Source organism: Pseudophryne corroboree, chromosome 10, assembly GCF_028390025.1.
Source record: "Pseudophryne corroboree isolate aPseCor3 chromosome 10, aPseCor3.hap2, whole genome shotgun sequence".
Classification (NCBI taxonomy): domain Eukaryota; kingdom Metazoa; phylum Chordata; class Amphibia; order Anura; family Myobatrachidae; genus Pseudophryne; species Pseudophryne corroboree.
The window spans coordinates 351,343,316-351,631,673 of NC_086453.1; the positions used below are offsets into that span (position 1 = coordinate 351,343,316).

General features: G+C 44.7%; 1 protein-coding gene, 1 long non-coding RNA gene and 2 pseudogenes across 2 annotated transcripts; 2 read left to right on the forward strand and 2 right to left on the reverse strand.

The window, feature by feature from the left end:
- Positions 1 to 37,793: 37,793 nt before the first annotated feature.
- LOC134966728 (nicotinamide N-methyltransferase-like) lies at positions 37,794 to 188,738 on the reverse strand. The gene is made up of 3 exons (XM_063943713.1): positions 188,588 to 188,738; positions 145,080 to 145,287; positions 37,794 to 38,361 (listed from the first exon to the last, which is right to left on the reverse strand). Exons 1-3 carry the CDS (start codon positions 188,736 to 188,738, stop codon positions 37,938 to 37,940), a joined length of 783 nt encoding a protein of 260 aa, XP_063799783.1. The 3' UTR covers positions 37,794 to 37,937.
- On the reverse strand, positions 141,469 to 141,586 carry LOC134967068 (5S ribosomal RNA; annotated as a pseudogene).
- LOC134968284 (5S ribosomal RNA) lies at positions 174,134 to 174,252 on the forward strand (annotated as a pseudogene).
- A 74,015-nt stretch (positions 188,739 to 262,753) lies between the features above and the next one.
- Positions 262,754 to 264,480, forward strand: LOC134965624 (uncharacterized). Its single transcript, XR_010188470.1, has 3 exons — positions 262,754 to 262,848; positions 263,040 to 263,234; positions 263,339 to 264,480. It is a non-coding gene; the product is annotated as an uncharacterized LOC134965624 (long non-coding RNA).
- The last annotated feature ends 23,878 nt before the right edge of the window (positions 264,481 to 288,358 follow it).

The window sequence follows — 288,358 nt, forward strand, 5'->3', positions numbered from 1 at the left end:
ATGTAAAACTAGCGGACAACAGTTCGAACTGGATCTCACATTGGTTCAGAAATCCTCTGCAAAGCTTTGGGGTCACGTCAAACTTACTTGGAGAGGGTAACTGCAAACGGGACATAGGCAACATCACTGGAGAAACCGTTGTGGTAGCCGAAACCACCGAAGCTGGAACTTGGACTTGAGGTGTCTTTATAGCCGTATGAAGAACCTCCAAACGATCTGCCATAGTTTGCATAAACTGAACTATTTGTGTCTGTATAGACTCCTGATTCTCCAGACGGGAAAGGATGTTTGTCGTAGCACCGCCTCCTGCGAATTGGTCACCTGACGGATCCATGTGGCCAGTGCTTACAGTCAAGGCCGAGTGTTTTTGTGAATCCGTTAACCCTGGACCAACCAAAGGTGAAGGTGCTGGGGTATGAGAAAAGCAGGGAGGACGAAGAAAGTTCCGTTTCATATATTTATTAAAGGCAACAATTCCAGTAAGGAGTTAAATGACAAGTTATTAATCACCATATATATATACTGACGTATTGCATAGAGTGGTAGAATGATAAGCAGGAACAGTCTTAAAGATACATTGAGGAAATGTTCATAAAACTGAGTTTTTAAACAGGCTTGTGAATGAATGATGAATTGTCCAAAAGAAACAATGATTGGTGCCAAACTGTAAGGACTGTTAACGGGATATTGCAGACATAATTGAGTAACTGTAGAGACTTGTACTGAAGCTTAAAGATTAAACTGAAAGGCTGTGAAGAATTGTCCTTGATTGCAGAAACAATGAAAATACAATACTGAATGGGTTACTTGCGAGTTCTGAAGATATCACAGCACTGTGAAACTGCAGCAGACGACAATGGTGATGAATGGGTTAAGTTTAGAGCTGAACAAACGAGCACCTGAATTTAGTAGAATCCTCCAAAGGCTGTGTGATTGAAGCAGGTAGACAGGGTAACCTCTCACAAGACTCTGGAAATCCACTTGTTTGCCACTGGGAGAGCGATTGACTGACAGCACAGCAGGGAGCTGGTGGATCTTTAGCAGTGAAGGCTGCAGGCAGACCTCTGGGAGCGGAGGCGATATCTGGACCATGGGAATCACACGGGAATGCACAGAGAGAGCACAGAGCTAGGGCATAGAGTAGATACAACAAAGCACTGGCTCAGAGTAACATAATCCCAGCCTACTTAAAGGCAGCACAAGCACAGGATTGGCTAACACTTACCCACAGGTGTTTCACAAGTGCTCTCTGGTGCTCATTTGGTCTCCAACATGGCCACCTCCTATACTGCAGGCACACAGCGGTGCCTTTGGCCATTTGGTCCCCGCACTCCCAGCTCCCAGAACCTGCATCACCTGTGCCACTGACCACGCTGCGTCCCCACACGGCCGCACAGCACCGCGAGCAACTGCACCGGCAATGGATGGACTCCAGAACCCGCAGAGGTGAGAGATCGGTTCGTGACAGTACCCCCCCCCTTTAAGGGTGGACTCCGGAAACCTTTGAGCTTTGTCAGGATTCTTGGAATAGAATTTCTGTACCAGTCTTGGAGCATGAACATCTTCGGCAAAAACCCAGGACCTCTCCTCCGGACCATAACCCTTCCAATCGACCAAAAACTGCAGACGTCCATATCGGCGATGTGAGTCCACAATCTCCTTAACCTCAAATTCCTCATCCTGCAAAGAGTGAACTTTAGGAGGTTTGGACAGGGTAGTACGAAACTTATTGAGAATCAAAGGTTTTAACAACGATGTATGAAAGGCGTTAGGAATTTTCAAAGACGGTGGCAACTTGACTTTGTATGACACAGGATTGAGTACCTTTACAATGGGAAATGCACCAATAAACTTGGGAGCAAACTTCTTAGAAGGAATTTTGAACTTAAGATTGCGAGTAGAAATCCAAACTTTGTCTCCTACCTTGTAGTTTGGTACAGCCTTACGTTTTCTATCTGCGAAAGATTTATAACGAGCAGAAGATTAAATCAACGACTTGCGCACACAACTTCAGATTTTAGACAAACGTTGAAGCTCTTGATCTGCTGCTGGAACCTCTAAAGCTGGCAACGGATGGAACTCTGACAGACGAGGATGAAAACCAAAGTTAGTATAAAACGGCGTAGATTCTGAAGACGAATGAAAGAGATTATTATGAGCGAATTCTGCCAATGGAAGGTAGTCAACCCAATCATCCTGTGAGGAAGATATGTATAACCGGAGAAAGGTTTCAAGATCTTGATTTACTCTCTCAGTTTGTCCATCTGTCTGGGGATGATATGCCGAAGAAAAATTCAACTTAATGTTTAAAGATGAACAAAGCGACCTCCAAAACTTGGCTACAAACTGTGTTCCCCGATCAGAGATGATCTCTCGAGGAAGGCCATGCAACTTGAAGATCTCAGAAATGAACAATCTGGCTAGTGAAGGGGCTGAAGGTAATCCAATTAATGGAATGAAATGCGCCATTTTCGAAAATCGATCCACTATCACCCAAATGGTATTCCGCCCTTTTGATGGAGGTAAATCGGTCACGAAGTCCATTGAGATATGAGTCCACAGTTGTTTGGGTATAGATAATGGATGTACCAAACCTGGCGGAGAACCCCTTGGACTCTTATGTTGGGCACATTTAGGACATGCTGCTATAAACTCTTGAACATCGGCTTTAAGACGTGGCCACCAGTAAGACTGTTGAATAAATTTGAGAGTCTTTAGTACCCCAGGATGACCCATGAAGAATGAAGAGTGAGCCCAAGTAAGCAGTCATTTTCGAAGATTTGTGGTGACAAAGGTTTTGCCAGGCGGAGGAACCGGGACCGGAGAAGTTTGAGTCATTAAAAAGGACGTAGGACTCACAATGGCTTGATTCGTGGTAGCATCATTTAAATCAGAAGAATTGAAGGACCGAGAAAGGGCATCTGCTTTTTTGTTCTGAGACCCTGGACGATAGGTGAGCTTAAAATTAAATCGGGTGAAGAAAAGAGCCCATCGAGCTTGTCGTGGATTCAAACACTGAGCCGACTGCAGATATAGAAGATTCTTATAATCAGTATATACTGTAATGGGGTGTTGTGCTCCCTCTAGAAGGTATCTCCACTCCTCAAATGCCAATTTGATGGCAAGTAATTCCTGCTCCCCAATTGCATAATTACGTTCGGCCGGTAGGAACTTACAGGAGAAAGATCCGCAGCACTGGCTCAGAGTAACATAATCCCAGCCTACTTAAAGGCAGCACAAGCACGGGATTGGCTAACACTTACCCACAGGTGTTTCACAAGTGCTCTCTGGTGCTCATTTGGTCTCCAACATGGCCGCCTCCTATACTGCAGACACACAGTGGTGCCTTTGGCCATTTGGTCCCCGCACTCCCAGCTCCCAGAACCTGCATCACCTGTGCCACTGACCACGCCGCGTCCCCACACGGATGCACAGCACCGTGAGCAACTGCACCGGCAACGGATGGACTCCAGAACCCGCAGAGGTGAGAGATCGGTTCGTGACACTCTATAGGGGTGCTTCTGCAGTCACTGTGGTGTACCTGTGCTGTGTTAGGGGTGCTATCCTGCATGTCACTGGTGTTACTGCTGGGTGCTGCAGCTGTACATGTGTGTTGCTGTCCTGGCTGTCACTGTGTTGTACAGGGGGCAGGAGCACTGCAAAATATAGGGGTGCTGATGTCTTAATAACATTACACTGGCCTTGTCTGCTATAAAAATTCAGGGGTGCAGTTCTTACAAATTAAAAGCACACTGTTCCTGTATGCTGTAAGAATACAGGGGTGCTTTGAAAATAAAGGGGCACTGTTCTGTGTGCTGTAATAATAAAGGGGTACTGTCCTGTGAAATGTACAACAACAATTTGGAGGAAACAATAGTGGAAGATCAGGATCCACTTCCAGTTCCTAGTACTAGTGCTGAAGCTGCTGCTGCCACCAGTCATGACATTAACGATGCAATTCCATCAACGTCGTCTGCTAAGGCCGATGCCCAATGTCATAGTGGACGTATAAAATCCAAGAAGCAAAAATTATTAATCAGAAAAAAAAGAAATTATCTAGTGAGAAATGTAAAGTTGGCAATATGACATTCACGACACGTAGTGGCAAGGAAAGACTAAGGCCTTGGCCTATGTTCATGACTGGTGGCTCAGCTTCTCATGAGGATGGAAGCCCTCCTCCCTCTCAAAAAAAACCCAATTAAGCTTGTTAAGGCACAGGAAAAAACAACTGTGCGTTCAGAGATATCACAAATCCCAAAGGAGAGTCCAAGTGTGTCCGCGGTTGCGATATCCTGGCCTGACCTTCCCCAGACTGTATGGAAAGAGGAGTCTCCTACCACCATTTGTATGCCCCCTACATGTGCTGGGAAGAGTACCGCCAGTCCAGTTGCTGATATTGAGATTGAGGATGTCACTGTAGAAGTACACCAGGATGAGGAGGATATTGGTGTAGCTGGCGCTGAGGAGGAAGTTGGCGAGGAGGATTCTGATGGTGATGTGGTTTGTTTGAATAAGGCACCAGTGGAGACAGTTGTTGTCCATGGGATGAGAAAGCCCATTGTCATGCCTGGGCAAAATACTAAAAAAGCCACCTCTTCGGTGTGGAATTATTTCTCCATAAATCTGGACAACAGGTGTCAAGCCGTGTGTTGCCTTTGTCAATACGTAATAAGTAGGGGTAGGGATGTTAACCACCTAGGAACATCCTCCCTTATACATCACCTGCAGCGCATTCATCAGAAGTCATTGTCAAGTACAGAAACTTTGGGTAAAAGCATAAGCAGTCCACTGACACCTTAATTCCTTCATCCTGTTTTACCCAAACTCCTGCAAGCCACACCACCAACTCCCTCAACGTCAATTTCCTCCTCAGTCAGGAACGTAAGTAGTCCTGCAGGCCATGTCACTTGCATGACTGACGAGTCCTCTTCTAACTGGGTTTCTTCCGGAGGATCCTTGGGTGGTATGCCTACTGCTGCCGCTGCTGTTGTTGCTGCTGGGAGTCGATCGTCATCCCAGAGGGGAAGTCGGAAGACCATTTGTACTACTTCAACTAAGCAATTGACTGTCCAACAGTCCTCTGCGAGGAAGATGAAATATGACAACAGTCACCCTGTTGCAAAGCGGATTACTGAGGCCATAACAATTATGCTGGTGTTAGACGTGCGTCCGGTATCCGCCATTAGTGCAGTGGAATTTAGACAGTTGATGGACGTACTGTGTCCCCGGTACCAAATCCCATCTACAGTAGATTCCACTTTACTAGGAAAGCTATTCCCGGACTGTACAGGACATTAAGGAAAGTGTCCTCAGTGTCCTGAAAAATGCAGTTGTACCCACTGTCCACTTAACCACGGACATGTGGACAAATGGAGCAGGGCAAACTAAGGACTACATGACTGTGACAGCCCACTGGGTAGATGTATTGCCTCCCGCAGCAACAACAGCAGCAGCGGCACCAGTAGCAGCATCTCACAAACGCCAACTCGTTACTAGGCAGACTACGCTGTGTATTACTGGTTTCCGTAAGAGGCACACCGCTGACAACCTCTTACGAAAACTGAGGGACATCATTGCACAATGGCTTACCCCACTTAGACTGTCCTGGGAATTTGTGATATCGGACAACGCCACCAATATTGTGCGTGCATTACATGTGGGCAAATTCCAGCATGTTCCATGTTTTGCACATACATTGAATTTGGTGGTGCAGAATTTTTTTTTAAATTACAGGGGCGTGCAGGAGATGCTGTCGGTTGCCCAAAAAATTGCGGGACACTTTCGACATTCAACCACTGCGTGCTGAAGACTGGAGCGCCAGCAAACACTCCTGAACCTGCCCTGCCATCACCTGAAGCAAGAGGTGGTAACGAGGTGGAATTCAACACTCTATATGCTTCAGAGGATGGAGGAGCAGCAAAAGGCCATTCAAGCCTATACATAACTATTTATTTAGCACCCCCTTTAACCCTTTTATTAATCCTTCTAGGTCTTTTAATTACACCGTCACTAGTGTATCACTATTTGTATATAGATTTTGCTTTCCCTTTAATTAGCACATACTAATACTTTACCCTCTCACATGTGTGCTGCCCTGGGGTGGCTGTCCTGTGCCAGTTTGTGGGGTTCTGCACCCCAGACCCAGATATAGTATTAGGAGTAGGACCACCAGCATCAGAGGAGCCTTGTCGAGGCCTGGTGGCTTTGCCATATTTCTGCAGATATATGTAACTAAGGGGGTAATTCGGACCTGATCGTAGCAGCAAATTTGTTAGCAGTTGGGCAAAACCATGTGCACTGCAGGGGGGGAGGGGGGGCAGATATAACATGTGCAGAGGGAGTTAGATTTGGGTGGGGTGTGTTCAAACTGAAATCTAAATTGCAGTGTAGAAATAAAGCAGGCAGTATTTACTCTGCACAGAAACAAAATAACCCACCCAAATCTAACTCTCTCTGCAAATGTTATATCTGCCCCCCCTCCCCCCCTGCAGTGCACATGGTTTTGCCCAACTGCTAACAAATTTGCTGCTACGATCAGGTCTGAATTACCCCCTAAGACCTCTGGATTTCTATTACAGGTTGAGTATCCCTTATCCAAAATGCTTGGGACCAGAAGTATTTTGGATATCGGATATTTCCGTATTTTGGAATAATTGCATACCATAGTTAATGAGATATCATGGTAATGGGACCTAAATCTAAGCACAGAATGCATTTATGTTTCATATACACCTTATACACATGGACTGAAGGTAATTTTAGCCAATATTTTTTATTACTTTGTGTATTAAACAAAGTATGTGTACATTCACACAATTCCCTTATGTTTCATATACACCTTATACACACAGCCTGAAGGTCATTTAATACATTATTTTTAATACCTTTGTGTATTAAACAAAGTTTGTCAACATTGAGCCATCAAAAAACAAAGGTTTCACTATCTCACTCTCACTCAAAAAAGTCTGTATTTCGGAATATTACGTATTTCGGAAAATTTGAATATGGGAAACTCAACCTGTATATATAGGTTTTCAAGTCATGTTACCAGTATAGTTTGATGTGCTCGGGGGCACCAGGGGTTAATCCCCATCCTGTCTCTTGCTTAGAAATACCCCTCCATTTCAAGCACCTGAAGTATATTGTCAAATAGATATGTGCAGCGTGCATTCTGTTAAGCCTATACATCCACTTACGATATAGGTAAAGGAGGGGGAATGCACCTGACTCAAGCACAGTGGAGAATGATTTCCGTGTTGTGCAAGGTTCTCCAACCCTTCAAACTTACCACACGTAATGTCAGTTCAGACACTGTCAGCTTGAGTCAGGTCATTCCCCTCATCAGGCTTTTGCAGAAGCAACTGGAGAAATTGAAGGAAGAGCTAAGGCGATTCCGCTAAGTATTACTGACATGTCTACTGTCACTGCATATGATGCTGTCACCGTTGAAAGAATGGTGGAGGTTTATATCAGTGACAGCATCACTGTAGGCATGTCAGACAGTCCGTATGTATACTGGCAGGAAAAAGATGCAATTTGGAGGCCCTTGCACAAACTGGCTTTATTTTACCTAAGTTGCCCTCCCTCCAGGGTGTACTCCGAAAGAGTGTTTAGTGCAGCCGGTAACCTTGTCAGCGATCCGCGTAGGAGGTTACTTCCACAAAATGTGGAGAAGATGATGTTCATCAAAATTAATTATAAATTCCTCCAGGAAGACCTTTACCAGCAATTGCCTCCAGACAGTACACAGGGACCTGTGATGATGTATTCCAGTGGGGACGAATTAATACTCTGTGAGGATGAGGATGTAAACACTGAAAGGGGTGAGGATTCGGAGGATGAGGACGACATCTTGCCTCTGTAGAGCCAGTTTGCGCAAGGAGAGATTAATTGCTTCTTTTTTGGTGGGGGCCCAAACAAACCAATCATTACAGCCACAGTCATGTGGCAGACCCTGTCGCTGAAATGATTGGTTTGTTAAAGTGTGCATGTCCTGTTTATACAACATAAGGGTGGGTGGGAGGGCTCAAGGACAATTCCATCTTGCACCTCTTTTTTTCTTTGCATTATGTGCTCTTTGGGGCCTAGTTTTTAAAACTGCCACCCTGTCTGCCACTGCAGTGCCACTCCTGGATGGGCCAGGTGTTTGTGCCTAACACTTGTGTCACTTAGCTTAGTCACTCAGCGACCCCGATGCACCTCTTTTTTTTTCTTTGCATTATGTGATCTTTGGGGCCTAGTTTTTAAAACTGCCATCCTGTCTGCCACTGAAATGAAATGAATGTTATTGAGGGAATAATACCATAGGATCAAAATTACCCCCAATTCTGTGATTTTAGCTGTTTTTATTTTTTTATTTTTAAATCATCCAGATCCAAAACCAAAACCAAACCCGGAAAGGGTGGTTTTGGCAAAACCAATCCAGATCTAAAACATGAGCGGGAATCCAGAACCAAAACCAAAACACACAAAAAAAAGTGCCCGCCGCACATCTCTACTATAAAGGCAAGCGTTTAATCTATAACAACCATGCTACTGATAAGGAAACAAGGTACACAGTATACGGGATGCGGTTATGTCTCCCAACCACCGGTCACCCGAACCCAACCCCAGACTACACCCCTTTTGTGCTGTGCAGCTTCTCCATGATGAACACCACTGTCTCATCTCTGAAGACACTTTCTGCCTCTAAATAAGAGTTAAGGAAGTCTCTGGAATCCATCCCATGCACATGATAAAGCTTAATCTCGGGCCTGGCGTCCATCCTCTGGTCTTCTGTCACACAGCGCAGGACGTGTCTCTGATCTGTAGCCTTATAGTCACATGTATGGTTCTTCTCTCTATATGTAGTATATGTGTTGTTTGCTCTCATTACAATGGGGGTGATTCAGACCTGATCGTTGCTATGCGTTTTCACACAACGGGCGATCAGCAATAAACTGCGCATGCATATGCACCACAATGCGCACGCGCGTCGGACAACAACGGGCATTGCCAGTAAGTGACAGGATGGTGCGAAAATTTCATTCGCACGGGCGTTCGCAAGCTGATTGACAGGAAGAGGCCGTATGTGGGTGGTAACTGACCTTTTACTGAGAGTGTCTGGAAAAACACAGGCGTGCCCAAGCGTTTTCAGGGAGGGTGTGTGACGTCAGCTCCGGCCCCGATCAGCCTGTTCTCATTGCACTGTAGGAGTAAGTCCTGGGCTGCACACACACTGCACACACTCAATTTTTGCAGCTTGGCGTACACATGCGATTGCACACTTGCACGGCGAATTTACACTCCCCCTTGGAAGGCGACTATCTGAATGTAGGACAGCAAAGTTAGCAGCCCAGTGATCAGGTCTGAATCACCCCCTATGTTATTTGTACAAAGGGTGGGGTGTTGTCTGCACAGACCTAGGGTGTACCCTAAATGTAATAACTTGAATTATGAAAATGATTATTGTACTTTTAACACGTATTCCCCGTTCTCTCTGCAGTATATATAGCTATGCTAATTAATATGTTAGAGGCATGGGGGGTGCTCCCTGAGAGTTAGGTTAAACTGTTGCAAAAAGAATCCCAAAGAAAGGTAAACAAGAACTCTCCTATAGTGGGGCACTCAAAGAGTGTTATATAGAGTGTGCAATACAAGGATCAGAAAGAAAAAGAAAATAAAACTTAACTTTTAATAAGAACCAAACTTTTAAAAATTGCATGGAGAGTATCCTCTCTCAATCTAAAAAGGCGAAATATAGACACAATACATACACTACAACACTTAGCAAGTAAAAGGTACAGGTGGTCTATAATCTCCAACAGGCATTAGCCCTTTCAGTGGAGAAAAAATCAATATAGAAGTAGGACTCAAAAGAACAGAAAATCAAGAACTTAGGGCGTGTTTCATGGTTCTGCTGCCTCGTATGTGCTACAGCATTATATAACAGGTGAGAGACCCTTACTTGTGCCAGTCTCTAGAGTCACAGACAGTGCCACGGCATCCGTATATAGTGTCTGCTTCACTTCTGCTTTTGGTTGATGAGAATGTAGTCAGCGCAGCCAATGAGAGAGTTACTAACACTCTATATGCTCTGGTGTAGAAATATATAGATAGATAGTAGATGAGAATATACCTATGCTGTGACTGAATGTTTTAAACTTTCAAACAGTTGTGGATAGAAAAAGATGATAACTCTGTTCACCTAATTTATCCTATATTGTGATGCAGGGCCGGTTCTTGCCCTTGTGGCGCCCCGGGCATAGTATAGGGGCGTGGCTTCAAATGGGGGCGTGGCCAGTTTCACCCCCATTTGTGCCCCCTGTAGCGCCGCTGAAAAAAAAAAAGTATACTTACTATCCCCGCTCCTGATTCCAGACCTCTTCCGCCGGCGCCGCTCTTCTCCTCTCCTCTCCTCGATCTATGGGAGAGACGTTATGACGTCTCTCCCATAGAACAGCATAGACACTAGAGGTCAATTATGACCCCTAGTGTCTGTGCCACTATGCTGTGCGGTGCGCGATGACGTCATCGCGCACTGCACAGCAAAGGTCCTCTCCATGAAGGGAAACTAGACGCGTAGCGTCTAGTTTCCCTTCATGGAGAGGACCTTTGCTGTGCGGTGCACTATGACGTCATCGCGCACCGCACAACAAAGGTCCTCTCCATGAAGGGAAACTAGACGCGTAGCGTCTGGTTCCCTTCAAAGCGGGGGGCACTGCGGGGGGCACAGCGGGGCACTGCGGGGGGCACAGTGGCGGATCTTGCCATGGTGCGGCGCCCTCCAGATGGCGCCGGTGCCCTCCAGAAGGCGGCTCCCTGGGCAAAAGTCCTGCTTGCCCGTGGCAAGATCCGCTACTGTTGTGATGTACCCTAAGAACATTCACTTAAGATACATCAGGGCTTTTATATTTCAACTGTCATAGTTGGCCGTAATTAGCTCATAAGTTTAGTGAACTAGAGAGAGGTAGAGGATTGAAGACTGTGCAGCAACTTTCGTAGTTCTGCTGCCACACATGCGCTATTGCATTATATGCGTGGTGAGAGACCCTTACTTTGCTAGTCTCTAGAGATATAGACAGTGCCAGAGCAATATGCAATGTGTCTTATTCGCCTCCAATATGGGCTGATGATACTACGATCAGTGCAGCCAATTTGAGGGTTACTGACACTATGCTGTCCTGGTGTTGAGGGAGAGTTGGAGGCTTTGTAAATATTTGCAATCATATGTGAAAAAGAGTGACATCAATACAATCAGTAGCCAAATGTATATTGCAGAATCTACAATGAACTCCATATAATCGTTTGATGTCAAGCATGAAAAAGAACATCTTTTTAATTTATATCACCAAAAAAACCCCTTTTTTTCTATATGGTTGATAATAGACGGTTCCTAATATGTGCTGCTGAAATTCATATTGCTTGCCTCCAATCTAAGTTGCCATAGACAACACACCTCTTAGAGTCAAATAACAGCATCTAGTATATAGCATAGAAATCCATCCCAGTGAGCATACTGTCAATTATAGACCGCAACTTTGTTGCTGCATAACTATCTGCTGCATATTGTCAATCATAACTATTTGACCCTTTCTTGTGCATAATCGGAATAATAGGCGTTTTGTAGAGTATGCTGCCTGTTTGGTCTCTCTTATCCCCTATCCTATATTCTAAGTTCTCACAACTGTGTTAATAAATGGAGTCATACACAAAGGACATAGAGGAATTATGCATATCCTGACTGTGAAATACAATAAGCATGTGTGCAGCACCGAACGGCCTGACGCCTCTGGCAGCAAATTTCCCAGTGACCTGTATTCGTTATATCATATACCTGGACACAAAAGGAAAATGCATAATAGGACGGTGAAGCATGTCAATACACAAATTTGAGCGCCGGGCAGCCTAAAGCCTCGGACTCGGAACTTTACAGTCAATACTGTTTTCTATGTCATACGACCTGTACCGGGGGCAGCCCGCTGTGCGCAGTCAGCGGGGCGCCCACAAGCTCCTTCCTTTAACGTACGTTTCGCCTGTGGTTTGTTCACAAAGGGGAGAACAGCTATGTTCCCATACTCAGCTGACTATATATCACTTTTGGCAGAAAGATTATTAGTGATGATGAAATATTTAATCTAACCATGTGATAATGTTACCTAACAATGTGCTTTGAATCAACAGCATTTTTCTTGTAAAGATGTTTTAGATATTTGTCTTTACGTTAAACTAAATAGAAAATGGTTGGTTACTATGGGTTACTGCACCTTTATTTTTACTATTATTATTTTTAATATTATTTCTCTTTATCTTGGAATCTGAGCAGCTCCAAATGGTATCCGGGCTCTAGGTTGACCATGAAAAGGTTGACAGTCATTAGGTAGACCACTAATGGGTGACATGGATTAGGTTGACATAGACAAAAGGTCAACATGGTTAATAGGTCGACATGTAAAAGGTCGAAAGTTCTTATGGTCGGCAGGCACAAAAGGTTGACAGGTTTAAATGGTCGAGACACATATGGTCTACACAGCTTTTTTATTGTTTTTAGCATTATAATCAACTTTTTTATATTTTACCATCCACGTTCATAGGCAAATGCAAGGGGGGTTTCCGGTTGCCTGGAAACCCCCCTCCTCTTGGGAAATGACTCAAATTAGGACAATAATAGCAATGGTATATAATATGATTACTAGAGCTGCTGCCACATCATGCAATGTAAGGGACAGAGCAGAGCTGCTGCATATGCCCAGTGGTAGCAGCTTCTTCTACCAAGTTTGTTGTGTGTGTGTGTCGATCTGAGCCCTCAATCAGTGTGCTGGACCAGAAAGTGGCTACTAGGAAGATGAGATAGGAGCCTTACCATGAGGTGGGAGAACGTGTTCTTAGAAAGTGCAGTTCTTTCTCCTACTGGTTCAGTTACGTTTGTATATTTATTTATTTATTTATTTATTTATATATTATGATATGTTTAACCTTTTCCTGACCACTTATTTGTATTATTTCAATCGGTTTGATACAGCCTGCCCTATACTAGAGACCATCTATAGAGTTAAATATTAATACTGTATTCCATACAGTATCCAGTGTATAAATAGATCAATGTTTACATTAATGTCGGTACCAGGTTCTAGGTTCTTCTACCACTCCCCCAGACTCCTGCAATTGCTCCAATGTTCCGTAGAGTGGGAGAATTTGTACTTCATATGGAAACCCCCCTCTAGAAATCCTGCGTTTGCCACTGACGTGGACTATGATTAGGAATAGTAACCTGTGCCAAGTGGCGCAGTAGTGGAGTGAGGCACCTTGCCCAAACCATGGTGAGCGAAGCAGTACACTAATTGGTGTTCCACGCGCTTTGATGGCAAAAACAACACAAAAAAATAAAATGTTTCGACCTTTTTGTGTCGACCTTTTTTCATTTTGACCTTTTCGTGTGTCTGCATTTTGACCCTGTTGACCTGATGCATGTTGACCAACAGTGGTCAACCTAATGCCTGTATGTCACTGCCCTGGGGAGAGTGGTACAGGTTAGGTCCCATTACTTACCCGTCCGGCATGTTCGGTGGCATGCTGCCTGCACTTCCACGCTGATCTCCTCTGATATGGTCAGGACTGCGGGGCGTGAAGCCGGGGACTGCAGTGTGGTGGAAGCAGGGCGCTGTGGCAGCATTCCTCATAGTGTTGTCTCCATTGGTCTGGCAGCATCTTGCTCCATGTCAGTTAAATGGACTTTGACCAATCCTGCACAGTCTCTGCACCAGCTGACGCTCCCAGGCAATCCTGTGTCACCAAGGGGTTTAAAGTAGAGATGTACGGCTGGCACTTTTCATGTTTTGTGTTTTGGTTTTGGTTCTAATTCTATTTTCGTGTTTTGGTTTTGGTTTTGGATCTGGATGATTTTTGAAAAAAAAACATAAAATCAGCTAAAATCACAGAATTTGGGGGTAATTTTGATCCTACGGTATTATTAACCTCAATAACAATCATTTCCACTCATTTCCAGTCTATTCTGAACACCTCACAATATTGTTTTTAGGCCTAAAAGTTGCACCGAGGTGGCTGTATGACTAAGCTAAGTGACACAAGTGTGCGGCACAAACACCTGGCCCATCTAGGAGTGGCACTGCAGTGGCAGACAGGATGGCAGATTTAAAAAATAGGCCCCAAACAGCACATTATGCAAAAAAGAAAAAGAATTGCAATGAGGTAGTTGTATGACTAAGCCAAGTGACACAAACAATTGGCCCATCTAGGCGTGGCACTGCAGTGGCAGAGAGGAGGGCAGATATTAAAAATAGGCCCCAACAGCACATCATGCAAAGAAGAAAAAGAATTGCAATGAGGTAGTTGTATGAATAAGTCAATTGACACAAACAATTGGCACATCTAGGCGTGGCACTGCAGTGGCAGAGAGGAGGGCAGATATAAAAAAAAGGCCCCTAACAGCACATGATGCAAAGAAGAAAAAAAGGTGCACCGAGGTTGCTGTAGGCCTAAGCTAAGCGACACAACCACCTGGCCCATCTAGTAGTGTCACGCAGTGGCTGAATGTCAAGAGTGGGCCGCAATTGTTCGGTCCACTGACAGCATCTCCAGCACGCTCCAGTCACTTTAAAAAATATCTGCAATTGGTGGACTTATACGGCAGTACCCCAGGACTAATACAGCAGTACCCCTGGACTCATACGGCAGTGTCACACAGATTGGCACTTTTCTAAAACTAGGCCCCAAACAGCACCTCATGCAAAGATGTCGAAGAGGTGCAATGAGGTAGCTGTATGACTAAGCCAAGCGACACAAACAATTCCAACTGGAATTATTTTGTCCAAATCACTGGAATTAATTGGCAAGATCACTGTAATTAATAATTATAAATCACTGAAATGAATTGGCAAAATCACTGTAATTATACGTCCAAATCACTGGAATTAAATGGCAAGATCACTGTAAATAATAATTATAAATCACTGGAATTAATTGGCAAGATCACTGTAATTAATAATTATAAATCACTGAAATTAATTGTCAAAATCACTGTAATTATACGTCCAAATCACTGGAATTAAATGGCAAGATCACTGTAAATAATAATTATAAATCACTGGAATTAATTGGCAAGATCACTGTAATTAATAATTATAAATCACTGAAATTAATTGTCAAAATCACTGTAATTATACGTCCAAATCACTTGAATTAAATGGCAAAATCTCGCTATCGCCTGCCTAGGGAAGTGGAATCTAGATGGGATTTGTTACCAGGGACACAATACCTCCATCAATTGTCTAAATCCCACTGCACTAATGGCGGATACCGGATGCACGTCTAACACAATCATAAGTGTCAAGGCCTCAGTTATGAGGGCTTCCATTGTAATGTGAAGCTGAACCACTAGTCATGAACATAGGCCAGGGCCTCAGCCATTCCTTGCCACTCCGTGTCGTAAATGGCATATTGGCAAGTTTACGTTTCTCCTCAGACCATTTCAATTTCTTTTTTGGGGTCTTTTTACTGAACTTTGGCTTTTTGGATTTTACATGCCCTTTACTATCACATTGGGCATCGGCCTTGGCAAACGACGTTGATGGCATTTCATCATCTATGTCATGGCTAGTGGCAGCAGCTTCAGCACTAGGAGGAAGTGGTTCTTGATCTTTCCCTATTAACTCCTCCAAATGTTTGTTCTCCATTATTTTTCTGGAGTTATATAACACAATATGCGGCACAAGAGAGCGTACCCCTACACCTCACAGGGCAAACCCTGTAAAAATTATTTGGGTTAAATATTAATAACCCCTTTATTTGGAGTAAATAATATACAGCACAGGACAGCACCACTGAATTTATATGGCAGCACCACTGGACTGGATTTATACGGAATTATATGGATTTATATGGATTTAAATGGCAGGATAACTGGAATTATACGCCAGTATCACGGGAATTATATAGCAGTATCACAGGAATTATACGCCAGTATTCTGAGAATTATACGGCAATATCACAGGAATTATACGCCAATATCACAGGAATTATACGCCAGCATTCCGAGAATTATACGGCAATATCACAAGAATTATACAGCAATATCACAGGAATTATACGCCAGTATTCCGAGAATTATACGGCAATATCACAGGAATTATACGGCAATATCATAGGAATTATACGCCAGTATTCCGAGAATTATACGGCAATATCACAGGAATTATACGGCAATATCATAGGAATTATATGCCAGTATTCCGAGAATTATACGGCAATATTACAGGAATTATACGGCAATATCATAAGAATTATACGCCAGTATTCCGAGAATTATACAGCAATGTCACAGGAGTTATACGCCAGTATTCCGAGAATTATACTGCAATATCACAGGAATTATACAGCAATATCATAGGAATTATACGCCAATATTCCGAGAATTATACGGCAATATCTCAGGAATTATACGCCAGTATTCCGAGAATTATACGGCAATGTCACAGGAATTATACGCCAGTATTCAGAGTATTATACGGCAATATCACAGGAATTATACGGCAATATCATAGGAATTATACGCCAGTATTCCGAGAATTATACGGCAATGTCACAGGAATTATACGCCAGTATTCCGAGAATTATACAGCAATGTCACAGGAATTATACGCCAGTATTCCGAGAATTATACGGCAATATCACAGGAATTATACGGCAATATCATAGGAATTATACGCCAGTATTCCGAGAATTATACGACAATGTCACAGGAATTATACGCCAGTATTCCAAGAATTATACAGTAATGTCACAGGAGTTATACGCCAGTATTCCGAGAATTATACTGCAATATCACAGGAATTATACGGCAATATCATAGGAATTATACGCCAGTATTCCGAGAATTATACGGCAATATCTCAGGAATTAGACGCCAGTATTCCGAGAATTATACGGCAATGTCACAGGAATTATACGCCAGTATTCAGAGTATTATACGGCAATATCACAGGAATTATACGGCAATACCATAGGAATTATACGCCAGTATTCCGAGAATTATACGGCAATGTCACAGGAATTATACGCCAGTATTCCGAGAATTATACAGCAATGTCACAGGAATTATACGCCAGTATTCCGAGAATTATACGGCAATATCACAGGAATTATACGGCAATATCATAGGAATTATATGACAGTATTCCGAGAATTATACGGCAATATCACAGGAATTATATGGCAATAACATAGGAATTTTACGCCAGTATTCCGAGAATTATACGGCAATGTCACAGGAATTATACGCCAGTATTCAGAGAATTATACAGCAATGTCACAGGAATTATACGCCAGTATTCCGAGAATTATACGGCAATATCACAGGAATTATACGGCAATATCATAGGAATTATATGCCAGTATTCCGAGAATTATACGGCAATGTCACAGGAATTATACGCCAGTATTCAGAGAATTATACGGCAATGTCACAGGAATTATACGCCAGTATCACGAGAATTATACGGCAGTAACACTGGATATATGGCAGCAGAGGACACCACCACTGTGACTGGTCACTGGACTGATGCTGCACAAGACACTACCCCTGGCCTGATTCAAGACAACACAGCAAAAATGCAAGGGACTTATACAGCAGGCAGCAGCACTGGGGACATATAGCAGCAGAGAACACCAACACTGTGACTGGCTGGACTGATGCAGCATAATACACTGACTACACAGGACTGAGCAGCACAACACAGCACAAGACTCGCCACCCCACTTTACCGCCCCCACACAGACACTGAGGACGGAGACACGTCCTTTCACTACACTCTCCGAGACTGGAGTGAACATAAGGAGCCGCGAGGTGCGGCTCCTTATATGGAATCCAAATCCCGCGAGAATCTGACAGCGGGATGATGACGTTTTGCCGCATTCGGGTTTCCGAGTCAAGATGGAAAATCCGAGCCTGGCTCGGATCCGGACTCGGACGGCAAAGTTTGGGGGGGTTCGGTTCTCTGAGAACCGAACCCACTCATCTCTAGTTTAAAGCTTCCTGCTTCTCAGTGTTCAGGTTGCCAGTGCCACAAGTCACACAGCTCTGTGTGTGAGCTTTGTAGCTGCGCTCCTCAGTGTCCACAGTTGCTATCTTAGAACCTGCATTGCTCTGAGTTCTTATCACAGTTACCATCAGTGCAAGTCCGATATACTCTTTGAGCATTGATGCAAGACAGATATTCCTTGACCATCAGTGCAAGTCCAATCTTCCTCAACTATCGATGCAAGCCCGATACTCCTTGACCATTTGTGCAAGTCCAATATATCTTCAAGCATCAGTACAAGCTCTCTAACCTACTGCCTGCAACTGTATTTAGCAGTCCTCTACCAGATCTCTCAGATCCATTCCCTTCTAATGCTAGCCCAGGTAACCCATCAGGAACCCCAAATCCCCTTGTTTCCTGAAGAAGACCACTGATAGGGTAAGACTCTGCGCCCCTGATCTTGGTCTAGTCAACTACCTGGGGCTAGTTTTCGTAACCCTTAGTCCCTCCTGGGGGACATCTCTGTGAGAAGGAACCACCCAGTTTCTAGAGCAACACTTCTCCAGCTGCTACCAACTATGACACTGCTCCGGAGACAGCCACACACCAAATCCAGACACTGTACACTATTTCAATGTAGATCTGCTGATCCATTCCCGCTCCTAACACTGGGGATCTGAGTATTCCCGAGCTCGGGTGTTCCTGCCAGACTCGGATCCCACATCAAGGTTGAACGTTTGTCGGCATCAGATTCTCATAGTACTTGGATTACATTTAAGATGTTGCGGCCAGCACTCGGTGCAATTTTACTCACTGCATGCTGCAGTTTGCTGTGCTATTCTCTGCTGTTTTGTCTGTGCTGTGTCCAGAGCTGGCCCTAACCAATATTTTGCTCTAGACAAGATATTGACTGGTGCCCCCTAGCACCGCCACTAGTTCCGCCTCCGACTCTGCTCCCCTTTTCCAGCACATCACTCCTTACCCATAGCAGTCCTCATTTTGGTGCTTCCACCCGCTATATTTTAAATAGAAACAGTGTTCACTTTCGGCGTGCATGCCAAAAATGGGCATGTTCTTGCTGGGAAGGGGCATGGCCACATAACTGTACCCCCAATTCAAAGTACGCCGCACTGTATTGCAACTATATTTACATTATATCATGCAATAGTTACATCACACAGTAGTACCACATTACCTTATATACTTTACTCCTCACAGTAGTGCCCCTTATTCACATTACATCACACTGATTTGTTCCTTATTCGTATTACACCCACACCATATTGCTCTTTATTCCCAATAGACCACACAGCAGTGCCCCTTCTATACGTTCTGCCACACAGCAGAGCACCTTATACACATAATGCCACACATCAGTAATGCCTTTATACACCTAATACCGCACAGTAATGCCCCTTACACATATGACACACATTTTGAATGTTCTTATAAACATAATGCGCCTTACACATTATACCAGATTTTTGCAGATTTTTCAATTATTGGTTTCACTTGTAATAGTCTTCTACTTAAGTCCAATGGTGTAGGCTGTGCATTTAAAATCGAAGCGTGCATTTTATCAAAGCGTGATAAATTTGACAAATAACAGCAGCGTTCAATCAGCGTTCAATCGAAGTGAAAAAGAAGGAAAACGGAAGCACATCAATCAAACAAAACAAACAAAAAAACTGAAGAACTAAAAACAAATGTGAGTCACTTACTCCTCAGATCACTCACCTCCTGATTGTTGCATCTGAATAAATAGTACGGAACAACCTTACTTGGACAATTCAAAAACCATCCATTTCACCTACAAATGCTTGTATCTGTATTATTGTAATTTTGTTTTTTTATGCACAGCTGCACCAATGCAATTTTACCTGCAAACACTTAAAACATCTAACATAAGTACCATTGCTTCTTAAACCTCTCACAATCCTTTCATTTCTTACACTCCAAATACATTTCTGCACCCACTTTATCTACACTTTTGACTCATTTCATACTAAATCTACACCCCTTGAGCCTACACTGCTTTTCTCACCTGCATTTCTGCAATTCTTCTGCTTGGATTCCCTTACAGTCTCCTCTCCTACTTCCACTTTCCCTCAACCTATTTACCTACTTAACACTATGTCAAGGCTTTCCTATACCCCCCACATCACTCAGTGTCTACCCAATAATGTATCTTTATCCTTACCCCCTAGTCTCCTACACATCCTCCTCTCTCCCCTCCTCTGTCTCCCCTCCTTCCCTCTGTTTCCTTCCCCCACCTTTCCTGTTACCCCACTTTCATTCACCTCTGCCCCATGGTCCTGCTACCCCACAACTCAGCCCTGCTCCCTCTCTCCCTTCCCTGTCACCTCCCCACACCCCCATCCACATCACACTGACCTCCCTCCCTGCCCACCTCCTGCAGTTTCCCCTCCTAGCTCAGGCACCCGTACCATCACTACTCTCTCATCATCCCTGCCCTCAATGTTAATCCCACCTCATCGCTACAGCAACCCTGATAATCTCATTCACATCTCTCCCACAGACTTATACCCCCTATCCTGTGCACTCTGGAATGCCAGATCTGTTTGTAACAAACTGGTCCCCACTCATGACCTTTTCATTTCCAAATTCCTACACCTACTAGCCATTACTGAAACTTGGATTACGCCCTCTGACACTACTTCTGCTGCTGCTCTCTCTGCTGGGGGCCTCACATTCACACACACACCCCGACCTGGGGGTCGCCATGGGGGTGGTGTTGGGGTCCTTTTACCTTCTAGTTACTCCTACCAACTCATACCACCAGAACCATCCCTTATATTCTCTACATTTGAGGTCCACGCCATACGCCTCTTCCAACCAGTCCATCTTAGAGTAGCTGTCATTTACCGCCCCCTCTGGCACTGCTTCCAAATTCATCGACAACTTTGCTTCTTGGCTTCCTCACTTCCTCTCTTCTGACATTCCCACCTTTATCCTAGGCGATTTCAACATCCCTATTGACATCCCCACACAATCCCCTGCCTCTAAACTCCTTAACCTCACCTCCTCACTTGGTCTCTCCCAGTGGACCTCCTCACCCTCCCATGTGAATGGGAGCTCACTGGATCTGGTCTTCACTCACCGCTGTGATATCTATGATTTTTCCAACTCCCCATTTCCCCTCTCTGACCACCACCTGCTCTCCTTTAACCTATCTCTCTCAACTTCCCCATCTCAACCTCCTAAGGCTACCATCACTAAGCGTAACATTGAAGCTATTGACACCACATTCCTTTCCTCCCTGTTTGACTCACTTCTCTCTCCTATTCTCTCTCTCTCATGCCCTGAACAAGCCACTTCCACGTACAATGCTTCCCTTACTTCTGCTCTTGACTCTGTTGCTCCACCAACCACTATTCACCCTCGCAAATTAACACCTCAACCCTGGCACACCAAATGCACCAGATATCTGCAAAAATGCTCACGTACTGCTGAGCGACACTGGAGGAAATCACGCTCTAAGGCAGATTTCCTCCATTTCAAACTTATGCTCTCATCCTTCAGTGCTGCCCTTTCTCTTGCTAAACAGTCATACTTCAAGAACCTCATCTCCTCCCAGTCTTCCAACCCCCGGCGCCTCTATGCCACTCTCAATTCACTCCTCTGCCCACCTCCACCTCGTCTCCCTTCCTCACTCTCTGCTCTTGACTTTGCCACTTACTTCACATCCAAAATTGACTCCATACATCAAGACATCACATCACACCAGACCATCAGTAACCAGCCTTCTCCCATCCCTTACCAACCCTCCCCATCCCTCGCACCAACTCTGTCATCTTTCTCCCATGCATCTGGAGAGGAAGTCATGGCCCTCATTCGTTCCTGTCCCCTCACCACCTCCCCACTTGACCCTATCCCCTCCCGCCTCCTCCGCTACCTCTCTTCTTCTGCTTGTTCCCATCTTTCCCACCTTCTCAATCTCTCCCTCTCGTCAGGCACTGTCCCCTCTGCCTTCAAGCACGCACTCATCTCTCCTATTCTTAAAAAACCTACCCTTGATCCAAACACTCTCTCCAACTACCGACCCATGTCTCTCCTCCCTTTTGCCTCCAAACTCCTTGAGCGTATTGTCTACAACCGCCTTACTTCCTTTCTTTCCTCACACTCACTGCTTGACCCATTCCAATCTGGCTTCCGTCCTCTCCACTCCACTGAAACTGCCCTTACAAAAGTATGCAATGACCTCCATGCTGCTAAATCTAAGGGACACTACTCTCTACTTATTCTACTTGATCTCTCTGCTGCTTTTGACACTGTGGACCATCCTCTTCTACTGCAAATCCTTCACTCCATTGGTCTGCGTGACACTGCCCTCTCTTGGTTGTCGTCCTACCTTTCTGACCGTTCATTCTCTGTCTCCTCTCATGACTCCACCTCCCCCTCACTTCCACTAACTGTAGGGGTACCCCAAGGTTCTGTCCTTGGTCCTCTTCTCTTCTCTCTCTATACGTCCTCACTAGGTAAGCTCATTAGTTCTTTTGGTTTCCAATATCATCTCTATGCTGATGACACTCAAATCTATCTTTCCTCTCCAGACCTCTCCCCTACTCTCCTCACTCGTATCTCCAACTGTCTCTCTGCTATCTCTTCCTGGATGTCCCAGCGCTTTCTTAAACTTAACATGTCTAAGACCGAGCTGATCATCTTCCCTCCCTCCCGCATAACCTCACCTCCTACAATCTCATTATCTATTGATGGCACTACTATCTCCTCTACCCCCCAAGTGCGCTGTCTTGGAGTAATCCTTGACTCCTCCCTCTCCTTCAAACCACACATTCAGCACCTCTCACAAACCTGCCGTTTTCATCTAAAAAATATTTCCAGGATCAGACCCTTTCTGACCCAGGATGCTACTAAGACTCTTATCCACTCACTGGTCATCTCCAGACTGGACTACTGTAATCTCCTCCTGACTGGAATTCCTGACAAATACCTCTCTCCACTCCAATCTATCCTCAATGCTGCTGCCCGGCTCATTTTCCTCACCAAACGCACTACGTCCACCTCTCCTCTCTTACTAAACCTTCACTGGCTCCCCTTCCCTTTCAGAATCCATTTCAAGCTTCTCACACTTGCTTACACAGCCCTCACCCACTCGCTTTACACTCCCACCCGTCCTCTTCGCTCTGCTAATGCTCTCCGACTCTCCTGCCTACGGATTACTTCCTCCCACTCCTACCTCCAAGATTTTTCACGTGCTGCACCACTTCTATGGAATTCCCTACCTCTCCCCCTCAGACTCTCCACCTCTCTACAAAACTTCAAACGGGCTCTCAAGACCCACTTCTTCACCAAACCCAGCCAAATCTCATCCTAAACCTCTGTTCCACGCTCTCTATGTACCCCATCTGTCTCACCCCTGTCTGTCTACCCCTCCCCTTCAGAATGTAAGCTCTCACGAGCAGGGCCCTCTTCCCTCATGTGCTTACCCTTTTCTTACTTTAATAATCTTCAGCTGCACCAAATCCAGCAGTCTTCTGCCACCTGATACTTATTCCAGTGTCATCTGCATATGTAGCTATGTTTATTTACCCTGTACTTGTCCTATATTGTAGTCAACTGTAAGTTGCTGTTTTCCTGGTTGATTATTTGTTTATGTACTCTGTAATTGGGCGCTGCGGAACCCTTGTGGCGCCATATAAATAAAGGATAATAATAATAATACCAATCTTTATTAATGACCTTATACACATAATGCCCCTTACACATATGCCGCATATTATTAATGCCCTTATACACATATGCCGCACATTATTAATGCAATTATACACATAATGACACAGATAATGCCCTTACACATAATGACACACATAATTTCCCCTACACATATGCTGAACGCTATTGCACAACCAACCCAACCTCACACAGTACTCACACAGCCGCTAACACTGTGACCTCTGCCTCTGCTTAGATACAGATGTGTCCTCATACATCTTGCCTTAATACGCCATGCAGCAGGAGATAGAAACATAGAATTTGACGGCAGATAAGAACCACTTGGCCCATCTAGTCTGCCCCTTTTTTATACTTCAGGTAATCTCAACCCTTTTTGAACCTTAATTCTTTGTAAGGATATTCAAATGCCTATCCCAAGCATGTTTAAATTGCTCTACAGTCTTAGCCTCTTCCACCTCTGATGGGAGGCTATTCCAGTTATCCACTACCCTTTCTGTGAAGTAATTTTTCCTTAAATTTCCCCTAAACCTGCCTCCCTCCAGTTTCAGAGTATGTCCTTGAGTTCTAATACTTCTCTTCCTTTGAAGAATGTTTCCCTCCTGTACCTTGTTAAAACCCTTGGTATATTTGAAAGTTTCTATCATATCCCCCCTTTCCCTTCTCTCCTCCAAACTATACATGTTAAGATCTTTTAGCCTTTCCGGGTAAGTTTTGTGATGTAGGCCATGCACCAGTTTAGTTGCCCTTCTTTGTACAGTCTCTAATGTATTTATATCCTTCTGGAGATATGGTCTCCAGAACTGGACACAGTATTCCAGATGAGGCCGCACCAATGACCTATACAGTGGCATTATTACTTCTTTTTTCCTGCTACTGATTCCTCTCCCTATGCAACCAAGCATCTGACTTGCCTTTCTCATTGTTTTGTTGCATTGCTTTCCTGCCTTTAAGTCACATGAAATAGTGACTCCTAAATCCCTTTCCTCTTCAGTAGTTTCCATTTTAGTATCCTTGATACTATATTTAGCCTTTCGGTTTTTGAGACCCAAGTACATGATTTTGCATTTTTTAGCATTAAACTGCAGTTGCCATGTTCTCGACCATTTCTCAAGCCTAGCTAGGTCATCAATCATTTGTTTTACCTCTCCCAGTGTGTCTACCCTGTTGCATATCTTTGTATCATCTGCAAAAAGGCATACTTTCCCATATATATATATATATATATAAATTCCTGTGCACATACTCTGAGCAACATTATATTATGCCCCACAATATAATGCCCCTTGCACCATAATAAACCCCAACAGTAATTACCCTGACACCATATTAAGTTCCATAGTAATGCCCCTGACACCATATTACGCTCCAACAGTTATGCCCCTGTCACCCATATTATGCCCCCACAGTAATGCCCCTGTCACCATACTATGCTTTACAGTTATGCACGTGACACCATATTATGCCCACATATTAAAAATGCCCTATGCCACATGCTCTCAGGGATTCTGCCACACCTGGAAAAAAAAGGCCTTCCCAAAATGGCCACTGCTTCATCTAGCATTTAAAATAACTGTCTCCTCTGTGGTGATGGCCATTTCGGGAGGGTCATTTTCAATGCTTCGACGGGGGCCCTCTCTGTACCAGGCAGTGGCGGGTGGTGGCACTGGCGTTTCTATAATGGGTACAGTGTGTGCGGTGCACACAGGCCCCTGAGTCCAGAGGGGGCCCCCACTGCACACACTGCACCCATTTTTAAAATACTCACCCCTCCAAAGTCCAGCGCCGGCATCCGCAGCGCCGTTAGAACACAGTGAAAATGGCCCAGCGGCCATTTTCACGGAGTTCTGCGCGTGTGAAGTAGAGAAATCTCAGGGAAAATGGCCGCCGTGCCATTTTCCCGGAGATCTGCGCATGCGCAGTAGAGTCTGAGCCCTCTAATGCTCAGACTCTACAGCGCTCCGGGCAGAGAGGAGGGGGCCCGACGGAGGAGGCTGAACATGGGCCTCCTCCTCTCTTAAAACGCCCCTGGGTGGCGGCATGCGGCCCGGTGCCCTCCACTCTCTGCCAGACCAGCCGGGCCCAGGACAGTTGTGCCCCAAGCACCCCCCAGATGGCGGCCCTGCTTCCAGTTACACTTCACTGATTATCAGACTCTCCAGCATTCTTAAGTTCTCAGCCTTGCTGGAATCTGTTGCTGAATTCTACAGCCTTGTATATGAATCTGCATCCTAGTGCTGCTGCAACCTCCCTCCTGATTGTGCCTGTGGAGCCTCAGCTAATCTGTCACCGGTGTGCTGTTACCTTTGATATTCCTTCAAGCAAGTTATTCATCTGCTACGTGTGCATGTTCCAGCTCAGGGGTGTCAAACTCGCAGGCCATGGGCTGCATGCGGCCCCTACTACATCCTTTCTCTGACGTCCTAGTGGATGCTGGGGACTCCGTAAGGACCATGGGGAATAGCGGCTCCGCAGGAGACTGGGCACAAAAGTAAAGCTTTAGGACTACCTGGTGTGCACTGGCTCCTCCCCCTATGACCCTCCTCCAAGCCTCAGTTAGATTTTTGTGCCCGAACGAGAAGGGTGCACACTAGGTGGCTCTCCTGAGCTGCTTAGTGAAAAGTTTAGTTTTAGGTTTTTTATTTTCAGTGAGACCTGCTGGCAACAGGCTCACTGCATCGAGGGACTAAGGGGAAAAGAAGCGAACTCACCTGCGTGCAGAGTGGATTGGGCTTCTTAGGCTACTGGACACCATTAGCTCCAGAGGGATCGAACACAGGCCCAGCCATGGAGTCCGGTCCCAGAGCCGCGCCGCCGGCCCCCTTACAGAGCCAGAAGCAAGAAGAGGTCCGGAAAATCGGCGGCAGAAGACATCCTGTCTTCACCAAGGTAGCGCACAGCACTGCAGCTGTGCGCCATTGCTCCTCAGCACACTTCACACTTCGGTCACTGAGGGTGCAGGGCACTAGGGGGGGGGGCGCCCTGAGCAGCAATAAAAACACCTTGGCTGGCGAAAATACATCACATATAGCCCCCAGGGCTATATGGATGAATTTTAACCCCTGCCAGAATCCATAAAAAAGCAGGAGAAAAGTCCGCGAAAAAGGGGCGGAGCCTATCTCCTCAGCACACTGGCGCCATTTTCCCTCACAGCTCCGTTGGAGGGAAGCTCCCCTGGCTCTCCCCTGCAGTCACTACACTACAGAAAGGGTTAAAAAAGAGAGGGGGGCACTAATTAGGCGCAGTATTAACAATACAGCAGCTATAAGGGGAAAAACACTTATATAAGGTTATCCCTGTATATATATAGCGCTCTGGTGTGTGCTGGCAAACTCTCCCTCTGTCTCCCCAAAGGGCTAGTGGGGTCCTGTCCTCTATCAGAGCATTCCCTGTGTGTGTGCTGTGTGTCGGTACGCTTGTGTCGACATGTATGAGGAGGAAAATGATGTGGAGGCGGAGCAAATTGCCTGTAATAGGGATGTCACCCCCTAGGGGTCGACACCTGAGTGGGTGAACTGTTGGAAGGAATTAACAGTGTCAGCTCTTTACAAAAGACAGTGGTTGACATGAGACAGCCGGCTACTCAGCTTGTGCCTGTCCAGACGTCTCATAGGCCGTCAGGGGCTCTAAAGCGCCCGTTACCTCAGATGGCAGATACAGACGCCGACACGGATACTGACTCCAGTGTCGACGGTGAAGAGACAAATGTGACTTCTGTAGGGCCACACGTTACATGATTGAGGCAATGAAAAATGTTTTACACATTTCTGATAATACGAGTACCACCAAAAGGGGTATTATGTTCGGTGAGGAAAAACTACCTGTAGTTTTCCTGAATCTGAGAAATTAAATGAGGTGTGTGATGAAGCGTGGGTTTCCCCCGATAAAAAAGTTATTGGCATTATATCCTTCCCCGCCAGAGGTTAGGGTGCGTTGGGAAACACCCCCTAGGGTGGATAAAGCGCTCACACGCTTGTCAAAACAAGGGCTCTACCCTCTCCTGAGATGGCCGCCCTTAAGGATCCTGCTGATAGAAAGCAGGAGGGTATCCTAAAATGTATTTACACACATACTGGTGTTATACTGCGACCAGCAATCGCCTCAGCCTGGATGTGCAGTGCTGGGTTGGCGTGGTCGGATTCCCTGACTGAAAATATTGATACCCTAGATAGGGACAGTATATTATTGCCTATAGAGCATTTAAAAGATGCATTTCTATATATGCGTGATGCACAGCGGAATATTTGCCGACTGGCATCAAGAGTAAGTGTGTTGTCCATTTCTGCCAGAAGAGGGTTATGGACACGACAGTGGTCAGGTGATGCGGATTCCAAACGGCATATGGAAGTATTGCCTTATAAAGGGGAGGAGTTATTTGGGGTCGGTCTTTCAGACCTGGTGGCCACTGCAACAGCTGGGAAATCCACGTTTTTACCCCAGGTCGCCTCTCAACATAAGAAGACGCCGTATTATCAGGCGCAGTCCTTTCATTCCCATAAGGACAAGCGGGCAAAAGGTTCCTCATTTCTGCCCCGTGACAGAGGGAGAGGAAAAAGGCTGCAGAAATCAGCCAGTTCCCAGGAACAGAAGCCCTCTACCGCCTCGCATGACGCTGGGGCTTTACAAGCGGACTCAGGCACGGTGGGGGCCCGTCTCAAGAATTTCAGCGCGCAGTGGGCTCACTCGCAAGTAGACCCCTGGATCCTTCAGGTGGTATCTCAGGGGTACAAATTGGAATTCGAGAAGTCTCCCCCTCGCCGTTTCCTAAAGTCGGCTTTACCGATGTCTCCCTCCGACAGGGAGGCAGTTTTGGAAGCCATTCACAAGCTGTATTCCCAGCAGGTGATAATCAAGGTACCCCGCCTGCAACAGGGAAAGGGGTATTATTCCACACTGTTGTGGTACCGAAGCCGGACGGCTCGGTGAGACCGATTTTAAATCTAAAATCTTTGAACACTTACATACAGAAGTTCAAATTCAAGATAGAGTCACTCAGAGCAGTGATTGCGAACCTGGAAGAAGGGGACTACATGGTGTCTCGGGACATCAAGGATGCTTACCTTCATGTCCCAATTTACCCTTCTCCCCAAGGGTACCTCAGGTTTGTGGTACAGAACTGTCACTATCAGTTTCAGACGCTGCCGTTTGGATGGTCCACGGCACCCCGGGTCTTTACCAAGGTAATGGCCGAAATGATGATACTCCTTCGAAGGAAGGGAGTTTTAGTTATCCCTTACTTGGACGATCTCCTGATAAGGGTAAGATCCAGAGAACAGTTGGAGGTCGGTGTAGCACTATCTCAGGTAGTGTTGCGGCAGCACGGTTGGATTCTCAATATTCCAAAATCGCAGCTGGTTCCGACGACTCGTCTTCTGTTCCTAGGGATGATCCTGGACACAGTCCAGAAAAAGGTGTTTCTCCCGGAGGAGAAAGCCAGGGAGTTATCCGAGCTAGTCAGGAACCTCCTAAAACCGAGCCAAGTCTCAGTGCATCAATGCACAAGGGTTCTGGGAAAAATGGTGGCTTCCTACGAAGCAATCCCATTCGGCAGATTCCACGCAAGAATTTTCCAGTGGGACCTGCTGGACAAATGGTCCGGGTCGCATCTTCAGATGCATCAGCGGATAACCCTGTCACCAAGGACAAGGGTGTCCCTTCTGTGGTGGTTGCAGAGTGCTCATCTTCTAGAGGGCCGCAGATTCGGCATTCAGGACTGGGTCCTGGTGACCACGGATGCCAGCCTGCGAGGCTGGGGAGCAGTCACACAGGGAAGGAATTTCCAGGGCTTATGGTCAAGCCTGGAGACATCACTTCACATAAATATCCTGAAGCTAAGGGCCATTTACAATGCTCTAAGCTTAGCAAGACCTCTGCTTCAAGGTCAGCCGGTGTTGATCCAGTCGGACAACATCACGGCAGTCACCCACGTAAACAGACAGGGTGGCACAAGAAGCAGGAGGGCAATGGCAGAAGCTGCAAGGATTCTTCGCTGGGCGGAAAATCATGTGATAGCACTGTCAGCAGTATTCATTCCGGGAGTGGACAACTGGGAAGCAGACTTCCTCAGCAGACACGACCTCCACCCGGGAGAGTGGGGACTTCACCCAGAAGTCTTCCACATGATTATAAACCGTTGGGAAAAACTCGACAGGTATTGCGCCAGGTCAAGGGACCCTCAGGCAATAGCTGTAGACGCTCTGGTAACACCGTGGGTGTACCAGTCAGTGTATGTGTTCCCTCCTCTGCCTCTCATACCCAAGGTACTGAGAATTATAAGATGGAGAGGAGTAAGCACTATATTCGTGGCTCCGGATTGGCCAAGAAGGACTTGGTAACCGGAACTTCAAGAGATGCTCACGGAGGATCCGTGGCCTCTACCTCTAAGAAGGGACCTGCTCCAGCAAGGACCCTGTCTGTTCCAAGACTTACCGTGGCTGCGTTTGACGGCATGGCGGTTGAACGCCGGATCCTGAAGGAAAAAGGCATTCCGGATGAAGTCATCCCTATCCTGATCAAAGCCAGGAAGGATGTAACCGCAAAACATTATCACCGCATTTGGCGAAAATATGTTGCGTGGTGCGAGGCCAGTAAGGCCCGACGGAGGAAATTCAACTGGGTCGATTCCTACATTTCCTGCAAACAGGAGTGTCTATGGGCCTGATATTGGGGTCCATTAAGGTTCAAATTTTGGCCCTGTCAATTTTCTTCCAAAAAGAACTAGCTTCAGTCCCTGAAGTTCAGACGTTTGTAAAAGGGGTACTGCATATACAGCCTCCTTTTGTGCCTCCAGTGGCACCTTGGGATCTCAATGTAGTTTTTGGGTTCCAAAAGTCACATTGGTTTGAACCACTTAAATCTGTGGAGTTAAAATATCTCACATGGGAAGTGGTCATGCTGTTGGCCCTGGTGCGTGTCAGAATTGGTGGCTTTATCCTGTAAAAGCCCTTATCTGATTTTCCATTCGGACAGGGCGGAATTGAGGACTCGTCCTCAGTTTCTCCCTAAGGTGGTTTCAGCGTTTCACCTGAACCAACCTATTGTGGTGCCTGCGGCTACTAGGGACTTGGAGGACTCCAAGTTGCTAGACGTTGTCAGGGCCCTGAAAATATATGTTTCCAGGACGGCTGGAGTCAGAAAATCTGACTCGCTGTTTATCCTGTATGCACCCAACAAGCTGGGTGCTCCTGCTTCTAAGCAGACTATTGCTCGTTGGATTTGTAGTACAATTCAGCTTGCACATTCTGTGACAGGCCTGCCACAGCCAAAAATCTGTAAATGCCCACTCCACAAGGAAGGTGGGCTCATCTTGGGCGGCTGCCCGAGGGGTCTCGGCTTTACAACTTTGCCGAGCAGCTACTTGGTCAGGAGCAAATACGTTTGTAAAATTCTACAAATTTGATACCCTGGCTGAGGAGGACCTGGAGTTCTCTCATTTGGTGCTGCAGAGTCATCCGCACTCTCCCGCCCATTTGGGAGCTTTGGTATAATCCCCATGGTCCTTACGGAGTCCCCACTAGGACGTCAGAGAAAATAAGAATTTACTTACCGATAATTCTATTTCTCGTAGTCCGTAGTGGATGCTGGGCGCCCATCCCAAGTGCGGATTGTCTGCAATACTTGTACATAGTTATTGTTACCAAAAATCGTGTTATTGCTGTAGTGAGCCATCTTTTCTAGAGGCTCCTCTGTTATCATGCTGTTAACTGGGTTTAGATCACAGGTTGTACGGTGTGATTGGTGTGGCTGGTATGAGTCTTACCCGGGATTCAAAATCCTTCCTTATTGTGTACGCTCGTCCGGGCACAGTATCCTAACTGAGGCTTGGAGGAGGGTCATAGGGGGAGGAGCCTGTGCACACCAGGTAGTCCTAAAGCTTTACTTTTGTGCCCAGTCTCCTGCGGAGCCGCTATTCCCCATGGTCCTTACGGAGTCCCCAGCATCCACTACGGACTACGAGAAATAGAATTATCGGTAAGTAAATTCTTATTTTTGTAGCCTGTGGGAAAGGGTCCATTTGTGGCCCATTGGCAGGGCCATCATTTACATGGCATAATCAACTTGGTTTTGCCATGTAAATTATTGCCACTTTGAAAAAACAGGAGAACTCTCAAAAAATCTCTCACTTTCTGATTCTCACACCCAATTACACCCATAATCTCTATGCTGATGATACTGAAATCTACCTTTCCTCTCTGGACATTTCCCCTTTCTTTCCTCACTCGTATCTCCAACTGTCTCTCTGCTAATTCTTCCTGGATGTCCCAGCGCTTTCTTAAACTTAACATGTCTAAGACTGCGTTGATCATCTTCCCACCCTCCCGTATAATCTCACCTACCACAATCTCACTATCTATAGATGGCACCACTATCTCCTCTTGCCCCCTAGTATGCTATCTTGGAGTAATCTTTGACTCCTTCCTCACCTTCAAATCATATATTCAGTACCTCTCGCAGTCCTGCTGTTTCCATCTCAAAAATATTTCTTACATCAGACCCTTTCTCACCCTTGATGATACTAAGACCATCATCCTCTCAATGGTCATCTCCAGATTGGACTACTGTAATCTCCTCCTATCTGGCCTCCTTGACTACTGCCTATGTCCACTCCAATCTAACCTCAATGCTGCAACCTGGCTCATCTTCCTTTCCAAACGTGCTATAGTAAGTCTGCCTCACCTCTCTTACAAGCCCTACACTGCCTACTCTTTTCCTACAGAATCCAAATCAAGCTTCTCACACTCACTTACAAAGCCTTCACCCATTCCTCTCCCATTTACATCGCTGACCTTATCTCCCTCCTCCCTGACCACCTCTCATCTATTGATTACTTCCAATCTCACCTCCAAGATTTTGCACACGCTGCTCCCTATCTCTGGAATTCTCTACCTCTCTCCATCAGATTCTCCACAAGACTTCAAACAGTCTCTCATGATCCACTTCTTCATCAAACTAAGCCATCTCTTATCCTAACACTCTGCTCCATGCTCACTGTCTACCCCATCTGGGTCACCCCTGTCTGTCTGCCATATCCCTTTAGAATGTAAGCTTACAAGAGCAGGGCCCTCTTCCCTCATGTGCTTTCCCAGACTATCTTCTACTCCATACTCCCTACAACGTCACCTAACCTGCTAACCTTAGCCTTATTTCTGTGTCATATGCACTGATGTAGCAATGTTTATATACCACGTATTTGTCTTGCATTGTCTTGTACTGTAAGTCGCTGTTTTATTGTTTTGCTCATGTGATGCTCATAATGGAGCTTCACTCTGAACTTGCAAAACCGCTATTTTTGATCTTTAAGGATTCAGTAATATCAGGTTCCCAAAGACTGGCGTATAGCGGAAGTAGTGCCTATATTCAAAAAGGGAAGTAAAGCTGAACCAGGTAATTATAGACCAGTTAGTCTTACATCTATAGTGGGGAAAGTATTGGAAGGTATTCTAAGAGATAGTATTCAGAAGTTCCTTGAAGTCAATAAGGTCATTAAAAGGAATCAACATGGGTTTATGAAGGACAGATCCTGTCAAACCAATTTACTTGGCTTTTATGAAACAGTAAGCGCAAACCTAGATCAGGGTAAAGAGGTGGATGTAATCTTTTTAGATTTTGCCAAAGCATTCGACACTGTACCACACATGAGACTTATCTACAAGCTACAAGAATCAGGGCTAGGAAGAACAATATGCACTTTGGTCAAAAACTGGTTAGATAATAGGGAGCAGCGCGTTGTGGTTAATGGATCTTTTTCAACTTGGACTGAAGTGCTAAGTGGTGTGCCGCAAGGCTCAGTATTAGGACCGCTATTGTTCAATATTTTCATTAACGACCTAACAGAAGTCTAGAAAGCATGGTGTCAATTTTAGCAGATGATACCAAATTGTGTAAAGTTATAAATGCGGAGGGGGATGCTGAGTCGCTTCAGAACGACTTAGTTAAATAAGAAGCTTGGGCAGCGAAATGAAGAATGCGCTTCAATACAGACAAGTGTAAGGTAATGCACTGTGGTAACAAGAACAAAAATAACACCTACCTACTAAATGGGGTAAAATTAGGGGATTCTGTACTGGAAAAGGACTTAGGTGTCCTCATAGATAGCAAACTAAGCAGTAGTACCCAAAGTAGGACTGCAGCAAAGAAGGCTAATAAGATATTAGCATGCATAAAACGGGGAATTGATGCTAGGGACGAGAGTATTATACTCCCGTTATATAAATCACTTGTGAGGCCACACCTTGAATACTGTGTACAATTCTGGGCACCTTACTACAAAAAGGATATCCTGGAGCTAGAAAAGGTTCAAAGGCGGGCGACCAAACTAATTAAGGGTATGGAGACGCTGGAATACGAGGAAAGGCTTGCAAGGCTAGGCATGTTTACACTGGAAAAGAGGAGATTAAGCGGGGACATGATCAACATTTACAAATATATAAGGGGACATTATACAGATCTTGCGCAGGACCTGTTTTTGGTTAGATCAACACAGAGAACTCGTGGACACTCGCTCAAGTTAGAGGAGAGGAGATTCCGCACAATACGGCGTAAAGGCTTTTTTACGGTAAGGACGATACGTGTTTGGAATTCCCTGCCTGAGGGAGTTGTAATGGCAGACTCAGTCAACACCTTTAAGAATGGGTTAGATAAATTCCTAATGGATAAGGATATCCAGGGTTACGGGGCATAGTCACGCACTATGGTTATTATAAAAAAGAGGGGTAAAACGTAACGGCACTCATCAACTTCAGTCAAAATTTTCTACAAAATAATCGTGCATAGGAGACCACAAATAGGTTGAACTCGATGGACAATTGTCTTTTTTCAACCTTAGATACTATGTTACTATGTTTATGTACTTTGTTAAGCTCTGTGGTGCCCTATAAATAAAGGATAATAATTATATAGGTATCTACATACTTCGTTGAACCTGCCAACTTATGACATCATCATCATCATCATCATCATCATTTTGAGACCCATTATCAACGACACAGTCAAACATGTCTACTAGCAGTGTGCAATTGATTACAATGTATCCAATGGGGAATAATAGGTAGCAGCACACCGTCAATGTATATCAGTTCGATGGATCTGGGGGTCACTTATAAAGATCAAATTTCTAATTTGACCCAAATTTTTCTGCTGGAAATTGTTTTACTATAAGGAATCTATAGTAAACCACACAGAAGTTTCCTCATAACCTTCATAATTTTTCATTAAAAAAAATCAGGTAATAGAAATTATATATGGATTATAGTAGCCATAAATTTGCTGAGCAAATTACAGTACATCAGTGATATTTGGCGGGCTGAAAGGGTTTGGGTACAAAATGTCTACAGTTATAATTAACATTTTATCCTGGTGGCCCAGCAGTGACTCGTCTTCTGGTGGCTGCAGCGGGTCCCGTGGTTCCATAGGTGTCTTCAAGGTCTCGTTTTTCATGTGACCACTACTTTCAGGTCAGACCTAAGTATTTGTACCCTACCCTTAACCTTAATCCTACCCCTAATCCTCCATCTAGTGCCTAACTTAGGTCTCTGCCCATCTCCTCTGACTAACCTTAACCCCCCCTCCCTCGCAGCATAACCCTAACCCTTCCACCCACAGCCTAACCCTAATGCAGACATTGTGAGAGTGTCAACATTTCACCTGTTGAGATTCTGATCATGTCAAAATGTTGCCTGTCTGCACAATTACTGTCAACATTGTGGTTTTGACATTTTGACTGTCGTCATTAAAAGTGTTGTTATTTTGACTACATCCCGGTAAAGAATTACTCAGACATCATAAAGACATCTGAGACTCTTTAACCACATACTGTAACTACTGTAGGGATATCTGCAGACCCCATATTTTGGTTTTGGTTCTAATTCATCGATATTCAATATGTTTTGGTTTTGGCAAAACCAACCGGAAGTGTTTTTGTTTGGTTAAAAATCAATTTAAAAAAACAATATTCATAGATAATAATTGATAAAATCAGCTAAAATCATGTAATTGTAATCTAAAACCTGAATTTCTAACCACAGCAAGATCCAAAGCGGGTTTAGGCCCTCATTCCGAGTTGTTCGCTCGTTATTTTTCTTCGCTTCGTAGCGATTTGTCGCAAACTGCGCATGCGCAATGTTCGCAGTGCGGCTGCGCCAAGTAAATTTGCTCAAAAGTTTGGTATTTTACTCACGCGTTACAAGGTTTTTTCATCGTTCTGCTGATCGTAGTGTGATTGACAGGAAGTGGGTGTTTCTGGGCGGAAACAGGACGTTTTATGGGAGTGTGTGAAAAAACGCTACCGTTTCTGGGAAAAACGCGGGAGTGGCTGGAGAAACGGGGGAGTGTCTGGGCGAACGCTGGGTGTGTTTGTGACGTCAAACCAGGAACGAAAAGGACTGAACTGATCGCACTGGAGGAGTCTCGAGCTACTCAGATACTGCTAAGAATTTTCTATTCGCTATTTTGCGAATCTTTCGTTCGCTATTCTGCTAAGCTAAGATTCACTCCCAGAGGGCGGCGGCTTAGCGTGTGCAATGCTGCTAAAAGCAGCTAACGAGCAAACAACTCGGAATGAGGGCCTTAGTTTGGTTCGGATCCACAAAATTCGTTTGGAGTTAGCTTTTTGGGATATTTTTATCCAAATACCATATGTCCCCAAAAGCATTAATTTTATAAATGATCAAATGACGTAAATAGCCATTTATTTCCGATACTGTATCATATTTTTTTTACAAATATAGTTAATTTAAAATAATCAACAATTTTCGTGATATAGTTATATAAAATATTTTAAATAGTTAACAAAACTTTATTGTGTTATACTGCACTATTGGGGTTATTCAGAGTTGTTAACAAACCAAAAAAGTTAGCAACTGGGCAAAACCATGCTGCATGTGCAGAGAGAGATAGATTTGGGTGGGGTGTGTTCAAACTAAAATCTAAGTTGCAGTGTAAAAATAAAGCAGCCAGTATTTACCCTGCACAGAAACAATATAACCCACCCAAATCTAACTCTCTCTGCACATGTTACATCTGCCCCACCTGCAGTGCAACATGGTTTTGCCCAATTGCTACAGCAAGTTATTTGGTTTGTTAACAACTCTGAATAATCCCCTGTATGTAGAGTTAACAAAGCTATGATGTTTTTTGTTAATTGTATTAATTGTATGAAACTACTTCTTGCAGGACTTCATAGTCTTGCAAGAAGAGAGGCCCCAGAAGCAGGGCCTGGACATAACTGAAGCAGGGAGCTCAGGTTGTGGGCAGTCATGTTAGGATCACAATCAGTCTGCTTGGTCATGGAGTGTGGCTCGCAACTGCCCTGAGACCTGTGAGGTCCGGCTGCAGGAAGATTGTCTTCCTGCAGTTACAAATGTATATTCCTGTTAGGATAGCACTTCTTCGTGGATGAGATGGAATAAGGGGACCTGTGGGATCTGATGGTGGGAAAGGTTCAGCACTGACACCTGAGCCCAGTTACTGCTTGAAGGTTACCTACCAGTAGCCGCCAATGGGCATTTCTGACATGGTTACAACAAGTGCGATCGTGTCTTGAAAAGATCTGCTCGGCATGGTCACATCTTATACAATGACACCAGGCAAAGGGTTAATCAACTAAAGTCCAATAAACTGCAAAACTTCAGTTATACATTTGAATCATTTTTATTAAGGTTTAGCATTTGGAATTTGATAGGAAGAATTGTTACATTTATGTTGCATAGAAACATACAGATAAGAATCACTTGGCTCATCTAGTCTGATCATGTACACACACACTTACACACTAGGGTTATTTTTTGTAGGTAGACAATTAACGTAACAGTATATTTTTGGAGTGTGGGAGGAAACCGGAGTACCCGGAGGAAACCCACGTAAGTACGGGGAGAATATACAAACTCCACACAGTTAGGGCCATGGTGGGAATGGAACCCATGACCTCAATGCTGTGAGGCAGTAACCCTAACCATTACACGTTCTTTACTGCCACCCATAGGCGTGTGCAGGAAGTGACATAGGGGTGCTGCTATGGGACTTCCCCCTGAGCTGCCTTCCCTCCCCTCTCCAGGACATAGACTGCTTTCCTGGGTGGCTCCGGTGAGCAGTCTTTGTCCTAGAGCAGGGGGTAAAGGAGGTGGTCTGTGACCCATCAGAGTGGGGAAGTCCCATAGCGGTACACCTGTGTCAGATCCTGCAAACGCCTACGCTGCCCTCTATTTGCTTCCCAGCTTAATTCTTTCTGTGAGCCACGATAACAACAAGTGCACTATAGTCAATAGCATCACTCACTGCTGTTCTATTTTGGACTGCACAGTGGTCAATAATGAACCCTTCATCAGCGAGAACTTGTCTTACAAAGTTCTCATCATATTTAAATACATGTATCTTGTCCTGGCCAATTTTAATATAAGTATTATTGAGAGACCCCACCAATATCAGGGTTCCATCAGGTTTTAGCAGCTTGATAAATTTCCTGATATTCCTTATATAATCATCTTTGTCTTTGTTGATGAGGTCTAGCAGCCATGCACTGATGACACAGTCTGCTGGTGGGAGCACCTCTGGGTCTGTGATATTCTCTTTGTTGAAGTCACATTTTATGATCTTTGTTATTGCCGTCTTCAATGTTACGTCTTCGCCCTGACACTGGTCACTGTAATATACAAACACAATAAGGTTCCTTTTGGATCTAGAACTAGCCAATCACACACGTGGATCAGATACAGGCCGGGATGTAATGAAGTCTGACTTCTGTGGCTATGCGGGATGCCGGTTAAACTCAGATGTTTTTTTTTTAAAAGGTCAATCATGTACGAGGCTAAACCATGTCTTGTACATTATTTCTCCTTTAAAAAAGAAAGGTCAGAGTTTGGCCGGCATCCCACATAGCCACCGAAGTCGGACATCATTACATCCGGCCCATAACCTATATTATGGGCTGCAACATTTAAAGTAACAGGAGATTCATGTAATCTGTTAACTTCAAACTACAGATCTACTCAGCTGAGCATACAGCTGTAACCACCTTTCATCAGTGGAAAACTTTATCCAGGGCAAAATAAGGGATTATAGAGCATGAAAAAAACAAACCCATATTATATATATATATATATATATATATATATAGAGAGAGAGAGAGAGAGAGAGAGAGAGAGAGATTCCAGGTACTAGGCGGCACTCGGAGACTTCTTAGGCAATCAGTAAATGTGCATAAGAGCCCCGTGTGGCGTGGTTTATTCATAACGTTTCGGGGATAGTTTCCCCTTCTTCAGACAAAGCTTACAGTGACAAACAGTGCATTTATATACATAACGGACTTACCCCCTCCCCGTCTGCTCCAGTGGGCTCCCTGGAGCAGACGGGGAGGGGGTAGCGGGCACTTCCGGACGCGGCTGGACCCGTCGCGCCGGAAGTGACATCCCCCGTCCGGCGTCTGAGGCCATGGCAACCCGCTGTAAACAAACAGGGAGCAGTGTAAAGAACGTCCTCAGTGTGCATGAAACATATGAGCAGGGTCAATCCCCCCGCATACAGTGAATAAACAATCTTTAAAACGGTAGTGGCAGAATTGAACTGTAGGCAAGCGTGGCATACCGGACCCATACTGTCCAGCATGACACGCTCCCACATATCAACAGTAAAACAGCTCTAAACGTATTAGCACTGTTTAAATAGTGAATGATGTCTCAAAGGACATGTGATGTGTAGACATAATCTACATACGTAAATATAGACAATAGTGGGTCCTAGTGTGCGCAGATGTTGGCAGCCCACTGAGACAATGTACGAAGAGGCTATCCCCACAGCCCCCAATGTGACAATCTATGGGAAAAAAAGGAGTACAAAGCTTTGTAGGCGCTAACAAATATAATAACAAAAGGATTGTATACGTTCCTTTAAGAGAACTTGTGCCAAGACAAAACCAGGGTGTGTGGCCTTCCTTCTTCCTCTTAACGGCACTTCCTATGTTTTTTTTCATCAGTCGAACCTCTTCCATATATGTCGCATGTTAAAGGGACAGAGAGAGTCGCATAGTGTGATACAGTAAATTTAATGAACACTCTTTATATAAAACACATGCGATCCCCCTTCAGAAATCCTGAATGGTGAATCCAAAACAATTACCAGCTAAAAGACATAAATGCACTAAAAGAATCTTAAAATCCAAAACGTCCTCCTCCCACAGATAACACTCAGAATTTTGGGAACAGCTTAGGTGATGATAGGATTTGCTTAATTACCAGAGATCCCTGGAAATCAGACAGAAGATGAAATTACAGTTGGCGACCCGGAACCGCTCACTGGACCTCTGATTTCTCCTGGCAAGAAGCAGACCCTCTGTCACCGTTGTTGTGCCCCACCAACGCGTTTCAACCCTTCACGTGGGTCTTTTTCAAGGTGCTGAGTGTATTGTTCCCTGTGGAACTGATATTTAAACCCCATGTGTCCAATCAGATCCCAACCGGGTAATGTGGTCATTACACACAGCTGTGTGTATCATTGCTCCAATCCACACGGTTCTAGACGATCATGTGATCTAACTCCGACTCCCTGTAGTCATGGAAACCGCCTAACACCAGACCCGCGATGATGACGTCAGCGCTAACCGCCGCGTCTCCATGGTAACCCTCCTCACGGGAACCTGTGTCTCTCTCTTGCGGAAGTCTGTTGTTTGCGGCGCGTCACTTCCTCCTGTGTCCGGTTGCCATGGTGCCCGTAAACGGATGTCACAGAATCTCCCCGCAAGGCTATTCTTCAATTCAGTAGCTGTAGTCCGTTACGTCACTTCCTCCTTCGTATTGTTGCCATGGTATCTATACAACAGAAGTTCTCCCCGTATAGCTTGGTTATAGGACAGTTGTCATGGTGATAATCCGCAGTCATAGACGTTCTTTTCCAAATGCTATTATTGCAAATGGTTTTAGTGGATGCTGCTCCTCCATATTTACATAAACTCCATATCTTGATAAAACCACTCCTTCTACTTAGTCTCATATTCTGCAATATGGGTTTATGTAGTGTTTTTTCCCCCCTTGAATATAAAAGGAAAAGAAAGAAACAGAGGTATGTATCTTGGAAGGGAGAATGGGATATATCACTGCATATAACATTTCCCAACAAAAGGCATGCTTATCCCATTTTTCTACAGTTTCTATATGTGATATTGAACCGATGTAATATAATTATTTTAACCAATTATCAGTCATCATAAAAACCATTTTAGCTCAAAATCAGAATTGAGTCCATTTGGTTTCAAAGTATTGAGTTCATATATGGTCTGCATCTCCACTTTTGCCAGCTGTGTCCCTGTATCTCTTTGGCGACAGTGCCCCTCAACTAATTTGATCCCTGCGAACCTTCTAATGTGTTCAGTTGAGCAGTTGTGTTTGCTCTTGAAGTGGCTGGATAATGAATGTGTATCGAGACCTTTTCTTATGTTTCGAAGATGTTCTCCCAAGCGGGTTTTTAATGGTCTGGACGTTCTACCCACATAGACCAGCTTGCAGGAGCATTCTATTATGTAAATAACGTTTCTGCTGTTACATGTCATGAATTTCTCTATTTTGATTTTGACCCCATTCAATTCTATTATCTCAAATTTCCTCTGTTCGCTTTTTATATTTCTGCATCCCAGACAACTTCCGCATCGATGGAATCCTTTTGTCCGGATGCTATTCTACACGTGTAGATGGGCAGGACAAATTTCAATGGGCTTTCATTACAGGTTACAATTCACAGCATAAGGCAGTAGAAAAATCATTTCATAAACATTGGAAAATTCTCAAAAAGGATCCGATTTTAGGTAAAACTATACCAGAGAAACCGGTCTTTATCTACAAGAAAGCAGCAAATATAGGGAATAAAGTAGTGAGAAGCATGCATCCTGGGGCACCAGTAAGGAATAGCATCCGGACAAAAGGATTCCATCGATGCGGAAGTTGTCTGGGATGCAGAAATATAAAAAGCGAACAGAGGAAATTTGAGATAATAGAATTGAATGGGGTCAAAATCAAAATAGAGAAATTCATGACATGTAACAGCAGAAACGTTATTTACATAATAGAATGCTCCTGCAAGCTGGTCTATGTGGGTAGAACGTCCAGACCATTAAAAACCCGCTTGGGAGAACATCTTCGAAACATAAGAAAAGGTCTCGATACACATTCATTATCCAGCCACTTCAAGAGCAAACACAACTGCTCAACTGAACACATTAGAAGGTTCGCAGGGATCAAATTAGTTGAGGGGCACTGTCGCCAAAGAGATACAGGGACACAGCTGGCAAAAGTGGAGATGCAGACCATATATGAACTCAATACTTTGAAACCAAATGGACTCAATTCTGATTTTGAGCTAAAATGGTTTTTATGATGACTGATAATTGGTTAAAATAATTATATTACATCGGTTCAATATCACATATAGAAACTGTAGAAAAATGGGATAAGCATGCCTTTTGTTGGGAAATGTTATATGCATTGATATATCCCATTCTCCCTTCCAAGATACATACCTCTGTTTCTTTCTTTTCCTTTTATATTCAAGGGGGAAAAAAACACTACATAAACCCATATTGCAGAATATGAGACTAAGTAGAAGGAGTGGTTTTATAAAGATATGGAGTTTATGTAAATATGGAGGAGCAGCATCCACTAAAACCATTTGCAATAATAGCATTTGGAAAAGAACGTCTATGACTGCGGATTATCACCATGACAACTGTCCTATAACCAAGCTATACGGGGAGAACTTCTGTTGTATAGATACCATGGCAACAATACGAAGGAGGAAGTGACGTAACGGACTACAGCTACTGAATTGAAGAATAGCCTTGCGGGGAGATTCTGTGACATCCGTTTACGGGCACCATGGCAACCGAACACAGGAGGAAGTGACGCGCCGCAAACAACAGACTTCCGCAAGAGAGAGACACAGGTTCCCGTGAGGAGGGTTACCATGGAGACGCGGCGGTTAGCGCTGACGTCATCATCGCGGGTCTGGTGTTAGGCGGTTTCCATGACTACAGGGAGCCGGAGTTAGATCACATGATCGTCTAGAACCGTGTGGATTGGAGCAATGATACAAACAGCTGTGTGTAATGACCACATTACCCGGTTGGGATCTGATTGGACACATGGGGTTTAAATATCAGTTCCACAGGGAACAATACACTCAGCACCTTGAAAAAGACCCACGTGAAGGGTTGAAACGCGTTGGTGGGGCACAACAACGGTGACAGAGGGTCTGCTTCTTGCCAGGAGAAATCAGAGGTCCAGTGAGCGGTTCCGGGTCGCCAACTGTAATTTCATCTTCTGTCTGATTTCCAGGGATCTCTGGTAATTAAGCAAATCCTATCATCACCTAAGCTGTTCCCAAAATTCTGAGTGTTATCTGTGGGAGGAGGACGTTTTGGATTTTAAGATTCTTTTAGTGCATTTATGTCTTTTAGCTGGTAATTGTTTTGGATTCACCATTCAGGATTTCTGAAGGGGGATCGCATGTGTTTTATATAAAGAGTGTTCATTAAATTTACTGTATCACACTATGCGACTCTCTCTGTCCCTTTAACATGCGACATATATGGAAGAGGTTCGACTGATGAAAAAAAACATAGGAAGTGCCGTTAAGAGGAAGAAGGAAGGCCACACACCCTGGTTTTGTCTTGGCACAAGTTCTCTTAAAGGAACGTATACAATCCTTTTGTTATTATATTTGTTAGCGCCTACAAAGCTTTGTACTCCTTTTTTTCCCATAATCTACATACGTGACATTGCACAATACCACATATTACAATTAAACATTCAACATACGTGTGGATACAAATTATCTATTATCTCCTAATTCCCCACAGGGATGTTTTGGCACCCCAAAAGAACCCTATGGTGCCCACTTACTCTACCTTTCTGTTTCAGAACAAAATTATTCTTAAATGTGGTGAATTCATTCTACGCTGATGTACCGCTGCCATCTAGTGGCCAATATGATAAAATACCTACCAATATCTATAAAATACCAAAATCTATAGAAAAATATACATGACTGTATTGCAAAACCTCTAGCCACCCAACATCCGACACCTGTGGTTAGATGAGCAGGTCCACATGTCAAGCCTAGCTCGTCCGGGGTACCTGATTCTCATTGGCCCTATACTAGGACAGCAGCTTTATAAAAAGTGACTTAGATTTAATGATTCATTTAAACCTCTGGGGGCCACACAATCGCGACGGAAAATCCATCTGGATTCTAGCTGTAAGAGTAATTTCCCCCTGTCCCCTCCACTGCAAGGTGCTGGAACATGGTCGATCGCTTTATATTTTAGACTGGCAAGATTGTGTTTGTGTGTTAAATAGTGGCGAGCGACCGGTTGGTCGCTATCGCCCGTGGCTAGGGCTGCTCGGATGGCTGACCTATGTTGGGTGAGACTTACCTTGAGTTGGCACTCCGTCTTCCCAACATAGTATAGCCCGCACGGGCAAATTATGACATATATTACGTATTTGCTTTTACACGTCAATGGCCACTTAATGCTGAATCTCTTCCCAGTGTGGAGGTGAGGAATAGAATCTCCAACTTCTAAGTATGAACAAGTTATACACCCTAAGCAGCGTAAACAGCCATTTTTCCGGCTGAGAAAATGTCTGGGAATCTGGCTGTCAAGAAAGCCGGTGACATCTGTTTTAACCTATAGATCTTTTATATTTTTTCCACGTGCATAACTTGTCCTAAGTCTACTTTTGTGAAAGCAACCTAAATCTGGATCTGTGAACACAATTTGCCAAAGCTCTTTCGCCTTTTTCAAAGTGCGGGGGCTTTGCGTGTTATATTCATTCACCCAGGTCACCGTATTGCCTTTACTGGGGGTCTGTGAGCGGGCCTTACTCTGAAAGTTAGCTAACGCTTTTTTGCGTGCCTTCAAAAGTTCCCCCATACAGTACCCCCTTTCCGAAATTTGTTTTGTCATGATATCCAATTGCTTATCGCTTATAATGGGGTTGCTATTATTCCTGCATACCCTTAAGAGTTGTGAATAGGGTAGGCCACAAATAGTAGCTTTCGGATGAAAACTATCTGCATGTAATACTGTGTTGCGGTCTGTGGGCTTGGTATATAAGGACGTGTGGATCTGACTCTCACTGAGTTCTATCTGGATGTCCAAAAAGTAGATTTTATGCTTATCTTTAGTGATGGTGAACTTTATGGGACTATCCGACTTATTCTGTTTGTCAATAATGTCTTCCAACTTGTCTTCCATCTTGTTGCCAAAATATCAGCAAGTCGTCTATATACCTCTAATATAGGCACAGTGAGTTGGAAATAGACAAATCCTCAAAAAAGAGCCCTTTCTTGACCTCCCATATAAAGCAATTGGCGAACGAGGGTGCGACGGAAGAACCCATCACACACCCCATTAGCTGTTGGCAATAACTACCATTAAACATAAAACAATTGTGTTCTAATGTAAAAGCTAGCAGTATCCGGAAAAGATCAATGTCTGGGCCCTGGTATGAACAATTACCTGTAATTAACTGTCTTACCGCTTCCAATCCTGCTCTGTGTGGTATAGACGTACACAAACTAGGTACATCCAATGTAACTAGTGTGGTGTCCTCGGGGACTACCTGCATGAGCCTTAGTTTCTCTAACAAGGTGCCTGTATCTTCAAAATGTGTAAACGTGTTTTGAATGCAGGTTTGCAAAAATGTATCAAGATACACCGCTACCGGCTCGCACAGAGACCCCCGAACCGAGACGATAGGTCTACCCGGGGGGCTCTGGCAGGGCCGAAACTAGGATTTTTGTCACCCGGGGCAAGGTAGTCATTTGACACCCCCCCCCCCCAAAAAAAAAAAAAAAATATATATATTTTTTTTTACAATAAATAAATAAAAAAAATAAAAAAAATAAACATTTTAAAATAAATAAATAAATGAATAAAAATATTATATATATATATATCTCTCTTTCAGAACTTTTTTACCTGAAAAATTGCCTTTTCTAACATAAATTTCATATCCAGGAAAAAGTGTCCCCATTTTACACAGTACGACAGGCAAGTGTCCCCATTTTACACATTGCGGCAGACAGGTGACCCCATTTTACACATTGCGGCAGACAGGTGTCCCCATTTTACACATTGCGGCAGGAAAAAGTGTCCCCATTTTACACATTGCGGCAGGAAAGTGTCCCCATTTTACACAGTACGGCAGGCAAGTGTCCCCATTTTACACATTGCGGCAGACAGGTGACCCCATTTTACACATTGCGGCAGACAGGTGTCCCCATTTTACACATTGCGGCAGGAAAAAGTGTCCCCATGTTACACATTGCGGCAGGCACGTGTCCCCATTTTACACAGTACGACAGGCAAGTGTCCCCATTTTACACATTGCGGCAGGAAAAAGTGTCCCCATTTTACACATTGCGGCAGGAAAAAGTGTCCCCATTTTACACATTGCGGCAGGAAAAAGTGTCCCCATTTTACACATTGCGGCAGGAAAAAGTGTCCCCATCTTACACATTGCGGCAGACAGGTCCCCATTTTACACATTCCGGCAGGTGGTGGGGAGAGGGAGGGAGAGAGAGAGAGAGAGAGGGAGGGAGAGGGGCTGACTTACATTTGAAGCGGTTCTCGCCGCTCTTCAGCCGCCTCTCCCTCCTCGTCTGCGCGGCTCCCCCTTCTCCCTCCTCCCGAGTGCCCAGCTCGGGGGGGGGGGCGGGGTTTCGTGGAATGACGCGTTTGCGTCGTGACGTCACGACGCAATCGCGTCATTCCGCGAAACCCCCCCCCCGAGCTGGGCACTCGGGAGGAGGGAGAAGGGGGTTTCAAAGTACAAAGAAGTGCCGCGCCGGGCGCCCCGTGCGGTTGCACGGCTCGCCCGCCGCAAGAAACGGCACTGGCGCATAGGGAGAGGGTGCTAGGGGGTCTCGGCGCCCCCTCCAATCCGGCGCCCAGGTCGCCTGCCCCCCTAGCCCCCCCCTAGTTTTGGCCCTGGGCTCTACACGTTCTTGTGTATCTTGGGTAGCGTGTAAAAAATCTGTAAAATGGGATAAGCAGTAGACAACTTTTCACAAATAACCTGGGACAGTAAGCCATCATCTTTTGCTTGTTTTAAGATGGCGTCTAATTTGTGTTTGTAAGCCTGTGTGGGATCATGATCGAGCCTGCAATATGTTGCAGAATCACTCAGTAACCAAGTGCACTCTGCAACATATGCTGCCGTGTCCTGTATTACAATCGAGCCCCCCTTATCAGCTGATCTCACAATAATGTCTTTTCGACTTTGTAGCTGAGTGAGGGCTCCTCGCTAATCCCAGGACAGGCTGTGTCTAATAGGCACTTCATCCATGTCCATGCTGTTCTCCATCAGCCTATGAAATGTTTTTAACGAGGCGTTGGATGACTGGGGTTCAAACTTTGATCTTTGGCCCAACCTTTGAATTCTAGTGGGCAAAATTTCCATTGTGCCTGCAGGATGTTTGAAGAAATGTTCTTTCAACATGAGGGATCTGTGTAACTTAGATGTGTCGGCTTTCCATTTAAAACGGTCTGGTCTGCCCGAGTGCTTACCCCCAAAGGGGTCATCGTGGCTGTCAGGTTGGCTGGGTTATGGCTCTGATCTTCTGATTTACTGGCCCGAGGAAGAGGCCCATGCGCAGGGGGGGCCAGTCGCGGAGGAAGGCAGGGAAGAAAGACGGGGAGAAACAAGTAAATGCCATTTTCAACTTGTCCTCACATGTCCTTACTGCTCAAGAACAGCAGTTATTGAGTAAAGGACTGTCATTCATTCCTACGAACAGACCAGACCGTTTTAAATGGAAAGTCGACACGTATAAGTTACACAGATCCCTCAAGTTGAAAGAACATTTCTTCAAACATCCTGCAGGCACAATGTAAAATTTGCCCACTAGGATTCAAAGGTTGGGCCAAAGCTTAAAGTTTGAACCCCAGTCATCCAACGCCTCGTTAAAAACATTTCATAGGCTGATGGAGAACAGCATGGACATGGATGAAGGGCCTATTAGACACAACCTGTCCTGGGAGGAGCGAGGAGCCCTCACTCAGCTACAAAGTCGGAAAGACATTATTGTGAGATCAGCTGATAAGGGGGGCTCAATTGTGATACAGGACACGGCAGCAGAGCCGGCCATAGGCATAGGCAAACTAGGCAATTGCCTAGGGCATTTGATATGCCTAGGGGCATCAGCAGCTTCTGCTGATTAAAATGATATGCAGCATGCCTATATTCTGTGTGTAGCATTTCATATGCAGATACAGCCACAGTCTCACACAGTATATAGGCATGCTGCGTATCATTTTAATCAGCAGAAGCTGCTTTTGCATCCTAGCCACATAGCAATGCAAATAAGATGCATTTTCATTAAAAAAAAATGTGCCTGACGCTAGCATTGAGGCAAGATTTATGAGGACACATCTGTATCCAAGCAGAGGCAGAGGTCACAGTGTTAGTGGCAGTGTGAGTGCTGTGTGCATGTGAGTGGGTTGGTTGTGCAGTAGTGTTCGGAATATGTGTAAGGAGCATTATGTGTGTCATGTAAAAATGCATTAATAATGTGCAACATATGTGTAAGGGGCACTATGTGTGTCATTATGTGTATAAGGGCATTAATAATGTGCGGCATATGTGTAACAGGGTACTGCTGTATGTGTGTCATTATGTGTATAGAGGCACTAATAATGTGCAGCAAATGTGTAGGGGGCACTATGTGTGTCGTTATGTGTATAAGGGCATTAATAATGTGTGGCATATGTGTAAGGGACATTATGTGTAAAGAGGCATTAATAAAGGTTGTCATAATGTGTAAGACGCATTATGTTTATAAGGACATTAATGATGTGTCTCATGATGTGTAAAGGGGCATTACTGTGTGGAATTATGTGTATAAATGCATTACTAATGTGTGGCATTATGTGTTTAAGGTGCTCTACTATGTGGCGTTGCGTATAGAAAGGGCATTACTGTGTCGTCTAATGTGAATAAAGAGCAATAGGGTGTGGTGTAATGTAAAAAAGGAGCAATTCAGTGTGATGTAATGTGAATAAGGAGCTCTACTGTGAGGAGTAATGTTTATAAGGTAAAGTGATATTACTGTGGGATGTAATGTGAATTATGGACACTATCGCATGATCAAATGTGAATAAAGTTGCAGTACTGTGTGGTGTAATTGGAATTGGGGCTACTATTGTGTGGCCATGCCCCTTGCCAGCAAAAGCACACCCCTTTTTGGGCTGTGCACCAAATGTGCGAACTGTTCCTATTTAAAATATAGGGGGTACAAACACCAAAATAAGGACTGTTATGGGTGAGGGGTGATGGTGCTGGGAAAGAGGTGCAAGGTCAGAGGCGGAACCAGCGGTTGTGCTAGGGGGCACCAGCCAAAATCTTGCCTAGGGCATCATATTGGTTAGGGCCGGCTCTGCACGGCAGCATATGTTGCAGAGTGCACTTGGTTACTGAGTGATTCTGCAACATATTGCAGGCTTGATCATGATCCCATACAGGCTTACAAACACAAATTAGACGCCATCTTAAAACAAGCAAAAGATGATGGCTTACTGTCCCAGGTTATTTGTGAAAAGTTGTCTACTGCTTATCCCATTTTACAGATTTTTTACACGCTACCCAAGATACACAAGAACGTGCAGAGCCCCCCGGGTAGACCTATCATCTTGGCCCGGGGGTCTCTGTGCGAGCCGGTAGCGGTGTATCTTGATACGTTTTTGCAACCCTGCATTCAAAACACGTTTACACATCTTAAAGATACAGGCAACTTGTTAGAGAAACTAAGGCTCATGCAGGTAGTCCCCGAGGACACCACACTAGTTACATTGGATGTAACTAGTTTGTGTACGTCTATATCACACAGAGCAGGATTGGAAGCGGTAAGACGGTTAATTGCAGGTAATTGTTCATACCAGGGCCCAGACATTGATCTTTTCCGGATACTGCTAGCTTTTACATTAGAACACAATTTTTTATGTTTAATGGTAGTTATTACCAACAGTTAACGGGGTGTGTGATGGGTTCTTCCGTCGCACCCTCGTTCGCCAATTGCTTTATATGGGAGGTCGAGAAAGGGCTCTTTTTTGAGGATTTGTCTATTTCCAACTCACTGTGCCTATATTAGAGGTATATAGACGACTTGCTGATATTTTGGCAACAAGATGGAAGACAAGTTGGAAGACATTATTGACAAACAGAATAAGTCGGATAGTCCCATAAAGTTCACCATCACTAAAGATAAGCATAAAATCTGCTTTTTGGACATCCAGATAGAACTCAGTGAGAGTCAGATCCACACGTCCTTATATACCAAGCCCACAGACCGCAACACAGTATTACATGCAGATAGTTTTCATCCGAAAGCTACTATTCGTGGTCTACCCTATTCACAACTCTTAAGGGTATGCAGGAATAATAGCAACCCCATTATAAGCGATAAGCAATTGGATATCATGACACAAACAAATTTTGGAAAGGGGGTACTGTATGGGGGAACTTTTGAAGGCACGCAAAAAAGCGTTAGCTAACTTTCAGAGTAAGGCCCGCTCACAGACCCCCAGTAAAGGCAATACGGTGACCTGGGTGAATGAATATAACACGCAAAGCCCCCGCACTTTGAAAAAGGTGAAAGAGCTTTTTCAAATTGTGTCCACAGATCCAGATTTAGGTTGCTTTCACAAAAGTAGACTTAGGACAAGTTATGCACGTGGAAAAAATATAAAAGATCTATTGGTTAAAACAGATGTCACCGGCTTTCTTGACAGCCAGATTCCCAGACATTTTCTCAGCCGGAAAAATGGCTGTTTACGCTGCTTAGGGTGTACAACTTGTTCATACTTAGAAGTTGGAGATTCTATTCCTCACCCCTCACCTCCACACTGGGAAGAGATTCAGCATTAAGTGGCCATTGACGTGTAAAAGCAAATACATAATATATGTCATCATTTGCCCGTGCGGGCTATACTATGTTGGGAAGACGGAGTGCCAACTCAAGGTACGTCTCACCCAACATAGGTCAGCCATCCGAGCAGCCCTAGCCACGGGCGATAGCGACCAACCGGTCGCTCGCCACTATTTAACACACAAACACAATCTTGCCAGTCTAAAATATAAAGCGATCGACCATGTTCCAGCACCTCGCCGTGGAGGGGACAGGGGGAAATTACTCTTACAGCTAGAATCCAGATGGATTTTCCGTCTCGATTGTGTGGCCCCCAGAGGTTTAAATGAATCATTAAATCTAAGTCACTTTTTATAAAGCTGCTGTCCTAGTATAGGGCCAATGAGAATCAGGTACCCCGGACGAGCTAGGCTTGACATGTGGAACTGCTCATCTAACCACAGATGTCGGATGTTGGGTGGCTTAGAGGTTTTGCAATACAGTCATGTATATTTTTCTATAGATTTTGGTATTTTATAGATATTGGTAGGTATTTTATCATATTGGCCACTAGATGGCAGCGGTACAATGAATTCACCACATTTAAGAATAATTTTGTTCTGAAACAGAAAGGTAGAGTAAGTGGGCACCATAGGGATCTTTTGGGGTGCCAAAACATCCCTGTGGGGAATTAGGAGATAATAGATAATTTGTATCCACACGTATGTTGAGTGTTTAATTGTAATATGTGGTATTGTGCAATGTTGTTTGAGTCACGTATGTAGATTATGTCTACACATCACATGTCCTTTGAGACATCATTCACTATTTAAACAGTGCTAATACGTTTAGAGCTGTTTTACTGTTGATATGTGGGAGCGTGTCATGCTGGACAGTATGGGTACGGTATGCCACGCTTGCCTACAGTTCAATTCTGCCACTACCGTTTTAAAGATTGTTTATTCACTGTATGCGGGGGGATTGACCCTGCTCATATGTTTCATGCACACTGAGGACGTTCTTTACACTGCTCCCTGTTTGTTTACAGCGGGTTGCCATGGCCTCAGACGCCGGGCGGGTGATGTCACTTCCGGCGCGACGGGTCCATTCGCGTCCGGAAGTGCCTGCTGCGGAGGGCGGCCGCAAGGACCGGGAGCCCGCTGGAGCAGACGGGGAGGGGGTAAGTCCGTTATGTATATAAATGCACTGTTTGTCACTGTAAGCTTTGTCTGAAGAAGGGGAAACTATCCCCGAAACGTTACGAATAAAGCACGCCCCACTGGGCTTTTATGCATATATGCTGATTGCCTATGAAGTCTCTGAGTGCCGCCTAGTACCTGGAATCTCTGTATATTTGGGGGGCTCACCCCAGAGGAAGGCACCAGAGCCGGGAAATAGAGGTCAGGAGTGCCGGAAGTCTTTTGCTTTCTATATATATATATATATATACAAATAACAAATAGCAAGTGAACAGGCACTCCCATAAATGTATTACACGGGCACCGGTGCCATCCCAAGGGAGATTTTCAAATAGAAGGAAGGAAGAGCGGCACTCTGCGTCTTGAGGTCAAAGACTTATATTTGAACAACACATAGAAGTCCGACGTTTCGGGGCTCACATGCTCCTTTGTCAAGGTGTACAACGTTGTACACCTTGACAAAGGGGCATGTGAGCCCCGAAACGTCGGACTTCTATGTGTTGTTCAAATATAAGTCTTTGACCTCAAGACGCCGAGTGCCGCTCTTCCTTCCTCCTATTCTATATATATATATATATATATATATATATATATTAGAGATGTGCACCGGAAATTTTTCGGGTTTTGTGTAGTGATGTGCACCGGACATTTTTCGGGTTTTGTGTTTTGGTTTTGGATTCGGATCCGCGGCCGTGTTTTGGATTCGGACGCGTTTTGCCAAAACCTTCCTGAAATTATTTTGTCGGGTTCGGGTGTGTTTTGGATTCGGGTGTTTTTTACAAAAAACCCTCAAAAACAGCTTAAATCATAGAATTTGGGGGTCATTTTGATCCCATAGTATTATTAACCTCAATAACCATAATTTCCACTCATTTTCAGTATATTCTGAACACCTCACACCTCACAATATTATTTTTATTCATTAAATTTGCACCGTGGTCACTGGATGACTAAGCTAAGCGACCCAAGTGGCCGACACAAACACCTGGCCCATCTAGGAGTGGCACTGCAGTGTCAGACAGGATGGCACTTAAAAAAAATAGTCCCCAAATAGCACATGATGCAAAGAAAAATGAAAGAATAAAGAGGTTCAAGATGGAATTGTCCTTGGGCCCTCCCACCCACCCTTATGTTGTATAAACAGGACATGCACACTTTAACAAACCCATCATTTCAGCCACAGGGTCTGCCACACGACTGTGACTGAAATGACTGGTTGGTTTGGGCCCCCACCAAAAAAGAAGCAATCAATCTCTCTTTGCACAAACTGGCTCTACAGAGGCAAGATGTCCACCTCCTCCTCATCCTCCGATTCCTCACCCCTTTCACTGTGTACATCCCCCTCCTCACAGATTATTAATTCGTCCCCACTGGAATCCACCATCTCAGGTTCCTGTGTACTTTCTGGTAGAGATGAGCGGGTTCGGTTTCTCTGAAACCGAACCCGCACGAACTTCATGTTTTTTCACGGGTCCGAGCAGACTCGGATCCTCCCGCCTTGCTCGGTTAACCCGAGCGCGCCCGAACGTCATCATGACGCTGTCGGATTCTCGCGAGACTCGGATTCTATATAAGGAGCCGCGCGTCGCCGCCATTTTCACACGTGCATTGAGATTGATAGGGAGAGGACGTGGCTGGCGTCCTCTCCATTAGAAATTAGATTAGAAGAGAGAGAGAGATTGTGCAGAGTCAGACAGAGTTTACCACAGTGACCAGTGCAGTTGTTGTTAGTTAACTTTTATTTATTTTAATATATATCCGTTCTCTGCTATATCCGTTCTCTGCCTGAAAAAAAACGATACACAGCAGCAGCCAGTCACACAGTGTGACTCAGTCTGTGTGCACTCAGCTCAGCCCAGTGTGCTGCACATCAATGTATAAAAGGCAAAGCTTATAATAATTGTGGGGGAGACTGGGGAGCACTGCAGGTTGTTATAGCAGGAGCCCCCAGGAGTACATAATATTATATTAATTTAAAATTAAACAGTGCAGACTTTTGCTGCAGGAGTGCCACTGCCAGTGTGACTAGTGGTGACCAGTGCCTGACCACCAGTATAGTAGTATATTGTTGTATGTATTGTATACTATCTCTTTATCAACCAGTCTATATTAGCAGCAGACACAGTACAGTGCGGTAGTTCACGGCTGTGGCTACCTCTGTGTCGGCAGTCGGAACTCGGCAGGCAGTCCGTCCATCCATAATTGTATTACAATATATACCACCTAACCGTGGTATTTTTTTTTCTTTCTTTATACCGTCATAGTGTCATACTAGTTGTTACGAGTATACTACTATCTCTTTATCAACCAGTGTACAGTGCGGTAGTTCACGGCTGTGGCTACCTCTGTGTCGGCAGTCGGCAGGCAGTCCGTCCATCCATAATTGTATTATTATTATAATATATACCACCTAACCGTGGTTTTTTTTCCATTCTTTATACCGTCGTCATAGTGTCATACTAGTTGTTACGAGTATACTACTATCTCTTTATCAACCAGTGTACAGTGCGGTAGTTCACGGCTGTGGCTACCTCTGTGTCGGCAGTCGGCAGGCAGTCCGTCCATCCATAATTGTATTATTATTATAATATATACCACCTAACCGTGGTTTTTTTTCCATTCTTTATACCGTCGTCATAGTGTCATACTAGTTGTTACGAGTATACTACTATCTCTTTATCAACCAGTGTACAGTGCGGTAGTTCACGGCTGTGGCTACCTCTGTGTCGGCAGTCGGCAGGCAGTCCGTCCATCCATAATTGTATTATTATTATAATATATACCACCTAACCGTGGTTTTTTTTCCATTCTTTATACCGTCGTCATAGTGTCATACTAGTTGTTACGAGTATACTACTATCTCTTTATCAACCAGTGTACAGTGCGGTAGTTCACGGCTGTGGCTACCTCTGTGTCGGCAGTCGGCAGGCAGTCCGTCCATCCATAATTGTATTATTATTATAATATATACCACCTAACCGTGGTTTTTTTTCCATTCTTTATACCGTCGTCATAGTGTCATACTAGTTGTTACGAGTATACTACTATCTCTTTATCAACCAGTGTACAGTGCGGTAGTTCACGGCTGTGGCTACCTCTGTGTCGGCAGTCGGCAGGCAGTCCGTCCATCCATAATTGTATTATTATTATAATATATACCACCTAACCGTGGTTTTTTTTCCATTCTTTATACCGTCGTCATAGTGTCATACTAGTTGTTACGAGTATACTACTATCTCTTTATCAACCAGTGTACAGTGCGGTAGTTCACGGCTGTGGCTACCTCTGTGTCGGCAGTCGGCAGGCAGTCCGTCCATCCATAATTGCATTATTATTATAATATATACCACCTAACCGTGGTTTTTTTTTCATTCTTTATACCGTCGTCATAGTGTCATACTAGTTGTTACGAGTATACTACTATCTCTTTATCAACCAGTGTACAGTGCGGTAGTTCACGGCTGTGGCTACCTCTGTGTCGGCAGTCGGCAGGCAGTCCGTCCATCCATAATTGTATTATTATTATAATATATACCACCTAACCGTGGTTTTTTTTCCATTCTTTATACCGTCGTCATAGTGTCATACTAGTTGTTACGAGTATACTACTATCTCTTTATCAACCAGTGTACAGTGCGGTAGTTCACGGCTGTGGCTACCTCTGTGTCGGCAGTCGGCAGGCAGTCCGTCCATCCATAATTGTATTATTATTATAATATATACCACCTAACCGTGGTTTTTTTTTCATTCTTTATACCGTCGTCATAGTGTCATACTAGTTGTTACGAGTATACTACTATCTCTTTATCAACCAGTGTACAGTGCGGTAGTTCACGGCTGTGGCTACCTCTGTGTCGGCAGTCGGCAGGCAGTCCGTCCATCCATAATTGTATTATTATTATAATATATACCACCTAACCGTGGTTTTTTTATACCACCTAACCGTGGCAGTCCGTCCATAATTGTATACTAGTAAACTATCCAATCCATCCATCTCCATTGTTTACCTGAGGTGCCTTTTAGTTCTGCCTATAAAATATGGAGAACAAAAAAGTTGAGGTTCCAAAATTAGGGAAAGATCAAGATCCACTTCCACCTCGTGCTGAAGCTGCTGCCACTAGTCATGGCCGAGACGATGAAATGCCAGCAACGTCGTCTGCCAAGGCCGATGCCCAATGTCATAGTACAGAGCATGTCAAATCCAAAACACCAAATATCAGAAAAAAAAGGACTCCAAAACCTAAAATAAAATTGTCGGAGGAGAAGCGTAAACTTGCCAATATGCCATTTACCACACGGAGTGGCAAGGAACGGCTGAGGCCCTGGCCTATGTTCATGGCTAGTGGTTCAGCTTCACATGAGGATGGAAGCACTCAGCCTCTCGCTAGAAAACTGAAAAGACTCAAGCTGGCAAAAGCACCGCAAAGAACTGTGCGTTCTTTGAAATCCCAAATCCACAAGGAGAGTCCAATTGTGTCGTTTGCGATGCCTGACCTTCCCAACACTGGACGTGAAGAGCATGCGCCTTCCACTATTTGCACGCCCCCTGCAAGTGCTGGAAGGAGCACCCGCAGTCCAGTTCCTGATAGTCAGATTGAAGATGTCAGTGTTGAAGTACACCAGGATGAGGAGGATATGGGTGTTGCTGGCGCTGGGGAGGAAATTGACCAGGAGGATTCTGATGGTGAGGTGGTTTGTTTAAGTCAGGCACCCGGGGAGACACCTGTTGTCCGTGGGAGGAATATGGCCGTTGACATGCCAGGTGAAAATACCAAAAAAATCAGCTCTTCGGTGTGGAGGTATTTCACCAGAAATGCGGACAACAGGTGTCAAGCCGTGTGTTCCCTTTGTCAAGCTGTAATAAGTAGGGGTAAGGACGTTAACCACCTCGGAACATCCTCCCTTATACGTCACCTGCAGCGCATTCATAATAAGTCAGTGACAAGTTCAAAAACTTTGGGTGACAGCGGAAGCAGTCCACTGACCAGTAAATCCCTTCCTCTTGTAACCAAGCTCACGCAAACCACCCCACCAACTCCCTCAGTGTCAATTTCCTCCTTCCCCAGGAATGCCAATAGTCCTGCAGGCCATGTCACTGGCAAGTCTGACGAGTCCTTTCCTGCCTGGGATTCCTCCGATGCATCCTTGCGTGTAACGCCTACTGCTGCTGGCGCTGCTGTTGTTGCCGCTGGGAGTCGATGGTCATCCCAGAGGGGAAGTCGTAAGCCCACTTGTACTACTTCCAGTAAGCAATTGACTGTTCAACAGTCCTTTGCGAGGAAGATGAAATATCACAGCAGTCATCCTACTGCAAAGCGGATAACTGAGTCCTTGACAACTATGTTGGTGTTAGACGTGCGTCCGGTATCCGCCGTTAGTTCACAGGGAACTAGACAATTTATTGAGGCAGTGTGCCCCCGTTACCAAATACCATCTAGGTTCCACTTCTCTAGGCAGGCGATACCGAGAATGTACACGGACGTCAGAAAAAGACTCACCAGTGTCCTAAAAAATGCAGTTGTACCCAATGTCCACTTAACCACGGACATGTGGACAAGTGGAGCAGGGCAGGGTCAGGACTATATGACTGTGACAGCCCACTGGGTAGATGTATGGACTCCCGCCGCAAGAACAGCAGCGGCGGCACCAGTAGCAGCATCTCGCAAACGCCAACTCTTTCCTAGGCAGGCTACGCTTTGTATCACCGCTTTCCAGAATACGCACACAGCTGAAAACCTCTTACGGCAACTGAGGAAGATCATCGCGGAATGGCTTACCCCAATTGGACTCTCCTGTGGATTTGTGGCATCGGACAACGCCAGCAATATTGTGTGTGCATTAAATATGGGCAAATTCCAGCACGTCCCATGTTTTGCACATACCTTGAATTTGGTGGTGCAGAATTTTTTAAAAAACGACAGGGGCGTGCAAGAGATGCTGTCGGTGGCCAGAAAAATTGCGGGACACTTTCGGCATACAGGCACCACGTACAGAAGACTGGAGCACCACCAAAAACTACTGAACCTGCCCTGCCATCATCTGAAGCAAGAAGTGGTAACGAGGTGGAATTCAACCCTCTATATGCTTCAGAGGTTGGAGGAGCAGCAAAAGGCCATTCAAGCCTATACAATTGAGCACGATATAGGAGATGGAATGCACCTGTCTCAAGTGCAGTGGAGAATGATTTCAACGTTGTGCAAGGTTCTGATGCCCTTTGAACTTGCCACACGTGAAGTCAGTTCAGACACTGCCAGCCTGAGTCAGGTCATTCCCCTCATCAGGCTTTTGCAGAAGAAGCTGGAGGCATTGAAGAAGGAGCTAACACGGAGCGATTCCGCTAGGCATGTGGGACTTGTGGATGGAGCCCTTAATTCGCTTAACAAGGATTCACGGGTGGTCAATCTGTTGAAATCAGAGCACTACATTTTGGCCACCGTGCTCGATCCTAGATTTAAAGCCTACCTTGGATCTCTCTTTCCGGCAGACACAGGTCTGCTGGGGTTGAAAGACCTGCTGGTGACAAAATTGTCAAGTCAAGCGGAACGCGACCTGTCAACATCTCCTCCTTCACATTCTCCCGCAACTGGGGGTGCGAGGAAAAGGCTCAGAATTCCGAGCCCACCCGCTGGCGGTGATGCAGGGCAGTCTGGAGCGACTGCTGATGCTGACATCTGGTCCGGACTGAAGGACCTGACAACGATTACGGACATGTCGTCTACTGTCACTGCATATGATTCTCTCAACATTGATAGAATGGTGGAGGATTATATGAGTGACCGCATCCAAGTAGGCACGTCACACAGTCCGTACTTATACTGGCAGGAAAAAGAGGCAATTTGGAGGCCCTTGCACAAACTGGCTTTATTCTACCTAAGTTGCCCTCCCACAAGTGTGTACTCCGAAAGAGTGTTTAGTGCCGCCGCTCACCTTGTCAGCAATCGGCGTACGAGGTTACATCCAGAAAATGTGGAGAAGATGATGTTCATTAAAATGAATTATAATCAATTCCTCCGCGGAGACATTGACCAGCAGCAATTGCCTCCACAAAGTACACAGGGAGCTGAGATGGTGGATTCCAGTGGGGACGAATTGATAATCTGTGAGGAGGGGGATGTACACGGTGATATATCGGAGGGTGAAGATGAGGTGGACATCTTGCCTCTGTAGAGCCAGTTTGTGCAAGGAGAGATTAATTGCTTCTTTTTTGGGGGGGGTCCAAACCAACCCGTCATATCAGTCACAGTCGTGTGGCAGACCCTGTCACTGAAATGATGGGTTGGTTAAAGTGTGCATGTCCTGTTTTGTTTATACAACATAAGGGTGGGTGGGAGGGCCCAAGGATAATTCCATCTTGCACCTCTTTTTTCTTTTCTTTTTCTTTGCATCATGTGCTGATTGGGGAGGGTTTTTTGGAAGGGACATCCTGCGTGACACTGCAGTGCCACTCCTAGATGGGCCCGGTGTTTGTGTCGGCCACTAGGGTCGCTAATCTTACTCACACAGCTACCTCATTGCGCCTCTTTTTTTCTTTGCGTCATGTGCTGTTTGGGGAGGGTTTTTTGGAAGGGACATCCTGCGTGACACTGCAGTGCCACTCCTAGATGTGCCCGGTGTTTGTGTCGGCCACTAGGGTCGCTAATCTTACTCACACAGTCAGCTACCTCATTGCGCCTCTTTTTTTCTTTGCGTCATGTGCTGTTTGGGGAGGGTTTTTTGGAAGGGCCATCCTGCGTGACACTGCAGTGCCACTCCTAGATGGGCCCGGTGTTTGTGTCGGCCACTAGGGTCGCTAATCTTACTCACACAGCTACCTCATTGCGCCTCTTTTTTTCTTTGCGTCATGTGCTGTTTGGGGAGGGTTTTTTGGAAGGGCCATCCTGCGTGACACTGCAGTGCCACTCCTAGATGGGCCCGGTGTTTGTGTCGGCCACTAGGGTCGCTAATCTTACTCACACAGCTACCTCATTGCGCCTCTTTTTTTCTTTGCGTCATGTGCTGTTTGGGGAGGGTTTTTTGGAAGGGACATCCTGCGTGACACTGCAGTGCCACTCCTAGATGGGCCCGGTGTTTGTGTCGGCCACTAGGGTCGCTTATCTTACTCACACAGCGACCTCGGTGCAAATTTTAGGACTAAAAATAATATTGTGAGGTGTGATGTGTTCAGAATAGGCTGAAAATGAGTGTAAATTATGGTTTTTGAGGTTAATAATACTTTGGGATCAAAATTACCCCCAAATTCTATGATTTAAGCTGTTTTTTAGGGTTTTTTGAAAAAAACACCCGAATCCAAAACACACCCGAATCCGACAAAAATAATTCGGTGAGGTTTTGCCAAAACGCGTTCGAACCCAAAACACGGCCGCGGAACCGAACCCAAAACCAAAACACAAAACCCGAAAAATTTCAGGCGCTCATCTCTACTTTCTGGAGGCAATTGCTGGTGAATGTCTCCACGGAGGAATTGATTATAATTCATTTTGATGAACATCATCTTCTCCACATATTCTGGAAGTAACCTCGTACGCCGATTGCTGACAAGGTGAGCGGCTGCACTAAACACTCTTTCGGAGTACACACTGGAGGGGGGGCAACTTAGGTAAAATAAAGCCAGTTTGTGCAAGGGCCTCCAAATTGCCTCTTTTTCCTGCCAGTATACGTACGGACTGTCTGACGTGCCTACTTGAATGCGGTCACTCATTCTTTCAATGGTGACAGAATCATATGCAGTGACAGTAGACGACATGTCAGTAATCGTTGGCAGGTCCTTCAGTCCGGACCAGATGTCAGCACTCGCTCCAGACTGCCCTGCATCACCGCCAGCGGGTGGGCTCGGAATTCTTAGCCTTTTCCTCGCAGCCCCAGTTGCGGGAGAATGTGAAGGAGGAGCTGTTGACGGGTCACGTTCCGCTTGACTTGACAATTTTCTCACCAGCAGGTCTTTGAACCTCTGCAGACTTGTGTCTGCCGGAAAGAGAGATACAACATAGGTTTTAAATCTAGGATCGAGCACGGTGGCCAAAATGTAGTGCTCTGATTTCAACAGATTGACCACCCGTGAATCCTGGTTAAGAGAATTAAGGGCTCCATCCACAAGTCCCACATGCCTAGCGGAATCGCTCTGTTTTAGCTCCTCCTTCAATCTCTCCAGCTTCTTCTGCAAAAGCCTGATGAGGGGAATGACCTGACTCAGGCTGGCAGTGTCTGAACTGACTTCACGTGTGGCAAGTTCAAAGGGTTGCAGAACCTTGCACAACGTTGAAATCATTCTCCACTGCGCTTGATTCAGGTGCATTCCCCCTCCTTTGCCTATATCGTAGGTAGCTGTATAGGCTTGAATGGCCTTTTGCTGCTCCTCCATCCTCTGAAGCATATAGAGGGTTGAATTCCACCTCGTTACCACCTCTTGCTTCAGATGATGGCAGGGCAGGTTCAGGAGTGTTTGCTGGTACTCCAGTCTTCGGCACACGGTGGCTGAATGCCGAAAGTGGCCCGCAATTCTTCGGGACACCGACAGCATCTCTTGCATGCCCCTGTCGTTTTTTCAATAATTCTGCACCACCAAATTCAATGTATGTGCAAAACATGGGACGTGCTGGAATTTGCCCACATGTAATGCACGCACAATATTGGTGGCGATGTCCGATGTCACAAATCCCCAGGAGAGTCCAATTGGGGTAAGCCATTCTGCGATGATGTTCCTCAGTTTCCGTAAGAGGTTGTCAGCTGTGTGCCTCTTCTGGAAAGCGGTGATACAAAGCGTAGCCTGCCTAGGAACGAGTTGGCGTTTTGCGAGATGCTGCTACTGGTGCCGCCGCTGCTGTTCTTGCTGCGGGGACACAGTACCTTAAGCAAGTCTCTAGTTTCCTGTGAATTAACGGTGGATACCGGAAACACGTTTGACACCACCCAGGCTGCCAAGGCCTGAGTTATCCGCTTTACAGCAGGATGACTGCTGTGATATTTCATCTTTCTCGCAAAGGACTGTTGGAGAGTCAATTGCTTACTGGAAGTAGTACAAGTGGTCTTCCGACTTCTCCTCTGGGATGACGATCGACTCCCAGCTGCAACAACAGCAGCGCTAGCAGCAGTAGGCATTACACTCAAGGATGCATCGGAGGAATCCCAGGCAGGAGAGGACTCGTCAGACTTGCCAGTGACTGTTATGCACACCAGTGCCTGCAGGAAAGTACTGGTGTCAGGACTGTTATGCACTCCAGTGCCTGCAGGAATGTACTGGTGTTTGAACTGTTATGCAAAACAAATGGACTTACAGACAGACTGGGGAATATGACATAACGTACACAGAAGGTGATAGGTTAACAAAATACACACAAAGTGAACAGAGAAGCCCAGAGGCTAAGGAACTGGGTATCTCCCTTGTATTAGAACTGCTCAGATGGGAAAAGCAAGATGTTGTGTTTTAATACGTAGAGAACCCGAAATGCTGTTGCTAAGGGCAACAGCAAAACCCTAAAGGGTTACCAACGGGTGTGGCAGTAAACTCCTTGGTCAGAGATGGAATGATAGACACAAGGAGAGTCTCCACAATCCTAATTCTCACTTGCAGTGCACAGGTTCAGCTTACTGCCACTAAACTGACCCCTGACACCTAGCACAGTGAGACAGGATTAGACAGGCAAGTCTTAGAATACAGCCGCAAACTTGCTAAGTTCACAGAGTAGTAACAGAACCCCAGCAAGCTAAACGACTGACTCCAGTCTTACTGCTAGGTCTGGATTGGCAGAGTGTAATACCAAATCCCCAGGCCTATTTGCAGTAAGCAACAAACAAATACAAAGCTGCACAGTACTGGCTAACTTTCAGAAACTGACTAACCAACAAAGATTCAGCAGCATCTGCTTACCCTGAGAAGAGGCCTTATAAAGCAGGTGCTGTCCACGCCCCACTCAGACCTCACAGACTGTGAGCACAAAAACCAGCACCGGATCCCCTGCCATGCACAGAGCCTATAACCACTGCACAGCAAAAGACCCGAACCGGAGTATCAGCTGCGCTCAGGTCACTCCGCTAGCACTTGTCTCCCGGTTGCCATGACGACGTGGCAGCACAGGGCAGGAGACCCTAACAGTACCCCCCCTCTGACGAGGGGTCAAAGAACCCCTACCACCGGGTTTATCGGGGAACTGCGAGAAGAAAGAGCGTATCAGTCTGGGGGCATGAAGATCACAACTGCGCACCCACGACCGCTCCTCCGGGCCATACCCCTTCCAGTGCACCAAAAATGACAGCCGACCCCGAACCACCTTGGAGTCAAGAATCCTTTCAACAACAAACTCCCTCTGGCCACGTATCAGAAGAGGGGAAGGTCTTCCACTGGAAGAAGGATTACTAATCGCCCGTTTTAAAAGGGAACAATGAAAGGTTTATTGATACCCAAAGAACGGGGCAGAGCTAACTGAAATGCCACCGGATTGATAACCCTGGTGATCTTATAAGGGCCGATGAACCGGGGGCCTAACTTATGAGATGGCTGTCTCAACTTCAAATTCTTGGTAGACAACCAGACGAAGTCTCCTAATTTGAAGCTGCAGGGTCTTTTCCGCTTATCAAAAACCCTTTTGGTCACTAATGACACAGACACAAGGGCTTTCTTCACTTTCCGCCAAATACCTCTAAGGACCGAAACCACAGAGGAACCACCAGGCGTGGAGTCCAGGGGGTCAAAAGAATTGGCCTTAGGATGATGCCCATACACACAAAGGAATGGAGAGATCCCTGTAGCAGAGTGAGCCGCGTTGTTATAGGCAAACTCCGCCATGGACAGATGAGCAACCCAGTCAGTCTGACACTTGGAGACATAACACCTGAGGAACTGCTCCAAGGACTGGTTCACCCTTTCAGTCTGCCCATTAGACTGCGGATGGTAGCCCGACGACAAGCTGACAGAAATCTGGAGATCGGAACAAAATGCCCTCCAGAATTTGGCCACAAACTGGGATCCGCGGTCAGAGACCACATCAAGTGGCAACCCGTGGAGACGCACAACATGCAGCATAAATAATTCAGACAGGCGTCTGGCCGATGGCAGCCCAACCAGTGGAACGAAGTGCGCCATCTTCGAAAACCTGTCAACGACAACCCAGATGGCTGTCATCCCCGAGGATTTGGGCAAGTCCACCACAAAATCCATTGAAATGTGGGTCCATGGCTTAGATGGGATAGAGAGTGGATGTAATGGGCCAACCGGAACCCCTCTAGGAGTCTTATTTCGGGCACAGATGTCACATGCCCGAACCCACTGATCCACATCCTTAGCCACCGAGGGCCACCACACCGCCCTAGATAGCAACTCCCGAGTTCTGGCAATACCCGGGTGACCTGCAGACTTCTTGGCATGGAATTCCAGGAACACTCGCTGTCTTAACCTAGGAGGCACAAACAAAAGACCTACCGGAAGGTCTGGAGGAGCCTGCTCCTGTGCTCTAAGGACTAATGATAAGAGGTCCTGGGTAATGCCCACTTTAATACATGATAGGGAAACAATGGGCAACGGCTCCTCGGTGGTCTCCTGGATTGGAGCAAAACTCCGCGAGAGCGCATCAGCCTTGATGTTTTTTGACCCAGGGCGATATGTTATCAAAAAATTAAAGCGAGCAAAAAACAAAGCCCATTGTGCCTGCCTGGCATTGAGACGCTTCGCTGACTCTAAATATGCCAGATTCTTATGGTCAGTGAGAATTGAGACCACAAACTTAGCCCCCTCAAGCCAGTGTCTCCACTCCTCGAGTGCATCCTTAATAGCCAACAATTCCCGGTTACCCACGTCATAATTCATCTCGGCAGGCGAAAATTTACGGGAAAAGTAAGCACAGGGATGAAGGCGATTATCAGTCACTCCCATCTGAGAAAGCACTGCCCCCATACCCATCTCAGAGGCATCCACCTCCACCACAAAAGGACGCTCTGGATCTGGGTGTCGCAGCACCTTGGCCGAAACAAATGCCCTTTTGAGACGGGCAAAAGCCGCTTTAGCCTCACAAGACCAGTGAGCAACATCCGCCCCTTTCTTAGTGAGTGCCACCAAGGGCGCCACTATAGACGAAAATCCAGCGATAAATCGTCTATAAAAATTCGCAAAGCCCAGGAAACGCTGAAGCGCCTTCAAACTAGTGGGCTGCACCCAATCCAGGACTGCCTGTACCTTGGAACCCTCCATTTGGAAACCTTCTGGGGAGATAATATATCCTAGAAATGCGATTTGCTGAACTTCAAATTCGCACTTCTCCAGCTTCGCCCCAAGCCGGTGGTCTCTGAGTTTCTGGAGGACTAAGCGTACATGCTTCCGATGTTCCTCCAGGGAATGGGAGAAGATTAGGATGTCATCTAAGTATACAACTAAGAATCTATCCAAATATTCCCTGAGCACATCATTCATGAAATCCTGGAAGACTGCCGGGGCATTACAGAGCCCAAAAGGCATCACCAAATATTCATAATGCCCTGAGTGGGTATTAAAGGCAGTCTTCCATTCATCCCCCTCTCTTATTCGGATTAGATTGTACGCACCGCGTAGGTCAATCTTAGAAAAAATGGTGGCAGTACGAAGCTGGTCAAACAAGACCGAAATGAGAGGCAGTGGGTATGAGTTTTTAATCGTGATACGGTTCAATTCCCTGAAGTCGATGCAGGGTCGCAACGAACCGTCCTTTTTACCCACGAAGAAGAACCCCGACCCAACTGGAGACTGTGAAGGTCTGATAAATCCCTTAGCCAAGTTCTCCTGAATGTACTCTGCCATAGCCTGAGTCTCAGGACGTGACAGGGAGTACAACCTGCTCTTGGGAAGCTTAGCATTTGGCAACAAATCAATGGCACAGTCATAGGGGCGATGGGGAGGTAGTACCTCTGCAACTTTTTTGGACAACACGTCCGCAAAATCTGCATAACACCCTGGCAATCCTGGCAAACTTAGCTGTGAGAGCCTGACTGGAAGGCTCAAGCAACTCCTGAAACAATCAGTACCCCAACTAAGAATCTCCCCAGAGACCCAGTCAAATTGAGGATTGTGGGCCCTTAACCAGGGTAACCCCAACACCAATGGGGCAAAAGTACAGTCACATAAAAGGACAATTTTTCAGAGTGTGTGGCTCCAATAAACAAAGAAATCTGGCTAGTGCAAGAGGTAATTTTACCTTGGGATAATGGTTCCCCGTTTAACCCACAAATCTCAATTTCCGATGCCAAGGGTACTAAGGGAACAGAGTGTTTCAGGGCGAATTGGCGGTCCATAAAAACCCCGTCGGCCCCACTGTCCACAAAGGCCTCAGTCTTGACAGTTTGACCGAGGATCTTCAAGGTCACCGGAATGATAAAAGTCTTCTTGGGAAATTCTGACTTCTGGCCTGACAGGATATTTCCCATCACCCTCAGGCCCTGAAGTTTTCCGGCTTTTCTGGGCATGATACTACCACATGACCTTTATTCCCACAGTACAAACACAACCCCTGCTGTCTCCTCCGCGTCTTCTCACGCGAGGAGAGGCGGGTAGCCCCAATCTGCATAGGCTCCTCTGAAAATTCCTCAGAGTCTGAGGTTCCCTTGGGAAGGAAGGAAATCTCAGTCTCCCTTTCAAGCCTACGCTCTCTCAGCCGTCTATCCACCCGGATGGATAACTGCATGAGCTGATCCAAGCTATCAGGCAAGGGATATTGTACCAGTTGGTCCTTTATCTGGTTAGAAAGACCTCTTCGGTACTGGTGTCTCAGGGCTGGGTCATTCCACTGGGTATCATGGGCCAACCTCCGAAACTCCGTACAGTAAACCTCAACTGGCCTTCGCCCTTGCTTAAGGATCGAAATCTGAGCCTCGGCTGAGGCCGTCTTGTCAGGGTCATCATACAACATGCCCAGTGCCGTAAAAAAAGCATCAACACTTTTAAGCGACGGACAGTCAGGATGCAACCCATATGCCCAGACCTGTGGGTCTCCTTGTAGCAAGGAAATCACTATGCCCACCCGCTGAATCTCCGACCCAGAAGACTGAGGCCTAAGCCGGAAGTATAGCTTGCAGCTCTCCTTGAAACAAAAGAACTGCGAGCGATCTCCAGAAAAACGATCCGGGAGATTTACTTTCGGCTCCTTAACCCCTGCAGGTGCTGCTGCTGCGGGAGCTCCGCCAGCAGCCTGGGAGGTGTGCATTTTAATGGACAAATCATTAAATTGTCGAGTCAGGACCTGCACCTGATCGACCACCTGTTGCAACGTATTTTGAGGGGTATGCTCCATATTCCCACAAAATTTCAACAGGAGTATTAGGCTGCTGAATATGTTATGCACCCCAGTGCCTGCAGGAAAGTACTGGTGTCAGGACTGTTATGCACTCCAGTGCCTGCAGGAATGTACTGGTGTTTGAAATGTTATGCAAAACAAATGGACTTACAGACAGACTGGGGAATATGACATAACGTACACAGAAGGTGATAGGTTAACAAAATACACACAAAGTGAACAGAGAAGCCCAGAGGCTAAGGAACTGGGTATCTCCCTTGTATTAGAACTGCTCAGATGGGAAAAGCAAGATGTTGTGTTTTAATACGTAGAGAACCCGAAATGCTGTTGCTAAGGGCAACAGCAAAACCCTAAAGGGTTACCAACGGGTGTGGCAGTAAACTCCTTGGTCAGAGATGGAATGATAGACACAAGGAGAGTCTCCACAATCCTAATTCTCACTTGCAGTGCACAGGTTCAGCTTACTGCCACTAAACTGACCCCTGACACCTAGCACAGTGAGACAGGATTAGACAGGCAAGTCTTAGAATACAGCCGCAAACTTGCTAAGTTCACAGAGTAGTAACAGAACCCCAGCAAGCTAAACGACTGACTCCAGTCTTACTGCTTGGTCTGGATTGGCAGAGTGTAATACCAAATCCCCAGGCCTATTTGCAGTAAGCAACAAACAAATACAAAGCTACACAGTACTGGCTAACTTTCAGAAACTGACTAACCAACAAAGATTCAGCAGCATCTGCTTACCCTGAGAAGAGGCCTTATAAAGCAGGTGCTGTCCACGCCCCACTCAGACCTCACAGACTGTGAGACTGTGTGGCTGTGGGGCTGGTCTCTTCAAAGTGCTGCTGGGATTTCTAAGTGAGTTGGACACAGTATAAAGGAGCTGGAAGCCGAGTGAAAAGGAGGAGCAGTGAGCTGGTACAACTGCAACTGCTAGGTGGAGTATAGGTGCCGCAGGTGAGAGCACTACGGCTGCATAAAAGTGAAGGACCAAGAACCGCACAAACATAGATAAGTATAAGCCAGCTTAATTATTGTATAAGTGATATTGCTTGTCTTTTTTATTTTTGCTGCTTTTTCTTTGAGTGTAACAGGGAGTTAGACCTTGCAAACAATATGGGAGGGGCTGTGATTGAGGACCTCACTCAGTGCATGTCGTGCAAGATGTATGCACACCTGGAGCTACCGGCCCAGTGTGAATACATCTGCACGAGGTGTGTGCGAACTGTTGCCCTGGAAGCCCAGGTAACTGATCTAGAGCAAACGGTTACGCGACTGAGGGGGATTCACAATCTCGAGCGTAGTTTAGACAGAACGGTGGAGGAGTTGCGGGAGGGGTCACTGGTAGAAGAGGATGATGATCAGGTAGCCAGCTGGGTCACAGTTAGAAGGAAGAATAAGAGGGGGAGGCACGACATCTCCGAACTATCAAACCCGAACAAATTTGCCCGATTGGACGAGGAATCGGAGGATGATAGCGAAGAAATGACGGTGCCGGAGGAGACTGCTCCCTCTAGCATCCAGAGGTGCGGTCCCTCTGGCGCGGTTGGGATAAAAGATAGAGAGGTACCTAGTCAAATGGTGGTGGTAGGGGATTCTATCATCAGGAAGGCAGATAGGGCAATCTGCTACCGGGACCGTGATCGCCGTACAGTCTGTTGTCTCCCGGGTGCTCGGGTACGGCACATCGCGGACCGGGTAGATAGATTGTTGGGAGGGGCTGGCAAAGACCCGGCGGTCTTGGTGCACGTTGGCACCAATGACAAAGTTAGCGGAAGGTGGGATGTCCTTAAGAAAGACTATAGGGACTTAGGAAAGAAACTGAAGGCAAGGACATCTAAGGTAATATTCTCGGAATTATTACCCGTGCCACGCGCTAGTCCAGGGAGGCAGAGGGAGATTAGGGAGGTAAATGTGTGGCTTAGGGATTGGTGCAGGAAAGAGGGGTTTGTGTTCCTGGAACACTGGGCGGACTTCTCAGTCAGACGCCATCTCTTTTGTCGTGACGGATTGCACCTGACTGAGGAGGGGGCAGCGGTGCTGGGGGGAAGGATGGTTAGAAGGTTGGAGGAGATTTTAAACTAGGAGCCTGGGGGGAGGGTTTAGCTAAAAACTACGGGTCATGCAGTGAGAATAGTGGGAATGGCGGTAGTAAACAAAATGGGGGAGAAGTTGGGGGGAGGGTAAGAGCAGGCAGTAAGGTTATTAACATGGGTACTAAAAGGGATTTTACCAAAGCACTAACCAATGACGATTACAGGTCATCCTTGCCACATAAGGTGAAAGATGTCCCTAATGCAAGGGAAAATACTTATCTTAGTTGTATGTATGTAAACGCCAGAAGCATTACTGGTAAAAAGGGTGAACTAGAAATACTTGCAGCAAGCAAACAGTATGATATTATAGGCATTACTGAAACTTGGTGGGATGAATCTCATGATTGGACAGTCAATCTAGAGGGCTATACACTGTTTAGGAGAGACAGACTAAATAAAAAGGGTGGAGGTGTGTGTCTGTACGTAAAGCCGTTTTTAAAACCTAATATATGGGAAGATACTCAGGAGGGTACTGTAGACACTGTTGAGACACTATGGGTAGAAATTGCATGCGGGGAAAAAGGAACAAAAAAGTTAGTATTGGGTGTATGCTATAGGCCGCCTGGTATCAACGCATCTGATGATGAATTGTTACTAAAGCAAATTGAAAAAGCAGCAGGAGTAGGAGACATAGTAGTGATGGGAGATTTTAACTATCCAGAGATAAACTGGAAAAACGATTCATGTGATACTGCTAGGGGCAGTATGTTTTTAAACACACTTAATGATAACTACCTAGTCCAACTAATTGAGGAACCAACTAGGTACAATGCAATCTTAGACCTGGTATTAACAAACAATCAGGATTTGGTATCGGGTATTATAGTAGGGGAACCCATAGGAAACAGCGACCATAATATGGTCACATTCAATATCAGTTTCTACAAACAGCCCTATACTGGCTCAACTAGGACTTTAAATTTTAGCAAAGCAAATTTTGAAATGATGAGGGTATTTTTCAGGGATATTGAATGGGAAGGTTTGTTTTTAGGAAAAAATACTACGGAGAAATGGGAGGTACTAAAATTCCTGCTAGCTAAAAATACACTCAAATATATTCCTATGAGTAGCAAAAAAGGGAATAAAAATCATAAACCGATGTGGCTTAACAAAAAGATTAAGGAACTTATGGGCAAGAAAAGGCGAGCATTTAAAAAATACAAATCTGACGGGGAAGCAGAGTCATTTCAGCACTATAAGGAATGTAACAAAAATTGCAAAAAGGAAATAAGAGCGGCTAAAGTAGAAACTGAAAAACTAGTAGCAAAGGAAAGCAAAGCAAATCCCAAAAAATTCTTTAAATACATCAATAGCAAGAGATTAAAAAAGGAGAGTATAGGCCCTTTGAAGGACACGTTGGGAGTCTTAAGCAAAAATGATAATGACATAGCGAACACACTAAATGAGTTTTTTTCAACAGTATTCACTAGAGAGGACCCAATTCAGGGACTGACACACAATCTCAATAAGGACAATATCACACTGATAGGTACTTATTTAAGCGAGGAAGTAGTCTGTCACCGATTAAAACATTTAAAGATTAATAAATCACCAGGGCCCGATGGTATTCATCCAAGGGTTCTAATGGAGCTTCACTCTGAACTGGCAAAACCGCTATCTCTGATCTTTGAGGATTCAGTTATATCAGGTATGGTTCCCAAAGACTGGCGTATAGCGGAAGTAGTGCCTATATTCAAAAAGGGAAGTAAAGCTGAACCAGGTAATTATAGACCAGTTAGTCTTACATCTATAGTGGGGAAAGTATTGGAAGGTATTCTAAGAGATAGTATTCAGAAGTTCCTTGAAACCAATAAGGTCATTAAAAGGAATCAACATGGGTTTATGAAGGACAGATCCTGTCAAACCAACTTACTTGGCTTTTATGAAACAGTAAGCGCAAACCTAGATCAGGGTAAAGACGTGGATGTAATCTTTTTAGACTTTGCCAAAGCGTTTGATACTGTACCACACATGAGACTTATATACAAGCTACAAGAATCAGGGCTAGGAAGCACAATATGCACTTGGGTCAAAAACTGGTTAGATAATAGGAAGCAGCGCGTTGTGGTTAATGGATCTTTTTCAACTTGGACTGAAGTGCTAAGTGGTGTGCCGCAAGGCTCAGTATTAGGACCGCTATTGTTCAATATTTTCATTAACGACCTAACAGAAGGTCTAGAGAGCATGGTGTCAATTTTTGCAGATGATACCAAATTGTGTAAGGCTATAAATACAGAGGAGGATGCCGAGTCTCTTCAGAACGACTTAGTTAAATTAGAAGCATGGGCAGCCAAATGGAGAATGTGCTTCAACACAGACAAGTGTAAGGTAATGCACTGTGGTAACAAGAACAAAAATTACACCTACCTACTAAATGGGGTAAAACTAGGGGATTCTGTACTGGAAAAGGACTTGGGTGTCCTCATAGATAGCAAGCTAAGCAGTAGTACCCAAAGTAGGACTGCAGCAAAGAAGGCTAATAAGATATTAGCATGCATAAAACGGGGTATTGATGCTAGGGACGAGAGTATTATACTCCCATTATATAAATCACTAGTGAGGCCACACCTTGAATACTGTGTACAGTTCTGGGCACCGTACTACAAAAAGGATATCCTGGAGCTTGAAAAGGTACAAAGGAGGGCGACCAAACTAATTAAGGGCATGGAGACGATGGAATACAAGGAAAGGCTTGAAAGACTAGGCATGTTTACATTGGAAAAGCGGAGACTAAGAGGGGATATGATCAACATCTACAAATATATAAGGGGACAATACTCAGAGCTTGCGCGGGACCTGTTTTTGGTTAGATCAACACAGAGGACTCGTGGACACTCGCTCAGGTTAGAGGAGAGGAGATTCCGCACAATACGGCGTAAAGGCTTTTTCACGGTAAGGACAATACGTGTTTGGAATTCCCTGCCCGAGGGAGTTGTAATGGCGGAATCTGTCAACACCTTTAAGAATGGGTTAGATAAATTCCTATTGGATAAGGATATCCAGGGGTATGGTGCATAGTCATGCATTATAGTTACTATTTAGTCAAATCATCATGCAGAGGACACCACAAATAGGTTGAACTCGATGGACAATTGTCTTTTTTCAACCTCAGATACTATGTTACTATGTTACTATGTAGCACAAAAACCAGCACCGGATCCCCTGCCATGCACAGAGCCTATAACCACTGCACAGCAAAAGACCCGAACCGGAGTATCAGCTGCGCTCAGGTCACTCCGCTAGCACTTGTCTCCCGGTTGCCATGACGACGTGGCAGCACAGGGCAGGAGACCCTAACAGTGACATGGCCTGCCGGACTATTGGCTTTCATGTGTAAGGAGGAAATTGACACTGAGGGAGTTGGTGGTGTGGTTTGCAGGAGCTTGGTTACAAGAGGAAGGGATTTAGTTGTCAGTGTACTGCTTCCGCTGTCACCTAAAGTTTTTGAACTTGTCAATGACTTCTGATGAATGCGCTGCAGGTGACGTATAAGGGAGGATGTTCCGAGGTGGTTAACGTCCTTACCCCTACTTATTACAGCTTGACAAAGACGACACACGGCTTGACACCTGTTGTCCGCATTTGTGTTAAAGTAATTCCACACCGAAGAGGTGATTTTTTTTGTAATTTGACCAGGCATGTCAATGGCCATATTCGTCCCACGGACAACAGGTGTCTCCCCGGGTACTTGACTTAAACAAACCACTTCACCATCAGAATCCTCCTTGTCAATTTCCTCCTCAGCGCCAGTAACACCCATATCCTCATCCTGGTGTACTTCAACAGTGACATCTTTAATTTGACTATCAGGAACTGGACTGCGGGTGCTCCTTCCAGCACTTGCAGGGGGCGTGCAAATGGTGGAAGGCGCCACCTCTTCCCGTCCAGTGTTGGGAAGGTCAGGCATCGCAACCGACACAATTGGACTCTCCTTGGGGATTTGTGATTTAGAAGAACGTACAGTTCTTTGCTGTGCATTTGCCAGCTTAAGTCTTTTCATTTTTCTAGCGAGAGGATGAGTGCTTCCATCCTCATGTGAATCTGAACCACTAGCCATGAACATAGGCCAGGGCCTCAGCCGTTCCTTACCACTCCGTGTCGTAAATGGCATACTGGCAAGTTTACGCTTCTCATCAGACGCTTTTAATTTTGATTCTTGGGTCATTTTACTGAACTTTTGTTTTTTGGATTTTACATGCTCTCTATTATGACATTGGGCATCGGCCTTGGCAGACGACGTTGATGGCATTTCATCGTCTCGGTCATGACTAGTGGCAGCAGCTTCAGCACGAGATGGAAGTGGATCTTGATCTTTCCCTATTTTAACCTCCACATTTTTGTTCTCCATTTTTTAATGTGTGGAATTATATGCCAGTATCAATAGCAATGGCCTACTACTATATATACTGCGCACAACTGAAATGCACCACAGGTATGGATGGATAGTATACTTGACGACACAGAGGTAGGTAGAGCAGTGGCCTTCTGTACCGTACTGCTATATATTATATACTGGTGGTCAGCAAACTGTGCAAAACTGAAATGCATCACAGGTATGGATGGATAGTATAATTGACGACACAGAGGTGGGTAGAGCAGTGGCCTTCTGTACCGTACTGCTATATATTATATACTGGTGGTCAGCAAACTGTGCAAAACTGAAATGCACCACAGGTATGGATGAATAGTATACTTGACGATACAGAGATGGGTAGAGCAGTGGCCTTCTGTACCGTACTGCTGTATATTATATACTGTTGGTCAGCAAACTGTGCATAACTGAAATGCACCACAGGTATGGATGGATAGTATACTTGACGACACAGAGGTAGGTAGAGCAGTGGCCTACTGTACCATACTGCTATATATTATATACTGGTGGTCAGCAAACTGTGCAAAACTGAAATGCACCACAGGTATGGATGGATAGTATAATTGACGACACAGAGGTAGGTAGAGCAGTGGCCTACTGTACCGTACTGCTATATATTATATACTGGTGGTCAGCAAACTGTGCAAAACTGAAATGCACCACAGGTATGGATGGATAGTATAATTGACGACACAAAGGTAGGTAGAGCAGTGGCCTACTGTACCGTACTGCTATATATTATATACTGGTGGTCAGCTAAATTATGCACTGTACTCCTACTTTATATACTACAATGCAGCACAGATATGGAGCGTTTTTCAGGCAGAGAACGTATAATACTGGTGGTCACTGGTCACTGGTCAGCAAAACTCTGCACTGTACTCCTCCTATATAATACTGCTGGTCCCCAGTCCCCACAATAAAGCAGTGTGAGCACAGATATATGCAGCACACTGAGCACAGATATGGAGCGTTTTTCAGGCAGAGAACGTATAATACTGGTGGTCACTGGTCACTGGTCAGCAAAACTCTGCACTGTACTCCTCCTATATAATACTGCTGGTCCCCAGTCCCCACAATAAAGCAGTGTGAGCACAGATATATGCAGCACACTGAGCACAGATATGGAGCGTTTTTCAGGCAGAGAACGTATAATACTGGTGGTCACTGGTCACTGGTCAGCAAAACTCTGCACTGTACTCCTCCTATATAATACTGCTGGTCCCCAGAATAAAGCAGTGAGCACAGATATTTGCAGCCCCCTGGACATAGACTGAGAGGACGCCAGCCACGTCCTCTCACTATCATTTCCAATGCATGTGAAAAATGGCGGCGACGCGCGGCTCCTTATATAGAATCCGAATCTCACGAGAATCCGACAGCGGGATGATGATGTTCGGGCGCGCTCGGGTCAATAGAGCAAGGTGGGAGGATCCGAGTTGCTCGGACCCGTGCAAAAAAAGGTGAAGTTCGGGCGGGTTCGGATTCCGAGGAACCGAACCCGCTCATCACTAGTTTTGTGTTTTGGTTTTGGATTCGGTTTCGCGGCCGTGTTTTGGATTCGGACGCGTTTTGGCAAAACCTCCCTGAAAATTTTTTGTCGGATTCGGGTGTGTTTTGGATTCGGGTGTGTTTTGGATTCGGGTGTTTTTTTTCAAAACCCCCTCAAAAATAGCTTAAATCATTGAATTTGGGGGTAATTTTGATCCCATAGTGTTATTAACCTCAATAACCATAATTTCTCTGACGTCCTAGTGGATGCTGGGGACTCCGTAAGGACCATGGGGAATAGCGGCTCCGCAGGAGACTGGGCACAACTAAGAAAGATTTAGGACTACCTGGTGTGCACTGGCTCCTCCCTCTATGCCCTTCCTCCAGACCTCAGTTAGAATTTTGTGCCCGGCCGAGCTGGTTGCACACTAGGGGCTCTCCTGAGCTCTTAGAAAGAAAGTATATTTAGGTTTTTTATTTTTAGTGAGATCTGCTGGCAACAGACTCACTGCTACGAGGGACTGAGGGGAGAAGAAGCGAACCTACATGCTTGCAGCTAGCTTGGGCTTCTTAGGCTACTGGACACCATTAGCTCCAGAGGGATCGAACACAGGCCCAGCCTCGGCCGTCCGGTCCCGGAGCCGCGCCGCCGTCCCCCTTGCAGAGCCAGAAGCAAGAAGAACGTCCAGAAAATCGGCGGCTGAAGACTCCGGTCTTCATTAAGGTAGCGCACAGCACTGCAGCTGTGCGCCATTGCTCCCCATGCACACCACACACTCCGGTCACTGATGGGTGCAGGGCGCTGGGGGGGGGGGGGGGGGGGGGGGCGCCCTGGGCTGCAATAAGAGTACCTTATATTGGCAAATAAACACATAATATAGTCAGCAAGACTATATATGTGTAAAATCCCCTGCCAAAAATATCCTGAAAAAAGCGGGAGAAGTCCGCCGGGAAGGGGGCGGGGCTATCTCCCTCAGCACACTGGCGCCATTTCCTCTCACAGCTCCGCTGGAAGCACGCTCCCCAGGCTCTCCCCTGCAGTTTCCAGGCTCAATAGGGTAAAAAAGAGAGGGGGGGCACTAAATTTAGGTGCAAACTGTGTATTAAAGCAGCTATAGGGGACAAATCACTGTGTGTAGTGTGTATCCCTGCATTATATAGCGCTCTGGTGTGTGCTGGCATACTCTCTCTCTGTCTCCCCAAAGGACTTTGTGGGGTCCTGTCCTCAGTCAGAGCATTCCCTGTGTGTGTGTGGTGTGTCGGTACGGCTGTGTCGACATGTTTGATGAGGAGGCTTATGTGGAGGTGGAGCAGGTGCCGATAAATGTGATGTCACCCCCTGCGGGGTCGACACCTGAATGGATGGACATGTGGAAGGAATTACGCGACAGTGTCAACTCCTTACATTAAAGGTTTGATGTCATAACAGATGTGGGACAGCCGGCTTCTCTGCCCGTGCCTGCCCAGGCATCTCAAAAGCCATCAGGGGCTCTAAAACGCCCACTACCTCAGATGGCAGACACAGATGTCGACACGGATACTGACTCCAGTGTCGACGACGATGAGACTAGTGTACATTCCAATAGAGCCACTCGTTATATGATTACGGCAATGAAAAATGTGTTGCACATTTCTGATGTTACCCCAGGTACCACAAAAAAGGGTATTATGTTTGGGGAGAAAAAGCTACCAGTGGTTTTTCCCCCATCTGATGAATTAAATGAAGTGTGTGAAGAAGCGTGGGCTTCCCCCGATAAGAAACTGGTAATTTCTAAAAAGTTACTAATGGCGTACCCTTTCCCGCCAGAGGACAGGTCGCATTGGGAGACATCCCCTAGGGTGGATAAAGCGCTCACACGTCTGTTAAAAAAGGTGGCACTACCGTCTCCGGACACGGCCGCCCTAAAGGAGCCTGGGGATAGAAAGCAGGAGGCTATTCTGAAGTCTGTATATACACACTCAGGAATTATACTGAGACCGGCTATTGCTTCAGCATGGATGTGCAGTGCTGCAGCTGCGTGGTCATATTCCCTGTCGGAAAACATTGATACCCTAGACAGGGACACTATATTGCTAACCGTAGAGCATATTAAAGACGCTGTCTTATACATGAGAGATGCACAGAGGGATATTTGCCAGCTGGCATCTAAAATAAACGCAATGTCCATTTCTGCCAGGAGAGGATTGTGGACTCGGCAGTGGACAGGAGATGCAGATTCTAAAAGGCATATGGAAGTTTTGCCTTACAAGGGTGAGGAGTTGTTTGGGGATGGTCTCTCGGACCTCGTTTCCACAGCGACAGCTGGAAAGTCAGCATTTTTACCCCATGTTCCCTCACAGCCAAAGAAAGCACCGTATTATCAGGTACAGTCCTTTCGGCCCCAGAAAGGCAAGCGGGTTAGAGGCGCGTCCTTTCTGCCCAGAGGCAGAGGTAGAGGGAAAAAGCTGCAACATACAGCCAGTTCCCAGGAACAAAAGTCCTCCCCCGCTTCCTCTAAGTCCACCGCATGACGCTGGGGCTCCACAGGCGGAGCCAGGTACGGTGGGGGCCCGTCTCAAGAACATCAGCGACCAGTGGGCTCGCTCACGGGTGGATCCCTGGATTCTACAAGTAGTATCTCAGGGGTACAAGCTGGAATTCGAGACGTCTCCCCCTCGCCGTTTCCTCAAATCTGCCTTGCCGACAGCTCCCCCGGACAGGGAGGCAGTGCTGGAGGCGATTCACAAGCTGTATTCTCAGCAGGTGATAATCAAGGTACCCTTCCTTCAACAAGGACGGGGTTACTATTCCACAATGTTTGTGGTACCGAAACCGGATGGTTCGGTAAGACCCATTTTAAATGTAAAATCCTTGAACACTTATATAAGAAGGTTCAAGTTCAAGATGGAATCGCTCAGGGCGGTGATTGCAAGCCTGGACGAGGGGGATTTCATGGTATCACTGGACATCAAGGATGCTTACCTGCATGTCCCCATTTACCCTTCTCACCAGGAGTACTTCAGATTTGTGGTACAGGACTGTCATTACCAATTCCAGACGTTGCCGTTTGGTCTGTCCTCGGCACCGAGGGTATTTACCAAGGTAATGGCCGAAATGATGATACTCCTTCGGAAAAAGGGAGTTTTAATTATCCCATACTTGGACGATCTCCTTATAAAGGCGAGGTCCAGGGAACAGTTGTTGATCGGAGTAGCACTAGCTCGGGAAGTGCTACAACAGCACGGCTGGATCCTGAATATTCCAAAGTCGCAGCTGGTTCCTACAACGCGTCTACTGTTCCTGGGGATGGTTCTGGACACAGAACAGAAAAAAGTGTTTCTCCCGGAGGAGAAGGCCAAGGAGTTGTCATCTCTAGTCAGAGACCTCCTAAAACCAAAACAGGTGTCGGTGCACCACTGCACGCGAGTCCTGGGAAAGATGGTGGCTTCTTACGAAGCAATTCCATTCAGAAGGTTCCATGCAAGGATCTTTCAGTGGGATCTGTTGGACAAGTGGTCCGGATCGCATCTTCAGATGCATCGGCTGATAACCCTGTCTCCAAGTGCCAGGGTGTCGCTGCTGTGGTGGCTGCAGAGTGCTCATCTTCTAGAGGGCCGCAGATTCGGCATACAGGACTGGATCCTGGTGACCACGGATGCCAGCCTTCGAGGTTGGGGGGTAGTCACACAGGGAAGAAACTTCCAGGGACAATGGTCGAGTCAGGAGACTTCCCTACACATAAATATTCTGGAACTAAGGGCCATTTACAATGCCCTAAGTCAGGCAAGACCCCTGCTTCAACACCAGCCGGTGCTGATCCAGTCAGACAACATCACGGCGGTCGCCCATGTAAACCGACAGGGCGGCACAAGAAGCAGGATGGCGATGGCAGAAGCCACAAGGATTCTCCGATGGGCGGAAAATCATGTGTTCATTCCCGGAGTGGACAACTGGGAAGCAGACTTTCTCAGCAGACACGACCTCCACCCGGGAGAGTGGGGACTTCATCCAGAAGTCTTCCAAATGATTGTACACCGGTGGGAAAGGCCACAGGTGGACATGATGGCGTCCCGCCTCAACAAAAAGCTAAAAAGATATTGCGCCAGGTCAAGGGACCCTCAGGCGATAGCTGTGGACGCTCTAGTGACACCGTGGGTGTACCAGTCGGTTTATGTGTTCCCTCCTCTGCCTCTCATACCCAAGGTACTGAGAATAATAAGAAGGAGAGGAGTAAGAACTATACTTGTGGTTCCGGATTGGCCAAGAAGAGCTTGGTACCCAGAACTTCAAGAAATGATCTCAGAGGACCCATGGCCTCTGCCGCTCAGACAGGACCTGCTGCTGCAGGGGCCCTGTCTGTTCCAAGACTTACCGCGGCTGCGTTTGACGGCATGGCGGTTGAACACTGGATCCTAAAAGAAAAGGGCATTCCGGAGGAAGTCATCCCTACGCTGATTAAAGCTAGGAAGGAGGTGACCGCAAACCATTATCACTGCATATGGCGAAAATATGTTGCGTGGTGTGAGGCCAGAAGGGCCCCAACGGAGGAATTTCAGCTGGGTAGATTTCTGCACTTCCTACAGTCAGGGGTGACTATGGCCCTCAAATTAGGTTCCATTAAGGTCCAGATTTCGGCTCTGTCGATTTTCTTCCAAAAAGAACTGGCTTCACTGCCTGAAGTTCAGACGTTTGTTAAAGGAGTGCTGCATATTCAGCCACCTTTTGTGCCTCCAGTGGCACCTTGGGATCTCAACGTGGTGTTGAATTTTCTTAAGTCACATTGGTTTGAGCCACTTAAAACCGTGGATCTAAAATATCTAACGTGGAAAGTGGTCATGCTGTTGGCCTTGGCTTCGGCCAGGCGTGTGTCAGAATTGGCGGCTTTGCCATGTAAAAGCCCTTATCTGATTTTCCATATGGATAGGGCAGAATTGAGGACTCGTCCCCAATTTCTTCCTAAGGTGGTATCAGCTTTTCATTTGAACCAACCTATTGTGGTGCCTGCGGCTACTAAGGACTTGGAGGATTCCAAGTTGCTGGACGTAGTCAGGGCCCTGAAAATCTATGTTTCCAGGATGGCTGGAGTCAGGAAAACTGACTCGCTGTTTATCCTGTATGCGCCCAACAAGTTGGGTGCTCCTGCTTCAAAGCAGTTTATCGCTCGCTGGATCTGTAGTACGATTCAACTTGCACATTCTGCGGCTGGACTGCCGCATCCTAAATCTGTAAAAGCCCATTCCACGAGGAAAGTGGGCTCTTCTTGGGCGGCTGCCCGAGGGGTCTCGGCTTTACAACTTTGCCGAGCTGCTACTTGGTCGGGTTCAAACACATTTGCTAAATTCTACAAGTTTGATACCCTGGCTGAGGAGGACCTTGAGTTTGCTCATTCGGTGCTGCAGAGTTATCCGCACTCTCTCGCCCGTTTGGGAGCTTTGGTATAATCCCCATGGTCCTTACGGAGTCCCCAGCATCCACTAGGACATCAGAGAAAATAAGAATTTACTCACCGGTAATTCTATTTCTCGTAGTCCCACTATTCTTGGGAAGGGGAAATGGGAAAACTACTGCACTAGTATTATAGTATATTTATTTATTGTTCTACGAACCCCATATTATTTTCTCTTTCATAAATTTGAATTGATTATGGGGGTGCTGCCACACACCTTGGTGGTACCAATGTTAGGAATCTTGTTTATCAGGAAGGGGAAATAATTGATTTTGGGTGGCGCACAAAAGTAAATAATCAAATACATAAAATATAACTTTTATTCTATTTCATTTAAGAGACCTATAACTGTGAAATATTAAAACCAACATACAATAACAAGACAAAGTTAACATATATTTTTATAAAAACACACGCTGTACTCAGAGTATCGTGCACTGCTCTTTTAATTATTGGGTACAGTGACCTCTAAAAGTTTTGTCTGTATTGTCCGATGGTACGTGAATAAAAATATCCAAGTTGCAAATGGTCTTTTTTTATTTTTTTATTTCAGTTACTTTTAACCAAGCTCTCCACTGTATTCCAAGATCTTATATCTCACAAAGAGTTCTCAATGTGTCTACGTTTTTATGCTCAATCATTGAGGATTTTATTAGCTGCTGGCTAGTAATCCCCTTTCTCACCTGTCCATTTAATATACTCTGCCAGATACATGCATACAGTCTTAACTGATTATATTTGACTCAACTGTACTTTAGCAGGTAAGATGGTGTCAAGTGATTGTCACCCTAAACAGTCAGTTGGGATTCTATCTTATTGACTAGAGCTCTCAATCCTAGTAGTCAGCACTGTCAGTAAAATGTCTTAATTTATTATCATGAAAAATATTTTGTATCTCATTGTTGGTACCTTCCACCTTGTGTTACAGTGGTCACCACACAGAATCCCAGTTTGAGTGACATCCACTTATTATGCATATATTATCCCTGGTGTGCTAGGTATACTCCTTTATGGCACACTTAATTATTGTCAGGGAATAATAATTTTTGTGAGAAATTGTTCAGGGGGACTCACTGCACTATATTCACAGCTCTAAATTAAACTGAATAGGTAGAAGCATTGACACATTTCCTTAGTGTTTAGAATATTGTATGATTTGAATTATATTGGGAGACTTGGTTACTTCAGTAACAAATATGTTGCAACTTTTCCTGTGTAGAGTCTGCAGGTTACTGGGTGTCTATAATAGTTATTAAGTATCAACAACCTGCCATTCCTCCTCAGGTTGTTACAAAATAATTTCTAAAATGTTCTGAGCAGCTGCATACAGCTGAATGCTGAGTACTGGCAGTTATAAGTGGTGGTCTCTAGCTGGATGCTCAGTATTCTCAAGAGAAAGTAAATTCCTTGTACTGTGTAATCATTTACCATATGTCCCCCGCAGCTGCATAGGGTTAAATGCTAGATATGATCAACACTAATCTGCCATTGTTTGAGAAGAGTCATGGTTTAATGCCCCATCATACTATATCTGTTGTGCACCATTAATACATCATAGACGTCTTTCAACATATCTATACAAGTATAATAGGCACCATGTCTCTCTCCACTATTAGAATTATAGGTAGGCTGGCTGCCTGCACTGCTCAGTATTAAGCTCGACACCCCTCTACACTGAAAAAACAATCTGTGAAACGCGCATCGGCGGTTCACGCTGTACCAGAGTAGAAATCACATGTGCATGCTAAATATATGTGTTAATGTCCTAATGTGATTTAGTATATTTACAGTGTAGAGGGGTGTCGAGCTTAATACTGGGCAGTGCAGGCAGCCAGCCTACCTATAATTCTAATAGTGGAGAGAGACATGGTGCCTATTATACTTGTATAGATATGTTGAAAGACGTCTATGATGTATTAATGGTGCACAACAGATATAGTATGATGGGGCATTAAACCATGACTCTTCTCAAACAATGGCAGATTAGTGTTGATCATATCTAGCATTTAACCCTATGCAGCTGCGGGGGACATATGGTAAATGATTAAATAGTACAAGGAATTTACTTTCTCTTGAGAATACTGAGCATCCAGCTAGAGACCACCACTTATAACTGCCAGTACTCAGCATTCAGCTGTATGCAGCTGCTCAGAACATTTTAGAAATTATTTTGTAACAACCTGAGGAGGAATGGCAGGATGCTGATACTTAATAACTATTATAGACACCCAGTAACCTGCAGACTCTACACAGGAAAAGTTGCAACATATTTGTTACTGAAGTAACCAAGTCTCCCAATATAATTCAAATTATACAATATTCTAAACACTAAGGAAATGTGTCAATGCTTCTACCTATTCAGTTTAATTTAGAGCTGCGAATATAGTGCAGTGAGTCCCCCTGAACAATTGCTCACAAAAATTATTATTCCCTGACAATAATTAAGTGTGCCATAAAGGAGTATACCTAGCACACCAGGGATAATATATGCATAATAAGTGGATTTCACTCAAACTGGGATTCTGTGTGGTGACCACTGTAACACAAGGTGGAAGGTACCAACAATGAGATACAAAATATTTTTCATGATAATAAATTAAGACATTTTACTGACAGTGCTGACTACTAGGATTGAGAGCGCTAGTCAATAAGATAGAATCCCAACTGACTGTTTAGGGTGACAATCACTTGACACCATCTTACCTGCTAAAGTACAGTTGAGTCAAATATAATCAGTTAAGACTGTATGCATGTATCTGGCAGAGTATATTAAATGGACAGGTGAGAAAGGGGATTACTAGCCAGCAGCTAATAAAATCCTCAATTATTGAGCATAAAAACGTAGACACATTGAGAACTCTTTGTGAGATATAAGATCTTGGAATACAGTGGAGAGCTTGGTTAAAAGTAACTGAAATAAAAAAATAAAAAAAGACCATTTGCAACTTGGATATTTTTATTCACGTACCATCGGACAATACACACAAAACTTTTAGAGGTCACTGTACCCAATAATTAAAAGAGCAGTGCACGATACTCTGAGTACAGCGTGTGTTTTTATAAAAATATATGTTACACTTTGTCTTGTCATTGTATGTTGGTTTTAATATTTCACAGTTATAGGTCTCTTAAATGAAATAGAATAAAAGTTATATTTTATGTATTTGATTATTTACTTTTGTGCGCCACCCAAAACCAATTCTTTCCCCTTCCTGATAAACAAGATTTCTCGTAGTCCATAGTGGATGCTGGGCGCCCATCCCAAGTGCGGATTGTCTGAAATACTTGTATATAGTTATTGCCTAACTAATGGGTTGTTGTTATGAGCCATCTGTTCGTGAGGCTCAGTTGTTGTTCATACTGTTAACTGGATATAGTATCACGAGTTGCACGGTGTGATTGGTGTGGCTGGTTTGAGTCTTACCCGGGATTCCAAATCCCTTCCTTATTGTGTCAGCTTTTCCGGGCACAGTTTCCTAACTGAGGTCTGGAGGAGGGGCATAGAGGGAGGAGCCAGTGCACACCGGGTAGTCCTAAATCTTTCTTAGTTGTGCCCAGTCTCCTGCGGAGCCGCTATTCCCCATGGTCCTTACGGAGTCCCCAGCATCCACTACGGACTACGAGAAATAGAATTACCGGTGAGTAAATTCTTATTTTCCACTCATTTCCAGTCTATTCTGAACACCTCACACCTCACAATATTATTTTTAGTCCTAAAATTTGCACCGAGGTCGCTGGATGACTAAACTAAGCGACCCAAGTGGCCGCCACAAACACCTGGCCCATCTAGGAGTGGCATTGCAGTGTCAGACAGGATGGCACTTAAAAAAATTGGCCCCAAACGTCACATGATGCAAAGATAAATTAAAGAAAAAAGAGGTGCAAGATGGAATTGTCCTTGGGCCCTCCCACCCACCCTTATGAGTATAAACAGGACATGCACACTTTAACAAACCCATCATTTCAGCCACAGGGTCTGCCACACGACTGTGGCTGAAATGACTGGTTGGTTTGGGTTCCCACCAAAAAAGAAGCAATCAATCTCTCCTTGCACAAACTGGCTCTACAGAGGCAAGATGTCCACCTCCTCCTCATTGTCCGATTCCTCACTGTGTACATCCCCCTCCTCACAGATTATTAATTCGTCCCCACTGGAATCAACCATCTCAGGTCCCTGTGTACTTTCTGGAGGCAATTGCTGGTGAATGCCTCCACGGAGGAATTGATTATAAGTCATTTTGATGAACATCATCTTCTCCACATTTTCTGAACCTCGTACGCCGATTGCTGACAAGGTGAGCGGCTGCACTAAAAACTCTTTCGGAAGTACACACTGAAGGGGGGGCAACTTAGGTAAAATAAAGCCAGTTTGTGCAAGGGCCTCCAAATTGCCTCGTTTTCCTGCCAGTATACGTACGGACTGTCTGACGTGCCTACTTGACTGCGGTCACTCATATAATCCTCCACCATTCTTTCAATGGTGACAGAATCATATGCAGTGACAGTAGATGACATGTCAGTAATCGTTGGCAGGTCCTTCAGGCCGGACCAGATGTCAGCACTCGCTCCAGACTGCCCTGCATCACCGCCAGTGGGTGGGCTCGGAATTCTTAGCCTTTTCCCCGCAGCCCCAGTTGCGGGAGAATGTGAAGGAGGAGCTGTTGATGGGTCACGTTCCGCTTGAGTTGACAAGTGTCTCACCAGCAGGTCTTTGAACTTCTGCAGACTTGTGTCTGCCGGAAAGAGAGATACAACGTAGGTTTTAAATCTAGGATCAAGCACGGTGGCCAAAATGTAGTGCTCTGATTTCAACAGATTGACAACCCGTGAATCCTGTTTTTTTTTTTTTTTAAATATATTTATTGAATTTTTCCAAAAAGCCTTCCGTTACAGCATATCAATCAACATATACAAGGGAAGAAGAAAACATCAAGGCACATAGTGAAACATTTGCACAATGTCTGGACATAGAAGAAAAGATTCAGAGTTAATTCTATGACTAAGTTGACCCATCTCCAGAAAATATACATTACATTCCATGTAAACATAGAAAGTCACAAAAAACTGGGGTAGGGAAGAGAAAGTTGTAACCTAGAGGGCGTAAGAAGGAAGAGCAAATATGTCAATCAGTGTGCGAAAATCCTCCAGCCCACTGACAATTGTACAGTAGATATAAAAGATAAACATCAATGCCTCAAAAAAGCCATAACAGAAAACTTTCTCTATAAGAGAGGGGGGAGGGGGAGTGGGGGGGACCAGTCTCGGGTCATCCACAACCCTACAGATTATACATGTACAAGTATAAACATCATATAGCCCATCAAGGGTAATAAGAGAACAGCTGACCATAAGCTAGTAACAATATCATGAAACCAGAGCAAATGAAGTGCGAAAGCCAGACTCCAGGATCTGGGCTTGTATTTGAGGAAATTTTGTACGAATAAAGGGGCCCCATTTACGTGTAAAAGCAGCAAATGATTTTTGATTGTCAGGACGAGTATCATATCTATCATAATACATAATATTTTGTAACGAGTCTTCTACCTCATGCACTGTGGGTGCGTGTTTTGAGATCCAGGACTGTAGGATCACCTTCTTTGCCACAGTAACCACTAAGGTTAAAAAAGGGATCAAAGGTCTATGCGATTGATCAATGTTCCACACATCAAAGTTAGCAAACAGTAGCGGGAGAGGGTGAATGGGTACAGAAAAATCATATTGTGAGTTAATATAATATATAATCTTAAACCCAAATTTCTTAATATACCCACAGGACCATAGGTTATGGAGCAGGGTAGCCGAGGAGTGGCCACATTTAGGGCATCTACCCGACTCCTCCTGGATGTAGTGTCTCCTCTGACTTTGAGACACATAGGCCCTGTATACCGTTTTTACATGGACTTCTTGAAGCACAGAGGAGTGCACCACTCGGAGAACCCTCTCATAATACTTAAATATCACATTCTCATGTTGTATAAGGGGTATATCCCTGATCCACGCCACTGTCACCTCCTGTCTCAACGGCATGGAAAGCGGTGCCAAAAGCAATGAGTATATCGTCCTGGGTTTATATATACCCTTCATAAATTTAATGAAAATGGGAGCCAAGGGATCCGGAGCTAGGGGAGAGAGTAACATCGGGGGGAGCGAACGTACATTGTGGGTTACCTGTAGAAACATGAAATAAAATGAATCTGGAAGACCATAAACACGTTGGAGATCAGGAAATGACAATAGGCGACCCCCTGGATCAAAAACTTGTGCTATGGCCCTGATGCCTTTCAATGCTAGGCGGCGGAAAATAGAATTACCCAAACCCGGGATAAATCTTGGGTTGCCCCATAAGGGAATCCAAGGAGAGCTATGAGGATTATGTTGTAGTTTCGTGTTTACAAAGCACCAAGCTTCGTAAGTGTCTCTGAAGAATATGTTCTTGTATATATGTCTGGGTATCTCAGATTAAGGGCACAATCAACCGAAGTTTCAGAGAAAAGATCAGCACCCGTCAACCAGTCCAAGGCATACCTAAACAGTAGTGCCCGGGAGTAGTGGATGAGATTAGGCAAGCCTAGACCTCCCTGTTCTCTAGGAATCTGCAATTTAGCTAAAGAGATTCTAGATTTCTTAGAATTCCACAAAAAACGACTACAAACCGACATTACATGCTTAACATCCCGTACGGTCAATTTAAGTGGTAACATCTGCATAGCATACGTCAATTTAGGAAGCAAGACAGTCTTAATCACCTCTAATCGACCCAGCAGGGACAACGGGAGATTATGCCATATATCCAAGGATTTTTCTAAGCCAGAGATAAGCGGGGTAAAGTTATATCTGTACAGGTTTTCCAGCTTTGCAGGGATATGTATGCCTAGATATTTTATCTTAGAGTCAACAATCTTAATAGAACCTAAGTCCTTAGTCTCAGATAACCTGGGCAGAGGGCACGTAAGCATAAGAAGCTCAGATTTCGCAACATTAATTTTGTATCCTGAAAAACTGCTAAAATGGGTTATAATTTCAAGAATTATCAGAATAGAGTGTTCAGGATGCGAAATGTACAAGACCATGTCATCCGCAAACAAGGATACACGACAGTCCAAGTCACCTAAAACAATGGGTTCATCAAATCGACAGTATCTAGGTCGACAATGTTTAGGTCGACCACTATAGGTCGACATGGATGGAAGGTCGACAGGGTTTCTAGGTCGACATGTGCTAGGTCGACAGGTCTAAAGGTTGACATGAGGATTTTTTTTTGGTGTCGTTTTCTGCGTAGAGTGACCGGGATCCCAAATTAGTGCACTGCGTCCCCTCGCATGGCTCGCTTCGCTCGCCATGCTTCGGGCATGGTGCCTTCGCTCCGCTACCGCTTCGCTCGGCACACTTTAGACCTGTCAACCTAGCACATGTCGACCTTCCATCCATGTCGACATAGTGACTGTCGACCTATAGTGGTCGACCTAAACATTGTCGACCTAGATACTGTCGATCTTCAGACCGGATCCCAAAACAATACCCTGATACAGCGGGGAGCACCTAAGCGCTATAGTTAATGGCTCTATCGCAAGCACAAAAAGTAGGGGGGAAAGGGGGCATCCCTGTCTCGTGCCCCGCCGTATCAGGAAACTATCGGACAGTAAACCATTACAGATCACACGGGAGGAAGGAGAAGTATAAAGGGTCTTAAGAAAACCCACAAACATGTCGGGAAAAGAAAACCTGCGTAAGGATTCATACAGATGGTCCCAGTGTACCATGTCAAAGGCTTTTTCAGCATCTAGGGACAATATAGCTTTCGGCACATTTGACACGGCACACTGGGAGTCCTGAACCACCGCCAGCAGACGTCTAATATTCGTGACAGAGTTCCTATGTAAAACAAAAACAGTCTGATCTCTATGGATAAGAGTGGGCAATAATAATTTTAAGTGCTCAGTTAGAATCTTAGTCAAAATGTTATAATCTAGGTTCAATAGTGAAATTGGCCTGTAGGAGGCAGGATCAGACAAGTCCCTTCCTGGTTTTGGAATGACGCGCAAAGATGCTATATTAAAATAATCAGGAAGTTTACCAGAAGTTAGTATGGCATTATAAACTTCCACCAGGACAAGTGTGACTTCATCTTTTAACAACTTATAAAAATCAGCTGTATATCCGTCAGGACCCGTGGCCTTTCCCCTTTTCATCGATGTAATTGCTGTCCCGACCTCCTGCGCAGTGATAGGGGCTATCAAAGACGCACCCTGAGAAGGTGTCACCTGTGGTAGCGGTAGGTCGGCCCAGAAATCATCATGTGGGGATACTGTAGAAAGAGACGGGGGAGAGTACAATTCGCTATAAAAACCATGCAGGACCAAGGCTATCATCTTATTAGAGGTGGTAAGTGTGCCAGCTGGGCTCTTGAGGGGGTGGATAGTGGACGGGGTGCGTTGGCCCATCAGGAGATTTGAACGCAATTTGCTCGACTTGTTGCCAAACTTGTGAAATTTATGTTTACCTCTAAAGGTGTAAGAAGACTCCTATTTGTGAAACAGGCATTCAAAAGACAACTTCGCCTCGGTGTATAGGGTCTTAGTAGACGGGGAAGGGTCGGACATAAATTCCTGAAAGGCACGTGTGAGCATGGAATGAGCCACTAAATAATCCCGCGCTAAGGATTTCTTTATGGACGATGAGCGGGAGATGAGAATTCCACGCAGTGTGACCTTTGCCGCCATCCAGAAGAGAACTGGATTAGTTTGCAGCGTCTCTGAGTTATCCGCAACATAATGACCCCACGCCGAGACAACAGCCTGTTGGAGTTGAAGAGAGGTGGGAAGGGAGGAGGGACATCGCCAGTTAATAAAGTCACACTGCTCTCATCCATGAAAAATGGTAGCCCGGATCACTGCATGGTCGGACATCGAAATAGGTTCCAACTCGATCTCCGTAATCTTAGGGAGCAAAGCACTGGAGAGCAGTAAATAATCAATTCTCGAAAGGGTGCCTCTTGCAGCTGATAAACAAGAAAACTCCCGTTCTAACGGGTGTTTCACTCTCCGCATATCCAATAACAACAACTGTTTAGAAAGAGCCGGGATTCCACACTTGGGGAGCCTAGCCCGTCCCACCAGTGGAAACTGTCTATCAAGCTGAGTGAGAGAGACCAAGTTAAAATCTCCGCAGAGGAGTATCGGCTGATCGATAAATGGTGTGAGGATGGATACAATATTATAGAAAAAGGAACTAGAATAAACCGTAGGAGCATACACATTGAGGCATACATATATCAGACCCTTGTAAGAGGCACAGGGGTGGGGCCCTGGAGAAAGAAGTACGGCGCGCTCACTTACCAGGCCTACGTACCTCCCTGCTCCCGTCCTCCACCTTCAGTCCATCGAGACAACTCCGACGATACTGGCACACGTCCAGACACGGAGAAGAACTTCCTGGGGTGACCTGAAAAGAATGGGGGGGACACTACGCAGGGGTGGACTACACTGGGCTCAGTGAAGGGTCATCATTGGCACTTGTGGCCTCAGACTGGGTGCCCCCGTAGTGGTGCGAAGCACCAGGGGCGACCCAAAACGAAAACGCCCAAAGGGGAGGTGGGGGAAGGGGTAACATACACCACAGACAACACACGAAACACGTTTCCGCTCACCAGCTGTATCCTCGGATCTCTGCCAGACGACTGGCCCTTCTTCCTTGCTCCTGTAAGAGAACACACAACACAGCCCACGGGACGTGGCGCTGCTTACGCTTTATGATGGAGAGACACTTATACAGAGGTTATAACATGATACCGTAATACTGTTTCAACCTTGTGGTACTCACCAACGCGTACTTCCGACAGTCTACCTTTCATGGGGGCCTGGCTGTGGGGAAATCTGAGAACTCATCACACACGTGGCGTAGCGCCAACTTATGCAACCTGCGGCATAGCGCCGACTTAAGAAACCTGCGGCCTAGCGCCGACTTAAGCAACCTGCGGCCGAGTGCCGACTTAAGCAACCTGCGATGTAGCGCCGACTTAAGCAACCTGCGGCGTAGCGCCGACTTAAGCAACCTGCGGCGTAGCGCCGACTTCAGCAACCTGCGGCGTAGCGCCGACTTCAGCAACCTGTGGCCGAGTGCCGACTTCAGCAACCTGCGGCCGAGTGCCGACTTAAGCAACCTGCGATGTAGCGCCGACTTAAGCAACCTGCGGCGTAGCGCCGACTTAAGCAACTTGCGGCGTAGCGCCGACTTATGCAACCTGCGGCCCAGCGCCGACTTAAGCAACCTGCGGCCGAGTGCCGACTTATGCAACCTGCGACGTAGCGCCGACTTCAGCAACCTGCGGCGTAGCGCCGACTTCAGCAACCTGCGGCGTAGCGCCGACTTCAGCAACCTGTGGCCGAGTGCCGACTTCAGCAACCTGCGGCCGAGTGCCGACTTATGCAACCTGCGGCATAGCGCCGACGTACTGTATACACCATAGCGTTGGGCCTTCTTGCCCTGGATGCCCCCTGCCTATGTCTGCCTATCTGGGGGATAATGGGGGGCCTAGCGCCCTCTGCTGCTCAGGCCGTGGGCCTGCCTAACTGTGGGGGGATAATGGGGGCCTAACGCCCTTTGCTGCTCAGGCCTAGTGCCTGTTTTTGCCCCACGGGCCCAGTGCCCGAATCCCTGGTGGTCTAAGGGGAAAGAGGGGCACCACCTAGACCTACCCCCACTGGCCTAGTGCCCGCCTACGGTGCCTCAGGCTGGTGGGCCTAATGCCCCCTTTGGTCCCCCGGGCCTAGTGCCCGCCTCATGCGCCTCAGGCCTAGTGCCTGCCATGCTTCACAGGCCTAGTGCCCGAATCCCTGGTGATCTAGGAGGGGCAGCACCTGAACTTACCCGTCCAAAGGGCAACGGCTGGACCAAGCCTGGTCCGGCCACGCCCACTGCGTTGTCTTCGCCGGAGGCGGGATAGCTCCCACCACCTTCGGGCTTCCTGGAGACTTCACCTGGGCAGCGGTGGCCTGTGCAAGCTCTTTTGCGTTGCACACCGCTGTCTCAGGGCTTCCCACATCTTCGCCGACAGGCGTCGGCTCTTTGTACTTCACCCGGCGGGCGGCAGCGTGTCTCAGCTCTTTTGCAACCACCGCCGCCCTCCGGGACTTCCAGCACTTTCTTCCTTCTTCACTCTTCAGGAGCTCTTCTCCGCTCCTTCCCCGCCGCCGAACTGACCTCCCGCCCCCGACGCTGGCTAATGCGAGCCAGTGCCGGGGGGCGGGGCTATGATGCGGCGAGCCGGGATTGGCTCGCCGCCGCCACTCCCGATTGGCTGCCAGCTCACGAGCTGTGATTGGCTCGCGGCTGGCGACAAATTTAAAAAGCTGCGCTGTGATTGGCGTGGCCTGAGTCCCAGAGTATGCAGGCCCGCCGCCATCACCCGCGTGGAGCGGCGTGGAGCGGCGGTGGATATTCACCGCCGCCCCCACGCCCGCTGCCCACCTCCGGCCCCATGGGGCGGCGCCGGCCCGCCCCAGGTGAGTAGGTACAGGATTGTTAGTAGCAGGGCCAGTGACCGCACGAGTACACTTGCCCCTGCTACACCCTCATAGTGGAGTTTACAAAAAACATAACGACCCATATCATCTGCCTTCACATCAGCAACCGTAATTGCTAGATGATCTGCACCAATAAGGCCAGAGGCAAGGACTTTCCATTTAAGTGTATTAAGCTTGAGTTTCAAGGGGTACTAGGTGCGTTTCTTGGAGAAAAGCAATATCAATACGTAGTTTGCGCAGATACAGAAGAATACGTTTACGTTTCATTGGGGAGTTAATACCCCCCCACATTCCAACTACCTAGGGTCAAGGACATAACACACCATCATATGTAGTGATGTCGGCGCATCACAATTCAGAATCAACATTCTCATAACACAGTAGCAGGGGGTGGAGATCAGGACCCGAGACTGGCAGGTAGACAGGCATAGATGGAGGGAGAAAGAGGGGGGATAGGCAAGAACAGCGCCCTCCTCCAAAACAGACAAAAGGTACATAGAGAACAAACAACAAAAATACACAGGAATTGGAATTCCAGAAAAGAAAAACATTTCAACCATTAATGACTTCCGAAAAGAGAGCCACCATCTTCTGTAAGCAGGATCTTGCTCCCAGCCTACACACTCTCCGGTAGTCATATAGAACTTGACCACCATACGCGACCCTACCCAGCAACGACAATCCGGGAGGCGACCATCAGGCAATAAAGAATATGTATAAACATTCTCAAACAATTAATGTTGACCAGGAGAAACAGCGGTCGTGCATCAAATATGTAGCCCACGGTATTCCCTGTAACCGGGCATTGCAAGAAAAATAAAGCCCCGTAGAGGGATAAGCTAAATAACTAAGTATCATACATGACATAAAACATCAATCGCAATCGAACATTGCAGCAGTGAGAGTACGTGATTCAGATAACTCAGACAAATAAGCTTCAGCATCTGGGACTGAGAGAAAGTCTTTAAACTCAGAGCCATTGTAGATACGTAGCCGAGCAGGGAATAGCAATGCAAATTTTTGATTGTCCTGTATTAGACGGGAGCATAAAGGAGCAAAGTCCTTCCTCATCTTGGACAGTTCGGCAGAGTAGTCCTGAAACAATAAAATCTTATGTGTCTCCCATCTGAGATCTCTGTGTTTACGGGACATTGGCCCTCATTCCGAGTTGTTTGCTCGCTAGCTAATTTTAGCAGCATTGCACACGCTAAGCCGCCGCCCTCTGGGAGTGTATCTTAGCTTAGCAGAAGTGCGAACGAAGTATTCGCAATATAGCGAAAAGATTTTTCTTTGCAGTTTCTGAGTAGCTCGAGACTTACTCCTCCAGTGCGATCAGTTCAGTGCTTGTCGTTCCTGGTTTGACGTCACAAACACACCCAGCGTTCGCCCAGACACTCCCCCGTTTCTACAGCCACTCCCGCGTTTTTCCCAGAAACGGCAGCGTTTTTTCACACACTCCCATAAAACGGCCAGTTTCCGCCCAGAAACACGCACTTCCTGTCAATCACACTACGATCACCAGAACGAAGAAATTTCTTCATTAAGCCGTGAGTAAAAGAACAAACTCCATAGCAAATTTACTTGGTGCAGTCGCAGTGCGAACATTGCGCATGCGCAGTTAGCGGAAAATCGCACCAATGCGAAGGAAAAGAACGAGCGAACAACTCGGAATGAGGGCCATTGACCAGATCAGTTCCTTGTGGAGATAATTAAGGGTCTTAAATATCACAGCCCGGGGTCTGGCGCCCTCCTGTGGCCTGATCGGGCAAAGCCTGTGAGCACGTTCAATGACAATGGCCCTCATTCCGAGTTGTTCGCTCGCTAGCTTCTTTTTGCAGCAGTGCACACACTAAGCCGCTGCCCTCTGGGAGTGTATCTTAGCTTAGCAGAAGTGCGAACGAAGTATTCGCAATATAGCAAAAAGATTTTTCTTTGCAGTTTCTGAGTAGCTCGAGACTTACTCCTCCAGTGCGATCAGTTCAATGCTTGTCGTTCCTGGTTTGACGTCACAAACACACCCAGCGTTCGCCCAGACACTCCCCCGTTTCTCCTGCCACTCCCGCGTTTTCCCAGAAACGGCAGCGTTTTTCCAAACACTCCCCTAAAACGGCCTGTTTCCGCCCAGAAACACCCACTTCCTGTCAATCACACTACGATCAGCAGAACGAAGAAAAAACCTTGTAATGCCGTGAGTAAAATAACAAACTTCATAGCAAATTTACTTGGCGCAGCCGCAGTGCGAACATTGCACATGCGCAATTAGTGGAAAATCGCACCGATGCGAAGGAAAAGAACGAGCGAACAACTCGAAATGAGGGCCAATATCTTCACATCTATCCTGAATGTGCAGCAACTTAAGAAGTTTAAACTTGAGAAAATCAAACAGTTCCTGCCCCTTTATCGATTCTGGGAGCCCAATAAGCCTTAGATTATGTCTGCGAGCCCTATTTTCAAGATCTTGGAGCTTGTTATGTAACTGGTAAATCTCTTTGGTCTGTCTAGACACCGTTTTCTTCATCTTAGCCACATCCCCAAAAACTTCCCCCAGTCTATGTTCAGTGTGAAGCACTTTCTGAGAGAGATGTGAGAGCTGCTGATTAATGTTAGCCGTCTGAGCCTTAAGCAATGGCTCCATGGCTATACGAATCGCATTTATCATGTCTCCATTAGTGATGAGTGGGTTCGGTTCCTTGGAATCCGAACCCCCCCGAACTTCACCCATTTTACACAGTTCCGAGGCAGACTCGGATCCTCCCACCTTGCTCGGTTAACCCGAGCGCGCCCGAACGTCATCATCCCGCTGTCGGATTCTCGCGAGAGTCGTATTCTATATAAGGAGCCGCACGTCGCCGCCGTTTTCACTCGTGCATTGGAGATGATAGGGAGAGGACATGGCTGGCGTTGTCTCAGATTGTTCAGTGTGCTGCAAATATCTGTGCTCAGTGTGCTTTATTGTGGGCACTGGGAACCACCAGTATTATAGGAGGAGGACAGTGCAAAGTTTTGCTGACCAGTGACCAGTGACCACCAGTATTATACGTTCTCTGCCTGAAAAACGCTCCATATCTGTGCTGCATTGTAGTATATAGGAGTACAGTGCATAATTTTGCTGACCACCAGTATATAATAGCAGTACGGTACAGTAGTCCATTGCTCTACCTCTGTGTCGTCAAGTATACTATCCATCCACACCTGTGGTGCATTTAAGTTGTGCGCAGTATATATAGTAGGAGTACAGTGCATAATTTTGCTGACCACCAGTATATAATATATAGCAGTATGGTACAGTAGGCCACTGCTCTATCTACCTCTGTGTCGTCAAGTATATTATCCATCCATACCTGTGGTGCATTTAAGTTGTGCGCAGTATATATAGTAGGAGTACAGTGCATAATTTTGCTGACCACCAGTATATAATATATAGCTATACGGTACAGTAGGCCACTGCTCTACCTACCTCTGTGTCGTCAAGTATACTATCCATCCATACCTGTGGTGCATTTAAGTTGTGCGCAGTATATATATATATATAGTAGTAGGACAGTGCATAATTTTGCTGACCACCAGTATATAATATATAGCAGTACGGTACAGTAGGCCACTGCTCTACCTACCTCTGTGTCATCAAGTATACTATCCATCCATACCTGTGGTGCATTTAAGTTGTGCGCAGTATATATAGTAGGAGTACAGTGCATAATTTTGCTGACCACCAGTATATAATATATAGCAGTATAATACAGTAGGCCACTGCTCTACCTACCTCTGTGTCGTCAAGTATACTATCCATCCATACCTGTGATGCATTGAAGTTGTGCGCAGTATATATAGTAGGAGTACAGTGCATAATTTTGCTGACCACCAGTATATAATATATAGCAGTACGGTACAGTAGGCCACTGCTCTACCTACCTCTGTGTCGTCAAGTATACTATTCATCCATACCTGTGGTGCATTTAAGTTGTACGCAGTATATATAGTAGGAGTACAGTGCATAATTTTGCTGACCACCAGTATATAATATATAGCAGTACGGTACAGTAGGCCACTGCTCTACCTACCTCTGTGTCATCAAGTATACTATCCATCCATACCTGTGGTGCATTTAAGTTGTGCGCAGTATATATAGTAGGAGTACAGTGCATACTTTTGCTGACCACCAGTATATAATATATAGCAGTACGGTACAGTAGGCCACTGCTCTACCTACCTCTGTGTTGTCAAGTATACTATCCATCCATACCTGTGGTGCATTTAAGTTGTGCGCAGTATATATAGTAGGAGTACAGTGCATAATTTTGCTGACCACCAGTATATAATATATAGCAGTACGGTACAGTAGGCCACTGCTCTACCTACCTCTGTGTCGTCAAGTATACTATCCATCCATACCTGTGGTGCATTGAAGTTGTGCGCAGTATATATAGTAGGAGTACAGTGCATAATTTTGCTGACCACCAGTATATAATATATAGCAGTACGGTACAGTAGGCCACTGCTCTACCTACCTCTGTGTCGTCAAGTATACTATCCATCCATACCTGTGGTGCATTTAAGTTGTGCGCAGTATATATAGTAGGAGTACAGTGCATAATTTTGCTGACCACCAGTATATAATATATAGCAGTACGGTACAGTAGGCCACTGCTCTACCTACCTCTGTGTCGTCAAGTATACTATCCATCCATACCTGTGGTGCATTTAAGTTGTGCACAGTATATATATATATATATATATATATATATATAGTAGTAGGACAGTGCATAATTTTGCTGACCACCAGTATATAATATATAGCAGTACGGTACAGTAGGCCACTGCTCTACCTACCTCTGTGTCGTCAAGTATACTATCCATCCATACCTGTGGTGCATTTAAGTTGTGCGCAGTATATATATATATATATATATATATATAGTAGGAGTACAGTGTATAATTTTGCTGACCACCAGTATATAATATATAGCAGTACGGTACAGTAGGCCAAAGCTCTACCTACCTCTGTGTCGTCAAGTTTACTATTCATCCATACCTGTGGTGCATTTAAGTTGTGCGCAGTATATATAGTAGGAGTACAGAGCATAATTTTGCTGACCACCAGTATATAATATATAGTAGTACGGTACAGTAGGCCACTGCTCTACCTACCTCTGTATCGTCAAGTATACTATCCATCCATACCTGTGGTGCATTTAAGTTTTTGTGCGCAGTATATATAGTAGGAGTACAGTGCATAATTTTGCTGACCACCAGTATATAATATATAGCAGTACGGTACAGTAGGCCACTGCTCTACCTACCTCTGTGTTGTCAAGTATACTATCCATCCATACCTGTGGTGCATTTAAGTTTTGCGCAGTATATATAGTAGGAGTACAGAGCATAATTTTGCTGACCACCAGTATATAATATATAGCAGTATGGTACAGTAGGCCACTGCTCTACCTACCTCTGTGTCGTCAAGTTTACTATCCATCCATACCTGTGGTGCATTTAAGTTGTGCGCAGTATATATAGTAGGAGTACAGTGCATAATTTTGCTGACCACCAGTATATAATATATAGCAGTACGGTACAGTAGGCCACTGCTCTACCTACCTCTGTGTTGTCAAGTATACTATCCATCCATACCTGTGGTGCATTTAAGTTGTACGCAGTATATATAGTAGGAGTACAGTGCATAATTTTGCTGACCACCAGTATATAATATATAGATGTACGGTACAGTAGGCCACTGCTCTACCTACCTCTGCGTCGTCAAGTATACTATCCATCCATACCTGTGGTGCATTTAAGTTGTGCTCAGTATATATAGTAGTGGGCAGTTGCTATTGATATATTACTGGCATATAATTCCACACATTAAAAAATGGAGAACAAAAATGTGGAGTGTAAAATAGGGAAAGATCAAGATCCACTTCCACCTTGTGCTGAAGCTGCTGCCACTAGTCATGGCCGAGACGATGAAATGCCATCAACGTCGTCTGCCAAGGCCGATGCCCAATGTCATAGTATAGAGCATGTAAAATCCAAAAAACAAAAGTTCAGTAAAATGACCCAAAAATCAAAATTAAAAGCGTCTGATGAGAAGCGTAAACTAGCCAGTATGCCATTTACGACACGGAGTGGTAAGGAACGGCTGAGGCCCTGGCCTATGTTCATGGCTAGTGGTTCAGATTCACATGAGGATGGAAGCACTCATCCTCTCGCTAGAAAAATTAAAAGACTTAAGCTGGCAAAAGCACAGCAAAGAACTGTGCGTTCTTCTAAATCACAAATCCCCAAGGAGAGTCCAATTCTATTATCTATTATCTATTATCTATTATCATTAATAGGATATTTGCTCTATAGTCATCCCCATTATTGGATGCTCATTATTAGTTTTACATTGATTCACCAATTTGCTATTAATATTTTATTTTATTTTATCTTACTTTCTTCTGGCTAGGTAATTTTATTCTTATTTCACTATACTTTTTTCAAATATGCTATTCCTCTGTATGTACCATTCCCCCTTTAACCCGCCCTCTCCCGCCCCTAATACACACAGAACCAATGAGACAGAGACCCTTCCCAAAGATGGGCTATATTAGCCCACACCAAACATGGCTGAAAAAGATCCCTGACGAAGGACTCAACGGGCCGATACGCGTTGGAAGCACATCACTACAGATCATTACACTCATCCCCACTAATCTCAACAGAGCCTCAAGGAAGAGAGAACTAGGACGGGTGAAAAAGAACAGCCCCTGCACCGAGAGAACATCGCGGTCACGTGACCGGAACGACCCGGAAGCAGAAGGAGGACACCATCGACGAGGAAGAACGGAGCAGGCCGCCGGCAAGAGGAGAACAGACGGAGCTACGAGGATAAGGTAAGGGACTCTGTAGGAGAGGAGGAGGCACGGCAGATAGCCCAGTAGGGCTAGAAGCAGTTGTCTCCCTCCCTCTCCAAGACGGTGACTGCCACCCAAACAGCACGGATAACCACGGTGTGCTCACAAGAGCGACGCCGCGATTTATCGGAGCACAGGGGTGGACGGTATGTCCGGAGCTCTAACTACCTGACTAGTAGCCACGATCAGGATCCCGTGCCGAAAGCGGCCCTCCAGGGGTACCCCTACTTCGATTTGGAACTTTTTCTGACTTAGTATTGGACACCATTACGGACACACTCCCCAGAGGCTCTGAGCACTACAGCAGGACATTAGACACTACAGAGGTGGGACGCCACCTATCTGAGTGTTTTCACCACAGTGTGTTTTTTGACTACATTTTTCATAAAAACAGACTTGATACTGTACCTCTAGGTACATAGACGTTTTTTCATCCCTCCCATCCCTCATTGCTCCCCCATCCCCCCTTTCTAACCACAATCATTTTTATAGATCTGTATGCATGCAGCTCATGCAGATACAACATTATTTTGAATTAAAAAACGCAAATTGAAAACTACATGATTATTAGTCTATTAGCATCTTTTTGAGAGTGTTGTTTTCTTTGGCGCACCTGTATACCTGCATTCCATTATATCTATACTGAAGTTTGAGGTACTTCATCAACAGGTTGCAGCCTAAGGACAATCAAAATACCCGTACACACGAGCGTTGGATACCCCTTCTGATAAACTCTACGTATATACCTCTACATCCAGCCTGCTCTGTATATGGGTATTTTAGACCATAGAACGGATAGGGACTTGAGGGCCAATTTAATATTTTTACAACTCACCCACACCACAGAGACACATGAAACAGTTAACAAATTCTGTGATTTATTCTTAAATTTAGAGAAATTGGTAATGAGGGAATCCAAGGTATGGTGGGACAAGAAATCTCTAGAATGGTATTTAGAACACAATCTAGTACCAAAAGGGTTAAGGATTAAGAAAATACCCACACAGAATATTGATAATATAAAATTTATGGAGAAATGGGATCTAGTTTTACACGACTGTTCTAGAAATCTAATATAGGTAATCTTAGAGACACACGAAAACTAACTGAAATCCCTGGAGACAGAAATAATGTCACTACACACATCATTGGAAATATATAAAGAGGATAGGGAGTTCCAACAACTAGAGAACATCTCACAAAATAGATTGCAGAAGATTGAGGAAGAAATTATAGCCACCAAAAAGTCCAAGATCTTGAGGGATAAGATAGGGAAAGATAAAAGACACAGGAAAGGTAAGAAAAAGACACCAACTACACAAATAGAATTGAAAACACTCCACATTCCACAAGCAAAAGCAGTACACCTATATACAAGAAATTGAATTTAACATATCAACAGTATATGACCAGATTACACAACAAAGAAAATAGGGAGTTCCTCGAGAAAATAAAGCCCCGAGCGGTAGGATCTGTAGAAGACTGTGACACAACACAAGACACTAGCTTCTCAACATATAGCATCAATGAAGATTGTACATATGAGAATCTAGCCCGTGTTTCACTTGAGGAAGGGTTCCAGGTCTCCGCCAACCTAGAGGAAGCGACATTGTCCCTAGATTTAGGAGAAAAAGAGACAACACCATTATGTGCAGGGTTTTTTTTAGAGGAAGCAGCAGGCATGAGAACCTGCAATCAGACATCAAAGACACCAAACAAACGAAAGCTAGACGAGTTAGACGAAGAGGGAGAGGGAGAGGAGGAAGGCAGGCAAAAACGTCATCAGCCACAGAAATAGAACAAACAGGGATTTTTAACCTCAGGAACACAGTATTAAAACCGGAACATGTAACCCTACTAAACAAAGGTATGAAGTTCGCACCAACAAAAAAACTCAACAAATTTGAGACATACCTAGATCTACATAGATTCACTCGGAAACTCACACTTGCAAAATACTATAGTAACAGCGCTAGAAATGTAGATCATAACCCCAATGGAGAAACTTTCAAACATTCAGATCTAAGACCAACTTCCACATTCTATCCCCAACACATGAGAGGGTCGCTAATAAGTACATTCGAACAATTGGTGACTAGAGATCTAGAAAAACTAGACAACAAAACGACAAATTTCAATCTTAGCCTAAGAGAAAAAGAGGCACTCAAAGATTTGACAGAGAATAAGGACATAGTGGTTAAACCGGCAGATAAGGGAGGGGGGATTGTCATCTTAGAGAAAAGTGAATATGTAAAAGAATCCCTGAGATAACCACGGTGCGCTCACAAGAGCGACGCCGAGATTTATCGGAGCACAGGGGTGGACGGTATGTCCGGAGCCCTAACTACCTGACTAGTAGCCACGATCAGGATCCCGTGCCGAAAGCGGCCCTCCAGGGGTACCCCTACTTCGATTTGGAACTTTTTCTGACTTAGTATTGGACACCATTATGGACACACTCCCCAGAGGCTCTGAGCACTACAGCAGGACATTAGACACTACAGAGGTGGGACGCCACCTATCTGAGTGTTTTCACCACAGTGTGTTTTTTGACTACATTTTTCATAAAAACAGACTTGATACTGTACCTCTAGGTACATAGATGTTTTTTCATCCCTCCCATCCCTCATTGCCCCCCCCTCCCCCATCCCCCCTTTCTAACCACAATCATTTTTATAGATCTGTATGCATGCAGCTCATGCAGATACAACATTATTTTGAATTAAAAAACGCAAATTGAAAACTACATGATTATTAGTCTATTAGCATCTTTTTGAGAGTGTTGTTTTCTTTGGCGCACCTGTATACCTGCATTCCATTATATCTATACTGAAGTTTGAGGTACTTCATCAACAGGTTGCAGCCTAAGGACAATCAAAATACCCGTACACACGAGCGCTGGATACCCCTTCTGATAAACTCTACGTATATACCTCTACATCCAGCCTGCTCTGTATATGGGTATTTTAGACCATAGAACGGATAGGGACTTGAGGGCCAATTTAATATTTTCACAACTCACCCACACCACAGAGACACATGAAACAGTTAACAAATTCTGTGATTTATTCTTAAATTTAGAGAAATTGGTAATGAGGGAATCCAAGGTATGGTGGGACAAGAAATCTCTAGAATGGTATTTAGAACACAATCTAGTACCAAAAGGGTTAAGGATTAAGAAAATACCCACACAGAATATTGATAATATAAAATTTATGGAGAAATGGGATCTAGTTTTACACGACTGTTCTAGAAATCTAATATAGGTAATCTTAGAGACACACGAAAACGAACTGAAATCCCTGGAGACAGAAATAAAGTCACTACACACATCATTGGAAATATATAAAGAGGATAGGGAGTTCCAACAACTAGAGAACATCTCACAAAATAGATTGCAGAAGATTGAGGAAGAAATTATAGCCACCAAAAAGTCTAAGATCTTGAGGGATAAGATAGGGAAAGATAAAAGACACAGGAAAGGTAAGAAAAAGACACCAACTACACAAATAGAATTGAAAACACTCCACATTCCACAAGCAAAAGCAGTACACCTATATACAAGAAATTGAATTTAACATATCAACAGTATATGACCAGATTACACAACAAAGAAAATAGGGAGTTCCTCGAGAAAATAAAGCCCCGAGCGGTAGGATCTGTAGAAGACTGTGACACAACACAAGACACTAGCTTCTCAACATATAGCATCAATGAAGATTGTACATATGAGAATCTAGCCCGTGTTTCACTTGAGGAAGGGTTCCAGGTCTCCGCCAACCTAGAGGAAGCGACATTGTCCCTAGATTTAGGAGAAAGAGAGACAACACCATTATGTGCAGGGTTTTTTTTAGAGGAAGCAGCAGGCATGAGAACCTGCAATCAGACATCAAAGACACCAAACAAACGAAAGCTAGACGAGTTAGACGAGGAGGGAGAGGGAGAGGAGGAAGGCAGGCAAAAACATCATCAGCCACAGAAATAGAACAAACAGGGATTTTTAACCTCAGGAACACAGTATTAAAACCGGAACATGTAACCCTACTAAACAAAGGTATGAAGTTCGCACCAACAAAAAAACTCAACAAATTTGAGACATACCTAGATCTACATAGATTCACTCGGAAACTCACACTTGCAAAATACTATAGTAACAGCGCTAGAAATGTAGATCATAACCCCAATGGAGAAACTTTCAAACATTCAGATCTAAGACCAACTTCCACATTCTATCCCCAACACATGAGAGGGTCGCTAATAAGTACATTCGAACAATTGGTGACTAGAGATCTAGAAAAACTAGACAACAAAACGACAAATTTCAATCTTAGCCTAAGAGAAAAAGAGGCACTCAAAGATTTGACAGAGAATAAGGACATAGTGGTAAAACCGGCAGATAAGGGAGGGGGGATTGTCATCTTAGAGAAAAGTGAATATGTAAAAGAATCCCTGAGATAACCACGGTGCGCTCACAAGAGCGATGCCGAGATTTATCGGAGCACAGGGGTGGACGGTATGTCCGGAGCCCTAACTACCTGACTAGTAGCCACGATCAGGATCCCGTGCCGAAAGCGGCCCTCCAGGGGTACCCCTACTTCGATTTGGAACTTTTTCTGACTTAGTATTGGACACCATTATGGACACACTCCCCAGAGGCTCTGAGCACTACAGCAGGACATTAGACACTACAGAGGTGGGACGCCACCTATCTGAGTGTTTTCACCACAGTGTGTTTTTTGACTACATTTTTCATAAAAACAGACTTGATACTGTACCTCTAGGTACATAGATGTTTTTTCATCCCTCCCATCCCTCATTGCCCCCCCCTCCCCCATCCCCCCTTTCTAACCACAATCATTTTTATAGATCTGTATGCATGCAGCTCATGCAGATACAACATTATTTTGAATTAAAAAACGCAAATTGAAAACTACATGATTATTAGTCTATTAGCATCTTTTTGAGAGTGTTGTTTTCTTTGGCGCACCTGTATACCTGCATTCCATTATATCTATACTGAAGTTTGAGGTACTTCATCAACAGGTTGCAGCCTAAGGACAATCAAAATACCCGTACACACGAGCGCTGGATACCCCTTCTGATAAACTCTACGTATATACCTCTACATCCAGCCTGCTCTGTATATGGGTATTTTAGACCATAGAACGGATAGGGACTTGAGGGCCAATTTAATATTTTCACAACTCACCCACACCACAGAGACACATGAAACAGTTAACAAATTCTGTGATTTATTCTTAAATTTAGAGAAATTGGTAATGAGGGAATCCAAGGTATGGTGGGACAAGAAATCTCTAGAATGGTATTTAGAACACAATCTAGTACCAAAAGGGTTAAGGATTAAGAAAATACCCACACAGAATATTGATAATATAAAATTTATGGAGAAATGGGATCTAGTTTTACACGACTGTTCTAGAAATCTAATATAGGTAATCTTAGAGACACACGAAAACGAACTGAAATCCCTGGAGACAGAAATAAAGTCACTACACACATCATTGGAAATATATAAAGAGGATAGGGAGTTCCAACAACTAGAGAACATCTCACAAAATAGATTGCAGAAGATTGAGGAAGAAATTATAGCCACCAAAAAGTCTAAGATCTTGAGGGATAAGATAGGGAAAGATAAAAGACACAGGAAAGGTAAGAAAAAGACACCAACTACACAAATAGAATTGAAAACACACCACATTCCACAAGCAAAAGCAGTACACCTATATACAAGAAATTGAATTTAACATATCAACAGTATATGACCAGATTACACAACCAGTGGCGTAAGTTCGTCCTAGACGCCCGGAGGCAATATAAATACAGGTGCCCCCCTATATAGAGGTAAAAAAATAAAATTATATATATATATATATATATATATACACACACACCACACCAATATTGATCCTGCAGGCTATATATATATATATATTTATATATATATCCTGCCATTCTTTGCAAGCATAATGGCGTATGCATGAAGAAATTTCCAAAGGACAGCTCTTGCGGTGAGAGCTATTCTTTGCCATGATACAGTAGAACTTCCCGGTGTATGATCCGGAGTCCTATCTGTGCATGCGTGGGCTGATGCGCCCCACTGGGGGGTGCTGGGAGGGGTCCAATGGGAAAAGTGATAGAAGCCCATCTAAAGATAGTGTTGCCCACCGCATCCAAGCCCTGGGGTCTAGGCTTGGTGGATAAGTAGTAAGCCGCCAAACCTCTGAAAACTGCATTTTTGGAGGTTTGGCTGCATTTTTAACCTTGTGCTAATGATACATCCCAGCAGACCAGTGCCAGTTTAGGGTCCACATGGGCCTGGAGCTGAAAGTGAGTCTATTATGTGATCGATACTGCGGGAGGGGAGGCAATCATTTTGCTGGCTGTCGGGATTCCTAGCGGTCAGGATACCGACACCAGAATACCGTCTCACAGGTCTTATTCCCATTCATGGGTGTCCACAACACCAATAGAGTGGGATGGGAACCACCGAGACCACTGCGTTGCGAGCGCAACAAGCAAGGGCCTTCATTGCGCACGCCCCCTGCCAGCATTCTGACGGACGGGATGCTGCTGTCAGGATGCTGACAGACGGCATCCCGTCTGTCAGTAAAACATATGTATTCCCTGCGGGAGGACAATTAATTATGGGAGGAAGATGGGGAGGGATGGTCGCGGGCGGGCAGAAGGACTTGGCAAATGGGGGGGGGGGGGCAGATGGAGTAACAGAGGTCTGGAGGACGGGATGAGGCAGAATGGGGGTCATTGTATATATGACAAAAATGCAGATTCATTAAACGGGCATTGAAACGTTGCACTACTTCAATTGGTGTCAGTGTGCAAATCATTGGAGTGCCGCACCACCTCTATTTTGCTAAACTACTTTGCTGTGAGGGCACCCAATGTATTAGTCTATTATGTGGCTGTGCCAGACCCCTACCTCTATCTATATATACAAACATACATACAGTATACTGGCAGTGCACTTATACAGGGAGAAAGGGAGCATAGATGGATACCTTGTGTAGTGAAAGAAGGCTCTTCTCTCCTCCCCAATTACCGGAGGCAGAGCGCAATTAGGAAGTGGAATCCAAGGCAAGCGTGGTACCAGCTCTTAAACACCGCCTCGCACGTGTGTCCATCCATCCCGTCCCCCCCTTCCCCACAGCAGCGGGGCAACGGTAGCAGCAGCTCCTCTCCTACCTCCCACAGCAGGCGCGCACCAGCGTACTCTCCTGGGATTTGCGCTGTAGTGGCGGCTTACAGGAATGTGTCAGTTCAGTGACGTAACTAGAAATTTTTCTCCCCAAGCCAAAAAATTATTCGCCCCCCCCCCCCTCCATAATTGGCAGTATAGAGTGCGTGGCTTAGTTGGGATGGGCGTGGCTTACCATAAAGGGGCGTGACATTGCAGGAAAAGACTGCGTTATACCCCAGTTTTCCAACCTGCACGCCCAGACGGGAAAGAAAAATAATCCTGATTCATGCCCCTTACATTATTTGTAATTTTTCCTCCTTATAGTAATGCCCAGTATACATTATGCCACATACTGCAGTGGCCCTTAGACATTATGCCACACACAATAATGCACATGACACAATATGCACACACCATAATGCCCCCGACACATTATGCCACACACCGTAATGCCCCCGACACATTATGACAGGAATCGCAATGCCCGTTATACATTATGCTACACACTGCAATGCCCCTGATACATTATACCACACACCGTAATGCCTGTGACACATTATGACAGGAATCACAATGCCCGTTATACATTATGCTACACACTGCAATGCCCTTGATACATTATAGCACATACAATGAGCCTGAGACATTATACCACATATCACAATGCCCGCGATATAGTATACCATACACCGTAATGCCCGACACATTATGACACACACCGCAATGTCCGTGATACATTATGCCACACACCGTAATGCCCATTATACATTAAGTTCTACAGTAAGGCTTCTAATTACTTTTAAATTACCTGCTCGTTGCCAGGGGTTTCATGCTCTTGGTTCCATGCACGGTGCCAGGGGTTTTCATGCTCAGGGTGTCATGCTCGTTGCCAGGGGTTTCATGCACTGGGTGTCATGCTCGTTGCCAGCGGTTCCATGCACGGTGCCAGGGGTTTTCATGCTCAGGGTGTCATGCTCGTTACCAGGGGGTTCATGCACTGGGTGCCATGCTCGTTGCTAGGGGGTAGTGCTTGCTGCTAGGGCCGTGCTCCCAGTGCCACATATGCCCCCAGTGCCAGATATTCCCCCACAGTGTCAGTTATATGCCTCCAGTGCCAGGTACATGCCCCCAGTGCCAAATATACCCCCCCCCCAGTGCCACATATGCCCCCTCAGTGCCTGCTCCCCCCAGTGCCAAATATTCCACCACAGTGCCACATATGCCCCCTCAGTGCCTACTCCCCCACAGTGCCAGCTATATGCCCCCAGTGCCAGATATTCCTCCACAGTGCCAAGCATATGCCCCCAGTGCCAGATATTCCCCCACAGGGCCAGGTATATGCCCCCAGTGCCAGATCTTCCCCCACAGTGCCAGGTGTATGCCCCCAGTGCCAGATATTCCCCCACAGGGCCAGGTATATGCGCCCAGTGCCAGGTATATGCCCCCAGTGCCAGATATTCCCCCACAGGGCCAGGTATATGCCCCCAGTGCCAGATCTTCCCCCACAGTGCCAGGTGTATGCCCCCAGTGCCAGATATTCCCCCACAGGGCCAGGTATATGCCCCCAGTGCCAGATCTTCCCCCCACAGTGCCAGGTATATGCCCCCAGTGCCAGATATTCCCCCACAGGGCCAGGTATATGCGCCCAGTGCCAGGTATATGCCCCCAGTGCCAGATATTCCCCCACAGGGCCAGGTATATGCCCCCAGTGCCAGATCTTCCCCCACAGTGCCAGGTATATGCCCCCAGTGCCAAATATACCCCCCTCCCCAGTGCCACATATGCCCCCCGCCCCAGTGCCAGGTCTTCCCCCACAGTGCCAGGTATATGCCCCCCAGTGCCAGGTATATGCCCCCCAGTGCCAGGTCTCCCCCCCCAGTGCCAGGTATATGCCCCCCAGTGCCAGATCTCCCCCCCCCCCAGTGCCAGGTATATGCCCCCCAGTGCCAGGTCTTCCCCCACAGTGCCATGTATATGCCCCCCAGTGCCAGGTCTCCCCCCCCCAGTGCCAGATATATGCCCCCCAGTGCCAGGTATATGCCCCCAGTGCCTGCTCCCCCCCTTGTGTTGGAGGGACACGGAGCGCATAGAGCGTCTCTCCTGTGTCCCTCCCTGGCTCTCTCCCCCGGCCGGTCTAATACAGGAAGTGCCGGTTCGTGAGCCAATCAGAGCTCACGAACGGCACTTCCTGTATTAGACCGGCCGGGGGAGAGAGCCAGGGAGGGACACAGGAGAGACGCTCTATGCGCTCCGTGTCCCTCCAACACAGCAGGGAGGGAGACCGCAGATTGACATGCGGACGCTCGTCCGCATGTCAATCTGTGTAAAGTCAGTGGCGCCACTGCGAGGCGCCCTCTGCAGGTCAGGAGCCCGGCGGCAGCCGACTCCGCTGCCTCCCGGACTTCCGCCCCTGTACACAACAAAGAAAATAGGGAGTTCCTCGAGAAAATAAAGCCCCGAGCGGTAGGATCTGTAGAAGACTGTGACACAACACAAGACACTAGCTTCTCAACATATAGCATCAATGAAGATTGTACATATGAGAATCTAGCCCGTGTTTCACTTGAGGAAGGGTTCCAGGTCTCCGCCAACCTAGAGGAAGCAACATTGTCCCTAGATTTAGGAGAAAGAGAGACAACACCATTATGTGCAGGGTTTTTTTTAGAGGAAGCAGCAGGCATGAGAACCTGCAATCAGACATCAAAGACACCAAACAAACGAAAGCTAGACGAGTTAGACGAGGAGGGAGAGGGAGAGGAGGAAGGCAGGCAAAAACGTCATCAGCCACAGAAATAGAACAAACAGGGAATTTTACCCTCAGGAACACAGTATTAAAACCGGAACATGTAACCCTACTAAACAAAGGTATGAAGTTCGCACCAACAAAAAAACTCAACAAATTTGAGACATACCTAGATCTACATAGATTCACTCGGAAACTCACACTTGCAAAATACTATAGTAACAGCGCTAGAAATGTAGATCATAACCCCAATGGAGAAACTTTCAAACATTCAGATCTAAGACCAACTTCCACATTCTATCCCCAACACATGAGAGGGTCGCTAATAAGTACATTCGAACAATTGGTGACTAGAGATCTAGAAAAACTAGACAACAAAACGACAAATTTCAATCTTAGCCTAAGAGAAAAAGAGGCACTCAAAGATTTGACAGAGAATAAGGACATAGTGGTAAAACCGGCAGATAAGGGAGGGGGGATTGTCATCTTAGAGAAAAGTGAATATGTAAAAGAATCCCTGAGATAACCACGGTGCGCTCACAAGAGCGATGCCGAGATTTATCGGAGCACAGGGGTTGACGGTATGTCCGGAGCCCTAACTACCTGACTAGTAGCCACGATCAGGATCCCGTGCCGAAAGCGGCCCTCCAGGGGTACCCCTACTTCGATTTGGAACTTTTTCTGACTTAGTATTGGACACCATTATGGACACACTCCCCAGAGGCTCTGAGCACTACAGCAGGACATTAGACACTACAGAGGTGGGACGCCACCTATCTGAGTGTTTTCACCACAGTGTGTTTTTTGACTACATTTTTCATAAAAACAGACTTGATACTGTACCTCTAGGTACATAGACGTTTTTTCATCCCTCCCATCCCTCATTGCCCCCCCCCCCCCCTCCCCCATCCCCCTTTTCTAACCACAATCATTTTTATAGATCTGTATGCATGCAGCTCATGCAGATACAACATTATTTTGAATTAAAAAACGCAAATTGAAAACTACATGATTATTAGTCTATTAGCATCTTTTTGAGAGTGTTGTTTTCTTTGGCGCACCTGTATACCTGCATCTTCCCTTATACGTCACCTGGAGCGCATTCATCAGAAGTCATTGACAAGTTCAAAAACTTTGGGTGACAGCGGAAGCATATACAGAAAAGAATTGTGTAACAGATAATAGCGCTCTCCAACCACCATGGAAACCAGAGAAAAAAACCCTTTATGAGTGGAGAGGTTTTAAATAAGCAAAATGATTCACCCTTTTTATTGATAAATCAGAGGCTGGCTTAACGATGTTAAGCATCAAAATCAATCCATTGGAATAACAATCCGTCCTCCTATGATACGTTCAGGATGGTCACAACACCTGAAAAAAAGTATCTCTCTAGTCCCTATTGCAGGGGACAATTGGGAGATACTTGCAGAAACACAAATATAGTGTAGAAGTTCTTTAAAATGAAAACACTATGTATTTTCAAGGTTCCACTTACAACAAAACAGAATTAAAAAAGCATGTCACAACTCAGGCGGTATATCACCAGTCCAGATGGTAAAGGGAAAACTTTCAACACCAGGTGTGTATGGTGGACTTGGGTCCCAGCTCCGGATGCACGGCTCCCAGTCAGAATATAGAAGTCCCCAGGAAGGATGAGCCCACGAGTCAGTAGCAAACACGAGCCACGCTCTACGCGTTTCGGACCTTTGGTCCTGTCACGAACCGGGTATCTGGACGCCATTACCTGCCTTTCAGATGTCTCCTGCGGCTCGCTCAGCGTTCCAAGGCTGGATCTCATCTGTGTCCACATACTGCACATTCCTCCTGTCACGCTGAGATGCTGTCACAGCGGCGCCATGTTTGAATTCTGCATGGCGTCTCCCGTTCTCCGCGGCCTCCGCCGCCGCTCCTGTGTTATAGGTTCAGGTTGTCAGTGTGGTGTTCCATGCCTGCCTCCGTTGTCATCCACGAGTCTCAGCATACATTTGTCAGTCTGGCGTCTCCTGTCCTCTGTGGCTGGCGCCGCCATTACAGTTATGTTTCCACATGGTTTCCCAAGCCAGTTTTCCCTCCAAGTTCTAACATGGGCGCAGCCATGTTGGATCTAATCACATGTCTCAGTTCCTCCAATCCACTGCCTCTGGAAATCTGCATAATTGCCCAGCCAATGCCTGCATTGCTGCAGGTATAAGTATCCTGTGCCTGGGCCAGGAAATGGTCAGTGCTTTGTTTGTCATACCTTGTTCCAGTCTCTCTCCTGTGGTTGTGTTTCCAGGTTCCAGCTCCTGTCTTCAGCATCCACTAAAGAGACCCGCACCTGCCTACCATCCTGCGGTGCAGCCTGACTCTGCAGTCCTCCGTGGCTGATCCAGTTTCCAGCTTCCAGCTATTTCATCTGCTTCCAGCAGTATCCACTACCACCGGTAATCATCCTTCAACTTCTCTGTTTCCACGCTCCCTAGCATCTTATTATATTCACTCCGTGTTTCATCACCTGGCTGGTTCCACCCAGCATTCATTCAGTGACTTTATCATCTGGCTGATTCCATTCCGCATCCACTCCGTGTCTTACCACCTGGCTGGTTCTATCCAGCAATTACAACAGCTGATTCAAGTTACCAGCTTCATCTGTTCCATCTACTGGCATGTTCCTTGGATATCTTCACTACTACAGCCAGGCCTGGTAAGGTTATTCCATCTAAGGACTTTAACAACTGTTCTTAACCTACAAGTGTCCTGTGAAACCATTTCATGGTCAGAGTGCTCCAGGAATCATATTATTTATCATTGCCATTTTTATTATTTGCTGTCTGTTGTTACACGGAGTTTTGTCAATAAACTTTTAATTTACTTTTACCTGGTTGTCATGGTCACACCTTCGGGTTTCCTTTTAACACTTACATGTCCAGGGGTCTGATTAAACCTCCCCGGTTTAAGTTCCTCTCAGCTCCTACAACTGAGGCTTCCTCCTTTCAGCTAAAACCCTCAGTTGTGACAGTAAGCACTGACCATATGAATCCAGCCGGAGACCAGGATCAAGCGGCCAGGCCGATGCAAGAACTGGCAGCCCGACTTGAACATCAGGAGGCTGCACAAGGCCACATCATCCGCTGTCTCCAGGATCTCTCTACGCGGCTGGACGGGATTCAAACGACCCTCCGTGGACCTGGCATGTCCGGTGCGTCCACAACAATGACACCAGCTGTAACCCCACCCACCTTACCCATTTCCATTCCACGTCTTCATCTCCCAACGCCAGCAAAATTTGACGGATCTCCAAGGTTCTGCAGGGGATTTCTTAACCAATGCGAAATCCACTTTGAGCTTCAGCCTGGCAATTTCCCCAGCGACCGTACTAAAATTTAGAGATGAGCGGGTTCGGTTTCTCTGAATCCGAACCCGCACGAACTTCATGTTTTTTTTCACGGGTCCGAGCGACTCGGATCTTCCCGCCTTGCTCGGTTAACCCGAGCGCGCCCGAACGTCATCATGACGCTGTCGGATTCTCGCGAGACTCGGATTCTATATAAGGAGCCGCGCGTCGCCGCCATTTTCACACGTGCATTGAGATTGATAGGGAGAGGACGTGGCTGGCGTCCTCTCCATTTAGATTAGAAGAGAGAGAGAGAGAGATTGACCTGATTTACTGGAGCTTAGGAGTACTGTAGAACTGTAGAGAGTGCAGAGTTTACTAGTGACTGACCACAGTGACCACCAGACAGTGCAGTTTTATTTAATATATCCGTTCTCTGCCTGAAAAAAACGATACACAGTGACTCAGTCACATACCATATCTGTGTGCACTGCTCAGCCCAGTGTGCTGCATCATCTATGTATATATCTGACTGTGCTCAGCTCACACATCTTATAATTGTGGGGGAGACTGGGGAGCACTGCAGTGCCAGTTATAGGTTATAGCAGGAGCCAGGAGTACATATTATTATTAAAATTAAACAGTGCACACTTTTGCTGCAGGAGTGCCACTGCCAGTGTGACTGACCAGTGACCTGACCACACTGACCACCAGTATAGTTAGTAGTATAGTATACTATATTGTGATTGCCTGAAAAAGTTAAACACTCGTCGTGTGACTTCACTTGTGTGGTGTTTTTTTTTTTATTCTATAAAAAACTCATTCTGCTGACAGACAGTGTCCAGCAGGTCCGTCATTATATAATATATACCTGTCCAGCTGCAGTAGTGATATATATATATTTTTTATATCATTATTTATCATCCAGTCGCAGCAGACACAGTACGGTAGTTCACGGCTGTAGCTACCTCTGTGTCGGCACTCGGCAGTCCGTCCATAATTGTATACCACCTACCCGTGTTTTTTTTTCTTTCTTCTTTATACATACATACTACTACTACATCTCTTTATCAACCAGTCTATATTAGCAGCAGACACAGTACAGTACGGTAGTCCACGGCTGTAGCTACCTCTGTGTCGGTACTCGGCAGTCCGTCCATAATTGTATACCACCTACCTGTGGTTTTTTTTTCTTTCTTCTTTATACATACATACTACTACTACTACATCTCTTTATCAACCAGTCTATATTAGCAGCAGACACAGTACAGTACGGTAGTCCACGGCTGTAGCTACCTCTGTGTCGGCACTGGGCAGTCCGTCCATAATTGTATACCACCTACCCGTGGTTTTTTTTTCTTTCTTCTTTATACATACATACTACTACTACATCTCTTTATCAACCAGTCTATATTAGCAGCAGACACAGTACAGTACGGTAGTCCACGGCTGTAGCTACCTCTGTGTCGGCACTGGGCAGTCCGTCCATAATTGTATACCACCTACCCGTGGTTTTTTTTTCTTTCTTCTTTATACATACATACTACTACTACTACATCTCTTTATCAACCAGTCTATATTAGCAGCAGACACAGTACAGTACGGTAGTCCACGGCTGTAGCTACCTCTGTGTCGGCACTGGGCAGTCCGTCCATAATTGTATACCACCTACCCGTGGTTTTTTTTTCTTTCTTCTTTATACATACATACTACTACTACATCTCTTTATCAACCAGTCTATATTAGCAGCAGACACAGTACAGTACGGTAGTCCACGGCTGTAGCTACCTCTGTGTCGGCACTGGGCAGTCCGTCCATAATTGTATACCACCTACCCGTGGTTTTGTTTTCTTTCTTCTTTATACATACATACTACTACTACATCTCTTTATCAACCAGTCTATATTAGCAGCAGACACAGTACAGTACGGTAGTCCACGGCTGTAGCTACCTCTGTGTCGGCACTGGGCAGTCCGTCCATAATTGTATACCACCTACCCGTGGTTTTTTTTTCTTTCTTCTTTATACATACATACTACTACTACATCTCTTTATCAACCAGTCTATATTAGCAGCAGACACAGTACAGTACGGTAGTCCACGGCTGTAGCTACCTCTGTGTCGGCACTCGGCAGTCCGTCCATAATTGTATACCACCTACCCGTGGTTTTTTTTTCTTTCTTCTTTATACATACATACTACTACTACATCTCTTTATCAACCAGTCTATATTAGCAGCAGACACAGTACAGTACGGTAGTCCACGGCTGTAGCTACCTCTGTGTCGGCACTCGGCAGTCCATCCATAATTGTATACTAGTATCCATCCATCTCCATTGTTTACCTGAGGTGCCTTTTAGTTGTGCCTATTAAAATATGGAGAACAAAAATGTTGAGGTTCCAAAATTAGGGAAAGATCAAGATCCACTTCCACCTCGTGCTGAAGCTGCTGCCACTAGTCATGGCCGAGACGATGAAATGCCAGCAACGTCGTCTGCCAAGGCCGATGCCCAATGTCATAGTACAGAGCATGTCAAATCCAAAACACCAAATATCAGTAAAAAAAGGACTCCAAAACCTAAAATAAAATTGTCGGAGGAGAAGCGTAAACTTGCCAATATGCCATTTACCACACGGAGTGGCAAGGAACGGCTGAGGCCCTGGCCTATGTTCATGGCTAGTGGTTCAGCTTCTTATGAGGATGGAAGCACTCAGCCTCTCGCTAGAAAAATGAAAAGACTCAAGCTGGCAAAAGCAGTAGCACCGCAAAGAACTGTGCGTTCTTCGAAATCCCAAATCCACAAGGAGAGTCCAATTGTGTCGGTTGCGATGCCTGACCTTCCCAACACTGGACGTGAAGAGCATGCGCCTTCCACCATTTGCACGCCCCCTGCAAGTGCTGGAAGGAGCACCCGCAGTCCAGTTCCTGATAGTCAGATTGAAGATGTCAGTGTTGAAGTACACCAGGATGAGGAGGATATGGGTGTTGCTGGCGCTGGGGAGGAAATTGACCAGGAGGATTCTGATGGTGAGGTGGTTTGTTTAAGTCAGGCACCCGGGGAGACACCTGTTGTCCGTGGGAGGAATAGGGCCGTTGACATGCCTGGTGAAAATACCAAAAAAATCAGCTCTTCGGTGTGGAAGTATTTCACCAGAAATGCGGACAACAGGTGTCAAGCCGTGTGTTCCCTTTGTCAAGCTGTAATAAGTAGGGGTAAGGACGTTAACCACCTCGGAACATCCTCCCTTATACGTCACCTGCAGCGCATTCATAATAAGTCAGTGACAAGTTCAAAAACTTGGGCCAACAGCGGAAGCAGTCCACTGACCAGTAAATCCCTTCCTCTTGTAACCAAGCTCACGCAAACCACCCCACCAACTCCCTCAGTGTCAATTTCCTCCTTCCCCAAGAATGCCAATAGTCCTGCAGGCCATGTCACTGGCAATTCTGACGAGTCCTCTCCTGCCTGGGATTCCTCCGATGCATCCTTGCGTGTAACGCCTACTGCTGCTGGCGCTGCTGTTGTTGCTGCTGGGAGTCGATGGTCATCCCAGAGGGGAAGTCGTAAGCCCACTTGTACTACTTCCAGTAAGCAATTGACTGTCCAACAGTCCTTTGCGAGGAAGATGAAATATCACAGCAGTCATCCTGTTGCAAAGCGGATAACTGAGTCCTTGACAACTATGTTGGTGTTAGACGTGCGTCCGGTATCCGCCGTTAGTTCACAGGGAACTAGACAATTTATTGAGGCAGTGTGCCCCCGTTACCAAATACCATCTAGGTTCCACTTCTGTAGGCAGGCGATACCGAGAATGTACACGGACGTCAGAAAAAGACTCACCAGTGTCCTAAAAAATGCAGTTGTACCCAATGTCCACTTAACCACGGACATGTGGACAAGTGGAGCAGGGCAGGGTCAGGACTATATGACTGTGACAGCCCACTGGGTAGATGTATGGACTCCCGCCGCAAGAACAGCAGCGGCGGCACCAGTAGCAGCATCTCGCAAACGCCAACTCTTTCCTAGGCAGGCTACGCTTTGTATCACCGCTTTCCAGAATACGCACACAGCTGAAAACCTCTTACGGCAACTGAGGAAGATCATCGCGGAATGGCTTACCCCAATTGGACTCTCCTGTGGATTTGTGGCATCGGACAACGCCAGCAATATTGTGTGTGCATTAAATATGGGCAAATTCCAGCACGTCCCATGTTTTGCACATACCTTGAATTTGGTGGTGCAGAATTTTTTAAAAAACGACAGGGGCGTGCAAGAGATGCTGTCGGTGGCCAGAAGAATTGCGGGACACTTTCGGCGTACAGGCACCACGTACAGAAGACTGGAGCACCACCAAAAACTACTGAACCTGCCCTGCCATCATCTGAAGCAAGAAGTGGTAACGAGGTGGAATTCAACCCTCTATATGCTTCAGAGGTTGGAGGAGCAGCAAAAGGCCATTCAAGCCTATACAATTGAGCACGATATAGGAGGTGGAATGCACCTGTCTCAAGTGCAGTGGAGAATGATTTCAACGTTGTGCAAGGTTCTGATGCCCTTTGAACTTGCCACACGTGAAGTCAGTTCAGACACTGCCAGCCTGAGTCAGGTCATTCCCCTCATCAGGCTTTTGCAGAAGAAGCTGGAGGCATTGAAGAAGGAGCTAAAAGGGAGCGATTCCGCTAGGCATGTGGGACTTGTGGATGCAGCCCTTAATTCGCTTAACAAGGATTCACGGGTGGTCAATCTGTTGAAATCAGAGCACTACATTTTGGCCACCGTGCTCGATCCTAGATTTAAAACCTACCTTGGATCTTTCTTTCCGGCAGACACAAGTCTGCTGGGGTGCAAAGACCTGCTGGTGACAAAATTGTCAAGTCAAGCGGAACGCGACCTGTCAACATCTCCTCCTTCACATTCTCCCGCAACTGGGGGTGCGAGGAAAAGGCTCAGAATTCCGAGCCCACCCGCTGGCGGTGATGCAGGGCAGTCTGGAGCGACTGCTGATGCTGACATCTGGTCCGGACTGAAGGACCTGACAACGATTACGGACATGTCGTCTACTGTCACTGCATATGATTCTCTCAACATTGAAAGAATGGTGGAGGATTATATGAGTGACCGCATCCAAGTAGGCACGTCACACAGTCCGTACTTATACTGGCAGGAAAAAGAGGCAATTTGGAGGCCCTTGCACAAACTGGCTTTATTCTACCTAAGTTGCCCTCCCACAAGTGTGTACTCCGAAAGAGTGTTTAGTGCCGCCGCTCACCTTGTCAGCAATCGGCGTACGAGGTTACATCCAGAAAATGTGGAGAAGATGATGTTCATTAAAATGAATTATAATCAATTCCTCCGCGGAGACATTGACCAGCAGCAATTGCCTCCACAAAGTACACAGGGAGCTGAGATGGTGGATTCCAGTGGGGACGAATTGATAATCTGTGAGGAGGGGGATGTACACGGTGATATATCGGAGGATGATGATGAGGTGGACATCTTGCCTCTGTAGAGCCAGTTTGTGCAAGGAGAGATTAATTGCTTCTTTTTTGGTGGGGGTCCAAACCAACCCGTCATATCAGTCACAGTCGTGTGGCAGACCCTGTCACTGAAATGATGGGTTGGTTAAAGTGTGCATGTCCTGTTTATACAACATAAGGGTGGGTGGGAGGGCCCAAGGACAATTCCATCTTGCACCTCTTTTTTCTTTTATTTTTCTTTGCGTCATGTGCTGTTTGGGGAGGGTTTTTTGGAAGGGACATCCTGCGTGACACTGCAGTGCCACTCCTAGATGGGCCCGGTGTTTGTGTCGGCCACTAGGGTCGCTAATCTTACTCACACAGCTACCTCATTGCGCCTCTTTTTTTCTTTGCGTCATGTGCTGTTTGGGGAGGGTTTTTTGGAAGGGACATCCTGCGTGACACTGCAGTGCCACTCCTAGATGGGCCAGGTGTTTGTGTCGGGCACTTGGGTCGCTGAGCTTAGTCACACAGCTACCTCATTGCACCTCTTTTTTTCTTTGCGTCATGTGCTGTTTGGGGAGTGTTTTTTGGAAGGGCCATCCTGCGTGACACTGCAGTGCCACTCCTAGATGGGCCAGGTGTTTGTGTCGGCCACTAGGGTCGCTTAGCTTAGTCATCCAGCGACCTCGGTGCAAATTTTAGGACTAAAAATAATATTGTGAGGTGTGAGGTATTCAGAATAGACTGAAAATGAGTGGAAATTATGGTTTTTGAGGTTAATAATAATATGGGATCAAAATGACCCCCAAATTCTATGATTTAAGCTGTTTTTTAGGGTTTTTTGAAAAAAACACCCGAATCCAAAACACACCCGAATCCGACAAAAAAAATTCGGTGAGGTTTTGCCAAAACGCGGTCGAACCCAAAACACGGCCGCGGAACCGAACCCAAAACCAAAACACAAAACCCGAAAAATTTCAGGCGCTCATCTCTACTAAAATTGCCTATATCATTTCCCTTCTCAGCGGCTCAGCCCTTGACTGGGCATCACCTTTATGGGAGAAGTCTGATCCCCTGCTGTCCTCCTATACGGACTTTGTGGCAACATTTAGGCGCATCTTCGACGAGCCAGGCTGGGTAACCTCTGCTTCATCTGAGATTCTCCGATTACGCCAGGGAACACGTACTGTGGGACAGTATCTCATACAGTTCAAAATCCTGGCATCCGAACTGGCATGGAACGACGAGGCCCTGTATGCTGCATTCTGGCATGGCTTATCAGAACGCATCAAGGATGAGTTAGCTACCAGAGACTTGCCCTCTAAGTTGGATGAGTTAATTTCTCTTTGCACGAAGGTTGATCTACGTTTCAGAGAGAGAGCAACCGAGCGAGGAAGATCGTCTGCTCCAAAATCTTCTGCTCCTCCTCTTCGTCAACCGTCTCCATCCAAGGATGAGCCCATGCAAATTGGCCGTTCCCGTCTATCTCCCGCTGAGCGCCGAAGACGTCTCTCTGAGTCTCTCTGTCTCTATTGTGCAGCTCCGTCTCACATTATCAATGCCTGTCCCAAACGTCCGGGAAACTCCAAATCCTAGCTCGCCAAGGAGAGGGCCGGCTAGGAGTAATGATCTCCTCTCCATCTCCTCATGATTGTAATCTCCCAGTCTCGCTCCAAATTGCTCAACGTTACAGGAACGTCATTGCCCTCCTTGATTCCGGAGCAGCTGGGAATTTCATAACCGAAGCTTATGTTAAACGGTGGTCCCTACCCACCGAGAGACTTCCTTCGTCCATCTCCTTAACTGCAGTAGATGGCAGCAAGATTTTCGACGCAGTTATTTCTCTAAGGACTCTACCAGTTCGTCTGAGAGTGGGAGTTCTTCATGCAGAATTTATTTCCTTCCTAGTGATTCCAAGAGCCACACATCCAGTGGTTTTGGGCCTTCCATGGCTCCGTCTCCACAATCCGTCGATTGACTGGACGACTACGCAAATACTAGCATGGGGTCCCTCCTGTGCTAAGACTTGTTTGTCCAAAGTGCTTCCTGTTTGTTCTTCTTTCCCCAGGTTGTCTGATGTTCCACCTCCTCCATATCAAGACTACACGGACGTGTTCAGTAAGGCTTCTGCTGATATCCTTCCTCCTCATAGAGAATGGGACTGCCCAATTGATCTCATTCCAGGGAAGGTTCCACCTCGAGGCCGAACTTACCCGTTGTCTCTGCCTGAGACGCACTCCATGGAGGAGTACATCAAAGAGAACCTGGCGAAAGGTTTTATCCGACCTTCTTCTTCTCCAGCTGGCGCAGGCTTCTTCTTCATTAAGAAGAAGGACGGTGGTCTGCGACCGTGCATCGGTAACAGAGGTCTAAACGACATTACCGTCAAGAACCGGTATCCTTTACCTTTGATTACAGAGCTCTTCGATAGAGTCAGCGGAGCAACCATCTTTACAAAGTTGGATTTGAGGGGTGCCTACAATCTCATCCGGATCCGTGAGGGTGACGAGTGGAAGACCGCTTTTAACACCCGTGATGGACATTATGAGTACCTCATCATGCCCTTTGGATTGAGCAACGCTCCAGCTGTCTTCCAGCATTTCGTGAATGAGATCTTCAGAGACATCTTATACCGCCATGTCGTGGTTTATCTAGATGATATCCTCATCTTTGCCAATAATCTAGAGGAACATCGTTTCTGGGTAAAGGAGGTTCTGTCCCGTCTCCGTGTCAATCATCTCTATTGCAAATTGGAGAAATGTGTCTTTGAAGTTAAATCCATTCCGTTCCTAGGTTACATTGTGTCCGGTTCCGGACTAGAGATGGATCCTGAGAAACTACAAGCAATCCAGAATTGGCCGATACCCTTAACCCTCAAAGGGGTCCAGAGGTTCTTAGGGTTCGCCAATTATTACAGAAAGTTAATACGAGACTTTTCCACCATTGTGGCGCCTATCACTGCATTAACCAAGAAGGGTGCTAACCCGTCCAAGTGGTCTGAAGAAGCTACGCAAGCTTTTCATCTTCTAAAACAATGTTTCATCTCTGCACCAGTTCTGAAACAGCCCGACACCGACTCTCCTTTCATCTTAGAGGTGGATGCCTCCTCCGTTGGAGTAGGAGCGGTATTATCCCAGAGGGCTAAAGATGGCCATCTACATCCCTGCAGTTTCTTCTCCCGGAAGTTCTCCCCAGCTGAGCGCAACTATGCCATTGGCGACCAGGAGTTGCTAGCCATCAAGCTCGCTCTTGAGGAGTGGAGATATCTGTTGGAGGGAGCTTCTCATTCAATCACGATACTTACCGACCACAAGAATCTTTTATACCTGAAAGGCGCACAATGTCTTAACCCCCGTCAGGCCAGATGGGCACTTTTCTTTTCCAGGTTCGACTTTAAACTCCAGTTCTGTCCGGGCTCTAAGAATCGCAAGGCCGATGCCCTTTCCCGCTCTTGGGAGCAAGAAAACGAGTCAGAGTCTTCAGACAAGCATCCTATTATTAATCCGTTGGCATTCTCCACGGTAGGGATGGACTCTACGCCCCCACCAGGGAAAAGTTTTGTGAAGCCGGTGTTAAGGAAGAAGCTCATGCATTGGGCCCATGCTTCCCGTTTTGCCGGACATACAGGCATTCAGAAAACCCTTGAGTTTATCTCTAGGTCCTACTGGTGGCCAACTCTGAAGAAGGACGTCAGGGAGTTTATTGCCTCTTGCCCAAAGTGTGCCCAACACAAAGTTCCCCGCCAGTCTCCTGCGGGGCAACTGGTTCCATTATCTGTTCCCAGTCGACCGTGGACCCATTTGTCGATGGACTTTGTTACAGATCTGCCTATATGCAATAAGTATAATACCATCTGGATGGTAGTTGACCGGTTCACCAAGATGGCACATTTCATACCCCTCACCGGTCTTCCGTCAGCTTCCAAGTTGGCCCAAGTGTTTATCCAAGAGAATTTCCGACTTCACGGTCTTCCTGAAGAGATCATCTCCGATCGTGGAGTACAATTTGTAGCCAAACTTTGACGAAGTTTGTGTCAAGCCCTCCAAGTCAAGTTAAAGTTTTCTACAGCTTACCATCCTCAGACCAATGGTCAAACCGAGAGGGTGAATCAGGACTTGGAGGCCTTCCTCCGCATTTATGTGTCTTCCTCCCAAGATGACTGGGTTCAACTCCTTCCTTGGGCCGAGTTTAGCCACAACAATCAATACCATTCCTCATCCTCCTCAACACCATTCGTCATCAACTATGGATTTCACCCTAAGGTTCCAGAATTCCAACCGCTTCCAGCAACTTCTGTTACAGCAGTGGATGTCACCTTGCGTCAGTTTTCAAACAACTGGAAGAATGTCCGCGCAGCCCTGCTTAAAGCCTCATTTAGGTACAAGAAGTTTGCCGATAGGAAGCGTAGAGCGATTCCTGCTCTCAAGGTGGGTGATCGAGTATGGTTGTCCACGAAGAATTTGAGGTTGAGAGTTCCCAGCATGAAATTTGCTCCTCGTTACATCGGTCCTTTTAAAATTGAACAAGTCATCAATCCTGTTGCTTACAGACTCCAGTTACTTCCCTTCTTAAAAATACCCAGGACATTCCATGTTTCCTTGTTGAAACCGCTGATCCTGAATCGGTTTCATTCTGCACTTCCTCCAGCTCCTAAAGTTCAGACTCAACGGGGAGTCGAGTATGAGGTGGCCAAGATTCTGGACTCACGTTTCCGTTACGGTCAGTTGCAGTATCTTATTGACTGGAAGGGCTATGGTCCTGAAGAACGCTCTTGGACCAATGCGTCTGATGTCCATGCTCCTGCCTTGGTCCGGAATTTCCACTCGAAGTTTCCTCTAAAGCCTAAGAAGCGTCCTGTTGCAACTCCTAAAGGGGGGGTGCTGTCACGATCCGGGTATCTGGACGCCATTACCTGCCTTTCAGATGTCTCCTGAGGCTCGCTCAGCGTTCCAAGGCCGGATCTCATCTGTGTCCACATACTGCACATTCCTCCTGTCACGCTGAGATGCTGTCACAGCGGCGCCATGTTTGAATCCTGCATGGCGTCTCCCGTTCTCCGCGGCCTCCGCCGCCGCTCCTGTGTTATAGGTTCAGGGTGTCAGTGTGGTGTTCCATGCCTGCCGCGGCCTCCGTTGTCATCCACGAGTCTCAGCATACATTTGTCAGTCTGGCGTCTCCTGTCCTCTGTGGCCGACGCCGCCATTACAGTTATGTTTCCACATGGTTTCCCAAGCCAGTTTTCCCTCCAAGTTCTAACATGGGCGCAGCCATGTTGGATCTAATCACATGTCTCAGTTCCTCCAATCCACTGCCTCTGGAAATCTGCATAATTGCCCAGCCAATGCCTGCATTGCTGCAGGTATAAGTATCCTGTGCCTGGGCCAGGAAATGGTCAGTGCTTTGTTTGTCATACCTTGTTCCAGTCTCTCTCCTGTGGTTGTGTTTCCAGGTTCCAGCTCCTGTCTCCAGCATCCACTAAAGAGACCCGCACCTACCTACCATCCTGCGGTGCAGCCTGACTCTGCAGTCCTCCGTGGCTGATCCAGTTTCCAGCTTCCAGCTATTTCATCTGCTTCCAGCAGTATCCACTACCACCGGTAATCATCCTTCAACTTCTCTGTTTCCACGCTCCCTAGCATCTTATTATATTCACTCCGTGTTTCATCACCTGGCTGGTTCCACCCAGCATTCATTCAGTGACTTTATCATCTGGCTGATTCCATTCCGCATCCACTCCGTGTCTTACCACCTGGCTGGTTCTATCCAGCAATTACAACAGCTGATTCAAGTTACCAGCTTCATCTGTTCCATCTACTGTCATGTTCCTTGGATATCTTCACTACTACAGCCAGGCCTGGTAAGGTTATTCCATCTAAGGACTTTAACAACTGTTCTTAACCTACCAGTGTCCTGTGAAACCATTTCATGGTCAGAGTGCTCCAGGAATCATATTATTTATCATTGCCATTTTTATTATTTGCTGTCTGTTGTTACACGGAGTTTTGTCAATAAACTTTTAATTTACTTTTAACTGGTTGTCATGGTCACACCTTCGGGTTTCCTTTTAACACTTACATGTCCAGGGGTCTGATTAAACCTCCCCGGTTTAAGTTCCTCTCAGCCCCTACAACTGAGGCTTCCTCCTGTCAGCTAAAACCGTCAGTTGTGACAGGTCCTTCGTCAGAAGCGTGGTTTGAATGGCTCGAATGTCCCTATTTAAACCCTGGAGCAAAGTGTCCTCAGCTGAAGTCCGTTGCCGCTAATCGGCATTGTCCCGGTAACGCACTTCCATTTTCGGACTCGCAACCAGAAGCGGAAGTCTTCTGCGGTCCAGGTGCGTTCCACATGACGGAAAATCATTCTCTTGTGCGTTCCACCGGATTTCATTGTGCGGTCCTTTCAGTAGGGTAATGACCAGAGTCCATAGGATAAATGAAATGTCCATAAGCCCGAAGGCTCAGTCACCAAATAAATACATAAAAGACAAAAAAGATAAAAAACACTAGTCACTACTATAAATAATTATATAAGGAAGAAAGAAACAAAGAAAAAGATCAGATTTAAGGTAAAAAACATTTAAGTTCAAATTCACCGTTTAGGCCCCTAGGAACTAGGGTCCCCAAACGGTAAATCCACCTCATTTCTACTTGTGCCAGTCTTTTTTCTATGTCCCTGGTTCTCCAAACAGGGAGAATCATTTGAATTCCACAGAATGATTTTAAAAAACACTCCTTGGTATTGTGGACTTTTTTTAAAATGTGAGGAGACTGTATGCGTTTCCAGGCCTTTACGTATGTTGTAGATGTGTTCAGCCCATCTCACCCTAACACATCTACCAGTTCTCCCCACATAGAACAGACCACTTGCACACCCCAGAATGTAAACAACATTTCTGGAGTGGCATGTGATGAATACCTTAGTTGGGTACGACTGGCCATTGACCTCAAATTCAGTTATTTTACGTGAAGATGACTTGACAGTTTTGCACATCAGGCAATCACCGCATCGGTGAAAGCCCTTTGTTCTTATACTTTGTCTGGATTCACTTTCTAAACTGCTCCTGACCAAATGGTCCTTTAGAGATGGCGCCTTTCTATATACAAAGACAGGCTTCTCAGGTAGCATTGGTCCAAGAACTGAATCCTGTTTGAGAATATTCCAATTAGATCTGAATACACGCTCTATTCCTTTATGAGACTGATTGAATTGACTGATGAAGGCCCACTTGAATTTGTCATTGCTTGGCTCCGATTTATCCTTGATTTTCAATAAAGTGTCTCTCTCTATTTTGGATACTTTTGATCTTGTTTTCTCCAATAAACTAGAGGAGTAACCTTTCTTAACAAACCGGTCTGAGATCTCGTCAAGTTGCTGATCACAGATCTGCATGTCTGTGCAGTTCCTTTTGATTCTTGCAAACTGGCTGAACGGAATCCCATCCAGCCAGTTTGCATGATGCTCACTTGTTCTGTCTATAAAGGCATTTGAATCAGTAATTTTCCTATAGGTTTTGTTATTAACCTTCCCATTGGCCATATAGATACTAAGATCCAGAAAGGAAACCTCCACATCACTGGTAGTAAACGTGAGTTTAATTGACATGTCATTGGTATTAAGCTCATCGCAAAAAGTCTTGAGGGAAACATTATCCCCCCTCCACACAAAAAGCACATCATCTATATAACGCTGCCACGACACCAGGCCCGCCCCCAGCTCGCCGCCAGGCCAGATGTATAGGTCTTCCCAGTAGGCCATGAATAGGTTCGCCTAACTGGGGGCGAACCTGGTGCCCATGGCAGTGCCGACGCGCTGCAAGTAAAACGCACCATCAAAATAAAAGTAATTGTTCAATAGAATGAACTTGATGCTGTCAAGAATAAACTCTTTCAGTGTTTCACTAATGGAACTGGAATTCAGAAAGTAGGATACTGCAGTGAGACCCTGCTGAAGATCTGTTATTGTGTACAATGTGCACACATCCGCTGTGCACAAAACATCATTTTCTTCCCATTTATATAGATTTAGTCTCCTGAGTGTGTCACCAGTGTCTTTTAAAAAGGCTCTAGTGGACTGAACTAGTGGTTGAAGGTGATAATCAACCATTGCTGACAAATTACTCATCAGACTGTTACACCCGGAGACAATTGGTCTACCTGGGGGTGGAGGGGGTCCTTATGAACTTTTGGGAGGACATATAGAGTAGAAATGGATGGACTTGAGATATTTAAAAATTCAAATTCTTTATCTGTGATTGCCTTCATATCTAAAGCCTTTGTACATAAATCCGACAATGCTTTGGCAATCCTTGATGTAGGATCAGATTTCAACTTTAGGTAGGTTTTACCATCGTTGAGTTGTCTGTAAATTTCCTGCATATATGCCTCCCTATTCATAAGGACCACCCCTCCACCCTTATCTGCGGGCTTAACAATCAACTCCTTATCACTCTTACGGTTCTTAACCGCCATAAATTCCTTTTTGGTGAGATTGAGTCTCCTATTTTTTCTCCTGCTGTCCTTCAGAATAACCTTCTCTATCTCATCACAAACTACTTTATTTAAAGTATCTAAACAACTCCCTCTTGCATGTATAGGATAAAAAGTAGAGGGAGGTCTAAAAGATGAGCTTTCGCTCCTATTAGTGTCCACAGGGGGTTCCAAATATTTCTCTTCTTTATTTTGAAAGAAACGCTTAATGGTAAGTTTCCTTACACATTTTTGTACATCTATAAATGTGTCAAAGGATTGGGTTTATTGGAAGGTGCAAATTTTAGACCCTTCTGTAAAACCCTTGTTTCTTCTTTATCTAAAATACGATCAGAGAGATTAAAAATCTTGCCTTCAGTAAGACTCACATCCGTATCAAAGGTGTTGATGGTCTCTGATACATTTGTTTTGGGATTTCTTTTAAACTTCCGCTTTTGGCCAGCCCTTTTACCTCTTTTAGTAGCCTTTTGGCGCAGCTCATTAATTCCTTTATTAATGGAAACACCTACCAATTGTCCCTCGGGGTTCTTGGACCCCACTCTAAAAAAGAGGTTTCATGTTCACCATCCAGAAGATTGCGAACTCTGTTGGGTCTCTTAGAGAAAAATGATAATCTTTTTTCAGAGTCAGGAAATCTGGGTCTGAAATTATTTGTAGCCCCCCTCCCTCTATTCCTGTCATAGCCAGTCAGATTCTGTTTATCCCAGAATCTATTTTGGGGAGTAGATACATTTCTATTCCTGGGGGGATTATGGATAGTACCTCTATTGTATGAATTAAAAGTTTTACCCTTTCTCCATGAGGTAATCCCTTCATTCTGACCTAAAGGACCCTGATAGGGACCCTCCAAGTTGGTTCCTACGGTTTGTTGAACAAACCTAGTTTTCCCCTTTTTCTTAACGGACACATTTTCCATAGGTGCTTTTAGTTCTGAAGCTCCAGGGGGCACATCTATCCTCATGTCTGTAGTCTCAATGGAGTCTCTTTAAAACTTTTTCAATTTTCTATCCCTTAATTCCTTAGTGTTCTTATTCATCCTCTGTAGAAGTGATTTCTCTAAGCCCTTAAATTCTTCTGATTCCTTATAGGGACGTACTAATGTTTGTAGTGTGTCAATTTCCTCATTCAATTTGATCATGTTTTTCTTCCTCTCTCTAATGATCAAATCTATCAGAGAGTGTGGACATGAATTGAGGATAGTATCCCATTCTCTCTGAAACTCTAATTCAGATGCATTAAAAGAGGGTAATTTATAAATTTTGAGACTTTTAGGTATGAGGTGAGAGGTTTGGTAATGTTCAAGAGTCACCACCTCCCACCACATCCTATTTTCTTTCATCATAACCTGTTCAAGTTTCTTAAAAACTGAATTAAGATCCTCATCGGAAATTTTCACACTCTTATTTATATCAGAAAAAGTAGATTGAATCAGTATATTCCTACTATCCCAAAAGTTAAACATGGCTGCAGCACAGAATCAAAGAAAGGATGAAGGCAACAATTGTAGAAAAATACTTTGACAAATTGTGCGCACTAAGTAGGGGTGCAGCTAAACAGTTGACACATAAATGTGCATCCAACAACACATTAATGTTAGTACATACAGAAAAGAATTGTGTAACAGATAAAAGCGCTCTCCAACCACCATGGAAACCAGAGAAAAAAAACCCTTTATGAGTGGAAAGGTTTTAAATAAGCAAAATGATTCACCCTTTTTATTGATAAATCAGAGGCTGGCTTAACGATGTTAAGCATCAAAATCAATCCATAGGAATAACAATCCGTCCTCCTATGATACTGTCAGGAATCTGCATTTTCCATCGCATCACTGCTGTGGAACTACAGGTCCCAGCAGATCAGTTCTGTTTCAGTCTCCTGCAGCCCACAGCTCACGTGCTCCACCTAACCAGTTCAGTTCTGTTCCAGTTCTGGTTTTCAGTCCTCTGCAGCCTGGAATGCTTCAGCCAACTCACAGCTGATCTGGACACCTAATCCAGCTAGTATCTCTGCCTGCAGTTTGTGTCCAATCACTGCTGGGCAGGAGGTATAACTTCCAGTTTGTGGCTCTCTCACATCGCCTTGGACAACACGTCACATCCCGTGAACAGACGGCTCCTGTTTGCTATCCTCTGTGTACAAAGTTTCCTTGTGTGTTAGACCTGTGGAACAACAGGTCCCAGCCGTTCCAGGTTCCAGCAGTTCCGGTGTTCCGTGGAACTACAAGTTCCAGCAACCACTCCAGTTCCCCTACTGCATCCAGTGGTTCCCTGTGTTCCAGTCTCCAGTTCCCCTGTGTTCCTGGTTATCCTTCTGCATCTCTGTGGAACTACAAGTTCCAGCAACCACTCCAGCTCTCCTGCTACATTCCGTGTTCCAGCCTCCAGTGGTTCCCTGTGTTCCAGTCTCCAGATCCCCTGTGTTCCTGGTTATCCTTCTGCATCTCTGTGGAACTACAAGTTCCAGCAACCACTCCAGCTCTCCTGCTACATTCCGTGTTCCAGCCTCCAGTGGTTCCCTGTGTTCCAGTCTCCAGATCCCCTGTGTTCCTGGTTATCCTTCTGCATTGCTCCCGTGGAACTTCAAGGCTCAGCAATACCAGCAACCTGCATTGGGCTTCACACTCATCACCACCTTGTGTGCTTCAGCCTGCAGTTGAAGACTAAACTCCAGGTGTGTTCATTTCCTCCACCTGTGACACAGCTTGCTGCTGCCAGTGCCTCATCATCTGCACTGTGAGTTGGTCTCCTGCTTATGCAAAGGTTTGCCATTTCCATCACTGCCTTAGTTCTCTGTTTTAAAAACCCGGCTCTGGTTTCTAAACCAGTATCTTTTCATTGACATTCATTCTGTTGTTATATTTCCGGATATGATTTCTCAACTCACCTATCACCCATTGCCATAGACTGTTGTTATCATTCCAAGTGTTTGACTTTTCCATCTGCTATTATTATTATTATTATTTCTGCTGCATTTCTGTTAATACTTATCTGCTGAATAAATATCATTGCACATGCGCAGAAACCCAGTACTGCCTCCTCACTTAATTCCACCTACCTCCACTGACCCACTAGCGCCCCCTCCGGGGACACAAACCAGACCGAACCTGACAGTTTGTCCAAGGCCCATGGACTCGGATGGTGGTCAGAATGTGGGGTCAGGGGCCTTACAAAATCTGGTCTCCCGTTTGGATGGTCAAGAGGTGGCGCAGCAGCAGATGTTCCAGTTCCTACAGGGAATGTCTATCCGTTTGGATACCTTGCACCAATCCCTTCAAAGTTCTGTTGTTTCTCCAGTTCCTGTTCAAGTCACTCCTGTTCCAGTCATTTCAACTTTCCCTGCACAATCCGTTCCTGTGGATGGCTGTTGCTCAAGTCAGTCCTATGGCAGTCCCTTCGCAGCGAATTCTCCTGAGAGAGCGACTTCCTCCTTTGAAAGCTTCAAGACTCCTTTGTTGTCTGCTGTGAACTCTGAACCAATAAGCACACTTTATCATCTATTGGAACAACTTCAAAGTCTCCTAACAAAAATCATTCCAATAATGCCAGAAATCTTGGGCGGTGCTTTAAACGCAGTGAAGAGTACTGCTCAAAGTATTGAGACTAGTGCGACCTCCGTGTCAAAATTTTTTCAAACTAAAGTCTCTTCTATGCAGAGAGAGGGAAGATTCCAGAGCTACCCGCGCTCCAAACTCACGGAAGCTGAACGCCGACATCGCAAGCAGCTTCACCTCTGCTTTTACTGTGGAAGTTCTAGTCATCTTATTAAGGACTGTTCCTTCCGCAACTCAAAAGTTGGTGACAGGTCCCAACATCAAAGTGTTTTCACCTGCAAACCTTCCAACGTATCCTCTGCAGTTTCAAGTTCCTTTACCCGGGACAGGAGTGTCCAAAAAGTATACGATTGGGGTCCTGTGACAAATAGACCCAATCCCAAGTTCAGAAATCAACAGAGACTATCTATGTTACCCATAACTAAAGTAGTTTCTGTGCCTACAGCCCGAGAAGGGGCATCCGTGTCTACAGCCCGAGAAGGGGCATCCGTGTCTACAGCCCGAGAAGGGGCATCCGTGTCTACAGCCCGAGAAGGGGCATCCGTGTCTACAGCCCGAGAAGGGGCATCCGTGTCTACAGCCCGAGAAGGGGCATCCGTGCCTTCAGCCCGAGAAGGGGCGTCTGTCTCTACAGCCCCAGGTGGGGCATCTGATGTTGTGACCCCAGAAGGGGTATCTGATGTTCAGGTTCCAGAAGTGGCATCCGGGCATGCAGCTCAAAGAAGTGTGTCTGATCTATTAACCCCAGGAGGGGTCTTTAGAGTTTCAGCCTCAAGTGAGGAATCCAGGGCCAAGATCCCAGGAGGAATTCTTAAAGTCACAGATACAGACATGAACTTTTGTTTGCCAACTTCAGAGAGTGCTACCAGCTCAGTACCACTCCAAGAGGGATCATTAGAACATCCGGATTCTGTCTATACAGAATCAAGTGTCAATGGACCTAGCCCGGTTCCAGCCGTCGGTCCAAAGTCTCCACTGGTTCCAGCCAGCCTGAGTGGCTCCAATGATGGGCTACCTCCTTCGGTTCCAGCCGATTCCAGAATCCTCGGATCAAATCCGGTCCTATCCGTCAGTCCGAGGACTCCACCGGTTCCTACCGCTTCAAGCTCTTCCGGACCCAATCCGGTCCCATCCGTCTGTCCGGATCAGCCTCCTCTGGTTCCAGCCAGCCCGAGTAGCTCTGTTTCCAATGCTAAGCTACCTCCTTCGGTTCCAGCCGATTCCAGCAACCTTGGATCAAATCCGGTCCTATCCGTCACTCCGAGGACTCCTTCGGTTCCAGCCGATTCCAGTCTCTTCATATCAAATCCGGTTCCAGCCGGTTCAAGCTTATCTGGACCCAATCCGGTCCCATCCGTCTGTCCAGATCAGCCTCTTACAGTTCAAGTCAACTCAAGTAGTCCTGGACAAATTCCTGTTCCATCCGTTTGTCCAAAGTTGTCGTCAGTTCCTGCCGATTCCAGTTCCTCTGAACCCGGTGTGGTTCTCTCCAGTGTTTCAAGTAAACAACTCTTGTCGCTATCTCCAGAGTCTACAGTTCTTGCAGATATTGCAGTTGCCTCAACTCAGATGGAGGTTCTACGCATCTCACCCCAAGGTGAAGCTTCTAGCATTCTGTCAACCTCAGCAGAGAATTCCCGTCAGTCAATCCAGGAGATGACGTCCTCTCTCCACCCTCGAGCATTTCAAGTTGATTCTACTCCTGCTTCTGAATGCTTATTTCAGTCCTCAACTCTCAAGTGTCCTACATTGTCTTCCAAGACTTCAACTGACATTCAGCCTTCCAAGTGTCCACCAGATACAAAAATCCCAGTCTACTTTGATGGTGACTATGCTCAGTTTCGTGCAGTGGCGAGCCAATACCTCGCTTTTACTGAGTCTGAACCTTCAGTGACTATTTCTCCAGCCAATGCAATCAGATACTTCCTCCTGTTCTTCAAAGGTAAAGCATTGGACTGGGCGAATCCTCTCATTGAATGTAAAGATCCGCTACTGAGTGATCTTCCCGCTTTCTGCGAAGCCGTAAAACAGGAGTTTGCTCCAAAGTTTATGCATTCACAGTCATCTGGGCATTCTGGCCAATTTGTCAACAGTTTGTCTACTGCTAAATCCTCTCCAACATCTCTGTCTATGCAAGATCAGGATACATTAGACCAAGCTATTAAAGATTTCCAAGCTGCAAAGTCAAGACAAGGTTCTCAGACTTCAGATTTAAAAGTTGCATATACTTCCGTGTCTCCGTCCTACAGCAACCCTTCTGAAAGTATCGACTCCCCGGATTCAACATCTGCTCAGTCTTCTGACCAGTCTTCCAGTTCTCAGTTTTTCGGCTCAACTCTTTCCAAACACGATCAGGTTCTGTTGAATCAATGTATCAGAGATTTCAAGAATTACAAGAATTGGAGAGCTCAAAAACCAGTTCAAAGTCTACCATCTGTTGATGTAAGTATTGGCTATGCTGCCATTACCCCTAGTCCTGGTGTCTCATATAACTTCAAATCTACTGGTCCACAGATTGTCTCAGATACTGTTATTCCTAAACAAAAGGTTCCCATGACCACACTAGACCTGGACTCTGACTCTGAAAGTGAGTTTGTTGATGACGACTCAAGTTACATTATGGGGGGTTCTATCCTTCCAAGTTATGCCTTCTTCCAGGAAGTAAAACCTGTCTCAAATGATCATGAATGGTCTACTTGTTCTGACGAGGAAAATCTGTCTTCTGAAGATCAAGGTTGGGAAGACTTTTGAGGACCTCTGCTTTTGTGTTTTCCTAAGTTCTTTTTCAAGGTTCCTCCAAGTTCCAGCGTGGGTGTTCGGTGCCCACCCATAAAAGGGGGGGTACTGTCAGGAATCTGCATTTTCCATCGCATCACTGCTGTGGAACTACAGGTCCCAGCAGATCAGTTCTGTTTCAGTCTCCTGCAGCCCACAGCTCACGTGCTCCACCTAACCAGTTCAGTTCTGTTCCAGTTCTGGTTTTCAGTCCTCTGCAGCCTGGAATGCTTCAGCCAACTCACAGCTGATCTGGACACCTAATCCAGCTAGTATCTCTGCCTGCAGTTTGTGTCCAATCACTGCTGGGCAGGAGGTATAACTTCCAGTTTGTGGCTCTCTCACATCGCCTTGGACAACACGTCACATCCCGTGAACAGACGGCTCCTGTTTGCTATCCTCTGTGTACAAAGTTTCCTTGTGTGTTAGACCTGTGGAACAACAGGTCCCAGCCGTTCCAGGTTCCAGCAGTTCCGGTGTTCCGTGGAACTACAAGTTCCAGCAACCACTCCAGTTCCCCTACTGCATCCAGTGGTTCCCTGTGTTCCAGTCTCCAGTTCCCCTGTGTTCCTGGTTATCCTTCTGCATCTCTGTGGAACTACAAGTTCCAGCAACCACTCCAGCTCTCCTGCTACATTCCGTGTTCCAGCCTCCAGTGGTTCCCTGTGTTCCAGTCTCCAGATCCCCTGTGTTCCTGGTTATCCTTCTGCATCTCTGTGGAACTACAAGTTCCAGCAACCACTCCAGCTCTCCTGCTACATTCCGTGTTCCAGCCTCCAGTGGTTCCCTGTGTTCCAGTCTCCAGATCCCCTGTGTTCCTGGTTATCCTTCTGCATTGCTCCCGTGGAACTTCAAGGCTCAGCAATACCAGCAACCTGCATTGGGCTTCACACTCATCACCACCTTGTGTGCTTCAGCCTGCAGTTGAAGACTAAACTCCAGGTGTGTTCATTTCCTCCACCTGTGACACAGCTTGCTGCTGCCAGTGCCTCATCATCTGCACTGTGAGTTGGTCTCCTGCTTATGCAAAGGTTTGCCATTTCCATCACTGCCTTAGTTCTCTGTTTTAAAAACCCGGCTCTGGTTTCTAAACCAGTATCTTTTCATTGACATTCATTCTGTTGTTATATTTCCGGATATGATTTCTCAACTCACCTATCACCCATTGCCATAGACTGTTGTTATCATTCCAAGTGTTTGACTTTTCCATCTGCTATTATTATTATTATTTCTGCTGCATTTCTGTTAATACTTATCTGCTGAATAAATATCATTGCACATGCGCAGAAACCCAGTACTGCCTCCTCACTTAATTCCACCTACCTCCACTGACCCACTAGCGCCCCCTCCGGGGACACAAACCAGACCGAACCTGACAGATACGTTCAGGATGGTCACAACACCTGAAAAAAAGTATCTCTCTAGTCCCTATTGCAGGGGACAATTGGGAGATACTTGCAGAAACACAAATATAGTGTAGAAGTTCTTTAAAATGAAAACACTATCTATTTTCAAGGTTCCACTTACAACAAAACAGAATTAAAACAGCATGTCACAACTCAGGGGGTATATCACCAGTCCAGATGGTAAAGGGAAAACTTCCAACACCAGGTGTGTATGGTGGACTTGGGTCCCAGCTCCGGATGCACGGCTCCCAGTCAGAATATAGAAGTCCCCAGGAAGGATGAGCCCACGAGTCAGAAGCAAACACGAGCCACGCTCTACGCGTTTCGGACCTTTGGTCCTTCATCAGAAGCGTGGTTTGAATGGCTGGAATGTCCCTATTTAAACCCTGGAGCAAAGTGTCGTCAGCTGAGTCCGTTGCCGTGTGTTGCCTTTGTCAAGCTGTAATAAGTAGGGGTGAGGACGTTAACCACCTAGGTACACCAGGATGAGGATAAGGGTGTTGCTGGCGCTGGGGAGGAAATTGACAAGGAGGATTCTGATGGTGAGGTGGTTTGTTTAAGTCAGGCACCCGGGGAGACACCTGTTGTCCCTGGGACGAATATGGCCATTGACATGCCTGGTCAAATTACAAAAAAATCACCTCTTCGGTGTGGAATTATTTAAACAGAAATGCGGGAAACTGGTGTCAAGCCGTGTGTTGCCTTTGTCAAGCTGTAATAAGTAGGGGTAAGGACGTTAACCACCTAGGAACATCCTCCCTTATACGTCACCTGGAGCGCATTCATCAGAAGTCATTGACAAGTTCAAAAACTTTGGGTGACAGCGGAAGCAGTCCACTGCCAACTAAATCCCTTCCTCTTGTATCCAAGCTCCTGCAAACCACACTACCAACTCCCTCAGTGTCAATTTCCTCCTTAGACAGGAAAGCCAATAGTCCTGCAGGCCATGTCACTGGCAAGTCTGACGAGTCCTCTCCTGCCTGGGATTCCTCCAATGCATCCTTGAGTGTAAAGCCTATTGCTGCTGGCGCTGCTGTTGTTGCTGCTGGGAGTCGATCGTCATCCCAGAGGGGAAGTCGGAAGACCACTTGTACTACTTCCAGTAAGCAATTGACTGTCCAACAGTCCTTTGCGAAGAAGATGAAATATCACAGCAGTCATCCTGCTGCAAAGCGGATAACTCAGGCCTTGGCAGCCTCGGTGGACTGCGGGTGCTCCTTCCAGCACATGCAGGGGGCATGCAAATGGTGGAAGGTGCCACCTCTTCCCGTCCAGTGCTGGGAAGGTCAGGCATCGCAACCGACACAATTGGACTCTCCTTGGGGATTTGTGATTTAGAAGAACGCACAGTTCTTTGATGTGCTTTTGCCAGCTTAAGTCTTTTCATTTTTCTAGTGGGAGGATGAGTGCTTCCATCCTCATGTGAAGCTGAACCACTAGCCATGAACATAGGCCAGGGCCTCAGCCGTTCCTTGCCACTCCGTGTCGTAAATGGCATATTGGCAAGTTTACGCTTCTCCTCAGACACTTTTAATTTTGATTTTTGGGTAATTTTACTGAACTTTTATTTTTTTGGATTTTACATGCTCTCTACTATGACATTGGGCATCGGCCTTGGCAGACGACGTTGATGGCATTTCATCGTCTCGGCCATGACTAGTGGCAGCAGCTTCAGCACGAGGTGGAAGTGGATCCTGATCTTTCCCTATTTTACCCTCCACATTTTTGTTCTCCATTTTTTAATGTGTGGAATTATATGCCAGTAATACATCAATAGCAATGGCCTACTGTACTGTAATATATATGTATTCTGTTGGTAAGCAAAATGCTGCACTGTAATACAAGAAGCTATAGAAAAGTATATACATTATTGTATATATCAGTACAGAGCGGTGTAACTGTGACACATGTGTCCTGACAAGCAGTATAGAAGCTATAGAATAGTATATATATTATATATCAGTACAGAGCGGTGTAACTGTGACACATGTATAAGCAGTGTGACAAGCAGTATAGAAGCTATAGAATAGTATATATATTATATATCAGTACAGAGCGGTGTAACTGTGACACATGTGTCCTCCTGACAAGCAGTATAGAAGCTATAGAATAGTATATATATTATATATCAGTACAGAGCGGTGTAACTGGGACACATGTGTTCTCCTGACAAGCAGTATAGAAGCTATAGAATAGTATATATATTATATATCAGTACAGAGCGGTATAACTGTGACACATGTATAAGCAGTGTGACAAGCAGTATAGAAGCTATAGAATAGTATATATATTATATATCAGTACAGAGCGGTGTAACTGTGACACATGTGTCCTCCTGACAAGCAGTATAGAAGCTATAGAATAGTATATATATTACATTTACTGTGTATATATATATATATATATATATATATATATCTATCTATCAGTACAGAGCGGTGTAACTGTGACACATGTGTCCTCCTGACAAGCAGTATAGAAGCTATAGAATAGTATATATATATATATATATCAGTGCAGAGCGGTGTAACTGTGACACATGTGTCCTGACAAGCAGTATAGAAGCTATAGAATAGTATATATATTATATATCAGTACAGAGTGGAATAACTGTGACACATGTGTCCTCCTGACAAGCAGTATAGAAGCTATAGAATAGTATATATATTATATATCAGTACAGAGCGGTGTAACTGTGACACATGTGTCCTGACAAGCAGTATAGAAGCTATAGAATAGTATATATATTATATATCAGTACAGAGCGGTGTAATTGTGACACGTGTCCTGACAAGCAGTATAGAAGCTATAGAATAGTATATATATTATATATCATTACAGAGCGGTGTAACTGTGACATGTGTCCTCCTGACAAGCAGTATAGAAGCTATAGAATAGTATATATATTATATATCATTACAGAGCGGTGTAACTGTGACACATGTGTCCTGACAAGCAGTATAGAAGCTATAGAATAGTATATATATTATATATCATTACAGAGCGGTGTAACTGTGACACATGTGTCCTGACAAGCAGTATAGAAGCTATAGAATAGTATATATATTATATATCATTACAGAGCAGTGTAACTGTGACATGTGTCCTCCTGACAAGCAGTATAGAAGCTATAGAATAGTATATATATTATATATCATTACAGAGCGGTGTAACTGTGACACATGTGTCCTGACAAGCAGTATAGAAGCTATAGAATAGTATATATATTATATATCAGTACAGAGCGGTGTAACTGTGACACATGTGTCCTCCTGACAAGCAGTATAGAAGCTATAGAATAGTATATATATTACATTTACTGTGTATATATATATATATATATCAGTACAGAGCGGTGTAACTGTGACACGTGTCCTCCTGACAAGCAGTATAGAAGCTATAGAATAGTATATATATATATATATATCAGTGCAGAGCGGTGTAACTGTGACACATGTGTCCTGACAAGCAGTATAGAAGCTATAGAATAGTATATATATTATATATCAGTACAGAGTGGTGTAACTGTGACACATGTGTCCTCCTGACAAGCAGTATAGAAGCTATAGAATAGTATATATATATATATCAGTGCAGAGCGGTGTAACTGTGACACATGTGTCCTGACAAGCAGTATAGAAGCTATAGAATAGTATATATATTATATATCATTACAGAGCGGTGTAACTGTGACACATGTGTCCTCCTGACAAGCAGTATAGAAGCTATAGAATAGTATATATATTATATATCATTACAGAGCGGTGTAACTGTGACACATGTGTCCTCCTGACAAGCAGTATAGAAGCTATAGAATAGAATATATATTATATATCATTACAGAGCGGTGTAACTGTGACACGTGTCCTCCTAACAACCCAGCAACGATCCGCTTTGTACCCATACGACGCGCGTGTGCATTGCGGTGCATATGCATGCGCAGTAGTAACCTGTTCGCTGTGCTGCGAAAAACGGCAGCGAGTAATCAACTCGGAATGACCCCTATAGTCAATTAGCCCACAGAAGGTGGACAAAGTTATCCTGGAGAAATGTAGTAGTAACAGAGATTTACTGTAGATTTGGAAGGTTACATGCAGGGTGAATCTATTGTTAGAAGAAAATTGCTTCAGAAGGTGCCAATGTCATTGCAGTGTTAGTAAGGTGTTTTAATTGTTTATTTCTGTCAAACCTGTAGTTTTATTTAAAGTATTGCAGAAGTAAGAAGGGTTCCTGAGAAATCAAACTATGTTTTTGTTGGTATCCAGACTATAGATATACACTAAAAAAGGTCTACAGTCAATAGGTCTACCACTAATGCATTTGGTCAACAGGGTCAAAACGTCGACACACTTATGGTAGACACAAGTTTTTTTAATTTATTTATTTTTTCAACTTTTTAATACTTCTCCATCTACGTAGGCTACGATTGGGAATAGTAACCTGTGCCCAGCATAGCGGTAGTGGAGCGAGGCACCTTGCCTGAAGCATGGCGAGTGAAGCAGTATACTAATGGGGCTTGTTTGTGGCAGAAAAGTGACAAATAATCACCCTAAAAAATAAAAAAAATAATTGCCTACCATTTTTGTGTTGACCATTCCCATGTTGACCTTTTGACACTTCCTGCAGTCTACCTATTCTATGACCTAATGCATGTCTACCATTAGTGGTAGACCTATTGACTGAAGACCTTTTTAGTGTAGATCTAATCATCCACACCCCTTTGTGTTTACTCTGTGTTCTATACTTACAGTATGCTACTGTATTTGCAGTTACACAATATCTGCTTGATAATTTGGTGTAATGTATTAACTGCTCTCAGGGGTTTGTCCCAAGCCTACTCCTGTGAAACATAACTTTTGAGGCTTGGGGGGAGGCATTATTATGACTGTACAAATACAATACTGTTATTCAAAATCTACCAGGGATAACCCCTTCTACCCAGATCATTACCTTCACTTACAGTAAACTGCCTGTATGGTGATAACCCACGGAGGTTCACTTATAAACATTCGGGGTCTATCAGCAAGCTCAACGCTAACCATGGTGTATCTGGATAAAGAGTATAATATATCTATGTAGTCTTTCTAGGAATATCATTAATCACTGAAGGGAAATTGGGCTGCAGCCTGAATCTACCATATGACTACTAAATTGCTCCCATGGAGATGGCAGATTTATTAATCTAACAACAGAGGAGGAACAGTGTCGTAACTAGGGGAAACCCTCCTAATTCACTTTGCAGCTTTTTAACAGAAGTACAGAAGGAAGGAAAAGTTAACAAATAACCATCAGCCACTGATACATTCTGTTCTAGACAAGCAATGCAAAAGCATAGACCCGGAGGTTGTTCAAAATTTCACCAAGTCAAATACAGTATATGCATGGATATTTATAAAGCTAACTCTAATACTAAACACTAAGGGATTCTACAACTCATCTGTCCCCGAAACTCGTTATGAAGAGAGATACAGTATTTCATTAATGACTGTTTACCTGGAATGTATTCCATGGATGGCAGTCATATATCTTAAGCTATAGAGTAATCTATACTATTCAGACCTGATCTCTGGGCTGCTAAATTTGTTGTTCTGCGTTCAGATAGTCGCCACCCAAGGGGAGTGTATATTCGCTGTGCGATCGCATGTATACGCCATGCTACAAATGTCCCTCAGCCAGTGGACAGCTACAAATCCATTCGCACCTCACTCACCATCAAATGTTTTTTCCACTGTGTGCAGTCTGTGCGCAGCCCAGGACTTACGCCTACAGTGCGATGAGAACAGGCTGGGAATGCCTGCATTTTCCCTGTCACTCCCAGAAAACGCTCAGTCGCCACCCACAAACAGCCTCTTCCTGTCAATCAGCATGAGATTGGCTGTGTGAATGAAATTTTCGCTCCTGTCTGGCGATGCCTGTTTGCCGACGAACCTGCACATTGCGATGCATACGCATGAGCAGTCTATCACTGATTGCCCGCTGTGCGGAAATGCACAGCAGTCACCCCAAAAACACACAGCAGTCACTGAATCACCCCCTAAATATACTGAATAAAGGTGACCAGTAAGGGTACCTAAATTGTTATACCAAACCAAAGTATGGCATTGTGGAGCAGAAACGGGGTATAAGGGGTGAAAAGTTGAGCTTCATATATAGGCAAAATTTATGTTCGAGATACCCCAGTATTACTAATAATAATATCATGATGACCGATGTTCAAGTCCTATGATGCTTAAGATTATATACATACTTAATTACCATTGAAATCCCCCAAAGTCCACCACTTATGGCAATAGAGAAAAAATGAAACTCCATAATATATATCTTACATATTGTTAAAGTGTTGAGACAAATGAATTGAAGAAACTCCATACGAGCCCTAGAGCTACTTTGAGGGTCTTCTGCCTACAATGTTGTTCCCTTAGTGTACGACACACGCAGCGGTACTTTGGATGCTGCCAGGTATTAAATCTCCAGCAGTAGAGGCTAGGAGGGTATTCAACTGTCTTGTCGGAAAGATGGCAGTTTCTGACTTTTTAAGGTCGGAAACTATTCCAACCTACAGTATTCAATCCCCCTGCCATTTTTCCAACAAGTTGGCAATTCCTATTTGTCGGAAAACACGTGGATCGGCGGGATAACTGCGGATCCACGTGTTTTGTTGGAATCGCAGACAAATCCAACAGGTTTTAGCCCTGTTTCCAACAATGTCAATCCGACTTTAAAAAAAGTCATATTGGCATTGTCGGGAATGGCCAAATTCGATAGGATTTGGCTGCTCATTAAATACTGAGATGTCAGATCCTTTCCGTCGGAAAGGATCCGACATCAATTGGATATACCCCTAGGCTTCTGACAGGCAGGGTATCCACCAAACAGGCACTAACCTGGGACATGGATCAGCAGCTTATACCATTGCGTAAACTATAATTGTTAGGACATTGTAGGACTAATTGCTTTTTAAGAGATATCACCAATCAGCAGAGTCAGTGAGTAAAGGCCGCCTTAATGAGTAACTTCATGCAGCTGCAGCGCTGCACATATCACATGAGTCCCGGCTGTCATAGAGCAACAGTACCAGGATTCCCTGTGGCCACCCAGCTTCCCAATTTCCTAGCAAAAGGCAGGGCCGTTGGGAAGTGCAGGTGAGTGTCATGACATATTTGTAAAAAATGGTTCCCGTATAGTACCGGAGCCAAGGAGAAAAAAGAATGACTATGTGTCTCTTCTGGGGCACACTTTTATTGAAAATTATGTAATGTGTTCTGTTTAAAATATAACTTTTATTTGCAACCCTTTTAAAATAATGGCTATGAGGCAAAAAGAAAGAAAGAAGAAATACTAACAATTAAAGATAACATTATCAATCCAAGTAAACATCACATGATGTAATCTAAGTTTGGCTTAATGGCTCTGTGAATGAAAATATGTATGTGTCTCCAATGTTGAAAATTATATATATTATATATGTATGTATAATGTCTTCTTCCTGAGATTGTAACAGTATAACCTATAATAGGGATATACCAGGAAGAAGAAAAATCTAGAGTATGATGTGTACCGGGCTCCACCCTAATCCCTGACTGGAAATAAATTACAGAAAAATGGATATGAAATAATGTGTGGTTCTGGGTCCTGTGTCCTTGGCTCGGATAAAAATACCTGCAGTACCCGGTATTCCCTTGTGGTCTCCCAACCAGGTACTGACCTGGCCCACGGTGCTTGGCTTCCAAGATCAGACGAGGTTGGGCATACTCAGTATGGTTTGACCGCAGGTAGATATATCACACCTGATGACACCAGGAACCTTGTATTGTGGACTCTGAGAGAAATCCCAAAGGTTTCTTGTAGAAATCCAAAATTTCTTGTAGGATAATTAAATGCTCCCAAATCAAAAAACCAGTGATGCCTGGTATTCTCTGATGGTCTCCCAGACCTGGTACTGAAATGGCCCACTTGGTCTTGGCTTCAAAAAAATCCAATGAAGTGAGGCCTCAGTGAATCCATGCTGTTTGGGATCCTGTAAATTGCTGGATTTGAGATAATCTACATCTCTTTCTTTTAAGAGTGTTTCCATCAATTTCCCTACTACTGATGTAAGACTCACTAGTCTGTAGTTGTTTGCCTCTTCCTTGCTTCCACTTTTGTGCAGTTGGACTACATTCACACTTTTCCAGTCCTCTTGAATTACTCCTGTAGCTAATGACTGGTTGAATAATTCTGTCAATTGTGCTACCAGCACCTCTTTAAGTTCTTTTAGTATCCTTGGATGTATCCCATCTGGCACCATAGATTTGTCCACTTTCAGCTTTGGGAGTTCTATTAGGACCTTCTCCTCTGTAAATATACTTGTTTCATTTTCCTGAATATCCCTGAAACTTAACTGTGGCCCCTTCCCCTCTCTTTCAGTAGTGAATACTGAGCAAAAAATAATTATTAAGATGATCTGCTATTACATTGTCACCCTCAACAATACTCTAAGTCTCTGTCTTTAGTTTTATTATTCTTGCCTTTTGTTTTTCACCTTTCGCTTATGTACCTAAAAAAAGTTTTGCCTCCTTTACCCACTGACTGGGCCATTTTCTCCTCAGCTTGTGTCTTTGCACATCTGATTACCTTCTTAGTCTCCTTCTGTCTAACAAGATATATCTCTTTGCCTTCATTATATTGTGTCTGCTTATACAGCATTTCCTAAAAGCCATCTTTTTTGCTTTCACAATATTTGCTACTTCTTTCGCAAAACACACTGGCTTCCTTTTCCTTGTGTTTTTCCTAACACTTTTGATACAAAGGTCTGTTGCCTTTAATATTGCACTTTATAATGTTTCCCACCTCTCCTGCACTGCTTCCAAGTTCCTCCACTCTGCCAAGGAATTTCTTATACATTTTCCCATCCCTACAAAATCGGCCTTCCTAAAATCCAACACCTTTGTTTTTGTATGAGATGAGTCAGTCTCTGTCTTTATGCTGAACCATACTGCTTGATGATCACTAGATCCCAGGTTTTTACCCACTTTTACGTCAGATATTCTGTCTCCATTTGTAAGTATTAAGTCTAATATTGTGTCTTTCCGAGTGGGCTCCCTCACCAATCGGTGGAGGGATGCTCCCTGAAGGGAATTTAAAATGTTGCTACTTTTAGTGGAACTAGCAACAGATGCCTCCCAGTTTACATCAGGAAGATTAAAGTCTCCCATGATTATTACCTCTCCTTTTAATGCCATTTTAGCTATGTCTTGCAGTAGGTTCTTGTCCAGTTCTCCTTCCTGTCCTGGTGGCCTGTATATCACGCCAATATGAATAATTGACTTCTCCCCTGTTTCTATGGTCACCCAAAGGGCCTCAGTTTTTCCCTCAATACTTTGTGTTAAGGTAGTATTTAAGCTTTTTTTTACATACATTGCTACCCCTCCTCCGATTTTTCCCATTCTGTCCTTCCTAAATAAAGTATATCCCGGTATAGCTATTTCCCAGTCATGATTTTCATTTCACCATGACTCTGTAATTGCCACAATATGTAGATCATTCCTTGTCATTATTGCAGTTAGTTCTGGGACTTTATTTCCTAAGCTCCTAGCATTTGCACACATACGCAGCTTTTAGAGTTTTCTTTGTGCTTTTCCTGTTCCCAGCTATGTTCTTCTCTCTGCCTATGTTTACGTCTTTACCTAAATTTGTACTCATTGATTTATTTTAATGTTATTTGCTACCAACAATCCATGTTCTGACAGAATAATATTGACCACTATATCATCTTATGGAAATGATGCTGTGAAATAATGTGTGTTGACTTGCTACAGACCAAACAGAGATACTTGTGTTTAATTACTTAGGGGAGAGTTGTAAATGAAATAATTCACTGATCCTTTAGTTCTAGGATGTAGGGTTACCCAAGTCATCCCTTGGTGGATTACTAGCAACCTGTTATAGAGGATTGGTTGGAGGCACCAACAGGTAGATTTAGTAACAAAGGGGATCTATTTATGAAGCAGCAAAAAGAGTGGAGAAGTGAGCCTGTGGAGAAGATGCCCACCTGCTCCGTACAATTGTATAGTATGCAAATTATAAATGTTACCTCAATGCTGATTGGTTGCCATGGGCAACTTCTCCACATGCTCACTTCTCCATTTTCTTCTCTGCTTCATGAATAGACCCCATAGTAACATACAGTAGTTAATGAGGTTGAAAAAAAGAATGTTTTCCATCGAGTTCAACCTTTTTTGTTGATCCCAACTATTCTCCATATAACCATAGATTTACTCAAGTGACTCAAGTGAAAACCATTTTTAGTTTAGTTGACAACTAGAATGCATGGTTTTTCTAAAATATATTCATTTTAGATGTTATATCCTTGGATATCTTTATCAGTTAGAAATTTATCTAACCTGTTTTTACATTTATTGACTGAGTCCTCCATTACTACCTTTTCTGGCAAAGAATTCCTGCCGTTATGGTGGAAACCCCCCTCCTACATTGGGTATGAAATTTCCTGTCCTCTAACCTCAGACGGTGTCCGTGTGTCCTGTGTTGAGATCTCTCAATAAACAGATCTCATGTTAGCTCCATGTATTGTCCCTTTATATAATTAGAAATATTTATAATGTTTGATAACCCTAGCTGAAAATCTGACTCACATCAGAATATCCACGGAAAGCCAGGGTTACACTAGATTTCATTACTGATTACTTTTTACAAAAGTAGGTGACATTTTTTTTTTAAGTACAGCAGACTGAAATGAGTATCAAGCATCAGTGCTATAGACGGGGATGGATCCTACTAATGCAGATACTGCATCCCCTGCAAGTGTAGAAACCAACACCTTAATTGCCTTAAAACTATGTTCATTCAATGACCACAAGAGGTCGATAGGTGAACAGACAAGTGTGACTTTCCCATGCAGCAGCCAATCAGAGTAAAGCCCTACAGATTAGATATTTGCTGCAAGGCCCCAATTCATTAATTCATGTCTAGACTCCACATGTAGCAAATTCAAGTAATTCACTAAGGGTTTGTTTCTTTTCAGGAGAGTAGAGAAGATTCCATGTGGATTTGGATTAAAGTTGAAACCGAGTGGTTTAGGCAAATATTTTTTTAAATAAATACTCTAGGGATTTATTAATGTTAGCTAAGTCTGGTGAACTACATGTTCCAGTAGACCCTGGCATGTACCCGAACAACAGGGGGTATTTTTTCAGTCCAAGCATAAAGTGTAGTGTGTACTGACACTGGGTTTACTCTTAGGTAGAGAGAGGTTTGGGCAGATACATTACCTGTTTCCTTCTTTGCCTTTAGCATATTGTTCTATGTGATCCCATTCAAACGCTCCTGTATGTGTGTTAATATATTTGTGCAGCTCCATCATACATTGCTCAGAGCACTTCAGCACAAGGATCTGCTTGAAAAATTGACTGGCTGTATAGAGATGATGAATGAAGGATCCATTACTGAGGTCAATCAAAAGGTCTCCTTTAATGCGACCTGCAGGGAAAGATTACAGTGATTGTAAAGTGCAATACAGTAAGCTATGTAGCATCTATTCCATGCATCATTCAGTAACGTGATGTGATGGGTAGGTAACTACAGTGACTCGCTACACTCCTGTTACTACTTCAGTGTATCAGGAATGTAAGTTTTTGTATGAGCTGAGGAGCTACATACCCCATATAAGAGACATACTGTACACTACCAGCAGAAGTCAATGTGGACCATTATTTAGATCAAGTATTAAGATACTTCAGCCTTTAAATCATTGACCATTAATTGTAATCAGTACTAATTGCACTTTCAGCTGGCTTGGAATGGTTAATATTTATCAAAGGAATTATTCTAAAAGAACCCTTTTAATATAAATTTTTACTGTAATGTAATTAATAATTGATGTTTTAATTGTATTTTTCCATGTGATCAATGCATGTTCAATATATTTTTAATAAGTGTTTTTTTAAATAATATAGTGGTTAATTCACTGGCGTAACTAGGGGGCTGCAGCCACTGCGGTCGCTTGGAGGCGCAGGGCTCCTTGCTCACGTCCATTATCCTATTAGGAAGACGGTGGAGGTCTATCACAGACTTATTCCTAAAAATACATGGGAAAAATCCCAGATCACCTGGGTGTATTGTAAATTCTTGTTTGACATACTACACTATTGTATTTTTGTTTTATATTTTTTATATACATCCTATATGTGATTGGAGAAGGATTAAATGAAATAGGAAAACTACATCATTAGAATTTTAATAAACCTCCCCTAAGGGGATGAAAAGGGTGTTGACATAATGACATCACCACTGATGCGTGGCTTGCGTTGCGTGGACGAGAACGCCCAAATAAACAACCAGATCAAAATTTTGATTGCACCTCCAGTGGGTAGAATTTATTAAACTACAAAAATGGTCCTGTCGCTTTTTACTGTATCTGCTGCGGCTCCTTGGGTAACCCAGAAGGGTTGTTATTATTATTAGTACCTGGGGCGAGTCTGGGGTGCGGTTCCCCCTGGATTGGTGGGGCTGGGCTGCTTTTGGGTAGCACACTACGAGATCTTATTTAGCACCCCCTTAACACATTTATTAATCCTCCTGGTCTTTTAATTATACCTTCACTAGTATAGTAATTTTTGTATATAGATTTTGCTTTCCTTTTATTAACACTTACTAACACTTTACCTTCTCGCATTGTGCTGCCCTTGGGCCTTTGCTGGTTTGTGGGGTTGTGCACCCCAGGCCCAGACCTAGAGGTAGGGACCACCAGCATATCAGAGGAGCCTTTTCAGGGACTGGTGGCTTTGTCATTCATTTGCAAATGTATGTTACAAAGACCTCTGGATTTCAATTATATATATATATATATATATATATATACATACATACATATTAGTGATGAGCGGGTTTGGTTCCTCGGAATCCGAACCCCCCCGGAACTTCACCCATTTTACACGGTTCCGAGGCAGACTCGGATCCTCCCACCTTGCTCGGTTAACCGGAGCACGCCCGAACGTCATCATCACGCTGACGGATTCTCGCGAGATTCGTATTCTATATAAGGAGCCGCGCATCGCCGCCATTTTCACTCGTGCATTGGAGATGATAGTGAGAGGACGTGGCTGGCGTTCTCTCAGTTTTTGTATTCAGTGTGCTGCAAATATCTGTGCTCAGTGTGCTGCAAATATCTGTGCTCAGTGTGCTGCAAATATCTGTGCTCAGTGTGCTGCAAATATCTACGTTCTCTGCCTGAAAAATGCTCCATATCTGTGCTCAGTGTGCTGTAAATATCTGTGCTCAGTGTGCTGCAAATATCTGTGCTCAGTGTGCTGTAAATATCTACGTTCTCTGCCTGAAAAATGCTCCATATCTGTGCTCAGTGTGCTGTAAATATCTGTGCTCAGTGTGCTGTAAATATCTGTGCTCAGTGTGCTGCAAATATCTGTGCTCAGTGTGCTGCAAATATCTACATTCTCTGCCTGAAAAACGCTCCATATCTGTGCTCAGTGTGCTGCATATATCTGTGCTCACACTGCTTTATTGTGGGGACTGGGGACCAGCAGTATTATATAGTAGGAGGACAGTGCAGAGTTTTGCTGACCAGTGACCACCAGTATTATACATTCTCTGCCTGAAAAACGCTCCATATCTGTGCTGCATTGTAGTATATAGTAGGAGTACAGTGCATAATTTTGCTGACCACCAGTATATAATATATATCAGTACGGTACAGTAGGGCACTGCTCTACCTACCTCTGTGTCGTCAAGTATAATATCCATCCATACCTGTGGTGCATTTAAGATTTTGTGCGCAGTATATATATATAGTAGTAGGACAGTGCATAATTTTGCTGACCAACAGTATATAATATATAGCAGTACGGTACAGTAGGCCACTGCTCTACCTACCTCTGTGTCGTCAAGCATACTATCCATCCATACCTGTGGTGCTTTTAAGTTTTTGTGCGCAGTATATATTAGTGATGAGCGGGTTCGGTTTCTCGAAGAGCTGATTTTTTTGGTATTTTCACCTGGCATGTCAACGGCCATATTCCTCCCACGGACAACAGGTGTCTCCCCGGGTGCCTGACTTAAACAAACCACCTCACCATCAGAATCCTCCTGGTCAATTTCCTCCCCAGCGCCAGCAACACCCATATCCTCCTCATCCTGGTGTACTTCAACACTGACATCTTCAATCTGACTATCAGGAACTGGACTGCGGGTGCTCCTTCCAGCACTTGCAGGGGGCGTGCAAATGGTGGAAGGCGCATGCTCTTCACGTCCAGTGTTGGGAAGGTCAGGCATCGCAACCGACACAATTGGACTCTCCTTGTGGATTTGGGATTTCAAAGAACGCACAGTTCTTTGCGGTGCTTTTGCCAGCTTGAGTCTTTTCAGTTTTCTAGCGAGAGGCTGAGTGCTTCCATCCTCATGTGAAGCTGAACCACTAGCCATGAACATAGGCCAGGGCCTCAGCCGTTCCTTGCCACTCCGTGTGGTAAATGGCATATTGGCAAGTTTACGCTTCTCCTCCGACAATTTTATTTTAGGTTTTGGAGTCCTTTTTTTACTGATATTTGGTGTTTTGGTTTTGACATGCTCTGTACTATGCCATTGGGCATCGGCCTTGGCAGACGACGTTGCTGGCATTTCATCGTCTCGGCCATGACTAGTGGCAGCAGCTTCAGCACGAGGTGGAAGTGGATCTTGATCTTTCCCTAATTTTGGAACCTCAACATTTTTGTTCTCCATATTTTAATAGGCACAACTAAAAGGCACCTCAGGTAAACAATGGAGATGGATGGATTGGATACTAGTATACAATTATGGACGGGCTGCCGAGTGCCGACACAGAGGTAGCCACAGCCGTGAACTACCGCACTGTACTGTGTCTGCTGCTAATATATAGACTGGTTGATAAAGAGATAGTATACTCGTAACTAGTATGTATGTATAAAGAAAGAAAAAAAAACCACGGTTAGGTGGTATATACAATTATGGACGGGCTGCCGAGTGCCGACACAGAGGTAGCCACAGCCGTGAACTACCGCACTGTACTGGGTCTGCTGCTAATATATAGACTGGTTGATAAAGAGATAGTATACTCGTAACTAGTATGTATGTATAAAGAAAGAAAAAAAAACCACGGTTAGGTGGTATATACAATTATGGACGGGCTGCCGAGTGCCGACACAGAGGTAGCCACAGCCGTGAACTACCGCACTGTACTGTGTCTGCTGCTAATATATAGACTGGTTGATAAAGAGATAGTATACTCGTAACTAGTATGTATGTATAAAGAAAGAAAAAAAAACCACGGTTAGGTGGTATATACAATTATGGACGGGCTGCCGAGTGCCGACACAGAGGTAGCCACAGCCGTGAACTACCGCACTGTACTGTGTCTGCTGCTAATATATAGACTGGTTGATAAAGAGATAGTATACTCGTAACTAGTATGTATGTATAAAGAAAGAAAAAAAAACCACGGTTAGGTGGTATATACAATTATGGACGGGCTGCCGAGTGCCGACACAGAGGTAGCCACAGCCGTGAACTACCGCACTGTACTGTGTCTGCTGCTAATATATAGACTGGTTGATAAAGAGATAGTATACTCGTAACTAGTATGTATGTATAAAGAAAGAAAAAAAAACCACGGTTAGGTGGTATATACAATTATGGACGGGCTGCCGAGTGCCGACACAGAGGTAGCCACAGCCGTGAACTACCGCACTGTACTGTGTCTGCTGCTAATATATAGACTGGTTGATAAAGAGATAGTATACTCGTAACTAGTATGTATGTATAAAGAAAGAAAAAAAAACCACGGTTAGGTGGTATATACAATTATGGACGGGCTGCCGAGTGCCGACACAGAGGTAGCCACAGCCGTGAACTACCGCACTGTACTGTGTCTGCTGCTAATATAGACTGGTTGATAAAGAGATAGTATACTACTAATATTATATATACTGGTGGTCAGGTCACTGGTCACTAGTCACACTGGCAGTGGCACTCCTGCAGCAAAAGTGTGCACTGTTTAATTTTAATATAATATTATGTACTCCTGGCTCCTGCTATAACCTATAACTGGCACTGCAGTAGTGCTCCCCAGTCTCCCCCACAATTATAAGCTGTGTGAGCTGAGCAGTCAGACAGATATATAATATATATAGATGATGCAGCACACTGGCCTGAGCCTGAGCAGTGCACACAGATATGGTATGTGACTGACTGAGTCACTGTGTGTATCGCTTTTTTCAGGCAGAGAACGGATATATTAAATAAACTGCACTGTGTGTCTGGTGGTCACTCACTATATAATATATTATGTACTCCTGGCTCCTGCTATAACCTATAACTGGCACTGCAGTAGTGCTCCCCAGTCTCCCCCACAATTATAAGCTGTGTGAGCTGAGCAGTCAGACAGATATATAATATTATATATAGATAATAGATGATGCAGCACACTGGCCTGAGCAGTGCACACAGATATGGTATGTGACTGAGTCACTGTGTGCTGTGTATCGCTTTTTTCAGGCAGAGAACGGATTATAAATAAAAGTGGTGGTCACTGGTCACTATCAGCAAAACTCTGCACTGTACACTACTGAGTACTCCTAATGCTCCCCAAAATTAGTAAATCAAGTGTCTAAACGGAGAGGACGCCAGCCACGTCCTCTCCCTATCAATCTCAATGCACGTGTGAAAATGGCGGCGACGCGCGGCTCCTTATATAGAATCCGAGTCTCGCGATAGAATCCGAGCCTCGCGAGAATCCGACAGCGTCATGATGACGTTCGGGCGCGCTCGGGTTAACCGAGCAAGGCGGGAAGATCCGAGTCGCTCGGACCCGTGAAAAAAAACATGAAGTTCTGGCGGGTTCGGATTCAGAGAAACCGAACCCGCTCATCTCTAGTTAGGAGGAGTACAGTGCAGAGTTTTGCTGATCAGTGACCACCAATTTTATCCGTTCTCTGCCTGATAAAAAACGCTCCATATCTGTGCTCAGTGTGCTGCATAATATATCTGTGCTCACACTGCTTAATTGTGGGAACTGGGGAGCAGCTGTATTATAGAGCAGGAGTACAGTGCAGAGTTTTGCTGACAGTGACCACCAGTATACGTTGTCTGCCTGAAAAACACTCCATATCTGTGCTCAGTGTGCTGCTTTATTGTGGGGACTGGGGACCACCAGTATAATTAATATTATATAGAAGGAGTACAGTGCAGAGTTTTGCTGACCAGTGACCACCAGTATACTATATATAGCAGTACGATACGGAAGGCCACTGCTGTGCCTACCTCTGTGTCATCATTAAGTATACTATCCATCTACATTATATACCTGTGGTGCATTTTAGTTTTGCAGTTTGCTGACACAGTGACCACCAGTATACTATATAATATAGCAGTACGATACGGAAGGCCACTGCTGTGCCTACCTCTGTGTCGTCATTAAGTATACTATCCATCTACATTCTATACCTGTGGTGCATTTTAGTTTTGCAGTTTGCTGACACAGTGACCACCAGTATACTATATATATCAGTACGATACGGAAGGCCACTGCTGTGCCTACCTCTGTGTCGTCATTAAGTATACTATCCATCTACGTTCTATACCTGTGGTGCATTTTAGTTTTGCAGTTTGCTGACACAGTGACCACCTGTATACAGTGGCGGTTCTTGCCACGGGCAAGCAGGACTTTTGCCCGGGGCGCCGCCTTCCGGAGGGCTCCGCACCGTGGCAAGATCCGCCACTGCTGCCCGCTGTGTCCCCCATCCGCCTCCGCTGCCCGCTGCCGTCCCCGTCCTCGGCGCCTCCTGTAAAGGGAACTAGACGCTATGCGTCTAGTTTCCCTTCGTGGAGAGTAACTGCTGAGCGGTGCGCGATGACGTCATCGCGCACCGCACAGCAAAGGTCCTCTCCACGAAGGGAACTAGACGCATAGCGTCTAGTTTCTCTTCGTGGAGAGGACCTTTTGCTGTGCGGTGCGCGATGACGTCATTGCGCACCGCTCAGCATTCAAGCGGCGCTTTCAATGTACAGGGGGCGTGACTCACCACGCCCCCTGTATTAGGCCACACCCCTTTCCTGCCCGGGGCGCTCTGCGCCCTTGAACCGGCCCTGCCAGTATACTATATATAGCAGTACGATACGGAAGGCCACTGCTGTGCCTACCTTTGTGTCGTCATTAAGTATACTATCCATCTACATTCTATACCTGTGGTGCATTTTAGTTTTGCAGTTTGCTGACACAGTGACCACCAGTATATATAGTAGTACGGTACGGAAGGCCACTGCTGTGCCTACCTCTGTGTCGTCATTAAGTATACTATCCATCTACATTCTATACCTGTGGTGCATTTTAGTTTTGCAGTTTGCTGACACAGTGACCACCAGTATACTATATATAGCAGTACGATACGGAAGGCCACTGATGTGCCTACCTCTGTGTCGTCATTAAGTATACTATCCATCTACATTCTATACCTGTGGTGCATTTTAGTTTTGCAGGTGGCTGACACAGTGACCACCAGTATACTATATATAGCAGTACGATACGGAAGGCCACTGCTGTACCTACCTCTGTGTCGTCAGTAAGTATACTATCCATCTACATTCTATACCTGTGGTGCATTTTAGTTTTGCAGTTTGCTGACACAGTGACCACCAGTATACTATATGTAGCAGTATGATACGGAAGGCCACTGCTGTGCCTACCTCTGTGTCGTCATTAAGTATACTATCCATCTACATTCTATACCTGTGGTGCATTTTAGTTTTGCAGTTTGCTGACACAGTGACCACCAGTATACTATATAATATAGCAGTACGATACGGAAGGCCACTGCTGTGCCTACCTCTGTGTCGTCATTAAGTATACTATCCATCTACATTCTATACCTGTGGTTCATTTTAGTTTTGCAGTTTGCTGACACAGTGACCACCAGTATACTATATAATATAGCAGTACGATACGGAAGGCCACTGCTGTGCCTACCTCTGTGTCGTCATTAAGTATAATATCCATCTACATTCTATACCTTGGGTGCATTTTAGTTTTGCAGTTTGCTGACACAGTGACCACCAGTATACTATATATAGCAGTACGATATAGAAGGCCACTGCTGTGCCTACCTCTGTGTCGTCATTAAGTATACTATCCATCTACATTCTATACCTGTGGTGCATTTTAGTTTTGCAGTTTGCTGACACAGTGACCACCAGTATACTATATATAGCAGTACAATACGGAAGGCCACTGCTGTGCCTACCTCTGTGTCGTCATTAAGTATACTATCCATCTACATTCTATACCTGTGGTGCATTTTAGTTTTGCAGTTTGCTGACACAGTGACCACCAGTATACTATATAATATAGCAGTACGATACGGAAGGCCACTGCTGTGCCTACCTCTGTGTCGTCATTAAGTATACTATCCATCTACATTCTATACCTGTGGTGCATTTTAGTTTTGCAGTTTGCTGACACAGTGACCACCAATATACTATATAATATAGCAGTACGATACGGAAGGCCACTACTCTGCCTACCTCTGTGTCGTCATTAAGTATACTATCCATCTACATTCTATACCTGTGGTGCATTTTAGTTTTGCAGTTTGCTGACACAGTGACCACCAGTATACTATATATAGCAGTACGATACGGAAGGCCACTGCTGTGCCTACCTCTGTGTCGTCATTAAGTATACTATCCATCTACATTCTATACCTGTGGTGCATTTTAGTTGTGTGCAGTATATATAGTAGTAGGCCATTGCTATTGATACTGGCATATAATTCCACACATTAAAAAATGGAGAACAAAAATGTGGAGGGTAAAATAGGGAAAGATCAAGATCCACTTCCACCTCGTGCTGAAGCTGCTGCCACTAGTCATGGCCGAGACGATGAAATGCCATCAACGTCGTCTGCCAAGGCCGATGCCCAATGTCATAGTAGAGAGCATGTAAAATCCAAAAAACAAAAGTTCAATAAAATGACCCAAAATTCTAAATTGAAAGCGTCTGATGAGAAGCGTAAATTTGCCAATATGCCATTTACGACACGGAGTGGCAAGGAACGGCTGAGGCCCTGTCCTATGTTCATGGCTAGTGGTTCAGATTCACATGAGGATGGAGGCACTCATCCTCTTGCTAGAAAACTGCAGTGCCACTCCTAGATGGGCCAGGTGTTTGTGTCGGCCACTTGTGTCGCTTAGCTTAGTCACACAGCGACCTTGGTGCGCCTCTTTTTTCTTTGCATCATGTGCTGTTTGGGGGCAATTTTTTTGAAGTGCCATCCTGCCTGACACTGCAGTGCCACTCCTAGATGGGCCAGGTGTTTGTGTCGGCCACTTGTGTCGCTTAGCTTAGTCACACATCGACCTTGGTGCGCCTCTTTTTTTCTTTGCATCATGTACTGTTTGGGGACAATTTTTTTGAAGTGCCATCCTGCCTGACACTGCAGTGCCACTCCTAGATGGGCCAGGTGTTTGTGTCGGCCACTTGTGTCGCTTAGCTTAGTCACACAGCGACCTTGGTGCGCCTCTTTTTTTCTTTGCATCATGTGCTGTTTGGGGACAATTTTTTTGAAGTGCCATCCTGCCTGACACTGCAGTGCCACTCCTAGAAGGGCCAGGTGTTTGTGTCGGCCACTTGTGTCGCTTAGCTTAGCCATCCAGCAACCTTGGTGCAAATTGTAGGACTAAAAATAATATTGTGAGGTGTTCAGAATAGACTGGAAATGAGTGGAAATTATGGTAATTGAGGTTAATAATACTATGGGATCAAAATGACCCCCAAATTCTATGATTTAAGCTGTTTTTTAGGGTTTTTTGAAAAAAAAACACCTGAATCCAAAACACACCCGAATCCGACAAAATGTTTTCGGTGAGGTTTTGCCAAAACGCGTCCGAATCCAAAACACGGCCGCGGAACCGAATCCAAAACCAAAACACAAAACCCGAAAAATGTCCGGTGCACATCACTAGACTATATATATATATACTTATAGTAGTAGGACAGTGGATATTTTTGCTGACCACCGGTATATAATAAATAGCAGTACGGTACAGTAGGCCACTGCTCTACCTACCTCTGTGTCTTCAAGTATACTATCCATCCATACCTGTGGTGCATTTAAGTTTTTGTGCACAGTATATGTATAGTAGTAGCACAGTGCATTATTTTGCTGACCACCAGTATATAATATATAGCAGTACGGTACAGTAGGCCACTGCTCTACCTACCTCTGTGTCAAAAAGTATACTATCCATCCATAACTGTGGTGCATTTAAGTTTTTGTGCGTAGTATATATATACTTATAGTAGTAGGACAGAGCATAATTTTGCTGACCACCAGTATATAATATATAGCAGTAGGGTACAGTAGGCCACTGCTCTACCTACCTCTGTGTCGTCAAGTATACTATCCATCCATACCTGTGGTGCATTTAAGTTTTATATATATATATATATATATATATAGATAGGACAGTGCATAATTTTGATGACCACCAGTATATAATATATAGCAGTACGGTACAGTAGGCCACTGCTCTACCTACCTCTGTGTCGTCAAGAATACTATCCATCCATACCTGCGGTGCATTTAAGTAGGACAGTGCCTAATTTTGCTGACCACCAGTATATAATATATAGCAGTACGGTACAGTAGGCCACTGTTCTACCTACCTCTGTGTCGTTAAGTATACTATCCATCCATACCTGCGGTGCATTTAAGTTGTGCGCAGTATATATATAGTCGTAGGGCAGTGCATAATTTTGCTGACCACCAGTATATAATATATAGCAGTACGGTACAGTAGGCCACTGCTCTACCTACCTCTGTGTCGTCAAGTATACTATCCATCCATACCTGTGATGCAATTAAGTTGTACGCAGTATATATAGTAGTAGGCCATTGCTATTGATATATTACTGGCATATAATTCCACACATTAAAAAATGGAGAACAAAAATGTGGAGGGTAAAATAGGGAAAGATCAAGATCCACTTCCACCTCGTGCTGAAGCTGCTGCCACTAGTCATGGCCGTGATGATGAAATGCCATCAACGTCGTCTGCCAAGGCCGATGCCCAATGTCATAGTAGAGAGCATGTAAAATCCAAAAAACAAAAGTTCAGTAAAATGACCCAAAAATCTAAATTAAAAGCGTCTGAGGAGAAGCGTAAACTTGCCAATATGCCATTTACGACACGGAGTGGCAAGGAACGGCTAAGGCCCTTTCCTATGTTCCTCATGACTAGTGGGTCAGCTTCACATGAGGATGGAAGCACTCATCCTCCCGCTAGAAAAATGAAAAGAGTTAAGCTGGCAAAAGCACAGCAAAGAACTGTGCGTTCTTCTAAATCACAAATCCCCAAGGAGAGTCAAATTGTGTCGGTTGCGATGCCTGACCTTCCAAACACTGGACTGGAAGAGGTGGCGCCTTCCACCATTTGCACGCCCCCTGCAAGTGCTGGAAGGAGCACCCGCAGTCCAGTTCCTGATAGTCAAATTGAAGATGTCACTGTTGAAGTACACCAGGATGAGAATATGGGTGTTGCTGGCGCTGGGGAGGAAATTGACAAGGAGGATTCTGATGGGGAGGTGGTTTGTTTAAGTCAGGCACCCGGGGAGACACCTGTTGTCCGTGGGACGATTATGGCCATTAACATGCCTGGTCAAATTACAAAAAAATCACCTCTTCGGTGTGGAATTATTTCAACAGAAATGCGGACAACTGATGTCAAGCTGTGTGTTGCCTTTGTCAAGCTGTAATAAGTAGGGGTAAGGACATTAACCACCTAGGAAGATCCTCCCTTATACATCACCTGGAGCGCATTCATCAGAAGTCATTGACAAGTTCAAAAACTTTGGGTGACAGCAGAAGCAGTACACTGCCAACTAAATCCCTTCCTCTTGTAACCAAGCTCCTGCAAACCACACTACCAACTCCCTCAGTGTCAATTTCCTCCTTAGACAGGAAAGCCAATAGTCCTGCAGGCCATGTCACTGGCAAGTCTGACGAGTCCTCTCCTGCCTGGGATTCCTCCGATGGATCCTTGAGTGTAACGCCTACTGCTGCTGGCGCTGCTGTTGTTGCTGCTGGGAGTCGATTGTCATCCCAGAGGGGAAGTCGGAAGACCACTTGTACTACTTCCAGAAAGCAATTGACTGTCCAACAGTCCTTTGCGAGGAAGATGAAATATCACAGCAGTCATCCTGCTGCAAAGCGGATAACTCAGGCCTTGGCAGCCTGGGTGGTGAAAAATGTGTTTCCGGTATCCACTGTTAATTCACAGGGAACTAGAGAATTGATTGAGGTACTGTGTCCCCGGTACCAAATACCATCTAGGTTCCATTTCTCTAGGCAGGCGATACCGAAAATGTACACAGACGTCAGAAAAAGAGTCACCAGTGTCCTAAAAAATGCAGTTGTACCCAATGTCCACTTAACCACGGACATGTGGACAAGTGGAGCAGGGCAGACTCAGGACTATATGACTGTGACAGCCCACTGGGTAGATGTATTGCCTCCCGCAGCAAGAACAGCAGCGGCGGCACCAGTAGCAGCATCTCGCAAATGCCAACTCATCCTAGGCAGGCTACGCTTTGTATCACCGCTTTCCAGAAGAGGAACACAGCTGACAACCTCTTACGGAAACTGAGGAACATCATCGCAGAATAGCTTACCCTAATTGGATTCTCCTGGGGATTTGTGACATCGGACAACGCCACCAATATTGTGCATGCATTACATGTGGGCAAATTCTAGCACGTCCCATGTTTTGCACATACATTGAATTTGTTGGTGCATAATTATTTAAAAAACGACAGGGGCATGCAAGAGATGCTGTCGGTGGCCCGAAGAATTGCTAGGCCACTTTCGGCATTCAGCCACCGCGTGCCGAAGACTGGAGCACCAGCAAACACTCCTGAACCTGCCCTGCCATCATCTGAAGCAAGAGGTGGTAACGAGGTGGAATTCAACCCTTTATATGCTTCAGAGGATGGAGGAGCAGCAAAAGGTCATTCAAGCCTATACAGCTACCTACGATATAGGCAAAGGTGGGGAAATGCACCTGACTCAAGCGCAGTGGAGAATGATTTCAACGTTGTGCAAGGTTCTGCAACCCTTTGAACTTGCCACACGTGAAGTCAGTTCAGACACTGCCAGCCTGAGTCAGGTCATTTCCCTCATCAGGCTTTTGCAGAAGCAGCTGGAGTGATTGAAGGAGGAGCTAAAACAGAGCAATTCCGCTAGGCATGTGGGACTTGTGGATGGAGCCCTTAATTCACTTAACCAGGATTCACGGGTGGTCAATCTGTTGAAATCAGAGCACTACATTTTGGCCACCGTGCTGGATCCTAGATTTAAAACCTACATTGTATCTCTCTTTCCGGCAGACACAAGTCTGCAGAGGTTCAAAGACCTGTTGGTGAGAAAATTGTCAAGTCAAGCGGAACGTGACCCGTCAACAGCTCCTCCTTCACATTCTCCTGCAACTGGGGCTGCGAGGAAAATGCTAAGAATTCCGAGCCCACCCGCTGGCGGTGATGCAGGGCAGTCTGGAGCGAGTGCTGACATCTGGTCCGGACTGAAGGACCTGCAAACGATTACTGACATGTCGTCTACTGTCACTGCATATGATTCTGTCACCGTTGAAAGAATGTGGAGAAGATGATGTTCATCAAAATGAATTATAATCCATTCCTCCGTGGAGACATTCACCAGCAATTGCCTCCAGAAAGTACACAGGGACCTGAGATGGTGGATTCCAGTGGGGATGAATTAATAATCTGTGAGGAGGGGGATGTACACAGTGAAAGGGGTGAGGAATCGGAGGATGAGGAGGAGGTGGACATCTTGCCTCTGTAGAGCCAGTTTGTGCAAGGAGAGATTGATTGCTTCTTTTTTGGGGGGGCCCAAACCAACCAGTCATTTCAGTCACAGTCGTCTGGCAGACCCTGTGGATGAAATGATGGGTTTGTTAGTGTGTGCATGTCCTGTTTATACAACATAAGGGTGGGTGGGAGGGCCCAAGGACAATTCCATCTTGCACCTCTTTTTTCTTTCATTTTTCTTTGCATCATGTGCTGTTTGGGGACTATTTTTTGAAGTGCCATCCTGTCTGACACTGCAGTGCCACTCCTAGATGGGCCAGGTGTTTGTGTCGGCCACTTGGGTCACTTAGCTTTTGTCACACAGCTACCTCATTGCACCTCTTTTTTTCTTTGCATCATGCGCTGTTTGGGGACTATTTTTTTGAAGTGCCATCCTGTCTGACACTGCAGTGCCACTCCTAGATGGGCCAGGTGTTTGTGTCGGCCACTTGGGTCGCTTAGCTTAGCCATCCAGCGACCTTGGTGCACCTCTTTTTTTCTTTGCATCATGTGCTGTTTGGGGACTATTTTTTGAAGTGCCATCCTGTCTGACACTGCAGTGCCACTCCTAGATGGGCCAGGTGTTTGTGTCGGCCACTTGGGTTGCTTAGCTTAGCCATCCAGCGACCTTGGTGCACCTCTTTTTTTCTTTGCATCATGTGCTGTTTGGGGACAATTTTTTTAATCTGCCATCCTGTCTGTCACTGCAGTGCCACTCCTAGATTGGCCAGGTGTTTGTGTCGGCCACTTGTGTCGCTTAGCTTAGTCATCCAGTGACCTCGGTGCAAATTTTAGGACTAAACATAATATTGTGAGGTGTGAGGTGTTCAGAATAGACTGTAAATGAGTAAAAATTATGGTTATTGAGGTTAATAATACTATGGGATTAAAATTACACCCAAATTCTATGATTTAAGCTGTTTTTGAGGGTTTTTTGTAAAAAAAACCTACCTGAATCCAAAACACACCCGAATCCGACAAACAATTTTCAGGGAGGTTTTGCCAAAACGCGTCCAAAACCAAAACACGGCCGCGGAACCGAAACCAAAACCAAAAATGTCCAGGGCACGGTGCAGGAAGTCCCTGCTTTAGGACTTCCCTAAAGGTCAAACTCATACACAGTATATATCCAGCTAAAATACGCTTATGAATTGGCTCAGGAGGTTTCACTGAAAGCAGGGGTCTAGGAACAAATATCAATATGACCTTAGAGTGCAGGAGAGCGTTAGATATGGGGGACAGAGTATTAGTACAGCAATTAGGACAATTCATGATAGAAGAAAGTGTCATGGAAGAGGAGGAGGGAAGAATGTATTATGGCTCCAAACAGAGAGGTAATTTGTAATTGTGGGGTGGGTGTTTCTGATTTTTTTTTATACCCATATATATTCTTTGTGAAGACCAAAAATATAAAAAATAGGGGGAAAATATGTATATATGATGAAAACCAAAGTCGGTTGAAACAGCTGTCAGGCTACAGCTGGGAGTTTGTGTGTAACATGAATTCTTAGTGAGGAATAAACACTTTACTGTGTTTATCTAACCATGAGTGCTGGTATTTTTCCTTTCTGCAATGCTGGGAAAAGTGAGTGTAATTATAATCATTTTTGTTTTATCTTGCACCCACACAATATGTGATAATGAGGCATGTAGATAGATAATACACATCAGATACTGGGATGTATAGGATTGTGAAAGAATAAATCTAAAGAGTGAAATAGCCAAAGTTCATATACAGTATACACAATTGTTTAATTAAAAGGTAGACTTTATTAATGTGTGTACAACAATTTGGTTATTTCTGTTCATTTGTTGTGTTCCATTAGTGTCAGTGGGAGTGTGGGTTGCTGTGCTGTGTGGGGAGGTGGAAGCTCTGGGAGAAGGTTCCACGTGCCATTGGAAAGTGTCTCACGTGTGCCTCGTGAGCCCTATGAGGCATGAAACTGCAGTCCCTACCCCCATTCCCTGAACCTATATAGCAGTCCCCCCCCCCTGAATCTATATAGCAGTCCCTCCCCCCCTCCCCCCCCCTGAATCTGTATAGCAGTCCCTACCCCCATTTCCCCCCACCTATATAGCAGTTTTTATCTCCCCCCCCCCTCCCCTGAACCCATATTGCAGCTTTAGTACAGATCCATTTCAGGTACTGGCTGGGCAGGGGGTTTACCTTTTTTTCACAGTGGAAGATGATCCGCTGCCTGATCCTCGCTGCCCGTGCTTCATGGAGTCCCTGCTGCTGCCCGCTGCCCGGAGTCACTGCTGCTGTCCACGCCCCGGAGTCATTGCTGCTGCCCGCCGCTCGCCTATCCTACTGTGGCTCCGCCCCCGTGCCGCCCAGCGCATGACATCACAGAGGAATACCCGGTCAGCAGACCCTGTGACGTGACGGATTTCCTCAGCGTCGCCGCGTCTGGCAGCAGTGTAGCGCAATGACAAGCAGCTTAGCTTGTCATTGCACACTGATGGGAGACAGCGGGCCAGGCAGGATCGGTTCGCGGGCCGCATCCGGCTCGCTGGCCGCATGTTGCCCACCCCCGCACTACCTGCTAAATCCCAGTGTTTCCTGGATGCTGCACTGAACTGATTCATGGACTATGCTACAGTGATCTATCTATTATACTCCAGCGTCTACCTGTGTGTTTGTCTGCATAGTCCTAGTGCTTGTATCAACTGCAAGAATCCTCCAAACTCAAAGTGCCTGCGTCAACTGCTTAGAACCTGCTTCACGATGCACTAACTTGTGTGTGTTCAATAAAGCCTTCAGTTTACTTATCTCTGTTGTTCTTGAATGTTTCCTGCATTACACACACAGGAATTTTCTCATGAACCAAAGCTATTATCTTCCCAAACTGACAAGTGCCACAGTCATCGACAAAAAGAAAAGACACTTTTATAAAAATGGCATACCTACAGATGGGGTGTATTCATGATCCCGATGGTCAGCATACTGACACTGGGATCCCGGCCGCCAGAATGCCGGCCGAGGGCTGTTCCCACTCGTGGGTGTCCAAGACACCCATAGGGTGGGAATAGAACCTGTGGTGACCGCAGCAAGCCACTGAGACTGCAGCGTGGCGAGCACAATGAGCCCACAAGGGGCTGCGTTGAAGTTCACCACCCTGCCGGCATTCTGGTGGACGGGAGATCAGCGTCGGTATGCTGAATGCCAGGATACCAGACCCAACCCCTACAGATGTGTCCTCCTTCATGCTACACTCAATGCATATGCATACTCATCATGTGTAAGTTTAGCCACGCTGCGATGCATATAGTCACCCAGCGATTATACAATGCTGTGTATATGGGATGCAGGTGTGACCGTATGCAGCCATCTGTTGGTGGGCAATCTTGCCGCATCTGCATTACCACAATGCATACGCATTACAGATAGGCCCAACACGGACACAACTTACTGACTATGACATACGAGATCTAGACTTTCACCAATGAATGGGACATCTCACATGATATCAGTACGCGGGTGTCACCCTCGGAAAGGGTGACAACAAAGCACCCACTCTTCTGCAGTGACAGGAGCCGGGTGCTGCAGTGTGACATACTCATGCAGTACTCGGCTCCTGTCACTACACAGAGACCAATCCCCGAGGCAGCCATCATCTCTTGGAATGCTGAACATACCCCCAGAATGACAGAACAGAGATCCCTGCAAGGCCATGCCCCTTTTTATTAGGTCACACCCCCTTTTGGACGGCTTTGTCTCTGGCACGGAGGAGATAATGCCGAGTGCACACTGGGTGTCACCACACCCAGTGACACCTCTGTTCTGATGTGTCGATGGTGCTTCTGAATTTGAGAAACAATCTGTGAGATATATAACACCCATAGTGTGTTAGAAGTTCAGCTGGTGTGGGATGCTGCGTTTGATGAGTCACTCAAGTTGCTTCTTCTGGACTTCGCACACCCACAGCAGAGAGGCAGGTGATCTCCAAAACTCAACTCAGTAAATAACACAATAGATAAAAGTCACAATCACTTTATTGAACAGGAAGTCTTTGACAGAAGGGGTTGTCCTTGGAATCTTTACCTTAATGTTCCTATAACACTAACAGATGACTTTATATATATATATTTATATATCCAATTCAGAAAGGAGGCACTCGGAGACAGCAAGGTAAGACAAAATGATGTATTCAAAATCGGTCAAGTACTTTCGAGGTCAGAACCCCGTCATCAGGACCACATCACAAAAAATTATAGCCACAAGACAATACCACACTTACCCCACTTAAATCCCCCTCCACAGTCACGCTGGCTGGCAACGCCGGACTCCGGGATCCAATGGCCGGAAGTGCGTCATCGTGACCTACTTCCTGTGGACGCGGCCAGCGTTACCACAGTAACCGCTGGTTTGCGTTCCACAGAGATCACGTTGCATTCCACACTGCCCCCTCCTCCCATGCAGTAATTGCCATGGCATCAGGATCATCAGGGGGCCAATCGCGCGATCTGTGGAGGAACAGACAAAGGAATCCAGGTGGATAGTGAGACTGGGTACCATTAAACCAGCAGGGCTTAATGATAAAATTAACTGGAACTCCTTAGTGTAGGTGCTTCATGTATATGCATTGAATATCTGTCTACGTTTGACCCAGTGTCAACCAATCCGTCATTGAGGACATTTGGGCGCCTATTGGATGAATCAATTACTAAATATACGAGTTCGCCATACAAGATCCGGTGCAATTTGTCCAAATCGGAGAGGAATGCCCTCAAACAACTTGAAACCTATCAGGACATTGTCATACGTCCTGCAGATAAGGGCGGAGCGATAGTCATCCAAGATTTGGATGACTATCGCTCCGAAATTGTTTCACAACTGTCCGACACTAATGTATATAGTAAACTGCACTGTGATCCTACTATACAATACCAAAAAGAACTGGTGGACATTCTAAGAACTGCCATGGATTCTAGAATTATTTCAAAGAAATGCTTTGAAGCTTTGTGTGTACTGCATCCTAAGGTACCGGTGCTGTACACACTACCTAAGCTTCATAAGAATTGTGTAAAACCGCCGGGAAGGCCTATCATTTCCGCACGTGACTCTTTATACTCCCCTGTGTCTCAGCTATTGGATTATATCCTTCAGCCCCATCTTAGTAGACAGGACACGTTCCTGAAGGATACTTCTACATTTTTAAATATTCTGAAGGATTTTGGTAGGGTGCCTGAAGGCACTTTAATGTGTTGTCTGGACATCTGCAGCTTATATACATGCATCCCACATAATGGTGGTATGCTTGCTATGAAACGCTTTATAGAGAAATTTGTACCTATGTCTGTCTTTAACCATGAGTTGTTTTTGACACTTTTGAATTTGACACTTAACCGTAAGTACTTCCTGTTTGACAGCATGTATTATTTGTAACAACGGGGGTGCGCTATGGGGTCTTCCGTAGCCCCCAGTTATGCAAATATATACATGTTCGAGCAGGAATTGTATATGTTTTTCAACGCCCCTGAGAGAAGTAACAATATATTGTTATTTAAGCGATACATAGATGATGTATTTATGCTATGGTCGGGGGGGGGGGATTGCAGCATTCGAGGGCATGATGGAGGAAATTAATAATTTGCAATCACCTATCAAGTTTACATATACTTACAGTACCAGTGAGGCGAATTTCCTTGACGTACATGTTACAGTGAGGGATGGTGTTTTTGAAACAGGGGTGTATACGAAGCCCACGGATAGGAATACCCTACTTATGGCATCTAGCCACCACCCAGAAGCACTGAAGAAAGGCTTGCCGGTATCTCAAATGATACGGGTAGCCAGAATTACCAGTGCTCCTGAAAAGGTTTCTACCGAATTGGATAAGATGGTGGACAAATTCTGTAGTAGAGGTTATGATCTCAAAACCTTGAATCTACAGAAAGAGAAAGTACTTTATATGCCTAGGGACCAACTACTGAATCCAGTCCGTAGGGACCCTGACACCATTTTACCTTGGAGTAGTGATTACACCACAGCTAGTCCTATTATTAAAAGAGCGTCAAAAGCGCTATGGCCGATTGTGCGTTCTGATAGGGATTTGCCCATGTTACATAACCTTAGACCAGTGGCTGCTTTTAGACGTGGCACTAATTTGCGGGATAGACTGGTAAAGGCAGATATTTCAGGGCGCAATGAGTAACCACCACCAAATGTTTATAGGAAACCGCCCGGCTGCTACAGTTGTAATAACTGCATTACCTGCAAATTCCTAGTACAGTGTAAGAAGTTCAAACACCCACATGTGGATAAGGTTTATTATTATTAGGTATGGTTTATACTACGTTGGGCAGACCTCACGGAAGTTTAAGGAGCGCATGAATGCGCACAGATCTGCCTTGAAATTGATTTTCAATGGTAGGGACGTGGACCAACCAGTGGCACGTCATTTCCTCGAATTCAATCATCCCCAGGAATCGATCAAATATTTAATGATCGATCATGTGCCTGCTTCCATAAGGGGTGGCGATAGGGCAAAGGCTTTGCTAATAAAAGAATCCAGGTGGATAGTGAGACTGGGTACCATTAAACCAGCAGGGCTTAATGATAAAATTAACTGGAACTCCTTAGTGTAGGTGCTTCATGTATATGCATTGAATATCTATCTGTAGTGAAAATATTGCATTGATTTATTTATTTCTCACTGTTATATGTTTCTATTTATGTATGTAATTGTGTTTTGTCTGTTCCTCCACAGATCGTGCGATTGGCCCCCTGATGATCCTGGTGCCATGGCAATTACTGCATGGGAGGAGGGGGCAGTGTGGAATGCACACGTGATCTCTGTGGAACGCAAACCAGCGGTTGCTGTGGTAATGCTGGCCGCGTCCACAGGAAGTAGGTCACGATGACGCACTTCCGGCCATTGGATCCCGGAGTCCGGCGTTGCCAGCCAGCATGACTGTGGAGGGGGATTTAAGTGGGGTAAGTGTGGTATTGTCTTGTGGCTATAATTTTTTGTGATGTGGTCCTGATGACGGGGTTCTGACCTCGAAAGTACTTGACCGATTTTGAATACATCATTTTGTCTTACCTTGCTGTCTCCGAGTGCCTCCTTCTTTCTGCATTGGATACCTATGGCTATTGGGTGTTAGCACCGGAGCACGTTGTTACTTTATATGGAGTGCCGGCATATTGTGGATTCTATATATATATATATATATTAGTGATGTGCACCGGAAATTTTTCGGGTTTTGGTTTTGGGTTCGGTTCCGCGGCCGTGTTTTGGGTTCGAACGCGTTTTGGCAAAACCTCACCAAATTTTTTTTGTCGGATTCGTGTGTGTTTTGGATTCGGGTGTTTTTTTCAAAAAACCCTAAAAAACAGCTTAAATCATAGAATTTGGGGGTTATTTTGATCCCATAGTATTATTAACCTCAATAACCATAATTTCCACTCATTTTCAGTCTATTCTGAACACCTCACACCTCACAATATTATTTTTAGTCCTAAAATTTGCACCGAGGTCACTGGATGGCTAAGCTAAGCGACCCTAGTGGCCGACACAAACACCTGGCCCATCTAGGAGTGGCACTGCAGTGTCAGGCAGGATGGCCCTTCAAAAAAATACTCCCCAAACAGCACATGACGCAAAGAAAAAAAGAGGCGCAATGAGGTAGCTGTGTGACTAAGCTCAGCGACCCAAGTGGCCGACACAAACACCTGGCCCATCTAGGAGTGTCACTGCAGTGTCACGCAGGATGGCCCTTCAAAAAAATACTCCCCAAACAGCACATGACGCAAAGAAAAAAAGAGGCACAATGAGGTAGCTGTGTGACTAAGCTAAGCGACCCTAGTGGCCGACACAAACACCTGGCCCATCTAGGAGTGGCACTGCAGTGTCACGCAGGATGGCCCTTCAAAAAAAACCCCCCCAAACAGCACATGACGCAAAGAAAAAAAGAGGCGCAATGAGGTAGCTGTGTGACTAAGCTCAGCGACCCAAGTGGCCGACACAAACACCTGGCCCATCTAGGAGTGGCACTGCAGTGTCACGCAGGATGACCCTTCAAAAAAAAAAGATTTTTCAGATGCAATTACTGCATAAATACGGGAATGTTCTCTCCATAGTGCGGCCGCACCTCTGGGCGGTGCGGACATGGCGTGTGGGTTCTACTGGGTGGTGCAGACATGGCATGGGGGTGCCTCTGGGCGGTGCGGACATAGGGGTGCCTCTGGGCGGTGCGGGTACGGCGTGGGGGTTCCACTGGGTGGTGCAGACGTGGTGTGGGCATGGTCGTGCCTCCGGGTGGTGCGAACGTATCGTGGTAGTGCCTCTGGGTGGTGAGGTCATGGTGTGGGGGCACCTCTAGGTGGTGCGGACATCTTGGGGTTGTGCGAGCATTGCCGTCCCTCTGGGTGGTGTGGGCGTGACATGGGGGTACCGCTGGGTGGTGCGGGTGTGCCTGCGGATCTTCAAACAATTAAACCTTGTCCATCACCTGCGAAAAAAGAAAAAAGAGGTGCAAGATGGAATTGTCCTCTAGCGAGAGGATGAGTGCTTCCATTCTCATGTGAATCTGAACCACTAGCCATGAACATAGGCCAGGGCCTCAGCCGTTCCTTGCCACTCCATGTCGTAAATGGCATATTGGCAAGTTTACGCTTCTCCTCAGATGCTTTTAATTTTGATTTTTGGGTCATTTTACTGATCTTTTGTGTTTTGGATTTTACATGCTCTGTACTATGACATTGGGCATCGGCCTTGGCAGACGACGTTGATGGCATTTCATCGTCTCGGGCCATGACTAGTGGCAGCAGCTTCAGCACGAGGTGGAAGTGGATCTTGATCTTTCCCTATTTTTTTAACCTCCACATTTTTGTTCTCCATATTTTAATGCGCACAACTAAAAGCCACCACAGGTATACAATGTAGATGGATGGATAGTATAGTATTATATTACTTATGGACGACGAGTGCACTGACGACACAGAGGTAGGTACAGCCGTGGCCTACCGTACTGCTATATATATATATAATATACTGTATAATAATAACGGACCTGGTGGACACTGTCAGCAGACTGCTAAACTAGTATGAAGAAAAAAAAACCCACCACAGGTATACAATGTAGATGGATGGATAGTATAGTATTATATTACTTATGGACGACGAGTGCACTGACGACACAGAGGTAGGTACAGCCGTGGCCTACCGTACTGCTATATATATATATATATATATATATATATATATATATAATATACTGTATAATAATAATAATAACGGACCTGGTGGACACTGTCAGCAGACTGCTAAACTAGTATGAAGAAAAAAAAAACCACCACAGGTATACAATGTAGATGGATGGATAGTATAGTATTATATTACTTATGGACGACGAGTGCACTGACGACACAGAGGTAGGTACAGCCGTGGCCTACCGTACTGCTATATATATATATAATATACTGTATAATAATAATAACGGACCTGGTGGACACTGTCAGCAGACTGCTAAACTAGTATGAAGAAAAAAAAAACCACCACAGGTATACAATGTAGATGGATGGATAGTATAGTATTATATTACTTATGGACGACGAGTGCACTGACGACACAGAGGTAGGTACAGCCGTGGCCTACCGTACTGCTATATATATATATAATATACTGTATAATAATAATAACGGACCTGGTGGACACTGTCAGCAAACTGCTAAACTAGTATGAAGAAAAAAAAAACCACCACAGGTATACAATGTAGATGGATGGATAGTATAGTATTATATTACTTATGGACGACGAGTGCACTGACGACACAGAGGTAGGTACAGCCGTGGCCTACTGTACTGCTATATATATATATAATATACTGTATAATAATAATAACGGACCTGGTGGACACTGTCAGCAGACTGCTAAACTAGTATGAAGAAAAAAAAACCCACCACAGGTATACAATGTAGATGGATGGATAGTATAGTATTATATTACTTATGGACGACGAGTGCACTGACGACACAGAGGTAGGTACAGCCGTGGCCTACCGTACTGCTATATATATATATAATATACTGTATAATAATAATAACGGACCTGGTGGACACTGTCAGCAGACTGCTAAACTAGTATGAAGAAAAAAAAAACCACCACAGGTATACAATGTAGATGGATGGATAGTAGAGTATTATATTACTTATGGACGACGAGTGCACTGACGACACAGAGGTAGGTACAGCCGTGGCCTACCGTACTGCTATATATAATATATAATATACTGTATAATAATAACGGACCTGGTGGACACTGTCAGCAGACTGCTAAACTAGTATGAAGGAAAAAAAAAGCCACCACAGGAGTGTTTTTCAGGCAGACAAACGTATACTGGACTGGTGGTCACTGTCAGCAAAACTGTGCACTGTACTCCTGCTATAACTGCTCCCCAGTCCCCACAATTAGGCAGTGTGAGCAGTGCACTCAGCACAGATATATGCAGCAGTGCAGCACACTGAGTGAGCACAGATATGGTGGAGCGTTTTTTTCAGGCAGAGAAACAATGGATTAAACTCACTGGTGGTATTATAATCAAAACCCTGCACTGTACTCCCTAACAGCTGCTCCCCATCCCCAATCCTCCCCAAAATTATAACTAAGTCACTCAGTCTTTTCTACTATAACGGAGAGGACGCCAGCCACGTCCTCTCCCTTTCAATCTCAATGCACGTGTGAAAATGGCGGCGACGCGCGGCTCCTTATATAGAGTCCGAATCTTGCGAGAATCCGACAGCGGGATGATGACGTTCGGGCGCGCTCGGGTTAACCGAGCAAGGCGGGAGGATCCGAGTCGCTCGGACCCGTGAAAAAAAAGGTGAAGTTCGGGCGGGTTCGGATCCCGAGGACCGAACCCGCTCATCACTAATATATATATATAGAATGGGAATAGTTGGCACTCCAAAACATGTAGATACAGACCGGGTGCCCTCCTCAGATCAATGCACAGTGTGGGTGTTTGCAGTGTTGGAAGCCACAGTCCATAGGCCCCCTCTCCACAGAAACAGGCGGCACTCCACGGATTTCATGTGAAACAAAAGTTTTATGAAACAAACAGCATGACGAGTCCAACGTTTCAACACCGCGGCAGGTGTTTTTGTCAAGGACACATGGTGTTTGTTTCATAAAACTTTTGTTTCACATGAAATCCGTGGAGTGCCGCCTGTTTCTGTGGAGAGGGGGCCTATGGACTGTGGCTTCCAACACTGCAAACACCCACACTGTATATATATATATATATACACACACACATACAGTATATATATATATATATATATATATATATATAGAAACAATTACTATGCTATCTTATTTATAAATGTGTGCCAGACCATTTTTGCTGGCTTTTGGTTTTGGTTTTAATTCATCATCTGGTTTTGGCTTTGGTTTTGTATTTTTTTTTTCAATCAGGGGAGTCAGATGTTTTGTGGCTGGGGGGAATAAAAAAATAAATTTTGGTGCTCCCACCGATTACCCCCCCCCCCACCTCCCTGCAGGAAGCACTTACCACGGGATCCCCATGGAGACTCCTACTTCAAAGAGAGAGTTTTCTGTGCTGCTGCAGCGTGCTGCCCCCTGTCCTGTCCTGGTCGGCTTTTCACTGAGGCATTATTGGGATGAGGCGTGGCCATGCTGAGCCTGCTGGGACATCCCCGCCTCCTCCCAGTAATGCATCAGTGAAGAGCTGATGAGATGGCTCTCTCAGCCAATCAGTGATCATTGAATTCAATAGGACATTGAAGTCTGGTGCCCGAGGCAAAACCCGCGAGAACCAACAGCGGGATCATAAGGTTTTGCCTGGGTTAGGGATCCAGGGCAGAGAGGGAGATCTGAGCTAAGGCTCAGATTGGCTCGGATCCCAGAAGTTTGGGTGGGTTCAGCTTCCTTAGAAACTGAACCGCTCATCTTAATCCTATTACCTATTCTTATCTACTAACTTTTTCTTTTACCACTGTTAAACCATAAAATCATGTCAATATCGCACATACAGTGTAAATATCAATCTTCCACCAAGAATAAATGTTAGGAAACAAGCTATAACTCTTTACATCAATATGCATACAACTGTAATTTATTAATCAACTATACACCACTCCCAGGCTAGTCCTGGTAGTTCTGCCTGGCAAGGTTTTTCAGTGATGCACTGGAAAACACAGGTAGGTTAAATGTTTTGGTACTGTAACTTGCCAAAAAAATCCCTGTGTTTTCCTGGTAGGCTGTATTTTGTTGTTTATCAACTTTAATACTCCCTGGCTTGGTCTCAAAACTGTACAGACGTTATTGTTTCAGTAGTTGAGTAATCGCTGAATGAAATATATATGTGTCCATTTTTAGCTGAGAGGGCTTGGCACAGGATAATTTCTCTTGGGGCGTTCGTTCACCTATACTAGCCTAGTGTGTGCTTCACTCTACTTTGATCCCTCAAGATTCTTCTTTGAAAGCTCCAAATCACACTTGTTTTATAGCTAAGACTGCAGTTTTGATGAATGCCTGCAGAGTACTGTAGATTATTGACAATGTTTAATGTTCTGAAAGGGTGTGTAGAACTTTCCACAGGCCTGTCTCAGCAGTCACTGGCAAGCTGAACCTCTGCTGCCTCAGTCCTCCTCCTCACTAAAAATAGCCTGCTTTTTACCTCTATAGGCTGCTTCCAAGAACCTCAGCATTGTCAGAGGGGATGTCTTCTTTCTCCACCCCTCTCCTTTCACAGCTGCTCCCATGGTCTGCCTCCTGGTCAGCCTCCGAGGTGTCTATCAACTGTCACTTAGCCGCATCTCTGGCTCTCCATCAGTGCATCCGAAAATCTATCTGGCTGTCACTAATCAGGACCTCAGCTCCACCTCACCATCTTTCACCAGACTCAGGAGCTGGTGTGGTGGGTTGATCTGGGGCATTGCTTTCTGCCTACCAGGTCTGGTCACAGTTTTGGCATTTTCAGTTTGGTCCATCAGTGGTGTTTGTGAGGTCCCCATACAACACAAAACTCTTCCATGGAACAACCTTCTTGCTTACACACCTATCACAAGCCTCCCTTCAAGTGATCTGTGTCATATTGGAGACTGTGCTATCCCTACACCTGAGTATTCAACACCCCTCAGTACACTCACATCCAGTACACCCCTATTCATAACACATCACATTCACCCTTCTTTCATCAGCACTTTCACGCCCACCTCCACCACATACTCGGCACCATCACATCCGCAGTCCATTCACATGCACCTCACATCCATCCCATTACAGTGACCCAGCAAATTCCGACATATTTCACAACCTACTAACACGTTTCCACACAGCACTCCCATTGTCAACCCACTCCTATCCCTTACATCTCTACCCCCCTTCCTCATCTCACCATATCATTATACTTCTCGCCCACACAGGATCATCACCTTCGACACCACACACACATTCCCACCACACTGCAAACCACAACACCCCAACCATATCCCAACACCCCAACACCCCACAATCTTAAACCCCCTCCCCCCTTCCCCCTCTCTCCCCCGCCTTTCCCCCCCCCCCACTCCATCCCCCCCATTCCTTTCCACCTCACTCCCCATCCTTTCCATACCATCCTTTCTCACAATCATTCCCACCACTTCCATCGACGTCACTTGCATTATTAATCCAAATTAACATATTTATGAATATCCTCATGCAATGTTTACAACGTGTTTGTTTATAACTCCAGACAAGATATGCTGTCCTAACATATTTTTCCAGCAATTATCATTTATTATACTTAAATTTAATCTATTCTTATCATCTAAATATTTCATAAACAATTTGTGAAAGCTTCAATTTTATTATTTTCATTCATTTATTCTTTTTTGCTAATTTTCCCCATTTTATTTTTATTTTTTTTTATTTTTATTTCCATTTTTTCACTATGTCCACTTATATAATAAGCAAGATGCTCATTTTTTATCTAATAACCTTGTATATTTCTCACACATATTCTCTGTTTTTTCCTTTTGTGCAATGGGCCACTAATTGCAAGCATAATAGGGAACCAATACTAAACAGAACAACCGTTCCACCTGTGCAGCAATTTACAAACACAGGACACGCCTCCCTTTTGATTGGACAACGACCAGCTCCCTTGCAAGATAAAGCCTGCACTATCCCCTCTGGGAACAGGAAGTGATCAAGCCCGGTGAACGGGTGAAACTAGTTTTCCGTTCCCTACCCCCACTGCCTGGGTGTGACAGCTGATTCCGGACATCCTGAACCACGAGCCGCTCTTTCCCCAGCAGCCGCTGCATCAACCCGCCGCCGCTAGATACTGCCGCGATGGGACCAGGAACATTGTGTCTCTCTTCTCCTCAGCCAACCTGACCACGTCTCCACAATACATCAGGTACTTTGATCGGCAGTGCGGCTATAAACGAACTGCTCAGCTCCTGGGAACCAGTGTATCCTGCATCTTCAATTTGCCTGGACTTTGACACGGACATTCCGCACTCAGAAAGTATCCTGCTCATATTAGTGACTGATCGTTCCATACAATTCCGGGTAATATCTGCTCAATATCAGCATCTTTTTGCATATTTATATTTGATAATAGCATTCATCAAGCTGTTTTTTGCAAGTACCCGTTTTACAGATAGTCGGCATTTAGCGGCTTAATACCACATAGGATACTGTTTAAACCTTTATTTTCAGTCATTAATATTGATCTAATCATTTGGCTGAGCAATTTATCACTATCCTCTATACTGCGTATTATATAGCATTGCTGCAGCTCTGTATAATCAACTGTTGTTCATTATCTCTTTCTCTTTTCACCTGATACCATTTTGGTACAATGTGCAATAATCTGTCAGCATCAAATTGATGGTGATGCATGGTTCCAATCAATTTAATTATCTGCTAATTGTGTACAATTGCTCTTTATCACACCAAGTACCTTTATCATAGGTACTATCAGCATCTTGCAATCATATTATATAGTATTTCTGCAGCTCTGCATACAGCGGAACACAAATAAGAAATTGTTGTTCATTTTCTCCTTCTTTTTCCACCTGATACCATTTTGGTATAATTGTAATAATCTGATAGTAGCAAATTGATGGTGATGTATGGGTCTAATCAATTTATTTGACTGCTAATTGTGTACAAATTGCTTTTTATCACACCTAGTACCTTTATCATAGGTACTATCAGCATCCTGCAATCAAGCAGCCCATTGTCTATCAACCAATCTCAAAAAAAAATTTTTTACCTATCAGTATCGTTTCCTTTTCCTCACTTTATACTATCTTCAGGACTCTCACCACTGATTCAGGGGTAATTATCCCGGTCTAACGGTGGCAGCAGATCCCCTATTTTCCTCCTCCACCCATTCTCTTGTCTTTTCTTTTCTCTTATTTCTCCATTTTCGTGAACTCTCATCAGTGATTCTCGAGCCCTCGATATCTAATATTTTTTCTACTATCATACCACACTGGTAACGCCCGAATCCTTCCGATCTTGGAAGCTAAGCAGTGTAGGGCTGGGTCAGTACTCGAGTGGGAGACTCTCGAGGAATACTCAGTTTAGTAGAAATTCCTGGACGGTTTTGCTCAGCGTCTAACACTGACAGCAGATTCATCTTGCTCATTCCATCTTTAATCATCCCATCTGTCTCCTCATCATCGCTCATGAGAGAATAAAAACGCTTCAATTTTCAGGGTCTCCAGCTGTTATTATCGCACCCAGGCATTCCAGAACAATATTCAGTATTTACACTGTAATTAATTCGTTCTGTGTTCCCCCTTTCTTTTCCCCAACTCCCCCCCACCCTTCCCCCCACCCCTACCTCCAATTTTTGACAGTAAACTCTACTATTTTATCAATTATTGTTAATAAAAGTTATATTTAAAAATTCATTTATAATCTTTACTTATTGTCTCTTCTGAGACCTCTTAAACATACAAGAGTGCACCCACAAAAGAGTCTTCTTCTCTCCCTTTTGTTGTATGTCTTACCACTGACTCAGGGTGCACCACCAAACTCAAGATAACATTAGAAAACTCAGATTTTCTCGTTGTATTATGTATTTTGGTTCTAACAATATCTATTAGATACCTTACCATTCTCCAGTGCGGTATACCCCCAATACATTCATGTATTCAACATGTGTATCTCATGCAGTGCCTCCAAATGTACTGTAACCCCCTTTTCCTCTCACAGTATACGTTGGATAGTAAATTAAGCTAGTGCCTCCACCCAAGTATATGCAATTGAATTCCAATACCAGGGGACTATTTGGGGAAACTCCACAATAAATATTGTCTATACATTGTGCAATTCCTAGAGCAATGGGAAAGTATTTAGTAGATATATTACTGACCACTTACACTTAGAATGTTGCTTAAAACCAACCAATTTTATTGATAGATCCACTCTCCTCCTCTTCCATCATGATCCTGTGACAATTGGTACTCAGTAATTTAATATGCAACATTAGAATTAAAGTACGGCATATATTCAAAGCATACAATGGCATTACATTACACAAAGAAAAAAAGAGACAGATATATGCCCCCAACTTTAGTGAATTGCTGTGTGCAGATCAACCCTTCTACCTGTTCATACATATAGTAGCACCTAACTATAAGTGTGTAAATATATATATGTATATATATACATATATAGGGATGCTGCTGGATCGGCACTCTACATGATAGTGATAACAAGTACCTGCGTGCCCTTGTGTAAATAAATAGTCCTCTAGATACTCTCCTGGCAGAGAGAGCAAAACACGGCACTGCAGGGTTTTCAAATAGCTGAAGTTTAATTCAACGTCAGGAAAATATCATACAAACAGTGACATGTGAAGCCCTTCACATGTCACTGTTTGTATGATATTTTCCTGACGACGGGACTTTGGGTCCCGAAACGTTGAATTAAACTTCAGCTATTTGAAAACCCTGCAGTGCCGTGTTTTGCTCTCTCTGCCAGGAGAGTATCTAGAGGACTATATACATATATATATATATATACAGTGGGGCAAAAAAGTATTTGGACAGCCACCGATTGTGCAAGTTTACCCACTTAAAAAGATGAGAGAGGTCTGTAATTTCCATCATAGGTACACTTCAACTGTGAGAGACAGAATCTGAAAAAAAACAGGAAATCACATTGTATGATTTTTAAACAATTTATTTGTATATTCTTGCGGAAAATAAGTATTTGGACACATACCAAGCAGCAAGATTTCTGGCTCTCACAGACCAGTTACTTCTTCTTTAAGAAGCACTTCTAACCTCCACTCGTTACCTGTATTAATGGCACCTGTTTGAACTGGTTATCTGTATAAAATACACCTGTCCACACCCTCAAACAGTCAGACTGCTACCTCTCCACCATGGCCAAGACCAGAGAGCTGTCTAAGGACACCAGGGACAAAATTGTAGAGCTGCACAAGGCTGGGATGAGCTACTCGACAATAGACAAGCAGCTTGGTGAGAAGAGATCAACTGTTGGCGCAATTATAAAAAAATGGAAGATATACAAGATCACTGACAATCTTGCTCGACCTGGGGCTCCATGCAAGATCTCACCTCGTGAGGTGAGAACGGTGAGGAATCAGCCCAGAACTACACGGGGGGATCTGGACAATGACCTCAAGAGAGCTGGGACCACAGTCACAAAGCAAAACACTACGTTCCCGAAAGGTCCCCCTGCTTAAGCCAGCACATGTCCAAGCCCATCTAAAGTTTGCCAGTGACCATCTGGATGATCCAGAGGAGGATTAGGAGAATGTAATGTGGTCAGATGAGAGCAAAATCAAACTTTTGGGTATAAACTCCACTCGCCGTGTTTGGAGGGAGAAGAATGATGAATGGCATCCCAAGAACACCATACCCACTGTGAAGCATGGGGGTGGAAACATCATGCTTTGGGGCTGATTTTCTGCAAAAGGGACAGGACGACCGATCCGTATTAAGGAGAGGATGAATGGAGATTTTGGTCAAAAACCTCCTTCCCTCAGTAAGAGCATTGAAGATGGAACGTGGCTGGGTCTTCCAACATGACAATGACCCCAAACACACTGCCCAGGCAACTAAGGAGTGGCTCCGTAAGAAGCATTTCAAGGTCCTGTAGTGGCCTAGCCAGTCTCCAGACCACAACCCAATAGAAAATCTGTGGAGGGAGTTGAAAGTCCGTGTTGCCCGGCGACAGCCCAAAACATGACAGATCTAGAGAAGATTTGCATGGAAGAGTGGGCCAAAATACCTGCTACAGTGTGTGCAAACCTGGTCAAGAACTACAGGAAACGTTTGACCTCTGTAATTGCCAACCGAGGTTATATTACAAAGTATTGAGTTAAACTTTTTGATTGTCCAAATATTTATAATATACAAATAAATTGTTTAAAAATCATACAATGTGATTTCCTGTGTGTTTTTTTCAGATTCTGTCTCTCACAGTTGAAGTGTACCTATGATGGAAATTACAGACCTCTCTCATCTTTTTAAGTGGGTCAACTTGCACAATCGGTGGCTGTCCAAATACTTTTTTGCCCCACTGTGTGTGTATATATATATATATATATATATATATATATATATATATATACACACAATGCAGTTAACCCGGCACTCCACCTGATGTATTACTTGTTCTGGTGCCCTCATAAGAAGGATATGGACAAGCAAAGATGCGGCACTCACGAACACTTTGGAAGAAGTCACAGACCCAGTGCAGGTACAGTCAACATGCTTGTTCCTGACGAAAATCCATAAAGGATTGAAACGTTGACTGTACCTGCACTGGGTCTGTGACTTCTTCCAAAGTGTTCGTGAGTGCCGCATCTTTGCTTGTCTATATATATATATATATATATATATATATATATATATATATATATATATATATATATATATATATAGTAGGAAAAGAAAACTGCGGCACTCCAAAGTAAATGATAGCAATCTTTAGTAGACAAGTTACATTACATCTCAGTCAAAGCTGATGTTTCGTTGCCAGTAAAGCACCTTTTTCACAGCAGACAGGTAGATGTATCCATCCGCTCATCATGGCACCACAGTTTCATGCCAGGGGAGGGGTAAGGGTGGTAGGGACTGCTATATAGGTTCAGGGAAGGGGGTAGGGACTGCTATATAGGTTCAGGGGAGGGGGGAAGGGGGGTAGGGACTGCTATATAGTTTCAGGGGAAGGGGGGGTAGGGACTGCTATATAGGTGGGGGGAAAGGGGGGTAGGGACTGCTATATAGATTCAGGGGAGGGGGGAAGGGGGGTAGGGACTGCTATATAGGTTCAGGGAAGGGGAGTAGGGACTGCTATATAGGTTCAGGGGAGGGGGGTAGGGACTGCTATATAGGTTCAGGGGAAGGAGGGTAGGGACTGCTATAAAGTAGTGATATGCACCGGACATTTTTCGGGTTTTGTGTTTTGGTTTTGGATTCGGTTCCGCGGCCGTATTTTGGATTCGGACGCGTTTTGGCAAAACCTCATCGAAATTTTTTTGTCGGATTCGGGTGTGTTTTGGATTCGGGTGTTTTTGTCAAAAAACCCTAAAAAACAGCTTAAATCATAGAATTTGGGGGTCATTTTGATCCCATAGTATTATTAACCTCAATAACCATAATTTCCACTCATTTCCAGTCTATTCTGAACACCTCGCACCTCACAATATTATTTTTAGTCCTACAATTTGCACCAAGGTCGCTGTGTGACTAAGCTAAGCGACCCAAGTGGCCGACACAAACACCTGGCCCATCTAGGAGTGGCACTGCAGTGTCAGGCAGGATGGCACTTCAAAAAAATTGTCCCCAAACAGCACATGATGCAAAGAAAAAAAGAGGCGCACCAAGGTCGCTGTGTGACTAAGCTAAGCGACACAAGTGGCCGACACAAACACCTGGCCCATCTAGGAGTGGCACTGCAGTGTCAGGCAGGATGGCACTTCACAAAAATTGTCCCCAAACAGCACATGATGCAAAGAAAAAAAGATGCGCACCAAAGTCGCTGTGTGACTAAGCTAAGCGACACAAGTGGCCGACACAAACACCTGGCCCATCTAGGAGTGGCACTGCAGTGTCAGGCAGGATGGCACTTAAAAAAAATTGTCCCCAAACAGCACATGATGCAAAGAAAAAAAGATGCGCACCAAAGTCGCTGTGTGACTAAGCTAAGCGACACAAGTGGCCGACACAAACACCTGGCCCATCTAGGAGTGGCACTGCAGTGTCAGGCAGGATGGCACTTCAAAAAAAATTGCCCCCAAACAGCACATGATGCAAAGAAAAAAAGAGGCGCACCAAGGTCGCTGTGTGACTAAGATAAGCGACACAAGTGGCCGACACAAACACCTGGCCCATCTAGGAGTGGCACTGCAGTTTTCTAGCGAGAGGATGAGTGCTTCCATCCTCATGTGAATCTGAACCACTAGCCATGAACATAGGCCAGGGCCTCAGCCGTTCCTTGCCACTCCGTGTCGTAAATGGCATATTGGCAAGTTTACGCTTCTCATCAGACGATTTCAATTTAGATTTTTGGGTCATTTTACTGAACTTTTGATTTTTGGATTTTACATGCTCTCTACTATGACATTGGGCATCGGCCTTGGCAGACAACGTTGATGGCATTTCATCGTCTCGGCCTTGACTAGTGGCAGCAGCTTCAGCACGAGGTGGAAGTGGATCTTGATCTTTCCCTATTTTACCCTCCACATTTTTGTTCTCCATTTTTTAATGTGTGGAATTATATGCCAGTATCAATAGCAATGACCTACTACTATATATACTGCGCACAACTAAAATGCACCACAGGTATAGAATGTAGATGGATAGTATACTTAATAACGACACAGAGGTAGGCACAGCAGTGGCCTTTCCGTATCGTACTGCTATATTATATAGTATCTGGTGGTCACTGTGTCAGCAAACTGCAAAACTAAAATGCACCACAGGTATAGAATGTAGATGGATAGTATACTTAATGACGACACAGAGGTAGGCACAGCAGTGGCCTTCCGTATCGTACTGCTATATTATATAGTATACTGGTGGTCACTGTGTCAGCAAACTGCAAAACTAAAATGCACCACAGGTATAGAATGTAGATGGATAGTATACTTAATGACGACACAGAGGTAGGCACAGCAGTGGCCTTCCGTATCGTACTGCTATATTATATAGTATACTGGTGGTCACTGTGTCAGCAAACTGCAAAACTAAAATGCACCACAGGTATAGAATGTAGATGGATAGTATACTTAATGACGACACAGAGGTAGGCACAGCAGTGGCCTTCCGTATCGTACTGCTATATATAGTATACTGGTGGTCACTGTGTCAGCAAACTGCAAAACTAAAATGCACCACAGGTATAGAATGTAGATGGATAGTATACTTAATGACGACACAGAGGTAGGCACATCAGTGGCCTTCCGTATCGTACTGCTATATATAGTATACTGGTGGTCACTGTGTCAGCAAACTGCAAAACTAAAATGCACCACAGGTATAGAATGTAGATGGATAGTATACTTAATGACGACACAGAGGTAGGCACAGCAGTGGCCTTCCGTATCGTACTGCTATATATAGTATACTGGTGGTCACTGGTCAGCAAAACTCTGCACTGTACTCCTCCTATATAATATTAATTATACTGGTGGTCCCCAGTCCCCACAATAAAGCAGCACACTGAGCACAGATATGGAGTGTTTTTCAAGCAGACAACGTATACTGGTGGTCACTGTCAGCAAAACTCTGCACTGTACTCCTGCTATATAATACAGCTGCTCCCCAGTTCCCACAATTAAGCAGTGTGAGCACAGATATATTATGCAGCACACTGAGCACAGATATGGAGTGTTTTTTTTCAGGCAGAAAACGGATAAAACTGGTGGTCACTGATCAGCAAAACTCTGCACTGTACTCCTCCTAACAGCTGCTCCCCAGTCCTCCCCACAATTAAGCAATAAAGCAATCAAGTTCAACAATAAACGGAGAGGACGCCAGCCACGTCCTCTCCCTATCATCTCCAATGCACGAGTGAAAATGGCGGCGACACGCGGCTGCTTATATAGAATCCGAATCTCGAGAGAATCCGACAGTGGGATGATGACGTTCGGGCGCGCTCGGGTTAGCCGAGCAAGGCGGGAAGGTTCAAACCTGCCTCGGACCCGTGTAAAAAGGGTGAAGTTCGGGGGGTTCGGTTTCCGAGAAACCGAACCCGCTCATCTCTACTATATAGGTTCAGGGAAGGGGGGAAGGGGGGTAGGGACTGCTATATAGGTTCAGGGAAGGGGGGTAGGGACTGCTATATAGGTTCAGGGGAGGGGGGAAGGGGGGTAGGGACTGCTATATAGGTTCAGGGGAAGGAGGGTAGGGACTGCTATATAGGTTCAGGGGAGGGGGGTAGGGACTGCTATATAGGCTCAGGGGAAGGAGGGTAGGGACTGCTATATAGGTTCAGGGTAGGGGGAAGGGGGGTAGGGACTGCAATATAGTTTCAGGGGAATGGGGGTAGGGACTGCGGTTCATGCGCAGTTCAGACACGATTTACAAGATATTTTGTGTGTGGCCCTTGACTATTCACTGGAAGTGTTAAGCGGACCCCCAGCTGAAATAATTGCCCACCCCTGAGGTAGTGTAACTCAGTAGCGTAAGGTTCATAAATCAGTGATGTGCTGCACACAGGAACAATGGGATAAAGGTGGTAACTCACAGTATCACAGGGCTGGACTGTCCATCTAGCAATTCTGGCAAATGCCAAAAGGTTGATGGTAGAGGGCAGGGCAGCAATCAGGGCGGGCTGTGGGGACTGGTGTCCTGGGCCCTTACAGAGAGGGGGACCCATCCCTGGATCCTACCGCCAATACCTGTAGAGCTGCACCAGTCTGTGAATCAACAGCAGGCTGATGCGCAGGGAGAACTTCTTAAAACAAGCCTTATATGCACATCAGCTCTCTGTAAACCATTCCTGCAGGTCCGCAACACCCCACCTATATGTAATGTCACAATGTATGACATCACATGGGGGTGGAGCAGTGTGGTAGTATCTTTTATTTTTTAAGGAGAGAGGGGCCCTGTCTATTTTGTCAGTCCCGGGCCCCACAATTTCTGATGGTAGCCCTGGCAGAAGGAACAGTGCTGGCTGAGCACTAGGCTGGGCTGCATGGCTCACATTGACAGGGGCAGACCGAGCAGCTCTGCCTCCTGACGCTGTGCTGGACTCTAACCAAGGTCTCCAGTCCTCATAGGCCCATTTGATTGCTAGAAATTTATGATACTCAACATAGTATTTTACTTCTGTAGCTGAAAATTTCCCAGAAGGCCCAGGGGTGTAACTGATTATACTTGGAGACCCTCTGAGGCGGGATTGCTCCAACTCTTACTTTTGAGGCCTCCACCTCCATGACAAAGGATAGTTCTAGGTTTGGATGCTGGAGAACTATAGCTGAGATGAAAACTTGTTTCAAAGGCTTGGATAGCTTGAAGGGACCAGTTGAATGGGTCAGTACCTTTCTTGGTCAAAGCAGTGATTGGAGCCACTAATGCAGAAAATAAGCTGATAAATTGTCTATAATAATTTACAAAGCCCAAAATCCTTTGGACGGCTTTTAGGTTACTAGTGGAGGCTGCACACTGAGCGATTTTTGCCTATTTTCTGACCAGGTCGCTTAGAAATGAAGCACAAATCGCTCCGTGTGTACAGTATGTCCCATAGCTATAGCGATGCATGGCCCCGTGCATCGCTATCGCCGGCTCAGATCATTCATGCATGCATGCAGTATAAATCTAGTCAGATCGCCTAGCATGCATAAAGAAAACACTGGTTAGCACAGATCGATCAGCACACATCGCTGTGTGTATACTAGTGATGTGTGCTTAGCGATCGGTGCTAACTAGATCACTTAGCACGCAGGCACAAGTCGCCCCGTGTGTATAAGCCTTACCTAGTTAAGGATGGAAAACCTCGGTGCCCTCCCTCTGCCCTTATCTTTAAAATTTAACGGAGGAGGAATCAGCATCGTGTCTGTATTATCAGACCAAAACCTCAACTAATGCCAATACCGTTATAAAGAACTGCAGCGTGTGTACATCAATGGGTCTAATATTTGTCTGAAAAAGACATTACAGAGGCCTAAATAATAAATATATGTGCTAATAACATTCTCCTACAAAAGGATATTTACAGCACGGATCACTTTTTTAATCTTTAATAGGTCATGATATAATCAGTGACTTGCAATAGCCATACCAATTATAGTATGAATTTTATTTGTTTTGTGTTATATGTGTCTATTGTTTTGTTATGATGAAATTTTTAACATGTCTTTTAAATACAGTGTAATTAATAAATTTAGAAATTATATAGCGCTCTCTTGATATATTTTTATAATATTTGTATCTATTTATTCTTGGTTTTTGATGCTTCAGTGGCGCCATTTGGGAGCAGCTTATAAATTATTAATCATTTTTACGGTCCAAACGAGCAGGATTGCTGGCTTTATAAGCGCTAGGGAATTTTTGTGGTTGTTTACTTTTTCCTTCTAGCTTCTCCTACCAACTTATACCCCCAGAACCATCCCTTACATTCTCTTCATTTGAGGTCCATGTAATACACCTCTTCCAACCTGCTAATTTTTTAGTTGCTGTCATTTACTGCGCCCCAGGCATCTCTTCCAATTTCCTCAACATCTTATCTTTGGTGATTTTAACCTCTCTATCGCTATCCCCACAAAATTCCCTGCCCCTCCCTTACCCCTTTCCTCCTCCTAGCACCTCACCCCTTCTCCCCCCCCCCCCCCCCACCCTTTAATCCTCTACCCTTCATTACTGGCCGTCTCCTTCTCGGCACTATTTAATCCATTTTTTTTTCTTTCTCCCTTTCTTTCTCAGGTTTTTCTCCCCCCCCCCCCCCCCCCCACCTCGTCTGTTCCCCTTTTCTCTAAAGCACACTTAAAATTAGACATTTATATGCTTTGCTTTCTGAGATATTTGCTTTTTGTTGATCTTTCTGTTTTTGTTTTTCTTCTCTGTTATACAATACTATCTCTGTGACAGCACTCAATACATCCTCCTGTATCGTTTTATCACCAAACTGTTAAATTTTTATTTTTTCATCTGCTGTTCTCTGTGAATGGACATGCTCTACACACTGTTGACCAATTGTACTGTCGATCACCTATTCCAGTTATGTCCTGTTCTTATTGTTGACATAAAATAAAATAAATTGTTTAAAAAAAAATAAAAAATCCCCAGCCTATAAACTCCTGAATCTCATGTCTTCACTTGGTCTCTCCCAGTGGACCTCCTCGCACGCCCATGTGACCTGGTCTTCACCTACCATTGTGATATCTGATTTTCTAACTCCCCATTTCTCCTTTCTGAATGCTAACTTCTCTCTCTTAAGTTACCCTCTCTGGTTCTCTTTCTCTACCTCCTAAAGCTACCATTACTAGGCATGACATTTGGGCTATCAACACCACCTCTCTATCCTCCCTGTTGACTCAATTCTTTCTCCTATTTTCTCTCTCTCTCATGCCCTGAACAAGCCTCTACCCTAAATAAAATGCATCCCTTACTTCTGCTTTTGGCTCTGTCACTCCACTGACCACTTTTCATCCTTGCAGATCAACACCTCAACCCTGGCATTCCAAATGCACCAGATATCTGCAAAAATGCTCACGCACTGCCAAGCGACAGTGGAGGAAATCATGCTCTGAGGCAGACTTCTTCAATTTAAAACGTATGGTCTCATGCTTCAGTGCTGCCCGTTCCCTCGCTAAACAGTCATAATTCTAGAATTTCATCTCCTCCCAGTCTTCCAACCCTCTAATGCCACTTTTCCACTGTCAAGTTCTTCCTCTTCCCACCTTGTCTTCCCTCCTTTCTCTCTGCTCTTGACTTTGCTACTTACAGATGGAGCCACGCTAGTCATGGCTCCGTCACGTGACGAGGCGCACCTGCCCGGGTGCGCCTACTGCCGAGAGCATCTCTGTCCATTTTGGCGTGCGCGCCCGTGGTGGAGACGTGCCCCATTCACTTGAATGGAGAGCGTCTCCGTCAGATACGCTGTGAATGGGAGCGTCTCTGTGCACTCCCAGCGTGACTAGGCGGACGGATCGCCTAATCACGCTGGGAGTGCTTGTTTGCAGAGGAGCCACCTCAGGTGAGCGTGGCTCTATCTGTACTTCAAATCCAAAATTTACTCCATGTCAGGACATCACATCTCACTGGACCATAAGCAACCAGCCACCTCCTTTCCCTTACCACCCCTTCCCATCCATCTTACCAACTCTGACATCTTTATCTTATGTATCTGGTGTGGAAGTCATGAGCCTCATCCATTCCCCCCACTACCACCTCCCCACTTGACGCTATACCCTCCCACCTCCTCTGCTGTCTCTCTCTTTCTGACTGTTTCCATCTTGCCCAATTCTTCAATCTATCCCTATGATCAGGCACTGTCCTCTCTGCCTTCAAACATGCACTCATCTCCCCTATTCTTAAAAAAAATCTCTTGATCAAAATACCCTCTCCAACTACCGACCCATCTCTCTCCACCCTTTTGCCTCTAATCTCCTTGAGCATATTGCCTGCAACCACCTTACTATCTTTCTTTCCTCCCACTACTCTTTTATTTATTTTTTACCTACAGTATTTGCTGCTTTTGACACTCTGGACCACATTCTGCTTCTGCAAATCCTTTACTCCCTTGGTCTGTGTGCTACTGCCCTCTCCTGGCTGTCCTCCTACCCCTCAGACCATTCCTCCTCTGTCTCCTCTTATGACTCCATCTCCCCCCACCTCCGGGGCCATCTTAACAGCAGTGTGAAGGCCCCTGGGCAAAGCAGTGCACTGGGGTCCCTACTCATTCTCCAGTGGTAGAGGTGGGGGGTGCTATCAGTGGCAGCTTTGATGTCCTTTACAGCACAGATGGTGTGAGATGGAGCAGGAGCGAGAACACTAAACTGTAGAAGAGGGCAGTGGGCTGAATAAAGGGGCCCCGGTACATGACTTAGGAGGTGTTTAATATGCAGGGGAGGGATGGATAGTGGAGTGGACTTAAGATTCATAATTTTCCGATGGGAGGGCAGCTTGCTTGACTGCAGATTTTTCTAGTTCCTGGAAATAGATTTCTTGGCTTTCAATGAGATAAAAAACTAGAGAGTCTCACCTTTTAGAGGTACTGGGGATCAGAGTGCAGGAGCCAGAGCAATCCACAATGAAAATATAAAACTGCATACCAGGCGTGTGGAGCTGGAGCAGGGACCAGCTGCTGCAAGGCTGATATCTCTGGTTCTGGGCATATTAGAGATAAGCTGCCACTGTCCACCCAAAGGGGAGAGTTACAGCTTTTGAAAGTTACCCTCAAAAAAACTCAGACAGAACCTAAGATATCTTGCTGGGAAGCGTAATAAACAGGTTCAGATGGGGACCACTGCTTTTGGAGTCAGATATCTCCGGTTCCCCAGGGCCGATTTTAAAAAATCTGGTACCACTGGAAAAAGGAGACCCTCAGCTATCAGCCTATGTTCCTTATACTCCTAGGGCCCTTGGGGAACTGCCCATTGAACCCATATGAAAAGACTGCCCTGCCTACTTCCACTAACTGTTGGTGTCCCCCAAGGTACTGTTCTTGGTTCTCTCTTTTTCTCTATACCTCTTCTTTAGGTAAACTCATTAGCTCTTTTGACTTCTAATATCTCTTTGCTGATGATACTCTACTGTTTCCTCCTGTGACCTTTCCACCACTCTCCTCGCTCGTATCTCCAACTGTCTCTCTGCTATCTCTTCTTGGATGTCCCAATGCTTTCTTAAACTTAACATGTCTAAGACTGAGCTGATCATATTCCAACCCTCCCGCACAACCTCACCTACCACAATTTAATTATCTATTGATGGCACTAATATCTTTCTAGTCCCCAAGTACGCTGTCTTGGAGTAATACTTTACTTCTCATTCTCAGTCAAACCACAGATTCAGCACCTCTCACAAACCTGCCATGTTCATCTTAAAAATATTTCCAGGATAAGACCCTTTCTAACCTAGGATGCTGCTAAGTCCCTTTTCCACTCACTGGTCATCTCCAAACTGGACTACTGTGTTTCTCCACCTTTCTGGCATCCCTGAGGGGTCAACAACAAAAGGGAAGAGAGAGACAGTGGACAGGTACAAGTAGCGAGATGGGAGCTGGCGGTAGACATTTAATAAGAGAGAGAGCGTAAGATTAGCAGAGAGCGAGAGAAAGCACAGCGAGAGAGACAGCGTAAAGTAAAGAAGCAGAGAGAGAGAGACTGAGGCAGAAAGAGAATACATGGAAGAGAGGGAGGAAGGACCGAGAGAGGGGGAGAGGAGATAGAGAGAGTCAGAGAGAGATTACAGAAGACACAAAATCCAACGGTCCATACAAAATAAAAAAACATGCCAGACACAACTGCTGCCACTCCAGCTGGGCAGCTAGGATCAGTAATGCTGTTGTCCGTCATTATGGAGGAATAAGCATATGATTATAGTGGAGACAGGGGAACATATGCACCATAGCTAGATAACAGGTTGGCATGATAATTCCCGAGCCTACGAAGAGCTCAGCAGCATTTCATGGGGACAAAGACAGTGTAGAAAGAGGAGAAGAGCTGGGTGGATATCCAGAGGGGATGGCATGTACCTTATGTACTTTTCCTTCTTTTACATAAACCATCTTCGACAACACCAAATCCTGCAGATTTGTGACACCCTGATGTCAGCTATGTTTATGTACCCTGTACTTGTCCTATATTGTCTTCAACTGTAAGTCGCTGTTTTCCTGTTTTACTTATTTATGTACTCTATAATTGGGTGCTGTGGATCCCTTCTGATGCCATATAATTAAAAGAATAATAATAATAATAATAATAATAATAATAATTAATAGTAATAATAAAACACACTGTAGTACTTGATCCAACTGACGGAGTCTGGAGATTATGCAGGGATAACTGAGTTTCCAATTCCAGTTACAGTACAAGGCACAGGCAGAAATTAACAGGAAAAATCTGGAGATTTCACCCAAGCCAGGACCAGGGTTTCAGGACACAGAGCTGAGCCATGATGCATACAATACAGAGTTGCATAATTAAACTGTCACCAGCATTGAAATACTGGACTGGCAGACTAATAGAAGAAACAGGAGCCAATCAGAGAGTCCCATCCAGCTCTGCCTTCTATTACAAAACCTAGTGCAGCTGTGTGGCTGCTTGTACACAGGGGTAGCTTCCTGGCTGCTTAGGAACAGCCGGGCCATCAAACAGTGCAGCGCACATTGCCAGGCAACAGCCAGAAGCCCCCGCCGCCATGTATTGGCTGGGCTGGTTTGGAGGTGTTCCACATCCTAGACTTGAACCCTCAGAATGTTAGGAACTTTCCCGATGAGGTTACCCGGATGTGGTGGGTAAGCCCATAACCTTGGCCACGATTATGCTAAAAACCTCTATTTATTGCAAAATGTATTGTCAAATATATTATAAGTAGTAATGTTTGTAAAGTGCACCTGCATCTTTTTTTCTCATTGAGTGTGGCACTATAAGCCTCAGCAAGGTAACACCTCTGATTACAGTTTGGGTGTGCAGTCTAGAGACCTCCTTGATATGGTCACATGTTTGTACATCAAAGACAACTTCATTTAAGTAATTGAAAAAAATTAATTCTTATCTTTAACAAATTCATCTAAAAATAAAAACATATAACCCTAGTTTCAAAATTATCTATTAACATAATGTATATAGCTCCAATTTTTTATGCAGTGCTCCACCGAGCAGATATTTGTCTTGTATATAGATCCCTTCCCATTAGTGCTTATATTGTACGTCCCCTAACACAACTGCGCACCTACATGCACAAACACTAACTACTGTCAGTCAGTATAGTATACATACCCTCATTGAAAATTTGGTGTAAAGTCTCCATTGGAAATTTAATTGCATCCTCTGTAAAGGCCATTTCTTCTTTACCGGAAAAATATGTTTCCAGATGTTCTCTAGAATCAAAGCCATGTTGAGGGTAGAATTTATGTGAGCTGGAATCCATCTTGTATTACTGTGACACAGACTGGCTGACTCTCACGTCTTCCCTCTTTTATATGACTGGTCCAGGAACTTTGTTTATATTCAGCAGAACCTAGGTATGTATACATTATTCATCAGAAGCCGGAACATCAATATTATCACAATGGATTATCATCCTCATGAGCTGGTCATGGGAATGCAGGTGACGTGTGATTATCTCCTAGAACAGAATACATTACTATTATAAACATTTTGCTTTTTTAAAATGTATATATTGACAAATAAACATATTTCTAGTGCAAACACATATAGAAATATTGGGGGTTATTCAGGGTTGTTAGCAAACTAAAAATGCACACTAATGGGCAAAACCATGCTGCACTGCAGGTGGGGCAGATGTAAAATGTGCAGAGAGAGCTAGATTTGGTGGGTTATATTGTTTCTGTGCAGGGTAAATACTGGCTGCTTAATTTCTATACTGCAATTTAGATTTCAGTTTGAACACACTAGAGATGAGCGCCTGAAATTTTTCGGGTTTTGTGTTTTGGTTTTGGGTTCGGTTCCGCGGCCGTGTTTTGGGTTCGAACGCGTTTTGGCAAAACCTCACCGAATTATTTTTGTCGGATTCGGGTGTGTTTTGGATTCGGGTGTTTTTTTCCAAAAACACTAAAAAACAGCTTAAATCATAGAATTTGGGGGTCATTTTGATCCCAAAGTATTATTAACCTCAAAAACCATAATTTACACTCATTTTCAGTCTATTCTGAATACCTCACACCTCACAATATTATTTTTAGTCCTAAAATTTGCACCGAGGTCGCTGTGTGAGTAAGATAAGCGACCCTAGTGGCCGACACAAACACCGGGCCCATCTAGGAGTGGCACTGCAGTGTCACGCAGGATGTCCCTTCCAAAAAACCCTCCCCAAACAGCACATGACGCAAAGAAAAAAAGAGGCGCAATGAGGTAGCTGTGTGAGTAAGATTAGCGACCCTAGTGGCCGACACAAACACCGGGCCCATCTAGGAGTGGCACTGCAGTGTCACGCAGGATGGCCCTTCCAAAAAACCCTCCCCAAACAGCACATGACGCAAAGAAAAAAAGAGGCGCAATGAGGTAGCTGACTGTGTGAGTAAGATTAGCGACCCTAGTGGCCGACACAAACACCGGGCACATCTAGGAGTGGCACTGCAGTGTCACGCAGGATGTCCCTTCCAAAAAACCCTCCCCAAACAGCACATGACCGCACTGTACACTGGTTGATAAAGAGATAGTAGTATACTCGTAACAACTAGTATGACGACGGTATAAAGAATGAAAAAAAAACCACGGTTAGGTGGTATATATTATAATACAATTATGGTTGGACGGACTGCCTGCCGAGTGCCGACACAGAGGTAGCCACAGCCGTGAACTACCGCACTGTACACTGGTTGATAAAGAGATAGTAGTATACTCGTAACAACTAGTATGACGACGGTATAAAGAATGAAAAAAAAACCACGGTTAGGTGGTATATATTATAATACAATTATGGTTGGACGGACTGCCTGCCGAGTGCCGACACAGAGGTAGCCACAGCCGTGAACTACCGCACTGTACACTGGTTGATAAAGAGATAGTAGTATACTCGTAACAACTAGTATGACGACGGTATAAAGAATGAAAAAAAAACCACGGTTAGGTGGTATATATTATAATACAATTATGGTTGGACGGACTGCCTGCCGAGTGCCGACACAGAGGTAGCCACAGCCGTGAACTACCGCACTGTACACTGGTTGATAAAGAGATAGTAGTATACTCGTAACAACTAGTATGACGACGGTATAAAGAATGAAAAAAAAACCACGGTTAGGTGGTATATAATACAATTATGGTTGGACGGACTGCCTGCCGAGTGCCGACACAGAGGTAGCCACAGCCGTGAACTACCGCACTGTACACTGGTTGATAAAGAGATAGTAGTATACTCGTAACAACTAGTATGACGATGGTATAAAGAATGAAAAAAAAACCACGGTTAGGTGGTATATATTATAATACAATTATGGTTGGACGGACTGCCTGCCGAGTGCCGACACAGAGGTAGCCACAGCCGTGAACTACCGCACTGTACACTGGTTGATAAAGAGATAGTAGTATACTCGTAACAACTAGTATGACGACGGTATAAAGAATGAAAAAAAAACCACGGTTAGGTGGTATATATTATAATACAATTATGGATGGACGGACTGCCTGCCGAGTGCCGACACAGAGGTAGCCACAGCCGTGAACTACCGCACTGTACACTGGTTGATAAAGAGATAGTAGTATACTCGTAACAACTAGTATGACGACGGTATAAAGAATGAAAAAAAAACCACGGTTAGGTGGTATATAATACAATTATGGTTGGACGGACTGCCTGCCGAGTGCCGACACAGAGGTAGCCACAGCCGTGAACTACCGCACTGTACACTGGTTGATAAAGAGATAGTAGTATACTCGTAACAACTAGTATGACGACGGTATAAAGAATGAAAAAAAACCACGGTTAGGTGGTATATATTATAATACAATTATGGTTGGACGGACTGCCTGCCGAGTGCCGACACAGAGGTAGCCACAGCCGTGAACTACCGCACTGTACACTGGTTGATAAAGAGATAGTAGTATACTCGTAACAACTAGTATGACGACGGTATAAAGAATGAAAAAAAAACCACGGTTAGGTGGTATATATTATAATACAATTATGGTTGGACGGACTGCCTGCCGAGTGCCGACACAGAGGTAGCCACAGCCGTGAACTACCGCACTGTACACTGGTTGATAAAGAGATAGTAGTATACTCGTAACAACTAGTATGACGACGGTATAAAGAATGAAAAAAAAACCACGGTTAGGTGGTATATATTATAATACAATTATGGTTGGACGGACTGCCTGCCGAGTGCCGACACAGAGGTAGCCACAGCCGTGAACTACCGCACTGTACACTGGTTGATAAAGAGATAGTAGTATACTCGTAACAACTAGTATGACGACGGTATAAAGAATGAAAAAAAAACCACGGTTAGGTGGTATATATTATAATACAATTATGGACGGACTGCCTGCCGAGTGCCGACACAGAGGTAGCCACAGCCGTGAACTACCGCACTGTACTGTGTCTGCTGCTAATATAGACTGGTTGATAAAGAGATAGTATACAATACTACTAATATACTGGTGGTCAGGCACTGGTCACCACTAGTCACACTGGCAGTGGCACTCCTGCAGCAAAAGTGTGCACTGTTTAATTTTAATATAATATTATTTATCATGTACTCCTGGCTCCTGCTATAACAACCTGCAGTGCTCCCCAGTCTCCCCCACAATTATAAGCTTTATATACAATACATTAATGTGCAGCACACTGGGCTGAGCAGTGCACACAGACTGAGTCACTGTGTGACTGTGTATCGTTTTTTTCAGGCAGAGAACGGATATATTAAATAAAACAAACAACTGCACTGTCTCTGGTGGTCACTGGTCACTGTGGTCGTCAGTCACTAAACTCTGTCTGCACTCTCTTCTAATCTACAGTATCACAGCAATCTCTCTCTCTCTCTCTCTTCTAAATCTAATCTAAATGGAGAGGACGCCAGCCACGTCCTCTCCCTATCAATCTCAATGCACGTGTGAAAATGGCGGCGACGCGCGGCTCCTTATATAGAATCCGAGTCTCGCGAGAATCCGACAGCGTCATGATGACGTTCGGGCGCGCTCGGGTTAACCGAGCAAGGCGGGAAGATCCGAGTCGCTCGGACCCGTGAAAAAAAAAGTGAAGTTCGTGCGGGTTCGGATTCAAAGAAACCGAACCCGCTCATCTCTAGAACACACCCCTCCCAAATCTACATCTCTCTGCACGTGTTACACCTGCCCTCTCCCCTGCAGTGTAGCATGGTTTTGCCCATTAGCAGAGCCGGCGCAACCCACTCAGCAAAGGGATGCAAAGCAGGGAGGCGCCGGAGTGGAGATGCGCTTTCTCTGCTTTGCATCCCTGCTGTTCACTGTGTGCTTCTGCCGGCTGCCCGCTGCACTTGTCACACTGACAGGCAGCGGTGCTGGCAGTGGGAAGCGCGTCTTCCTCAGACTCTCTCTCCTCGCCCTGCAGCTGTGAAAATCCTACTCACCACCAGCTCATATCTGCCTCCTCCGTGTGGCGCCTCCTCCTTCTCGCCATGCTCTCTCCGCTCCTCTTCACTGATGTGTGTGCAGACAGGGCCGGTTCAAGGGCGCTCTGCGCCCCGGGCAGGAAAAGGGGCGTGGCCTAATACAGGGGGCGTGGTCAGTTAGCCCCCTGTACATTGCTAGCGCCGCTTGAATGCTGAGCGGTGCGCGATGACGTCATCGCGCACCGCACAGCAAAAGGTCCTCTCCACGAAGGGAAACTAGACGCTATGTGTCTAGTTCCCTTCGTGGAGAGGACCTTTGCTGACGTCACCGCTCAGCAAAGTTACTCTCCACGAAGGGAAACTAGACGCATAGCGTCTAGTTCCCTTCACAGGAGGCGGACGGGGACGGCAGCGGGCAGCGGAGGCGGACGGGGGACACAGCGGGCAGCAGTGGCGGATCTTGCCACGGTGCGGCGCCCTCCGGATGGCGCCAGCGCCCTCCGGAAGGCGGCGCCCCAGGCAAAAGTCCTGCTTGCCCGTGGCAAGATCCGCTACTGTGTGCAGACTCCGTCCTCAGACAGTGGGACTGCCCCCATTCAATTCAATGCCCACCAACTTTACATTGTGCCCCCTGAACGACCCTGTTGCTCCTTCATTAAGCAGCACTGTACAGCATCAGTGTCTGTCTCTCTGTAACACAGACGCTGTTTGGATGGGGTCATAACCTCTGTCACTGTCCAGTCTGTTTCATGCTGACATGCCTAGCCCTTCACATTCCATTCTTCTGAAGGAGAAGGATCCAGACCTGACCTGCCAGAAATGATTTACAGCCCAACCCACCAGAGATCCTCAGAGTGCAGTAATCCGCGGCAACTGATTCCAGGTACTAATATATCCTGTACATATAAGACAGTTGGCAGAAGAAGACACAAGAATAGGGGTACACTCTCTTCCTCCTGAGTGGTAATTCATTTAAACTACATAAATGCTCCAAATATCTATTAAATGTGTAAGTCTGGCTAAATAAATGGGGTGTATTGAGCCCATGCAATATGTAACCTGGAATTAAAATGGGTTGGGATTGATTAGCCAGTGTTTGGGATGCCGGCGGTCAGAATACCGACCGCAGCATCCTGATGATCTGAATACCGACAGGGGCCACTAACTTCCCTCCCTGCAGTCTAAACCTACCCCCCCCCCCGCAGCCTATCCCTCACCCTCATTGGTTGTGCCTAAACTTAACCCCACCCCTCACTACTGCTTACCTGCCCTGCATCCCTATGGAATGTCGTTTGGCATCTTGGCTCCTCCTCTACGCAGTACAAACAATTGCACAGTTGAGAGGTGGCAGAGAAACAACACAAGTGAGCACCAAATGTGCCTTTCTGTCACCCCCCAAAAAAGGGGGAGGGACCGATACTCTTTCTGGCATAGGGCACCAAAATGTTTAATTACGGCTCTGCCACCCTCTCCCCTCCCCTCTATCTCTGAAGGCACTTCAGTCTTCAGCCCCCACCCCCCTCCCCTCCCTTCACAGCTCTTCCTTGAGACACCACATCCCTTTTTGAGGCACACACCTTCAGCGCACACTCTCTCTTTATAAAGTGTGGGAGGGCGCAAATTTTTAGTTTGCAGGGGGGGCGCCGAACACCCTAGCACCGGCCCTGCCCATTAGTGTGCTTTTTTGGTTGATTTTGCAATGTTAAGTGTTTTGTGTTGTTGTGGAAGAGGAGAGTGGGAGCAGGATGGCTGAGGAGATGTAGAGTCGGATGTAGAGAACGTGTCTCGGCTGCAGCCTGTGGCTGACACAGTGGGAGGAGGATGATGATGAGGTGTTTGTGGCTGTGGACAAGACAAAGAGTGAGTGCAATGTGCACTTTACATATAAGGAGAATGATTTATTTATTTATTAACAGTTTCTTATATTGCACAGCATATTCTGTTGCGCATTACAATTAGAAGAGCAGTAATAGAACAAAACTGGGTAAATACATAGAAATAGAGGTAGGAAGGCCCTGCTCGCAAGCTTACAATCTATAGCGAAATAGACATTGATACACAAGGATACCTACCTATTGCTTAATGGTTCACCATATTACTAGGTTCTTAATGGGCTACATGATATAATCACCCGGCAATGTTGGCCAAGGGTCAGGAGGGTGTGAGAGTAGAGAAAGACAAAATATGTGAGGATTATGTGGACTGTACAGAGAGGATGTAATTAGAGAGGGAAGCATTGAAGGTTATGTGGGTGGGTCTGGAATTTGATAGGCTAGTCTGAAGAGGTGAGAGAACGTTTCAGAGAACGTTTAAAGGTTTGGAGACTAGAGGTGAGTCTTATTGTGCGTGGGAGGGCATTCCACATAGTGGGTGAAGCCCGGGTAAAGTCCTGTAATTTTGAGTGGCAACAAGTAATACGTGTGGATGAGAGACGCAGATCTTGTGTAGAGCGGAGAGATCGGGTAGGGAGATATTTTGAGATGAGTGAAGAGATGTATGTTGCTGCAGTTTGGTTAATAGCCTTGTATGTAAGTAAAAGTATTTTATATTTAATACGGTAAAATACCGGTAGCCAATGGCAGTAGAGTAGCTCTGCAGACGATGAACGTCTAGCGAGGAAGATTAGCCTTGCAGCTGCATTCAAAATGGATTGTAGTGGAGAGAGCCTATGTTTGGGAAGACCAGTCAGGAGACTATTACAATAATCAATGTGGGAGATAATGATGCCCTTATAAGGGAGTCATGTGCCATTATGACCACCTCTATGAGCACTACTGCTCCAGGACCTGTAGCCAGAGGAAGTGGCACCAAATCTTGGAGGAGGTAAACTGCTCCAGCACACTGAGGCAACTATGAAGGTGGCCAAAAAGTGCTTTAACTACATAATACATTGTGTGAAGCCGTAAGATGGCCACAGAGGCCCGGCTGAATAGGCAGAGTGTCACTGGCTCTCCCAGCATGAGGGGCTGGGGTATGAAGAGCCACTTCCCCAAGAAGTGGTTCCGGTGCTCTATATGTAGGACTAGGATGCCCCACAAAACAGGGTAGTCATATACTAATGCTTGTTAACAATGCTTGTTATACAATGTCATGCTAGCTAGCAAATTTTGCTGGATAAAGATCTGTGTTTTACCCAAATTCTGAATAGTGCTTTACAAATAGTAACATGTGTATTGTGCTGGGCTACAAATGTCAATTAGTAACTTTACCAAATATATTTTATGGTCCATCTGGCAGATGTCCAACACTACCGCCGGCTTCTTCAGTGAGGAGTGGGAGGAGCACCAAGTGGAAGGCCCACACACACCTAGATGTGCACAGCCACTTGGTGAGTATCTACATAGAGGAATGAACGGCTTAGTTTGTTCTCTATCAGGCAAATGTGTTTTTCATCATCAGTTGTATTCACAACCGTTGTGGTACCATTTAGATGAATAAGAAGCTTAGTTGGAAAACCCCATCTGTAGAGAATATCAGCCTTCTGGAGGGCCCTAGTGACCGGTAAAAAGGACCGGTGGAGAGCTAGTGTAGCAGCCGATAAATCACTGAAAATCTGAAGGTGTCCTAAGTTGGGAGAGGCCGTATCTGAAGACCTAGCTGCATGGATCACCATTTCTTTTATGTGATAGTAATGGAACCGCATGAGGGTGTCTTTAGGAGCATCGGAAGGTGCAGCTCTGGCCTTAGGAAGGAGATGTATATGGTCCAAGAGAAGGTCTTTGACAGGGACATGCGGGAGCAGCTTTTTAAAGACGTCCATGACATAATCATCCTACTTGGAGTTGGAAATGGATTTTGGAATCTCACAGACTTTAACGTTGTTACGGCATGACTTGTCATACAAATCTCTGGCTTTGCTATGTAGCGTTGACACTTCTGTTTGTAGGTCCTCATGTTGAGTTATAAGATCATTATGAGATCGAACTACAGTACTTCTTCGGATTTAGGGGGTCATTCCGACCCGATCGATCGCTGCAGTTTGTCGCAGCGCAGCTATTGAGTCGGGACTGCGCATGCGCAAGCGCCGCTGTGCACTGGCGCATGGCAGCCGTCGGTGCCTAGCGATCGCCTCTGAGACAGAGGCGGTCGCTGGGCAGGAGGGGATGGAACGGCGGCGTTAAGCCGCCGAATAGCGGGAGCGGTCCGGCCAACGCAGGCACTGCAGGCCGGGGAGCGATGAGTAGTTCCCGGCCAGCACGCTAAAGCTGCACTGGCCGGGAGCGACTCTTGAAGTGCAAAGGCATCGCCTTTGCACTTCTGCGGGGGGCGGGGCGGCACTGACATGCAGGGCGGGCTAGCCCTGTGCTGGGTGTCCACCCGCATGTCAGCGTGAATGATCGTAACTGTGCTAAATTTAGCACAGCTACGATCAACTCGGAATGACCCCTTAGTTTCAAGATTATTGATTCGTTGGCTGATATCATCGATAGATTGTTGGCAGGATTGGCAAGCAGTTTTGAATTCCATATAAATGTCAGTTTTGAATGAGGGAAGTCGTTGTTTCATGGATCCGATGGTCAGTGGCACATCGTCACCCAGGTCTGTTTCCGAAACAGGCATTGATGTCGTTGGTTGGAATGGAGCAGTTAATGCTGAAAGTAGTTTGTGATTTTTTTCACCGGAAGTAGTAGGTTTAAGACCCTGTGTGGGAGATGGGTTTTTAAAGAAGCTCACTAAGGGAAACTCCACAGTGTTCCTTCTGATGTTTGGGAGGCATGATGACTCAAAGTAGGTAGCCACTCAAAAAAAAAAAAAAAAAGAAATAGTGGATTGGGTGTAGCTAGAGAGTAAAGTGGAACAGATCCTTGCTGATAAACCCTCAGTTCATTTGTAATCAAGTAGAGAGTGGTGGGGAGGGATGGATGTATTCAAAGCATGGGTGAAGCCTCTACAGATATTTTATCACAACTGTGAAGAATTACTCTGTAGACTGGCGGAAACAGGTACGACACTGGCGTATGAAGTAAATGGTAGTTAAGTCTCAATGCAGCAAGTAAAAAAAAACAAATGAGAAGTGCTGTCAGCTTTCTGGATACTAGTTACATGTAGTACAAGCAATTGGATGCAAGAGGGAGCTCCTGCACTGCAGAAACAGCTGAAATATGTCAGCAATAGACTTCACAGTGGGTGGCAGAAGGGAGCTGTGAGCACTTTGGCAGACTTACCCTCTTCCAATAATGTCCTGGGCTCACTGATCCCGAACATCTTTGTGTTGCAGGCGGGTGAAGGGTGCCGGTCACGGACCTGCAGTGACCAGGAACCTCCAGTGACCACCCCGATTGCTGGCGTCGCATCGCAACAGAGATCTGGTAGGACCCTCAACAAAGATGGCTGCCAAGAGCTGATGTTGCACTCCAGAGGAGGACAGAGCCACACAGACCACCTCCCCTGGTGCAGGCAGCGGTTAGAAGTGTCCCTGGGTGGCAGCAACCAGAGGATCACCGCCCCGAGGAGAGATGGTCAGAGGGATACAGCAATAGTCACAGGGCCCGAACTTCCAGTTCACGACCCCCGGGAGTTAGCGCTGGCCACGCTGAGTAAACTAGCCCCTGGATTCTGGAGAGCAGGTAGGCCGAACGCTGTAGGGGCTGTAAGCGGTGGTCCCCGGGTCCAGCAGTTGCAGTAACTGGTAAAGGGTAGTTGGGAGAGAAGATGCAGAGAAGGTGCAGAGAGGAGCCCCTGGGTAGAGATTAGGTGATGAAATTGCCCTTTTCAGGCCAGAGCACAAGCTGAACGTGTATTCTCTCTGAGCTTTTTAGGCCACGCCCCAGGCAAATGTATTTCTCAGCAATTTTGATTTTACAAATGTACACTTACATGTTTGAAGTCCCTAATACATTTTCAAAGTTGGGTATACAGGGGAGGGATCCTGGGGTGCACACCGGTAATGAGAGGTGCAACCCTACGGAGACCTTTCAGTAGTACTGCATACAAAGACAAAGGTTGCAGGTGCACAATTCAAACACCAATTTATTAATAATAACCATTGCAATAAAATTTTCCATTTTGAGCGAGGTTCTTCGCATAAATAACGGCTTGCCCACCACGTCCAGGGACTTGCCCGACTAATGAGGTCACCTGGACACGATGAGCAAGCCGTTATTTATGGCCATACCTACAGTACGCGAAGACCCTCGCTCAAAATGCAAAATTTTATTGCAATGATTATTATTAATAAATTGGTAGTGTTTGACTTACGCACCTGCAACCTTATCTTTGTATCTAGTACATTTTCAAAGTTGCAAAGTGAAGTAGATTATCTTAGACAAAAAAATCTGCAAATAATGGAAATAAAAGTCTGGAATCTGAACTGGACAAGTGTCCGTCTTTTTGGATGATGAAGTACGAACCATTATACTTCATCCTGTTTCCATTTGAACACAAAACAAATGGGCTGCATATTACAATGCCAAACTGTTTTAGGGACGTGCAGTTTTGTTAACTTTGTTTTCTGTTCCAGACACCGCTATTGGTCATTCTGCTGTGTTTGCCCTTGTATTTCCTACATTGACTCAATCTGTCCTCATGTTTTTTTTTACACCCACAGAGCAATGAGTCTTGGTCCCCAAGAGCTGACCCTGCGGAAACAGAAGAGGATGGAGTATTCAGTTTACAATTGTTTGCCATGACACTACCACAGCCCCAAACTTCAAGCCCACCCAGCCCAGACTTACAGGTGCCAACAAGACAAGTAGGTGCTGATGCTTCCTGTGGCTTCCTCTCTTCCATGGCTTCATTCCATGACCAGCTTGTGACACTATTAGATACACAAATGAAGCACTTATCACGATAATATCATATTTGGTGAAAACATGACAGTAAATTAATGCAATTTCACAGAGCCGTAACTAGGTGTGTGCGAAGGGGGCACCGCACATAGCGCTGCATGGTAGGGGGCATTGTTGACAGCACTTATCAATTATCTGTTTTAATTATTTTCACTTGCAGTTTCCCCTCTTTTGAAGACCAGCATCTCCCGACCGCCGCTGTCTCCTATCCTGACCTCTTCTGTCGCTAATACCTATACAACATTTATTAACTCAACTTGAGATTTCTTTGTTATTCAGTCACACTGTCCATTATTACTTTTCAAGGTGCTGACATACCCGGGATTAGAACCCATTGCCTGTGACATTGCAGTCAGAAGATCTATACATTGAGCTATGAATTCTAACTATTTGAAGCTTACATCGTACTTTGTGATAAAATGATCAACATTGCGTCTAAGCAGATCTATGTAGTGTGTGGCTGCAAGAGATTGGATGTGTGGGTACACCCTACATAGATCTGCTCAATTGCAATGTGGATTATTATTTTACAAAGTACCAGTAGCTTCATATAGTTCTAATAGTTTTTATGTAGGATCCAATAGCTCAATGAGTAGGGTGTTTGATTATAATTCAACAGGTTATAGGTTTGAATCCTGGGTATGGCAATATATTAAAACACGTTATTTAATAAAGGATATTGTAACTGATTAACAACAAGCTCTCAAGTTAACTGCATGAATGTGATATAAAGATGTTTTGTGTCCAAATCCATTTTCTCACAGTGGTTTCTAAATGTGTGTGTAATATATACTGTATAAATGTGGAAAGTGGCACCATAACGTGGGCTTTCTCTGGAATCAATCATGTCATGCCCCTTGCCCATGAGGCATGTGCCTTATGTCCCTATTGAAAAAAAAAAAAGGGGGGGGGGGGGGGGCGCCAATTCTCTCTCTGGCACAGAGTACCAAAAAGTCTAGTTACGGCTCTGCAATTTCATGCACTTTAATGAAAAAATGTGTTCTTTGAATCAAAATGTCAGCCATGTTAATACCAATTTGTCAGAGAGTTTTCATATTATGACCAGAATCCTAGAAGCAAACCACCATCTTTTAGAGGCACAAACAAATTCAGATATGGCCCTTCAACAAAACTTCATATGTCTACTTGAAAGCAAAAACAATTTTCTTACGGACATGAATGAAAATGTCAAATTACTAGGACAGCAAATTATTTGTTACCTTCCTGAGGAATCAAGTACTGCCAGTAGTAGTGCCAACCCCTCACCTGCACCAACACCATCCAGGAGTGGGGCCTGTGATAGAGGTGGTTCAGCTGGTCCTTGCGGCTCTTCATCCTCCCATAGCCATCCACCTAAAAGGAGGCGATGATAACAATTCATGTTAATATCAAACACAATTATATTATTATGTTTACAAACATAGCTTGTAGCATTAATTTTTATGCTTGTATCAAATCAGTTATTATCTTGTTTTGTTACTCTTTAAAAAATATTGAAATCAAAATTGTTATGCAGTCCAAAAACCATTGTTAAAATGATGCTGATTACAAAGCATTGCTATTCATATTAAGCAGATTAAGCATTAGGCTACTTTGTTCTGACTTTTGCAACATTAATACGTGTTTTGGAAATAATTTGCATTTGTCATGAATATTTGTATGCTGCAAGAACCATTCATGGTTCAATTTGTCAGAAGAAAACATATCTACAGTATGTTTCGTGGCTATTTCTCTTGTTATAAACAACCAAATACAGGTTGAGTCTCCCATATCCAAATATTCCAAAATACGGAATATTCCGAAATACGGACTTTTTTGAGTGAGAGTGAGATAGTGAAACCTTTGTTTTTTGATGGCTCAATGTACACAAACTTTGTTTAATACACAAAGCTATTAAAAAATATTGTATTAAATGACCTTCAGGCTGTGTGTATAAGGTGTATATGAAACATAAAGGAATTGTGTAAATGTAGATACACTTTGTTCAATGCACAAAGTTACAAAAAATATTGGCTAAAATTACCTTCCGGCTGTGTGTATAAGGTGTATATGTAACATAAATGCATTCTGTGCTTAGACTTGGGTCCCATCACCATGATATCTCATTATGGTATGCAATTATTCCAAAATACGGAAAAATCCGATATCCAAAATACCTCTGGTCCCAAGCATTTTGGATAAGGGATACTCAACCTGTATATTGTTATTTGTGTTTGATGGTTAATTCTGGCTTAATTTACAAGCATAAGCAACACATTAATGTGAATACACTAACAATTTGTGGTGGTGTTGAACAAAAAACCTGTTGTATATAGAAATGTGCACCGGAAATTTTTCGGGTTTTGTGTTTTGGTTTTGGATTTGGTTCCGCGGCCGTGTTTTGGATTCGGACGCGTTTTGGCAAAACCTCCCTGAAAATTTTTTGTCGGATTCGGGTGTGTTTTGGATTTGGGTGTTTTTTTTCAAAAAACCCTCAAAAACAGCTTAAATCATAGAATTTGGGTGTAATTTTGATCCTATAGTATTATTAACCTCAATAACCACAATTTCCACTCATTTCCAGTCTATTCTGAATACCTCACACCTCACAATATTATTTTTAGTCCTAAAATTTGCACCGAGGTCGCTAGATGACTAAGCTAAGTGACCCAAGAGGGAGGCACAAACACCTGGCCCATCTAGGAGTGGCACTGCAGTGTCAGACAGGATGGCACTTAAAAAAATTGGCCCCAAACAGCACATGATGCAAAGAAAAGAGAAAAAGAGGTGCACTGTGGTCGCTGGACGGCTAAGCAAAGCGACACAAACACCTCAATATCACAGGAATTATTCATTCTAATCAATGGTATTATTGGTCCAAATCACTGGAAGAAAATGACAAAATCACTGGAATTATTCGTTCTAATCAATGGTATTATTGGTCCAAATCACTGGAAGAAAATGACAAAATCACTGGAATTATTTGGCAAGATCACTGTAATTAATAATTATAAATCACTGATATTAATTGGTAAAATCTCGCTATCGCCTGCCTAGTGAAGTGGAATCTAGATGGGATTTTGTACCGGGGACACAATAACTTCATCAATTGTCTAAATCCCAATGCACTAATGGCGGAAAACTGGCACACGTCTAACAGCGCACTGATTATACTGAGAACTGATTATACTGATCACTGATGATACTACGGAGATCTGACACTGAGCAGCGAGAACAGCACTGGACTATTGTACTGTAGTATACTGGTCACCACAATGCAGCACTGACACTGAGCACAGATATTAAGCATTGATCAGGATACTAGAAGTGACACAGAGCTGCAAGATACAGCAATGGCCTACTGTACTGTACTACTATAATTATATACTGGTGGTCCCCACAATGCAGCACACTGAGCACAGATATTACCAGGTGTATCTCACACATCGCTCAGTACAGATTACAGGATGTATAATCACCAGGTGTATAACACACGTCACACAGTACAGTATACAGGGTGTATAATTAATTACCAGGTGTATCACACACATCGCACAGTACAGTATATAGGGTGTATAATCCCCAGGTGTATTTCACACATCACACAGTACAGTATATAGGGTGTATAATCCCAAGGTGTATCTCACACATCGCTCAGTACAGTATACAGGGTGTATAATCACCAGGTGTATCACAAACGTTGCACAGTACAGTATACAGGGTGTATAATCCCCAGGTGTATCTCACACATCGCTCAGTAAAGATTACAGGATGTATAAAATCACCAGGTGTATAACACACGTCGCACAGTATAGTATACATACTGGTCACAACAATGCAGCAGATATTGAGCACTGATCAGGATACTAGAAGTGACACAGAGCTGCAAGATACAGCAATGGCCTACTGTACTGTCCTATATGTATACTGCTGGTCACCAAAATGCTGCACTGTCCTACTATATACTGCTCACAATAATGCAGCACAGAGATAGTATACTTGACACAGAGCTGCAAGATACAGCAATGGCCTACTGTACTATACTATATGTATACTGTTGGTCACCAAAACGCTGCACTGTCCTACTATATACTGCTCACAATAATGCAGCACAGAGATAGTATACTTAACACAGAGCTGCAAGATACAGCAATGGCCTACTGTACTGTACTATATGTATACTGCTGGTCACCAAAATGCTGCACTGTCCTACTATATACTGCTCACAATAATGCAGCACAGAGATAGTATACTTGACACAGAGCTGCAAGATACAGATGACCTACTGTACTGTACTACTATAATTATATACTGGTGGTCCCCAGTCCCCACAATGCAGCACACTGAGCACAGATATGGAGTGTTTTCAGGCAGAGAATGTAGATATTTTCAGCACACTGAGCACAGATATTTGCAGCACACTGAGCACAGATATTTGCAGCACACTGAGCACAGATTACGGAGCTTTTCAGGGAGAGAACGCAGCCACGTCCTCTCCGTTCAATCTCCAATGCACGAGTGAAAATGGTGGCGACGCAAGGCTCTTTATATAGAATACGAATCTCGCGAGAATCCGACAGCGGGATGATGACGTTCAGCCGCGTTCGGGTTAACCGAGCAAGGCTGGAAGATCCGAGGCTGCCTCGGACCCGTGTAAAATAGGTGAAGTTCGGGGGGGTTCGGATCTTGGAGAACCGAACCCGCTCATCTCTAGTTGTATACCAGATTTTGGTTTCCTTGCAACTTGTTTTGAGTGTAAAAATACTATGTCCAAATAACTTGTGCAATTAGTTATTTGGACACACAACGCATCTTTAAAGATCTGTAAACTGATTGTAAGTACTTTTTATGGGTTCAAATGTGTAAATACTGTACACTGATATATCAGTGAAAGTGTATGGGCCAAATACAGTCACAAATTTCCCATTCACTTTCTCGAAGTGACATAGGTAACATTAAGCACTCTATCAGAACTCGCTGCCACACACATTTCAGCAAGGAGATCGGTATGCAAGCCCAGTGGATGGAACGTCTTACTGTTGCCTAATGCTAACCTATATTGCCTAATCCTACCTCCCTTTTAGTGCCTAAACCTAACCTCCCCTTTCCACAGCATAACCCCCCCTTAGCAGAGCCGGATTAAGAGGGGGGGCCCGGGGATAAGTACCCCTGGCCCCCTTTTTAAAAGGGCCCCCCGCCACCACTGCAGATCAGATCTCTGCTCCGATCTGCGGTATTGCGCTGCGCTCCCGGGAGCCGGCACCACACGCAGCGGCAGGGCAGCTCAGCAATTGCTGTCCCTGGCGGCTCTGGCTCCCGGCTCCACTGCACTGAAAAGGCTGGCGCCACCGCCGCACGCATGCAGGGAGTCAGTGCCTGTAAAGGGAAGGACAGCTGAGCGACGGCTCAGCTGTCCAATAATCTGAGGAGCAGTAGCCTGCGGCTCAGTCATTGGCTGGGCACGCAGGCTGCAGGGAAGAAGGAGGACGGCACGTGGAGGCAGCAGCCAGCACCCAGTCTCTGCCAGCCAGCTCTCCTATGCTATCTGTGGCTGTGCAGCCTGCCAGCAGCAAAGCACATAAAAACGTAAGGCTGGCTGTGTTTTAATATATATGTATATACAGTATATATATATATATATATATATATATATATATATACATATATACATACAAACAAAAAACCCAGCACTCACCAAAGTAAGCTCAATTATCCTCAACAATTCAATAAATAAATGATGGGGGTTTAGTTAGTGAATTGGCCAATGCACGGAATCCTGCATACCGATCTCCAAGGTACCCCACCTTCATGCAGGTCCTACACTATTACAGAGTCTTAAAATCTGACTACTTCACTGCTGTTACACACATCATCTGCCTGCTAGATTTAAGGTGCACCTGCCACAGACTTTATGGCTTTTAAAGGTACACTAGTCACCTTGCACTGGCCCAGAGATGATTGCTAAGGAACAGCTGAGACAGGTTCAGGATAATAGAGTCCACACAGGGGTGCATGAGAAAGCTAGTGGCCACGGTTAATAAGAGTTAACCATAGATTAACCCCATCGTATACACACAGAGAGAAAACCACAGCACTCGCCACCCCAGAAGCGGGGTACAGCTATGCACTTACCACTCACAGGGTGGGGTGCATGTAACACAGCACTCTCCACCACAAAAGCGGGGTACACAGCTGTACTTACCACTCACAGGGCGGGGTGCATGTAGCCCATGACCACATCACTCAAATAAATACAAACAAAAAACCCAGCACTCACCAAAGTAAGCTCACTTATCCTCAACAATTCAATAAATAAATGATGGGGGTTTAATTAGTGGATTGGCCAATGCACGGAAGCCTGCATACCGATCTCCAAGGTACCCCACCTACATGCAGGTGCTACACTATCACAGAGTCTTAAAACCTGACTACTTCACTGCTGTTACACACATCATCTGCCTGCTAGATTTAATGTGTACCTGCCACACCCTTTATGGCTTTTAAAGGTACACTAGTCACCTTGCACTGGCCCAGAGATGATTGCTAAGGAACAGATGAGACAGGTTCAGGATAATAGAGTCCACACAGAGGTGCATGAGAAAGCTAGTGGCCACGGTTAATAAGAGTTAACCATGGATTAACCCCATCGTATACACACAGAGAGAAAACCACAGCACTCGCCACCCCAGAAGCGGGGTACAGCTATGCACTTACCACTCACAGGGTGGGGTGCATGTAACACAGCACTCTCCACCACAAAAGCGGGGTACACAGCTGTACTTACCACTCACAGGGCGGGGTGCATGTAGCCCATGACCACATCACTCAAATAAATACAAACAAAAAACCCAGCACTCACCAAAGTAAGCTCACTTATCCTCAACAATTCAATAAATAAATGATGGGGGTTTAATTAGTGGATTGGCCAATGCACGGAAGCCTGCATACCGATCTCCAAGGTACCCCACCTACATGCAGGTGCTACACTATCACAGAGTCTTAAAACCTGACTACTTCACTGCTGTTACACACATCATCTGCCTGCTAGATTTAATGTGTACCTGCCACACCCTTTATGGCTTTTAAAGGTACACTAGTCACCTTGCACTGGCCCAGAGATGATTGCTAAGGAACAGATGAGACAGGTTCAGGATAACAGAGTCCACACAGAGGTGCATGAGAAAGCTAGTGGCCACGGTTAATAAGAGTTAACCATGGATTAACCCCATCGTATACACACAGAGAGAAAACCACAGCACTCGCCACCCCAGAAGCGGGGTACAGCTATGCACTTACCACTCACAGGGTGGGGTGCATGTAACACAGCACTCTCCACCACAAAAGCGGGGTACACAGCCGTACTTACCACTCACAGGGCGGGGTGCATGTAGCCCATGACCACAAGACTCTGTGATGGTGTAGGACCTGCATGAAGGTGGGGTACCTTGGAGATCGGTATGCAGGCTTCCGTGCATTGGCCAATCCACTAACTAAATCCCCATCATTTATTTATTGAATTGTTGAGGATAAGTGAGCTTACTTTGGTGAGTGCTGGGTTTTTTGTTTGTATTTATTAGAGCGATGTGGTCATGGGCTACATGCACCCCGCCCTGTGAGTGGTAAGTACGGCTGTGTACCCCGCTTTTGTGGTGGAGAGTGCTGTGTTACATGCACCCCACCCTGTGAGTGGTAAGTGCATAGCTGTACCCCGCTTCTGGGGTGGCGAGTGCTGTGGTTTTCTCTCTGTGTGTATATTCATATATATATATAATGGAAAGACGAGGCGGCACTCAGAGACTTGTAACTACAATCATATATTAGTGCAAATGGTGCAAATCATATCAACGTTTCGGGGACCTAGTCCCCTTCTTCAGGATAACACAAGTGCCAAACAGTGAAGATTTAAATAGACAAAACACTTACCCCCTGACCCCACTCACTCCACAGCTGCAGCGTGTCTGTGTGGCCGCCCCTTCATGGCTTCCGCCCGGCTGTGCGTCTCAGCGGGACCGGAAGTGACGTCACGGGTGCGAGCCGCGTTGCCATGGCTACCGCTCATACTCACCGCCCAGCTGTCGCTCCCTGGCCACGTCGCTCGAGTTCCCTCCAGTGCGTCTCCAGATCCCGCGAGATCACTGACCCTGGCTGGGAAGACCTTGGTGTTGCCATGGTGACGCTGCAATCTGTGTGACAAATTACCCATAAACAAAACAATGACTGAAATGATGCTTAAGATGACGTAAAGCCGTCAATGGTACAACAATATAAAGTGCTAGTGCTAAAAACAATATAAAGTGCTAATGTTAAAAACAATTTAAAAACATCGGAAGGTGCACACAGAAAAATTTACATAAAACAGCCCCTTTTATTATTATACCAAAGGACTGCTGACTGTAATGAAAAATCATAACGGGCAACAAATATCTGACTGCTTACTCTGAAGTAAATACCTTCTGCTGAACACATTTTTTCTCAGATGATAATATAGGTAGAAATCGCCCCAGACTTGCCTCTCATTGTGTGCGGCATCATTGTGTCAGGGCTGAACTAACCTCACAGAAAGTTAATTAATCCTAAATTCTCATTCAACCCCCCAGGTTTCAAAGTGTTGAGCCTATGGATCCACATGGACTCCAGCTGTAGTAATTTGCGACCTCGATCACCCCCCCGTATGGACTCGGGGACGTGATCAATGATACGGTGTTTAAACTAGAGATGAGCGCCGGAAATTTTTCGGGTTTTGTGTTTTGGTTTTGGGTTCGGTTCCGCGGCCGTGTTTTGGGTTCGACCGCGTTTTGGCAAAACCTCACCGATTTTTTTTTTGTCGGATTCGGGTGTGTTTTGGATTCGGGTGTTTTTTTTCAAAAAACACTAAAAAACAGCTTAAATCATAGAATTTGGTGGTCATTTTGATCCCAAAGTATTATTAACCTCAAAAACCATAATTTACACTCATTTTCAGTCTATTCTGAATACCTCACAATATTATTTTTAGTCCTAAAATTTGCACCGAGGTCGCTGGATGACTAAGCTAAGCGACCCTAGTGGCCGACACAAACACCTGGCCCATCTAGGAGTGGCACTGCAGTGTCACGCAGGATGTCCCTTCCAAAAAACCCTCCCCAAACAGCACATGACGCAAAGAAAAAAAGAGGCGCAATGAGGTAGCTGTGTGAGTAAGCTAAGCGACCCTAGTGGCCGACACAAACACCGGGCCCATCCAGGAGTGGCACTGCAGTGTCACGCAGGATGTCCCTTCCAAAAAACCCTCCCCAAACAGCACATGACGCAAAGAAAAAAAGAGGCGCAATGAGGTAGCTGTGTGAGTAAGATAAGCGACCCTAGTGGCCGACACAAACACCGGGCCCATCTAGGAGTGGCACTGCAGTGGCACGCAGGATGGCCCTTACAAAAAACCCTCCCCAAACAGCACATGACGCAAAAAATTAAATTAAGAAAAATTAATTAATTAATTAAATTAAGAAAAATTAAAGAAAAAAGAGGTGCAAGATGGAATTGTCCTTGGGCCCTCCCACCCACCCTTATGTTGTATAAACAGGACATGCACACTTTAACCAACCCATCATTTCAGTGACAGGGTCTGCCACACGACTGTGACTGAAATGACGGGTTGGTTTGGACCCCCACCAAAAAAGAAGCAATTAATCGCTCCTTGCACAAACTGGCTCTACAGAGGCACGATCTCCACCTCATCATCATCCTCCGATATATCACCGTGTACATCCCCCTCCTCACAGATTATCAATTCGTCCCCACTGGAATCCACCATCTCAGCTCCCTGTGTACTTTGTGGAGGCAATTGCTGCTGGTGAATGTCTCCACGGAGGAATTGATTATAATTCATTTTAATGAACATCATCTTCTCCACATTTTCTGGATGTAATCTCGTACGCCGATTGCTGACAAGGTGAGCGGCGGCACTAAACACTCTTTCGGAGTACACACTTGTGGGAGGGCAACTTAGGTAGAATAAAGCCAGTTTGTGCAAGGGCCTCCAAATTGCCTCTTTTTCCTGCCAGTATAAGTACGGACTGTGTGACGTGCCTACTTGGATGCGGTCACTCATATAATCCTCCACCATTCTTTCAATGGTGAGAGAATCATATGCAGTGACAGTAGACGACATGTCCGTAATCGTTGTCAGGTCCTTCAGTCCGGACCAGATGTCAGCATCAGCAGTCGCTCCAGACTGCCCTGCATCACCGCCAGCGGGTGGGCTCGGAATTCTGAGCCTTTTCCTCGCACCCCTAGTTGCGGGAGAATGTGAAGGAGGAGATGTTGATAGGTCGCGTTCCGCTTGACTTGACAATTTTGTCACCAGCAGGTCTTTGAACCCCAGCAGACTTGTGTCTGCCGGAAAGAGAGATCCAAGGTAGGCTTTAAATCTAGGATCGAGCACGGTGGCCAAAATGTAGTGCTCTGATTTCAACAGATTGACCACCCGTGAATCCTTGTTAAGCGAATTAAGGGCTCCATCCACAAGTCCCACATACCTAGCGGAATCGCTCCGTGTTAGCTCCTCCTTCAATGTCTCCAGCTTCTTCTGCAAAAGCCTGATGAGGGGAATGACCTGACTCAGGCTGGCAGTGTCTGAACTGACTTCACGTGTGGCAAGTTCAAAGGGCATCAGAACCTTGCACAATGTTGAAATCATTCTCCACTGCGCTTGAGACAGGTGCATTCCACCTCCTATATCGTGCTCAATTGTATAGGCTTGAATGGCCTTTTGCTGCTCCTCCAACCTCTGAAGCATATAGAGGGTTGAATTCCACCTCGTTACCACTTCTTGCTTCAGATGATGGCAGGGCAGGTTCAGTTGTTTTTGGTGGTGCTCCAGTCTTCTGTACGTGGTGCCTGTACGCCGAAAGTGTCCCGCAATTCTTCTGGCCACCGACAGCATCTCTTGCACGCCCCTGTCGTTTTTTAAAAAATTCTGCACCACCAAATTCAAGGTATGTGCAAAACATGGGACGTGCTGGAATTTGCCCATATTTAATGCACACACAATATTGCTGGCGTTGTCCGATGCCACAAATCCACAGGAGAGTCCAATTGGGGTAAGCCATTCCGCGATGATCTTCCTCAGTTGCCGTAAGAGGTTTTCAGCTGTGTGCGTATTCTGGAAAGCGGTGATACAAAGCGTAGCCTGCCTAGGAAAGAGTTGGCGTTTGCGAGATGCTGCTACTGGTGCCGCCGCTGCTGTTCTTGCGGCGGGAGTCCATACATCTACCCAGTGGGCTGTCACAGTCATATAGTCCTGACCCTGCCCTGCTCCACTTGTCCACATGTCCGTGGTTAAGTGGACATTGGGTACAACTGCATTTTTTAGGACACTGGTGAGTCTTTTTCTGACGTCCGTGTACATTCTCGGTATCGCCTGCCTAGAGAAGTGGAACCTAGATGGTATTTGGTAACGGGGGCACACTACCTCAAGAAATTGTCTAGTTCCCTGTGAACTAACGGCGGATACCGGACGCACGTCTAACACCAACATAGTTGTCAAGGCCTCAGTTATCCGCTTTGCAGCAGGATGACTGCTGTGATATTTCATCTTCCTCGCAAAGGACTGTTGGACAGTCAATTGCTTACTGGAAGTAGTACAAGTAGGCTTACGACTTCCCCTCTGGGATGACCATCGACTCCCAGCAGCAACAACAGCAGCGCCAGCAGCAGTAGGTGTTACACGCAAGGATGCATCGGAGGAATCCCAGGCAGGAGAGGAATCGTCAGAATTGCCAGTGACATGGCCTGCAGGACTATTGGCATTCCTGGGGAAGGAGGAAATTGACACTGAGGGAGTTGGTGGGGTGGTTTGCGTGAGCTTGGTTACAAGAGGAAGGGATTTACTGATCAGTGGACTGCTTCCGCTGTCGCCCAAAGTTTTTGAACTTGTCACTGACTTATTATGAATGCGCTGCAGGTGACGTATAAGGGAGGATGTTCCGAGGTGGTTAACGTCCTTACCCCTACTTATTACAGCTTGACAAAGGCAACACACGGCTTGACAAATGTTGTCCGCATTTCTGGTGAAATACTTCCACACCGAAGAGCTGATTTTTTTGGTATTTTGACCAGGCATGTCAATGGCCCTATTCCTCCCACGGACAACAGGTGTCTCCCCGGGTGCCTGACTTAAACAAACCACCTCACCATCAGAATCCTCCTGGTCAATTTCCTCCCCAGCGCCAGCAACACCCATATCCTCCTCATCCTGGTGTACTTCAACACTGACATCTTCAATCTGACTATCAGGAACTGGACTGCGGGTGCTCCTTCCAGCACTTGCAGGGGGCGTGCAAATGGTGGAAGGCGCATGCTCTTCACGTCCAGGGTTGGGAAGGTCAGGCATCGCAACCGACACAATTGGAGTCGGACTCTCCTTGTGGATTTGGGATTTCGAAGAACGCACAGTTCTTTGCGGTGCTTTTGCCAGCTTGAGTCTTTTCATTTTTCTAGCGAGAGGCTGAGTGCTTCCATCCTCATGTGAAGCTGAACCACTAGCCATGAACATAGGCCAGGGCCTCAGCCGTTCCTTGCCACTCCGTGTGGTAAATGGCATATTGGCAAGTTTACGCTTCTCCGACGACAATTTTATTTTAGATTTTGGAGTCCTTTTTTTACTGATATTTGGTGTTTTGGATTTTACATGCTCTGTACTATGACATTGGGCATCGGCCTTGGCAGACGACGTTGCTGGCATTTCATCGTCTCGGCCATGACTAGTGGCAGCAGCTTCAGCACGAGGTGGAAGTGGATCTTGATCTTTCCCTAATTTTGGAACCTCAACATTTTTGTTCTCCATATTTTAATAGGCACAACTAAAAGGCACCTCAGGTAAACAATGGAGATGGATGGATACTAGTATACAATTATGGATGGACTGCCGAGTGCCGACACAGAGGTAGCTACAGCCGTGGACTAACGTACTGTGTCTGCTGCTAATATAGACTGGATGATAATGAGATGAAATCAATATAATATCACTAGTACTGCAGACGGACAGGTATGTATATTTATTATGTAATGACTGATGACGGACCTGCTGGACACTGTCAGCTCAGCAGCACCGCAGACTGCTACAGTAAGCTACTATACTATAGTAGTATGTACAAAGAAGAAAGAAAAAAAAAACCACGGGGAGGTGGTATACAATTATGGATGGACTGCCGAGTGCCGACACAGAGGTAGCTACAGCCGTGGACTACCGTACTGTGTCTGCTGCTAATATAGACTGGGTGATAATGAGATGAAATCAATATAATATCACTAGTACTGCAGCCGGACAGGTATGTATATTTATTATGTAATGACTGATGACGGACCTGCTGGACACTGTCAGCTCAGCAGCACCGCAGACTGCTACAGTAAGCTACTATACTATAGTAGTATGTACAAAGAAGAAAGAAAAAAAAAAACCACGGGGAGGTGGTATACAATTATGGATGGACTGCCGAGTGCCGACACAGAGGTAGCTACAGCCGTGGACTACCGTACTGTGTCTGCTGCTAATATAGACTGGATGATAATGAGATGAAATCAATATAATATCACTAGTACTGCAGCCGGACAGGTATGTATATTTATTATGTAATGACTGATGACGGACCTGCTGGACACTGTCAGCTCAGCAGCACCGCAGACTGCTACAGTAAGCTACTATACTATAGTAGTATGTACAAAGAAGAAAGAAAAAAAAAAACCACGGGGAGGTGGTATACAATTATGGATGGACTGCCGAGTGCCGACACAGAGGTAGCTACAGCCGTGGACTAACGTACTGTGTCTGCTGCTAATATAGACTGGATGATAATGAGATGAAATCAATATAATATCACTAGTACTGCAGCCGGACAGGTATGTATATTTATTATGTAATGACTGATGACGGACCTGCTGGACACTGTCAGCTCAGCAGCACCGCAGACTGCTACAGTAAGCTACTATACTATAGTAGTATGTACAAAGAAGAAAGAAAAAAAAAAAAACCACGGGGAGGTGGTATACAATTATGGATGGACTGCCGAGTGCCGACACAGAGGTAGCTACAGCCGTGGACTAACGTACTGTGTCTGCTGCTAATATAGACTGGATGATAATGAGATGAAATCAATATAATATCACTAGTACTGCAGCCGGACAGGTATGTATATTTATTATGTAATGACTGATGACGGACCTGCTGGTCACTGTCAGCTCAGCAGCACCGCAGACTGCTACAGTAAGCTACTATACTATAGTAGTATGTACAAAGAAGAAAAAAAAAAAAAAACCACGGGGAGGTGGTATACAATTATGGATGGACTGCCGAGTGCCGACACAGAGGTAGCTACAGCCGTGGACTAACGTACTGTGTCTGCTGCTAATATAGACTGGATGATAATGAGATGAAATCAATATAATATCACTAGTACTGCAGCCGGACAGGTATGTATATTTATTATGTAATGACTGATGACGGACCTGCTGGACACTGTCAGCTCAGCAGCACCGCAGACTGCTACAGTAAGCTACTATACTATAGTAGTATGTACAAAGAAGAAAGAAAAAAAAAAACCCACGGGGAGGTGGTATACAATTATGGATGGACTGCCGAGTGCCGACACAGAGGTAGCTACAGCCGTGGACTAACGTACTGTGTCTGCTGCTAATATAGACTGGATGATAATGAGATGAAATCAATATATATGTATATATAATATCACTAGTACTGCAGCCGGACAGGTATATATATTTATTATGTAATGACTGATGACGGACCTGCTGGACACTGTCAGCTCAGCAGCACCGCAGACTGCTACAGTAAGCTACTATAGTAGTATGTATAAAGAAGAATGAAAAAAAAAAAAACCACGGGTAGGTGGTATACAATATTATATATATATATATATTATATACAATTATATATATATATATATATATATATATATTAAACTGGTGGTGGTGATTGATTATTATTAAACTGGTGGTCAGGTCACTGGTCACACTATCAGCAACTTGCAAGTAGTACTCCTAAGCAGACAATCACAAAATATATTATACTGGTCTGGTGGTCAGTGTGGTCACAATGGCAGTGTGGCACTGACTCTGGCAGCAAAAGTGTGCACTGTACGTTATATGTACTCCTGAGTCCTGCTCTCAGACTCTAACTGCTCCCCACTGTCAGTGTCTCCCCCACAAGTCAGATAATTAATACAGTCACACTATCTAATCTATATCACTTCAGCAAGTAGTAGTAGTATAGTAGTACTCCTCCTAATAATGCTCCCCAAAATTACTACTACTGTGTCTCTCTCTACTGTCTCACTCTCTTCTCTAAACGGAGAGGACGCCAGCCACGTCCTCTCCCTATGAATCTCAATGCACGTGTGAAAATGGCGGCGACGCGCGGCTCCTTATATAGAATCCGAGTCTCGCGATAGAATCCGAGCCTCGCGAGAATCTGACAGCGGGATGATGACGTTCGGGCGCGCTCGGGTTAACCGAGCAAGGCGGCAAGATCCGAGTCGCTCGGACCCGTGTAAAAAAACCTGAAGTTCGGGCGGGTTCGGTTTCCGAGGAACCGAACCCGCTCATCTCTAGTTTAAACGTGGCCATGGAATGTCTAAAGGTTACGAAGTGCTTGGCCACAGGTTGATCTCCATTGCCAGATGCCAGAGCATTACGAATGGCCAATCTGTGCTGTGCCATTCTGATTTTAAACTGGCACTCTGTTTTGCCGATGTAATATCGCCCACATGGGCAGATGATGGCATAAACAACAAACTTCGTGCTACATGTGAGAGGCCACTGTATCTTAAATGACTTGCCTGAAAAAGGATGGGCTATCGTGGTCCCTGGTGACATGTGGGAACAAGTGGTGCAACCGGTGCACTTAAAGCAACCGTTGCGCCTTGTGAGGAAATGTGTGGGGTTTACTCTCAATTTTGCCATGTCAGTTTTCACTAATATGTCCCTGATGCTTTTTCCTTTTTTATAACTGGGCATAATGCGTTTATCGTGTAGCATCTTTAACTCCGGGTCCAGCACAACCTCTGCCAGCGATTCAGATGATCCTCAAGGTGCAGCTGCCACAAATCCCAAACGCAATACCCCTTTAGGGGTCAAGACCCGCGCTATCATCGCGGGTCGAGGAAGAAACATCAGTTCACCAGACGAGGGAGACAAAACCAAAGGCAAAAACAAAACAAAGCCACCAAAACCGAGGAAACATTAATATTTAATTTGTCCAACACGCCGCTAACACCAGCTGAAATAAGGGTGCTCAGTAAAGGTCTGACGTTCGTCCCCACCAATTTTGGCGATGATTTCAAACAGAAAATCAGCACTTTCAAACTGCACCGCACTTTAAAGATCAAAGAGCACTTTGGCAAATTACCTCCACAGGCGACCAAGGATCCACTGCCCCCACGAGTCCAGAAATTAGGCCCTCGATCAAGATTCGATCCAGTGTCCACTAATGCTTCCTTGAAAACCTTTAACAGAATGTTGGAGAATTCGACTGTCCAATCCAGGAAACGCCAGTTTCACAATTTACAATATGAGGAACGCCTGGCCCTGAAGGCGTTAAGCAACAGAAAAGACATAATAATTCGGGGTGCCGATAAAGGCGGATCGATAGTGGTCCAGAACACCACTGATTACACAACGGAGTGCCTGAGGTTACTTGCCGACAGCGAGACATATTGTATTTTGGACAAAGATCCATCAACAGAGTACAAAGCAGAACTGACAGCACTGCTGGAAAAGGCAAAATCAGAAGACCTCATTTCAACAGACATGTTTCACAAGTTGTTGCCAGATAAACCGGTGGTTCCTATATTCTATACCATTCCTAAGGTCCACAAGGACGCACAGAGACCCCCGGGCAGACCCATTATATCTGCCCGTGGGTCTCTGTGTGAGCCGGTGGCCATCTTTCTGGACACTTACCTGCAGCCTTGTATCCAGGGTATTTGCACATATTTAAAAGACTCCAGCACTTTATTACAGACACTTAGCACTTTTGAAAATGTCCCCACCGATGTGGCTTTGGCCTCGGTGGATGTCACCAGCCTGTACACCTGCATTCCTCATCAGCAAGGTCTGCATGCTGTGAGGCATTTGATAGTGGGGAATGCACTGTATATTGGGCCTGAAATTTAGTTTTTTCTTGAGTTATTGTGTTTTACGTTAACACACAATTTTTTCATTTTTGATGGGAGGTTCTATAGGCAGCGAACGGGGTGTGCCATGGGGTCTTCCGTGGCACCCTCGTTCGCCAATGCCTTTATGTGGGAGACTGAATGTGAATTATTTTTATCCAACAGGATCATTGCCGACAGATTGTTCATTTATTATAGATATATAGATGATGTGCTGATTTTTTGGCGAGGTGAGATACAGGAATTGGGTGCACTCATCGATTCACATAACCAGTCAGAACATCCAGCCAAACTAACCATGACCAGTAGTCCAGTTGAGATTTGTTTTTTAGACATTTCAATTAAAATTCAGGAGGGGAAAATCCTGACATGTCTCTACAGAAAACCTACTGATCGCAACACCATCTTGCGATACGACAGCTTCCATCCCAGATCCACTGTGAGAGGCCTTCCATACTCCCAGTTTTTGCGGGTGTGTAGGGCCAACAACAGTGATTCAATAAGGGCATGTCAGTTGAGAGAAATGGAGGACAGATTTTTGGCCAGAGGCTATCCTCGGTCACTAATACGATCAGCCCGCCAGAAAGCAGAGACAACACAGAGAGACGGTTTGGTGAAATCCAAACAGTCCAAGGATATGTCCCAAATTATCCCGTGGGTTTGTGAGTATGATGTGACAAACAGGGAAAGGCAACGGCAAGTAAAGCAGCTGTGGCCTATGGTAACATCAGACCCGGAGTTAAAGATGCTACACGATAAACGCATTATGCCCAGTTATAAAAAAGGAAAAAGCATCAGGGACATATTAGTGAAAACTGACATGGCAAAATTGAGAGTAAACCCCACACATTTCCTCACCAGGCGCAACGGTTGCTTTAAGTGCACCGGTTGCACCACTGTCACCAGGGACCACGATAGCCCATCCTTTTTCAGGCAAGTCATTTAAGATACAGTGGCCTCTCACATGTAGCACGAAGTTTGTTGTTTATGCCATCATCTGCCCATGTGGGCGATATTACATCGGCAAAACAGAGTGCCAGTTCAAAATCAGAATGGCACAGCACAGATTGGCCATTCGTAATGCTCTGGCATCTGGCAATGGAGATCAACCTGTGGCCAAGCACTTCGTAACCTTTAGACATTCCATGGCCACGTTTAAACACCGTATCATTGATCACGTCCCCGAGTCCATACGGGGGGGTGATCGAGGTCGCAAATTACTACAGCTGGAGTCCATGTGGATCCATAGGCTCAACACTTTGAAACCTGGGGGGTTGAATGAGAATTTAGGATTAATTAACTTTCTGTGAGGTTAGTTCAGCCCTGACACAATGATGCCGCACACAATGAGAGGCAAGTCTGGGGCGATTTCTACCTATATTATCATCTGAGAAAAAATGTGTTCAGCAGAAGGTATTTACTTCAGAGTAAGCAGTCAGATATTTGTTGCCCGTTATGATTTTTCATTACAGTCAGCAGTCCTTTGGTATAATAATAAAAGGGGCTGTTTTATGTAAATTTTTCTGTGTGCACCTTCTGATGTTTTTAAATTGTTTTTAACATTAGCACTTTATATTGTTTTTAGCACTAGCACTTTATATTGTTGTACCATTGACGGCTATACGTCATCTTAAGCATCATTTCAGTCATTGTTTTGTTTATGGGTAATTTGTCACACAGATTGCAGCGTCACCATGGCAACACCAAGGTCTTCCCAGCCAGGGTCAGTGATCTCGCGGGATCTGGAGACGCACTGGAGGGAACTCGAGCGACGCGGCCAGGGAGCGACAGCTGGGCGGTGAGTATGAGCGGTAGCCATGGCAACGCAGCTCGCACCCGTGACGTCACTTCCGATCCCGCTGAGACGCACAGCCGGGCGGAAGCCATGAAGGGGCGGCCACACAGACACGCTGCAGCTGTGGAGTGAGTGGGGTCAGGGGGTAAGTGTTTTGTCTATTTAAATCTTCACTGTTTGGCACTTGTGTTATCCTGAAGAAGGGGACTAGGTCCCCGAAACGTTGATATGATTTGCACCATTTGCACTAATATATGATTGTAGTTACAAGTCTCTGAGTGCCGCCTCGTCTTTCCATTATACACCACCGGTGCTCGGTTGGGGAGGGCACCAGAGCAGCATCAGTCCAGCATTGGACTAAGTGGAGTGCCGGAGCATCTGTTCATCATATATATATATATATATATATATATATATATATATATATATATGTGTATATATATATGTGTGTGACTGTGTGTGTGTGTATATATATATATATATATATATATATATATACACACACGTATATAGAAATTGGAGATGCAGGCACTCACCAAAGAATTACAACAGGTATTTTAATAATAACGCACTAAGACATATAGACGGTGTGTCGACATTTCGGTCATCACATGACCTTCTTCAGGACATCATAGAAGGACATCAGAAGGGCAACTGTCCAGTGTGACACCATTCACCACATGTCAAACAGGCTTCCCTTATATAGTAGAGGCAGGCACAGGCCACTCCCAACCAGCAATTATCACCAGGAAGTGCCCTAAACTGCATTAAATTCATCACATGAACAACTGTCTATATAAGTGTCAATATCTACTATGGCCAAACAGTGTATAGACTAAATAGTACATTGATGTCTCAAAAAGAAACATCATAATTAACTATAAAACCAACAAACACGGCCGCAACCGGAAGTTATGTGCGTTCCACAGGTCGTGGAACGCATCGCGACCGGAACCCGAAGTGACGCAATACACGTCAAAACAACCTAATGACAACACCAGAGAAAACACGGCCACAACCGGAAGTTACATGCGCTCCACAAGCCGTGGAACGCATTCCAGCCGGAACAGGAAGTAATGCAGTGCGCATCTAGTATTATTGGACCATTGCAGGCCGAGTGAATGGCAGCGCACTCACCACCATCACTACCCCGCCCACCACAATGGTCACCATAGTAGCCAAACAAAAAATGAAGGACATATAGTGACACATAACATTTAAATATTAATCAAACTGGCAATAGCTGATGGGGTGCTTAGTGCTTTAGCCTCAACTATATGCAGGAACCTGAAGACAAACACCACATAAAAAATATTAAATAACAAACATACTGAGAACAGCATACGGGGGACAAACAAGAGTCTGACCCCAATATAGGCTGCACCCAATGAAACAAAACTATCATAACACATAAAATCCCATAAACAGATAAAATATAAAAAATAAAATAAAAAATAAAGAATAATGACATAATTAAAGACATATAAATATATATATCTCTTCAAACCACATATTAGATTTCCTCGAGTCCCTACCTACCCCTAGCGGAGAAAGATACTATAGGGATTATGTTAATTTAGGCCGCGAGGGAACAGAGTGTCCAGTTGATATATCCAACGTGACTCACGCTGACGCAACAGCTTGTCACGGTCACCACCACGTAGAGGCATGGGAACGTGATCTATTAGCATACATTTTAGGCTTGAAACTGAATGGCCTGTTGCTAAAAAGTGCTTGGCTACTGGTTTATCTGTCTCCTTGGTAGCCAGTGCTGAACGAATTGAGTATGATTTGCCATTCTGTCCCGAAAGCAACGGCTGTCATACCGACGTAATATAAGCCGCATGGGCAGATGACTATGTAGATCACATAATCCATTTAGCAATGGAGCCAATGTCTGATGTTAATTCTTTTCCCACTGTGGGGATGCGTGAAATATGTCCCAGTCTGCAGAGACCTGCATGTGGTGCAGTCTGGACACCGGAAACAGCCATTTCGTCGGGTTGGCAACCAACTCGCCGAGGCTCCACTCGGCTGTGCAGTCGGTCTCATCAATAATTGGTTCAGGTTCGGCCCTCGTCGATATGCACACATAGGTGGTTGTGCATTAAGTGCCTTAAACACAGGATCAGTGGAGATAATCGGCCAATGCCGCCTGATAGTCCTATCAGAAGAAGCAGATTTGGTATCGTAGGTAGAAGTAAAGATCATTCTGCCTTTGCTGGTATTTATTTGTGAGTTATTCACCTGTTGTGCATATCTGCATCTAGAGGCATCTGTTGATGGATTGTCGTGAGTAACCTCTAGCGAGGAACCTTTCCGTCATCTCCTGGATCTGTACCTCCGTAATATCAGAAGAGGTATTATATCGCAATACTCGCCTATTAGGGTGATGACTGCGGGCATGCAGCAATGTATTTCGGTCCGTTTCTTTTCTGTATAGAGTTGATGTCAGGTGGTTACCCTCAACCGAGACAGTCACATCTAAAAAATTCAGTGCGGATCGACTAATCTGATACGTAAAACGTATCGGGCTAGGTAGGGCATTTAGAGACTCGACCATTGCCATGAACTCAATCTCAGTGTCACCCCACACAAAAATCAAATCATCAATATACCGCCCAAAGTAAAGTATTTTATCACCATAAACATGTTCTCATATTGGTGCATGTAAAGATTTGCATAAGCGGGCGCCAGGTTAGACCCCATGGCAGTACCCGCTACTTGCATGTAGTAATCCTTACCATACAGAAAATAATTGGTGGTCAAGACCAACCTAGCCAAATCAACAAGGAACTCAGTAGGAGGGCCAGGATGTTGGGATGAGGCCAATGCCAATCTCATAGCCTCCAGGCCGTCGTTATGCGGTATGACAGTATGTAGTGACTGTACGTCCATAGATGCTAGCCACACATTCGCTGGCAAAGCATTCAAAGCTTTAATCTTATCCAAAAAATCTGAGGTGTCGCGTATGTAACTATGCATCTGTTGGACGTACGGTTGTAAAAGATTATCCAAGAACACTGCCACTGGCTGAAGCGTAGAGTCCCTGGCCGAGATGATAGGATGGCCAGGTGGATCAACCAGTGACTTGTGAATCTTGGGAAGCGTGTATAGTATGGGGCACACTGGATATTCAACCTTCAAGTAAGCCCCAATACTGTCATCTGTCCAACCATGCTGTATGCCCAGATCAATAGCAGCATCCACCAATTTTTTGACTCTAGTGACTGGACTAACACGTAATTTGAGATAGATAGTAGTATCGGCAAGTTGACGACCAATCTCGTGATCATAGGCATGCCAGTCCTGGACGACAATGGCCCGCCCATGTCAGCTTTCCTGATCACCAAATTGTCGTTGTTCACTGTGAACCACAAGTTACTGGTTGATCCACCTGGCCGTCGTATTAGCTCGGCCAGGGGCTCTACGGTACATACGCGACACCTCAGATTTTTTGGATAAGATTAAAGCTTTGGATGCTTTGCCAGAGAATGTGTGGCTAAGAACCGGAGAACCGGACCCGCTCATCTCTAATCATAACACTAAATGGCAATTGATATGTTCACGTTTATACATCAAAGACAGCTTCATTTAGTAAATGATAAAGGTAATTCTTATATTTAACAAATTAATCTAAAAATATATAATCCTAGTTTCAACATTATGTATTACCATCATTTATATAGCTCCAGTATTTTATTAAGCGCTGCACTGAGCATATATTTGTCGGGTATATAAATCCCTCTCCCATTGGAGCTTATATTCTAAATCCTCTAGTACAACTGCGCACCTGCATGCACCAGCACTAAGGGTAACATAGTCAGTATAGTATACATACCCTCACTGAAAATATGGTGTAAAGTCTCCATTGGAAATTTCATTACATCATCTGTAAAGGCCATTTCTGCTTTATTGGCAAAAAATATTTCCAGATGTTCTCTAGAGTCAAAGCCGTGTACAGGATAGAACTTCTAGCAGCTGGAATCCATCTTGTATTACTGTATCACAGACTGGCTGACTCTTATATCCTGATCCCTCTTTTATATGAAGCCGGAACATCAATATTATCACAGTGGTTTATCATCCTGATGAGCTGGTCATGGGAATGCAGGTGACGTGTGATTATCTCCTAGAACAGAATACATTACTATTATAAACATTTAGAATTTTTCTAAATAAAAATATTTCTAGTGCAAACACCTATACAAATATTTTTAGCTATTTAAAACAAATATACAGGATAAGATCTGTCACCTTTGTGTACTTTATATTTTGGGCTAAATACTACGCAGATGGTTTCATGTCATATAGAACCCTTCTAAAATCTCAGCAGAGTAATGGTTGGATTTATTCCAGTTTCCTTAGATCCTCAGTTGTTTCTAAACCCCTAACCCACTGCAGAACCAATAAAAACGGGATCCGGTCTGAAAGTCGACACTGCCTAGGTCGATAATGTTTGAGTCGACAACTGAAGGTCGACAGGCACTAGGTCGACAGTGATGGAAGGTCGACATGGTTCCTAGGTCGACATGTTCTATGTTAACAGGTCATAAGGTTGACATGAGTTTTAAAAAAAAACTTCAAATTTTTTGACCTTTTTCATATGTTACGTGGACTACGATTGGGAATAGTAACCTGTGCAGAGCCCAGTGGCAGCAGAACGAGGCACCATGCCCGAAGCATGCGAGGGGACACGGTGCACAAATTTGGCTTCCCGGTCACTGTATGGAGTAAACGACACAAAAAAGTTAAAAACTCATGTCGACCTTTTGAACTGTCGACATAGAAACCATGTCAACTTTCCATCCTCGTCGACCTAGTGCCTGTCGACCTTCAGTGGTCGACTCAAACATTGTCGACCTAGATAGTGTTGATTCTATGATCCACACCCATAAAAACCTGTCACTATTCCACTGCAATCTATAGATAAGTGACTCGCAGGTCTGGTGCTAGATTTCTAAGCACCCTATGCAAATCTTCACATTACAGCCCCTATTGCCCAATATACAACTTAAATATATTCACATAAACCACATATTCCTGTTTACCAAAGTCTAGGATAATGGGGGGAGTCATTTTTCATATGTATATCCTGTCTGTAAATGTATTACACTTTGTTGCAAAACCAGAGCACACAAAATGCCCATTCACCTTCAACCCCATCAACCCAATTTACCCTCAACTCAGGATCAATTAATTTTTCTCATCCAGAACCTATTAACCCATTCCTCTCCAAGAATCGTTTAATCAAATCACCCTTCCAACACCCATTAACACATTCAGACCAGTAAAGTCCCTCCATCAGTAACCCATTTATCAATTCGCCCACTCAGCACTCATTAACCCTTTCCTCTCTAAGAATCCCTTTGTCATTATACCCTCAAAGCACCCATTAACATCTCTGATCTTATCTCTCTTTACTCTCCCACCTGCCCTCTTCACTCTGCTAATGCACCCCGACTCTCCTGTCTTCTAATTACTTCCTCCCACTCCTACCTCCATGATTTCTCTGACGTCCTAGTGGATGCTGGGTACTCCGTAAGGACCATGGGGTATAGACGGGCTCCGCAGGAGACTGGGCACTCTTAAAAGAAAGATTAGGTACTATATCTGGTGTGCACTGGCTCCTCCCTCTATGCACCTCCTCCAGACCTCAGTTAGTATCTGTGCCCGGCCAGAGCTGGATGCACCCTAGGGGCTCCCCTGAGCTTCCTAGAAAAGAAAGTATTTGTTAGGTTTTTTATTTTCAGTGAGATCTGCTGGCAACAGACTCACTGCTACGTGGGACTGAGGGGAGAGAAGCGAACCTACCTGCTTGCAGCTAGCTTGGGCTTCTAAGGCTACTGGACACCATTAGCTCCAGAGGAATCGAACACAGGCCCAGTCCTCGGTCGTCCGGTCCCGGAGCCGCGCCGCCGTCCCCCTTGCAGAGCCAGAAGAACGAAGAGCAGTTGAAAATCGGCGGCTGAAGACTCCGGTCTTCATTAAGGAAGCGCACAGCACTGCAGCTGTGCGCCATTGCTCCCTTAGCACACCACACACTCCGGTCACTGATGGGTGCAGGGCGCTGGGGGGGGCGCCCTGGGCAGCAATTAGATTACCTTACTTGGCGAAAAGCACATAATACAGTCTGATAAACTGTATATGTGCATTAACCCCCGCCATTAAAGTACATAAAAGGACAGAAGCCCGCCGCTGAGGGGGCCGGGCCTTCTACCTCAGCACACCAGCACCATTTTCTCTTCACAGCTCAGCTGGAAGGAAGCTCCCCAGGCTCTCCCCTGCAGTATCCTGGTACACAAAGGGTAAAAAAGAGAGAGGGGGCACATAAATTTAGGCGCAAAACTGTGTATATAAGCTGCTATAGGGGAAAAATCACTCAGTATAGTGTACATCCCTGTATTATATAGCGCTGTGGTGTGTGCTGGCATACTCTCTCTCTCTCTGTCTCTCCAAAGGGCCTGGTGGGGGAACTGTCTTCAAATAGAGCATCCCTTGTGTGTGTGGTGTGTCGGTACGCGTGTGTCGACATGTCTGAGGTAAAAGGCTCCTCTAAGGAGGTGATAGAGCGGATATGTGTGTGGGAGGGTGTCTCCGTCGACAACGCCGACGCCTGTTTGGATATGTGTAAGTGCTGAGGTAAAATTATTGCACAAAAGGTTAGGGAACAGAAAGGAAATCTACCCTGGTCTGTCCCTATGTCACAGAGTCCTTCAGAGTCTCTCTATGTTCACTATCCAAAATAACAAAGTATCGACACGGAGTTTAACTCCACTGTCGACTATGATAATGCAAAGTTACAGCCAAGAGGGCTAAAAGATATTCAATATATGATTATTGGAATAAAAGATGATTTGCATATCACTGATGACTCATCTGTCCCTGACACGAGAATACACATGTTAAGGGGAAGAATGCTGAGGTAAATTTCCCTCCTCTCATGAGGGAAAAGAGCGTGAATCTCCAGACAAGAGACGGCAGCTTCCCACAAGAGAATTCTCAGGCTGTATCCTTTCCTCACTAGGGCCAGGATGTGTTGAGAATCTTCCCCTTGGGTGTCCTGTTTGCACTAGCTATTCTCAGGGATCCTGCAGATAGTGTGCACATTCTAGTATACTACCCAGACCGGCGATTGTGTCGGCATGGGTTTATAGCGCTGTGGCAGCGTGGACAGGTACCTTATCAGCAGAGATTGAGACCCTAGTATGCATATAAATATTTTAAGAGGCTGTCTTAAGTGATAGATATATAATTATAAAGCATGCCCAAAGGGACATGAGTATACTGGGTCCTAGAGACAAAAGCTATGTCGATTTCTGCTTGACGTGTCCTGTAGAATATACATTGGACAGATGATGCCGACTTAAGAGGCATATGGAAGGCTGAGGATTGTGTGGAGAAAGGTTCTCGGGCCTGGTCTCCACAGCTATAGCTGGTAATTCTGATTTCTCTGACGTCCTAGTGGATGCTGGGAACTCCGTAAGGACCATGGGGAATAGCGGCTCCGCAGGAGACTGGGCACAAAAAAGAAAGCTTTAGGACTACCTGGTGTGCACTGGCTCCTCCCCCTATGACCCTCCTCCAAGCCTCAGTTAGATTTTTGTGCCCGACCAAGCTGGGTGCAATCTAGGGGGCTCTCCTGAGCTTCTTAGAAAAAGTTAGTTTTAGGTTTTTTATTTTCAGTGAGACCTGCTGGCAACAGGCTCACTGCATCGAGGGACTAAGGGGAGAAGAAGCGAACCTGCCTGCTTGCAGCCAGCTTGGGCTTCTTAGGCTTCTGGACACCATTAGCTCCAGAGGGACCGAACACAGGCCCAGCCTCGGAGTCCGGTCCCAGAGCCGCTCCGCCGGCCCCCTTACAGAGCCAGAAGCAAGAAGAGGTCCGGAAAATCGGCGGCAGAAGACATCAGTCTTCACCAAGGTAGCGCACAGCACTGCAGCTGTGCGCCATTGCTCCTCATGCACACCACACACTCCGGTCACTGATGGGTGCAGGGCGCTGGGGGGGGGGGGCGCCCTGAGCAGCAATATAAACACCTTGGCTGGCAAAAATACATCACATATAACCCCCAGGGCTATATGGATGTATATTAACCCCTGCCAGATTCCAGAAAAAAGCGGGAGAAAAGTCAGCCGAGAAGGGGGCGGAGCCTATCTCCTCAGCACACTGGTGCCATTTTCCATCACAGCTCCGTTGGAGGGAAGCTCCCTGGCTCTCCCCTGCAGTTAATACACTACAGAAAGGGTTAAAAAGAGAGGGGGGGCACAATTTAGGCGCAGTATACAAATATATGCAGCTATAAGGGAAAACACTTTTTTATAGGTGCTATCCCTGTGATATATAGCGCCCTGGTGTGTGCTGGCATACTCTCCCTCTGTCTCCCCAAAGGGCTTTGTAGGGTCCTGTCCTCTATCAGAGCATTCCCTGTGTGTGTGCTGTGTGTCGGTACGGCTGTGTCGACAGGTATGTGGAGGATAATGAGGTGGAGGCGGAGCGAATGCCTGTAAATATGTTGTCACCCCCTGCGGGGTCGACACCGGGGTGGTTGAACTTATGGAAGGATTATGTGAAAGTGTCAACTCCTTACATAAAAGGTCGACGACACGGAACAGCCGGCTACTCAGCTTGTGCCTGTTCCAGCGTCTCAAATGTCATGGGGGGCTTTAAAATCGCCCGCTACCTCAAATAACAGACACAGATGTCGACACGGATACTGACTCCAGTGTCGACATCGATGAGACTGGTGTACCTTCCAAATAGGTCCACCCGTTACAGGATTGAGGCAATGAAAAATGTATTACACATTTATGATTATACCCCAGGTACCACATAAAAGGGTATTGTGTTTGGTGAGAGAAAACTGTTAGTAGTTTTTCCTGCATCTGAGAAATTAAATGAGGTGTGTGAGGAAGAGTGGTCTTCCCCCGGTAAGAAATTGATAATTTCTACAACGGTTATTGGCAGCGTACCCTTTCCCGCCAGAGGATAGGTCACGCGGGGAAACACCCCATAGGGTAGATACAGCGCTTACACGCTTATCAGAAAAGGTGGCACTACCGTCTCCGGATACGGCCGCCCTGAAGGAACCTGCTGATAGAAAGCAGGAGGTTACCCTATAAGATATGGTCACACACTAGGGCATTATATTGTGACCAGCCGTTGCTTCGGCATGGATGTGCAGTGCTCCCGCTGCGTGGTCAGATTCCCTGTCGGAAAATAACTATGGATAGGGACAATATTTTGCTGAAAATAGAGCATATAAAAGACGTGGTCTTATACATGCGTGATGCTCAGAGGGATATTTGCCGGCTGGCATCAAAAATAAGCGCTAGGTCCATTGCCGCCAGATGGGGGTTATGGACTTGACAATGGTCAGGCGCTGCCGACTCGAATCGGCACATGGAAGTTGCCCTATAAGGGGGTAAAACTGTTTGGGGATAGTTTTTCAGACCTCGTTTCCACAGCTACTGCTGGGAAATCGATTTTTTTGCCACAGGCTACCCCACAACAAAGGAAAGCACCGTATCATCAAGTACAGTCCTTTCGGCCCCAGAAAAGCAAGAGGGCTAGAGGCTCATCCTTTCTGCCGAGAGGCAAAGGTAGAGGAAAAAAGCTGCAACACACAGCTAGTTCCCAAGAGCAGAAGTCCTCCCTGCGTCCGGTAGGTCCACAGCATGGTGCTGGGGCTGCTCAGGCGGACCCGGGTACGGTGGGGGCCCGTCTCAGATATTTCAGCGGACAGTGGGCTCTCTCACATGGATTCCTGGGTCCTTCAAGCAGGATCTCAGGGGTACAGGCTGGAGTTCGAGACGTTCTTCCCCCCACCGTTTCCTAAAATCTGCCTTACCGGCACCTCCCTCTGCCAGGGAGACGGTGTTGGTGGATATTCAACACTATAATCACAACAAGTGATTGTCAAGGTACCCCTCCTTCAGCAAGGAAGGGGTTTCTATTCCACAGTGGTTGTGGTACCGAAACGGTTCGGTGAGACCCATCTTGAAATTAAAATACTTAAACTTTTATATCAGAAGATTCAAGTTCAAGATGGAATCGCTCAGGGCGGTTATTACGAGCCTGGACGAGGGGGATTACAGGGTCTCCCTGGACATCAAGGATGCGTACCTGCATTCCCCATTTACCCCCCTCACCAGGAGTACCTCAGATATGTGGTACAGGACTGTCACTATCAGTTCCAGACGCGGCCGTTGGAGTTGTCCACGGCACCGTAGGTCTTTACCTAGGTAATGGCCGAAGTGACGATACTCCTTCGCAAGAAGAAAGTTTTTATTTTCCCGTACTTGGACGATCTCCTGATAAAGGCGAGGTCCAAAGATCAGTTGGTAGTGGGGGTAGCAGAAGTGCTACAACAGCACGACTGGATTCTCAATATTCCAAAGTCACAGCTGGTCCCGACGACACGTCTTCTGTTCCTGGGAATGTTTCTGAACGCAGACCAGAAAAGAGTGTTTCTTTCAGTGGGAAAAGCCGAGGAGTTGTCATCTCTAGTCAGAGACATCCTAAAACCAGGACAGGTGTCGGTACATCAATGCACACGAGTCCTGGGAAAAATGGTAGCTTCGTACGAAGCATAATTCCATTCGGAAGACTCCACGCAAGAACGTTCCAGTGGGACCTGTGGGACTAATGGTCCGGGTCCCATCTACAGATACAACAGCGGATAACCCTGTCAGCAAGAAACAGGGTGTAGCTGCTGTGGTGGCTGCAGAGGGCTCATCTACTAGAGGGCCGAAGATTCGGAATACAGGACTGGGTCCTGGTGACCACGGATGCCAGCCTTCGGGGCTGGGGTGCAGTCACACAGGGAAGAAATTTCCAAGGAGATTTCGCTTCACATAAATATTCTGCAGCTAAGGGCCATTTACAATACCCTAAGCCAAGCAAGGCCCCTGCTTCAGAACCAGCCGGTACTGATCCAATCAGACGACATCACGGCGGTCGCCCATGTAAACAGACAGGGCGGCACAAGAAGCAGGATGGCGATGGCAGAAGCCACAATGATTCTCCGATGGGCGACCTACACCCAGGAGAATGCGGACTTCATCCAGAAGTTTTCCAAATGCGGGTAAACTGTTGGGAATGACCACGGGTGGACATGATGGCGTCCCGCCTCAACAAGAAGTTGAAAAGATATGGCGCCAGGTCAAGGGACCCTCAGGCGATCGCTGGGGACGCTCTAGTGACACCATGGGTGTACCAGTCGGTTTATGTGTCTCCTCCTCTACCTCTCATACCCAAGGTACTGAGAATAATAAGAAGGCGAGGAGTGAAAACCATACTCGGGGTTCCGGATTGGCCATGAAGAGCTTGGTACCCGGAACTTCAAGAGATGCTGGCAGAGGACCCTTGGCCTCTGCCGCTCAGACAAGACCTGCTGCAGCAGGGACCCTGTCTGTTCCAAGACTTACCGCGGCTGCGTTTGACGGCATGGCGGTAGAACACCGGATCCTAAAGGAAAAGGGTATTCCGAAGGAAGTCATCCCTACCCTGATCATAGCCAGGAAGGATGTCACCGCAAGACATTATCGCCGCGTTTGGCGAAGATTTGTTGCTTGGTGGGAGGCCATGAAGGCCCCGACGGAGGAATTTCAACTATGTTGATTCCTGCACTTCCTGCAAGCAGGGGTGACGTTTGGGCCTCAAATTGGGGTCCATCAAGGTCCAGATTTGGGCTCTGTCGAATTTCTTCCAGAAAGAACTGGCTTTCACTGCCTGAAGTTCAGACTTTGGTTAAAGGAGTACTACATATTCAGCCTCCTTTTTGTGCCTCCTGTGGCACTTTTTGGATCTCAACGTGGTGTTGGATTTCCTAAAGTCGCATGGGTAGAGCCACTTAAAACCATGGAGCTAAAGTATCTCCCATGGAAAGTGGTCATGCTGTTGGCCTTGGCCTTGGCCAGGCGTGTGTCAGAATTGGCGGCTTTGTCATGTAAAAGGCCTTATCTGATTTTCTATATGGATAGGGCAGAGTTGAGGACTCGTCCTCAGTTTCTCCCGAAGGTGGTCTCAGGTTTTCACTTGAACCAACCTATTGTGGTGCCTGCGGCTACTGGGGACTTGGAGGATTCCAAGTTGCTGGACGTAGTCAGGGCCCTGAAAATTTTATTTTTCCAGGACGGCTGGAGTCAGGAAAACTGACTCGCTGTTTATCCTGATGGCACCCAACAAGCTGGGTGCTCCTGCTTCTAAGCAGTCTATTGCGCGCTGGATTTGTAGCACTATTCAGCTGGCGCATTCTGTGGTAGGATTACCGCAGCCTAAATCAATAAAAGCCCATTCCACAAGGACGGTGGGCTCATCTTGGGCGGCTGCCCGAGGGGTCTCGGCTTTACAACTTTGCCGAGCAGCTACTTGGTCAGGGGCAAACACGTTTGCAAAATTCTATGAATTTGATACCCTGGCTGAGGAGGACCTGGAGTTCTCTCATTCGGTGCTGCAGAGTCATCCGCACTCTCCCGCCCGTTTGGGAGCTTTGGTATAATCCCCATGGTCCTTACGGAGTTCCCAGCATCCACTAGGACGTCAGAGAAAATAAGAATTTACTTACCGATAATTCTATTTCTCGTAGTTCGTAGTGGATGCTGGGCGCCCATCCCAAGTGCGGATTGTCTGCAATACTTGTACATAGTTATTGCTTAACTAATCGGGTTCTTGTTGTGAGCCATCTATTCAGAGGCTCCTCTGTTATCATGCTGTTAACTGGGTTTCATATCACAAGTTGTACGGTGTGATTGGTGTGGCTGGTATGAGTCTTACCCGGGATTCAAAATCCTTCCTTATTGTGTACGCTCGTCCGGGCACAGTATCCTAACTGAGGCTTGGAGGAGGGTCATAGGGGGAGGAGCCAGTGCACACCAGGTAGTCCTAAAGCTTTCTTTTTTGTGCCCAGTCTCCTGCGGAGCCGCTATTCCCCATGGTCCTTACGGAGTTCCCAGCATCCACTACGGACTACGAGAAATAGAATTATCGGTAAGTAAATTCTTATTACTTTGCCTTATATTCCTGCACAGCCTAGGAAAGCACGGCATTATTAAATGCAGCTTTTCGAATAAAGAAACAAGAAAGTCTGAGGTGCGTCCTTTCTTGTCAGAGCGGGGCAGAGGAAAGAAGCTGTACAACACAATTAGTCCCCAGGAACAGAAGTCCTCCCTGGCCTCTACAAAAATCCACTGCATGTCGCTGGGGCTCCACAGGCGGAGCTAGTCCCGGTGGGGACACGCCTTCGTAAGTTCAGCCACAAGTGGGTTCACTCCCTGTTAGATCCCTGGGCAATAGAAATTGTATCGCAGGGATACAGGCTGGACTGTGAGAAGATGCCCCCTCACCGAGGACCCGGCGGGCTTCCCCCCAAGAGAGGGAGCCAGTGTTAATTGCAATTCGTAAATTGTATCTTCAACAGGTGGTGGTCAAGGGTCCCCTCCTTCAACAAGAGGGTGTTATTATTCGACCATGTTATAATCCCGAAACCATACGGTTCGGTTAGACCCATATTGTATTAAAATCCCTGAACATATACCTGAAAAGGATCAGGTTCAAGATGGAATCGCTAAGAGCGGTCATTGCAAGACTGAAATTAATCGGGACATAAGGGATGCATACCTTCGTGTCCCCATTTATCCACCTCATCAGGCGTACCTCAGAATTGCGGTACGGGATTGTCATTACCAATTTCACCAAGGTAATGGCGGATATGATGGTGCTCCTGCGGAAGCAAGGTGTCACTATTATCACATACTTGGATGATCTCCTCATAAAAGCGAGATCAAGAGAGCAGTTGCTGGACAGCGTATCACCTTCTCTGGAGGTGAAACGGCAACACGACTGGATTCTATATATTCCGAAGTCGCAGTTGGTTCCTACAGCTCATCTGCCTCGCCTAGGCATGATCCTAGACACAGACCAGAAGAGGGTTTATCTCCCGATAGAGAGAGCTCAGGAGCTCATGACACTGGTCAGGAATCCATTGAAAACCAAAACAGGTGTCAGTGCATCACTGCACTCGAGTCCTGGGAAGGATGATGGCATCATACGAGGCCATCCCCTTCGGCTGGTTCCATGCAAGGACAATGGAACTTACTGGACAAGTTGTCCGGATCACATCTTCAGATGCATCGGTTAATCACCCTATCCCCCAGGGCCAGGGTGTCTCTCCTGTGGTGGCTGCGGAGTGCTCACCTTCTCGAGGGCCGCAGATTCGGCATTCAGGTCTGGGTCCTGGTGACCACGGATGCAAGCCTCCGAGGGTGGGGGGCAGTTACACAGGGAAGAAAATTCCAAGGTTTGTGGTCAAGCCAACAGACTTGCCTTCACATCAATATCCTGGAACTAAGGGCCATATACAACGCCCTAAGTCAAGCGGAGTTCCTGCTTCGCGACCAACCGGTTCTGATCCAGTCAGACCGCAGGGGCTCATGTAAACCGCTAGGGCGGCACAAGGAGCAGGGTGGCGAGGGTAGAAGCCACCAGAATTCTTCACTGGGCGGAGAATCAAGTAAGCGCACTGTCAGCAGTGTTCATTCCGGGAGTGGACACGACCTCCACCCGGGAAAGTGGTGACTTCATCAGGAAGTCTTCATGCAGTTTTGCAAATTGATGGAAACTGCCTCAGGTGGACTACATGGCGTCCCACCTCAATAAAAAGATAAAAAAGGTTTTACGCTGGGTCAAGGGACTCTCAGGCGATAGCTGTGGTCGCACTAGTAACACCGTGGGTGTTCCAGTCGGTCTATATATTCCCTCCTCTTCCTCTCAGACCCAAGGGCTGAGAATTGTAATAAACGGAGGAGTGTGAACAATATTCTTTGCTCCGGATTGGCCAAGAAGGACTCGGTACCCGGAACTGCAAGAAATGCTCTCAGAGGACCCATGGCCTCTGCCTCTCAGTCAGGACATGTTGCAACAGGGACCCTGTCTGATCCAAGACTTACCGCGGCTGCGTTGGACGGCATGGCGGTTGAACGCCGGATCCTAGCGGAAAAGGGCATTCCGGATGCAGTTATTCCTACGCTGATAAAGGCTAGGAAAGACGTGACAGCAAGACTTTTTCACAGTATATGGCGAAAATAGGTTGCTTGGTGTGTGGCCGGGAAGGCCCTACAGAGGAATTCCAGGGGGGTCGATTCCTGCACTTCCTACAGTCAGGAGTGACTATGGGCCTAAAATTAGGATCCATAAAGGCCAAGATTTCGGCCCTATCCCTTTTTCTCTCAAAAAGAACTGGCTTCACTGCCTGAAGTTCGGACGTTGTTACAGGGGTGCTGCATATTCAGCCCCTTTTGTGCCTCCAGTGGCACCTTGGGATCTTAACGTGTGTTGGATTCCTAAAATCCCACTGGTTTGAGCCACTTAAGACCGTGGAGCTAAAATATCTCACGTGGGAAGTGGTCATGCTTTTGGCCTTAGCTTGGACTAGGCGTGTGTCAGAATTGGCGGCTTTGTCATGTAAAAGCCCATATCTGATCTTCCATATGGAAAGGGCAGAATGGAGGACTCATCCCCAATTTCTCCCTAAGGTGGTATCATCGTTTCTATTGAACCAACCTATTGTGGTGCCTGCGGCTACTAGGGACTTGGAGGATTCTGGACGTAGTCCGGGCCCTGAAACTTTATGTTTCCAGGACGGCTAGAGTCAGAAAAACTGACTCGCTATTTATCCTGCATGCACCCAACAAGCTGGGTGCTCCTGCTTCAAAGCAGACTATTGCTCGCTGGATCTGAAAATAGCACGATTCAGCTTGCACATTCTGCGGCTGGACTGCCGCATCCTAAATTAGTAAAAGCCCATTCCACGAGGAAGGTGGGCTCTTCTTGGGCGGCTGCCCGAGGGGTCTCGGCTTTACAACTTTGCCGAGCTGCTACTTGGTCGGGTTCAAACACTTTTGCAAAATTCTACAAGTTTGATACCCTGGCTGAGGAGGACCTTGAGTTTGCTCATTCGGTGCTGCAGAGTCATCCGCACTCTCCCGCCCGTTTGGGAGCTTTGGTATAATCCCCATGGTCCTTACGGAGTCCCCAGCATCCACTAGGACGTCAGAGAAAATAAGAATTTACTCACCGGTAATTCTATTTCTCGTAGTCCGTAGTGGATGCTGGGAGCCCGTCCCAAAGTGCGGACTCTCTGCAATACATGTATATAGTTATTGCTTAACTAAAGGGTTATTGTATGAGCCATCTGTTGAGAGAGGCTCAGTTATTGTTCATACTGTTAACTGGGTATAGTTATCACGAGTTGTACGGTGTGATTGGTGTGGCTGGTATGAGTCTTACCCTGGATTCCAAATCCTTTCCTAGTAATGTCAGCTCTTCCGGGCACAGTTTCCCTAACTGAGGTCTGGAGGAGGGGCATAGAGGGAGGAGCCAGTGCACACCAGATATAGTACCTAATCTTTCTTTTAAGAGTGCCCAGCCTCCTGCGGAGCCCGTCTATAACCCATGGTCCTTACGGAGTACCCAGCATCCACTACGGACTACGAGAAATAGAATTACCGGTGAGTAAATTCTTATTTTTTCATGTGCTGCTCCCTTACTCTGGAATTCTCTACCTTTCCCCCTCAGACTCTCCACCTCTCTACAGAACTTCAAACGGACTCTTAAGATCCACTTTTTTACCAAACCCAGCCAAATCTCATCCTAACCCTCTGTCCCACACTCGGTCTACCCCATCTGTGTCACCCCTCTCTGTCTGCCCCTCCCCTTTAGGATGTAAGCTCTCACGAGTACGGTCCTCTTCCCTCATGTGCTTATCCTTTTCTTACTTTAATAATCCTCAACTGCCCAAATCCTGCAGTTCTTGGCCACCTTGATACAGTACAGTACTTATCTCGGTGTCGTCTACTGATGTAGTTATGCTTAGTTACCCTGTACTTGTCCTATATTACTTCAACTGTAAGTCACTGTTTTCCTGTTTTGATTATGTGCATATGTTCTCTGTAATTATGCGCTGCAGAACCCTTGTGGCACCATATATATATATAAAGGATAATAATAATAATAATAATAATAATAATAATAATAATAAATAACATATTTGTCCACCCTGTCAGCACCCATTAACCTTTCCTCACCTAGCACCTACTGTTTTAATCCATTTATCCTGTGCATTAATTAACCTCCACTCACAGCACAAATTACCCACCCCCAGCACCTATTAATTAATTCACTCATTAACCCCTTCCATCTACCACTCAGCTCCATAACAGGACTTTTACGGCATGGTGGCATGCTTTAGAGGGTGGAGCCACCAGCTGCTAGGAAAAACACACTGGAGCTGTACACGTTGCAGTAAGTGCAATCTCGGAGCATAGCCCTGGACTGCTGCTTCTCCTTCAGGAGGGAGGACACCTTTTTCATTCTCCCAATATTCCAAGACATTCCATCACCAGAATGACCAGTTTGGGCTTTGTTAACATTATAACAGGGGACCCCATGCTTTGTGTCTTCCTTCTATTGTGTTTTCCCCCCAACTATCTCAGCGTGGCGCTGGCAATTGGGAAATACGTTGAACCCCATGGCGGGTCCGTGGCTGTTAATTGATTTGGAGGGTGACCTCATGCATTAAAAAATAATAAATAAAAAGTATTTTGTCGCTATTAGCAGTATCTGAACTGGCAGCTTTGGAGAACTGTGTTGGGTATGTATTCTATTTTCTGCTGGGCTTCTACTTTTAGGCTATTAGTTCTTGATCAATAAAAACATTCTATAAGGTCATAAACTGCAATCCTGTCTGACCCTTCTGTGTGGCAATATTCATAGATGTGCTATAATCTGCTGTGTGTTTGTGCTGCTTCTCTGTCGCTGAGTAACCAGCCAGATCGCTGCAGACTTTTGCCAATATTTGTGAAAACAATATGAGCTATGAGGTGGTCATGACTGGAAATGAATGCAATCGAGGGATACGGTCATTAGGTCAACACAACTTAGGTCGATCACTGAAGGTCGACATGGGCATTGCGTCGACATGTACTAGGTCGACATGTGCATTAGGTCAAAGGAAAGGGGTTGTCTCACTGCACTGGTCTAGAGAGCATTAATAGATTTAAATTCGTTATATACAATAAATGATGTAAATGACCACTTATCACAATTTAAATGATTAAATATTTACATTTAGAAGTGGTGGTGCACCCACAGAGTCAATGTACTACAACAACCAGGGTCAAGCTCTTAAGGAAAAGTGCTTGAAAAGGACTCTAAAGGTGGTAGAGCACTCTTTTAGAACTAAGGGATCAAATAAAACTTAACTTTTATTAGAAAATATTTAAAGGCCAGCTATTGGGCCTGAAGACTAACATTTTTGAACTTACTTTCCACGAAGGTGAAATATAAAGACAATACAAAACATAAAAGTAAAATATACAAAGTTTAAAAAGCACACAGGTTAAATAAGTTGTAAATACACAATGTAAATTATATATATATATATATATATATATATATATATATATATATATACGTATGTATATGTGGTATCCAAATAGATGTACAGATGATAGGCAGGACTACTGGGACACTGTCAGAATTCTGCTATCGCCCATGTGTTCAACAGTGAATGGGGGATGAGAGATTCTTACCGATGTTAGTCCTTAGAAATAAAAAGTATCAAAAAGTTGCGCAGTTTTTCCTTTCTACTTTTGGCTGATGTGTGTATAACACAGCGCAGCCAATGAGAGAGGTACTTGACTGTCCCCCTCAATGATGAAGATAAGATGTGTGTCATGTTCAAAATTGTCTCCAGGTTATTGCCTGTATAGACATGGATCACAGCATTATTGTTGTACACTGAATAAGTTGACACAAAAGGAAACTGTGACTGATACTATACAGTAGTATTTCAAAGCAGGATAGTTGCTACAAATTATTATTATTATTATTATCCTTTATTTATATGGCGCCACAAGGGTTCCGCAGCGCCCAATTACAGAGTACATAAACAAATAATCAAACAGGAAAACAGCAACATACAGTTGATGACAGTATAGGACAAGTACAGGGTAAATAAACATAGTTACATCAGCAGATGACACTGGAATAAGTATCAGGTGGCAGAAGACTGCTGGATGTGGTGCAGTTGAAGATTATTAAAGTAAGAAAGGATAAGCACATGAGGGAAGAGGGCCCTGCTCATGAGAGCTTACATTCTAAAGGTGAGGGGTAGACAGACAGGGGTGACACAGATGGGGTACATAGAGAGCGTAGAACAGAGGGTTAGGATGAGATTTGGCTGGGTTTGGTGAAGAAGTGTGTCTTGAGAGATTGTTTGAAGTTTTGTAGAGAGGTGGAGAGTCTGAGGGGGAGAGGTAGGGAATTCCAGAGAAGTGGTGCAGCACGTGAAAAATCTTGGAGGTAGGAGTGGGAGGAAGTAATCCGTAGGCAGGAGAGTTGGCGTGCATTAGCAGAGCGAAGAGGATGGGTGGGAGTGTAAAGGGAGATAAGGTCAGAGATGTAGATGGGAGAGGAGTGGGTGAGGGCTTTGTAGGCGAGTGTGAGAAGCTTAAAATGGATTCTGAAAGGGAAGGGGAGACAATGAAGGTCTAGTAAGAGAGGAGAGGTGGACGTAGTGCGTTTGGTGAGGAAGATGAGCCGGGCAGCAGCATTGAGGATAGATTGGAGTGGAGAGAGGTATTTGTCAGGAATGCCAGTCAGGAGCAGATTACAGTAGTCCAGTCTGGAGATGACCACTGAGTGGATAAGAGTCTTAGTAGCATCCTGGGTCAGAAAGGGTCTGATCCTGGAAATATTTTTTAGATGAAAATGGCAGGTTTGTGAGAGGTGCTGAATGTGTGGTTTGAAGGAGAGGGAGGAGTCAAGGATTACTCCAAGACAGCGCACTTGGGGGCTAGAGGAGATAGTAGTGCCATCAATAGATAATGAGATTGTAGGAGGTGAGGTTATGCGGGAGGGAGGAAAGATGATCAGCTCGGTCTTAGACATGTTAAGTTTAAGAAAGCGCTGGGACATCCAGGAAGAGGTAGCAGAGAGACAGTTGGAGATACGAGTGAGGAGAGCAGGGGAGAGGTCTGGAGAAGAAAGATAGATTTGGGTGTCATCAGCATAGAGATGATATTGGAAACCAAAAGAACTAATGAGCTTACCTAGTGAGGACGTATAGAGAGAGAAGAGAAGAGGACCAAGGACAGAACCTTGGGGTACCCCTACAGTTAGTGGAAGTGAGGGGGAGGTGGAGTCATGAGAGTAGACAGCGAAAGAACGGTCAGAAAGGTAGGAGGACAGCCAAGAGAGGGCAGTGTCACGCAGACCAATGGAGTGAAGAATTTGCAGTAGGAGAGGATGGTCCACAGTGTCAAAAGCAGCAGAGAGATCAAGTAGAATAAGTATAGAGTAGTGTCCCTTAGATTTAGCAGCATGGAAGTCATTGCATACTTTTGTAAGAGCAGTTTCAGTGGAGTGGAGAGGACGGAAGCCAGACTGGAATGGGTCAAGCAGTGAGTGTGAGGAAAGAAAGGAAGTAAGGCGTTTGTAGACAATACGCTCAAGGAGTTTGGAGGCAAAAGGGAGGAGAGAGATGGGTCGGTAGTTGGAGAGAGTGTTTGGATCAAGTGTAGGTTTTTTAAGAATAGGAGAGATGAGTGCATGCTTGAAGGCAGAGGGGACAGTGCCTGATGATAGGGATAGATTGAGAAGGTGGGAAAGATGGGAACAAGCAGAAGGAGAGAGGTAGCGGAGGAGGTGGGAGGGGATAGGGTCAAGTGGGGAGGTGGTGAAGGGACAGGAACAAATGAGGGCCATGACTTCCTCTCCAGATGCATGGGAGAAAGATGTCAGAGTAGCTGCGAGGGATGGGGAGGGTTGGTAAGGGATGGGAGAAAGCTGGTTACTGATGGTCTGGTGTGGTGTGATGTCCTGACGTATGGAGTCAATTTTGGATGTGAAGTAAGTGGCAAAGTCAAGAGCAGAGAGTGAGGAGGGGAGACGAGGTGGAGGTGGGCAGAGGAGTGAGTTGAGAGTGGAAAAAAGGCGCTGGGGGTTGGAAGACTGGGAGGAGATGAGGTTCTTGAAGTATGACTGTTTAGCAAGAGAAAGGGAAGCACTGAAGGATGAGAGCACAAGTTTGAAATGGAGGAAGTCTGCCTTAGAGCGTGATTTCCTCCAGTGTCGCTCAGCAGTACGTGAGCATTTTTGCAGATATCTGGTGCATTTGGTGTGCCAGGGTTGAGGTGTTAATTTGCGAGGGTGAATAGTGGTTGGTGGAGCAACAGAGTCAAGAGCAGAAGTAAGGGATGCATTGTATGTGGAAGTGGCTTGTTCAGGGCATGAGAGAGAGAGAATAGGAGAGAGAAGGGAATCAAACAGGGAGCGAAGGAATGTGGTGTCAATAGCTTCAATGTTACGCTTAGTGATGGTAGCCTTAGGAGGTAGAGATGGGGAAGTCGAGAGAGATAGGTTAAAGGAGAGCAGGTGGTGATCAGAGAGGGGAAATGGGTAGTTGGAAAAAACAGAAATATCACAGCGGTGAGGGAAGACCAGATCCAGTGAGCTCCCATTAACATGGGAGGGTGAGGAGGTCCACTGGGAGAGACCAAGTGAAGAGGTGAGGTTAAGGAGTTTAGAGGCAGGGGATTGTGTGGGGATGTCAATAGGGATGTTGAAATCGCCTAGGATAATGGAGGGAATGTCAGAAGAGAGGAAGTGAGGAAGCCAGGAAGCAAAGTTGTCGATGAATTTGGAAGTAGTGCCAGGGGGGCGGTAAATGACAGCTACTCTAAGATGGACTGGTTGGAAGAGGCGTATGGCATGGACCTCAAATGTAGAGAATGTAAGGGATGGTTCTGGTGGTATGAGTTGGTAGGAGTAACTGGAAGGTAAAAGGATCCCAACACCACCCCCATGGCGACCCCCAGGTCGGGGTGTGTGTGTGAATGTGAGGCCCCCAGCAGAGAGAGCAGCAGGAGAAGTAGTGTCAGAGGGCGTAATCCAAGTTTCAGTAATGGCTAGTAGGTGTAGGGAGTTGGAAATGAAAAGGTCATGAGTGGGGACCAGTTTGTTACAAACAGATTTGGCATTCCAGAGGGCACAGGATAGGGGGTATGAGTTTGTGGGAGAGATGTGAATGAGATTGTCAGGGTTGCTGTAGCGATGAGGTGAGATTAACTTTGAGGGCAGGGATGATGAGAAAGTAGTGATGGTGCGGGTGCCTGAGCTAGGAGGGGAAACTGCAGGAGGTGGGCAGGGAGGGAGGTCAGTGTGATGTGGATGGGGTATGGGGAGGTGACAGGGAAGGGAGAAAGGGAGCAGGGCTGAGTTGTTGGGTAGCAGGACCATGGGGCAGAGGTAAATGAAAGTGGGGTAACAGGAAAGGAGGGGGAAGGAAACAGAGGGATGGAGGGGAGACAGAGGAGGAGGTGTAGGAGACTAGGGGGGAAGGATAAAGATACATGATTAGGTAGACATTGAGTGTTGTGTGGAGTATAAGAAAGCCTTGACATAGTGTGAAGTAGGAAAATAGGTTGAGGGAAAGTGGAAGTAGGAGAGGAGACTGTAAGGGAATCAGAGCAGACGAATTGCAGAAATGAAGGTGAGAAAAGCAGTGTAGGCTCAATGGGTGTAGATTTTGTATGAAATGAGTCAAAAGCGTAGATAAAGTGGGTGCAGAAATGTATTTGGGCTGTAAGAAATGAAAGGATTGTGAGAGGGTAAAGAAGCAATGGTAATCCTGTCAGATTTTTTTAAGTGTTTGTAGATGAGAAGATGAACTCACAATTGTCCCAAAGAAGATCTTTGTGATCCTGATTATGGATGGAAACCAGATCTTACATATGTTCTTTTCTTCAAATGGGTTGCATAGTGTTCACAGAGTGAAAGTTGGTGGGTGATAAATTTGCATATGCAGTTGATATTGATAAGTAGTTCATCTGTTGTTGTTTGAGGTTTTCTTTCAGTTTTTCGTCCAGGCTAAGTCCAGGCTTTGATATTAAAATTATATATCTGCTCCCTTTGAGCCTCCTCCCTTCGAGTCCTACACCCTGGCTTAATCAGCCAAGTATACTCTAATATGAACTAACATTAACATGTGTAAGGTATAGGTTCACTGATTAAAACCCCACCCATTGCCCAACACCCACTGGTAGGCAATAAAGCTAAAACAAACAAATAATGATATGGGAGGAGGACATCCCAAATTCCCCAAATATCTAACAATTAAACAGGCTAAATTCTGCACAAAACAATAACTCCAGATTACCTAAGCAAACAGACACTGCAGAGTATAGTCTCCTAGATCACTGTGCAGCTGCTGAGAGTTGTAGTAATTGTTTTGAATACCTAAGCAAACAGACACTGCAGAGTATAGTATCCTATATCACTGTGCAGCTACTGAGAGTTGTAGTAATTGTTTTGAATACCTAAGCAAACAGACACTGCAGAGTATAGTATCCTAGATCACTGTGCAGCTGCTGAGAGTTGTAGTAATTGTTTTGAATACCTAAGCAAACAGACACTGCAGAGTATAGTATCCTAGATCACTGTGTAGCTGCTGAGAGTTGTAGTAATTGTTTTGAATACCTAAGCAAACAGACACTGCAGAGTATAGTATCCTAGATCACTGTGCAGCTGCTGAGAGTTGTAGTAATTGTTTTGAATACCTGTAGGTGAGAGAATAAGATGTTAGGAGGAGATCGCAGTCCTTTGCCTACTGTATTTCATCCAGGCTAAGTCCAGGCTTTGATATTAAAATTATATATCTGCTCCCTTTGAGCCTCCTCCCTTCGAGTCCTACACCCTGGATCAATCAGCCAGGCTTAATCAGCCAAGTATACTCATGTATACAAATGTTGCAGATTGTCAAAAAGAAACCAATAGGTAATTCCTAACGTACTGCAATATCCAGGCAAAGTTACATATACGTGCACAGAAAATAAATCATACCGAAAATGCTGTATCTGATTTTACTGACACATTAAATCTAAAAAGATATACAAAAATAGTTACATATCATCAGTGTCACAGACAGACACTTGTGGTTTTGAGAATTCCAGAATAACAAAAACTTGTGTTATTTATAATAGTGAAGACACATACGCTATCGTATTTCTCAGAGAAATAATGTGATTATTGTGAATCTGGAATTCTCAAAACCACAAGTGTCTGTCTGTGACACTTTGAAATACTACTGTGGGAATGGGGTGTGGTTCGTTTTATCGACAGTATCTAGGTCGACAATGTTTAGGTCGACCACTATAGGTCGACAGTCACTAGGTCGACATGGATGGAAGGTCGACAGGGTTTCTAGGTCGACATGTGCTAGGTCGACAGGTCTAAAGGTCGACATGAGGATTTTTTTTTGTGTCGTTTTCTTTGTAGAGTGACCGAGATCCCAAATTAGTGCACCGCGTCCCCTCGCATGGCTCGCTTCGCTCGACATGCTTCGGGCATGGTGCCTTCGCTCCGCTACCGCTTCGCTCGGCACACTTTACCGTTCCAATCGTAGTCCACGTGGATCGTTAAGTATGAAAAAATCTCCCCCCCCCAAAAAAAATATGAAAAACTCATGTCGACCTTTAGACCTGTCGACCTAGCACATGTCGACCTAGAAACCCTGTCGACCTTCCATCCATGTCGACCTAGTGACTGTCGACCTATAGTGGTCGACCTAAACATTGTCAACCTAGACACTGTCGATCTTCAGACCGGATCCCGTGGGAATGATAGACGAAAAATAATCCATGTTATTGTGTTTATCACTCTATGTCAACCTAATCCATTAGTGGTTGACCTAATGACTGTTGACCTTTTCAAGGTCAACTTAGAGTCCGGATACCATTTGGTGCTGCTCAGATTCCAAGATAAGAGAAATAATATTAAAAATAATAATAGTAAAAATAAAGGTGCAGTAACCCATAGTAACCAACCATTTTCTATTTAGTTTAACGTAAAGACAAATATCTAAAACATCTTTACAAGAAAAATGCTGTTGATTCAAAGCACATTGTTAGGTAACATTATCACATGGTTAGGTTAAATATTTAATCATCACTAATAATCTTTCTGCCAAAAGTGAGTCAGCTGAGTATGGGAACATAGGTGGTGATTCAGACCTGATCGCTGGGCTGCTAACTTTGCTGTCCTGCGTTCAGATAGTCCAAGGGGGAGTGTATATTCTCTGTGTAGGTGTGAGATCGCATGAGCTGCAAAAATTCAGTGTGTGCAGTCTCTGCGCAGCCTACTCCTACAGTGCGATGAGAGCAGGCTGATCGGGGCCGGAGCTGACATCACACACCCTCCCTGAAAACGCTTGGGAACGCCTGTGTTTTTCCAGACACTCCCAGTAAACGGTCAGTTACCACCCACATACGGCCTCTTCCTGTCAATCACCTTGCGAACGCCCGTGCAAATTAAATCTTCGCACCATCCTGTCACTGACCGGCAGTGCCCGTTGTTGTCCAACGCGCGTGCGCATTGCGGTGCATATGCATGCGCAGTTTATTGCTGATCGCCCGCTGTGTGAAAACGCATAGCAACGATCAGGTCTGAATCATCCCCATTGTAATGAGAGCAAACAACACATATACTACATATAGAGAGAAGAACCATACATGTGACTATAAGGCTACAGATCAGCGACATGTCCTGCACTGTGTGACAGAAGACCAGAGGATGGACGCCAGACCCGAGATGAAGCTTTATCATGTGCATGGGATGGATTCCAGAGACTTCCTTAACTCTTATTTAGGGGCAGAAAGTGTCTTCAGAGATGAGACAGTGGTGTTCATCATGGAGAAGCTGCACAGCACAATAGCACCAGGGGTGTAGTCTGGGGTTGGGTTCGGGTGACCGGTGGTTGGGAGACATAACCGTATCCCGTTTACTGTGTTCATTGTTTCCTTATCAGTAGCATGGTTGTTATAGATTAAACCAGTGGATCCCCAACCTTTTTGAATCACGGCACCCTACAGCATCAGAATTTTTTTTCACGGCACCCCTAGGCCAAAAGTTTCTAATTGAGAAATTTAGAAATAAATGTTAAGTAAATTGTGTTTATAGGTCATCCTTAGGTACAATTGTGTGGTGAGGGACAGTATTTGCTTCTGTTTGTCCACATATTTTATGATTGGCAGCCACCAGCGCTGGTTTGCCCATTTCATTAACCATAAATAATTTGAATTGGTCCTGGACTACCAATCTAAGGCACTCCTGAAAGTGACCTGAGGCACCCCAGGGTGCCTAGGGACACAGTTTGGGAACCACTGACATAGACAAAAGGTCTACATGGTTAATAGATCGACATGTAAAAGGTCGACAGTGCTTATGGTCGGCAGGCACAAAAGGTTGACAGGTGCAAATGGTCGGGACTCATATGGTCCACACAGCTTTTTAAATGTTTTTAGCATTATAATCAACTTTTTCATACTTTACCATCCACGTGGACTATGATTAGGAATAGTAACCTGTGCCAAGTGATGCGGTAGCGGAGTGATGTACCTTTCCCAAAGCATGATGAGCGAAGCAGTACACTAATTGGTGTTCCGCGTGCTTTGATGGCAAAAATGACACAAAAAAAACACATTAAAATGTTTTGACCTTTTTGTGTCGACCTTTTGTCATTTTGACCTTTTCGTGTGTCTGCATTTTGACCCTGTTGACCTTTCTTACTGTTGACCTTTTGATAGGTCAACCTTTTCATGTGTGAATCTTTTGACCCTGTCGACCTGATGCATCTTGACCAACAGTGGTCAACCTAATGCCTGTATGTCACTGCCCTGGAGTGGTACAGGTTATGCCCTATTACTTACCCATCCGGTATGTTTGGTGGCATGCTGCCTGCACTTTCACGCTGATCTCCTCTGATATGGTCAGGACTTCGGGGCATGAAGCCAGGGACTGCAGTGCTGTGGAAGCAGGGCGCTGTGGCAGTGTTCCTCATAGTGTTGTCTCCATTGGTCTGGCAGCATGGACGATGCCATCTTGCTCCACGTCAGCTAAAAGGACTTTGACCAATCCTGCACAGTCTCTGCACCAGCTGACACTCCCAGCCAATCCTGTGTCACCAAGTAGTTTACAGCTTCATGCTTCTCAGTGTTCAGGTTGCCAGTGCCACAAGTCACACAGCTGTGTGTGAGGTTTGTAGCTGCGCTCCTCAGTGTCCACAGTTGCTTTCCTAGAACCTGCATTGCACTGAGTTCTTATCACAGTTACCATTGGTGTTAGTCTGATATACTCTTCGAGCATCGATGCAAGACCGATATTCCTTGACCATCAGTGCAAGTCCAATCTTCCTCAGCTATTGATGCAAGCCCGATACTCCTTGACCATTTGTGCAAGTCCAATATATCTTCAAGCATCAGTGCAAGCGCTTTAACCTACTACCTGCCACTCTATTTGGCAGTCCTCTACCAGATCTCTCAGCTCCACTCCCTCCTAATGCTAGTCCAGGTAACCCATCAGGAACTCCAAATCCCCTTGTGGGGTTTCCTGAAGAAGACCACTGATAGGGTAAGACTCTGTGCCCTTGATCTTGGTATAGTCAACTACCTGGGGCTAGTTTTCGTCACCCTTAGTCCCTCCTGGGGGACATCTCTATGAGAAGGAACCACCCAGTTTCCAGCGCAACACTTCTCCAGCTGCTACCAACCCTGACACTGCTCTGGAGACAGCCACACACCAAATCCAGACACTGTAGACTTTTTCCATGTAGATCTGCTGATCCATACCCGCTCCTAACACTGGGGATCTGAGTATTCCCGAGCTCGGGTGTTCCCGCCAGACTTGGATCCCACATCAAGGCTGAACGTTTGTCAGCTCAGATTCTCATAGTACTTGGATTACATTTAAGATGTTGCGGCCAGCACTCGGTGCAATTTTACTCACTGCATGCTGCAGTTTGCTGTGCTATTCTCTGCTGTTTTGTCTGTGCTGTGTCCAGAGCTGGCCCTAACCAATATTTTGCCCTAGGCAAGATATTGACTGGTGCCCCCTAGCACCGCCACTAGTTCCGCCTCCGACTCTGCTCCCCTTTCCCAGCACATCACTCCTTACCCATAGCAGTCCTCATTTTGGTGCTTCCACCCCCAATATTTTAAATAGAAACTGTGTTCACATTCGGAGTGCAGCCCAAAAATGGGCATGTTCTTGCTGGGAAGGGGAATGGCCACATAACAGTACCCCCAAATCAAAGTATGCCGCACAGTATTGCAACTGTATTCACATTATATCATGCAATAGTTACATCACACAGTAGTACCACATTACCTTATATACGTTACTCCTCACAGTAGTGCCCCTTATTCACATTACATCACACTGATTTGCTCCTTATTTGCATTACACCCACACCATATTGATCTTTATTCCCATTAGACCACACAGCAGTGCCTCTTCTATACGTTACGCCACACAGTAGAGCACCTTATACACATAATGCCACACATTAGTAATGCCTTTATACACCTAATACCACACAGTAATGCCCCTTACACATATGACACACATTTTTAATGTCCTTATAAACATAATGTGCCTTACACATTATACCAATCTTTATTAATGCCCTTATACACATAATGCCCCTTACACATATGCCACACATTATTAATGCCCTTATATACATAACTGGACACAGTATTCCAGATGAGGCCGCACCAGTGACCTATACAGTGGCATTATTACTTCTTTTCCCTGCTACTGATTCCTTTCGCTATGCAACCAAGCATCTGACTAGCATTTCTCATTGCATTGTTGCATTGCTTTCCTGCCTTTAAGTCACTTGAAATAGTGACTCCTAAATCCCTCAGTAGTTTCCATTATAGTACCCTTGATACTATATTTAGCCTTTCGGTTTTTGAGACCCGAGTGCATGATTTTGCATTTTTTAGCATTAAACTGTAGTTGCCATGTTCTTGACCATTTTTCAAGCCTAGCTAGGTCATCAATCATTTGTTTTACCACTCCCAGTGTGTCTACCCTGTTGCATATCTTTGTATCATCTGCAAAAAGGCATACTTTCCCATATATATAAATTCCTGTGCACATACTCTGAGCAACATTATATTATGCCCCACAATATCATGCCCCTTGCACCATAATAAACCCCAACAGTAATTACCCTGACACCATATTAAGTTCCATAGTAATGCCCCTGACACCATATTACGCTCTAACAGTTATGCCCCTGTCACCAATATCATACCCCCACAGTAATGCCCATCACCATACTATGCTTTAAAGTTATGCCCGTGACACTATATTATGCCACATGCTCCCAGGGATTCTGCCACACCTGAAAAAAAAAGGCCTTCCCAAAATGGCCAGTGCCTCATCTAGCATTTAAAATTACTGTCTCCTCTGTGAAAATGGCCATTTCGGGAGGGTCATTTTCAATACTTCGATGGGGGCCCTCTCTGTACCAGGCAGTGGCGGGTGGCGGCACTGGTATTTCTATAATGGGTGCAGTTTGTGCGGAGCACACGGGCCCCTGAGTCCAGAGGGGGGCCCCACCGCACACACTGCACCCATTTTTAAAATACTAACCCCTCCGAAGTCCAGTGCTGGCATCCGCAGCGCCGTTAGAACACAGTGACAATGGCCCAGCGACCATTTTCATGGAGTTCTGCATGTGCGCAGTAGAGAAATCTCAGGGAAAATGGCCGCTGCACCATTTTCCCCGAGATCTGCGCATGCACAGTAGAGTTTGAGCCCTCTAGTGCTCAGACTCTACAGCGCTCCGGGCAGAGAGGAGGAGGCCCGATGGAGGAGGCTGAACACGGGCCTCCTCCTCTCTTAAAATGCCCCTGGGTGGTGGTATGCGGCCCGGTGCCCTCCACTCTCTGTCAGAGCAGCCGGGCTCGGGACAGTTGTGCCCCAAGCACCCCACAGATGGCAGCCCTGCTACCAGTTACACTTCACTGATTATCAGACGCTCCAGCATTCTTAAGTTCTCAGCCTTGCTGGAATCTGTTGCTGAATTCTTGTTTATGTATCTGCATCCTAGTGCTGCTGCAACCTCCCTCCTGATTGTGCCTGTGGAGCCTAAGCTAATCCATCACCGGTTTGCTGTTACCTTTGCTACTCCTTCAAGCAAGTTATTCATCTGCTACGTGTGCATGTTCTAGCTCAGGGGTGTCAAACTCGCAGGCCGTGGGCCGCATGTGGCCCCTACTACATCCTTTTGTGGCCTGCGGGAAAGGGTCCATTTGTGGCCTATTGGCAGGGCCATCATTTACATGGCAAAATTAACTTGGTTTGGCCATGTAAATGATTGCCACTTTGAAAAAACAGGAGAACAAAATCTCTCACTTACTGATTCTCACACCCTATTACACCCATAATATTTATGCTGAAGATACTGAAATCTACCTTTCCTCCTTGGACCTTTCCCTCTCTTTCCTCACTCGCATCTCCAACTATCTCTCTGCTATCTCTTCCTGGATGTCCCAACGTTTTCTTAAACTTAACATGTCTAAGACCGAGTTGATCATCTTCCCACCCTCCCGCACAACCTCACCTCCCACAATCTCATTATCTATTGATGGCACTACTATCTCCTCTTGCCCCCTAGTATGCTGTCTTGGAGTAATCTTCAACTCTTTCCGCACCTTCAAATCATATATTCAGTACCTCTCACAGTCCTGCTGTTTCCATCTCAAAAATATTTTTTACATCAGACCCTTTCTCACCCTTGATAATACTAAGACCATCATCCTTTCACTGGTCATCTCCAGATTGGACTACTGTACTCTCCTCATATCTGGCCTCCTTGACTACTGCCTATTTCCACTCCAGTCTAACCTCAATGCTGCAGCCTGGCTCATCTTCCTCACCAAATGTGCTATAGAATGTCCGCCTCACCTCTCTTACAAACCCTACACTGCCTACTCTTTTCCTACAGAATCCAAATCAAGCTTCTCACACTCACTTACAAATCCTTCACCCATTCCTCTTCCATTTACATCACTGACCTTATCTCCCTCCTCTCTGAACACCTCTCATCTATTGATTACTTCCAATTCCACCTCCAAGATTTTGCACATGCTGCTCCCTATCTCTGGAATTCTCTACCTCTCTCCATCAGATTTTCCTCCTCTCTACAAAACTTCAAACAGACTCTCATGACCCACTTCTTCATCAAACTCAGCCATCTGTAATCCTAACACTCTGCTCCATGCTCACTGTCTACCCTATCTGTGCCACCCCTGTCTGTCTGCCATTTCCCTTTAGGATGTAAGCTCACAAGAGCAGGGCCTTCTCCCCTCATGTGCTTTCTCAGACTATCTTCTACTCCATACTACCTACAACATCACCAAACCTGCTATCCTGATGCTTATTTCAGTGTCATATGCACTGATGCAGCAATGTTTATATACCATGTATTTGTCTTACATTGTCTTGTACTGTAAGTCACTGATTTATTGTTTTGCTGATTTGTTTATGTACTTTGTTAAGATCTGTGGTGCCATATAAATAAAGGATAATAATTATATCTGGATCTACATACTTCGTTGAACCTGCCAACTTATGACATCATCATCATTTTGAGACCCATTATCAATGACACAAACATGTCTACTAGCAGTGTTCAATTGATTACAATGTATCGAATAGGGAACAATAGGTAGCAGCACACCGTCAATGTATATCAGTTCGATGGATCTGGGGGTCACTTATAAAGATCGAAATTCTAATTTGACCCACATATTTTCTGCTGGAAATTGTTCTACTATGAGGAATCTTATAGTAAACCGTGCAGAAGTTTCCTCATAACCTCCATAATTTGTCATTAAAATAAATCAGGTGATAGAATTTATATATGGGCTATTGTAGCTACTGTATAAGTTTGCTGAGCAAATTACAGTACATCAGTGATATTTGGCGGGCTGAAAGGGTTTAGGTACAAAATGGCTACAGTTATAATTGACAGTTTGTCCTGGTCGCCCAGCAGTGACTCATCTTCTGGTTGCTGCAGCAGGTCCTGTGGTTCCATAAGTGTCTTCTAGGTCTCATTTTTCATGTGACCACTACTTTCAGGTCAGACCTAAGTATTTGTACCCTACCCTTAACCCTAATCCTACCCCTAGCCATCTATCTAGTGCCTAACTTTAGTCTCTGCCCATCCCCTCTGACTAACCTTAACCCCCCCTTGCAGCATAACCCTAACCCTTCCACCCACAGCCTAACCCTAATGCAGACATTGTGAGAATGTCAACATTTCACCTGTTGAGATTCTGAGCATGTCAAAATGTTGCCTGTCTGCACAATTACTGTCAACATTGTGGTTTTGACATTTTGACTGTCGGCATTAAAAGTGTTGACATTTTGACAACATCCCGGTAAAAAATTACTCAGACATCATAAAGACATCTGAGACTCTTTAACCACATACTGTAACTAGGGATATCTGCAGACCCCATATTTTGGTTTTGGTTCTAATTCATCAATATTCAATATGATTTGGTTTTGGCAAAAACAACCAGAAGTGTTTTTGTTTGGTTAAAAATCAATAAAAAAAACAATATTTATTGATAATAATTGATGAAATCAGCTAAAATCATGTAATTATAATCTAAAACCTGAATACCTAACCACAGGAAGATCCAAAGCGGGTTTAGTTTGGTTCGGATCCACAAAATTCGTTTGGAGTTAGCAGTTTTGGATATTTTTATCCAAGTACCATATGTCCCCAAAAGCATTAATTTTATGTAATGATCAAATGACGTAAATAGCCATTTATTTCCGATACTATGTAATTTTTTTTAATCAAATATAGTTAATTTGTTAATTTAAAATAATTTTGCGTGATATACTGTATTTATAAAAAAATATTTTAAATAGTTAACAAAACTTTATTTTGTTTTACTGCACTGTTGGGGTTATTCAGAGTTGTTAGTGTCGGAGATAAGACTCCTCCTATCAAGTCTCTTCAGTGTTCTGTTCATTACCATTTGTTTACCAATCGACTGGGAATCCCAGAAAGCAGAAAACACACAAGATTATGTCGGCAAGATGAGACTAAAGCTTGTTTAATCAGCAGGGCGTTATATAGCAAAAAGGTACTTGAATGAACACTTTATACACGTCACATTTTAAAACAATAATGCATCTCTTCTCAGAACTCCTCTCTAGCTGACACCCTCCTTTGTGTCCTTCACAAGAAGTCTAAACACAGAGCAAACTGTCTAATAACATGTTTTCAAGACTTATAGCTATGACCTTGCTTCTCACAGAATGTACTAACTGTGAAATGTCAGCATTGTTGTGATTTCTTAGAAAAGCATACTTCTTATTCACTACATCATGGCTGCTGCTTAACAAAATGGCTGATAGCTGCTTAAGCTCAGTACATCTATCTCTCTCATTAGCAAACCAAAAAAGTTAGCAATTGGGCAAAACCATGCTGCATGTGCAGAGAGAGTTAGATTTGGTGGGGTGTGTTCAAACTAAAATCTAAATTGCAGTGTAAAAATAAAGCAGCCAGTATTTACCCTGCACAGAAACAATATAACCCACCCAAATCTAAATCTCTCTGCACATGTTACATCTGCCCCACCTGCAGTGCAACATGGTTTTGCCCAATTGCTACAGCAAGTTATTTGGTTTGCTAACAACTCTGAATAATCCCCTGTATGTAGAGTTAACAAAGCTATGATGTTTTTTGTTAATTGTATTAATTATATGAAACTACTTCTTGAAGGACTTCATAGTCCTGCAAGAAGAGAAGCTCTAGAAATAGGGCCTGGCCATAACTGAAGCAGGGAGCTCAGGATGTGGGCAGTCCTGTTAGGATCACAATCAGTCTGGGTGGTCATGGAGTGTGGCCCGCAACTGCCCTGAGCCCTGTGAGTTCCAGCTGCAGGAAGATTGTCTTCCTGCAGTTACAAATTTATATTCCTGTTAGGATAGCGCTTCTCTGTGGGTGAGGTGGAATAAGGGTACCTGGGGATCTGATTGTGGGAAAGGTTCAGCAATTACACCTGATCCCAGTTATTGCTTGTAGGTTACCTACCAGTAGCACCAATGGGCATTTCTGACAGTCACAACAAATGCAATCATGCCTGGAAAATATCTGCTCAGCATAGTCACATCTCATACAATGACACCAGGCAAAGGGTTAATCAAACAAAGTCCAATAAACTGCAAAACTTCAGTTATATATTTGAATCATTTTATTAAGGTCTAACATTTGGAATTTGATAGGAAGAATTGTTACATTTATGTTGCATAGAAACATACAGATAAGAATCTCTTGGCCCATCTAGTCTGTCCATGTACACACACACTTACACACTAGGGTTAATTTTTGTTGGTAGCCAGTTACCTTACCAGTATATTTTTGGAGTGTGAGAGGAAACTGGAGTACCCGGAGGAAACCCACAAAAGTATGGAGAGAATATACAAACTCAGTTGATATAGTTCAACTTTTTATCAAACTTAATTGCTTTCGACAGATCACCATGCCCCCTTTGATATCAACTTGATAGAGCTTGATATCAAGCTCTCTCAAGTTGATATTGAGTTTATAGAGCTTGATATCAAGCTGTATCAAGAGATAACACCAGAAATTCTGGCAGATAACCAGCAAGTTATTATGTTGAATACATCTTTGTTAATTGTAACATCGGCACTGATACACATTATGACACAATAAACAATATATTTTAAAAGAACACAAAAGTGGTCTCACATTCCATCAGCTAATATTTCAGACCAGCTCACACATGGAACGATTTAAGGATAATTAATATCCTGCGAAAAGAGTGTTGATTACCAGGGCCATGCATGATTAATGATGACACAGCAAATGACAAAAGTCTTGAAAAAATACCATAATTAATGTTGGCAGTGCACAGCCTGGCACAATTAAAGCATGACCTATGTCCATTAGGGTGCTGGTAGTGTGAGTGTCTGCTACAGACTGTCCGACGCCAAACCTGTTAATTACAAGCAAAGTAACAAAAGCATCTGGTTATCATTAATATACATAATGGCCCTCATTCCGAGTTGTTCGCTCGCAAGCTGCTTTTAGCAGCATTGCACACGCTAAGCCGCCGCCTACTGGGAGTGAATCTTAGCTTAGCAAATTGCGATTAGAAATTTCTAAGCAGTTTCTGAGTAGCTCGACACTTACTTTGCCACTGCGATCAGTTCAGTTTCGTTCCTGGTTTGACGTCACAAACACACCCAGCGTTCGCCCAGGCACTCCCCCGTTTCTCCAGCCACTCCCGCGTTTTTCCCAGAAACGGCAGCGTTTTTTCACACACTCCCATAAAACGGACAGTTTCCGCCCAGAAACACACACTTCCTGTCAATCACATTACGATCACCAGAACGAAGAAAAAACCTCGTAATGCCGTGAGTAAAATACCAAACTTCTTAGCAAATTTACTTGGCGCAGTCGCAGTGCGAACATTGCGCATGCGCAATTAGCGGAAAAACGCTGCGATGCAAAGAAAATTACAGAGCGAACAACTCGGAATGAGGGCCATTGTGTTAATCTCTGCAAAGAACATTAAGATCTGTAACACATTATGAAGTGATTAAAGACATCTTTTATATATATATAAATATATATATGTCTCGGAGTGCCTTTCATTGGTGGATGTATATATATATATATATATATATATATATATATATATATAACACAGTGTAGGGAGAGCACTCCTGGTGAAGGAAGTAAGAGTCCCGGTGCCAGCGGTAGGTATTTCTCACAAAAATCCAGTATATATGCGAATGGGTGATCCGCAGCACACGGTCATAAAATGCAGGCAAAAGACAGCAGGATAACTGCAACGTTTCGATATTTATTATATCGTCTTCAGGCACAATAACATTACAAACATACAACTGACATTATATCCCGTAACACCCACATGGCAGGGATCGCGTCCGGAAGCAGGGGGACGGTGCACATAAGTGACGTCATCACCACCCGTCCGTTGCTAGGTTCCCAAGCCAAACAACAACATTAAAAACAAGATAAAATCAGCTGAAAGTCACAAGCAGAAACATTGTATAGGAGTGTTATAAATATCTATAACAATATATCATAATTAATGTACACATAATGGCAACAAATAGAATCAAGTAATTACTCAGATACACGCAGATACGCCTGAATACTCATTCAAACCCTTGGGAGATAAAGTTTGTAAGCGGTGAATCCACCGAGCCTCACACTTCAACAATTAGAGGCACGATCGCCCCGTCTTAAATTAACTGGTATAAGGTCAATAATCATGTAGCGCAACGTAGCCAAACTGCCCCGCCTGCATGAAATGACGGGCCACTTGTTGGTCACTATGGTTGGTAGTAATTGCCTGTGGAATCGCATATCTTGGGTAGCCATCCGTTCTCGCAGGGTACGCTCAGTTTATCCTACATAACGGAGTCCACAGGGACATGTAGTAAGATACACAATGTAGCGTGTAGTACAAGACAACCGGTGTCTAATGTAAAACTTCTTGCCGCTGTATGGATGGCAGAAACTATCGCCCACAACAAGGGAGCGACAGGTGGTGCAATCCAAACAGCGGTAGCACCCATTCTTATGCTTGAGAAAACCTCTAGTCATAGGTTGTTGCTGTAGATCAGTGACATCAGTACGCATGACTATATCTCTGATATTGCGGCCACGCGTGTAACAATTCACGATTCTCGTCTCAGTTAGATTCAAAGCTCTATCCGATTGAACAATGGGCCACAATTTTTTGCTGATCTGGCTAATGGTCCCACTAGCAGGATTGAAGTGATTAACCCATGGCATAACACTATTGGTGGGTCCCTTCCTATTGCATTGCCGCAATGTAGAGCGAGGAATGCGGAGTGCTTTCTCTTTAGCTTTATTAAGTTGGCATAACTTATAACCTCTTTGCACAAAATCAATGATTTGCTTGTCTATATAAGCTATGGCTGTTTCTTTATTGCTGCATATACGGCAGGCACGAATGAACTGAGAGAAAGGGAGACCATACTTAAGAGGTTTGGGATGGAAGCTGCCAGCATGAAGGATGGAATTCCTATCACTGGGTTTCTGATAGAGTGAAGTTACAAGTTCAGTACCCTGTATCGTAATCCGTACATCCAAGTAATGTATACTGGATTCATCAGCGTTATAGGTGAATTTAATGGGACTACTAGATTCATTATGTGTAGATATAAAACTATCAAAATCAGATCTAGAGCCACCCCATATGATCAACAAATCATCTATATAACGGCTGTAATGAAAGATGTTTTTTGAGACAACAGGGTTAGAGAAAAAAATATCGCGTTCCATCTCGAACATATACGCATTCGCGTAGGATGGGGCCACATTCGATCCCATCGCTACGCCGGATGTCTGAAGGAAAAATCTGCCATCAAAAATGAAATCATTTTGGATGAGAATAATTCAGAGCAAATCACAAATCAATTCCACATCAGGACCTGTGTAAGCAGGATGCGTTTGTATCAGATGGCGTACAGCACTGATACCGGCATCGTTGGGAATTACAGTGTATAGACTGGATATGTCAACACTACACAATAGACACCCTGGAGGAACTTGCAGTTTACTTAATCTATTCAATAGAGAGGTGGTATCCAACAAATAAAATTTATGATCAACTATACAGGGCTGAAGTAGGGAATCTATATATACAGCACAATTTTGAAATAGAGAGCCCCTGGCCGATATAATGGGCCTGCCTGGAGGTGAAAGCAAATCTTTATGTACCTTGGGTAAGGTGTATATGAGAGGTACTGTAGGATGTTTAGGTACTAAAGCATCAGCTAAAGTTTGGGACATTTTACCCTCCAGGACTGCATTAGCAAGGTAAAGAGTGAGCTGTTTCCTGAATAATTCAGTGGGATCAGAGTCTAACATTCTATAGACAGACCTATCACCTAGCTGTCTTTCTATCTCTGCTTTATATGTCGACAGATCCTGAATCACTATCGCCCCGCCTTTGTCGGCAGGGCGAATAATGATATCAGTATATGTGGACAGATCACGCAAAGCCTGAGCCTCAGAAGCAGATAAATTATTCTGAAACTTGCAATTCCTGCTAACAACCTCATTATTACCTTGCTGATCTAACATGCGAGTAAACGTCTTAATGGATGCATTATTCGTAAATGGCTCAAAACTTGATTTGGGTAATAATTTCCGTAATTGAGGGGGAATCATGGTTTCAGTTTGTGCAACCATTTCTTTATTTTTACTACCCTTAAAGTGTTCATGCAAACGTAATTGCCTATTCAGCCTATATTTCTCCACCTCTCAGCTAAAGCTGTCAAATTTGCATACAGGTACAAACGACAAACCCCGATTCAAAACTCTAGATTCAGCATAGGACAATGAACGTGAAGAAAGATTAATTATGATCTCTTGGGTAGAGGAGGTCTGCCGACTCTTCCACGTCCTCGTCCTCTTACCACCTCTGCGCGTGGACCGCCTTTTGGTTCCCGCAATTGACGGCGGGTACAAACCCCTAAAGGGGCAAGAGAAGGATCAAAACTGCCAAATTCATCAGTACAGTCTGAGTCACTAGTAGTAAAACGGTCTTGTTCATATGGTCGTCTATTCCGTCGGCCATAGAGATGTTGTGCTCGTGTGTTCTCAGTGCGAGTACTGCCGATCCAGGAATAAACTCGATTTTGATCATAGTCGGCAATGACTTTAGAAACTTTCTGTTTCTTAAATCACACTAGATCACGTTTGTAGGTGGCAATCTGCTTATTAAGTTTGTCAAGCCAGTCAGATGTTTTGTCCTCTACAAATGCTGGTTTATGCAGAGATTCAAATGTCACCAATTTCTCGTGAGTGGCAGCCAGTTCCCTCCCCGACTCCTCTATGACCAATAACATAAGGTCATAGCTGCATTTGTTCAATACTGCAATCCAACGTTTGCAGAAGGTGCTGTTATATCTGCCAATCGTCGGGCAATTCCTGACCCGGAATCCACGGGGAATGCGTTTCTCCTTGTAGTAGTCACTCAGCGTGACACCATGATAGTAAAAATCTTGTTCGCGTTGTTTCAGTTTCAACCAATCACGATACAGGTGTTCAAGGGATTTGAATTCAGCATCATCACCTACTGCGTCCTTGAATAAGATATTTTCGGCCTCAGACTCCGAAAATGACAATGCACAGCCTTGTGTGATCTTAGACAAATTAATAGAATCATGGATGAAGTCTCCCGTTCCACTCGTGCCATCAGCCATCTTAAAGACGGAGCTCCGTCCAAAAATACAGTGTAGCCAGGCAAACAGGAAAAGCTAATTTCAGACGGGTGCTGCATCCAGTGTGGGTCATTTACTGCCACATGACTCACACAAATATCACACAGTGTAGGGAGAGCACTCCTGGTGAAGGAAGTAAGAGTCCCGGTGCCAGCGGTAGGTATTTCTCACAGAAATCCAGTATATATGCGAATGGGTGATCCGCAGCACACGGTCATAAAATGCAGGCAAAAGACAGCAGGATAACTGCAACGTTTCGATATTTATTATATCGTCTTCAGGCGCAATAACAATACAAACATACAACTGACCTTATATCCCCTAACACCCACATGGCAGGGATCGCGTCCGGAAAGCAGGGGGACGGCACACATAAGTGACGTCATCACCACCCGTCCGTTGCTAGGTTCCCAAGCCAAACAACAACATTAAAAACAAGATAAAATCAGCTGAAAGTCACAAGCAGAAACATTGTATAGGAGTGTTATAAATATCTATAACAATATATCATAATTAATGTACACATAATGGCAACAAATAGAATCAAGTAATTACTCAGATACACGCAGATACGCCTGAATACTCATTCAAACCCTTGGGAGATAAAGTTTGTAAGCGGTGAATCCACCGAGCCTCACACTTCAACAATTTAGAGGCACGATCGCCCCTTCTTAAATTAACTGGTATATGGTCAATAATCATGTAGCGCAACATAGCCAAACTGTGCCCCGCCTGCATGAAATGACGGGCCACTGGTTGGTCACTATAGTTGGTAGTAATTGCCTGTCGAATCGCATATCTATGGGTAGCCATCCGCTCTCGCAGGGTACGCTCAGTTTTTCCTACATAACTGAGTCCACAGGGACATGTAATAAGATACACAATGTAGCGTGTAGTACAAGACATCCGGTGTCTAATGTAAAACTTCTTGCCGCTGTATGGATGGCAGAAACTATCGCCCACAATAGGAAGGCACCCACCAATAGTGTTATGCCATGGGTTAATCACTTCAATCCTGCTAGTGGGACCATTAGCCAGATAAGCAAAAAATTGTGGCCCATTGTTCAATCGGATGGAGCTTTGAATCTAACTGAGACGAGAATCGTGAATTGTTACACGCGTGGCCGCAATATCAGAGACATAGTCATGCGAACTGATGTCACTGATCTACAGCAACAACCTATGACTAGAGGTTTTCTCAAGCGTAAAAATGGGTGCTACCGCTGTTTGGATTGCACCATGTGTCGCTCCCTTGTTGTGGGCGATAGTTTCTGCCATCCATACAGCGGCAAGAAGTTTTACATTAGACACCGGTTGTCTTGTACTACATGCTACATTGTGTATCTTATTACATGTCCCTGTGGACTGTGGACTCAGTTATGTGGGAAAAACTGAGCGTACCCTGCGAGAACGGATGGCTACCCATAGATATGCGATTCCACAGGCAATTACTACCAACCATAGTGACCAACCAGTGGCCCGTCATTTCATGCAGGCGGGGCATAGTTTGGCTACGTTGCGCTACATGATTATTGACCATATACCAGTTAATTTAAGATGGGGCGATCGTGCCTCTAATTGTTGAAGTGTGAGGCTCGGTGGATTCACCGCTTACAAACTTTATCTCCCAAGGGTTTGAATGAGTATTCAGGCGTATCTGCGTGTATCTGAGTAATTACTTGATTCTATTTGTTGCCATTATGTGTACATTAATTATGATATATTGTTATAGATATTTATAACACTCCTATACAATGTTTCTGCCTGTGACTTTCAGCTGATTTTATCTTGATTTTAATGTTGTTGTTTGGCTTGGGAACCTAGCAACGGACGGGTGGTGATGACGTCACTTATGTCTGCCGTCCCCCTGCTTCCGGACGCGATCCCTGCCATGTGGGTGTTACGGGATATAATGTCAGTTGTATATTTGTATTGTTATTGTGCCTGAAGACGATATAATAAATATCGAAACGTTGCAGTTATCCTGCTGTCTTTTGCCTGCATTTTATGACTGTGTGCTGCGGATCACCCATTCGCATATATATATATATGACCGCGAGATGCAAACCTTTGCAACAATCCTGAGTGACATCTACGTTTTTTTTAAATTTAATTAGCCATGTCTGATCTAACTACATCAGCTTACAAGACCTGTGTTGCATCAGATAAGGACTTTCAGTAAACGTGAGAGAGAGAAAAAAAGAAGGAAAACAGGGCTTCAGAAGGAAGGTGGGAAAATGAGGTGACAGGTGCCTGGTTTCTGCTTTTGAAAATCTGCTATAAAGCATTGAATTATCAATGAGAGAACCACCTGGAGCACCTACACCAATCCCAAGACCTGTATCTGCTGTTAACTCCTGACATGCCCAATATAGGGCAATGGTTAATGAGAGTACAGGTGAGAGGTCCCTATCAAAGATAGAACACTTATGATGCTCAAATGAAATTAGCCCATTGAAAAATATTAAAATTGAAATTACTCAATTGATGTGACCATCATATCATGATTAAATAATAAACATCCCTGGATAGCAATCAGGATAAGGATAATCCTTTAAAATTGATAGAGGATTTAAATCACAAACTCATAAATAAATGCAAAATATAGAAATAATAGATTTCTTATGCAATAACATCCAGGTTTTCTGCTGTCCTCAATCATATCAAACGACATCGAATTGAAGATGAGAGAATCCTCAGATGTCTATGCAAAATGAAAAGGCGTGCTTCTGCTGTCGGTATCTAGGTAGATTTTAGCCGATGATAGAGCACAGAAATGGAGTAAAAGAAGATAACTGAAAAAAGAAAGAGGTGTATTTTCTGTGAATGTGGTGTATCCTCAATGATATTGTGATTGTCTCCAAGGATAATTCAATTGCATCCTATGTAACCAAGTATAGATCCATTTATAATCCCATACAGATTTTGATATTATTTGCAATATGCAAGCTATTGATTCTGGGTATAAATGGGATGTGTATGTGCAATTGATTAATACACATATAAATGCATCTAATTTGCAACCAGTGTCTTAAGTGCACGTCACCAATTACCACATGTATAAACAGAAGATATGATCCCACTACATATGTATATATCTACACATGCTAACATAATTATGTAAGGGTTTCCATATCTTAACATGTGAAAGTTGTTGCTAATTTGAAAAGAAAATAGTAATAAATAATTATATAAATGAACTTATCTGCTGCAGGATTCCCTAAGGGCAAATACTCAAATTAAGCAGGCGTCTGGTTAGTTTAGAGAGAATCTGGCAGCCTGTAACTCTCCGATTTTAATCCGGCCCCCATGTACAGGGACATCAGAGATACCCATCACTCCGATTGATCTGGGATGGGTTCAGCAGTGTGCGGCTCGCTGCTTCCAATCTGGACCTGTGTATAGGGGCAGCGGAGGTAGCCGTCACTGTAGTAGATTAAAGATGGATCTAGTGGTATGCGTCTCTCCGCTCCCTAACCTGGACCAGTGCATACAGGTGGCAAGATGGTTGTCACTAGCGGTGTACGGCTCTCTGCTCTCAACCCGGAGCTGTGTACAGGAGCAGCAGGGGCAGCAAGATTTGGCGTGCACGTGCGCCGTATATCCGACGTGCACATTTCACCTGGGCGGCTTCTTAAGGGACTATGTTATTATTATTATTATAAATCTTGTAATAATAATAATAATTATTATTATTATTATTATTGCTCTAATGATTGTGATGTGAGGGGCGTTGATTGTGATGTGTGGGGTATATCTGTATTTGTAAGTTCCATGTCCAATGTATGTTGTATTTAAAACTGCATGCTTTGGAAATACATAGATTTTTACCTGTTTTGGTCATCTGGATGATGATTTGTCTGGAATTATAGCAAAATAAAGAAATTAAAATCATTTTTATTATAACTATTATTATTATTATTATTATTATTATTATTGCTCTAATGATTGTGATGTGAGGGGCATTGATCATGATGTGTGGGGTATATGTGTATTTTTAAGTTCCATGTCCAATGTATGCTGTATTTAAAACTGCATGTTTTGGAAATACATAGTCTTGAGTCTACTTTTGAAGGATTCCTTAGTTGGGGCCGCTCGCACTGTGCGGGAAAGTGTGTTCCATAGAGTCGGAGCCGCATGACTAAAAGCTTGACTTATTATCTGGGTTATTAGATAAATAAAAAATGTTTGTTTTACTGTATGTGTTGTATGACTGGTTTAAAAAGTATTGCACATTGATGCTGTAATAGCGCCATCTAGCGGCGCATTTTGGAAATGCATTTAAATATATATATATATATAATTTAACGGTGATGTATTATTTCATGTAAGTTATTTGAAGGCTTATGCTATACGATGTCTCATATTTTACAAACGCTATTTTAGCGTATCTACAAAAGATATTTTAGCGTATCTACATTTTAATCTATGCATAGTTTAAAAGAACACAGACATTAATCATATCTCATTTTAATTTCTGGTTTAGCAACAGACAATGCAGAACATTATCAACGAAGATAACGCTGAGTACGAAGGTATAGGAATGGTCTACAAGTTGTTCATTTTTATTTATTTTGAAAAGTTTAAATAGTACGAACGTATAGCAATGGTCTACAAGTTGTTAATTTTTATAAGTTTAAATAGTACGAACGTATAGCAATGGACTACAAGTTGTTCATTTTTATTTATTTTTAAAAGTTTAAATAGTACGAACGTATAGCAATGGTCTACAAGTTGTTCATTTTAATTTATTTTTAAAAGTTTAAATAGTACGAACGTATGGCAATGGTCTACAAGTTGTTCATTTTTATTTATTTTTAAAAGTTTAAATAGTACAAACATATAGCAATGGTCTACAAGTTGTTCATTTTTTTATTTTTCAAAGTTTAAATAGTACGAACGTACAACAAGGTGGATACAAAGTTGATAATTAATTTATTAAAAATGTTATTTCTCACAATTAAACAACAGATGCAGCAAACACAAAGAATTGCGATGATGTTGGGGGACATCCATTTGGTTCGGATTACGACATCTTTCCAGACTTCACTATGATGTTGGAATTACCAGCGGCCTGTGAGTAACATGTAACAGCCAAAAATGTTTTATGTTTTAAAATAAATTAAAAATGACGTTAAACGCTTGTAATATTGTGAGGATTTGGTGACACCTGTACACACTTTATGTTCTGAATAATGCATCTTTTTCATGTTATTCTAATTTATACCGCATGTAATAATTATTTTTTTACTTTTTCACGGCTAAAGATTCCACAATAATGGATAACGCGGCGGCTGACAGTATTCTGCGGGACATACTGAATACACCGACACCAAAAATCTTTGATGCTGCCGCAAGTTGTTACGACACAGCTATACAGACTGGCAAAGCGGCTGATGAGCGATCCGTTTGGAAACACGCAAAAGGAAAAAAGAACGCTCAAACACTCGAATATAAAGAAGGTGTGTAATCAAATGTTATTATACAGTATATTGTTATACAGTAACTTAAATGCTGTTTTACATGCATCTGCATTTATAATTATTTTATAATATATGTATTACAGATGACGCTAGAGTGCGATGATATGATCCAACGATACCAAGGGTCAATGATGCAGATGCACAAATCCACAGGCCTAGCACAAGTAAGAAAACAACAATTTGCACAACTGTCGCTGAAACGGAGAACCAACAATTTGCAACGCCGTTGATCGGATATAACCACCTAAAGGAAAATGCTAGGCCATTGGTTATGGGGATGCATCACGGCAGTATCAACCTGAACAAACGCAGACCGACTCGACCAAGATCGACAAAGGTTATAATTCAGCATTTACCGATCTTAAATGATAATTGGCGTATTCCGAAGATGATACACCTCTACAGAGAAGTATCGCATTACAAACTGTATTAAGCGTAAGTAATGAGGGCAATGTAACAGCAAAACACACGTCATTTGACACTGTAGACCGGGACATTGCTGGTAATACAAAGACTGTAAAAGATAAGAGAGCATCACACCTCTCAAGAAGGAAAGTTAAGTAGTTGTCGCAATTCGATGTAATCATAATTCCAGACACACAGGGTTGCTCTGAAACAGAAACACGACACATAGCTGGTATTGATAAGTTATCAAATATTAAAGGACATAAATGTGCAAGAGTTTTTTACCCCCTGTGTAGAGACAATGACACAAGAACAGCAGAATAGTTCTGATTAAATATTAACAGCAGTTGCATAAATTCCTGGTAATACTACAGAGGTTGATTGTGTAACATCAGCGCCCAATATTTTTACCACGGGCGCCGGGGCACACACATCCCCCATTGTGTGTGCCCCAGCTCACGGGGTATCACCTGACCACACATTGCCCGATGTGGTTGCCCCGGCACCGGACATAGTTGATGGAAGTCAAAATACAGAACAAGTAGGTCAAGATGCTGAAATACAATTTTACACGTTGATGGGTTAGATACGGGAAGATGTTGAGAACATGGGTGTAAATTCTGGATATTTGTTAAAACACATTAAAGGTGTGAGCCACAGTGCTAAATGTAAACATGATATTATTAAAGAAGTTGTTGAGACGTATGTGAATGTCATGTCAAAATACATAGATCGGTCATTTAAGACAACTGAATTTATTAAAGCCAACATACATCATTTTGCAGAAATAATTGAAACCAGTCCGTGACTAGGCATGTTAGGCTACGGTTTGAAACGTGTCTTAAATTTAAATTTAAAAAAAAATCCCACGAATTAAACCCTGTGTAACATACAGAATCTCACAGTTATTCTGACATGCAAAGGTGAAACAGGGTGTAACAACATTATCCAGATTGAGAAAGCGAAAACAGCACAGGAAACAGGGGATAGGTGGGGAACAGAGTGCGAGGATTGTAGACTTAGAGCATTCACCATCCCGGGAACATGGGGTAGGCGATGAACAGAGTGCGAGGAATGTAGACTTAGAGCAATTGCCATCCTACGCATTACCGATTGACGAACCACAGCCCGACAATATTGAACGTGCTTCAACCCCCTTATATAACGATGCACATGGGTTTAGTCACCCGGTAATAACGTTGCACATGGGCTTGATTCACCTGGTAATGACGAAGTTCAGCAACATGTATACTTAGAATCGATTAACAGTTATGAGCGACAATGGCCAAATTTCAGAGCCATGGAGTACCACAACCATTATCGGTTTGCTAATTTGGACAGGGTTACATCATTTCTAGAGGGCGTTTGAGCCATTCATATGGCTATACAGGACATGCTTAATGGCTTCCTGGCTGGCGTGGATCCTTCCGACCACATTCAGCTAAGATTGGAGGGCGGCGGTTTTCACAATGCCATCTATTCACATCATAAGCCGTAAGAAACATTAGACACCTCCAGTTTTTTAAATCAGATTACAAACGCGCTTCAAAGTAATGCTGAATTCTTATTAGCCACAGGTTTAAGGTTTGTGATCAGTGTTTTTAGAAACAGGGTGGGCGGAGCTTTGACAGGTAGTGGATTACGACGCCTACTGTGTTGAAAAACACATATGTTATTTGTACTATTTCAAAAACATCGATAAAAACCTGTGTTTGCCCGCTAGCGTCTGTAAACTTCTGGATAAAGGTAACAATGCCAATGACCATGTAATACAAGAGAGAGCGATCCAACTACATAAAGCTTTGAATCTACCACTTGATAAAGCGGTCAGCTTTAGCAACATTGCATTTTTTTTTTAAATTACTTCAAAATGACAGTCATGGTCCTATATTATAGTAATGGAGATTGAAGATTCTATTGTACAGACAGTCGTTACAAAGACAACCTGTTTGTGCTATATCACAATTGCCACTTTTATGGGATACTCGATATCAAAGTGTTTCTTGGTGCCTGAAATTATTGCAGCCATTGTCATAGTGCTTACCATCATAGAAATAATCATGATTGTGTTTTCTTTTGTAAGGCTTGTCACAGATCGGATTGTGTTGACGACGGGGTGACTGTGTTAAGGTGTTAGGTTTGTAGGGTATTTTGTCGATCAAATGACTGTTTAGGGCTACACAAATCTTTAGCTTTTGATCACAAAATATCCTGTCTTGAACATGTATATTGTGACAGGTGCTGTCTCTACCGGTGCACGGAGCATAACTGCTGAGGCCTAAAGTGTCCCATCTGTAAGGTGAATGTTGATGGGTTTTCAAACCATTGTGTTATATACAAACCATCAAGCCAGAAGAACCCACTAAGAAATACATCTTTTATGATTTTGAGTGTATGCAGGAGACGGGGATGCACATACCAAACTACTGTTATGCTCTAACATTAACAGGTGAGAAAGACTGGGAGTTTAAGAGTGTTGCATGTATCAAAGATTTTGTAAAGACGTTCATGAAACCAAAATTTGCACATTACAAATTCATATCCCATAATGCCGGCCTGAATGATGCGTATTTTGTGATGCGACAGCTGATTAAGGAGACATTAAAGCTGCAATTATTATCTAGACGTGGCAACATAATGTGCATCACGGTAAAAGATTTTAAGATAAGGTTTATCGACTCTTTAAATTTTTTACCCATGCGACTTAGCAAGTTACCAAAGGCAATGGGCTTTGATGGTACCAAAGGTTATTTCCTACATTTTTTTTAACACCACGGATAACCAAAATTACATAGGCGCTATGCCCTCAATAGATTATTTTGGTCTACAATACATGATAGAAGAGGAAATAGCTGATTTTACAGATTGGTACAATATGAGTGAACACAAGCCACTTAACTTTCAAAAAGAACTCGTTGGTTTCCATTTGCATGGCTATGAACCGTTGTAAATTTTTACAGGAAAACACACTGGTCCTTGTACTATCACAAAACTCAAAAGCGTTACTCAACGCCTGCCATACAGTGGTTAATGTACATAGAGCACAAAGAAGGTGTGAGTATGACACACTTTACAAGGGGGTGAGAAGAAAGTTGGTAAATACAGCCTGGATGGTTACACCGTGATTAACGGCGTACCCACTGCTTTTGAATTCCAAGGTTGTTTTTATCATGTCTGTGGTGCGTGTTACAATGCCGATGAAGAAAATAAACTGACTAAAACGACCTACAGTCAACTGCACCACAAGATGCAGGTAAATTTGCACTACCTTAAATGATGTGGATTTCAGATACGTTAAATCTGGGGTTGTGAATGGAAGTCTATGCTAGAGTTTGATAAGGGTCTACAGACTTTTCTGAAGGGTAAAGAATTAACTGATCCCTTGAACCACATGATGCTCTTTATGGCGGACGCACAAACGCCATAAAGCTGTATCACAAAACAGATTGTGATGAAAAAATTCACTATTTTGACTTTACCAGCCTGTACCCTTTTGTCAACAAAACCAAAATGTATCATATACAACACCCGCGCATCATTTATAAGGATTTTGGTAATGTCAGAAAGTATTTGGGTTTTGCCATGGTTAAAGTTTACCCTCCTCTTGGGCTTTTCTTTCCGGTTCTGCCAGTTAAAATGGGAGGTAAGTTAATGTTTCCATTAAGTCGCACATGCGCTGAGTCTGGACAGACTGAGCCGTGTGTTCATGATTCAGAAAATCGGGCACTAATCGGTACTAAGTGTACTGTGGAACTAAATTTGGCTGTAGAAATGGGGTACATACAGAGTATGTAAAATCTATGAGGTGTGGCATTTTGATGAGAGATCTGACAATTTGTTTTCTGTTTACATTAAAATGCACCTCAGGGATAAACAAGAGGCATCTTGTTATTCCGATTGGTGTACAGACTCTGTGAAATGCCAAGAGTATATAGATGCCCATAAAAAAAACAAAGGTGTGTCTTTTGTCACTGCATGCTTTGGAAATACATAGATTTTTACCTGTTTTGGTCATCTGGATGATGATTTGTCTGGAATTATAGCAAAATAAAGAAATTAAAATCATTTTTATTATAACTATTATTATTATTATTATTATTATTATTATTGCTCTAATGATTGTGATGTGAGGGGCATTGATCATGATGTGTGGGGTATATGTGTATTTTTAAGTTCCATGTCCAATGTATGCTGTATTTAAAACTGCATGTTTTGGAAATACATAGTCTTGAGTCTACTTTTGAAGGATTCCTTAGTTGGGGCCGCTCGCACTGTGCGGGAAAGTGTGTTCCATAGAGTCGGAGCCGCATGACTAAAAGCTTGACTTATTATCTGGGTTATTAGATAAATAAAAAATGTTTGTTTTACTGTATGTGTTGTATGACTGGTTTAAAAAGTATTGCACATTGATGCTGTAATAGCGCCATCTAGCGGCGCATTTTGGAAATGCATTTAAATATATATATATATATATATATATATAATTTAACGGTGATGTATTATTTCATGTAAGTTATTTGAAGGCTTATGCTATACGATGTCTCATATTTTACAAACGCTATTTTAGCGTATCTACAAAAGATATTTTAGCGTATCTACATTTTAATCTATGCATAGTTTAAAAGAACACAGACATTAATCATATCTCATTTTAATTTCTGGTTTAGCAACAGACAATGCAGAACATTATCAACGAAGATAACGCTGAGTACGAAGGTATAGGAATGGTCTACAAGTTGTTCATTTTTATTTATTTTGAAAAGTTTAAATAGTACGAACGTATAGCAATGGTCTACAAGTTGTTAATTTTTATAAGTTTAAATAGTACGAACGTATAGCAATGGACTACAAGTTGTTCATTTTTATTTATTTTTAAAAGTTTAAATAGTACGAACGTATAGCAATGGTCTACAAGTTGTTCATTTTAATTTATTTTTAAAAGTTTAAATAGTACGAACGTATGGCAATGGTCTACAAGTTGTTCATTTTTATTTATTTTTAAAAGTTTAAATAGTACAAACATATAGCAATGGTCTACAAGTTGTTCATTTTTTTATTTTTCAAAGTTTAAATAGTACGAACGTACAACAAGGTGGATACAAAGTTGATAATTAATTTATTAAAAATGTTATTTCTCACAATTAAACAACAGATGCAGCAAACACAAAGAATTGCGATGATGTTGGGGGACATCCATTTGGTTCGGATTACGACATCTTTCCAGACTTCACTATGATGTTGGAATTAGCAGCGGCCTGTGAGTAACATGTAACAGCCAAAAATGTTTTATGTTTTAAAATAAATTAAAAATAATGACGTTAAACGCTTGTAATATTGTGAGGATTTGGTGACACCTGTACACACTTTATGTTCTGAATAATGCATCTTTTTCATGTTATTCTAATTTATACCGCATGTAATAATTATTTTTTTACTTTTTCACGGCTAAAGATTCCACAATAATGGATAACGCGGCGGCTGACAGTATTCTGCGGGACATACTGAATACACCGACACCAAAAATCTTTGATGCTGCCGCAAGTTGTTACGACACAGCTATACAGACTGGCAAAGCGGCTGATAAGCGATCCGTTTGGAAACACGCAAAAGGAAAAAAGAACGCCCAAACACTCGAATATAAAGAAGGTGTGTAATCAAATGTTATTATACAGTATATTGTTATACAGTAACTTAAATGCTGTTTTACATGCATCTGCATTTATAATTATTTTATAATATATGTATTACAGATGACGCTAGAGTGCGATGATATGATCCAACGATACCAAGGGTCAATGATGCAGATGCGCAAATCCACAGGCCTAGCACAAGTAAGAAAACAACAATTTGCACAACTGTCGCTGAAACGGAGAACCAACAATTTGCAACGCCGTTGATCGGATATAACCACCTAAAGGAAAATGCTAGGCCATTGGTTATGGGGATGCATCACGGCAGTATCAACCTGAACAAACGCAGACCGACTCGACCAAGATCGACAAAGGTTATAATTCAGCATTTACCGATCTTAAATGATAATTGGCGTATTCCGAAGATGATACACCTCTACAGAGAAGTATCGCATTACAAACTGTATTAAGCGTAAGTAATGAGGGCAATGTAACAGCAAAACACACGTCATTTGACACTGTAGACCGGGACATTGCTGGTAATACAAAGACTGTAAAAGATAAGAGAGCATCACACCTCTCAAGAAGGAAAGTTAAGTAGTTGTCGCAATTCGATGTAATCATAATTCCAGACACACAGGGTTGCTCTGAAACAGAAACACGACACATAGCTGGTATTGATAAGTTATCAAATATTAAAGGACATAAATGTGCAAGAGTTTTTTACCCCCTGTGTAGAGACAATGACACAAGAACAGCAGAATAGTTCTGATTAAATATTAACAGCAGTTGCATAAATTCCTGGTAATACTACAGAGGTTGATTGTGTAACATCAGCGCCCAATATTTTTACCACGGGCGCCGGGGCACACACATCCCCCATTGTGTGTGCCCCAGCTCACGGGGTATCACCTGACCACACATTGCCCGATGTGGTTGCCCCGGCACCGGACATAGTTGATGGAAGTCAAAATACAGAACAAGTAGGTCAAGATGCTGAAATACAATTTTACACGTTGATGGGTTAGATACGGGAAGATGTTGAGAACATGGGTGTAAATTCTGGATATTTGTTAAAACACATTAAAGGTGTGAGCCACAGTGCTAAATGTAAACATGATATTATTAAAGAAGTTGTTGAGACGTATGTGAATGTCATGTCAAAATACATAGATCGGTCATTTAACACAACTGAATTTATTAAAGCCAACATACATCATTTTGCAGAAATAATTGAAACCAGTCCGTGACTAGGCATGTTAGGCTACGGTTTGAAACGTGTCTTAAATTTAAATTTAAAAAAAAATCCCACGAATTAAACCCTGTGTAACATACAGAATCTCACAGTTATTCTGACATGCAAAGGTGAAACAGGGTGTAACAACATTATCCAGATTGAGAAAGCGAAAACAGCACAGGAAACAGGGGATAGGTGGGGAACAGAGTGCGAGGATTGTAGACTTAGAGCATTCACCATCCCGGGAACATGGGGTAGGCGATGAACAGAGTGCGAGGAATGTAGACTTAGAGCAATTGCCATCCTACGCATTACCGATTGACGAACCACAGCCCGACAATATTGAACGTGCTTCAACCCCCTTATATAACGATGCACATGGGTTTAGTCACCCGGTAATAACGTTGCACATGGGCTTGATTCACCTGGTAATGACGAAGTTCAGCAACATATATACTTAGAATCGATTAACAGTTATGAGCGACAATGGCCAAATTTCAGAGCCATGGAGTACCACAACCATTATCGGTTTGCTAATTTGGACAGGGTTACATCATTTCTAGAGGGCGTTTGAGCCATTCATATGGCTATACAGGACATGCTTAATGGCTTCCTGGCTGGCGTGGATCCTTCCGACCACATTCAGCTAAGATTGGAGGGCGGCGGTTTTCACAATGCCATCTATTCACATCATAAGCCGTAAGAAACATTAGACACCTCCAGTTTTTTAAATCAGATTACAAACGCGCTTCAAAGTAATGCTGAATTCTTATTAGCCACAGGTTTAAGGTTTGTGATCAGTGTTTTTAGAAACAGGGTGGGCGGAGCTTTGACAGGTAGTGGATTACGACGCCTACTGTGTTGAAAAACACATATGTTATTTGTACGATTTCAAAAACATCGATAAAAACCTGTGTTTGCCCGCTAGCGTCTGTAAACTTCTGGATAAAGGTAACAATGCCAATGACCATGTAATACAAGAGAGAGCGATCCAACTACATAAAGCTTTGAATCTACCACTTGATAAAGCGGTCAGCTTTAGCAACATTGCATTTTTTTTAAAATTACTTCAAAATGACAGTCATGGTCCTATATTATAGTAATGGAGATTGAAGATTCTATTGTACAGACAGTCGTTACAAAGACAACCTGTTTGTGCTATATCACAATTGCCACTTTTATGGGATACTCGATATCAAAGTGTTTCTTGGTGCCTGAAATTATTGCAGCCATTGTCATAGTGCTTACCATCATAGAAATAATCATGATTGTGTTTTCTTTTGTAAGGCTTGTCACAGATCGGATTGTGTTGACGACGGGGTGACTGTGTTAAGGTGTTAGGTTTGTAGGGTATTTTGTCGATCAAATGACTGTTTAGGGCTACACAAATCTTTAGCTTTTGATCACAAAATATCCTGTCTTGAACATGTATATTGTGACAGGTGCTGTCTCTACCGGTGCACGGACCATAACTGCTGAGGCCTAAAGTGTCCCATCTGTAAGGTGAATGTTGATGGGTTTTCAAACCATTGTGTTATATACAAACCATCAAGCCAGAAGAACCCACTAAGAAATACATCTTTTATGATTTTGAGTGTATGCAGGAGACGGGGATGCACATACCAAACTACTGTTATGCTCTAACATTAACAGGTGAGAAAGACTGGGAGTTTAAGAGTGTTGCATGTATCAAAGATTTTGTAAAGACGTTCATGAAACCAAAATTTGCACATTACAAATTCATATCCCATAATGCCGGCCTGAATGATGCGTATTTTGTGATGCGACAGCTGATTAAGGAGACATTAAAGCTGCAATTATTATCTAGACGTGGCAACATAATGTGCATCACGGTAAAAGATTTTAAGATAAGGTTTATCGACTCTTTAAATTTTTTACCCATGCGACTTAGCAAGTTACCAAAGGCAATGGGCTTTGATGGTACCAAAGGTTATTTCCTACATTTTTTTTAACACCACGGATAACCAAAATTACATAGGCGCTATGCCCTCAATAGATTATTTTGGTCTACAATACATGATAGAAGAGGAAATAGCTGATTTTACAGATTGGTACAATATGAGTGAACACAAGCCACTTAACTTTCAAAAAGAACTCGTTGGTTTCCATTTGCATGGCTATGAACCGTTGTAAATTTTTACAGGAAAACACACTGGTCCTTGTACTATCACAAAACTCAAAAGCGTTACTCAACGCCTGCCATACAGTGGTTAATGTACATAGAGCACAAAGAAGGTGTGAGTATGACACACTTTACAAGGGGGTGAGAAGAAAGTTGGTAAATACAGCCTGGATGGTTACACCGTGATTAACGGCGTACCCACTGCTTTTGAATTCCAAGGTTGTTTTTATCATGTCTGTGGTGCGTGTTACAATGCCGATGAAGAAAATAAACTGACTAAAACGACCTACAGTCAACTGCACCACAAGATGCAGGTAAATTTGCACTACCTTAAATGATGTGGATTTCAGATACGTTAAATCTGGGGTTGTGAATGGAAGTCTATGCTAGAGTTTGATAAGGGTCTACAGACTTTTCTGAAGGGTAAAGAATTAACTGATCCCTTGAACCACATGATGCTCTTTATGGCGGACGCACAAACGCCATAAAGCTGTATCACAAAACAGATTGTGATGAAAAAATTCACTATTTTGACTTTACCAGCCTGTACCCTTTTGTCAACAAAACCAAAATGTATCATATACAACACCCGCGCATCATTTATAAGGATTTTGGTAATGTCAGAAAGTATTTGGGTTTTGCCATGGTTAAAGTTTACCCTCCTCTTGGGCTTTTCTTTCCGGTTCTGCCAGTTAAAATGGGAGGTAAGTTAATGTTTCCATTAAGTCGCACATGCGCTGAGTCTGGACAGACTGAGCCGTGTGTTCATGATTCAGAAAATCGGGCACTAATCGGTACTAAGTGTACTGTGGAACTAAATTTGGCTGTAGAAATGGGGTACATACAGAGTATGTAAAATCTATGAGGTGTGGCATTTTGATGAGAGATCTGACAATTTGTTTTCTGTTTACATTAAAATGCACCTCAGGGATAAACAAGAGGCATCTTGTTATTCCGATTGGTGTACAGACTCTGTGAAATGCCAAGAGTATATAGATGCCCATAAAAAAAACAAAGGTGTGTCTTTACGGCTTGATCACATAGAAAACAACCCCACCAAAAAAAAAATTTCATAATTGTTTTTAAATTCCTTATGGGGTAAATTTGGCCAACGTAGCAACATGCCCAATCCGTGTCTAGTGACTGACCCCAACAAGCTTTTTGAATACACGTTCTTACCATACTATGAGGTGTCCACTTTGGACTTTGTTGACAATGATACAGTTATGGTAAATTGGAGGTATGCCAAAGACCATTACACCAGGGGTGCAATTTCAAATGTAAATATAGTTATCTTTACAGCGGCTTATGCTCGTGTTGAGTTGTTCAAACTATTGGATAGATTACAAGATAGATGTCTGTATCACGACACAGATTCTGTAATTTTGGTCAGTAGACCTGGTGACTGAAATCTGCCAATGGGTGATTATTTAGGCGAGTTGACTAGCGAACTACCCACAGGAACCCATATAACAGAATTTGTCTCAGCCGGTCCCAAGTCATACGGCTATCAACTAAACAACGGGAAGACCTGTTTAAAAGTTAAAGGTATATGTTCAATGTTGATAATGCACAGCACATTAACTTTGACAGTCTGAAAGATCTGGTTTTAGATTATCCTTTAATCCCCGAAGGTTATGATCAGAAAAAAGTTGTGATCCGTCAACCCGGTGATAATGTCGATTATCTTACAGGAAAGAAAGCTATACCTTATACACACTTAGAATACACTTTACCATGGAGCCGCTGCGGCCGCTAACCTTAGTACATACGCTACATGCTTTATACACTGTATCACTGTACTGACTTTGCGTACAAATGCCGCGCTGGGGGTACAAAGTACACACAGCGCGCGCACACACAGAGATACACTTTAACCCTTTACAGTAATGCAATGCAATGATAAAACACTATAAACCTTAGCAGTAATGCAATGCAATGATAAAACACTTTAAACCTTAGCAGTAATGTAATGCAATGATAAAACACTTTAAACCTTAGCAGGGCAATGAGGACACAACACCAATTGTGATTTTACCGCTGGGTTCCGACACCACAGTGGATTATTGCTGAAAGGGGGTTTACAATACAAATAATACACTACAATATAACAGAGTAAATGGCTACAGTCAATGTACATCCGTGAGTGGACAAGCTTGCGCAACCCGGCCGGTCCCCGGTCATTTGATAGATAACTTTGTGAGTCTTGTGTCAGGCCAGGCTGCAGCAAGCTTTATTTATACAATTCTTCCAAAAGCAATACAATGGATACTGTAATCCCTTTGTCCATTGGACACAGGAATGCACTTTTACAGTACAGGAGAGGTCATAGGTCGATTTGAAAAGGTAGGTGATGTCTTTCCCAACTGCTCTTGTGGGTGGTCTCCTCTGGATTCCCGCCGTATACATAATATACAGTAAATACAGTTTATATCTATATTCTGCTTCTGCACATAACTATCCGCAGGAACATGCGATCTTCCGCATACCAACACCGGAATGTTACCCTTAAAATACCCTACAGCTGGATACCAAACACCACGTTATAACCTTAGTCTGTCCCCTCTTATCCTGTAAAGGTGAATCCTTTGTTCTGGAATCATTTAAACTTGTTACTTTCTGGTGTGGTGCAGGGGGACTATGTGTACATTGTGCACTATTTGGATTAAATATGTAATGTGATTTGATAGCTCTCCATGCGTTCACAAACTCTACCGTAAATACCCATACCACGCGCTGATGCGCGCGTCTGCTGGAGCGACCATACGCAAATTGCGAATATGTGCACACACAGCAGAACAAGTACACGCGCGGAGGCCATCTGTGTGTTGTTTGTACATGATGTGTGTACTGCTGTGTGTACTGCATGTGATGTGTGTACTGCAATATTTTTCGACTTTGACAGTGGTATAGTACGTGTGAAAAAGTACTGGCAGATTGAGACGCGGACTTTGCAAAAGATGCAAAGGTTTGTTTATACTAAACGGGCTCTTACGGACAACTTCACAACACTTCCGTTCAGTTAGTAAGATGGACACCAGATTTCAGCACCCCTTCTCCTGTATTATAGTAGGCCCGTCTAATTCGGGTAAAAGTTATTTTGTGAAAACGCTGTTGCAGCACGTGGCTACACATATGACGCATGTACCTGATAATTTTGTTTGGTTTTACACCTGTTGGCAACCTATATACGACCAACTTCTGCGTGATTTCCCCGGTATGCGTTTTATAGAAGGTTTACCCGAGTCTTTTAGCGATTATCAACTTTTTCCCCCTGATAAGATTAATTTAACAGTGATTGATGATCTGATGGATGCTGCTAGTAATAATTCTGAGGTTGAGAAAGCTTTTACAAAGTATGTACATCATCATAAACTCAGTATCCTGTACCTTGTCCAAAACATATTTTGTCAAGGTAAAAAGTGCAGGACTATACATTTAAACACAAAATATATGGTCCTGTTCAAAATCCCCAGGGATAAAATGCAGGTGGGAATTCTGGCTAGACAAATGTACCCATCGAAATATAATTTTTTCTTGAATCCTATAAATTAGCGACAGAGGTCCCTTATGGGTATTTACTGGTTGATTTAAGAAACAACTCTCTTGACGATTATCGTTTATAAAGCAGCTTATTCCCACCCGACACACCTGTCGCTTTTGTCATTAAGAAGTGCGGTTCTATAAAGCTATAAACATACAACCTTTAGTCATTCGTTGTCATTCTAACAATGGTGAACATGTCGGTATGGATAAAGCATAATTGGGCACTTTTAAAAATGTTAATTACAGCCAGCCCATCCCAAAGAAATGATATTTTATCCAATGCTTCAAACGATTTAGTCATGGCTATTTGTGAGATAGCACTCAACACGCTTAAAGGTAAAATACCGTTGTCACAACGAGAGTTGAACTACCTTAAAAAGAACCGAGAGCTTATAAAATCGCTTTGTAATAAGAAATGTGCCATTGGAAAAAAAGAAGAGGTTGGTGAAACAGTCTGGTGGTTTTATCGGTTTGATGCTTGGTTTTGCTATACCATTAATTACAGGCCTATTGTCTAATCGCTGATGGAGTACACTGAGAAAATGTATCTGGTGATTGAGAATCAGATAGATCGTTTACATAACAAGCCAAACAGCGACGACATATGTAAAGCAGCCACGCACGGTCTAGATGTAGAGATCGTTAAAATACTACAGATTAACAATTTATCAGAATATAAAAAGGCAAAACGATATACAGCATTGTTGCAGAGGTATCTGGTGTTGAGTAAACAGGCTGATAGTGAAATTTCAACTTTAGCTCTTTTATCCCCCATTGCAAATCCTGTTGATGAATCATATAACACGGCACAGCCGGTTGCTACCGGTGCTGTTTATCATGAGATTTTGAGTGGTGTTAATGCTAGTTATAAAAATAACTGTGAAATACTATTGAGTAAAATGACATGCTCTAAACACATCACAGACTGTAACAGTAAAGGGGAGTTTCTGTATAATGTCAGCGCTGCACCAGGATCCAACATGTTAGATTTAATAAGAAGCATCACGCAAAGCCACGGCATGTTGAGTCGTAATACACCGAACGGTTGGTCTGAATTTATGTGGGCTATGCCTGAATTAAATATTCCCTCAACCGTCATTGGCAATGCAGTAAATAGAATGTACCTAAATCACTTAAAAGCGGAGAAGAAGGACGACTCTGATGGTACTTTAACATCGCCCATGTCGCTACAAACCCTTAACAAAAGTTGAAAAAACGTTTTAAGTTCCCTGGGATTAACAACACCGCACGGCTACTTACTACCTAGGAAAAGATCCGTAAATCTATTTCAGGAACCACAGTGGCTGAAACTATAACATATAACTAATTTATACAATTTTTATACACTGTATTTTGTGTGGGTATTTTGCGCCACAATGTTTAACTTGTATTGTGTCAATAATATTTTATGTAATGTTTTAAATGTGTAGTTTTACCATGTTATTAAATGCCTATATTTCTGTAACTATAATTTGCATATACCAATAAAATATACTTATGATTTTTAAAACAGCGTTTTTTTGTTCTTTGTTTCTAATTGACGTACACGGAAGAAACCACAATCACGCGATATAAAGTTTAATAAACAACGTTGTTTATTAGAAAAGAATCATAGATATGATGTGTTGTACATAAAACACTTCAAACACAACGTTGATTACAAGTTACACAAACAATGCAGCATTTTACATAAAATGCTTCACACACAATGTTGTGTGTGAAGCGTTTTATGTACAACGCGTCATAGTTATGATACATTGTACATAAAATGCTTCACAAACAACGTTGGATACAAGTTACACAAGTCTGTATATATCTATCTGCATAATGACTCAGACAATGGCTTCTTGGAAGACGTCTTACAAAATTTAAAAACAAAACAATCATTACGTTTTGTATCAACACTAAAACAGGCCAGTACATCTGCATATTTGTAATTTTTACACATGAAAAATATAAAGTATACGCAATATTGACCGCAAACGGTGCTGTTAAAATTTTGCAACTGTTTATTTTGGTGATAACACTTTTTGAATTCAAGTTTAAAAATTGTATTATAGCCTTTGGGAATAGGGAGCTGTCAGGGGCTAGTCCATAAGAATCAAAAAAGTAACATAGTGTTCCCCCGGGCTGTCCGCTGCAATGCGTATTGATTAAAAACGCGCAGCGGTATTGCAACAGTTTACTAGTCGGTAACATATCGCACAGAAAGGTACCTTTAAAAATGAGTTGCGTCATTGGGTCTGCGTACAGTATGCAGTTTATCTGTAATGTGTTCATCTTGCTGTTGCGTAATGCTATTTGTTAAAATATGCGATAATATTATCAAATAATGCGTATATTATCACATTGACTGTCCGGTCTAACGCTTCAGCAAAGCGGAATTCGGCGCGTAGATTCCCTGTTCTGATTAGTGAGAGGTGCTCAGCGCATTCCTGTTCAGATGAAAGAACAAACGCGAATAGCGTGTAACCGTTGAGGTACTCTTCACGGTTAATTAGTATACCTGAATCTGATTTCTGCTTATTTGTGATCTGTATGAGTGATATGTACTCGTGAACCGCATTACCCTGTTCAAAGTTGGGTTGAAACGGCTTGGCTGGATGCGGGGTTCCATCCAGGTAAAGGGATGCAAAGTTTACGTTTTTACGTTCAAAGTGTAGATGGTTCCTGTCATAGGCTCCTGAAAACGCTTCGTTGTCTATAAACGCAGCTCTAACTGTTTTTGGTACTTGGCCTAAAAACAGATTTTCTAAATTAAATACTCTACTTCCCGTTGGTATGCTGTATATTTTCATACCAACACGATCAATCGCGTATTTTGCATTGCCATTTAACAAGGCATGAGCGTGTCCTATCCGGACGGCGGGTGAAACCTGAACTGTTTTCACAAGCAGGGACGCCGCGACGATCTGAATTTTAAAGGTGTCCACCTCCGCCGACATTAAGCAGAATGAGTCTTTGTTTCTGGTGAGTTTTATCTTCATATCAACAGCATTTAAGACTATCTTATGTTGATGGATAAGGTTGCAGTGTAGTGGTCCTAGTAATTCCACGGTTCGACTTTGCGCCATTGTGCTTGCTCTTTTTATAAATCCAGTGTTTAGCCCATCCAGCATCCTGGTGTTGTGTTCATCTTTGTAAAATAATCCTGTTGTGTGTTTTGTGGATAATGCATCTGAGCTATAATTCAGTATGGTCTCTATGTAAGCTCTATAAGCGTAAAGATTATTGGATTGTGATATGAGTCTATTGCCCAAAGAAACATCCTCCTGGTTGAATAAATTTGCTATGGGGTAATTAGTAAGGGCTGCCCATGCCCCTTGTGGTATCGGGTTGTTATCAGACCATACGATCTTACAGGTTACGTACAGCAGTGTGTTGTTCAGATCGTAGTAGTGCTCACTGCTGGTTGCTATATAGAATTCAAGTGACGCTGTCTCAGATAATGCAGCTAAAGGTTGAACTTTGATGTATAGACTTTTCTCTCTACGCTAGTTTGCATCGGGGGCACGTCAAAAAGATCAAGCTCAGATTTTGCACATTCCATGGATTTGTTGTGTATGAAAGACATGCTTAAAAAATATCACCAACTCTCCGCTTCGGATTCCTTTTTTTATTTAAGTTGCGCCTGCACCATTTTTTGTTTAAAAGTAGCATGCACCAAGGCAAAAGTTGTGTTGAACGCTTTGGTTTTCTTTTACCCGCCCCTTTCTGCATGTAAATTAATCCGGAATTATCTTGCTTCATGTAATTTATTCACAACGGCCGTTGTAGCTTGTCCGATGACGTCTTTTGCGATATTGCGCGTGGCATTCTTCACGTGGGGTTTTGCTAACTCCAGGTCTCTTCAGAAAAGTGGCACAGCCTTTCTGAACAGACTTCGAAATATACCACCTAATCCGCAAATGTAGATGTATGCACTGCCGTGAAAGCCGGGTAATCCATTACCGACTTGAGATTTATAATATTGCGCATAGAGAGCTGGATCACCATAATTTTTTATTGCGACCATTCTATTTAGTTAATAAAATTCAGTTTTGCGGCGTCTGAAGTGTAGTTTTACGATCGCTTTCCCAAACTTAAATGCTATGTTCTCGTTCTGCTCGTTCTTTATCTTTATGGCTATCGTATCAAAATGCATTTTGCACAATGGTACGTAATCAGGCTTCTCGTATTGTATTGTGATCACCTCATTGTTATTGCCCTTAATTTCAACAGTGCGAAGTAGTGGTACATAACTATCCCCAACCCTCTGGTGTTTGATAATGTCTGTGTACACGTACAGCGTATATTGGCCGCCTTTGATATCGGCGTAAGGTTTAGAAATCTTAGTTTTATGTTGCAAACCAAGGATCCTTGTCAGTTTAGCACCGGCTGTAAGTTGATACATCTGCTTACTGTTGCATGTAACAACGCGTTTAAGCAGATCGTATGTTAGTCTTAATCCACCATCCAGTTTAGGCCGCCCAATTTCCGTGTTGATTACATCCAGAAGCGCATCGATTGTTTTATAAAAACCGGGTTTAATGCACACGGTTGTGAATTCCACAACTGGCTTGGAAAGCATGCCATCCTGTGTTTTTTGTAACCTACAATTTTGCATATCCAAAGTATTCCACGTGTGTAGGTATTGTATCTCTTTAAGAGCCACTTCCCATTCACCATTTAAGTCTATCGGTTTAGCCAACTTTGTCGTATAGTTAGAAATCTTATTTTGCGGAAATATGGCTGCTGATGCGTTATTTGGCAGTGTTATGTAGAACGACTTATCATCCATAATCCTCTTTGTTTACATATCTTTTATCTCTGATGCTGCAAACCAAATGTTAAATTTTGCGGGGTGTCCCCGCCACTTGACTAATGTGTATGTCTGACCTCTTACCGTCTTATTTTTTAAAATCTTTTCCACTTTGTAAATCCTGTTATAGATTTTTGGTATGCCTGGAAGCTCTTCGGGATAAAAACTGCCTGTAATAGTCTCACCGTAGAGATCCTCCAATGTGTAAAGCAGTTTAAGACCTTTCGTGTTCACACCTCGTATTACAAATATCTCCTCAGAAAAACTCTGTTTGTAGCCTTTCTGAAATATGTCCTTATATTTAGAAATACGGACGTGGTCACCAACTAAAAAAAAACCAGGTGTTTTCTTACTTCTAAAGTAATCACCATAGTTTGTCTTGAAGACACTCAAAGCGTTAGAGTCAGTCACATTGTTTGGAGCGCACTTAATCGTTCTATGGTAAGTGTTATTATAGCTGCATATGAAGTATTGAAAAACGTCTATATATCTGTAGGTATTCTTTGCCATGAAATAGCGCCACATTCGTGTTTTTAAAGTCCTATTAAAGTGCTCTATAACCGCAGTTTTCACATCGTTATTGGTTGTGAAATGATGTATACCGTATTTTTCTAATACCTTTTTTAGGATTCTGTTTAGAAACTCATTACTGTTATCGGTTTGTAGGTTCTTCGGCACATCCCCCTGCTGGATTTTTTTTTCAAAAGCATTAGCGACTGTTGCGGCATTCTCAGCGATCAGACTTTCAGCCCAGGCCCTCTTACTGAATATATCAATGACGGTTAATATATATTTAATACCGTCGTTGTATTTTGACAGATCTAGGGCCCTCATTCCGAGTTGATCGGTCGCAAGGCGAATTTAGCAGAGTTACACACGCTAAGCCGCCGCCTACTGGGAGTGAATCTTAGCTTCTTAAAATTGCGACCGATGTATTCGCAATATTGCGATTACTAACTACTTAGCAGTTTCAGAGTAGCTTCAGACTTACTCTGCCTGTGCGATCAGTTCAGTGCTTGTCGTTCCTGTTTGACGTCACAAACACACCCAGCGTTCGCCCAGGCACTCCCACCGTTTCTCCGGCCACTCCTGCGTTTTTTCCGGAAACGGTAGCGTTTTCAGCCACACGCCCCTGAAACGCCGTGTTTCCGCCCAGTAACACCCATTTCCTGTCAATCACATTACGATCGCCGGAGCGATGAAAAAGCCGTGAGTAAAATTACTTTCTACATAGCAAAGTTACTTGGCGCAGTCGCAGTGCGAACATTGCGCATGCGTACTAAGCGGATTTTCATTGCGATGCGATGAAAAATACCGAGCGAACAACTCGGAATGAGGGCCTATGAGCGAAACCAAATCGCATTGCCACTGTTGATTTATACCCGATACACAAATCATGTTCCTTTTATAGTTTTTTCTTGCCGGTTTGTGCAACGTGTATACGTCTTGTTCTTGTAACCACTTTCTTACGTCGGATCTATTACATTTTTTTTTAACCGATCCATAAAATTTATGAATACCGCTAAAACTACCCGTTTTAATATGGTGTAATATGCTTCTTTCATCCGCTTGATTTGACGCTGTCACAACTGAGGGCCTGAGCTGACGGGAGGCAGCCTCAGTTGTAGGGGCTGAGGTGTAGTGAAACCTGGGAGATTGTATCAGACCCCTGGACATGTAAATTACACGTAGAGAGATTGCCCGAAGGCGTGACCACGACAACCAAGATAAAAGTCAATGATGTTTATTTGACAAACTCCATGCAACACAGCAGTAATAAAAGAGAAATGAAAAATCAGCAGTAATATAACACAGTTCCTGGGTACTACAGGGTGGCAATGGCCACAGGGCTCTGGTAGTATGGGTACAGTTCTTATTGACCTCTAGATGGAAAGTCCTTACCAGACCCGACTGCAGTAATGGAGATAGCCCAGGATCATACCAGCTGATTTTCCATGGGAAGCTGGGCTGCTGTAGATAAAGTGGCTGCTGTGGGTACTGGTTGGAACCAGACAGATGTAGACACGGAGTGGATACTGGATGGAACCAGCCAAATAATAAATGAAGCTTGAGAGCGATGAAATACAAATGATAAATGAAGCTTGAGAACGGTGAAATATTAGTAGCGGTGGTAAATGGAAATCTGCAGAAATGGTACCAGCACTTTAAGAAGAGCTGATCTCTGCTGGAAGCTAAATGCTGGAAGCAGGTGAATCTGTAGCTGGAAACAGATGAGTCCCAGAGGACTGGAGAGTCAGGCTGCACTGCAGGTGGTAGACTGGAGCAGGTCTCTTTAGTGGAAGCTTGGAGACAGGAACTGGAACCTGGAAAACAACCACAGGAGAGAGACAGACTGGAACAAGGTATAACAAACAAAGCACTGATGATTTCCTGGCCCAGGCACAGGATACTTATACCTGCAGCAATGCAGGCATTGGCTGGGCAATTATGCAGATTTTCAGAGGCAGTGGATTGGTGGAACTGAGACATGTGATTGGATCCAACATGGCTGCGCCCATGTTAGAACTTGGAGGGAAAGCTGGTTTGGAAACCATGTGGAAACATAACAGTAATGGCGGCGCCGGCCGCAGAGGACAGGAGACGCCATGCAGGATTCAAACATGGCGCCGCTGTGACAGCGTCTCAGCGTGACAGGAGGGATATGCAGAATGTGGACACAGATGAGATCCGGCCTTGGAACGCTGAGCCAGCCTCAGGAGACATCTGAAAGGCAAGTAATGGCGTCCAGATACCCGGATCGTGACAGCACCCCCCCTTTAGGAGTGGCCCTAGGACACTTCTTAGGCTTTAGAGGAGACTTCGAGTGGAAATTCCAGACCAAGACAGGAGCATGGACATCTGAGGCATTGGTCCAAGAGCGTTCTTCAGGACCATAGCCCTTCCAATCAATAAGATACTGCAACTGACCGTAACGGAAACGTGAGTCCAGAATCTTGGCCACCTCACACTCGACTCCCCGTTGAGTCTGAACTTTAGGAGCTGGAGGAAGGGCAGAATGAAACCGATTCAGGATCAGCGGTTTCAACAGGGAAACATGGAATGTCCTGGGTATTTTCAAGAAGGGAGGTAACTGGAGTCTGTAAGCAACGGGATTGATGACTTGTTCAATTTTAAAAGGACCGATGAAACGAGGTGCAAATTTCATGCTGGGAACTCTCAATCTCAAATTCTTCGTGGACAACCATACACGATCACCCACCTTGAGAGCAGGAACTGCTCTACGCTTCCTATCGGCAAACTTCTTGTACCTGAATGAGGCTTTAAGCAGGGCCGCGCAGACATTCTTCCAGTTATTTGAAAACTGACGCAAGGTGACATCCACTGCTGGAACAGAAGTTGCTGGAAGCGGTTGGAATTCTGGAACTTTAGGGTGGAATCCATAGTTGATGAAGAATGGTGTTGAAGAAGATGAGGAATGGTATTGATTGTTGTGGCTAAACTCGGCCCAAGGAAGGAGTTGAACCCAGTCATCTTGGGAGGAAGACACATAAATGCGGAGGAAGGCCTCCAAGTCCTGATTCACCCTCTCGGTCTGACCATTGGTCTGAGGATGGTAAGCTGTAGAAAACTTTAACTTGACTTGGAGGGCTTGACACAAACTTCACCAAAATTTGGCTACGAAATTGTACTCCACGATCGGAGATGATCTCTTCAGAAAGACCGTGAAGTCGGAAGATCTCTTGGATAAACACTTGGGCCAACTTGGAAGCTGACGGGAGACCGGTGAGGGGTATGAAATGTGCCATCTTGGTGAACCGGTCAACTACCACCCAGATGGTATTAAACTTGTTGCATATAGGCAGATCTGTAACAAAGTCCATCGACAAATGGGTCCACGGTCGACTGGGAACAGATAATGGAACCAGTTGCCCCGCAGGTGACTGGCGGGGGGCTTTGTGTTGGGCACACTTTGGGCAAGAGGCAATAAACTCCTTGACGTCCTTCTTCAGAGTTGGCCACCAGTAGGACCTAGAGATAAACTCGAGGGTTTTCTGAATGCCTGTATGTCCGGCAAAACGGGAAGCATGGGCCCAATGCATGAGCTTCTTCCTCAACACCGGCTTCACAAAACTCTTCCCTGGTGGGGGCGTAGAGTCCATCCCTACCGTGGAGAATGCCAACGGATTAATAATAGGATGCTTGTCTGAAGACTCTGACTCGTTTTCTTGCTCCCAAGAGTGGGAAAGGGCATCGGGCTTGCGATTCTGAGAGCCCGGACAGAACTGGAGTTTAAAGTCGAACCTGGAAAAGAAAAGTGCCCATCTGGACTGACGGGGGTTAAGACATTGTGCACCTTTCAGGTATAAAAGATTCTTGTGGTCGGTAAGTATCGTGATTGAATGAGAAGCTCCCTCCAACAGATATCTCCACTCCTCTAGAGCGAGCTTGATGGCTAGCAACTCCTGGTCGCCAATGGCATAGTTGCGCTCAGCTGGGGAGAACTTCCGGGAGAAGAAACTGCAAGGATGTAGATGGCCATCTTTAGCCCTCTGGGATAACACCGCTCCTACTCCAACGGAGGAGGCATCCACCTCTAAGATGAAAGGAGAGTCGGTGTCGGGCTGTTTCAGAACTGGTGCAGAGATGAAACGTTGTTTTAGAAGATGAAAAGCTTGCGTAGCTTCTTCAGACCACTTGGACGGGTTAGCACCCTTCTTGGTTAATACAGTGATAGGCGCCACAATGGTGGAAAAGTCTCGTATGAACTTTCTGTAATAATTGGCGAACCCTAAGAACCTCTGGACCCCTTTGAGGGTTAAGGGTATCGGCCAATTCTGGATTGCTTGTAGTTTCTCAGGATCCATCTCTAGTCCGGAACCGGACACGATGTAACCTAGGAACGGAATGGATTTAACTTCAAAGACACATTTCTCCAATTTGCAATAGAGATGATTGACACGGAGACGGGACAGAACCTCCTTTACCCAGAAACGATGTTCCTCTTGATTATTGGCAAAGATGAGGATATCATCTAGATAAACCCATACATGGCGGTATAAAATGTCCCTGAAGATCTCATTCACGAAATGTTGGAAGACAGCTGGAGCGTTGCTCAATCCGAAGGGCATGACGAGGTACTCATAATGTCCATCACGGGTGTTAAAAGCGGTCTTCCACTCGTCGCCCTCACGGATCCGGATGAGATTGTAGGCACCCCTCAAATCCAACTTTGTAAAGATGGTTGCTCCGCTGACTCTATCGAAGAGCTCTGTAATCAAAGGTAAAGGATACCGGTTCTTGACGGTAATGTCGTTCAGACCTCTGTAATCGATGCACGGTCGCAGACCACCGTCCTTCTTCTTAACGAAGAAGAAGCCTGCGCCAGCAGGAGAAGAAGAAGGTCGGATAAAACCTTTCGCCAGGTTCTCTTTGATGTACTCCTCCACGGAGTGCGTCTCAGGCAGAGACAACGGGTAAGTTCGGCCTCGAGGTGGAACCTTCCCTGGAATGATATCAATTGGGCAGTCCCATTCTCTATGAGGAGGAAGGATATCAGCAGAAGCCTTACTGAACACGTCCGTGTAGTCTTCATATGGAGGAGGTGCAACATCAGACGACCTGGGGAAAGAAGAACAAACAGGAAGCACTTTGGATAAACAAGTTTTAGCACAGGAGGGACCCCATGCTAGTATTTGCGTAGTCGTCCAGTCAATCGACGGATTGTGGAGACGGAGCCATGGAAGGCCCAAAACCACTGGATGTGTGGCTCTTGGAATCACTAGGAAGGAAATAAATTCTGCATGAAGAACTCCCACTCTCAGACGAACTGGTAGAGTCCTTAGAGAAATAACTGCGTCGAAAATCTTGCTGCCATCTACTGCAGTTAAGGAGATGGACGAAGGAAGTCTCTCGGTGGGTAGGGACCACCGTTTAACATAAGCTTCGGTTATGAAATTCCCAGCTGCTCCGGAATCAAGGAGGGCAATGACGTTCCTGTAACGTTGAGCAATTTGGAGCGAGACTGGGAGATTACAATCATGAGGAGATGGAGAGGAGATCATTACTCCTAGCCGGCCCTCTCCTTGGCGAGCTAGGATTTGGAGTTTCCCGGACGTTTGGAACAAGCATTGATAATGTGAGACGGAGCTGCACAATAGAGACAGAGAGACTCAGAGAGACGTCTTCGGCGCTCAGCGGGAGATAGACGGGAACGGCCAATTTGCATGGGCTCATCCTTGGATGGAGACGGTTGACGAAGAGGAGGAGCAGAAGATTTTGGAGCAAACGATCTTCCTCGCTTGGTTGCTCTCTCTCTGAAACGTAAATCAACCTTTGTGCAAAGAGAAATTAGCTCATCCAACTTAGAAGGCAAGTCTCTGGTAGCTAACTCATCCTTGATGCGTTCTGATAAGCCATGCCAGAATGCAGCATACAGGGCCTCGTCGTTCCATGCCAGTTCGGATGCCAGGATTTTGAACTGTATGAGATACTGTCCCACAGTACGTGTTCCCTGGCGTAAACGGAGAATCTCAGATGAAGCAGAGGTTACCCGGCCTGGCTCGTCGAAGATGCGCCTGAATGTTGCCACAAAGTCCGTATAAAAGGACAGCAGGGGATCAGACTTCTCCCATAAAGGTGATGCCCAGTCAAGGGCTGAGCCGCTGAGAAGGGAAATGATATAGGCAATTCTAGTACGGTCGCTGGGAAAATTGCCAGGCTGAAGCTCAAAGTGGATTTCGCATTGGTTAAGAAATCCCCTGCAGAACCTTGGAGATCCGTCAAACTTTGCTGGTGTTGGGAGATGAAGACGTGGAATGGAAATGGGTAAGGAGGGTGGGGTTACAACTGGTGTCACTGTAGTGGACGCACCGGACGTGCCAGGTCCATGAAGGGTCGTTTGAATCCCATCCAGCCGCGTAGAGAGATCCTGGAGACAGCGGATAATGTGGCCTTGTGCAGCCTCCTGATGTTCGAGTCTGGCTGCCAGTTCTTTCATCGGCCTAGCCGCTTGCTCCTGGTCTCCGGCTGGATTCATATGGTCAGTGCTTACTGTCACAACTGAGGGCCTGAGCTGACGGGAGGCAGCCTCAGTTGTAGGGGCTGAGGTGTAGTGAAACCTGGGAGGTTGTATCAGACCCCTGGACATGTAAGTTACACGTAGAGAGATTGCCCGAAGGCGTGACCACGACAACCAAGATAAAAGTCAATGATGTTTATTTGACAAACTCCATGCAACACAGCAGTAATAAAAGAGAAATGAAAAATCAGCAGTAATATAACACAATTCCTGGGTACTACAGGGTGGCAATGGCCACAGGGCTCTGGTAGTATGGGTACAGTTCTTATTGACCTCTAGATGGAAAGTCCTTACCAGACCCG

Coding starts and splice junctions, on each gene's coding strand:
- LOC134966728 (XM_063943713.1), bottom strand. CDS start 188,738: ATGGATTCCAGCTCACATAAATTCTACCCTCAACATGGCTTTGATTCT. Junction 145,288..188,587: donor ACACCAAATTTTCAATGAGG/GTATGTATACTA, acceptor CTTTCCCTGCAG/GTCGCATTAAAGGAGACCTT. Junction 38,362..145,079: donor AAAGGCAAAGAAGGAAACAG/GTAATGTATCTG, acceptor TGTATATTACAG/TGACCAGTGTCAGGGCGAAG.